The sequence below is a fragment of the Osmerus mordax genome, chromosome 6 (assembly GCF_038355195.1).
Source record: "Osmerus mordax isolate fOsmMor3 chromosome 6, fOsmMor3.pri, whole genome shotgun sequence".
Classification (NCBI taxonomy): domain Eukaryota; kingdom Metazoa; phylum Chordata; class Actinopteri; order Osmeriformes; family Osmeridae; genus Osmerus; species Osmerus mordax.
In genome coordinates this window covers 9,401,354-9,683,315 of record NC_090055.1, presented here as the reverse complement: position 1 = coordinate 9,683,315, position 281,962 = coordinate 9,401,354, and the positions used below count along the sequence as shown (strand labels likewise).

The following is a 281,962-nucleotide window of genomic DNA, read 5'->3' as shown; positions in this document are numbered from 1 at the left end:
TGGAGGGGGGAGGGGAGAAGAACAAAAAAACAGTGATGAAAAGTGAAGACGTATTATATAGCACCCAATTGCAGTGAAAGTAGGCCTACCAATGAAGTGAATCGCCAAGTAGGCCTACAAGTTCAGCACAAAATCAATTCGGGTAATCTGGGTCATTGGGTAATGTGGGACACCTAAACTCCAAAGCGTTTTTGTCTCTGCTATGATAATGTATAATCCACAGAACTTTGACTCTAGGTTTAATAGCATGGATGTTATGCAGGGCTGCCAACTCTCACGCAGGGCTGCCAACTCTCACGCATTGGCCGTGAGACACACACCAGTTGACATGCTCTCACGCCACACCTTGTATTTCTCATTCTGAGAAGGAAAATGCATGCAAAAAATTTCCCAAATTACCCGAATTCACCCTATTTATTATCGATAAGGTGCACTCAAGTTGAGCATCTCAGAAGACTGGACAATGAATACATGAATGAAGGGCAGTTAAATAGTATCACAATATGGGAGAATGGGTGACGATTAGCATAGTCTTCGCAAGGACAGAAAAAGGACACCGCATGGCATGCTAGATTAGCCTGGTCCTACCAGACTCTCGTACATTTCATTTGTACAGAGAGTCTGGACTCGCTCCATTGACAAGCGTTAACTTCCTTGAAGGCGGGTACTCTGTTGAAGTTTAAAACTATTGGATCTGCCCAGAGCCACTCTGGATCTGCCATAACCAATAGCTAGCGTTCGCCTTAGCCAACTCCTTCACAACAAACGGAGCTAGCTGGCTAACTCTATATCAAAAATTGTTCTTTCTCCGGCTTTAACTTCTGGATATTCGGCAGCGTTGCCACAACGGACCGAATGGCTTCGCTCGCATCTTTCTCCGCCGCCATTACGGAACAACAACACAAACTAGCGCACAACATCAATGTCATCGTTCTCAGCCACTCCCTCTGTTCGCTGATTGGACAGGTAGAAAGTTAACCGGAGACATCTGACTTACGTACCTCAAGCCCAGACGCAGTACAGAAGCAAAATCAAAATTGAGCGGAAGTACGTAGGAGGGCAGAGCCAGGCTAGATAGCTTTTGTTGAGGTTTTATAGGGCTCCTAGAAACGGACTCGACGTTCCATGTCCTCATGAGCTAACATCACAGGGTAAGTTCAAACATTGTTATTATATTTAGAGCATTCAAAACTGTATAAAAGTAATAAAGTAATCATTAGTTATTGTTAATTGATCAGTGGTAAAGGACAGACCTCTTCAAAAGTCAGACCGAAATTAAAAGTTGAAATGAATTTATGAGGTCAGTGTTATCAATAGAATCAGAATCAGAATGGGATTTATTCACCATGAAAGTTTGCACAGACAAGGAATTTGCTTTGGCAGGAAGGTGCATACAATAAACATATACCTAAATATTTTATATGTGGACTATCTATACTAAGGGTACATAAACTAGCAGTACTAAGTGGGATTAGAATAGAATTAAATATACAATAAAATAAAATAAAATATAAGTTGCCGTAAATTACAATATAAAAATACAAAAATACAAATGTACAAGATACCATTATTGTAATGCAGTGCAAAAAGCAGTGTGTTTTAATCAAGAAGTCATTAGAGTCAGTGTGGTCCCTTGGCCTTGTTGAAGAGGCCAACAGCGGAAGGGAAGAAACTGTTTTTTTGGCGTGAGGTATTGGTCCTGATGGACCGCAGCCTTCTGCCGGAGGGGAGTGACTGAAACAGGGAGTGTCCAGGGTGGGAGGAGTCGGCCACAATCTTCCTCGCTCGCCTCAGGGTCCTCGAGGTGTGCAGGTCCTCGAGGGTAGGCAGATTGCAGCCAATCACCTTCTCAGCAGTGCGGATGATACGCTGCAGTCTGCTCTTGTCCTTGGCAGTGGCAGCAGCGTACCAGACGGTGATGGAGGAGGTGAGGATGGACTTAATGATGGCTGAGTAGAAATGCACCATCATTGTCTTTGGCAGGTTGAACTTCTTCAGCTGCCGAAGGAAGTACATCCTCTGTTGTGCTTTCTTGATGAGGGAGCTGATGTTCAGTTCCCACTTGAGGTCCTGGGAGAGGATAGTGCCCAGGAAGCGGAAGGACTCCACAGTGTTGACTGGGGAGTCACACAGATCACAGAGGAGAAAGGACGCAGCCCTGAGGTGATCCGGTGCTGATGGACCGGGAGTCAGAGACTTGTGTTCCCAGCTTAACGCACTGCTTCCTGTCAGACAGGAAGTCTGTGATCCACCTGCAGGTGGAATCAGGCACGTTCAGCTGGGAGAGATTGTCCTGAAGCAGGGCGGGGATGATGGTATTGAAGGCAGAGCTGAAGTCCACAAACAGGATCCTGGCATAGGATGCTGGGGAGTCCAGGTGCTGTAGGGTGAAGTGGAGGGCCATGTTAACTGCATCGTCCACAGACCTGTTGGCTCTGTAGGCAAACTGCAGGGGGTCCAGTAAAGGGTCAGTGATGGATTTAAGGTGTGCCAGCACCAGGCGCTCGAAAGACTTCATTACCACAGAGGTCAGGGCGACGGGTCTGTAGTCATTATGTCCTGTTGGCCTTGACTTTTTGGGCACAGGGATGATGGTGGAGGACTTGAGACAGGCTGGCACATGGCATGTCTCAAGGGAGGTGTTAAAGATGTAGGTAAACACCGGAGACAGCTGGTCAGCGCAGTGCTTGAGGGTGGCTGGAGAGACAGAGTCCGGCCCAGCTGCTTTGCGGGGATTCTGCCTCTTGAAAAGTCTGTTAACTTCACCCTCCTGAATGGAGAGAGTCGTCACTGTAGAGGGGGGGAGGTGGGAGGCCTCCTGGGTGGGAAGGGGTAGTTCAGGACTGTCCAATTGTCTTTCAAATCTGCAGTAGAACTCATTCAGGTCGTTGGCCAGGCGGGAGTTGTTAGTGGAGTGGGGGGCTCTGGGCTTGTAGTTGGTAATCTGCCTGAGCTCTCTCCAGACAGAAGCAGAGTCGTTTGCAGAGAATAGACGTGTGAATTTAGCAAAAGCAATCGAGTCTTTAGCGGAAAACAATGTTCAGACAAACTCAAATTACAGTTCATACTAATCAGAAGTGCCACAGTCTCACAGTGCTACAGTCTAGCAGTCTCATTGATTAGCTAACCCTGAAAAGTCAGTTAAATAAGCTAGAACTGGGGCCTTGTTGTCCAAGAGTTGCTGGTTGACTGTCTGGTGATTTGGCAGAGATCAGTTCAATGATCCTGCAGAAGACAACAAAACAGAGGTATATGGTACACAGGTGACTATGAAATAAAATATATGTACACAAACACACACAGCAAACAAGATGAAATGAAACACTTCACACTTTATGTTCATAATGTACTGGACCAGATTTCCCCATCTAGGGTTTAAACCCAGCACCACACATATGATCTATGGTGATTCAGACAGATGGTAACACTCTACCTGAGGTTAACTAAAGGTACATAAGGCTGACAGATAGATGCAAAAAGGTAAACCATCCAAAAGTTACTACAATTTTTTGGGGGAAATGCAACATTAATCTTGTAATTTATAAAAATTAAGAGGTAATGCTAGCTGTCTTTGCTAAACTATATTCCTTTGATTTTTCTAGTGATGTAGGACAGCCCATCACCACAAGTGCATGACTCAGGCACTGTCTGTTATACAGTCTGATAAGTCCTAGGATTGAATCACTTGTGACTCACTTTCTCAGGTAGCAATCACATTACTGATTGTCATCAACCTTTAGCAGTCACCAAGCCAGATATTGAGGTTTTCATAAACTTTCTTGCTTAGTATGGTTACAGTATGTCTCTGTTGTAAACTATACCATAAAGGTCTGTAGGTGATTATTTCAGTGTAGTATGTGAAGAACCATGAATGGTTCACAAAAATATGTTGTTAAGCACATTCATAAGTTGAAATATCACATTAATGTAATTCATGGTTTCATTTACCTTGACACTTAAAATGGCATGACATGCTACTGTAATTTCTGTGAGAGGGAATCATGAGTGTTTGTTGGCCACCATGTAACTATGACTCAAATGACAAATGACTTCTTTACTTTGTTGGTATTTTACCACTGAAATAGTATGGTATCGTCTTCGTAGATGAAGTTCGATATAACTGTGGTTTGGGAGGAGAAGACCCCACCTAAACTCTTCTTCGTTCCCCAATTCTCCTCCATATACATATATATGTATGTACACCTCAGATCCACCTGTCATTGTGTTCTCATGTTTTTGCAATCCTCCAAACCCCTTTTTTGTACATACCGCGGAATACATAATTAGGCGCACTTTACGCATCCCCTCCCATCTCTTTATGGGAAACTCCCACTTTCGCCTTGACCCTCCCGTGAATGCATATGCATGACACGGAAAAGCGCAATTTGCCATTTTCAGTTCCCGCGACAGGCAGTCTGCGCTTTTACCTCAGTGCGGCATGTTTGTACATACCTCGCCATGCTTTTACGCGCAAATTGCGAAACAAATACGCCTGAAGTGGGCGCAAAAGTGTTAGTACATGAGGCCCTCAGTCTCCTTCCTGGTATACTAAGAGTGCTGTATGTTCATGTACTGGATGTATAGTACTGTATGTTAAGACTCTGTGTATGAATGTGTTAATTGTATGCTGATTTATTAAACACTTGTACACACAAATAAAGAGTACACAGAATAAATGTCTGGGTTGTGAAGGCCAAGACTTCTGTGCTTTTTGAGTCACTTCCTCTTTAAATGTCACCAACCAAAATCTATAAACACCGCAGAACCAGTTGGTCTAAAATATAGGAGCACTGCACTAGATAATTCAAAAAACAACAACGAGAGGGATCTTGTACGACAGGTATCAAGCTTGTTTCTTTGACATAGCTTTTTCCTTAGCACTTTGTGTATTTATAGTTGCAAAATGGAAGTGGTGCAACAGTCAAAATAAAGTTGAAGTCATCTACCTTCCACAGTATCCTATTAACACAGTGTCGGCATACTCGGCATGATTTGGTAGAATTTTGCTAGTCTGAGTATGCCCTCCAAAACAATGAAAAAAGGTTCTGCCTCAGATATAATTGCTGGATTCCTGTATCATTACAGCCAGCCATAATGCCTTTGCCTTTCCCTCTCTGTGTAATTTCTCTTAGTAATCAAGTTCTCTGTAGGATTGCTGCTGCAGCCTTGTCTGGTTCTGTATTAAATACACACAATTGCCTTATCCTTTGCTTTACTGCATAGCAATTTTGTTGGCTGTAGTGTGGGATAATTGTAAATAGGAGTGTAAAGAAGAAGGACTACTGTATATTCATGAAAACAATCTACTGAAGCTTGCTATAAGTATGCAGTTAGAAATTATGTAAACTAGGGATTTAAGTTACCTTATACCATGGTCTTGGTGAATATGATTCTGATTGGCTGCAGGGGTGTCTATTATTATTTCATCTGTTGATTATCAAGCCTGTTGCTTATCCTCCTCCATAGACCACACGTTCCTGAAACTTCCTAAAAATAACTCTGTTGTAAATATACATGTAAATACCAACCCTAACCTTGGAATTGAACAAAAGCATTGTTAACCTCAAGCTTTATTATATTTGTCTAGGAACCATATTTTAGTGTACATTAGTTTACTACTATCCCCACTTTCCCGTTTTATAGCTTGTATTGGAGGAAGAATATTTACAGCAGAATATAAAGAAATACTTGGAAGGGAATTATTTGACAATTTGCCCAACATTTACTCCTAATCTGTTGCGTGTTCTGCAAATGAACAGAAATGGCTTCAGGATGTAAAGCGTGCTTGTTGTGTGGTTATTTGTGTCCTTTATGTCCACTGCCCTCCCCAGATCTTTCCAGATTGTCTATCAGAACACAGGCTTGTCCCAAATGCAGACCAGAGCTGAGTTAGCGAGTCTTGATTTGTTTAAGGCATAAAGTGGCAGGCAAAAGAGTAGTCAGGGTAGTAATCCATAAGGCAGTCAGGCAGATACAGGCTAATAGGCAGGCTTTGAGTCAAGGCAGGCAGGTGGTCAGGATCAAGAGAAATAAGATACAGAAAACTACACAAGGTAATAGTGGAGAAAGCGCAGATTAGGATTGACAAATCTGCGTTTACACGGACACTCCCTCTCCGAACCCTCTCCGAGCCCCTCGGAGAGCTCTACGTGCACCTCCTGATTTTCCTGACTATCCGTCTGTCCGTCCGTCATTTTACGGATACCCCTTGGCTGTGATTGGTCCATATTAAGAACCGCTTGCGTCAGGGGCGGGGGCGGGGTTGCCGTGACCAACTAGACGAACCGAATCCGAGAGGCAGTTAGAACCGAAACTGTACTGTACTGTAGCTAGTGGTACGTGCCAGTGCCTCCACTGGTACGTGACAGTAGCTAGTGGTACATGCCAGTGCGTCTACTGGCACCTAGTGGTACATGCCAGTGGAGCTAGTGGTACGTGACAGTAGCTAGTGGTACATGCCAGTGCCTCCGCTGGTACATGACAGTAGCTAGTGGTACGTGACAGCGCCTCCACTGGTACATGACAGTTACTGTTCTGTTGATAGTGGTATGCAATGCAAGTGTGTCGTGGCAGTTGCATTGGGTGTCTTGCAGCTTTTGTTTACTGTCGTGTAGCTGCCGCTGTGGGTCTACACCATGGGTATTGAGGAAAAAGGGAGACGGAGGGGGTGGAGACAAATACAAGACAGGTAAAACAGATCAGGGTGTAACATAGACATGCTAAATGTTGGTTAGTTGTAACTGATTTAACTACTTGTAATCACTGTGAAATATATTATTGTTGCTTGCTTTCCTCCAGGTACACTCTAGCACTTTCGAGGATCATGTTGTTTAACTTGAATTTGTTTAACTACATGCTCTTCTGGTTCTACCTATTGGCACTTATTTTCTTTTCACAATGTATGCCTCGTGTTTTGGCGACCCGCAATGTTTTGGGGGCTATTTCGTTGTTTATGATCATTGACCTATGCACTTTTTGTAAATCTCTTTTTTGTAAGTTGCTTTGGATAAAAGCGTCTGCTAAATGAATCAATGTAAATGAGATAAACATTTAAATAAAAACACTGAAATGGCCATCAACACGCCCTAAGACTGAGCCATTCCTGGTCAAATACCATTCACAACTGTTAATCAATAAAACTTTAACATAGGAAATTACACAGGGTATTTTAGTTATTTAACCTTTATTTAACAAGGCAAGGAATTAGGAACACATTCTTATTAACAATGGTAGCCACTTGAGGGGGAAGGGGAAACGAGCTGCAAGATAAAACACATAAAACAAGGATTCTAAGAGCACAGCAGTGAAGGAAAGCATCAAAACACTCACAAAGACAAGACTGACAGAACACAAAGACTACTGACAGAAGAATTTAGTTGGTGGGGCCATGCAAAAATATGAACAGAACAAGTATCTGTCCACTGAAGTTCAGAATCACATACATTTCGGTTAGACACCTGTGAGACAACAACATAGCTGTAAAAAGGGATGAAAACACATTCAGGACTGGACATTTTTGAAACACAGAAAGTTGAATAGGTTTTCATCACATTCAGCAGGACAAAATGCCAATGAATACACAATGAGGCCAATTTTCAAAAAAACGTATCGATGAAAGCCAATACCAAAACTATCATTACAGTCTGAATAGAACATCGATCAAAGCTCAGATGTTCATCAGTGTCTTTGTGTTGGCCAGAAAGGACTTAAAACATGTTGTCGAATGGGGGAGGAAAAGCCAAAAGTCCACATTTGGTTTTGGTAATGCTTTTTGCCTTTTTACTCTTAAAAACGTGCAGTAAATGGATGCAGTCAGAACATGTTTAGTATACTATTCAGTCTTTTAATTATAATTGTGTTGATATATCTTTATGACCACTCTACATTTTCGTTTTTTCAAACTGGTAAAGTATGTGTACCCAAGTACATCATAACATATTTTCTTTATTGACCAGGTAATGAGGCAGTGACGTCTTTTTGCACATTAATTTAAGCAGCCCTTTTCTATACCTAATTACGGTTTGTACTGCAATTCTGTGGGTGTACTGTCCATCAAATATTTATACATTACTGTAGCTATTCAAATCTATCTTTATGGCAACACCTATTTTATTGTCTTTTTAGGTCCATTGAACGTACCCTAAATGTAAATCTCTTGCGAACAGCCTGGTTTCCTATAAGGCTAGGCAAGTTAACCTGTCTATTCATCGTACTCATTCATCGTTCATCATGGCTCACAGAACCCATATAGAACAAGTGAGTCATCTTTGATTCACATTGACCCCTTCCTTATTCCCAAGCATACTGTAGTCCTTTTGGAAAGGGTCTCTTTTCAGTGTGAAATGGGAAATTATTTTCAGTTGCTTTGTTGAATGGTTTTCCATTAAACTGGCTTGATGCTGAACTTCTTGCACTTTCACTCCACTGGATAATCATTCTGTCGTACCATTAGTTGTATCAAACTATCTCTCGGGTTTCTTTTAACCAATATTTCACGAATAACAGAACATTTGTATCACAATTATCGTGTATTTTCTACATTTACATAGTAAATGGCATAGTAAAAAAAGAAAAGCTCTCTATTTATCCTGATGGATGCATTTGATTGTTGAAAGGCAAACATCAAGCATATAGCTTATAGGCCTGTCCTTGTTCAATCCATTGCCTGCAGCCTACACACTGAATAATGGAAGCCTTTTGATCCCAACAGTCCATACCGCTCCAGAAAGTCATTCTCTCAGAAAGTCATTCTGTATAGACACCATTAGTGCATTTACTATAAATCAAGAAACCCATGAACAACACCACTGACCTACCAAAGACAGCTGCACTTACGCACACTGAGAACCATATCCTCTAAGCTTTTGTCATCTCTTCTCCCGAGCTCATGGTTGATAATTCGTCACATTAAATATTAATTTGGAAGGATCCTTGCAGGTGCTGAAATTGTAAAATAAAATATTTTAACATTGTGATGAAAGTAGCTGGTTTTGGGTGAGGGGGCCCACTCCCCACATCATATGTGTGTGTACTGTCATTACGATCTTAAACAATGTGTATGTGTGTGTGTGTGTGTATGTTATCTTTATCATCTTTCATTCAACACAATCAGTCCCTACATACCTGGGCTCCACACTGATCGAGTATGTGAGAGAGGCGAGTATGGCTGTTGGCAAGAGAAATAAGTTGTTATGTTGTGACATATTTGTTATCACAAAAACACCCCAGTGTTGGGCATCTGAAACTAAATTATGGATTAATATGCCAATCACATTTCTCTAGACTGACAGCATTGGGATTGCCAGGACCAAGAGGCTGACAGAATATCTGAATAACTCAAGCCGAGTTGTTTTTATTCTGTATGGAAACAACCGGTCAAAACAGGACAGCAAATGATCCTCTAGAGATAATCTCCATACTTCTAGATTCACATCTGGGTATAGCTTTGGTTTCTTCATTGCCAGATGAGAGACACATCATTCAACTAGGCTCTCTATTTGAAATTCATGACACTCTACTGTAATTCTCTCATCTCACCAAGGTCCTGTTCCAGGGGCTCCAGTCTGTCTCCATCTTACATCCTTTAATGCCAACACTGAGGACACGCCATCTCCCAGTTCCCTGGGATATGGCCCTCGTACATTGCTGTGGTATTAGCATATTGCATTAACATATTGATTGTGTTAATAATTAGACAAAATTAACTTGTGAAAGCTGTTAACTGGCTTGTTTAATTTACAAAGGAAACTTCAGATAACTGGCACAGAAACGTAATTACTTCCCCTCTTCTTGCACTATGCTTATTGTAGAAGAGTACAACTGAAGTAAATCAATCAGGTATAATTGGACACTCAAAGTACTTCTTGAACCCTTGGATTTTAGTCATAAAGTTGGTTCTGATTGTTATCACCAGCTCTCACTGTGCAACCCTGTAGTGAAGTTTCACCCCCTGAACCTCAGTGAAACGTTTTAAGCAAAAACTACATTACATTTTTCAAACTGCACTTTTACGTTTAGGAAATAATTTGATGGGCCATTTGTACCATTTTGTAACTGACTCGGACAAATCATTCAGTCCCCTATTAATGCCTGTCATTATAATTGTCATTTGATTGAAAAAGCTGTTTATTAAAGAACCTATAGCAGACCTAAAAAAAATACTATTGTGTGTCCTAGGCAGCCTTTGTTACCAGTGGCCCCACTAACCCTGAACAAGCTTCTAGCTGGGTAAACCACCCAGTGATGATAGTCAACTCAGTGATTATTAGACTTGAGACAGAGATGGAAAGATGTATTCCAAACACAGGTATGATTATTTTAAGGGAGAAAAATGAGGATAAAATGGCACCAGAATACTGCAATCGAAAGCTCTCACTGAAAGAAAGAAATACCCTTTCACACATTGGAAGTTGAGCGAAGGCCTAGAGAAAAGCAAATAAACAAATATACATGGATTTATGTAACAAAACTGCCACCCACTCCCCCTTCCTCCGCAGGGCTAACCAAGATTTTTCTGTGTCTCTTTGAAATTTGTTCTCCCTTTGACAGACATGACAAACATACGTATTTGTCTGACTAGACAGGTGACTGTCTAGTCATTTTATATGAACTCTCTGTATATTATATGACCTCTCTGTATATTCTCCCCCTGTCGATAAGAAGTATTTTGTCCAAAATCATACTTTTTTCTGTGGGGGACTAGACTGCCTGTTGATGGAATTGAAGTCAGATGTTAGACCACATACAGTGGTAGTGCTTATTAGTGGTAGTTTTAGTTGCAGAAATAGTTGAATTAGTAGTGTGGAGTTGTGTAGTTGTATAGGAACATATTTAGACGGCTCTCGAGCTAATAGCTAAACTGTTAAGAAGTTGATATGAAATCACAGCTTCTTTTCATTTCCACATTTTTATCTCTCCATGTCAACACAGTGTATATGTTTAGCCATTCTGTCCCTGCAAAGGTTGGTCTATCTTGGCCAGACATGCGTAGGCACGGGTCCTCTTCATAGGAGCCAGGGGTGGAGCTGGATCTGCTCCAGTGTCGGACGGTCCTTTGGCTTGGCGCTCAGACACCAGCGAATCAGATGACGGCATTCTGATGACCATAGATCAGAAAGGGTTTCAAAATGTATACTGATAACAAGTAGGCAACCACCACCCTCTCCCTTCCTGATGACACCTTGATAAGTTAATCCCATATAAATTCACCACCACTCATTTTTTTTCAGTTGCCACCCCGCACCCTTTTTTTCTCCTTCCTCATCCGTCCATCCCTCATCCTCTTCCTTCGTTATCCCTTTAGTCTCTCACCTGGGGAGACGCCCCTAGTGAAGTGCACACGCCCCTTGATGGTCTCCCGGATGGTGGTGAAGGGCAAGAGGCCACACACCAGGGTGTAGAGGGTGATGCCCACAGACCAGACCGTGGTGGGCCCTGCCAGGTACTGTCTCTGGAGGAACCACTCTGGAGGGGTGTACTCCAGGGTGCCTGGAAGCAGAAGTGGAAAGTGGTTTAACGTCTTGAACGCACCATTGTGGATTGATAGAGGAAGCAAAGTAGCGAACCCCTGCATTCACACATAACAAGTATCTCCATCCAACCCCATGCTGCTTCTGAACTATGATAGGTGTTCATGTGAGCTCAAACGCTGAATTTCGCAAGTGAAAAATGAACGTTATTTTACTCTATTTACTATTTGAACAGAATTCGACCAAACCTGCATAGTCCTTGTAGGCGGTATACTTCAGCAGATCCCCACAGCCAAAGTCAAAGAGCTTGACCCGGTGTGAGTCGATCTGGATCAGCATGTTCTCCGGCTTGACGTCGCGGTGCAGGACCCCTCGCTCCCGGCAGTGATCCAACGCCCTCAGCAGCTGCACCATCACCTGCCGTGCCAACCCTTCGGTGATGAGGCCCCCGTGGTCCTGGCAGAAGGCCACCAGGTCCTGGCAAGGCTCGGGGCGCTCCAGCACCATGACGTAGCGCGTGGGCTGGTCAAACCACTCTAGCATGCGCAAGACGTAGGGGCACTGGGGAGCCATGTTTACCTGCTTCATGAGTGCCACCTCCAGGGGCAGGGATCCGCCTTGTCCCGGCTGGCCGTTGGGGTTGTCGTACGTACAGGTCGGAGGACAGAGGGGTTGTTTAAACTTTCTTCTCACTTTTGTTGGCAGCTGTTTACTATTAGCCTATCCTAACGCTAGCTACCAGTAACCTGCATATTCCAATTCTTAACAACATCCAAGATCTGTGGGATTTAGTACTGGGTAAAGCTCCCACTTAGTGACCCACACAGAGATTTAGGGTAAGTTTCGGATCAACATCTCAGGTTGTTCCAAGTACTCACAATGTTCAGCTCCTCCTCGGCTTGGGCCTTGGACACATACTTGATGGCTACCTGTAAGACAATTGTATCAGGGCTGAGGTTCCTCAGGGTCTATGGCTGACCCACGTACCACATTACAGTACACTCACTTAGTCTTCTTCAGACAGACAGTATCAAAAGGGAAGTTTAAAAAAAACTGTCTGTGCTGGTCACCTATCATGAATAGATCTTGTGAATGAACATCTCGGGAGAGAACAAACACAGAACAGAGAGGGGGGCATTTTAGAACAAAGGGTTAATCGGTAAGCGAGAGAGAACAGAAGATAGGGCACCTTCTCTTTGACATGGGATCCAGGTATGCAGAGCAGCCATGAATAGCCTTAATACTAGTGAAATGATTTCACCTGAGTGATGTAGATTTACAGTGTGTAATAAAAAAACTTGAATCAACCCAGGGTTTCATAATGACACACTGAAAGGATTTCCATGAAAGCAAGCTTCCTTCACTATGATAGTAATTGCCTCACTTAATAATGACATGGTTATTATGACCAGGCTTTATAAAGACAAGCAACAAGATCATATCTATCAATGTAACTATCCATAAAGTAATGTAAATTAAAAGATTTTGAGGCTTGAAGTTTGGCAAGCGAGAAATTGTCAGAAAGAAAAGGTTAAAAAAAAGAAAAGGCAAGGATGGAGATGGTAAAAGGAGTAAGAATATATTGACCCTATTGTCTGTTAAGGGAAATTCATTCTTTTAGGGTAGGGAACACAATGACGATTTGTGAGTAGGTGATTTTTCAGTTATTTTAAGTGTCAAACAAACAAATCTTGGGCGTTTTTTTTCTTGAGATTGCATCACCTACATTTATCGCCATCATTCTTGGTCCAAAAATTGGTATTGTATAGAGCTATAGGCAATACTTTATTGCTACCATGTCATTTACACAAACAACAGCTCATTAGGCATTGGCAGGAAGAGACTGTAATTTCTATCACAGCACACAGACAATTCACGTGAACTGATATTGCTGTCAAAATGTCCAAATGGAAGAGAGGGAGACCGTCTTACCGGCATGCCATCAGACTTCCTGGTGAGCAATACTTTATGCTACCATGTCATTTACACAAACAACAGCTCATTAGGCATTGGCAGGAAGAGACTACCTATAATTTCTATCACAGCACACAGACAATTCATGTGAACTGATATTGCTGTCAAAAAGTCAGGATGGAAGAGAGGGAGGGGGAGACCGTCTTACCGGCATGCCATCAGACTTCCTGGTCCCCGCATACACTGAGCCATAGCCCCCTTTTCCTAGCAACGGCCCCTTGAAATACAACTTCTCCAGTCTTGCTGCTAGGGCATGTCAGCGAACAGAGAGAGGGGGGGGAAGGGAGTCAGAAGACCAAAGTTTAGCCCACCTGCAGGTACAACTGTTGCACCTTGACCATCTAGAGCTATATTCAACACTATATTTGTACACTTAGTGTATTGAGTGGGACTGTCATGTGCACCTAATTCTCAATTCCTTCATTTGAATAACTCTGACAGCCTGTATGGAGGTGTTGATTTAAATCCTCTGTACCTTTCCGGTGCCGTTTAGTGGCTCTGGGACGGAAAGTGGAGGAGGATCCATGGTTTTGGCAGTGACCTGTCTCCTCTGCTCCTCTCAGGGGAACAGGCCTGGAGCTCTGCCCCGGGATTGGAGCCGTGTCATAGGGCGTGGGTTCCAGCCATCCAGTAGGACGTGGGCTCCAGTCTTCCAGGGGCACATCATAGCATCCTTGGCTAACGTTTTCAGGCCGTCGGCACAGGACCTTGGGGGCAGGGGGCGTAGGTATAGCACAGGGCTCCGTTCGTGTGCTAGATTCTGTTCTGGCTTTCGAGTTTTGGGCATTGTGAGTACCTGACCTCTTCCTCTTTCGGCCTCCGTCCCTGTCCGGGTCTCTCAAACCCTGGCCCTTGGTATTGGGGGCTGATGGTAACAGAGAATGTGTAACCCTCAAGCTCATTTTTACATGAATATCCTCCACAACAAAGATTTGATAGATCACATCTACACACTTAGATTATCACATTTAGAATGTCCCAATCTTCCATTTACCAGCATCAATACACTTGGATTAACATAATGTAAACAATTTGTTATGGATTGATAAGGAGATCAAAACAACATTTTAAGTTAAAGCTAACCTCGAAGCAAAAGTTTATATTTGACATATTTATGTGTCCATTAATGTAATGTATGGGTTAATAAGGTATTTCGATAAAGTCGTACAGCTCAAACATTTTAGAGGTTTACCTGGAAAGAGAATATTCTCGGAGCTACGTGTTATCATGGTTGCATATTATCCTTTTACATCAGCCATGATTTTATTTTGGCTGAAACGGATATATCTCACCAAATAGGCATATTGGCATCATATTTGTTTTGAATCCTAAATTGCTCTGACGTAAAGACAATGACGAGCAAACCGATTGTGACGGTCACAGCCAGGCATGCTGAGTTGTGAATCATTTATAAATGCTTTACCCTACAATTTAGCTATCCAAGTTAGTTAATGCTGGTGAATTTATGACATTTCATCTGAATTTAAAACATGGCTCTTTTCAAGTTGTTACACAAATCAGTCTTGAACGGAATTCCGGAAGAGGGCGCAATTGAACGCAACTAGTAAAACCAGACGTTGTAGGTAGCGCATATTTTCTTTTTGTGTAACCTGTTCTTCTGATTGCGTTAACATAAGTAACTGAAGTTAAATATCATATCTGGGCAATACAATACTGTCTTATTGCTTAAGAGTAGGTCAACTCTAATCAAGTTGGCCTACATCTTTAGCTGAGAGAACATTTTGAACTAGAGAGGGTACAATTTCTGGGGAAATTGTAGGGTGTGCTTGCTTGCGTCGGTTGCACAGGGGTCCGTTTTTAAATGACATTTTTACAACTGATATTTCTGTATATTTTATATAAAAATGCATAGGGCCTACTTATTATTTATAAAGATTACATAGATTTAAAAGCATCTTTTTTTTGCTGCTCATTTACAACTCAAAATACGAGTTAAGTGTAGAATGAAATATGATGTCTTCTCATTTCCCCTGCAAGAGGCAGCCTCATAGCTGAATCAACGAATACATTTGGCAGACCGGTGTAAAAATGTACCTAATCTCTATGACTTAAACGTCCTTTTAAGTCTTCCCTTCTCGTGATATTTTCAGGCATTTAGAATACTCATATTGCATTCATTCATTAATAAAGAACCCCCTTTGAAGATTATTCTACGACGTTACCGGCAGTAGAAGATGGAATCGCGATTCAAACATTACCATCTGCTAACTGAAAAAATGCCCCCAAAAACGTAAATAAGCTTGACATTTATTTATTGGAAAATGCTCATTCATAAAAAGCTCACTGGTAGCGATCATTGTCAGTAACAACGCAAAATGCGATATAGCCCTGTGTGGAGAAGCTGCCCCGGTAAATTCTACTACGGTAAGTACAGTAGACTACTGCTGTGTTCGTCTTGGTAGCGATTGCGTTGGTTGAATTCGATTTAACGTTCCGTTGTACGGTTTAGGCTGAAATTAATTATTTTCATGAACAGATTGACAAAGTTTAGGCTGTGGCAATGAAGTTCAGGTTAGTGGTCAGAGACTTTTGATTTAAGTAAGGGGAGTGCCGAACATGTTCTGTCGCCATTTGATTTCCTAAACAGCTGTCTACTGTAGATGTTTTTGTAGTGTCTCGTGTAAGCTACAGCGTTGCAGTGAGCAACACTGGTTTGAAACCACAGGTAATGATAATTTCACCAACAAATCGTTTACTTGTAATGTAATGTCATAATAAATCCTACAACGAAAATGTATTTGTGAGGAATGTTTATTTTAAAGATTGAAAACAGATGCATCATAGACCACTGTAGTATGTGTTGCCCGGGCAACAGAGGCTAATGTCATGCTAATGCTTCAGTGAAATAGTAGACTACAGTTTCCGAAAGTAGATGTGGGCCTACTTCCTTAATAATATCAGTAATATTGTACATTACATTTCACAATCGTGTTTCACATCACAAAGTAAAATGAGTAAATAGTTATCACCGTGGCCTCTTTGCTTGTGGCGTTTCTGCAGCTGCCTTATAGTTAGCCTACAGTAGCTATCCCCCAAGTTAACAGGTGCGAAACGAATGTTCTGCCAAAGGTAGTCACGCGTGTTTTCGTGACGTTAGTGACGTAGTGACGTTAGTAACGTCAGTGACTGTGGCTAGCAAATTAGCCACCGTTAGCTTCACTTTTCGCCACAAAAACTTAACTTGAGCCTAAACCATGCAACGGAACGTAAATCCCAATAGAAGCAACTCAATCGCTACCAAGACGAAACTTTTGACACCTAGGTTGTCTATGTAGGCCAAATATTGACTGAGTTTTAGGGGGGCAAAAAGAAAAAGAAAAAATATATATATATATGTGAGAGAACAAAGGTTGTGCCCTTGCCGAAGGCAAAGCACACCCAAAAAGTAGGCTATAGTGTTCGAAGTCCTAATCATTGGGATACAGACTAGCCTACGTTGGACAAAAACGCATAACTACATGGCTAACTTGAAATAAATCACTAGGCCTAGGCTAATTGACAGGTAGGGGAACGAGAAACACATACAATTTGCGTGGTCGTGTGCATGCCAAGGCACCTGTGAATGAAAAATGAAAACGTAGCCTATCACGTGATAGGTTTTTGCTCATTTATAAAGGTGATAGGTTTTCTCCTAACGCAATATCCTAACCAGACTCTAGTACATTTCATTTGTACAGGGGTCTGGGATCGCTCCATTGACAAGCATTAACTTCCTTGAAGGCGGGTACTCTGTTGAAGTTCAAAACTATTGGATCTGCCAAGAACCACTCTGAACTGCCACAACCAATCGCTAGCGCTCGCCGCTCGCCAACTCCTTCACCACTACTGTAACAGAGCTAGCTGCCGTAGCTGTAAAATCGAACTTTTCCCGAATGCCGTGGGGAGGAGGGCCACAACATCATGGCCACCAACAAAACTTAACAAAGATTGTTCGGGCTCCGGCTGTAACTTTTGGATATTCGGCAGCGTTGCCACAACGGACCGAATGAATGGCTTCGCTCGCATCTTTCTCCGTTGCCATTACTGAACTACAACTCAAACTAGCACACAATATCAACGTCATCGTTCTCAGCCACTCCCTCGTTTCGCTGATTGGCACTACAAAAAACTGATTTGAAAAAAACGACTTATGAGCCGAATTCCCAGACCTAGTACAGAAGAAAAATCAAAATTGAGCGGAAGTATAGGAGGGCAGAGCCAGGCTACTTAGGCAATGCCATGGCTACATATTTTACAGATAGCCGACATATAAAAGAAAAACAAGTGACATTTAGTTTTCATGGGGTGTTGGCCCTCAAATGTGTTTGACTGTTTCTTTTGATTGTTGCATGTTTATCTGTATTTAATAAGTCCCAGAAGAAGATGGTAGTCTAATTGAATACCGTTGTTTACAAATGATTGGATTTTGCGATCATTATAGATCATATAGTCGCAAGTGCGAGTATTAGTTGTAGACTAATACAAGGCCGTAGCCATGGAGTCAATATTGGGGGGACAAATTAATCGTTTTATTATAATTTCGGACAGTGTGCATGGTTGCCTCTCGTAGTGAAGCACATTTATATTTTTATATCAATATATTGGGGGGGGGGGGGGGGAGGGGGGGGGACATTTTGACCAGATTTGAATATTGGGGGGGGATGTATATATATTATGATTACGGCCTTGGACTAATACTTGCCATAACAGTCAACCATATGAATTGAATTTCACGGCAAAGTTAAATCTGCAGTAGGTAGGCCTATATTATAAAATAAATTAAAATATGAGAAACTGTTTCCAATTCTCAGATCAAATTCTCAGTCAGAATTTCCATGCATTCATCCAACTCGAGTTTGATTAACATTGGTTTCACAAAATAAGTTAAGGAAGAAAACTCACCTCACCAAAGGCAGGCTGGAACAAGATTGCTGGAACATAATTGGCTGGAAAGTAGTGGGCCTCTCTAAATTTGACATTCCATGGGCACTAAGCTGTTTGTGTTGCTAAACAACTCTCTGAGGGCCTCATTAGCTCACACAACATACTTATAAAGAACACAACTTTTTAATGAAAAAATCATACCGGTAATTTGACAGCCCTTGGCTATCAAAAAAGGTTTGTTTCAAACTGTAGGAAGCATAGGGCGGTCATTGATGCTGCAATTTTCATGTCTGACTGACGGCAGTTAAATTCCCTTCAGCACATCTACAAGGTTCTTCTTTTTGATTAACTAACTTGGTGTGTCTTACTCTCCCACAGAGAAACAAGATTTCCTCTTACTGTTAATGAACAGGACTGGACTGTGCAATAGATGTGAAATGATCTGACTGTACCATGCCATCCTGGACAGGTGTGCACACCTGAGTAGCAGCCTTCTCATCAGGGTGTTTCTTATTACTCTTTCAAACCAAGCAAGATTGAAGCATTTCTTTAGTTATATGCTTGGCTTGCAATTGATTGAATTCCTTATCATTATTTTAACGTCTCATGACAACTTTTGCTTTTTAACCATTATCAACTGCCCAAGCAGTGTTTTGATTATCGAGGCCTCAAGGCAATATAATAACTTTTTTAATTTTTAAATACACATTTTACTGTAATAGTTTTGCAGACCAAGGGCCATCATTTTGGTTCAATGACCGTTGTCTAAAAATCTGCAAGATAGCTTGGTCTGTAATATATGAGCACACAGGAACAGTGGAGAGCAATTAACGTGGCTTTATGGAGATTTCATTCTCTGTTTTTCTCCTAACCTTCATTGCTACAGTTGCTCACACCTCCATTAGGAAATCCACTTCAAATCAGGAAAGAGGAATGAAAAAAGTCAAAGTAATTTGCATGAAGACGCAATATTCTCAAGCAAGGAACAGTGAAGGTTATCATCTACATGAATACATACATTATAATCAGAATGACCGTCACATCAATTAATCTAAAGGTTGAATATTTTTGCATTCCTAGCCTGCAGGTCCTATCTTTTCTTTTCTAAAATACAGCAAACTGTAGATGCACTTTGATCAAAATATTTTTTTTTAGCTTCCATCCGAAATGTTGCATATAAATTGATCACTGATTCGTATCAATCTTTTGTGGCTTCTACTAGGTATTTGTCACCAGAATCAAAAAACACTTGGTGACTTCCAGGGACAGCAGGGAGCTGAATGTGCAGCAGGTGTCCCTGAATGAATCTTTCCTGCTGCTGCTCCCCACCAGGAAGTTGATGTCCATGCACCTTATTGTTCCCATGTCAAGTACAGAAAATGACTGTACACATCGTGGTTTTTAAAGACCCTAATGGGGAACAAAAAGGGGGGGGGAGGTTTGTCTCTTTGAGGGTTGGTTTAGTCTAAAATAGTCTTTCCTCAATCACCCACAATGCAATATTGTGTGCACATGAATAAAGGAGATTTTATTTTCACAAAAGATTGTTACTCCTGTATGGCCTACGCTGTTATAATACGGTTAAGCTCATCATCAGTTAATCATCCGCTGCATCAGTTAAAGGTAAACAATGGATTCAAGGAAACAATCTCACTGTGCAGAGAGCAATCTGTTCTACCCTTTTTTACCATGCAAACAATTGTTCTCTCATCCCTTTACTCATAATATTGGTCACAGGGCTTAATTGACAAGGACAGGGGGACTCTGTCCATGCGTGTGCTGATCACATTTATCTCTATGCTCATTGAACAGACATCCACTCACTCAAATATGGTGATTTTGAAAAGGCCAGAGACGTTCTGGCCAGTATCAAAGAAGGAACCCAGTGTGTCAAGTCTGTTTCATGACAGATGTAGGGACAGGAAACAGCTAAGGTATTCAGATTGCTGAGAAGTAACTTCCTCCTAAAAAATGGCCTCCGTAGATTTAGAGATAGGAAGCCTGTGATTTTGTACTGTGTTGCACTGTTGTCACCCTAGCCCCAACCATCCTGATGAATGCCTGTCAATTTAAGGCTAATTCTATCATGTAGGCTTACATAGGCTACAATACTAGGTCCTAATTACAGTTTAAGTCGCATTTGACAGTGTCCAATTGTTTCCTTATAAGCTAATTCAAGAAAGAAAGCATTTATACTTCGTGTTACGGGCAAACTTGATTGCGTCGCATGAACATTTTATAACATGTACTACCTTGCCACAATAAGCAACAATAACATAACTTTTACAAAAGGGGAGTCAGCATGCAGTTGCTTTATAATACCACACTTGATGCAGCAAAACATATAGGGAGTTTGTGGAAAATGTGTTTTAATACACACAGTATGGTTACTGTTTGTAAAAAGACACCCACTCTTCTTTCGTCACCCATGTCTTCTCAAAAAGTGGAAAACTCTGAATTAGCACTCTGAAGAAAGAACCATTTATCCAAATTCTGCACCTTAGAGGGTCCTTGACAATGTACATGGTTTGGGCTATTTCAAATGTTAGGCCCCAATGAATGAAATTCTATGCTTCTGCTAACCACTCTAGCTTACAGAGAGATCTCCATCTTTTTTTATTCTCTTGAAAGATCAGCAGTGGGTGCATGCATTTCATTTACACCAGCATGCTGAGCCCTGGCTTAAAGGGGTGTTTTTTGGGGGTATTTCACACTGTTCCTTAAGTTCTCCGAATAGGGTATGTAACATTGGTTGGGCTGAAAATGGCCCGGATGCTATTCTATGCCCCCTGATGCTTCCAGTGAATTTGTCCCAGGAAAAAACGCTAGGTTTTCTCCTTTTATGGTATGCTCCTGAATATATAAGCTGCGCGCTAATTGGTTTGTCTACAACGAGTGAACCTGCGGAGCAAAGACGCAACACAGCCAACAGCACTCTCTAGATGCTTTCGACTTCATGCTGCGCCGACAGCCGGCTGCCTTGAAGCTGAGAATGCCATTGGTTGCTTCAAGTCAGCCAGGCTGCAGGCGACGCCGGCGCTGCATGAAGTCTAATGCACCCACTGAAACATCGAAGGTGGAGACTTAAAATAAAAACGTACAAATAAATCTATTGTGTCTACACAACATTGTTTTCAACAGATTGACTACACATCATTTGAATGATAACGTTAGTTGTTTTCACTTCTGTTGCCGAAGCAAACAGGATCGACTTAGGTGGGTAACGTTAGCTAGCACTACAGCTTGGTAAACAAACTATCGTGATTCAACTCAGCTTCAGTTAGCTCTAGCTATCTTGCTGAAAAATAGATCTGGACAAACATGCATCTTGAATTGTAGATTTACATAACAAGGGTTATTTATTTGAATGAAACACAGTCAGGAACATGAAATAGCGTTAGCCCCATTGCCAGTAAATCATCACAAATCCGATGCTAGGCAGGATACGTTAGCATTGCTAATAACTGTTAGCGACAACATCATACTACAGCTTGCAGCTGTGATGAACATAAGGTCGGAACAGCACATCTTTACAGCAACAGCTTCATAACAAATCCCCCAGGTTTGAAGGAGGTATTTCTTTGTTGCATCTGAAAACCTACGCGACTGGTAAATTGCGACTGTGGGCAGGAAGGGTCAAAAAGGAGGACAAAAGGGCGAAAAGGAGGACACGCAACAGCGGTCCGGACAAAGGGCTGGAAAACCGGACTGTCCAGGCGAAATCCGGACGTCTGGTCACCCTATTCCAAACACACATTGGAACACACTGTCTGGAAGTCGGTGAGACAGGGTCCATGTGGTTGTAATAATTGAAGACTCAATCTATTTGGCTGGTCCACATAACCAATTAAGTGCTTTATAAATAAATGTGCTTGATTGACTCATTTATGGAGTTTATTAGAACTCTGGTTTTGGAATAGACTTACGGTGTAAAATAAATCACTGATGAAGGGCCCATTTTGGCGGAGAGCTGTGCCGAAACACAGCCTGTCACACACACTGTGTCGTCCTCAAAGAGTCTACCAAGCTTTAGTTACAAGATGATTTACATCTATGGAAATGGTGTCACAAAATTACCCAGTGGCACTTCCTCCTGTAGTGGGTGAGATGTGAAAAATAGCTTGGGAAGACACAGGTCATCAAATGGACAACTTGGAAAAGTTATTTGCCAACGTCAATATATAAATTTCTCAGTCCATAAAATAGGTTTTTCACATAAAAGTGACTTAGTTGCATTACATGCCTGATTCCCTGTTTCCTGAATTTTTTGTACTGCCATATTTTATTATTATTTTAGACCAGAATTGGTTTTCCACTGTTTGGTTTTTGAGGTATTTGGGGACATGCTCACTGATATAGACATAGTCACAGTACAGTCATGGTTGTCAGAGAGAATATGGTGGGGTTCAAAGTTCAAAAGCAGCTCCTCTGGCACAGACCATTCCAGGCCAACATGGTCAAGAACTCAGGCTTAGCTGTTGTTTCCATGGGTACCGGCATGCCAAGATTAAGGGGCTGTGCTGGGAACATAACCGAGCCAAGTTGTTTGAGTTTTGGGTTCATTCTTGAGGAATATAACTATTTACATTACATTTAGTCATTTAGCAGACGCTCTTATCCAGAGCGACTTAAAGTAAGTACAGGGACATTCCCCCGAGGCAAGTAGGGTGAAGTGCCTTGCCGAAGGACACAACGTCATTGGCATGGCCAGGAATCAAACCGGCAACCTTCTGATTAATAGCCCGATTCCCTAACCGCTCAACCATCTGACCCCTAGTCAGATGTGACTAGTGGCTTACTTTCCCCTAGTGAAAGTAAGTATGGATCCTACTGGGTATACTAAAACTAAACTGGATATTTTGATACATTTCAATGCCCTTGAGTTGCTGTGACAACCAAAATTCACCAATATTGCACCAAGTCAACATTTTAGTATCAGTATGGCATCTTGATGAATGTATAATTTAGGAATAATCTACATGCATGTGGGTAACAAGCATTTTAACATGATTCTTAAATGTGAAATGGCATCAAACCCCCAAGGATACCAAATAATTGGGTGGAAAAGGTTAGTGGAGAGATTTTCCTGAACATGCTGAGTCAGAGTGATAGGATCTTAAACATTCTCTGAATAGAACCCCACTGTTCATGATTTAATTCCTCAACCCAAAACGGAAGATGGCTCAACCCCTTGGAAGAACATCCACACAGCCTGGTCTACACGACACAAACCTGACAGACTAGTTCAGCCAGTTGTGTTGAAACAGTCAAAAATAGTTAAGTGTACTGCAGGTCATGTGACCATCACATCATGTCATAAAGCCGTCAGATCTTATTACTCGTTTTCATTTCCTTGCTCATCTACCCTTCTAGATTGTTTCTCATTCATCCACAAATAAATAATTGGAGTTCCTTGTCCCATTTCTAATACACAATCATTTGAGGTCTTTCAACGTTGATATATGATGTATGACGCCACAGAAAACAACAGACATACTTTAGGCAATACATTATTTATATAATGACTTCAGAGAAGAAAAAAAGATTAGTATCTATGGATGATATGCTGGATTACATTCAGGTTATAGCCCTTTTGAGAAGATTTAAACAACAATTCAAAGAGAGTATCACAAATTATTTACTACCCAATACCGAACAAAATAACTCAAACTCCATTCAAGAGGTTTAAAAACCCAAAATGAGGAAAAAAAGCTTGTTTGGAGAATGGTGCACTTTTCTTTAAATCTCACATTACCCTCCTATATCTTTGCAATCAAAACTAAACGTTTTTTCTCCTTAGGTTGCAATCTAAATCTCAGGTTGTGTTTATGCCCAGGTTTTCCTTCACCCTCCCGAGATGATGTCACTGCCATTCCTGTCAGTGTTTCTGGTCTATCATAATGCTGCTCCGGGTTATGACCCCTTCTCAAAGGGACAAGGAGAGAGTAAAGTGCTGGTGATTTATCCGGTCGCCAAAATTGTGGGCGACATGAGCACAAGGAGACCTGCAACAGCATTGTTTTAACATCTACATGATGAATGTACAAAATAATTCCGAAAAACTGTACAATTGTTCAAAAATCGAACAAGATTCAAACAAAAAAGTAATTAAAAACCTGCAAAATCCTGGAAAAATATAATTTGGAAACTCAAGTATGTAGTATTGCATTGGATTTATTATTTCAAAGACAAATGTGCCAAAAATGAATCTGTAAGGGTACCATTTTTACAAATATCTTTTAGAGATTTAGCCGAGAAGTATTTTTTAGGATCTCTGAAAATTAAAGACAACCAAGTGGTCACAATTCCAAATCAGAAGCATTGATCATCTTGTCCTATTGCCAGAGATCTACAATGACTCTAAAAAAGTGTTTTTGTGTCTGTGTACAAGAAAATATACACGAGGTCTCCACCACCTGATCGTTGGAAGTGTAAAGACTACCAAACCGGGAGCCAATCAGAGGAAACACATGGAGAAAGAGGAAGAGAAACCTTGACCCATTGTGGAAGCCATGCGACTATGCTCTCTTCAGCGGAGCCAGTAAAAAAACAGCATTTGGTAATGCCTTTCACATTCACTTCCCAGCAGCATAGCAGTAGACTGAAGGTTGGTGGTGGGTAGTTTTTCCACTGTTCCTCTATGGAGCTTTTCACTTCCTGGTTAAGCGGCAGGGGAATGTTCAGCACGTGTGTGTTTACGTTGAAATAAAGGGGAGTGACCAACAGATTATTTGAGAGTTTAAGTTTAGTTTTTTTGTTTTTTCTTGAGAGTTCTGCTGTACTGGGGGGTTGCTGAGGTGGTTTCTGTACAGGCTTTAACCTCCGACCTCTGAAAGTCATTTAGGAAGCAGTTTTATGTTGAGGTGATGACAGTGGCTGGAAGACAATGGGCAGATTTCCTCATTGTTGCAGTCAGTCAGTCTCAGTCAAGAAAAACGAACAACCAAACTCAACCCAGAAGTCTGTCACAAAACTGGAAGAACCATTTGCAGCACGGAACTATATATATATATATAAAGCTTTGTATAACGTATTGGTGACAAGTTCCATCCATAATTTAAAAAGAACATGAAAGAGAGACATTGATTCTATAAAAAAATCGAAATATGCACATTATCGGAACATACACTTTGCCCTACATCCATTTTTGTACTGTACTTATACTGCTAAAATACAGCACTCACATATAATCTGATACCTAGAAATGTACATTTCATAGCTACAAAATTACAACTAGCTCTTCACTGTAGAGGCACTATGTGACATGAAGGCAAGTATTTTTGGGACAGCTTACTGCCGGAATTGTTTAATATACTGTGTAATCATGCCAATGTTTGCAGATGAACTGCAATTTCTTTATTACTTTCTACACTCAATATGTATCTTTCTCGCACACATAACAAGGCTTGTTCACAAAGCATGAGGTGATCTGTCATAAGCAAATCTACAAAACCAACAACTAGTAAGGCTGACTACACAAGCCAGGATTTTGCATACATTTGAGTTGTTAGTTAATAGGAGGGCCCTTCAGTTCTGCTTTAAAGAAAAATATTGAGCGTACGGTAAAATAGAGGGTAGAAAATCCTGAAGAAACTAGTGAATAAATGCACTGTTTGGTATATTACCTGAAATATTTATAGCTTACCCATTGACAGTCAGCCAAACATTTGCTTTTCACCACAACAATGGTTAGCATAATTTAAGGACTTTAGCACTCCATCTGTAAAAAAATACATGTCAATACTACAGGGAAAGATTGTAGATGGAATAAGATAAGGACAGTTAGGGTGTCTTTCTCTCTTGTAGTGAGGACTATTGATTAGTACTTAATTACAGAAAGAATGGACTGTGGAGCAAAAGTGTCATTTTAGGAAGCAGTCAGTTTATGCCTAGTGTTCAGATGTTTACCAATCCAACTACACTATGTTAACAACACTGTCACAGTTGGAGACTCTTGTGGAACTTCATCAGAAAACCAATAACAAATGAGACAAAGCCCCAAGTAATGAATAGAATATTTTGTTCCCAAAATAAACAAAAAACAAGAACAAGGTGGGGGGGGCTTCCTCAGTCACTGCTGTCGTCCTCGTCGTCCTCGTCCGACATGTTGTTGCTGTTGTACTTGGGGCCGTATCTGCTGTAGGAGTCTGAACGCACCCCCAGGCTGCCCCCCGAGCTCAGCTGCACGTAGCAGAACTCGCAGACACGCACCGGCTTGGACGACTGGCTGGGCAGCAAGAACTTCTTCTCCGAGCAAGGCCCGCACACCACAAACCCACACTTGCGGCAGTGGTGGCGGCGGCTCATGGGCGTGAACTTGACCTTCTGGCAGCGCATGCAGATGGTGGCCTCCGAGTCGGGCACCCAGACCGCGGCGTGCTCTCCGGTTGGCGCCTTGCCGCTCTTCTCCAGAAGGTCGCCTACGCACTTGCCGATGTGGCTCATCCACTCAGACTTCTCAGTGGCGGTGGCGGCGTAGACGGCGAAGGACTTGGTGGGCGTCTTGATGAGCCAGCCGTTACGCAGCTCGCCCTCGTCAGGCACCGTGTCGATGGTGACGCTCTCCAGCGGAATGATGTGCTGCTTGTTGTACTTCTTCTTCTGGATGACGATGTTGCCGTACACCAGGATGTCGTTGAAGAGGAAGAATTGGCGCGCCTTGGGCTTCTTGCGGCACAGCTTGGTGAGCACGCCCTCGCCGATGAGCACGCGGCCTGGGATGGCGAGTGGCTGACCTGCCGCGCCAAAGCAGCCCTCCACTACCCCGATGCGCTTGGAGTTGGCCTCGCTGTTCGCCAGCCGGTCCACCATCTTAGTCTTGCCTGAATGGGGATGGGGGGGGGGGACACACAGAAAGAAACAGGAAGAGGGGAAAATAAATTAATAAGTAAAAAAAAAGGCTCTCAAACCAGCAAGTGTGTAAAATCTTTGAATTGCCAATCCCCATGATTGTATGCTAGTGGCAGCAACCTTTTGCATTCCAGTACATTACATTCTGTGAAGGAGATTGGAGAACTAGAACAACAGAGAGATTCAACCTTGTGTAATGATGGAGTGAAAAGTGATATGACTAGCTTGCAAAAGAATCTCTGTTTTGCCAAGCTTGTTTAGCTTTACCTTGACAGCATCGCCTTTGGCATGGTCACCTTGCAGTACCAAAGTCCCTAAAATACTCTACAATCACATTTCCAATCATACACACGCTCGCCTGGGGGAGAAGGCATGGAATCCAGAGTTTAAATATTGGGCATCAGGATGGTTATCATAGAGGTTAATGGCTGCAGATGGTTGACCTTACTCAGCACCCACAACCATCTGGCTGAGGCGTACTACAGACGAAACAGACATAATCTGCTTCTTTTTTTTTTAAAGTCCAATTGGACACCAGTACTGAGGTTTGCTAAGGTAAACTCAGTGCATCCCTGAATCTGACCATTGTAATTTCAGCTTCTTTTTGTTTTCGAAGGATCCCATATTTGGACCCTGACTAACCCTGCATGTACTTGGGATTTTTTCCCCCTCCAAAGTGCCCTCCTTCCAATTCCGCTCTGGTGTCTCTAGAGTGTGAGTGCTGGAATTAACTTTGTAATGGGCTGTGGTGTCTAATCTCTTTTTTCTCTTTGGTGCCTTCTCTTCATCCGGCTCCTGTGGTCTTCTGACTGCCTTCACCTCATCCCCAACCTCCCAGTCCCCACAAGACGCTAAATGAATCAGAGACATCACAGGCGCCTGGCACCGAATCAGGGACACAAAAGTTAAATTTCTTTCCGAAGGGGGTGGGGGGTGTTCATTTCATCCTCTGGAGTTCCTCCCTCGGGGAACGTAACGCTGCAGCTCTTCCACACTGGAGGAGCAACTTCAAATGAGAGAGGAGCGAGCGGAGAGGCTATTCTGCTTTGACCCAGACGCCAACAGATGAGAGACAGTCAGCAGGGGCTTCTGGGCTTTTCCCAATGATTCCACAGTCTGAAAAAGTCAAGGGTCTCAGATGACGGATACGGGGCGATGCTGCTGCCCCCTTGGGCATAGGAGGACTAGCGCCCTGTGAGAACGAGACACGCTTGACCCTCCTGATGCACAAAAATTCTACAAGGCATAATGACGTACAGTGTACTGTACATACATACACTATAGATTCAACACGCATGAGCACTCAATCACCAATCAAAGCACACGCCGACCAACAATGTTAGCATCAAAACACAGCCTACCCAACGAGTGGGATCTGGAATGGGCCTTGTAGTCATAGTACACAAAGTAATTCAACACAAAGGCACACAAAAGAGTCACCGGGCAGAGTGTACAATGGAGCAGAGCAGTGCTTTGTCCCTGAAGGCCTGGCACTGCCAGCGCCACAGTAGAGATCATATTAATTAGCAGCACAGGCTAATGCTAAAGTTTTTACTGAGGCCTGGCTCCTAGTTATTTGGGCTTCGGCCATCCCAGGAGAGCAGGCGCTACTGATGGGTTAGATATGGAGTGGAGCTTGGCATGATTCTGGAAGGGAGGTTGTGGGCCAACATAGGGGGCTAGTGATATATTAGCCATATTAGTCATGCCTCGCTGCCCACTAGCATGACGGCCACATTCAACCTCTCATTTAGAAAAGAGGGAATAGATCTAAAGCAAGACCAGGCAAGAGAGAGAAAGAGAAAACAAGACCAAACAAGAGAGAAAGGGTTGTTGAGGCACACATTGGCTGTGTGCCTCAACAACACTGCAACAAAACTAAAGCCTTGTAGGCTACCAGCTACTGTGCTCTGTCCATGGTCTGTTTAAAAAGGAACAATTCAAATACCATTGCCTGGCCTAGGACTGATACCTAGGCAGTGGGTTTGGGAGTACGCTTATCAGCATAGGCCTTTCTAGAACCATAAATACATCCCTGCCGACTGAAGTGGAAGCACAACACTAACAGGGCATGGATAAAACTAGCACTACACAGGCTAATAATCTCCATATTCAGTCAGAATCATTACAGAAACACTGATGAAAGGAACCACCACAGCCTATGATCCGTAGGAAAGCACGTAGTGCCTAGTATAGTAGGCTGAATATCTTCAGATACTGTGGAGGATAGAAAGGTGTGACTCCTGATTTTAAGGGTTTGATGTGCAGGGACAGGATCGCCCACCTCTTGGCTAAGCACCACGGTGACTCACCTTTCCATTAGTGAGTCAGAGTTAGTCCTGTCTAACTTACTTTGTCAAAGCCTGAGACTGACAGCCCCGCCTAGCCAAATATACCGTATTTCCGTTGGTGGAATCGAGTCAAATGACTGAAGCCCAGTATGTGTAATCTACTGGAGCACTATAGAATAAGGGGGAAAAATAACACACTCCTGCTATACTAATGTACTTAATTGTAGCATGTTGCAATCTCAACTGACAGACAAATCTTACATCTTATCTTACATCGTTGACTTCTCCTTTAAATATTTAGAGCCCCAGAAACAGCAGGCATTAAGCGACTGGACTGATCTTGTCACAGTAGCTCACTGGTTACTCTCTTGACCTACACTGCCCATGTTGGCATGTTGGGCAGGTGGCAAATAAAGCCATCCTGTTGCTAGAACAAGCCAGGGCCAGGCTCACTTTGTGGGCTTCTACCATCACCAGCAGGCACTTTTGATACCTGCTGTTGAATAACACCTTATCAAATATGCCTTCAAGGAGGGATCAATAAGACAGGCTAGACTATCCAGGCTACCTTAGGTTATGGGAGCAGCAGTGGCTCAAGACAAGCCCATGATTAATCGATGACTTGATCCGTCTCCTCTCTCTCAGCTTTCGTTGTCTTGCCATTTTCTCCCCATGGCACAGGCAGACTATCTGACATTGCATTTTCCCACACACAGACACATAAGGCAAATAATTAGGAGATACAGTTGTAGGAAAGAGAAAATGCAGCCTAGCTTGTATCACATCATGGATCAGTTCTCAACTGCCTTTACCGCTGATTAGGTGAGACGGCCACTGCATACAGGCCTAAAAGACCTGTGTGCATCTCAAACTGTGAGAGAGTGCATCTAAAAATACTACTGGGCTTCCCAGACGTAGCCACAACTGCACAATCTTGATCTTCATGAAGTCAACTGGGGGAAGGCAGGGGACAGGGATGTCCAAGTCCTTAAAAGCATCTCCAGAGATCCTTATTCTCTAGACAATATTTCTGAGTGTAAAGTCAATGTATGATTACCCCAGAGAGCCTCTGTTTCAGGGGCCACTGGTGGAATCTGTTCAAACTGCACTGCTGTTAAATTCCAGGAGACCTTCTATGACAGCCTGACAGGACAGTGGTGACTCACGCAGAGAGCGAGGGGAGAGTGAGTATGACAAAGACACAGAGAAAGAGGCTTTTGTGTGTCATTAAACATCCTTGCATTCACGACAAGCAGATCCATTTCAGCAGGCCAGTACAGAGCTATGGTAGATGCGACTAATAGTGACTATACCAGCAGACCTATCAACATCCCCATTTTAGTTTTCCACTGACAATAAAAAACATCTTGTTGTCGCGTGCTGTTCTCAGTGCTAAACCCATATCATGTTTTCAAAAACGTAGCGTAGTGTGATGGCTTTTGCAAATCAAATGCATTACCACATCTTTTTGGCTTACAGAAACAAATCACTCAAGTTATTTTCAGACAAATGTTGACTAATAGCCTAGGCCTACTTAATGCACTTGATTTGTTTCTATTAGGAGAACACCGGTTCATTTGAAGTACAACAGCTGGCATGTTGCTGATCGACCACAATCCCAGAGAATGCAAGACTGCCTTTTTCTGTCTTCCTTCATATGACTTAACCATCCTTGGAAGTCTCTATAAAACTCATTTACAAAGAAAGGGTAATAATCCAATTAAGTGATAAAGGTGGACATGCCATCAATAATCTTGTTTTGGAGTGTGCTACGAAGAGAAGAACGTGCGTGTTGCAGCTTCTGTGTCATGTAACGGCTTGTTTGTACCAGCCAATATCCTGTGTTAAGACGATTTCTGGAGGTGATAGTCCATTTATTTTGCCGTACAAAAAACAAATATGTTTGCCGAACTGTGACACCACGATAGAAAACCAGGCACAAACATGTCGAGTGGTCCAAAGACTGAAGTGGACTTTGAATTCCTGGAATTGTGTGTGGAACGGCTGAGTGTGATTGGTGTGGACGCAGAAGATGTGTGCTTGTTGCAACAAAACAGGAAGAGATGAGGGTACCTCCTACCTGCTGTATGCTCTCGTTTACCTACCAATTTGATCTAGCAAGCGTTAATACCGAAGATGAATTTACTGTCAGCTTCCTTCCATGCTGAGGAAATAACCTCAACTTAAATGACCACAGTGTCTAAAAATATTCAACAAAAAACAGACGTGTACAGACGTGTTCTTCTCCTACTGTCAGCAATGCAGTGGCTGCCTTTCCAATCCATGTATTTCAAAACTGTATTCAATTTAGTATGAGTACCAGGTTAATATGAGATGTAAAGGCAACTGATTAACTCACATTTGAAGCTCCCTCAAAAGTCCAAACGGCATCAAACTACTCTTTGTCTTAAAAGCACCCTGGCATGATGTTTTCAATTTCGCTGGTACTCTTCCGAGGTTCATATGGCATAACAATGCAACAGTCTTGCACAGATACTACTCGATAGTACTGGTAGGCTACTCATGTCGAGCCGGTACCGCATGGTAAACACTCGGTACTTGGTATCATAAGCATAATTTGATGCATAACGAGTACACTTACATATAATGAAGTAGCTTGTAAATTTGGCAAGAAACTAACAGTGGCGCTCGAGTATTGCCCTACAGTCAGATTCTCTACTTTGGCTCCCACAGCTCGGACATTTCTAGTGGCACCTTGAACGAGTGTTGAGAGAACGACCCTTCAGCGCAGCTCCTCAAGTTGTTAATGAGAGAAGTGACTGACTCGGGTGAGAGAGCGGAAATCCTTCTCTTTATTAATCAGAATCAGATTCAGAATCGTGTTTCATCGCCAAGTAAGTGGTCACAAACAAGGAATTTACTTTGGTAAGCAGGTGCATATAGTGGACATTTAAACATAATGAACAAAATAAAAATGTAGAAAATGTACAACAAAATAAAATACTAGGGCTATACAATAGAATATAAAATACGACAAATAAAATAATATAGAAAAAAATTATACTGAATATGTTAGAGACATAGTGTCTGAGGTGACAGAGTGTCTGCGTGACAGAGTGTCTGAGGTAAAGTGACAGGGTCAGTTTGGGGCCTTGTTAATAAGGCTAGTAGCGGAAGGAAAGAAACTGTTCTTGTGGCGTGAGGTTTTGGTCCTGAGAAAAGCGTTCCCCTTAAGTGTACTCACCCAAGCTAGATAAGTAAGGCTACATGTGTTATAAGATAGTCAGACTGCTTGTAGCTGGGTACTGGCTTTACCGCCTAGACTACTCTGTTTCATCATGTTATTAACCCAGGCAGTCATGTGTTCTAAACGAATCTATAATACAAAACAGAGACATAAAAAGAAGAATAGAAAACTGTGAGATGTTGTAGAAAACCTCAGGCTGACTACAACTTAATCTACAGACAAACAACTTTCATAGGAAATGTATTACCACACAAATCAGCCTGATCCGAAGGTATTTCTACAGCTGTGCTTTAGAGGACACATTTTGGGCTTACAGCGTGTCTACAGGAGGGATTACAAAGCCTCAGTATGAACATGAGGCCAAGATAAGAGGATTAAAGGTTAATCTGCGGTGTAGGTTGACTGTTTGTGTCTTCTAAACAGGTGACCCATAGCAAAACCTATCTGATAAATCAGAGCAAAAGCAGTCCGTAGACTGCCAATCCAACAGCATCATGACTAGCATCCTCACCCACAGTGAACTAACAGATTTTAGAGCACAATTTAGAATCTGAGCTAGGTCAAATGCAGTTGCTTGTGTTAGGCTTTGTTAGTATTAGACATGTTCACAGTCATACACGGCCTGATCATCAGGCAACCAATTAACACTACAGCCTATGTGCGCAAGTAGGCCTACCTATGTGTACACCACCAAGCTAAAGTACAATAGCAGTAGACTATAGCAGTTCAGAAAGTAGGCTACAGTTAGTATTGAGTGCTCGGTGTGAGTTGTGGCTCCAGTGCCCAGGCCTCTGTGTTTGACAGAAACCCCTCAGGCTCGGGCAGAAGAAGCAAAGCCAATGATGCCCGTACGGGTAGTTTGATCATCCATTCACTACGGTTCAGTGACTGCAGATTATAAGTGTGGGACCACCATGACCTATGCACTGGGCACTTGAACAGCTCCGCCAACAATGAACAACAGTATTAAAAAAAGGACATTTACTTAATCATATACCTTTAGTCTTGGAAACATACAATGTGGTCGTGTTTGTGGTCCCTTGTAGGCTACCGTTCAGGAGTAAGAGTGGCATAGTAAGTAGGAGTAAGTAACCATTTATGTTAGGTTTAGAGGAGCTAAACATATAGGAAGTGGGTAAACTGCACTTCAGATGCTAATCAGGATTCTATGGCAAGGATGATTGATGTTAACCACAAGACACATTTAAAGTTACTTGAGATGAATTTTTTGTCTCAGCTCCCACCTATTAAAATCATCTAGTCAGACATAGCTTGACACAGAATTACTGATAAAAACTAGAAGCTAGTCAAATGTAATACAACAACACATATTGTTTCAAAGGTGTCCAATTGTAAATGATTACTTATTACTATTTCAGATATTTACAATCTCTCTTGGGCAGTGATAGTGAGTGGGCACCATTGTGTTAATGTTCCAGACTTCGCTCTTTATGCTGATACACCATGTGACCTACTACAAACACTCATGTCACAATACTCTTCCTTATAGGACTACAAACATAACTTAACAGAATTTACCACACCCTTATTTGGTATAATTGAGGCAGGAAGTGTGGGAGTTGTAGTAAGACAGAGGCTCTTGCATTAGATTCTAGAAAACTGAGTTGGAAGCTGATCATACTTCCAGCTTGTTGCTTTTTCTACTCTCGTCAAAGTTGCGTAATTAGGCAGCGCAACTTTGTGCAATTAGTAGGCTTGGTATTGTGAAATGTATATTCTTTATGTCTACTTCACGAAGTTATTAAAGCACCAGAAATCCACAGGAACCCTCTTCATGCTGTCAACTGGTTGGCATGGCAAGACACAAACTGGAATAGAATAAGTGCTATACACAATACTTTTATTGGAAAATCGTCACACAGTCTATCGGTTGTGCGACAGGGTAGAGGTCAAACGGCACAACATTGTGAGAGGTAGCCAGTTGAATGTGTGGCCTACTTATTGCTTCTGCTTTCACAAAATATTAGTCTTCCAGTTCACTCACAGTAAAAAACAAAACAAAAAAAAAACAGCCTGAACAGGCATGCAAGAGGGCCTTGCAAAGCCACAGCTTTTACTGATGATTGGCAATGTGAAACAAGACTATTAGTTCACCAATAAAGACAATGCCTTTGAGCAAATATTGATATGTGAAATAGCTGCGCACTCTGGGTTTTTGGAAGGGCTTGTTTCCCCTCAGGCGTGAAGTCCTTCTTTCAGAAAAAGGACTAGAAACACAGAGGAGTATGGCTGCACTGAGGAATTCTCAGGACACATCTGTTTCCCTCATTGGGGTGTGCTCGTGTCATGTGTGCAGCACGTTCACTTCTGGGCCATACAAACAGATCAAAAAACGTTTTATGGTGGAAACGGGGGTTGAGGGTTTGCTTGGTATAGTGGGAGAAACTTTTGACTGCAAGGCAGCCACCTGCTGAGCATGGGGAAATGTGCTTCCCCTACCTTGCTAACGGTTTGCTAATAAATCAAGCAGACTTGTGGAGTGTAATGAGTCATATCATAGGTAAAGTTATACATGTAAAATCTAATAATTCTGAGCATTCAAAGACCACGGAATAGCCTAAATGGTAAATACAATTTTGACATTTGTGTGTGCCAGATGGGAGGCTGGCAATCAAAAAGGAAATAAATTAGCAGTCAAAAGCCCCAGAGAGATGCAGAAGTGAAATGCAGCAGAATATGAAAGACACTCCTGTAGACAGGAAACTCTTAACCCATGAAATGCTATATATGTGCGGCCGTGGCTTAGGAGTAAAGGCAAGCAGGCTTAACGACACACTGAAGTTATACTACACGAGAAATAACCAAATGTGTGTCAGAGAGCAGTATTCTAGTATTCTAGTGTTTTTAATCTGCATCCATTTATAAACAGCGCCCTATTGGATTAGCTGTAGGGAGATGATCCATCACCAGTCTGGCAAAATGTGTCAATTACTTTTGTGCCTTAGGCTGGAGGGGTTCAGCTAGGCTAGTCAACTTCACTGTGCACCACCTCCTCTAGAAAGACTGGTATTACAGCTCAAGTAGGAAAGAATCTTTCCTCTGACAATTTCTGCTGACAGTGGCATAGTTTGGTCTCCAGCACCTAGATGAACAGACTTAGTAGCGATATGCAGAATGTGGTACCCAACCCACCTAACAAATCAATGTGAATTGTAAATTTGCATCTGAGCAGTGGAGATCTCTTACCTGTTAAAATGTCTGGTGTAAACTATTATTGTCTGGGGAGACTTAGCTGTCGAGGATGAACCAAAGATGTAATTTCACACCACTCAAACTGCCTAATTACCATCATTATTCCAACTATAGGCTAGCCTCAAAAATACTTGATTTCAGTACTTTCGCATAATGTTTTGGCTTGCTATTGACCAATACGTTTGCACTCTGTATGTTCTATTGAGGATAAATATTGACAATAAAAAAGGCAGAAATCCGTCCTTCAACATAGACGGAAGGCTAGACTTGGATATCGTCTCCAAGTTTATCCAAACAAAAGTACACTTCATGAAGTGAATTTGGCCAATACTTTACACTCAACAGGAAGAACACTGACGGCTGGCAATCCATTTCTTATTCATGTTTTTGTATGCCTAGCTAGATTCATTGATAGCTAACTGAATGTTAACGATATAATAATCAAGTTTCTCAAGACGCTACCAGAAGCTGTTTAGGATCTGTCACCAGAAGTAGCTACGGTAAAATTGCGGTCCTGTAACAATTGGGAACAACGCTGGCTATGCATCTCTTCCTCACTTTTGAAGTTAGTTCCTTACTTAGCTTGCTGCTAGCTAGCTGAACAAGCTAGCGCGCTAGTTTTGTACAATGTTTAAATAATTATGTTGATAGTGTTTCTAACTACGCCATGATGATAGAATGACTCTTAAATTCATAAATAGGTTTTTCTTATGTTTAGACGTTTAGTGTTGTTACCAACATTAACGCTGTTACCGGATCCTCGAGTTTGTCCATTGCAATCCAATGGGTCACATTTCCAAGTTACGGGCTGGTCTACCAGTGGTGGAAAAGTAGACGAATGTTAGCTCTAGCTTGCCAGTTAGCATGATTTCCAGTCACTTGCCACTATAGCCAACGTAATATGCTTAAATAAAAATACATACCCGACTGTAACTTCTTTGGTAATTAATAAGTTAATAATTGCTCCGTGTATTCCAAAATTGAAAGCCCCTATCTTGCCGTCCGCAGACAGCGGATCTCTCGCTAGTTGCCTTAAAAGTAACAACAATATGGCTACGTTGAGTACAGTAGCTGGGTAGCAGTTGGGGTGGCGTCACACCACTGATTGGCGTGGGATGAGGCAGGAGTGTAATGGGATAGAAAGTTCAGATTAAAGTCAAAAATAGGACGGGGCTGCCTGTTAGTGATTAGTCATTTTAGATAGCTCTAACATGTTCTTTTGTCAAATGTATTACAAAAAAGGAAGGCCGTTTGTAATCTACTAAAACATTCTGATTGCACTCAATTGCACATCCTCATACCTATTTATTTCAGTCCAGATTTTCAGATTAAATTATATATTAGGATATTTTATGAAAGGCTGAATGTTTTATTGACATTCAAAGTTATCCATTTAAGGAAGGTGTCTGGGTTATATTTAAGTCAGTATAACCCATAAGGAAACCCATGTCTTTCTTCCAGACCTTTATTAAGATAGTGGATGGAAAACTTCACAGAGAGAGTAAACACATCACTCTCCCTCACTTCCTAATGCTTTGTCTGGAATTATAATTAAGAGGATCTCGGGCAGTGTCACAACTTTCATCTCTCTAATCCCTAGCCTGGTAGCCACCAAGCTGTACCTTCGGATAAGTAGCATCCTATTCATAGTGCGTAACAACATATATATAGCTTGGATGATCTTGGATGGAGTGAAATCAGACTGGCTTTGGTCAAGTTGACAAGAAGCAACACCAGTGGGCCAGGACAACGTAGAGTTCTGTGAAAATCAGTTGGATGTTGGCATTAATCTCCCAGTGTGTAGTTTACATAATTGATGTGTTTTTAGGTATTTCTAAACCTTATTGCGTGTTTTGGGGGTTTGTTTGTTGGCTTGGCTTTTGTCACTGGACTTCAGACCAGCTTGGTCATTAATGGTGGTCTCATCAATGCTAACAACCTTCTTTGAAGGCATTTATTTAATTTGTTCCATGCAAATGTAAGACAACGTGTCTGGTGGAACGGCTAATGTGAATCTCTGCAAGGGTTTACTGTCACCCAATAGGTCATATAATAGGGCTGACCAACCACCTGCCATGTAGCCACGCTTCGCTTGTCTGCAACCCAGCCCCCACCGTTCCACACACACAATCGCACAATGCCTGCTCAGATATGGCTGGTCTAAAGCAACCAAACTGCTGCAATCACATAAAAAACTGCCCACCCTAAGGAGCTTTAACAGCTGAACCTCAGCATGTCTTAAGTATTTCAGTCCTGCTCTGCAAAACCTCTGTTGTCTGAAACGGATGGCTCTCCACTCACCAATGTTTGCTCTGCGCTCTCTGCCATCTCCAGAACTCTCTCCCTGTTGTCAAGGAAGTGCCCATCTCAGTTGCTGGGTACCTGACCTGAAATCTGCCAGAACTGCTCGTACCTCCTTTTTTTGACATCTGTGCAGCTTAATTGCCTGTGGACTTAATTCTCACAATGTCTCTGACTTTTATTGTTCCATACATTGACTGTGGTGGAATATAAAATGTATATGGAGAGATCTGTACATGGTAGAAATCAAGTGCCATGTATAATATGCAAATGCAAATTGAGCAAACTCCACATCATTATTTGGTCTGTCACACTGACATTGATTAAAGTTACCTACGATAGTTTAAAACCGATGTACAACAAATCTATAAAACATTGTCATAATATCAGTGCAGAATTGTATTTTATTTTGTTGTCGACACTTTATACAAATTGAATCGGCATATTCCTCAACAACCTCAATTATGAAATCATGATGTGCAATTTACTCCTATAATTGATTTGAATGTTCCTCAGACACATGAAAGAGTAGAAATTCAAGACTGAAAATCATAAATGTGAACATAACAATAATATTTTTTGATTGGGAGCTTAGCCAATTAAACTTATTTGCGAGGATCCACTTTGGCTGACAAGGGCCATTTCCAGTTGACTGATATATCTTTAAGAGGGGCCCGCTTGTGTTATTAGTCCTTAAAATATTCATAATGTGCTCAGATATATATAATTGTTGGTCTGAATTATATATATATATAATTTCATAAAACAAGGATCCCAAAAAATGTAAAGGTAATTTAATTTAGGTGATTTTAATGGCTAAAAGGTAATGCCTGTGCAATTATGTTAAATAATTTCCAGAAATTAGAACAACACAGTCTGTCAGAAATAAATCTAATCAATAGGCTTCTATGGAAGGGACGGAATTGTACTCAAATGGAATAGAAACACAAGCTTGACTCACAGCAACTAGTTGATGTATAAATAAAACCTAATGCCCAGCCATCATCACCCATCTGTCACTCAACCCCCCCCACCACCACCACCACCACCACACACATACTAACCCCCAAATCACACTTGCGTCCACCCTCGAGAGCTTGACCCAGCAGATCTGAGCTTAGTTTCAGAGAGTGGGGGGAGGATGGATACAGTGCTTGTCTTTCCCTACAGACATGGTTGCATGTCATGGTCAAAGCAAATTAATACAACCTTGACTCCACTCGCTGGCTCCTGTCTCTTAGCATTGTAGGCTCAGGGAGAGAACTGAGAGTTGTCCGTTGCTATGTCATCCCCGCTAATGGTCTCTCTCTCTCTATTTTCCTCCCAGACCCATTTGTCTTGGTGAATTCTGTTCGCCGTTCTTTCTCGTTTTCTTCTCTGTTCGTTTCTCTATACTCTTCCTTCCTTCTGACATTCAAGGATTTATAAATAATAATGTTGACTGTTATGTTCACTGAGACCGACTGTAATGCATGTTCTGAAAAAAATACATTTAGAGAAAGGAAGGGAAAAGGTCATGACCATTTTACATGTCGCTCCCCAGACAGCTTCTCCAAGCATTGCTACACTAAAGCCGTTCACCCATGGGGATTGGTTGAAGAATTGGTCTCCAAATTGAAATGCCACCTCCCACTGGAACATCTCAGTTTGCCACCAGGTATTCCTTGAGCAGAAACTAGGTGGAGAAGTTAGATGCTGTTCAACTCCCTTCTCAGTGATTTTCTCACTAAAACAAAGAAAGGACATTTAAAATATGATTAAGGCCTGTGAAGTCACATGCACAGTGTCTCACTGCTGTCACCTGGTGGGAACACTTTAACAACAGATGCTGGAGGACAGCATGTTTTGAGACCCTATCTATATATTTTTTAATTACATTTTTAAATTGTGCTTCCTTGACAATGCAAATGATCGGTTTTACTTAGCCATAATGGGTGGTTGTGCTCCTGTGAAATAAGTACCCATACAAACTAATTTACTGTCAGTGGATTTCACGAGACTGAAGGTAAATGGAAAACCTGCAGGATATTGACTAGAATTAGGTTCAGTATTGGGAACTACAAACCTCTGAAAACAATACTAATATACAACGGATGCGTCATCTGTGCTCTCCTCACTCGCTGTGGGAGAATTGCATACTCACTGTTGTACTGGTCTGCATCTTAAATCACATGTAACTGCAAGAAGCAAATAAGTTTATAATCTTTAAAAATGTAAATTATGCAATAATAATAATCTTCTTCATCCATGGTCAGATTTCTCAACCTAATATTGCATTGACCTTAATCTAACCTTTACTAAATCTTCAAATTAAAATAATCAAGACGCAGATTTGATGAGAGTCTGTTCAAGATTAGGAACAACAAACAAAATCCAGCCTTGCCTAGTGTTTCTGAAGTGTCAGTGCAGGGACCAAAATTACACGTGTGACCCTGGATTAAGGATTATCGCTGTGGCTACCACTATGGAAAAAGATTATGCTTTTGTTTTTCTGTGTCCACTTCTGTAAAACATGGTCTGGAGACAAAAATATATTTTACGACTTGCACGATGGCTGTTATGTTGTAATGTAATGGTACTATAAACACATTGTGCTACTATGTACTGTTGATGTCAATAGGCTTGTTTTGGTAGATAGGCATTGCCAATGCTACTACCGTGATGTCGAAACCACTTATTTATGAAAGGCCACACGTAAAATAATAAAATATGCATCAAAATCTTTTACCAAAACATGTCAGCAAACCTATTGAACAGTTAAATAAACCATATAAAATGCTCCAACTCAATTAGTACTATGGAGAAATATTACTAGAACTATTACTTCCTACGGCAACTGAAGAAATTCAACCTGCCAAAGACAATGATGGTGCACTTCTACACAGCCATCATTGAGTCCATCCTCACCTCCTCCATCACCATCTGGTACACTGCTGCCACTGCCAAGGACAAGAGCAGACTGCAGTGTATCATCCGCACTGCTGAGAAGGTGATAGGCTGCAATCTGCCTACCCTCGAGGACCTGCACACCTCGAGAACCCTGAGGCGAGCGAGGAAGATTGTGGCCGACTCCTCCCACCCTGGATACACCCTGTTTCCACCACTCCCCTCAGGCAGAAGGCTGCGGTCCATCAGGACCAAAACCTCACGCCACAAAAACAACCGCCGCTGGCCTCTTCAACAAGGCCAAGTGCTCACATGGACTTTAACCACTATATGTACAATGACACCATGACACCTTCATTCAAATTTGCACTGTTACACTATTTGTATTTTTTGCACTATTTGTATTTTTTATTCTATTTGTATTTTTATATTGTATATTATGGCCGTTTTATATTTCATCTTCTTTATTTTATTCTTAGGATTAGTGAGACTTTGTACTTTTAGTATAGGTAGACCACATATTTTAGTTAAGATTCCTATAGGTTGAATGCACACCTTCCTGCCAAGTAAATTCCTTGTCTGTGCAAACTTTCATGGCGATTTCTGATTCTGAATCTGATTCTGAGGCGGGATGATAACCATCAAACACCTCAGCCAATGGGGCTTCAGATTGCCTGCGTAAAAGAATGAAATTTCCCGTTGTAATGGCACTATTACATCCCTCTGCAGGCTGGGAAGGCAGACTTAAAGCCTGGCCGACTACACTGGATTCTCTCTACAATCCTGATGTTGGAGTTTTAGTCTCGATGATCAAAATTGGGATACTTCCGAATTTTGTGAATTGCAGGGTGATTATTCAAGATCCGACGGACCTTAATCACATAGCATGGCTCTTGGTTGACCGAGGGAGTTAAGATGATCTCAAAGTAAGTTACCAGTTATTTGCCATCTCATTGCACTTTCTGTAATTGTAACTTTACTCTATATAACAATCCATATCAGTAGATTATGTACCTAAATAGTCTGAGTACAATATAAAAATGATTTTGTTTTGGTTGTTTAGTTTTAGAAATTGTAGAACAGTAGGCTATACCTTGAATACAAGTTACATGTTTGATACCAGCAAGGATCACATCATGTAGTAGGACTGTCATGCTGCTGTATTTACTATTCCATCTGTTGTCAGGCTTAAATATGATGTCACCTTTTTTTCTTCTCCTGTAACGGCTCAACCACGCGTGACAGCATCTCCATGCAAGAGCGAGCGCGGAGGGCGCATGCCATGTCCTGAAGTCAAGTGTGGTCATTCCAGCTGCTCGTGCTGTAGCATGCATTTCAGAGCGAGGGCGTCACCTACATTTTTGCAAAAGGAACACAATCCCATGGGCGAATCCTCATAGTGACCAAGCATGCTGAAGGGACTTGAACCGGTAAATTGCAGCGTGTGTTGCTGTACACTGGCCAGCAAAATTGTAATGGTGCTATTTATGGTGCTTTTGGTTTTCGCTATCTTGTTTGGAAACACTGTGACTTTGGCCGTGGTGTTAGGGACCAAGCACTTCCACACGCCACAGGGATATCTCAAAGCGTCGCTGGCGGTGGCAGACCTGGCGGTGGGAATTTTTGTGGTGCCTGTGTCCGTTTACGCGGAGGTGTCGCTCATGTTTAACAACTCCTCGCCGGAATGGACCGTCAACAATTCACAAGCGTCAACCTTTCACCCATGTGCGGTCATCGGCCCTATATTTGCCGGCTGCACTTTGGTGTCAATTACGACTATATTTCTTCTAACCATCGAAAGGAGCATTGCAGTTTTGAGACCGTTACACAAGGAGTCGGTGATTACGCGTAAACGGACAACAATCCTGATTATTTTCTCTTGGGTGGGAAGTTTTCTTTTGGCAGTGTCTCCAATGATTTTCAGCAATGAAATTGCCCTTGAATACAATCCATGTAGCAGGATGTGCAATTACGCAATTGGTACCATAAGCGAGTTCCCGACTCGAGCGTGGAACATTCTTCTACTGTTCCCAGCGTTTGATTTCACTCTCTTAGGCGGGACTGTGGTAATAAATATAATTTCCCTGTCGACCATACGCCAGCACTCAAAGCGCAGAAAACATCTGGCTGAAAGCGACAGCCAAAGCGTCACAAAACCCACTTTTTCCGATATTAAAGCAGCTAAAACCATCGGGACACTGACGCTTGCGTTCACAGCATCTTTCACGCCTATTGCAGTCTTTGTCGTTGGGAATGTCATTGGAAACGAATGGTGCAATTTCTCTTTTTTTGCTTTTTGGATATTGGCCACGAATAGTTGTTGGAATGTCATTATATACAGCGTCAGAGATCAGAAGTTCAGACTCCGAGCGCACCAGCTTTTCATACGCTCACAAACCAAGAATGCCTCTAAAACATGAATTTTTTTCATGATTAGGCTATTTGACATTGAGTCAGTCCAGTCGAACTCATATTACTTTTCAAGAGGTAGGCTAGACTACTAAAGACGAACTGAGAACTATCAGTGAACAAGTGAAATTCATGAACATATTCCCACGCGCGCATCTGTTTTGGCTCATGGCAGCGCTATTTCAGACGGTCACATTTAAACCATGACCCGTTTGCATGTCTTTTAGATTGCTGTTGTGAAAATGTAACATCATGAATGTGTTAGCCTATTGTTTCGGGTATATTGTGGGTCTGTGTTCAGTGATGTAATACTCATAGTCCGTTGCAATGTGTGAAATGGTTAAGGCTCCATATGCTTTTTGAATTGGATTTGTGTTCAACTGATGTGTAACATCATTGGCACCCATTTTCTGCCTCAACAATAAAAATATTTGCAAGAATTTGTCTGACACAAATTAAAGGAGAACACAGGCTACGCCAGCGATTCCAGTCTTAATCTTGAGTCTTATTTTTTTGTAAAATTGTCATAATCCCGTATGGGAGATTATGCATCACAATTCCAGAGCCTTTCGGTCCTTATTTTCTCTCTTAGCCCTATGTGGTGGAGCAGCGGAGTGCCATGCCCGCTGCAAGGCAAAAGGGTTGCAATAAAATACCCTGCATTTCTCACCAAATCATGCAGCTGCCCACCTCTTTAGGCAAGAGTAAACAAAGACAACGGATTTTATTTATTTTATTATTTTTTCTTACTAGGCTTGGTGACATGGTTTGCAGTGTGCCAGTCACGTTTTTACGCAGATGGCTGTTATCCCCGCAGGAAGGGTATGTGCTTTCATAGCCATTGGGCTAAATCGTCCTAAACATGCTAGCAGAATAAATGAGTTTACTGAGGTTTTAGCACAATTTTAGCCATCTGGGAGAATCTACTGCCCAGTAGCTGACCCTAGATGTGATCTTTTATAAGGGCGCGTGGACTTCACAATATGAAACAGTCGAATATTGAAACAAAATGTGTAGGCCTATGTTTTTTCAGGATTTTGTAAATTAGGCTACTTGAAAATACTTAAGATAAAAAAAGTTACTGCAAACCCACTAAAGCAAACTAACTTGTAAAAAAAGAGTAACCAATTTACTTCAGGAAAAAATGTTTAGTTAATCTATTTACCATTTTTCAATTTGTAAGTTCTCATTCAGAAGCCCCTTCAAGGGCTTCCAAATGCATCTTAATAAAACACAAAGTCAATCAGAAGTCGATTAAGACAATCAATTTAAATGCAGCATGCAAATGGTAATTAGCACAGGTGTCAATTAAGAGACAATCACACACAAAGCACAAAACAACAACAAACAAATGGAAAGGGGGGAGACATTTTTAAGCACACATGCAGGACCCTTACCATGAAAACCTGTGTACTTGTACCCTGTCACTAATGTGCCCCACTCATTGTTTGCTTTGATGGATCAAGTATTAAAAGCAAAGAAAAAAAGATTGTGTACAGTTTTGAAATAAAGACACTTGTTTGGTGTGTTTGCAAATGCTTTGGAAATACATTTATATGTGGTGGTGGAATGGATTCTAAGTTTTTTCAGGTTATTCAAGAAACAGAAAAGTTCCACTGCTTGGTGGCAAAAACAAGCAGTAAAACATGCTTTATTCATAAGGATTCGGGGGGTGGTCAAAGCAGCTCATAGTTTACATTTGACTTTGTTAATCCACTGAACAACAGGACAAACAGGAAAGAGGGATCACACCTCTATGTATGTTCCATCTGAGGATGATTACCAACAGAGTCTCATAAAACATGGCACATCTAAGCTTTAAATGACATAGGATGATGTGGAGTTGATGTGAAGTGTACAGGCTTGAGAGACATGCATACATTTAGTCGGAATCCTTCCCATTATGTAAAGTGTGCGCTATTTTGCCAGCTATAATTGCAGCTCTGTAAACAGAGACACGCAGATCATTTATAATGCAGGCAACATAACTAGTATGCAAGTTTAGAAAAATACACTGGAATGACATCAAACTACTAGCTGAGCTGCTTCTCCTGTTATTCTCAGGTTTGGTCCCTGTGCACACTGGAAGAGAACCAGGTAGGAGGACAGGACAAAATCTATATTTCACATTCGTCCTCCTCAAAGTGGGAAACATGAGAAACTCCTATGCAGTATGTTTCATCAGCATTCATGATTTGCAGAGCATCAATTTGAGTGTTTGCTTATGATGGTTAAGATGTTTTAAATAGGAGAAAAGCGTGAATATGTCTCGCAGTAAAAGCTGCATATCACTGACTGGCACACGGGCTGACTGGCACAACCCTGTGTAGAGAACAAACAGCATGCACTAGATGCATCTGAAACTAGTGGTGCAAGCAAAAGACAAAACTCGCAATAAATTAAATTCTCAATGAATTTAAAATGTATTGTACTGGAAAATGCACTTTGGCTATTAAAAAAACATGTTGTTTGCCAGTTCAATCAATCAACGACCTTTCAGTTAAGAATAAATCCATAGAAGTTCACAAATGAAACTACTTTTGTGAAAGTAAACCTTCATATATATACCCTCTTCAACTACAGGTGAGTAAGTCCTCCAGAACATATCCATTACAACAACAACAACAACAACCTCATAGCGGTAGCTCCCATTATGCACTAATAGACTTCACCCCAGCAAAGGCCACAGCGTTCTGTAAATGTTTCCTTTGAGTTCTCACTTAGCTCACCACTTTATGGACTCAAGAATCCTTACGAACATTGTTGTGTTCATGAAACAAATGTATTCATCTTTTATAACTGTGGATGTACATACTTTTAATAACAAGGGGCTACAGAGAGAGCCTCTAAGCTATGACTGGCAACTCAGGACAACTGAATAGTTCACTTGTGTCTTAATAAATTGCGTGCTGTGCAAGATGGATATTTTGGCTCCATAATCTAGACATAAAAGGGAATAGATGATGATGAACTATCACAAAAAAATGTGCGGTGGACTGGAGAGCTGGAAGGTCAGCTGTAGCCAGACTTATCTTAGACTAATCATCTTCCATTATTTGTGGATATTATTGTGAGACCTAATAATGGGCATTCCATCTCTAATTGGCAGGTATTGAGGAGGATAAGCTTGAAGAGATTTACGTGGGAAATGGTACAGTAGGTCGACCAATTTACATCTAATTTCCAGTGTCTACATATTAGGTCTACTATGAATTCCTTTTTTTCCTGGGACAGTAGCTGCCATTTATAACAGGTGTCTCATTTACTACTAGGAGGAATAGTTTCAATATTTTCCATGCAAGCACTGGCAGCTCATGATATCAGTCAAATTGTGGTCTGTCAACTGCATCCATTGCTGAAGCATTGCAACAGGCTGTATTACACAAGCATTTCAGAGTAGCCAAATACATTCCTTCTTAAGTCCCTTGGGGCCCAAGTGAACAGATACAGAACAGAGTTAATCAGCCTGTACATACTGCATTTGAGTTTCCAACTGGTACTAGTGAGACAGGATAATGCATTGGTTCACCAAGTCTCAGAAGGCTCTGCCTCCATGACATTGTTTCAAGGGGACAGAAATGTGGAATTAACCATGTAAAACTGTTTGGATTCTACCAGCACCTGTTTTAGGATGATAAGACCCTACGCTGTGCTTGCATTGAGAAGCGCAACTCATTCGAAGTGTGGAGCTCTTACAGATGCCCACAGAGCCATGCAAAACACATGTGGTGCGGAAGAGTCAGAGCCCAAATGTAATGAAATTGCCTTTGATGGTCTCAGGAATATTTCATGTATGCTAAACCACAACAACAAAAAACAGAGAAACATGTGCCAGGACACTTGCAAGACGAAATGAAACACATGACTATGTTCCCATCACAAACACCAAATGCCTATTCCACCACAATAATGTGGAGGAATAACATGTTTTGTACGGTCAACTTTCAAATATCTGTCAAGTTCATCTTAAAGTTGAGAAAATATTTAGGAAAAAAGAATTTCTGTCAAAAACAGAATGATAAAATCTGGTGAGTTACTGTGTGTTGCAAGCTGAAAACGACGGGGGGACAGGGTGTTCTTATATAGAGCTTCTCTCCTCTGGAACAATCTTTATGTTTCAATCTTGGGAGGCTGGTGCTGTCTTGATGCTTAGGGCTACATCAACAACCTTATTTTTTGTTAGTACGACTTGCGACTGAACTGCTGCACTAGTTCACACTTAACCGGTGTGGACCTCACCCTTACTGTTATCGTAACTGTTATTTGTCCCTTCGCATTCTCCTACTTTCTTCTCTCCCCCTCATATGCACACATTTCAACAAAATGCCCTAGTCCCAGGTAAACGGTTCAATTGAGATACCAAACTCCCCTTGTCATCTTCCCTTTCCTCTCAAATATTTTTTAAGATGAGAATTTATAAAATAAGGGAAACTATAAAAAAAGCTTACTAAATTGATTAATCATAAATTACCCTAACCCTGCTAGGATTCAAGTTATTGGTAGTTGGATTATTTGAGTAAAGAGCTGTGTGAGCATGTAGTTCACCAATCAATACTGGTACATTTGATAGAAATAATGTATTCATAAAGCAGATAATCTATAAGAAGATGGGGTAGGATTAAGGTAGAGGTTACCTGTCCCTACTGTCTATTACCTTAAACTGAATAAAGATAATCTACAAAACCAACAAGTAAACCATGTTCAACCCCCATCCACATGCATGACTCCACATCAAGAGCAAAAAAAGTTTCCATGGGGGGAGGAAAGAATATTTTGATCTGGCAAAAGGGTTTTGTAGGTAAGGGTTAGGTATGGCGAATTCTTGCTATTGAGAGATTGTTTTGCTTCAAGAACAGTATTAGGGGTTGCTTGTCAAATCCTCTGCACTCAATATAAAGATTACAGCTCTTTGTGACGTTGAACTCCTAGAGTGCTTACTTTCAAGCACAGGGGGTTAGGAAAGGACCATGGCTATGATGGCCGTTGCTGGTAATTACATGGTGCAGAACCATCCTAACAGTTCACATTAGTTGACAGGACATAAAGCATGCCTCCTCCTTAGGCTGCTGATCACTTAATCGGTGATAAAGTCAGAGAGGGTGACTGAACTTGCCCCCTCCCCCCCATTTCTAGTTCTCACGAGGACAAGCCTCTGTCAAGCCATTGACAGCTACCGTTTAGAAATAAGTACAGGGGTATATGAATTTATTCAATATTTTTTCACTATTCAATTCCTTATCATAAGGTTTGGATTTTTTTTTAAATACTTTGGGTGAGACAATTTGCCAAAGAACCAAAGACATCCTATAATTACAAGCTTGCATCTTATTTGAGTGTAGTGTATTTTATAGTGTAAACAGGTCAGCGACAACACCACTGTATAATTTAGTGCCCGTGTGTGTTAAGGATTTTTATGATGGCAGAACATGCGAGGCACTCAGCCATCTGCATTTGAACGCTTCCATTTTCCTAGGGAAGCAGACATCATCCTCACATATTTTTTTTTTTTTTTTTTTCAAAACTCAGTAAGGATACAGTTGTTTTCCAATATAAAAAACTGACCTTACACAAAGGTTTTCTTCATTAGTGTGGACACGTCGACTATATTGCACCAATTTGACTTCTAATGATGGAGGAATCTAATTATGAATATAAGGACAAACGGTCATGACCATCTCTATGCTGTCAAATATTAGGGTCATCATTGAAACAGTCATGATCTTGTTGCTGCTGAACTGTATAATGATGAGCCAGACAAGGGGCACAGCTGATCCCATGGGTAAGTACTCAACCTGTAAACAAATTATTTTGAAATAATTTAAATGTAAATGTGTACATTTATGAAAATAAATGTGGGTCCATTCTCTACATATAGAAAAAAAATTAATAGTTATTGTAGTTATTGTGATTGGGTGGAGAGCACCCTCATGGCCATGGCTACACAGAATGATGTCATCAGAGAGCAACACTGTCAGTGTCATGTTTCAAAGACACCTTTTCAAAATGCTGGGTAATTTAGAACAACATTCTGTGAAGAGGCTCCAAGGCAGTCCTTTTGATAGCCAAGTACTGAGTTAGTTTTGGTGGATCAAAGTTTTAGAGTTTGGAACACAGTCATCAAAGACATCTATGGTCTTTTATGCTCTTGAAACATCACTTTTGCTTACAGACCTTTGACATGGAAAAGGTTCAAATTATAGTTCTAGGTTTCTTTTCTATAGAAAACTTTCAAAAGAAAGACTAAGAAACTAAATACACAGCTACATTATTTATTGGAACAAACATCAGTGCTTCTGTCTCCAGTGCAGTGTCCTTACCTCAACAATCGTCCACAGCATTACGTCTGAGATACTTCTGGTCTTAGTCTAAACAAAGGTCAATACGGACTGTTAAAGGACAGCTTAATTTGATACCATGATTGGAGAATTGGCTGTTTCTAGGTCAGTAAGCCACCGGTCCAAAATGCTTCAGGAGCCAGCACTTGTACATGGGTGAGTCCAAAAACACAGATTAATACCAGTGCTATGACCCTCCACTTTCTACAACGATAAATGGAAGTATGCTGGAAGTGGTGTTTTGGTATCAGGCATCCTGTTCTGTCTTGATGAAACCCACGGGTACAAACTGGTCTACAGAAGTTCCAAAACAGAGCTGTCCATCAGCATGGTAACTTTTAAAATAAATTACCAGAGCAAAAAGTAAGGGAGTCATTGACATCAATAGGTCTTCTTCCAAGAGCGTATGTAGAGTTGGATGGGAATAAGGGGGTTTCGGTTCCTCAAGCTCGGATGGAACACGTCAAAGTCTACCCTCCGTACTCTCTGAAGGTAGTCTTCCAATACCACCTAGAGCAAAATGCAACAGGAAAACAAGAAATCTTGAAAAGACAGGATTCAGACACAGATCGAAGCAACGACTGGCATCACAAGGGTTGTTTTCAAGTTGAAAACTCACTTGAAACCACAGTCCTTACATATATTTTTGGAATTTCTAATGACCGAGCATGATCCAGATAAGGTTTGACTTTGATGTAGCAGGACGCTACCTACCTTGCTTATTGCATCAGTTTGAAGAACTGATAGAATGGGATTCCTTTTCGTGATCAAGAGGTTATAGGCCGTTTTTGACTAATGAAACATCTTGGCAGAAATCTCTCAACTGATCTGAATTTCTGAAAAGATTAAACGTTTGTTGTGAGGTCTGGCGTTCCTTTCTGTCTACTTGGGTGCTCTTAAATTGACCAGCATGATACAGTGAAAAAAAGAAGAAAGATTTGATCCCCTGCTGATCCAGGTTTGCACACATCTCAGGAGGGATTTTGTCCCACTCCGTTCATGATCATTGCAATTCCACAAGGTGAGATCTTGCATGGAGCCCCAGACCGAGGGAGATTGACAGTTCTTTTGTGTTTCTTCCACTTGCGAATAATCGCACCAACTGTTGTCACCTTGTTACCAAGCTGATTGGCGAGGGTCTTGGAGCCCCATCCAGCCTTGTGTAGGTCTACAATATTGTCCCTGACATCCTTGGACAGCTCTTTGGTCTTGGCCATGGTGGAGAGTTTGGAATCTGATTGATTGCTTCTGTGGAAAGGTGTCTTGTATACAGGTAACAAACTGAGATTAGGAGCAATCCCTTAATGCTGGATACACACTAAAATATCTATATTTTTTGTACTTTTCAGATGTTCAAAATGTGAGAGACCACAAACATGACAAAAAAAATCCTAGATTTAACCGTTTTGCTCCTATAGTGTGTGGTGTTTGTCCTCGGGGTTCCCCCCACACATCAGGATTTCTGATCGTAAATATTCAACATGTTGAATATTTATGATTCGCGATCGGGGCGGCTCCAACGTTCTTCCGAGCAAGTTCGGTCACTCTTAACGCATCTCACACCAAGGGAAAATCTGATAAAATAATCTGTAGATAATCGGGACATAACCTAGGATTGTCGGGACATTACCTCGGCTTGTCGGAAGGGGGAAATCGGCCCAAAATAAGCCCGATTATCTTGTTGTGTGTACCCAGCATTAGAGTGCTCAGCTCGTTATCTGTATACAAGACACCTGGGAGCCAGAAATCTTTCAGATTGAGAGGGGTCAAATACTTATTTCACTCAAAATGCACAACAATGTATAACAATTTTGACATGCGTTTTTCTGGATTTTGTTGTTGTTATTCTGTCTCTCACTATTCAAATAAACCTACCATTAAAATTATAGACTGATCATTTCTTTGTCAGTGGGCAAACATACAAAATCAGCAGGGGGGGGGATCAAATAATGTTTTCCCCCACTGTACAAGACATGCTCCAGTTAAACCCCTGACACACAAGGCTAATCTAGTGGAAAACATTATTCAGGGGCTAACAGAGTGCCTTTTAAGAGCTGGAACAGCACAGAAACACAGTACTGTCTATGGTTCTTTTTTTAGAGCTTGGCTTTGTGAGATAACTATCCTAGATGGACAGAGAGAGGACGAAAAGAGAGAACACTTGAAGCCAGGTGGTTTATTGCCGTAGCTTGGCTGCAGTTTGAACCCCCCCCCCCCACCGCCATCCATCACTCAACTTCTCTCTCTCCTTCCCCTCCGCATGTGTGATTAGTGGCTAATGCTCATGTATACTCCCTAGGTGGTGTGTGATGATGTGATTAAAGGTGGAGCATTAGAAGGTCTGTCTGACATTCCTACTGTGAAGAGTTGAGGCTACAGTGAGTTCCCGCTGGCGAGCGAACGGAGCCAGTCGACCAAACAGCCACGAGAGATCACGGGACTGTCATCACAAACTAAAAGGTGGAGGCAAGAAGCAGGGGGTACTCAAGGACTAAAACCACTCAATGATTTGACATGCTGAGGGGTGTTTTAGCCATCTTTAAGACCACCGTTTAGTGACTAGGGAATCAAGGGATTATAGGGTAATGTAGAACTGTTAAAAGGTTCTCTTTTGGGCACTGTGTTTTATGTCTACTGGTCATGCAGGCCGTTAAAGCGACATCACTGCAGCTACCCGTGCTGTAACGATTGCATTGTGTACTCTGGAGATGTATTGGTCTTTCCGAGCACTTCCTTTGCATGATATTCATAGAAGACCTTTTAGACCTAACAGCAACCCAACAGCTGACTAACTAAATGAAGCGGTACTGACAGAGTGTGTCCTGGTTATTGTTATCCTACCGTTTGTAGGAAGGCCGGGGTAGCAGCAATTGGAACGTTCTTGCTAAACGACCTGGCCTGGGGAGACGGAAGGAAAAGGGACTACGATGTAAAGGGTTCAACTTTAATTAGGCTGATTCATGTCAAAATACTGATTAATATAAGCCAGGTGAGAAGAGGTCTCTATTTATGTGAAACCAATGACGCTTAAAGCCAATACATTTTAAACAAATCCCTGTTCCACTAGATTAAACTAAGAGTGATGCATGTTTGTTCCTCTCACGTGAAAGAAAGTGAGTCATCATTTGAGTGGAAATACATACATGTTGTAGGTGAACATGGGCTTGACTGGCAATGTCATAGATGACATCTCTGACATGCTGCTCGCGGTTTCCCCGGATAAAATCTTCCTGGGAGGCTCCATGCTGGTGGGTGACACACATACACCAAAAATGGGTATGTTATAATACTGCAAACAAGCCTGTGATATGTTCAATTGAACTAATGGTGCTTTTCATTTGCACAGTATTTATCAGTTCCCCTGTCATGCAGAAGGGTGTTTAGATCTAAGCAAACTCTTTGTACTGTTGCAGAAAGGGCTTCTGTGCCTCAAAGCTGCCCCAAGGCTGGTCTGAACACTAGCATTCCTAACCAGCTCACTGACAACGCATCTATACTGAGGCACGGACTACAAAACAATGTCTTGCCAAATGCAGTACATTGTGGTGTACCACAGTGTACTTACATTTTTAGCTGACATTTTAATTTGAGTTACTAAACTAGAGGTTAGTCTCTTTAAAACTACAGAATATTTCAATTACTCTCATGAGTTGCTCCATTACTTTGTACATGAGCAAACATGAAGGTTCCAGTGGAAGGACAAGGATTTCCTTGACCAGTCGGCAGAATTCTAAAGTGTCACATTTGAGGACATGAAAGACACCACTATCTTCCGCCGTTTCACTGCAGAATTAGCAGAGTTAGAGCTTCCAAAATAATTGGCAAATGGTCATAATTGGCACATCTCAAAGCACTTGCTCTCCCTTAACGAGATGAGCAGAGAAGGGAAACCACAGGTTTTAGCGATTTGAAAATGCTGAACGTTTGAAGGTCGAGTGGACTCCTTCAATGTAACAACAGCACACCCTTCAGGTACATCACTAGTAATGCAGCGCAAAGGATCCGAGGGACTCCACAATCTCACCAACAGTGACCAAGTCTTTAATAAGAAAATGGACGGGTCCAGTCACACAGATGAAAGAGTTTCAAATCTAACGAAGAGGGATGTGGTCTTGCTCACCAGCATGCAGATGTCCATGGGCAGGTAGACCTTGCGTCTGCTGCTGTAGTAGGGCGTGGCTCGCAAGCAGGTCACGATTCCATGGGCCTTCCCGATGTGGCTGGCAGCATGGTCTGCATGAACGTTTTTCACACCTGGACACAAACAGAGACACACTTGCTCACATTATCATACTATTGTTTGGTATACTGTATCATTTAGTCCAGGAAAGAAACCTGAACATCATTGTAGATCCTAACGGTATGCAGTGAGGCTATGAGATACTTCAATGACTCACTACACACAATTACAGATTGTAATGTAGTAACACCGTAACATCTGCAATAAAAGCTGCCCTCTAAAGAGCAATTGACTTCAAATGACAGAAATGGCATGCAAAAGGTGATCTAAAGTCATAATTCTTCCGAAAAAGAATGGCATCGATTTTGTGAAATTAACGACGACATCTGCGAAGTCTAATTTTATCTCGTAACTGACAAGTCAGACCGTCGAGAGTTGTAATTCAACAGAACGAGGTCAAAGATGCTCTGATCCATCTCCTCGCACCGAGGCGGCAGACACCAAGTGCCACTGATGCATACATAATTGACCTCAGCCACAAAGCACACGCTTTGTAATATGAGGGAGGGGGAAAGGCTTTCAAGTCATTCGCAAAAAAGAAAATGGTCGTCTGACTCTTCCACTTAATTAGCTTTCCAGCATAGCGAGCTCCATCCAGCATTAGGTGCTCTCAAGGAGAGCACGCTAGATAATTAGCGCTCACACAGGAACGTGGGTGTAACACTTGAGACGAACATGGGAGTTTGGCCTTGCTTCCCTGTCTCACTTTATCTCACCGCGTCATCCCCTCTCTCCCTCTCCCTGATAGAATCATACTTTATCATAGTCAGGGCAGGCTATGCGAAACAGGGCGCAGTCATTCATGTGGAGGAACACAAAGTCTCACACATTTCACACAGCCAGCCAGATAGACAGGCCAGACATACAGACAAACACTCACACAAATACAAAGGATGGTGCCACTTACCTAGACTCTCCAGGAGGAGGTACAGTAATGACGACTGGGTGTTCTCTGAATATGTCTCCAACTCCTGCAGAGTTCTGTAGGCTCTGTCCTCCATATCTTTCTCCTGTTGGCAGGAGAAGAGGCTTACATTCTGTGCAGAAACACAACACCAGCCCCTATACCAAAGACACTGGGGTGTTTCATGGTCACTGTTTTACCATGTCAAAAAATCTCTTGTAGTAAACTCATGAAGTAAATGTAAATTTTGTCAACACTTTGAACTAAGGTTATATTAACTACCATGTAACTACAGACCTAATTTTAATAACTTTGTAGTTATGTGGCAACTGCTAACGGTTTAGTGTTAGTAGGATTAGTTTAGTGAAACTTGGTATGGCGGTGGTTGGGCTGTTAACACTGGAAGTTGGATATTTGGCAGTGAATGCTTACATGGATCTTGTTTTGGTTCAAAGTCTTTACATCCTCTAGCCCTTCACACCCCTCCCCCATACTGCACCTTTTTAAAACGTATACAATAACTTGTACTACTAACAACTTTATTGCATAACAATTATGTACCTACAACGTTCTTACTGTAGGAATTGCTATGCAGTTACAAGATAGTCAATGTAACCCAAAGTGTTGCTGTCATTTCTTACTCGTTCAGTGATGATCCTCAACAACCATCTCTTGGTCAGGTAGTGTTTTCTCACAGCCTGAAGAAGAAGAAGATAAATATATATATTTAAAATATTTTGCATGTTGCACATTACTAATAATCAATGAACAAGACTGAACAGGCACCCAGATCATCACCAGGTGTGCAATTTGAAAATCTACTACTAGGAAGACCCAGACGACAAATCAGTTATTTATTTTACCCCCCCCCCCCCCCCCCCTGAATAATAGACTTACCCTCCATAGTTCTGCGCTGACAGGCTGCAAAGGGGGGTCATCCTTATAAATGTCGTCTATAGCAGCCTTCCAGAACTGCATTCGCATCAAACCGATGGTTGTCTGGGTAACTGAATCTTTCACCTTGCGGAGGGAGAACAGAACAATAGGAAATAAATCACCTTGGATTTGAAGAGATGTCCATACTACACGGTACGCAGGCCAGCAGATGTATAGAACGAAAGTACCCTAGGGGTTAATTTTTGGAATGCAGAGCAGAACTTCCATAAACACAGCCCTTTAAAACTCCCCTGTATGTGTATCACATTGCTGTTCAGGAAGAACCATGACCTTTGCTAGGAAATACATGTACATGCAGACAACACCTTGTTGTCGTTTGTGGTTTGTCCCTCCTCGGACTGCTGTGGTCCTGCTCACCACTGCTGACCAGAAACTCAGACCCAGATTTCTAGCCCATTTTGCACTTGTCAAAGTCTCAGGTCTTTACTCCTGTCCATTTCTCCTGCGTCCAACACATTAATTACAACTACAGATGGTTCGCTTACCATGGAATCTACCCAAACCTTGCAAAGTGCCCTTTTTTTGGAGAACATTATTCGCTTCACCTGTGAGTTGTCATAATGTTTTGGCTCATCAGTGTATACTGTATGTCTTAAAGTACACCCTCCACTGTATGCACAAAGAGTGCAGGAATACCTGCCTGAGCTAGCTCCACGTTGAAGGCCCTTAAGGCCAAGGAGGAGCGCCGGGCTTCCTCTGGTAAGAGCAGGCTGCACACAAAGCCATCATAGTCTCGAGACCTGTGACGAGAACAGGAGAGTTAGGATGTTGAGTGGGCTGTGAGTTAGCTGTGATGTTGCCAAGCTGAGAAAAAAACGTACAGTAATCAGTGCAAATATCAAAAGCCCAGACAATGGAGTAGCCGGAAATGTCCACACAGAGCAGATTGTCCATCAGTAAAGGATCTGTACTGTGACGTATACTGCAGCAAATAAAAGCCCCAAATTGACGTTTTCATACTAGTTTTGGGCGTGCAAAGATGACGCTTTCACAGTGCCACAATTTGATAGCTAAACTATGCTACTGTACTTTCAACATAGCATACTGTACCTGACAATATCGATACAGTATTTTTCGTTGTGTTGCAAGTCTGTAGACGACTTCGTTGACGCTTTTCGAAAAGTCACTTCAGTAGATCGATGAAGACATACATTATGTGGCCATATCTTTCTTTGGAGAGAGTGCAATAAAGCTTTGTTACTTGTCAATAAACGATGCTTGGCAGTAAAGCCAGATGCCATGTTCACAACATACCCTTCAACTTTCACCTTTACCTTGTGTAGCAGAAACAAAGTTCCTCCAGTGTTTTATGTTCCGCTTGATAGATGTTGCTAACGCTACTCCGTGACTGGACATGATAATTTTCTAATATAGAGTCATCTATGTACTATGAATATTGGAGTAAATACATGTGAAGCCTTAAAAATTTCAAGCCTTTCTATCAAAGATTTTATACATTGACAAGCGAGTAAACAAAAGACCACATGTGCTTGTTTTGGCCCTCCTACATACATGTCATATGACTGCCTCGCGACTTCCTTATCTGACAGGGAAAACCAAATGACAGTCAAAGAAGGATTTTGGAAGAAGCACACGTTTAATTTCAGTGCTAATTCTCTTATGGCAATACTACCAGTGAAATGCTCATTACAATGGCTGTTATTATGGCTTGGACTCTGGGTTATGGAGATCAAAACTGTTGGGTAAGGGAGTTTGCTACAGTAGCTAAATACTCAGCTAACGTTGGCTTACACCTCCAACAGATTACTACACTTATAGGAGCCAATGTGGGATTCGTTTGCGAATACGAGTTGTAATTCCGGACTATATTAATGTTTTTAGAAATATATTATATAAAATGCTGATTAGCTAACTGTGGTCAACTTTTCCCATTAGCTCTGTTATTTGTGATGGGGCAAAGTCCAGTCGGTCATAACGTAGCCATCTTCTCACCTCCCCTAACCTCTCCTTGTATCAGCCTGTATGATGCACTAGTCAGCTGTCAGTGTCTAACAAACTGCTATACTAGCACGTAGGCTACCCTTTCTTTGTTACAAATGTAAGTGCTTGTTGTGTGAATTATCTTGTGTTTTTTTTAACAAACAAGACATAGGGCCTACTGTATTGGTAATGTCATCTCAGTGTAATATTTTTGTAGAAAGTTTTTAACATGTATTCTGGTAGTGATCTTTCATTATCTCCTATACTCCTGCGGTGTTATACTTTAGCCACTGGAGAGCGTTGTTGCACCTCACTCCACTTCGATACAATCCTGTATTGTGTGGCAATTCTCAAAAAAGCATGTAATTTTTTTTATTGACAATATTCTCATTGTTAATACAAGAATGTCCTCCACCCTATCTCATGTCACTGACTTGATCCAGCCTACACAACAACCATTGACACTGTTTACCAGTAGTGTGCTTCGAAAATATTTCCTCGACACGGGAGCCCTAGGATTGCGTAATAAGTGGACACATCTGGCCCCACTGTCTTGTTCTTAATGCATAAACAACCGTCTGACGCATTGACCCAGTGTGTTGAAGGCCAAGTTTATAAAATGTAACAAAATGATGTTATTGCCAAAAGAAAACACCAAATGTAACATTTGCATTCATGAGCGAAAGCAGATTTATGCAGAGTTCAGTTTCTACAGGTTCCGTTCTATTTGACCGTTTTTGTGTTGATTCGGGATTTGTTGAGTAGGGATTGTTTTTCCACATGAGAGAGCGTCCGCGAGGACAAACAAAGGGTCAACTAGAAATATCTCTCTTCTACAGGTCTCTGGATGAGGACCACCTGTCACCGTATGATCACGGGCACGGCCCTTCCCACTCCCACCGCCACGTGCGGGACTGCCAGCTGAAAGTCCACGGCAACGTCACCCACGAGACCTGGCCGGCCAGCGCCCACGCCGCCACGCCGTTAGCCCAGTCCAAAACCTTTGTCACACGTGTCAGTGATGCTGTGCCCCGATGGGTGAACGGTCAGTGGGTGAACAACAGTAATAACAACAATACAGATGACATATCCTGTGTAAACATCCATAGTCAACCCTTTGAATATGCCTTGACAAGGACCGGCGCTCAAATAGAAAGAGTCTCTCTCCCCCTTCTCCCAGGTCACGTGACGGTGGTCCACGACCCCCTCAGGATGGTGTCGGTGCTGGAGCCGGGGGGTCCTGGTGGCTGCCAGAGGATGCTGAGGGTCCCGGTGGAGCAGAGCGCCTCGGGGGCGAGGTGTCTCTACGCCCAGAACGGAGGCTTCTTCAACACCCACAGCGGGGACTGTTTGGGGAACGTGGTGAGCAATGGAGTGCTGGTGAAGGACAGTGGAGGGTTGCAGAACGCCCAGTTTGGGATCAGGAGGGACGGAACCCTGGTGTTTGGGTAAGGAGGAGTCACACCGCGTCTGCCTCTTCTGGGGGTGATGCTGTCTCTGCCTGTCTCTTTACCTGTCTCTGTCTGTGTCTCTCTCTCTTCTCTTGCTCACTCTCTTTTCTCTCTAAAATATACAACTGTTAATACAGAACATTAAGGACTCCCTGTTCCTTGTGCTAGAGTATTCACCTGTCAGTCATTGACTCTCATATCCATCATAACTAGTTATGACCCTTGTCTGGAAAGTTCCGGTGCTCTCTAAGATAAAGTCCCTTTTTGTTTGGTGGAAATATGAGCTCAGCAGAAAGAAATTGCTGTGTGTGGGGTGGACATTAAGTGATCCTGTCCTCCCTGCTGGAACATACGTTTCTTTTCCCTTGCGTTGAAAAACCTGCATGTGCTGAACTGTTGAATGCCATGTGGTCTTTGCACACATTACGCTTACGATGCATCCCTCCCTCTTCCTCCCTCCCTCCCTCCCTCCTCCCAGCTATCTCTCCGGGGAGGACGTGTTGGATAAGGCCAACCCGTTTGTCCAGCTTATCAGCGGGGTGGTATGGCTACTACGCGATGGACAGATTTACATCAACCAGAGCATTGAGGCAGAGTGTGACAAGACTCAGGAGACAGGTGCTCTATCTGGATTACATGCAGCAGCACTCATCCTTTTTGGCTGGTACCACCCCTAGACCAGGGTTGAACCCAGATAATGCATGGAAATCAACAGCCGGTATTATAGTCTGCCCCCACACACAGCATCACAGTTAGGAGATAGACTAGAAAAGATGATATACATATAAATATTCCTCCAGAAGACAGATTAGAAGCTATGAATGGATGATCAATTCAAGACTCCACTTTTACCGGGCATCCTAAGATTAACGAGAGATTTGGCCTCAGCTGACGCTCTGAACAGGACGTTAGGCTGTCCCTTGTGAGCAGAAAGCTGAGGACGCTGTGTCACCTAATAGGCGGCTTGCAACCTGGTGAAACACTTTTGACTCATAACACCATTGTGTTATGACTCATCAGTCTTAGTCAGGGTTGCCATAGTTGTAGTGTGCCGGTTTAGTGTCAGTTTACCCAACCTCAAGTCGTTGGGTTAGGAATGGAAAAGACAAAGGGGCATTACATCAGCACTTGAAGGTAACCCTATCTTAAAATGGAGACACACTCAATCCGGTGAAATGGAAATCCCAAAAGATCTGTTGCACTTTACACATTTGAAAATTCAATTTAAAAAGGTCAATTTCTTTTTTGCCGTATGAGCTGGAATACATGCAGTCTATAACAAAATTACTGCTTGTAAGTAGGCTGTCAATGATAAACAAAAAGTAAATAAATATATGAATTGTAAGTTCAATAATAATTGAATAGGACACAGGCTGAAACAAGTGTGCTGATCCTCTGATAGCAACGCCAAATGAAGGCCAACTACTCACCTTTTCTACCTTATATTATGAATACTTTGTGTGTGTGTGTGTGTTAAATCATCTGTTTATTATAGCTGTTCAACATCGTGTCACATTTCTATCCGTCGCCCTGTTTTGTGGTCGGCAGGGTCATTCCGCCGTTTTGTGGACGTGGTGTCAGCCAGGACAGCCGTGGGCCACGACGCTGAGGGAAACCTCATCCTGTTTCACATCGATGGCAAGACAGACAATAGAGGGTGAGAGTGCCGGAGTAGAGCAGGTGGTGTGAGTAGAGGAGATTAAAGTAGGTGGGGTTGGGGAAGTTTGGTGGATAAGGACCCAAACGATAAACTCACCGGAGGATGAATGGTAATAGAAGAAGGTGAACGAAAGGCAATGAGTCGAGAGACAGGGAGCAGAACCGATAAATCATCGTAAGGCCCGCCTCTTGGATCAATTATATTGATTGCTCTTTCTCTCCCCCCAACCCAATGAACCAGATGAATGCTTTTGTGTTCAAGATGTGGCTTGGTGTGGAAAACAAGGTGATGTGTCTGGACATGTCTGTGACTTCAGTATCTACACTCAATATCCGTTCTGGCTGGCCGGTCTCTCGGCCTACCTTCTGCCACATGGCTGACCTTCTGTTACATCATTAACAGCTCTACTCAAAACATCCCTAAGGATTTATTTAGGATTCAATACAGACGCATTGTCTAATACAGAGTTATTGGGGTACTATACAGGTCAGATTATTATCGGATCTCCTCTATATTGTGTAGTCTTGCAATGCTTCACCAGAAGACATGGCGGTCCCTATTGTCATTATTTAAAGCATGGTAATAAGGCATAAATAAATAATTTTCTCTTTTTCTATCCCTCTCCTCATCTCACTACAGCATGACTCTGTGGGAGGTGGCAGACTTCCTGAAGAGTGAAGGGGTCATCAACGCCATCAATTTGGATGGGGGCGGATCCTCCACGTACGTGGTCAATGGATCATTGGCCAGCTACCCGTCCGACCCTTGGTGAGCCAATGAAATTCAAGATGGCATCACTCGGATATGATTAGCGTTCACTATCGCAGAAAATGAACCTTCATTCCTTCCTCCCCCACTATCCCCCTCCCATCCTTTCTCTCCCTTCCCCCCTGTCCCTCTACCCCCACGTTCCCCCCTGATATCTCAGTACTCAGTCTGACCATAAGTGGCTCTGCCCCCGGCCTGTCTCCACCATCCTGTGTGTCCACCAGCCCCTGTGCCAACCAGAGGACTGCAGCGGGCATGGGGCCTGTGTAGATGGAAACTGCCAGTGCCATCAGGGCTGGAAGGGGGCTGGCTGTGATGCCCTAGTGTGCCAAGCCCCCACCTGCGGTGCCCACGGAGTCTGTACGCAGGGTGAGGGCCACAGCGCCAAGAGAAGAGCGGGGAAGGCTTTTCTACATGGTGTCTTTGTCATCTGATTCAGCCATCTTTTTGTTGAACGTCATGAATAGCTCGAATATCCATCTCCATGATGGTACGGTTAACATCCGTCTTATGTGTGAAGAACTCGATTTTCCACGTGAACCGGCTGTAAGGGAACAGGCGAACGCCAAACGCAATTCTTCACGGCCTCATGCCTGTTTAGTTCTGCCTTTCCTCTCTCTCCTCTCCTCTCAGACGGGTGTACGTGTGACGCTGGATGGACTGGGGAGACCTGCAGCCAAGGTGAACCCGCCACTCTCCCCTCCTTCAGAAACGTGTCGCCCCTATGATTTTAGTCTGGAATGCAGACTGTCAAGAATCAAGCGCCTAATTGTAGTCGCGGGACTTCAGAGAGCGCAAACTATGAACACATTCCGTGACAGTGGTTTAGTTAAGTTAACAAGTCCCACTCCAGTGCATCCACTCACCCCAGTGAACCCTTAATGTAACTAGAGCTGTTGGTTTAGTCAAGGGTTTATACAATCCACTCCATACAATCCTTTTTTCGACCGTGTAACACAAACCCAACAGCACCATTTCTTACCTCATAAATGCTTTCATACATTTCCACAATACAACTCAATACAGGACTGATTGATTGATGTAATATTCCCAAGCCCTTTTGAAAAGGCACAAATGGGCTTCATTAACACAGATCTTCACAAGAGCCTCTTTTTTTATTTTATTTCTTTTTTTCTCCCCACTTGAAGCTTGTGCGCCTGGTTTCTATGGCGACGACTGCAATCAAACATGCACCTGCACCAACGGGGGCTCGTGTGACCCCGTCCATGGCATCTGCGCCTGTCCTGCCGGTTTCCAAGGCAAATCCTGTGAACAAGGTACCTGTGTACGTGTGAATTTGGTTGCGTGCTGGTAATGTGTGAAAGTAATCCTGATTCATGTGTTCACCAGGAAACAACCTGCCCAAGCAGGTTCCAACTACGATTTCTCTCACGGGTGGAAATGAGATGATACGATCTGTCTGTAAACGAGGTTTTACGGCCAGTAATGCAGTTTTCATTTTGACAGTAAATGTAAAATGTCCGGATTCTAAAACAGCACCTCATAGCAAGCTCCTACCTGCAGGTTTACTTCTAAGTGGTACCTTGAAGCTAATCCCACTCATGATAAAATAATCCACTTTATTACCACTCTCATGAGGATCACAACAATCAACCAAAAGCTTTCACCGTGCTGAGTCTCCAACACCTCCCTCCCCAGGACCTCAGATGTCCCCAGTCTGGATCTGTGAACCACCAGCTTTAACCCACTACTTCTAATTCGTTAAGCTTTGTCACATCACTCCCTTCTTGTCGTCTAGTGCACGTGTGAAAATACATCTTGCTTGGCAGATTCCCTGAGGCCAATTGTTGATGGGCTTGTTGTGCAGCATGTTTACAGGCACTTGACACATGACTATGGAACCGGGCAGTTCAATGTTTCATAAAAGTATTATTTTTGTCTTGTCTCTCAAGTGTTTAAACTGTAATCCTCTGTCCACTATGTTTCCTATAAGTAAAATGCAATGTGTGTTGACATTGCAGGACATAAAGTAAACACCGCCACCAAATTGGATAAAAATCTGCATGCAAACATTAAATACAGTAGTTAGTTCTAGATATGCAAATTGTTAATTGTCATTTCGCCCCGTGTTCACAACTTCCTGTCTGACATCATTTCCTGCGATGCTCCCAGATTGTCCGCTGGGTTTCTTTGGCCTGAACTGCAGGCAGGAGTGCCAGTGCCAGGACATGTGCCCATGTGACCCTGCCACAGGAAGCTGCGACGCCCTGTTCCAGGGAGACAGGAACCGCACCATTCACCAAGGTACTGTACCGTCCAAAACATCCCGGTGTACCAGACACACAAGACCAGCCTCGCATGCACTTACACACACATGCACCACGTCAGTCAGGAAATATACTGAATTACAGACTAGAACCAGAATAACCTCATCCCTTATTTCTAACCTGAGATGCGGTGTGCAACATTTTTTTTTTAAAAGCTTAATAAACGACTGTGGTTTTGGGTGTGGGTGGGTGTGTGGGTGGGTGTGGGTGTGTGACACAGAATGTGTAAGGTGCAAAGACACAAACTCATGTTCTACTTTTTCAGTGGGAACTTCCTCGTCCGTTTGTTTTTCAAGTCAGGTGACTTTGTCTCGCAGGATTGTTTCAACTGAGCCACTAGCTGGGCGCAAAACGAGACTGGTTTCCCTCCGCTCGCCAACTCCATTGGGTCACATTCCTTCTCTGTGTCGATCTCTCTTTCTCTGCTCCTCCCTCTCTCCCTTGTCTCTCTCTTCCCCACCCTTCGTCTCTGTTAACCATGTGCTTTTGAGGGTAATTCACTGCGTCGGGCACACTATCTACTCTGCTATCTCTTCTCGACTCACTGTCTGCGTTCCGCCACTGTTAGCTGTGAACATCTTTCTTTGAATATCTGCTTCCTCCCTCTCCCTCTTTCTCGGTTTATTTGACCCTTCGGGCTGATGACTCGGAGTCAGGTGGCTGAGCGGTGAGGGAATCGGGCTAGTAATCCGAAGGTTGCCAGTTCGATTCCCGGTCATGCAAACTGACGTTGTGTCCTTGGGCAAGGCACTTCACCCTACTTGCCTCGGGGGGAATGTCCCTGTACTTACTGTAAGTCGCTCTGGATAAGAGCGTCTGCTAAATGACTAAATGTAATGTAAATGTGGGCTGTGTGTTTGTGTGTGCCAGGGGCATTTCTGGGGCATGTTGATGGGCCTCGATAAGCCCTGGGTAGGACCGGCGTGCGAGTAGGAATCCTCTGGCCTCATCACGGCACGCTTTTAACCCGGCTGTGGTACATGTGTTCCGGCAGCTTCTTAGATCTCTCTTCTCTCTTGTTTTTCTTTTATTCATGTGATTTCATTATACAGCTGTCTACTTATTATGGAAATGTTTTCTTATCTGTCTCTTTTGATGACAGGATCTTCCAAATTGATGTTATATATTAATAGATGTAGGCTAAACGTTAATGATTTAGGCCATAAAAGACAAGATTTGGGTTGCACATTCGTCTTGTGTAGCATTCATCTACAAAGATGATGATGATGTGTGGTTTACTGGGATGTTATACTCGACTTGTTCTCAAGCTTTTTTTTGTTGCCTAACGATGACCCTCTAATGAGTCTCTGTATATCCTTGACCTGGCTGTCTCCGTTCCAATACAAGACACGGGACCAGCCTGCATAGCCGGCAATGTAGAAGCTCCCTGTTCCGTCGCCCTCCGCTATTTACTCTGCAACCAGAGTGGCAGTGTTTTTCTGTCCGCATCTGTTGTTTGCTGTGGGAGGCTGGAAGACTTCCAGTCCACTGTGACTCATGTGCTGTCACTTTCAGCTGCAACCTCTGCCTTTCATTGGTCCTTATTTATCTGGGTGAGATCATTGACTCCAGTTCTTGTCCCGCCATGCACTCTTGCTGACTAATATGCATTTTCTCTCTCTCTCTCTCTCTCTCTCTCTCTCTCTCTCTCTCTCTCTCTCTCTCTCTCTCTCTCTCTCTCTCTCTCTCTCTCTCTCTCTCTCTCTCTCTCTCTCTCTCTCTCTCTCTCTCTCTCTCTCTCTCTCTCTCTCTCTCTCTCTCTCTCTCTCTCTCTCTCTCTCTCTCTCTCTCTCTCTCTCTCTCTCTCTCTCTCTCTCTCTCTCTCTCTCTCTCTCTCTCTCTGAGGCTGTTACTGTATTTTAGATGTGCGACACTGTTGTCATAGGAATACGCTGCTCTTGACATGCTGAGCTCATGTGCAGAAGAACAGTAAAATATATTTGTACAGCAGAACATGAGGCTCTCCTCACACGGGTGGCCTGCTTGTGCACCAACAAACCAGCTGAGGTTTCCAGCTTGGTGTTTCCTTTTCCTTTTACAAAACGTCCCAAGGTACCAAGAACAGAGCCCTGTCCGTAGAACCGTGCCCATATCAGCAAAGCTGCACCCCTCGCCAACCCCGTGACCTTCAAAACCCCAAAAGGAGGCGGTTTCACAGATTTTCACCCACGCACCTCTGTGCTCAGTTTGGCTGTGCAGAGAAGGATGAAAACAGCTGAGGGGTGGGGGGTGTGGGGGATATCATCCCTCCCCATCATCCCTCCCTCAAGGTTCAGCCCCTTGCATGGATCACACGGACAGACTTTATTCGACGACCGCCTTTATCTTGAGTCTAATCTGGGAGCTGGTCGTGTGCTATCTCCGTCATAAGACGGCTAACCTTTACTAGGCACTGGATGAATGACTTCGTCTCTCAACAACAAGCATATGGGGGTTTAAAATTAGACATCTGTAATTGAAAGAGATGGAGAGATGCCTCCTTAGGGCCCATAGTCCAGCCATGTGCCCGAAACATGAGAAGAAACCCCAGCACGCTCTAAGTCTTAGTCGGTCGATGTCTGTTTGCAAAGTTATCCGTTTGTTTGTCAGGTGTATTTACTTGGGGGTTATCGAGACATGATTGTTTTAATCCATTCTGCTGAAGCTAGTACAGTCGAACGCATCCTTAAAAGGTTGTTATTCACTGATATCACTTTGTTTGATTTGCAAAGAAGCAAATGTGAAGCCTCGACGATGGTTGTGTACTCTGTGTGAGTTGTGCCGTTTTCACAGCGGGCCATTGTCTGGCCAATCAGATGATTGCAAGATTGCGGGAGGAGGAGGAGGAACACAAGCCTCATCTCACAGAGTAAGTGTCAAACGCCCCCCGATCCACTCATACATATACCTCACCCACACATCCTCCCTGCTTCAACCTCCCTGCTTCACCCACACATCCTCCCTGCTTCATCCTCCCTGCTTCACCCACTCATCCTCCCTGCTTCATCCTCCCTGCTTCACCCAAACATCCTCCCTGCTTCACCCACTCATCCTCCCTGCTTCAACCTCCCTGCTTCACCCACACATCCTCCCTGCTTCACCCACTCATCCTCCCTGCTTCAACCTCCCTGCTTCACCCACACATCCTCCCTGCTTCATCCTCCCTGCTTCACCCACACATCCTCCCTGCTTCATCCTCCCTGCTTCACCCACACATCCTCCCTGCTTCACCCACACATCCTCCCTGCTTCACCCACTCATCCTTCCTGCTTCATCCTCCCTGCTTCACCCACACATCCTCCCTGCTTCACCCACTCATCCTCCCTGCTTCAACCTCCCTGCTTCACCCACTCATCCTCCCTGCTTCATCCTCCCTGCTTCACCCACACATCCTCCCTGCTTCATCCTCCCTGCTTCATCCTCCCTGCTTCACCCACACATCCTCCCTGCTTCACCCACTCATCCTCCCTGCTTCAACCTCCCTGCTTCACCCACACATCCTCCCTGCTTCATCCTCCCTGCTTCACCCACACATCCTCCCTGCTTCATCCTCCCTGCTTCACCCACACATCCTCCCTGCTTCCCTCCTCTCCACGTTCTGTCTGCTCCCCCACTCCTACCGCCACCACCCTCTGGTCGACAGAACTCACCCGGCCTGCCTCCGTCCCTCCCGTCTCCCGGCCTCTCGGCTGGTGGCAAATTCAAGCAAACCGGACAGCTCAGGAAAACACACCCAATGCTATTTTTAGCGTCTTGTCAATTCCTGCTATGTTGATCATCGCTTAATCATATCACAGTGTCACAGCTCGATGGTGTGAACACAACAAAGCGTCCACTGTTTTGTTCTCCTGATAATGGCTTGATTAGTTAGCCCTGCTAACTAACGAAAACAAAGTTCTTTCATATAGGAGCTTATCTCCGACACAAGCCTGCAAGGGTGTAGAGAGGCTCTTACATCCATATTTAATAGCCACTTATTATTTACATGCAGGTTAGTGATTGTTTAGCGTTGCTATGGCTTCCGGCAAGCGCTTGGTCAAGGGTCTCTTGCCACCGATGCAAAAAGAGGGTTAGTTCTTTCTAGCCTCGCCTCGTCTGCCTTTCTGTACATTGCTAAACAGACACTCTCTTCTTCTATGGTTGTCCATTGTTCTGTTTACCAACACATCCCTACATCCTCAATGTCCCCCCCCCCCCGTGTCTTCATATGCTTTATCTCTCCACTCAACGTCTCCTCATCCTCCATCCTTTCTTTTTGCCCCTCATTCCTGCTATCTCCATTTCTCCACAGGCTGACCTGGTTTATAATCACGACTCTGTTGACCTCTCTGCTGTTGGCCAGTGGGCTAGGCCACCTGGTCCGGGCATGCCGGGGTCCCGCAGGGGGTCGTCAACCCAGCCGCAAGGACTACTCCTACACGCCCTTGACGGACATTAACGGCAGCTCCGGCGGCGCGAGGGTCAGAGGGGAGGGGTCGAGAGCCAGCGGGAGGGGTTTAGACGGGGAGGATTCGGACTCTCAGGATGAAGTGTGGTCTCAGAGGGTAGAGAGACATTCATAGAGGGCTGGGAAGGAGAGACGCTGGAGGGCACGGTGCACTTAGCGCCAAAATATCAGACAGTGGACAACGCAGGAGAGGGACATACGCAGGGAAGCCATAGAGATGAGGGTGGCAGAAGGATACAGATGGGGAAACAATGAGGATAAAACAACGAGGAGACCGATTGAGAGTGGTTTCCTTTGAGCTTTTGTGTTGTCAGCGTGTTGTCGATAACAGCTAACCTTGATGTTTCAGAGAGACTAAGGTACCGTAGCAGTTTGTCCACACTGCCCATGAGAATCCCCTTCTCTCATTTACAACCAAGGTCTTTGTTTCATTCGATGAAAGGTCTCCCAGAGTGTGCGTAGACACACATTCAGCCCACTCTCCCATTGGCATACTGGCAAGATCAGGTATTCTGTCTGTTGTCATGTGAACGGACAAGGTATAAACTTTGAACCCTTTCCCAGGAAAGTTCTGGAGCTTGAACCTGCGGAACACCCTACATGCTGATGGACTTCACTCTATGAAACGTTTCAGTGTGACTGGCAGGGTTCATCAGGAATGTTTTTATGATTCATAATGTTTTGGGAAAATCAGTCACAATGTTTTGGGAAAATCAGTCACAATGTTTTTGACTAGTGTTTCAGAAACACAAATGGAGGCCCCTATTTTTGTAACTTTCTACAGAAAATGCTGACATTTGGTTTGAATGTTGTCTGACTACTAGTCTGTTTTAGATTTTGCCATCTTGTTTTTGTCATTAACAGTGATTTTTTTTTCTTTTTTACAGAATAAACAGACAAATTAGTTCTAAAGGACCTTAGAAGGTTTTTTGCTTTTTTTTCTCCTTCAAAGCATACTCAATCTTATGCTGTTTTACAGAAAGTTATTTCACTTATTTTCTCCTTCAGTCTCCTTCAAACCACAGAGAAAAGGAAACGCAATGCTTTTTCAACTCTACGCAACTCATTTTCGACGTTTTACGATCATGTGCTAGCTTCCTGATGACTGAAGTATTTGATCTAGTTATGCTGGTGTTTACATACTTCCCAGAACACAAGTCTTCAGTTCATCCGAGTTCCTCTCAAACTTGGTTAAACAGCGAGAGAATGAGTGAAACCGTGACGTTTCCACTTGCACATGAACTTTGTTACTTGTTTAATCGTGAATGGTCATTAGGAATTATTTGTCTTTCTTTGTTTTTTCCAGACATTATGCTTGTGATGGATTAACAGTTTGGTGTAATTTCTCAAAAGATGGTTCCAAAATACAAGCTGCATTAGCTAAGAAAATCATCAAATTATTTCTCTGCTGTGTTTATATTTGTATTGTTCAAGCAAATATATATATCATAATATCTCCCCCAACAGAACATGACCCTGTTCTATACCAGCTTGTCATCTGTGAGGTTTACAACAAGGGTTATACTTTGTCTCTTGTAAAATCCTAGCCAGAAATCTGGGTCAGTGTAGGTTGGTTTCACCCCCTGGGTCAAAGTGCCTTGCGATGAATTCCCATTTACCAGCAGCTCATTGAAGCATGCTATCTAATCTTTGACCCCGACATTGTCCCTAGACCATATTCATATACATTGGCCCTGGACAATCTTATTTCGATGGTACATTTTGTACATGTATGTGAGTGTACAGTGAGTGACAGGATGTCTGGGGCACGTCTGAATGTTTTCTCCTTGTTTTGTTCAATCTGTATTTATTTTGAGAAGGCACATTAAGAGCTTGATGTGCTTCCAGAGGCGCACAATGGCATCAGAGAGCAGCGACCTGACCTGGAAGCAGGACAGCTAGGAAAATAGTATTTTTACATAAACAGGAAGTATGCCTAGTACTAGGATCCAAAAAATCAGATTTGACAAACGATATCAGTAATTGAGCATATCGAGGTGTTTAAGCTTTACTGAGGACTGAACGTGATGAGAATGGCTCCTGCAATTACATGTATGTTCGCTACCGTGTTGAGATAATCGACAATGAATGTAATACAATAATATAGGTCATATATTACATATTTGTTATATATGTTGGAGCGTGGATTGCAAACTCAAAACTATTCTGAGCATATTTGTCTATATGTTGTACTTCCTCTGCTACAGTTTTGTGCTATAGAGATTTGTTAGGCTATAGCAATGCTGTTAATGGCATAGTTTAACCCTAACCCATAGTTTGCATAACTTGTCTTTAGGGTGCTTTGCCAGCTATGTACAACCTTGCCCCAATGTCACTGGAATGTTAAGTACTGTACTGAGCACAACAGCATCCAGTTGGAGCCACGGTGCAGGACATCTAGGTTTGCCTGTGTTCCTCGCATTTCTGTACCCCACACGTGTTCATCAATTTTTTTACAAATAAAGCTATTTTTTGTAATGTCTTCTGACCGAAAGCTTGCTGCCTTCTTGCTGTCGGTCCGGCATTCACACACCTCATTGATCCCATTTCCTTGAAGAAGACCAATGAAAAAGTTAACGTCCAAAAGATGGGTTTTATGATGTAATTTGAACCCCTTCAGCATGTTGGCGCTCCTCTCAACATAGTTTGTTTGCCCCGAGAGGGACTGACAGGATGTCACACCCAATCATTGACTTGCACGCCCTGGTCTGCCCCGCCCCGTCTCGTTCAGCTGATGCAACCCTAGAGAGGGATGTCACCCTCCTCCTGTCCTGTATGTGGAGGTCTAGACAACCCTAACCAATGCCATCCCCCTCTGTCTCCTCATAACCATACTGGTGATGCTTTGTTTACGTGAACCTATTCTTTTGTCATGTTTATAAGGCTCAAGGGCTTTCCCTCTGAACCTTCTTTTGTCCCTGCTCTTCTTCTTTACTTCCCCATACATTAGCATTTGTTTTGGGTTTGAAAAGAGCGCTTGGAACTGCATTTGCACTTAAGAAAGTGAGCTAGAGCATTCACTTTTAATATTGAAATGGCGTGCATGCATGTGCATATATATATATTAATGTATTAAAGAGAGCGAGAGAGGTGCCTGATCATGTCCTACAGGTTAAAATATTATTTTTACTGTGAACGTCTTGCACAGTCAGGGTCAGTGTTGCACAGCCAGATCCTGACACAAATATGTTTTATGTTTACAGTGTTTGTACACACATCATTAATCCTGTCATTGTTTTGTTTTTTATGTCAAAGACACTTCAGCAAGACAACTTGATTCTCAGAAGACAACAGTTCTTTGGACAATATTTTGAATCACAAGCCATAAAACATTCTTGTTCAGTCTCATTCTAATATGGTTTGCATTCTATTCAAGGTAAAACAACAAAACCTAGAAAGAAACAAACCTCTGAACACGAAAACTGTCTTAGCGATTCTTTGACTATGGTAAGGTTTGTGCTGAAACTGGCTTTTTTCTAATGTTACAATGGATTAAATGGAAAGAAATTAGCATATTTTGCAAACCTCACAGTTTGTGAATCCACAGCCCTCTGTTTTTGTAGCCTGGAGGTTCCCTCTTTGCCTGAGTACACAAGCCCCTTCCATCACACAAACTCTTTCTCATGGCCTTTGACCGAGGTTTCCTTTTGTAGGTTATTCTGTGTTTGTGAACCTCCCTGAGGGTTATCACTACCCCCCTCAAAACATATCTTGTGGAAAGACAGATAAGTGGTCAAAAGTTCTTAAATCAATTCCCCCCCACACACACACATACACAATATCTACATATCTACATATACGTGGGTCTGTGTTATTACTGATTAAAGATGACTTAAATGATTACTCAACAGTAACACAGTGAGCAGTTATTGACCTTCATTTTGCCATTTAAAGACATTGCGCAAGCATAGCCAGCATTGAAAACAGTCACAAGATTATATAAGGTTGCAGTGTGGTGTAAAGAAATGGACCCTGTATTGTTTATATGCAGTGTGATGTGGTATGGTGATGTCCTATTGACAGCACTACATGACACAGAACATTTTGTCCTAAACTATGTTACATATTAGAGCACCCATTTGAGTAAGGTGACCTGTCACACACACAATGGGCTTACTCATAGTGAATCATATTTGTAGATCTTTTTTTCTTCTTCAGAAACTGAATCTCTATCTTTCTTTACTGAGGGACTTACATGTCTATGGTATACCATAGTCACATTATTTTCCGCTTAAGCTTGACCAAGTTCTCAGTAGATCAAGAACCCACTCAAGGTAAATAAGAGATGATGCAACTGCTGTGGAAAAAGAAGGGAATGGAGTTGATGTTAAAAGCACATCTTATCAGTGATGTTTTACAGTACTTACCACTGCACAGGTGCGGCCTTGTTATTGTTGATTGGAAATGGAAAGGAACAGCCGGCTGAAGACTTTCTCTTCCATGGAGACGTGACATAAGTGTTTGGTTCACACTCTGGCCACTTCTCCCATCTCAGAAGAGGGTGGTTGGAAAATATTTGCCTTCTAGAAAGAGTCTCACTGCGTACACAAACACTAACCACACCACCGTAACCCAGACTCAGGATTGGTGTTACTCCTGCTAACACACCAACATAAGGGCAAGAAGGGCTCTATTCTGGTCAAAACAGCTGACATAGTGCACCACCTACCTGAGCCCACCTCTCTGTTTCCTTCCATTCAACCCATAATGTATTAGCATTGATTTGGGCCAGTTTTTGTTGATTTCATTCTCCCTTTTCACATTTTGGCAGGTGCTTTCACACACCATCACTCTTTTAGCATAGCTCTTTGCCATAACTTATCTTGATTGAAACAGGCTTATGGTTAGGTGTCTCTTTGTCTCTGTATGTAGTTCTTTATCAGTTTTGCAGTAGTTAAAGGCTTTACACTTTCTGAAATCTCAGTATACTGGGAAATGCGGTTTGATTTCTGATTGTGTGTAATGTGTATAGGATTCCATTTCGGCCAGTCCCCCCTCACATCCTTGCCCAGGCTGATGTATAGGGGGTTGGTGCACAGACATTCAGACATTCATTTTTCCTCATTTGCACCTTTTCAGAGAAAAGGGTGTTTTGTTATACCCTCCTTCTGACCTAGATATATTGGAATTGGGTGTTCTGTCATATTTTGACTCTCTCTTTGTTCAGGCTCTTATTGTTTGAAAAGCCACAGAGGCAGTACATTGCAGTGACATTGTTTCCATATCTCATTAGGTAATGGCTGTTGGCCCAGGGGGTATTACATTTTACAATACTTCATTATTATATTGGCAGTGTCATACATCCTTGACACTTTTCTGAAGGAAAAGGAAAGCTTGAGTGTAATTACTTGCTGACGCAAAATATATACTATTGTTAAAGCAATGATTGTGTAGTCCATTGTGTTTATATATGAGTGGTTTTAGATATGTGTTACCTGATGTGGGTGAACTTTTATTGTTTGTACAAAGTTTGGTTTGGCTATGGAGGCAGCAAAACAGCTAAATATTACAGAAATAACAGAATGTGACAAATGTAAAAAAAAAAAATATCAGCCTAATAAACACTGAGTGACTTCATATACTACTTTACAAACTAAGCAACAAATCCTAAGATCCAGAAAATAAATATACTTTTTAATCATTATGACCGGAAATGAGTGTACTCAAATATTTTAAATGCGTGTTTTTAGACATAGGCTACGCCTTGTTAAGCAACTCCCAAAGTTAGTGTTTTGCCCAGTCTTGTTTAGTTTTTTTTTTCTGGAGTGAGTCACGTGCGTTGGTGACAGGAATCACAGGGAACATAGGCATATGATTGGCTCTAGAAGTTAAAATATGACCCTCCCATAGGCTGTCCTTAGCCACGTCACCCGATCAGCTGTTGGTCTTCCACAACAATAACAAAGGAACAGTCTGGACCTCGGAAAGGATCGGAAAGGTAACGAACTAAGTAGCTCCGAATAAGGTCCTTCAACTTAAATTTCTTCTGCGAAGAAAACCATTTTTTGTACTTTCCGAAAAGGAGCAAATCTACCTCAAACTCTTAAGGAGTTTATCGCCAAATATCAGCCCTTTGTTGTTTACACCTCTTTGCCGCAAGTGAGTATTTTGGATCCTTTGTTGTCTCTTGCTTACAAATAAGAGGCTCGTTGTAGGGATAGGCCTACTACCTCTACAGATATTGCTTCTTTTTTACAATATTTGTTAAGATAAAACGCATGCACATTTGCAGGATGTGGCCACTTACTGCATCAATAATATATTTTGCACTGATAATCTAAAGGTCTTAATGTGTTTCGTGGCCTTGTTTAGGCCCTATCGGTAAATACAATTTGCTTCACAATAATTCACATATTTACAACACCCCTACATGTATTCATGTAGAGGGTCAACGTTATTGTAATTTTTTTTATAGGCCTACCTTATTCAACTTTGTTCGTTGAACTAACATGGTCCGCCCAGGGGGTGTAGGGTTACGCTTGAATCTCCTCCCATTGCTACTCTTCTTTACCAACAAATTCTGAACCTAAATTACACCCTACTCCAAAATATGGTTAATTTAGGTCTTGTCATGCTGGCATGCAGCCTATGCTATCGGGTTAGTGTTTGAAACCAATATTCCAGAAGACTGATGTTATAACGGTGTAGGGCTACATGTTGACAGCAGGCGATCGTTTTTAGCTTAATCTTTAAACTCATTAATCACAAAAAAGCCAACTGGAGGCCAACGTTATATACACGCGATATATTTTACTTTGCCGCAATGAGGCCAATAGCCTACACACCACTCGTTCCGTTTTTGATGTGCATTTTAATCGCATTAATTTGACGCTTTCATTATCTCTAGTTTATCCAAGCGACCTAGTTGGCAAGCTATGCAAGTAGTCGGAGCGCCAGTTTGTTCTGTGGTTGAACAGGTGCAGGAGATTATAACCGCCCGTTCCTCGGACAAAACGGAAGAGAAAAACCAGCAGAAGGAGGACTTGAGACCGCTCAGACGGCGGCCGAGCTCGATGTGGAACCGGTCTCCATCTCTTTGTTGTAAATTATGTACAATGGCGTAAAATAGGAGTCTGGCTATAAGATCTTAGTGTCTTATAATAATAAAAAAGCCACTTTAAGAAGACAGTTTCTTATGCTCGAATGTCCAAATACAGTTAGGCCTACTGTCTCACTCTGGCAGGGAGGTGAGACTATGAAGGTTCTATTTTAATTATTTGCCTTATATGGAATGTCTGCTAGATAGGCAAATCATATACTCCATTAAGTTGCCCCTGTGCAAACAATAGACCTTTGAAGCATCTATAATTTGAAGCCGCTATGTGTGTGCTATCATATAGTATGATACAGAGTCCACGGCCCTTTCTAGAGCAATTTTCATTTGAAATGTACAGTTCAGAATGTCAGCACTGTTCTGACCGTTCTCCTTGTCCTTTCTCCCTCTCCCCATCTCCTGTCTATCTCTCTCTTCCCCTTTAGGGCTTTTTGTACATTTGCACTCGTCGAGGTGAGCCCAGCTCCGAGCGATGTCCGGACCCCCCCCAGCTCCCCTCAGATGATCAAAGACTGTACCTTATTGATGCACTTTAGCGCCCTTCCCTCAGCGCCTTCCCCCTGCAGCTCATGACCAAAGCGCCTGCCCACCCTCAGCCTCACGCCTTTGGCATCCCCTCCGCACCCCTCCGGGAAGCCCCAGGATGTTCCAGAGGTTCGCCAGTGTCCTCTTTGGGGATGATGTGGAGGAAGTGAGCCACCACTGGCCTGGAGAGCAGGGCTTTGGCCAGCCGGAGGGGGATGATGACGAGGAGTGGATTCTTGTGGACTATCTGGGTGAGTCGCATACGCTAGGCTAACTAGTAAACAAGTTAACTAAGCTGGCGTGATGATTAACTTGGTCAAATATTAACTTTGTACAGTAGACTAACAGAAGATGTGCAGGCGTGTAAACAGGCCAATCAATCAACCTGTCAAAGAAAAGGGATACAGATGTAATTATAGGCTAAAAGACATACCAAGCAACTTGCCCTGCAGACAAAACACTGACAAAGAGAGAATGTACACACTGACAAACTTTAAACATTCATTGACGTGAAAACACGTTCCCCTTCCCCCAACAACTCACAGCCCTTCCTCCAGGATTCTATAGCGGTTTTGGTTCAGCTCAGATGGCTCACCAACATATAGCTTATGTATTTTCTCAGTGTTATATACTTGAGACTGTTCTGTATACAAGTCAATATATGGCTTGTATATCTGTCTTACTATAAGTCTCTGATAGCATGTATCTTAAAACTTAAGGCACTCAGTAGCACACTGCAGGACCATCACACTGTTCTCAGATGCATGATAACTTAAACATTTAAAACAAACACTGCAAAACTCAGTCTTACAGTCAGTATTCAGTGTTACAGAGCCGACACTTGGTTGTTGGATACTGTATGTCCGGGTAAGGACCTCAGTATCCTCACACACAGACACACTAATACACACCCACACATACTGTCCACAAGTCACTTAACATACTGTATACACACAAACCCACACTCCCATGCAGAAGCACACACAAAAGCACACGTACACATAGCCAACATCACCGGGCCTAAAAAAGACACCTGGCACACACTTGCACATTGTAGAGGAGGGGATTTGGCCCCGAGGCCCCCCCCCCCCCCCCCCCTGTGTGTCCTCCCACCGGCCCTTCTCATATTCCCTGAGCGTGTGAATATTTCAGGTGTGAAAGCAGCCGGCTGGCCCAGTTATGGAGGGGTTGGTGTGAAGGAGGACGAGGGTGGGAAAGGAGGGCATGTAGCGGTTTATGGGCAACAGTGAACCGGAGAACAGGTCAGACAAAAGCAACTAGATGGATCGGGGGCAGAGGGGTGCAGAGTTTTAAAATAGGGCCCGGTAGAGTTACCGTTCCCAAGTGTGAGATGTTTGAGGACACAGCCTAGCAGAACCCCCCCCCCCCCCAGACAACCACATAGTAACTTAGACTGGACTCTGAATGTTTATGAAGGGGACTTTCCCTACCTGATAAGACTGTCTTACACATCCATGCTAGCGTTTCTAATGCAAATCCTGCAAGCAAGTTTACATTATAGAGCCTTTGTAAGTGACTATGTCATTGATGACTTAATCGTGGATTTTAATATGAATATTTTAATACTGCTTCCGGGCTGTTTGATTCAAACACACATTAGATATTGCTAATGTTTCACTCCAGATATAATTTTATAAAGGAGTTGTATTTACCTCAGCACTTGCATGTTGCACCATACTTTTGCACTCAGTTTTATCAGTAAGTCCACAAGCCCCTTTCCTTAACACACAAACGGTTGTGAGAGGATTACAGGCTAAGTGGCCTTGCTGAGACGATGAGGGGTTTGTAAGCCGTTACAGGGTCCTGCTGGGTCCTCAGCTGCCAAGTGTGCGGCTCATCCCAGAAGCTCTTTGTCAGCACAGAGCAGATTGGTGGCATTGTGGGTAAACAAGATGGCCTCCGGTACTGGCCACACCCAGGAAGAAGGAAGATGTTGATGAGTTAGAAACTGAGGTGGCCTCGATGAGCAAGATTATCCGTGTTCCACACCCAGATTTGCAAATGCACACAGACACACACACAATGGACACGCGTGTGTACATCTTCAAATGTGCACCGTCATTTGAAGACAATGACAGACAACATCCTACTGAAAACACAGACAGCCTCGAGGGGAATCTGTGCGTGCACAGTGGAGTTCAGCTGTTTGTCAAGAGAGATTCAGTACAAAGGCTGAGAGGCAGTAACAAGTCTGCACTTTGTCCTGGAGGGGGGGGGGGGTTGTTTTTATAACCAGACATCCCTATTTGATTTCAATTCTGTTTAAGGGCCTGTCATCTATTTTTAGAGTCCAAAGCGCAGTCTGTTGGCTTGACCTGCCGTCTGAGATCAAATTGCTTGTCTGTCATGCTTCCCATATTTTGGCGATTAGTTATAGTAACCAATGCATCACTATCAAGAACACCAATGTTAGAAATGTGATGGCTACATGCATTCAGTCTAACAAAATGTGCTTTAATTTCTGTGGATTTGTTGTGGAATAGGGGAGCGGGCTCTGGATCGGATTTTGATAACATTTTGGGATATGATTGGTTTTACTTGACATGTGCAATGGTCATAAGCCCTTCCCCCATACTGATGCACACACACATAGACAGTAGCACAAACACAGGCGCACACACTGGTTATTTTGGGTCAGGCATGCTATGCTGAACAGGGCTGCATGACACCTCTGTGTCAAGCAAAAACGTTGTTTATGTTTTGATCCACACTTGTTACACTCTCTGACCTGAGCCACAGTGCAGCCTGCAGTCTGCTCAGGGAAATGCAGTCTGTTTTAGAGCACCAGCTTCATGATTTCCTGTGGGAAAAACAAACATCTAACCAAGCCCCTCTCCTCTCCCCTCCGTCCCACAGCTGAGGCCTGCTCTGACCCCTGTGGTGAGGACACATCCAGTGTCCCCGACCAGGAGGACGATGACGAGGAGGACCTCGTGATGATTCCCTCTCCCGTCGCCAGCTCCCCCGCCCTCTGCGCCTCCTTCGACTCCACCTCCGAGGCCGACCCTGACAGAGGACTGGAGGCGGGGGAGGGGGGCTTCCTGCACGTAGAGCCGTGCTCCCTGGAGGAGAGCTGGTTCGTCACGCCCCCACCCTGCTTCACCGGGCGGGGCAGCAAGCCCATCCTGCTGGAGACCAGCCCCCTGGAGAACCTGCTGATAGAACACCCCAGCATGTCCGTCTACGCCGCCGCCCGCCACCTCAGCCCCCAGCGCCTCTCCCTCAAGCTGCCATGCTCCCTCAACCTGAGCCTGGACCTCACCCTTCCTCCGGCCAACGCAGCTGCCACGGGCAAAGAGACAGGGCGCCGCACGATGGATACCACACGCCATAGGTAAGAGATGGCAAACACTTGCTCGCGGTTTGTGTCGCTCGGTGCATTTATCTTTCAGGGATGTGTGGCAGGGCTACGCTGAAACACAAGCACTCATTTTCTAAACGTGTAAAGTGTTTTAGTCGTGTATATTTTCGAAATTCCAACGAAAATCTCCACCATTTTGTGAGCGCTGTCCTTCCTTATTTATCAGCCGTAGTCCTGTGATATCCTTTGCGTGGATCCTTGAGCTTCGACTCACCCCTTTCCTCGTGTACCTGTCTCCCCCTGCAGGCCAGACGTGGCAGTGGTCCAGTGTCACGCCAGCCTCCACACCACCTGCTACGCCGCCGCCCTCTCCGCCCGCTCCAGCCTCCTCGACCAGGTGCAGCAGGCCGGGCGCCTGGCCCAGAGGGCACAGCCCCTGTCCCGCAACGCCATGCGCCGCCTCAACCTGCTGCGCCAGCCAGGAGGTGGCCGGCAGTCAAAGGCCACGGCCATGTACCTTCACCAGCCGGGCCAGAGGCACCTCAACTACTGAGGACGAGGGGGCCGCCCCCCCCACTCCTCCTCTTTCTCCAACTGTCGCCCCATCCTTCCATCCGTTCAACCCAACTATCGCCCCATCCTTCCATCCATTCACCCAACTATCTGCCCATTCATTCTTGCCTCGGGGGAATGTCCCTGTACTTACTGTAAGTCGCTCTGGATAAGAGCGTCTGCTAAATGACTAAATGTCATTCACCCCTTCATTAATCCCTTCATCAATTCAGGTCAACACTGAGCAGGCGAAAGGGGGAAAAGAGTCCCCCTTTCTCTCTCTTCCCTCCACCAATCTGTTCATCCATCCATCTTAAAACATACATACACATGCATACATCTAAGTGTCTCCCTGTTGGAAAATCTGCCTCCAATCTGGAGAAGTGGATGTGATGGCGATGTCTACTTCTCGAACTCCTATTTAGAATCAATGCCGTAGGTCACTTTACTCAACTGCAGGTTCACCATCCCCATGGCAGCCTGAAGAGACTGGTTCAATCCGACTGTACACCTGTGGCTGTGTGATGTCATAGAGTACAAGTATGCAGTCACGGAGTGCTTGTGTGCTGTCGTATAATGATTGTGTGGCGTGATAATGTTTGTGTGCTGCCAGCCTCTCACAGTGTGGTTGTGTGATGTAATGATTATATCATTGAGTGGTTGTGCGCTGTCATAGAGTTCTGATGTCTGAGCTTTGTTATTTAAAATATTGTGTCTCATGTCCCTCCAATAAGTTACACACCACAATGGCCTCTCATTTTCCTGGGACGGAGAGCATATTTTGACAAACGAAATTAAAAACTGAATGATAAAAGGATTTAATTTTGACTTCGGAATGACTTCACAGATCGCACCAACTTACTTTTTGAAATCAGCAATCCCCTCCCATAGCTATGGGTGAACTTGCCTTTGACTTTGTAATTCAGTACTTTTACAATATTTTTCAAGAAAATTACGTTGAAATACTGGGTTGAATATCACTAAACGCCTTGTTTTAATGGTAGAAGTAATTAAATAAATAAATGTATAAAAAAAAGTCCAAAATATTTTTTTAAAGTAAAAAACATATATTACATATCAGTATGAAGTTATGTGCGTATGTTATCTTGTGTAGGGATGTTTGTAAGCAAAGGCTTAACTATATGATAGTGTGTGATTTGTTGCATGTTTGTACAGTTGTCTTAGTGTCAAGATGGTGAAAAAGAAAATGGAAAAAAGTGTTTTTTTTGTTGTTATTTTGGTATCTTATTATTATGTTTGTTCTAAATCTGCAGTCTTTCTCTCAGGGTCATAACCAATCACCTTTACACTTTACTAAAATGCAGATTACTTGATGACTGTCTTTGTGCATACTGGAGACCTTCCAAATTGTGCTTTGCTTTGTGGAACTGTTTGTTATCCATGATTGATAGAATAATGACTCAAATGAAAATTGCTTTTTAACATTTGTCCTAGGACTGTGAAAATGAATTATTACTCTCTCAATCGACTGTTAACACCCACATAGATGGAGTGAAACTGTTAAGTCTTTTTTCAAATTTGTTTATATATTTTTTTCTCTGTGTACTCTGTAGCTATTTTGTTTTATCCTAGTTACAAATAACTTAGTAATACTTGTATTAGTAATACTTGTATTAATTATCAGAATATTTAAACCAAAAAGTAGCAGCAATCTCTAACTTTGCAGTAGCTAATATTACGGATTTCTTTTTTTTTCTTTTTTATTCGTTTTTAAAACGTGTTTTGAATGGAGATTGTACTGAGATATCCGTTTGTGAAACCAGGAATGTGTGCCAGCAAAGTACAGGCCACCACAACCCCTGAGAACACACACGTATGTAAGACTCTTTCAAGGAACAAATGTTCCTTACTCTTCAGTTCAATTCAAGTCATTTATATATGACCCAATTTGCATACTATTCGTTGTACTCTGTGGTTATAGTTAGAGGGATAAAGTACTCTAGTAGACTCAGATGTTTTCAGTATGATTGCATAGATAGATAACTATTGATTGTCATGCATCAAGAAAGCACTAACATGTTTTTTTTTTTTTCTTCACTTTGTATTATAATTTGTTGTTGTTGTTAATGTATCTTGTGTGTTTTAATTTGAAAAGTAAAGTGAATTAAGAATAGCTTTTGTATTTGGTTTTCTTATGTTTATTTTCTCAGTTAGAAAATATCTCAGCTAACAAAATGGTTCCTGTTAAGCAAGTTAGATTTTTTTTTTCATTGTTGTGACACGGGCAATAGGACGAAGGGAATGGAGGAGAACAGCCTTCTCAATAACAATACGTGAACGCTGGAAGGAGCCATTTTGTTCCAGTTTCTTGGCTGTCTGTCTCAGCTCATCATGATTATGATAATAACAGGGATTTGTATATTTTTAGTTTTTAGTTTAAATGTTTGCCTTGAATTTGTTGTGGATCACGTGCCTTCCAGGTTAAACATTACAATGACAATGCATTGATGAAGAACTTGAACTATTGTCTAAGGGGACAAATTAACAAAAGCAAATCAACTATGCACCACTGGAGGTAGCTTCTAATCTCTCTGTGAACCACCCATGTACAACTTGTATACAAAGATGTAGCAAACCCGTTTTTTTTTCTCTTTTTTTTGTTGTTGGAAGAATAATTGATGGCATTTTTTTTCACAAAGTGTTAGATTTTGCTTTTATTTTATTGGAGTAATACAGCACTTTGCCAAAAAAGTGTAGAAATTGTTGGGTTAACTATTATTTATCGACATAACAGACTTCTCAACTGTTTGTATTTTGGACACATGACAGATCTATTCACACTGTTGTTTTGCTCAAAACAAATTGATAACCAGAATGTGGTTGTTTATTTAGAAACTTTAATGCTTCAAACATAATCTGTTATAATGATGATGTGCTCCACAGTCTACAATAAATGTTTTCATACACTCTCATACTGTCTGTTGTAACTGGTTGGTCAAAGATGTGGTGTGTCCAAGTTGCATATATTTTGACATATCTTCCCCTTTTATTGAATAGAAATAATCTGGAAATTGCATTATTTGGATTCCAGAAACAATTGTTGGAAGTAACATAAAATGTTTCACAAATGTACTGTATTGTCATCTCCTTACACTAGAACTTTGTAATTCAGAAGATGATTTACTATACAGTAGGCCTACTGTTCTGTCAGTATTGTGTAAAATTAGAAACTAGATTACCTATTTTAGGAGCAAAGTTCATGTAGGCCATTCATTTAGATTTTACAATGAAAGGAGTCTGTGCCTGTAAGAATATGATTTTTAGAATTTGATTCAATGTATGACTTTTTTATTTATTTGGCTATTGTTTGGGATTTAACACAGTGCAGTACTCATACACTGTTTTGTGGAGAAACATAACTGCCCATTTATTTGTATGTAAACTAGTCTACTAAGTCAAGGAGTGTTTGTCTGAGCTGGTCTCTCCTTCACTCTTCTTCAGTCTGTTCAGCTGACCTGCCACCTCACTGGCTCTGCCCTCCACATGCTGCACAGCACTCTGGGACAGGCTGAGAGAGAGAAGGGTGAGGGGGAGGGGGAAAGGGAAAAAATCTGTGTTTGTCAGCAAGAGTGTATAGTGGGACAAGTATTGGAGTAGTAGATATACATTTAATGTCTTTAAAAGGTCAGATGAAACCGTTCCTGGTTCTGTTTACTCTGTATCTGCTCAGGGGTTGGATACTGACAGAGATATAAAACAAAACTGTTGTTGACAGCTAACTGAATGGTCTACAAATCAATACCATTCATGAGTCTTAAGTAGAGAGAGAAGAAACCCAGAAGACAGAAGACTACAGGCAGAGCTGAAAGGCAATCTTACTTGGTCACAATTGCAAAATACGGTTTGTTTACACTGGGTGAGGTTATTAACTAGAGGTAGCTTACTTGATATCGGCAATAGGCCCCATTGGTAGATTTTGGCAATTTTAGATACTTTAGAAAACTGGGCAATAACAGGGATGATAATGGCAAAGAAGCTTTGATTGGGTAGAGAGTAGGGAGCTTGAGGTTTATTTGAGCGCAATTATTGTCACTTTCTAACTTCCATAGTGAGCTACTCCGACCTGTTGCGAGCTACTGGTAGCTTGTGATTGACCTGTTAGCGACCCCTGATGTACAGTGTATCTACAGGATTCTTGTATGATCCCTTTAGGTCCAGTGTTTGTAACCCACCTGTGGTTGTGATATTTGTCCACTCCCCTTGGAGGATGTCCTCTAGTTTCTCAGCTTGGACACAGCCTCTATCTAAGTCAGTCTTACATTAGTCACTCATAGGGAAGCTTTACGCTATAGGTCAATTTAAGTGTCTATGGCAAGCCAGACTTAGTTATATTTAAGTCAAAGACTAGGTGTATTTTTATAATACTGGGCCCTTGGCTTGAATACTTCAAAAGGCTTTCATGACAATACCAGTAGAAGCTGTTTTTAAGCATATTTCAGCCCGGCAGCTGAGACAACTCTGATTAGCTTTTCTCAAAACTGTACATCACTGTTCAATAAAACCCACATCTGTGTATTTTAACAAAACCATTTATGACTAAATTATACATTATAAATGTATAAGTCTAGTGCAGAGCAGGCTGATATTTGGCATTGGACATTGAAACAATTATGAGGAACCAAATTGGGCAGAATTTATTTTAAAGTGTGTTTGTGTGTGAATGTGCTATGAAATGTTGATAGTATTCATTGTATATTCTTGTGTCGATAACAAATTCAAAGGACAGCATTTTAGCTCCCTGCTCTGTGTATTAGTAGGTTCATGTGTGTGAGCGTTTGGCTGAGCTGGGCTCTCCTCCTTCAGTCTGGCTGGCTGCTCTCTTGCTCCCCCTGCTGCCAGGTGCCTTGACTGACGTGTGGCTGGAGCCCTGCCTCTGTCGTTGGCTATCTCTGAGGACACAGTGGATCTAAAGGACCTGTTTAGGCTGCACAGTCAGACACGCCTCCTTGAAACAGGAGGGCTCAGAAGGCAGTGACAGAGGCAGGGCTCCAGCCACATGTCAGTCAAGGTACCTGGCAGCAGGGAGAGCAAGAGAGCAGCCAGACAGAGTGAAGGAGGAGAGCCCAGCTCAGCCAAACGCTCCCCCCCCCCTACAAGATCTCTTCAGAGAAAACAAAACTGATCTGTCTTTTCCTTCATCTGGGTGAGAAGAAGAACAGTAAAATGTCTCAACAGGGAGTTCTGCTGGACCACAACCAGTTCAGTTGTTCAGTCTGTCTGGATCTACTGAAGGATCCGGTGACTACTCCCTGTGGACACAGCTACTGTATAAGCTGTATTAAAGATTACTGGGATCAGGATGATCAGAAGGGAGTCCACAGCTGCCCCGAGTGCAGACAGACCTTCACTCCCAGGCCTGTTCTGAGGAAAAACAACATGCTGGCTGAGGTGGTGGAGAAGCTGAAGAAGACAGAACTCCAAGCTGCTCCTCCTGCTGACAGTCCTGCTGGACCTGGAGATGTGCTGTGTGACTTCTGCTCTGGGAGGAAGCAGAAAGCCCTCAAGTCCTGTCTGGTGTGTCTGGTCTCTTACTGTGAGGCTCACCTCCAGCCTCACTATGAATTTCCTGCCTTTAAGAAGCACAAGCTGGTCATAGCCTCTTCACAACTGCAGGAGAAGATCTGCTCTCGTCACAATGAAGTGATGAAGATCTTTTGTAGAACTGACCAGAAGTGTATTTGTTTGGTGTGTGTGATGGATGAACATAAAGGTCATGATACAGTCTCAGCTGCAACAGAAAGAACCGAGAAACAGGTGAGAAACACAGCTTCTTTGACTGATGTGTGTGCAATACAACTGGGGGTTGGTAGTTCATAGGAAATAGGGATGAGATTTATTTCAATTGAAATATAAAGAAGAAAATATAGCTGAAGTTAGCAAACAGACTAATTCGACTTCAGTTTCTTGTTGTCTTGGAATGATCAAAGGTCATAGTTATGCAATCATTTTGTATAAGCCCACACCCTGCTTATCTTCGGTCAGTTAAAATGAAGTGTACACAATGATTCTAATATAACATGAAATTATAACTGTTCATTTGACAGTACATATAAAACAAACTATTCCTAACTTGTGTGTTTGTCTTCAGCGGGAGCTTGGACTGAGTCAACATAATATTCATAAGAGAGTCCAGCAGAGAGAGAAGGAGCTGAAGGAGCTCCAACAGGATGTGAAGTCTCTGACTGTGAGTACAGTTCTGGAAGACACATCTGGACTTCAAGTGGGACAGGACATAAATTAAGAAATGTGTCTGTGTGTTGTGTTCAGCGCTCTGCACAAGCAGCAGAGAAGGACAGTGAGAGGATCTTTACTGCGCTGATCCGCTCCATTGAGAGAAGACGCTCTGAGGTGAAGGAGCTGATCAGAGCCCAGCAGAGGGCAGCAGTGAGTCAGGCTGAAGGACTGGTGGATAGACTGGAGCAGGAGATAGCTCAGCTGAAGAGGAGAGACGCTGAGCTGGAGCAGCTTTCACACACAGAAGATCACATCTATTTCCTCCAGGTACAGTAACTCACCTTCCATCTACTTTACTGGAAGTAACTCACTATTTAGTGTGTAGTTCTTTTCCACTAACTCATCTCTCTCTGTCTATCTCTCTTTCTGTCCAGGGTTATCAGTCTCAATCCAGCCCCAGTGTATCTTCAGATTTACCCAGCACCATCGCCCCTCGTCGTAAGGACTTCTGTGATGTGAGGGAGGCTGTGTCCAAGCTGAAAGAGAAACTAGAGGACATCCTTAAAGGGGAGTGGCCAAAGATCACAACCACCGGTGGGTAAAACACACTAGACTTGAGGGATCATACAAGCATCCTGTAGATACACTGTAGATCATACAAGCATCTTAAGACTAATCAAACATTTTAGTCATCACGGTCACCCACTATGTGTAACTTGATCTGACCTCTGTGTGAATGTGTTGGTGTGTTTGTAGTGAATCCAGAAGATATCTTACTGCCACCAGAGCCCAAGACCAGAGCAGACTTCTTACAATGTGAGTGTCTTTAACGGTTCTTTTCATCTCTTCACTTATACTTCACACAAACCATAAGCTACTAGACACAATCCATATTAATATTATTTATTGAGATGATGGCAGTGCAGTCCTACATAAACCCCCACCATTCATACATGACAGCTGAACACAATAAGCAGGCAGCACACATTAGACAGTTGCACAACTGATGCAGCACAACTGCCATCAGGGAAAAGTGAGACGGCTTTTATATATTGATGCATTGCCTACATGCCAAAACTTACTCCAGAGATAGAGGCATGGAAAACGCTAGAAGTAGTTATACACCAAAAACATATGTTCTAGATTCTATCTGACTGACTTCATTTCTCTGATTCTGTGTCTGCTCTGCTCTTCTCCCAGATTCCTGTCAGCTCACACTGGACCCAAACACAGCATACAAACATATATCTCTGTCTGAGGGGAACAGAACAGGAAACATTTCTTCAGTCCAGCCATATCTTTATCATCCAGAGAGATTCACTCACGCCTGGCAGGTGCTGTGTAGAAATGCTCTGTCTGGACGTTGTTACTGGGAGGTGGAGTGGAGTGGAATGGTTGGTATAGCAGTCTCATATAAAGACATCAACAGAACAGAGTCAGGTCTTCTATCTAGATTTGGAAACAATGATAAATCGTGGTGTTTAGAGAACTCCGGTAAATCTTTTTATTTCAGACACAATAATGTTAAGACAGTAACATCAAGCTTTGGTTCCAGAGTAGGAGTGTACCTGGATCACATGGCAGGTACTCTGTCCTTCTACAGCATCTCTGACACAATGGCCCTCATCCACAGAGTCCAGACCACATTCACTCAGCCACTCTATCCTGGGTTTGTATTTCGGAGTTGGGTGGCCACTGCCAAGCTGTGTGAGCTGGAGTAGTTCACATTAGTGTCCTTCCCTCCTTACATCTCTGGTTGTGGAACTGCGCCTCCTAACTTTCATTTCTGCTCTGAAAGTTTTCCCTTGTCTTCTCTGAGGGTTTAGATTGGCTATTGTGGGCAACTGTGAAGTCAACTTTGTGATATTGCTGGGATAAAGGGCTACACAGAGCAGGTAGTGTACCTGGATCACAGAGCAGGTACTCTGTCCTCCTACAGCATCTCTGACACAATGACCCTCCTGCACAGAGTCCAGACCACATTCACTCACCCACTCTGTTTTAGATTTGGAGTTTGGTGTAATGGCTACACTACTGAACTGTGTGAGCTGAAGTAGAGGTCCCCATAACTGTCTATCTTTCATGTATCTTCTGATTTGGTCTTAGTAGGAGAATTCTGTCTCTTGTCTGTGAATTTCAGGGTCAGGGTTAGAGACTGTTAGAGATTGACTCATAGGCGAAAATCAGGGGAGACAGGGGGGACACGACCCCCCCATCCTGGGAAAAATATGATTTGTCCCCCCCAATAAATCACTGTAAACATAACTATGTAATTTCATTAATATTAATAATACGCAATGAAAGCGCTTTGCTGATTATGGACACAATGGTGCTTTTTTAATGTGCTATGTGTTACAGCAGTAATTTTGGTGTCCCCCTCAGGAATTGCTCTTGAGAAAATGTCATATAATTGTTCCCCCCAAAGTTGATAGCAGATTTTCGCCACTGGATTGACTGTCATGCTAAAGTATAGAAGACTCCTCAAGCCAGACCCTATGATGATTTAAGGGTCAAGGTCAAGCACCAGCTTCAGTAGGTTAATGTAATGTGGAAGAAAGTTCTGTCTGTCTCCACTAGGATGGTTTGACTTCAATTTTTGGTTCTGGGTTTATAAGTATTTGACACTCAGCTGATTGGAGATTGAGTTTAACCAACACCTCAACATGACAAAGACCTGTGAGACATTCACTGACAGTGATGCTAGCAAAGTCTCTCTGATGCATGAAGGTCAGAGAACAGAATTTATAGTAGAAAGGGATAACAGCGATAACATTCAGCCAACAGGTGTCTGTTAATGAATCAGGCAGATACTACATCATAGACCCATGCATGTAAATACGTGGAGAGTTCAGCCTCTTATGCTTGTATTGCTTCAACTGGTGATGTGGTTTCCTTCATGAAAAATGAAGTGAACAGAACACTATGAACAGAAGATGTTTGTTATTTACCAAATTGTAAGGTATGATGCATAAATACCACAAGGTCTAAAAACAAATAAAAGTTAATGGCAAAGCATGTCTCTCATTTTACTTTAAACATTAGGTAAGAGTCACATGGCACATTACATCCAAATAACTCTGCAGTGCATTATCACTGGATGTCGCTGCCTTCATTTCAAACAGTTTTCATGAGGCTTTAAAACAATTAACATAAATATTAAGATATGTTTTTGTGTAACATGAAGGTAACTGACAAGGCTAAAATAGGGAGACGTTCTTTGCAATGGTCAACAAAAGGTTAAATATATGATAATATCCACTAATACCCACACAAATAACCTATGTGTGGGTATTAGAACTGAAGTATATTCCCACTTGGAAACTGGCAGGGACTCTACTCCAGCCCTGAACTAAGACATATGCAACATTCAACAACTGACAAGATGTTATTAATTTGCAGTACACATCAGAAAATAACATAAATTCAATGCATTTATTCTGAAACTTGATTGAGGTGTTCAAAGGTTTGTCTTGACCTTGAACTTGTTTAACATCCTCCTCCTTCCTTTATATCAGATAAATAATACACCATCTGTAAAAAAGCTTCTTAGCTTTGACATTTGTAGAATGAAGTCTTATATGTTCCTCATAGCACACACAGCACACACATAGAAACTACACAACTCCCCCACCCTGTTTTTGGAGGGCCACGATCCATGTTTTAGCTCCAACACCACTTGCTAAACTTATCAAACGGCTAATTATTTAATTGATATAATTATTTGTTCTAATTTGTGGCTGGAGCAATGACTAATTAAATATGCTTACATTTACATTTAGTCATTTAGCAGACGCTCTTATCCAGAGAGACTTACAGTAAGTACAGGGACATTCCCCCCGAGGCAAGTAGGGTGAAGTGCCTTGCCCAAGGACACAATGTCATTTGACTCGGCTGGGAATCGAACTGGCAACCTTCAGATTACTAGCCCGATTCCCTCACCGCTAAGCCACCTGACTCCACCGCCTCACCGCTTACAGGGTGATAGCTCTCTGGGAATGGGATGGGCAGCCCTGAGCTAGTGCAGCTATTAGAAATAGTTCTCAGCGAGAGGACCAGAATGATGAGCAAATAATAATATATGATACAATGTTAAAAAGATGTATCATGAGAAAATATGTGTGCAAATATATTAATTCTGTTAGTTCTGGTCACGATGTAGTGTAACATAGACACTGTTTAAATGTCAAATTATAATTCACATAAAGGTCAGGACATCTGACCCTCCTCAGGATCATCCTGATAGCAGTGGGGTTGTTGGGGTCCTCACACAGGATGGACTCCCAGAGGACAGCAGCCTTGTTGGGCTCAGAGAGCTGCAGGACAGGGGTTCTGTCCTGGTAAGTGGCTGGAGCTTTGTTTTGTTACATCCCGATTGGGATGTAACAAAACAATTTATTATTCTCTGGCCTCCCAAGCACCTACATAACAAATGTACAGCTGGTGCAAAATGCTGCTGCTAGACTACTGACCAGAACCAGAAAGTATGATCATCACGCACATGAACCGACAAATAGACAAAGAAGGGAACTAAAATTCTGTCTCTTGAATGTGTGTACACCAAATACCATCAACACTTTACAACACATGCATGTGTTCTCACAGAGCTGTACCAACGCAGCAGAGAAGAACAGTGAGAGGATCTTTACTGAACTGATCCGCTCCATTGAGAGAAGACGCTCTCAGGTGAAGGAGCTGATCAGAGCCCAGCAGAGGGGAGCAGTGAGTCAGGCTGAAGGACTGGTGGAGAGACTGGAGCAGGAGATAGCTCAGCTGAAGAGGATATATGCTGAGCTGGAGCAGTTCTCACACACAGAAGATCACATCCATTTCCTAACTTGTCTTCCATCTTCTTTACTGGAAGTAACTCACTATTTAGCCTAGTTGTTTATTGTGGGGTTTTGTTTCACTAACTCGTCTCTATCTCTCTTTCTGTCCAGGATTATCAGTCTCTCTCCAGCCCCAGTGTATCTTCAGATGTAAGCAGCACCATCGCCCCTCATCGTAAGTACTTCTGTGATGTGAGGGAGGCTGTGTCCAAGCTGAAAGAGAAACTAGAGGACATCCTTAAAGGGGAGTGGCTATCAGGAAAAAGTGAGACTGCTTTTACATGAGAACACATTTCCTTCCTGCCCAAACTTACTCCAGAAATAGAAATGGAAAACACTAGAAGTAGTTATACACTAAATAAGAATGGTCTAGATACTATCAGACTGAGCTAAGAGAGAGAAAATGGGATGCAAGACCTGCCTTTCCCAGCTGCAGGTTAGTTGCCCTTTCAGTGATTTCTAAAAGAAATATTTAAAATAAATGTTTTCTTGTTGCCCACATGTTGTCAATATAAATTAACTAATCCCATATTTTGTCAAACCTCAACAGCACATGAGTGGTCAAGTTCAGACACAGACCAAGACCCAAGCACAGTGGCCTTAATAATTGTGAAATGGAAGACGTTTGCAACAGTACTCTTCCTAGATGTGATGGTCAACAGAGTTTGGCCAGACCAACAGAGTAACAAGCCAAGAAGGGTCTTGGTCAGGGAGGTGACCAAGAACCTAACGGTCACTCCAAGAGAACTCCTGAAGTTCTCTGCAGAGACAGGGCAACCAGCCAGAAAAGACAAACTTCCCATTGGCACTCCATTAATCAGGCCTTTATGGTAGAGGGACTAGACAGAAGCCATTCTTGTGTAGAAGGCATATGACAGTCTGCTTGGAGTTTGACAAACAGCATTTGACACTAGAACGGCCAACAAGGTAAAAATGTACCCACAGGAGTTCAACTGTATGTAACTTTGTTTCAATAACATTTCCCAGTCTTTGACTTTTCCTAAAAGTGTGTTATGTAGCATCCTCTATATATATAAAGCCAGATTAAAAACTGGGCATTCACACCCATAAGCGGCAGATGGTAAAATGTACCTCTACAGAGAACGCACTCATTTTCGCGCATTTAGGTAAATATTGTACCTTGCTATGGCTATCCTGACAGAGTCGGCTCACCCCACACCACAAGCCCGGCACAACATTAGTGACAAACTAACAATATTTATGTGTCTGTGTGCCGTGTGTGTGTGCCCCCCCCCCCCATCTCAAGTTGCATATTGTCCAGAATTTGGCATCAGAATCATTAACTGTAAAATAAGAATGCAAAGTACTTCAGTATGCAACTCCTTAACTCTCATACTGCCATCGTTTTCAAGTTGCCTGTAGAAACAACAGCATAATAGAATTCCTGAAATTCAGTTGTGGCTTTTGATTTTGGTGTGCCACCCCAAGATTTCCACTGGCCACCAGGGACCCTGTGGCCCCTGTGAAAAGTTTCTGGAGGCACCAATGTCTGTTTTATGGCGTAATGTTGCACCATACTAGTGAACGCACCATTGCCGAAGTGCACAGAGCAGTTGAAGATAGAGAAACCTGGGATGTCTGTCTTGCAGAGCTGAAGGTCTTTGTTTCAAGAAACAAGGTTGACCTCTGACCACCATTGTCATTTTGTGAGCAGCAAGGGACTACAACTACCATTTCGTTAAACAACCCTGAGTTGAAGAATAAATAATTGAACATTGTACCTCGTCCCTTCAAAATAAATGCATTCTAATAGCGCAATCTATTTGCGCTCTAAATCTATATTTGACCCATTGACGGTTTTAGGTATACACTGACCCCTGGTGGTTCTAGTGTTAAAGACCTCTGAGAGCAGAAGAAAACAGATTCTCTAGTCTGAGGAGACAGAAATTGAACTTTTTGGGCAGAACTCAAATTGTTAGGTGAACACCAGGAACTGCTCATCACCTGACTAATATCATCCCTGCGGTAAGGCACAGTGGTGGCAGCATCCAGCTAAAGAGGGGCTTTCCAGCGCCAGGGGCAGGGAGACTGGTCAGAATGGAGGGAAGAATGAATGCATCCAAATGCAGAGAAGTACAGAGAGGCAGAGAACCTGCTCCAGACTACACGCAACCTCAGACTGGGGCTATGATGACAATGACCCAAAGCATACAACCAAGACATCATCGGGGACTGTCCTAGACTGAAACTCCACGGAACTTCTGTGGAGAGACCTGAAGATGGCCGTTTGGATGCTTCCTGTCCAATCCAACAAAGCCTGAGAGGATTTGCCAGGAATAACTGGATGAAATGCCTAGAAAGGTGTGCAAAGCTTGAAGAGACGTATTGAAAAAGACTTGCAGCTGTAATTTATAAATAGGATTCTACAAAGTTCTGAAATAAGGGTCTGGTCACTTATGTTTGGTTGCCTCTTGTTCTCAACCATCGTGGTCAGTCATTGAGAGAAATGTGTTTTACAATTCCAAGTACACATAAAACAAAACCACAAAACATTACTGTTTGCTTCGTGTTTAGAACCCTGACTATTATTGTCTAAAATGACAGAACTAAATCTGAAGGACTTCACTGTAAAAGAGGCAGTGTTGATCATTGTAGGGATTGAATATTACTATTCATTTGTTTGTGATGTTTTATAAACATCAAAAAGGTTAGCCATGTTACGTTTTCTTTTGGTTTGATATGAAGGATCAATGGTTCATCCTACTGTCTTCTGGCAGTGAGACTACGGCTGCACACTCCACCACAGTGGAATAGGAATGATGGCAAGAGGAAAAGAATAAGAATTTGTGAAAACCTTCTAGAACTTATTGTTTAGGTATTTACATTCAAACATGGTGTATGCAGATTGGTTTAGGCATGCACTCGCAAAATGTAGGCCTCACACATGCATGACAGCATTACACAGTAACTGTTTGCCAGGATTACACACACCACATATCCCTGTATCACACATTATAGAACAAAACAGAACAGTGGTTGAGGGCCGTAACCAGGGTGATCTTTAAAACAAATAACACAGCTGTTGAAGAGTATCAATCAAATTCATCTGGCTTTACGCTGCTCTAGGAGAGCCGCATTCTTGTTTTAAGACAAGAATGTTTATTCTAAAGTATCAGGCCCTCTGTCCTCCAGAGTGAACCTGGATCACAGGCCTAGTACTCTGTCCCCCAGAGTGAACCTGGATCACAGGCCTAGTACTCTGTCCCCCAGAGTGAACCTGGATCACAGGGCTGGTACTCTGTCCCCCAGAGTGAACCTGGATCACAGGCCTAGTACTCTGTCCCCCAGAGTGAACCTGGATCACAGGCCTAGTACTCTGTCCTCCAGAGTGAACCTGGATCCCAGGGCTGGTACTCTGTCCCCCAGAGTGAACCTGGATCACAGGGCTGGTACTCTGTCCCCCAGAGTGAACCTGGATCACAGGGCTGGTACTCTGTCCCCCAGAGTGAACCTGGATCACAGGCCTAGTACTCTGTCCCCCAGAGTGAACCTGGATCACAGGGCTGGTACTCTGTCCCCCAGAGTGAACCTGGATCACAGGCCTAGTACTCTGTCCCCCAGAGTGATCCTGGATCACAGGCCTAGTACTCTGTCCTCCAGAGTGAACCTGGATCCCAGGGCTGGTACTCTGTCCCCCAGAGTGAACCTGGATCACAGGGCTGGTACTCTGTCCCCCAGAGTGAACCTGGATCACAGGGCTGGTACTCTGTCCCCCAGAGTGAACCTGGATCACAGGGCTGGTACTCTGTCTTTCCAGTGTTTCTAACAATCTGCTCCACAGAGTCCACAGTCACTGTCTTGGGTTTAATTGTTTGGTACGTGGGTCCAGTTATGAACTTTGCAAACTGAATTAGAGTTCTGTAATCCTCAAATTGACCCACTGAATTGTTCAACTGTCAGTAAATACATGACCAAACCCAACTTATCCGTGATACCATTTCCAGTCACCTTTCACTTTGAAAAAACTCCAACTGAAACATTTTATGAACTATGAATAAATGTTTGTTTCTTATAAGTCTGTGGTATTTTTTTTATGACAATGTCCAGTAAATGTCCCCCAAGCCTCCCACCCCACTGGACACTCCAGTAATTGCTTCCTCCAAGCCACAGGACAACCACACCACACATGTTCTGCAGAGCCACCAACAATTCCTGGTGAAGGGATTCATTGAAGTGGTCCTCCCAAGGTTTCTTGCCTGGATTTTCTGAATGGAGTTTTTAATGGGAGTTTTTCTTTGTCTTTATTGAGGGTTTAGGTTGGAAAAGAACATGTAACTAACTGTCTCTGTGCACATCTTTGTATGAAAACACAGTGGCGAAGGTTTAAGGTAATGGTCCTTGTTTATATGTTTTTGGTGAATGTGGTGGAAGTTTTAAACATTAAAAGTAAAACTTGCAAATTATTTTGGTAAAACCAACAAACGCAACTTAGATGTATGTGTGCAATGTGCAAAACTGGCAACTGTGCTACACAGTTGTGGACCTGTCTTCCATCCAAAGTTTCTCCATATTTATGTCCTATATTTATGCATAAATTAATAGACGTCGATAAAACATGTAATTCGGACTTATATAATTTGTATATAAACAATTTACTACATTAAAACAATCTAAAATAAATGTTATAACATTGCTCAGCATCAGGCATAGAAGAGTGGGCGGGGTTATAGAGGAGGCGGAGTAATATAACCGGCGCCACAGACCCTGTCAATCTCCTCGCAACCCAGAGAGCCCAGACCCAGACAGATATCTGCCCACGGCGTCTGGCGGTGAGAGAGCAGCGTCATAGTTGGCTGAGGGCCTTTCAGTCTGGAATAAAACGGGCTCAGCGATTGGCTTGATTTTTTGCCCGAGACAACTCACGCGGCCGATGTTTTCTCTTTCCTCTTTTGTTATTGCAAGCAAGCAAGCGAAATACTAGAGGCGAAGGGAACAGCAGGATGTACGAATGGACACAGAGAAGCTGATAGACTGATAACAGTCGAGACACGCCGCGGTTGAGACACGGACAGGGGGAAAGGGAGAGACACATTTGGAATACTTTCGAGCCTCCCCTACTTATGTCTGTTTTGTCCTGAACTGCTGTTGATTTGTAAGTAGATTCTACTATATCTGTTTTCCTATCTCGATCGCACCAAGCATCTGTCCATGGATTGATGACAAGTTTATTTCTGGACAACAATGCAGTTATTGGCCAGACAGCATGACAGTTCAAAACTCCATTTGGTCTCTCATGTCAGTCAGTGACATGGCACACACATGACAATGCTGAACACAGTTGGGGCATGTATTTGCTAAACATACAGCAAGATAATGTAGTGTGTTTTTAAATGGTCTAACAGTTTTTACTATTTGTACTGTACTAGAGATGTTCTGTCGTCATCTCTAACTACTAAAAGTGGTTGTTAAAGTTTCTGTCAAGTCTCCAATGGTCTAGATTCTAATCTTTAGAATGTGTGAACTTTTTCAAGCCATAGTTGTCAGTTTGGCATTTGACTGACACATGTGGGATTGATGTTTGTAAATGGGATGCTTCACACACATTCCCAATCAGTTATTTCCTTCAAAAATCCTATACTTTATACTTTATGTACATAAAAGAAAGTGAACGAAACATCAGGCACTTGTCCTATCGAAAAAATTGGCATAGCAAAAGGGAATCTCTGTGGAATCTTGATTACGTGATCTTAGAAATAAATATGAAATATTTGCCCCCGGTTTTTGTTCTCTCTACGCGCACGCCCCCCCCTCCCCCCCATCCAATCCACCCCACCCCATCCCCTCCACCCCCCACCCCACCAAGGGAGATGTCGATGGTGAACCCCCCCAACAGCAACGACGCCTGCCTGAGCATCGTGCACAGCCTCATGTGCCACAGGCAGGGCGGCGAGAACGAGGGCTTCGCCAAGCGCGCCATCGAGAGCCTGGTCAAGAAACTGAAGGAGAAGAAGGACGAGCTGGACTCGCTCATCACCGCCATCACCACCAACGGGGTGCACCCTAGCAAGTGTGTCACCATCCAGAGGACCCTAGATGGACGCTTACAGGTAGAGAAACTCCTAGTTTGTCTTAAAGGGTGAAAGTTCCTCAAATGTTTGTCCTGTGGGACCAGCTACTTACATTCCTCTATCCCCATTGGAACTCTCTGAAGAAACATATTTTATTCCAGGTAGAACCTGGAACCTTGAATTTGATCAAACATTCAAAGATTTGATCTAGAACCCTTTAACTGTTGAAAGGGTGTACGTTTACAAACGTTTTTTTCTTCTTCTGAGTGCTGGATTTGGTTCTATAGTGTCGTCATAATGAGTTTGCTCTTTTTAGAAAAAGTTAAAAAGGTCTTCTACGACATCACATTATGAACATGACATAATGTGTATTGTATTCTGTGCTTTATGTGAGCATATTTTATGCTCTCATTGAACATCTCTATGTTCATCTTTTACTTCATGAACTGCCTTGTGACCTCACCATGACAGCATAATGAGTCTCTCAGGTAATGATGTCAGGATGCCACAACAACCACATTTCATCGTAGTCTTGAATCAACAAGTTCTGAGCTGCCGGAAGTTGTCATAAGATTATATAATCTAGTTGTATATAACAAGTAATCATTCGGACACATAATTATATATACTTACAACCCATTCATGATATAACCTCATCTTAATGTTTAGATCCACCTGATTAGAGTTAGGCAGTTTTTTCAAAGCATAGGGTGATAAAACAACAGCAAAAAGGGTTCACTCTGAATGACGACCACATTAAAACACTGCAAACGTTTCTTACAGAGAGCAAGGGAATGGGAAAGGAGACAGAGGGAGTTCCCTACCCTTCCCCCCAAGTTCCTTGAGAGGGAGAGAGAGCGAGCAAGGGAGAGAGGGAGGGTAGCGGGTTGTTTTGTCTGAGACACAGGAAAGGGGCAGGGTTAAGTTAAGCCTGTCTGTCTCGTGCATGTCTGTGTGTGTGTGTGTGTGTGTGTGTGTGTGTGCCTGAAAGTCTGGTAGAGGGAATAAAAAGTGTTCTGTCACGTGAGGGTATATTTGTTTTGACTGATATTTTGCCTTGCAGTGCCTGTGGCTGGACTCATAATGTTCAGTACCTTCATGTTGCACTCCTGTACGAGCAAGAAGAATGAGTCAGTGTGAGAACGTTCTAAAATAGTTGCCTTTCAAAATCAATGTAGAGTGTGTGTGTGTCTGTGTGTTTGCCAGTGTTCAATATAATGGGACTGGCAGTCTGCCAGCTATGACTTTCTGTCTTTTGAAGGTCACTTGGCTGGGTGGGGGTTTTCAAGACGAAAGAATATTAGGAGAGAGAATAAAGGAAAGTTTAGAGTCTTGCTTTCTCTCTCTCTCTTTCTCTTTTTCCGTCTCTCTCGCTATCTCTCTTTCTGTCTCTATCCTTCTCTCTATCTCCATATTGCTTTCTATATGGTGGTACACAGACACACAAACGCACATGCACACACTATGAACACAACTATTCTCTAGTGGGGTTCAGAAAAGGTGAGACATGATGTCATTTTGTAGCTTGTTTTGTTTTTTCAAATTAACCCTATATCAGCTGTTTCTGCAGACATTCTCATATCACATTGCAATTCCACTTACGTAATTTAGGGCTGCATAAATCCAATCTTTCTTCCCAGCACACACACAGACACACACATCCGCACAAACACGCGCTAAAACACATACACACACAGGGTAAATGCTATGTGTTGTCTGAACAGTGAATGCGCACGATTCACCATTGACTTCACTGGTGACTCAAATTGTGCTCGATTTGCTATTCAGATTGGTCTAAACTAAAGGGATGCTTTAAAGGCTCCAAAGCTGTAGGATGGGCATACAGTATGTGCCTGAGTGTGTGAAAGAGGGAAAGAGAGAGAGGGAGTTTTCAACGTCGATGTAAATTTCCATTCACGACCTGTTTCCCTAACCACTCCCTGTCTACCAGCACTTTCCCTTTCTTTCTCTTCCTCTACCTCTCGGCCTCTCCCCCTTGCTCATATTCCCCCTCACCTCGATACTCAATATTGGAAGTCAAATGGGTGCTCCCCTTATTAGGAAGAAAGACAGACAGACAGACAGACAGGGGTTTAGGGATGGGCCTTTGGATGGCCAGATGGATGTACAGTACACCCCTCCCCCACACCAAACCATCTCTACCCCCCCCCCCCCCCCCCCCCCCCCCCCTCCTTGTCTGTGTCCCTCTAGGTCGCAGGGAGGAAGGGATTCCCCCACGTCATCTACGCTCGCCTCTGGCGCTGGCCGGATCTCCACAAGAACGAATTGAAGCACGTCAAGTTCTGCCAGTTCGCCTTTGACCTCAAGTACGACAACGTCTGCGTCAACCCCTACCACTATGAGAGGGTGGTATCTCCCGGTATTGGTACGTCCCAGCTCCGTGTGTACTTTCCCCCCTGTGAAAAAAGGGCCTCATTTGATGACTACTCATCAGACATGATTTGACTGGTGAAAAGAAGTCCTCTTCTCCATAGCTGTTACCAGTCCTGTCATGTCAGGTCAGTGAAGAGAGAGACATAGAGGATTCCAAGTACACCTGGCAGACACGTTAATAGTATTTTTGTTGTGAAAGTGTAGTAGCTCTCTCTGTCTCTGAGCTTTTAGCTTTCATTGACATTATTTCATTCTTTCCTTTCTTACAAGGTGACAGACAAATGTGAACGTTCACACACATATTCACAAGCAAAGGCATGTGAAATAGCACACACACACACACACTACGACATGCCTAATATCAGCTAGGATTCCAATTAATTCCCATTGTTTCTCAAGGAAATTCAAGATGTATTCAAAGATATGAAAGTAAATATGCATTTATTTCAAGTAGCCAGTGTTTAAAGTATGCTAGCCAGTTACAGTATTGACTAAACTGTTTAGTCTGGCCAAAACCTCAATGTTGTCATGTGGAATGCAGCTAACCACCTTTTCTTCTGTCTCGTCTGCCGGTCACAAACCAAAAGTTGGTCTCAGCATTCAGAATGCAGGTGAGTATTTTCCTTTTGGTCTTTTTGCTTTTAGCGTGGAATGTAGAAGTAAAACATATGCCAGTTATTATACATAGAGAGGGTACTGTATCTTAATAAAAACGTCTCTCTCATTCTCTCTTTTTTTTTCTCCCTCTTCCTCCCAATCTCTCTGACTCCCTGCCTGGCTCCCTCTCCCCTCCCCCTCTCCCCCCTCCCCCCCTCTTTCCAGGCCCCCCAGGTCGACTGATAAAAGAGGAGTACATCCAGGACTGCATCCAGATGGACCTGCCCCCCAGGATGCCTCCCCAGCCCGAGCGCTACAGCCAGCCCCTGCCGCCGCTGCAGATGCCCCCGGAACCGCCCCGCGCCCCCCTGCCCATCACCCTGTACCCCAGCATGCCCCTCTCTCCGCCAGGTGAGACTCTTAGGGCTCGCCCCCTTAAGACTTCATGGGTGTTCACTGGGACAGACGAGCGTGCAAAAAGATCAAACGGCGAAACAGGGTGAGAAAAAACGACATTGGGACGGACAAAATGAAAAAGAACGAGACAGATTAAGAGGCCGAGAGAGTGTTTGGTGTCGCAGTGCTGTGAGACGTCAAATTGTGTGAGAGGGCACTTGTTTAACGGACTCCACTGTCCTGTACTTACCAAATCCTATTGCATCACCAAGTCTGGCTACATCTTACAACATTCGCCTTCACTCGCCCCTCCAGTCAGCAGTTCCATGATGGGCGGGCCCATGTCCGTGGGCGGGCACGGGGGAGGAGGTGAGGGCTTGCTTCAGATCGCCTCCCCCCAAAGCCAAGGCGCCACATCGCCCCCCACCACCCCCACACACGGACCTCCGCCGCCCTCCCGGACACCGCACACCCCCCACCCACCCCAGCCCCCGACCCCGCACACCCAGCAGAGCGACTACACAGGCGGCCCCCAGCACACCCAGGGCTCCTACCACAGTGAGTGGTGATTTGCAGGGATCTTTGATCATCTTTAGGGATTTATATGGCTCCATATATATAGGGATCCATGTGGATCAAATAGTTAGTTTGAATAGGTCTCTAAGTCTTATGCCTATTTATCATGTCACCCTTTTAACAGTGTTTTGTCATTTATTCTTAGCACTAGGACCTAGGAAATTAGGAGAGCTGGAAAACACCATGAGTGTGGTCCTCTCACGCGATCCCTCTCTACTTCCTTCTGACCCAACAGCGACCTGGACAGGCACCAGCACGGCCTCCTACACCCCTGTAGGACCCCAGCATAATGGGCGGAGCCACCAGCAACCGCCACTGCACCACCCCAACCGCTTCTGTATGTCCACTGACTTGAGGGAACGACCTAACACAGCCATAGTATCTGGATGTTCTTGGGAAATGTAGTCCTTTCTCAATTCTGTCAGGAACACGCCAGTCTGTTGTCTGCTAATAGTGTGTTGTGTTTTTCCTCAAAGGGTCTCAGCAACATCACTCTTCTCCTGCCTTTCCTCAGCCTGTCTCCAACCATCCAGGTAACACACACACACACACTTGATAACGCACATGCACACTGACACCCTCCTGCCTGGCGTATGACGGTCAAGATATGGAAGTAAGATGATCTGACCGCTGTTCTCCCGTCATCATCCCCCCCACGCTGTCCTGCAGGCCCGGAGTTCTGGTGCTCCATCTCCTATTTTGAGATGGACATCCAGGTGGGGGAGATGTTCAAGGTGCTGGCCAACTGTCCCGTGGTGACGGTGGACGGCTACGTGGACCCGTCCGGAGGCGACCGCTTCTGCCTGGGCCAGCTCAGTAACGTGCACCGCACCGACTCCAGCGAGAGGGCCAGGTCAGGACTCCAGCCAGCCGGTCAGGGACACTCACAGTCGTTGACGACCGTAGCATATCGTTCCTGTTAGAAAGGGATTTGAAATGACTTGAATCGGTGATAGACGCTACAGTAGTTTACATGTGAAGCTATCCATATTTTTCACATTACGTTTGACATTTTAGTCATTTAGCAGATGTTTTCATCCAAAGTGACGTACAAGTAGTGGAAATAGTAAATACATATGAGCAACTGAGGTGATTGTTACTAACATAGTAGTCAGGTGGCTGAGCGGTTAGGGAATCGGGCTAGTAATCTGAAGGTTGCCAGTTCGATTGCCGGCCGTGCCAAATGACGTTGTGTCCTTGGGCAAGGCACTTCACCCTACTTGCCTTGGGGGGAATGTCCCTGCTCTGGATAATAGCGTCTGCTAAATGACTAAATGTAAATGTAAATAGTAAATAGAGAGACTCTAGACTCTATCAAGACCGATAATATCATATTAAACCTATACTGTGCTATGTACCAAATACTCTTTAATGTCACATACTTAAAGCTGTCTTCCTGTGTTTACCTCCAGGCTCCACATCGGGAAAGGGGTCCAGCTGGAGTGTCGCGGTGAGGGCGACGTGTGGATGCGTTGCCTTAGCGACCATGCCGTTTTTGTCCAGAGCTACTACCTGGACAGGGAGGCGGGGCGCGCGCCGGGCGACGCCGTGCACAAGATCTACCCCGGGGCATACATCAAGGTCAGAGGATAGAGGGATGAGGGACAGAATAGATAAGGATGGAGATAACTGTAGTTGACAAGTCACAGACTAGTCATCCAACTGAATTGATGTTCTGGAAAGTGGCAGTGGGGAAAACTTTTTTGAATTTGAATTGAGACTAATACCATGCTAATAAGCCTCATTAAGATTACATTTCGTCAATTCAGTTTTCATTTTAAATCAAATGTGAACATAGAACTTGAGCATCGAATACAGGACTTGAATATGTTGAATATATTGAAGATGGGACTCGCACAAAACTCTCACTCGGCCGCTACATCGTATGTTCAGCGCTCTCCATGTCCTGCTCTACTGCACGCACGTCCCTCTCCCTCCCTCCCTCCCTCCTGTCCTCTGCCCCTCCCCAGGTGTTTGACCTGCGTCAGTGTCACAGGCAGATGCAGCAGCAGGCGGCCACGGCCCAGGCTGCGGCTGCAGCTCAGGCGGCTGCAGTAGCGGGGAACATCCCCGGGCCGGGCAGCGTGGGCGGGATCGCACCGGCAGTCAGTGAGTCACGCCCCTCTGTTTCTCTGTCCAGTCGGCCCCTCTGCTCTATCTATCTATCTGTCTATCTTTTCTCTACCTCTGTCCTCTCTGCTTCTCTTCCCCATGCCTCCTTCTTTTTCACGTCATCTCTGCCTGTGGGTGTCTCACGCCGGCACTGGATTTCGGATATTTTCACTTTTCGATTGGACTTCCTCCATCTGTGCATTCGTTTTGGTGTCTCCAGCCCTGTTTCTGCGTCGTCGTGTCACAATGCAAGCCTCACCTCTCCTCCCTCACTCTCTCTCACGCTCGCTCTATCGTCCCCTCTCTCCCCTCTCTCCCCCAGGCCTCTCGGCGGCGGCGGGGATAGGGGTGGACGACCTCAGGCGTCTGTGCATCCTGCGGCTGAGCTTCGTGAAGGGTTGGGGCCCCGACTACCCGCGGCAGAGCATCAAGCACACCCCCTGCTGGGTGGAGGTCCACCTGCACCGCGCCCTGCAGCTCCTGGACGAGGTGCTCCACACCATGCCGCTGGCAGACCTCGGCCAGATCAACTGAGGAGGGTTTCGCGCGCGAGCGGGAAGGATGTGCGTCTGTGACGCGAAACGAGGGGAGACGACTGTCAGCAAAGCATCCAGTTTGACTTTTCTCCACAAACCCTTCTCTACATGGTTACGAAGATGATAGTTTTTGATGAGTCTCTCCTCTGGTGGAGAAATATCCAGCAGCTTTAATATCTGGAACGAGGACCAACCCTGTTCAGGGAGACAAAAGGATAAGTGCTGTGTTTGGAGCTGTAATGCTGCCTTGATTATAGTGCCACAGAGCCTAACTGGTTTTTAGAGTGTCAAAGGAATGCTGCTGACCTGGAGCTTCCATTAGATCTGTCTGTTCAACGCTCTGTAGTTGCTGTGACAATAGGGATGATGATAATAACTGGTGCGGTCATGGAATGAATTAGATGGCATTTCTCCACCTTGAGTTGAATGTGCTGAATCATTTATACAGATAAACAATGAAATCACCTTCAAAACAATTAATCTAATCAGTCTGACTTGCCAGTCTGAGGAGAATGAGCACGGTGTTCTCTCAATCTATGACTCACTCCAAAGCAAAGTACAGTTTTGTGGCCCAAGGTATTTTATGTCTAAATGTATTATCTCTATCTACCGATGTTAGTACTCCCGGTGTTCCCCCGGCCAATTGTTGTTCAAGTTCAGACATGGATTTCTGTAAGACATCTTACAATTTATCAATAGATATATCTCATAAATAGAATACAGATATGGAGCTATATAGTGTGAACTTCCAAAGATAGCCTAAAGACCCAAACTGTTTTGAGCTAGTTTGCAAACAAATAATACATTGCTACAACCAAAGGCAACCCATGATTTAAGGGAGGTTGTAATTGACAATCATATGTAAAAAGAGAGACATCTAGTGGGCAATTTGAGAGATACTACATGGCGTTGGAAACATACTGAAAGATGCATGTGAGAAAATTGATTGCACCATCTTCTTGCTCTTTCAAAATCCAAAGCCAAATGGTTTGTTGACAAAATGTACTATTTGTACTGTTTGTATCTCATTTAGCTTGACTTGCCTTCGGAAAAAAATGCCTTATGTAATGTGGGAAATAGTTCAGAATGTAAGCATCTATACTGTATGTGCCTTGAAGTTATTTATTTTTTTATGTTATAGTGTTATTTTAGTGCAGCTGCTTGCTTATTGCCTTTACATGGTACACATGTGTAGTGTCGTGCTTGTAAATCAAATAATAAAGATAGCAAAATGATTAAAAGTGTATCATCAGCTGAAATACCTGCTGGAAGTCAGTTGTCTATTGATTGTAATTCGTTTAGCTTAATTTAAAATATAGTGTGCTACTAAACATTTGCATTGATTTGTAAACGGTGTCTGCACCTCATAACTATGACTGTTTATTAAAATGTACAATTTTCAATAATATTTAGTAGGGCTTCTCATGCTGTCTTGGCTTGACTTTTCGTTAGAATGTTGGTGGAAAACTGGGTGTGTAAATGTCTTGTCCATCATCGTTATGGAGTGTGTCTAGCTCGCAGAAAAACATTTTTACGGATAAAAACGCACTTCAAAAATGGTCAGAAACGGAAAAAGGTGCATAGGAGAACAGACTCATTGACATTATCCAACAACACATTTAAATACGTAAAATTCCTACGAACAAGAGGGCGGGTCTAAAACCTCCGCTGTCATCGTGAGTACCAGTCTCCAACACCACGCAGCCTCCCTCGCAACATCCGAGATAGAGCATCATTGCGCTTCGGGCTGGGATCGACGAATAGTGAAGTGAAGACAGGCCTAGGTTAAAAACATATAGGAGCTTGTTTATGGAAATATTTGTGTTAATGTCGACGATTTGATCGTTGCTCGTTCTCTATGGATATAAAATAGGCACTTGGAAGCCTTGTATTCTTGTTAATCTGTTCCTTTTATCCGGGGCTGTCAGGGGCGCATCCTGCGCCGATTCTCAAAATGGCTGAGATTACTGAATTACGACCCACATATGGTAAGTACAAGGCCTTATTCTGTTTTATTTGACAACATGTTTTTATTGTGTGTGATTATATTTAATGTTTGTGAAGATTTTGAAGATGAATGTGTGTAGTTCGATGCGTATAGGTCTTGTTGGAGATGTTATGGTGCTCTAGAGCTCCAAAACAGATGTTTGTTTTTTGTCAGGATTATTGCAATGTTATAAAATAATATATTGTCATTGATTGGTAATTTTGTCTTCGTTTAATTTAACGTAAATATATCGTCTTTGGCGTAGGCTTTGTGAAAATGCAGCATATCCTACTTATTGACATGAAATCTAAATTGAATATTTTTCCATTTAATTACACATGTTTAGGCCAATGTGAAACAAATTTGTTTCAACAGACCTTTAAAGAAAAATCTAAAAGCAAGTGATAGAAAAGGCTAAAACGGCCTGTTTTTGAGCTTCTCTGCCATGGCCTTCAATGTGCGTGAACGAGGGACGGGGTGGATCGGTATGACGTGATGTCTATTCCCGATCAGCTCCTACTCGTTTCTTTGTTTTTGTCAAAGCAAACACCCCGGAAATGGGAGGTTTGCCAAACAGTTGACAGTTCCTAACATTTCTCTTGGTTAACCACTTACGTAACCTGCGGATCCTCTTAAGAGCAAGTCAAACGGAAGCGAAGCCATTTGTTGTTCAATTGAATAGAACGGTGGCAGGTTATACAACTGACTCTACCTTAGGTCCTTGTCACACAAGCAACCCTTGATCAGTGTTGTTTGGACCAGCCTAGTCCGTCTAGTTTATTCAATCCAATTTGATTAGAAGAGGTGTGGCATGCCAGACAAGTCTTCCCAGGCGCCTTTGACCTGTGTGACCTGAATGGGTTCTATATGACACTTAATAGTAACACTGCAATCAGAGTATTAGAACCTATGTCAAATATCAATGGTAAATCCCACGTTTTAATGTAGGGACCCTAAAGGAGAGGAGTTTCTTCAAGACTAGATATCACCTCCCAGGCAAATGATTCCTATTCTGGGGTCTATTGATAAACCTTCCCAGACCAGGGTTTATTTATTCATCCCCACCTCACCTACATTTAAAAAACATTACTGTCCACGGTGCCCACATGCTGTGAGCAAGACCTAAGGTGACCAAGCCTGGGTTTATCATGCAGAAGAGGTTGCAGGTCGGTAATATATGCACGCACATGTTTCCTGGCAGGCTTGATTCCAGATTAAAATGTCAAGTGCATCTGGACCTTGAACTATCTAAAGACCTCATTACCGAAAGAGACTGGTCACTAATTTACAACAGGCTCAAGAGAGGCAGTTTCATAATTAAGTTTGGCTGTACAAACAAAAATGTTGGTTCTGTCACTGAAGTTATGTGAACTGTGGTGACATGTCCCTCTACTGAGTCATATTGTTCCTTATGTTCCCTTTCATATTCGGGTGAATTGAGGTTGACCTCATATTGCTATTATTCCACATTTACTCAAGCTATTAATCCAGTTATTTATCACTTAGTTATGAAGCAGCTTCAATGACAACAGCATCTAAATTGGGTTTCATGTTAGCTTCTAGTACTTCAATCAAATTAAGCGTATCGCGTGGCTCGCCCAAACATGCAAGTTATTAAAAGTCTCGAAGCGGACTTCCAACCCAGCTTACTGTCCCAATATCTCCTCTTAGTCGCCCATGCAACTTGAAGATTATAGCAACCGATTAAGTCACATCTGGTCCACGCTGAATCTGTGTCGTGCAAATCAGCAGCATCTCCTACACTCAGCATTAAGATGCAGCCCCACTGCCAACGCAGACAGACTGTCTCTCAGTCATTCGGTACCCTGCTGTGTGGATGCCATTCTAGCCTACCAGCCTTTCTAGTTCCCAGGCTGGCATGGTGCAGTGTGAATGGGATTTATGCAGTGCCGGCTAGTGTCAGGAAGACATAGGCTAGCTACAGTCAAAGTCGTGATGACTGAGTGAAAATATAGTGCAACTGTATTCAACCTACTCGATTTCTTAAACAGGTACAGAATGGGGAAGTGATTTAGCTCAAGCGTAACGATTCTACAACATTTTGAGATTTAAAGGGGTGGTTTCTCCACTTTGTCTGGCAAAGTGGATTTCAATTGAGCTGTTGTTTTTCTTTAGCCATCTGTTGTGTAGATTCGTCTATCATTAGAAGGAATTGCTAATCTTGGTATCAGATGAGTGGGGAAGACTGACAACATCTAATTAAAAGGGCGGACTCACCCTTTAAATGCAATCCCTGAGCTTGGCTATCAGCCAATCCATGGCTGATCAGTCTCATCAAAGAAACCGTTTGGATGATTCCAGAAGCTTCTACTTGCATGGTTGAATGTCTACAGACCTGCAGTGCATTTTCAAAACACAATGTATGAATCCTAACTGGAGGAGCCAACCCCCCCCCCCCCACACACACACACACACACAAACACACAGGACTAACATAACTACATCCTCTTTCCGTAGCTATATACTTCAGTCTTTATCTGACCATACCCACCTTACAATGACTCAGGGGGTAAGACCACTTCCCTAGACAGCATGACATAATCAGACTCTAAGAAGGCAGGAGCCATTCTCCCTCACAGCAGTTCACATTACAAGGGCCTGACTAATCTGGAAGAACAAACAAACCCAGAATTTTCTCTGCAGATTTACCTAAGATTGCCCTGCAGTCATTGTCAAATGAGACTTCAAAGCAACATTTTCAAGGAGCCTTCTGCCATTGGGCTTGCTTCAATTTCGATTGAAGTCATCCATGACAGCGCATATTGTACGTTTTTGTGCTGCGGTACAGTAGGTTTGCATATTTATGTAAATCGTACATTTTCACAGATTCTTATCTCATCTATCTGTTGTAGCTGCATTTTGTCAAGCCTTCTACAGCCTCTAAAATACCCTTGAGAATTTATGATGCACAGATCCTTTTGGTACACCTTTACCTAGCCTATGTGACTGTGAGGTTGGATCTAAAACAACTTTATCCGTAATTAGTATGCAACAGAGGGGGATAAATCACTGTATTTTCACTGTATTTTTTGTATTTCAATCCCCTGTGTTCTGTTCTTTGGGTGGGTATAAATTTGGAAATTAGGAAATGTATCATTACAGAATACATCTGGCTTAGCTGGTTTGTCAAAATACTCCATTTGAAATCATTTCCTCTTTATTTGAAGTCTTTAATGACAATTTTTTTACTCAACAAGATAAAAACACAGATACAGATATTCTGAATGAAAGTCTGGATTCAAATGTTTTTAACTATGTATATTAAATTTAATATGTACTGTCTTCAAAGGATGGACTATCCCTTTTACCCCTTGAGAACATATTGAGTTCAACCAAGTTCGATGTTGATTTCATGGGAAATTGAGAGAATAGGAGACACCAGGGTACTGCCATTCGCCCCTAGGGTGTGTTTCTAAGCAACGGGCTCAGCTGGCTTTTTAGCTACCTCAAAAGTCTGACATCATCCTTCTGGTATTTCTACCCAGAATGCTAGTGGCCAATAACAGGAAGGAAGGGCACAATCCTTTGTTTGAAGACAGACAGTTGAAAGAGCGAGAGGGGAAAGCGGCAGACAAAAAAGACAGACCGCTAAAGAGCTGAGAGAGAGAGGGCGGGAGAGAGAAAGATCGTGTGTGTGTAAAGTAGTCTTTACACACACTCTCTTGTGTATTTTATGTCGGCACCGGCCGCTGTGTATGTGGTTGGATACACAACTGTAGCCATGGGTGCATTTGTGTGTGTGTGCCAGCCAGCATGGGCACAGATAGTGACATGCTCAGACGGCCTTCACAGCAATGCCCCCCGGGTGCTGTGCATGGCAACAATGCATCTCTTTATCCATGCTTGCCCAAACAAAAGAACCTCTCCTTCACTCTTTCTCTCTGCTCTTTCACTCCCTCGCTCTCTTTCTTTTTCACTCTGCCTCTCTATTTCTCTTTTTCCCTCTCCCACTCGCTCTTTCTCTCCATTGCTCTTCTCCCCTCTCTCTCTCTCTCTCTCTCTCTCTCTCTCTCTCTCTCTCTCTCTCTCTCTCTCTCTCTCTCTCTCTCTCTCTCTCTCTCTCTCTCTCTCTCCCACTCTCTTCCTCTGCTCCCTCTTCCTCCAACCCCTCCCCCAGGCCTGGCGCAGTCTTCCTGAGACTGGTCCGCCGGGTCCCATTACAGCTGGGATGAGCACAGTCAAACCAACCCCCCTCGGGTGAAGAGCACCTCACACATGTGCTGGTGGTTGAACTGCACAGGCACTTAGGTACACAAAAATGCATTATGACCACTGAAGACGCCCGGGTGTATCGACTGAAGCGTCATTACTTCCCATTATTGATCCACGAAAATGCGCGGGTGTGTTTAGTCTATCAGACAGTGGAGGCTATAAGGTAAGCCATTACACTAGACCAGGGCGTGTCTCACTGAGCAACGAGTCTGGTGTGTGTGTGTGTGTGTGTGTGGGGGGGGGGGGGGGTAGATTGAGTGTGTGCATGTGCACTGATGCGTGTGTGTGTCCCCCATATGTCTGTGTTTGTGTTTGTGGGTCTGTGACTTTGAGCGTATGTAGGTCTGTGTGTGTGTGTGAGCGCTTCCAGGTCTGTGTGTGTGTGTGTGTGTGCGTCCAGGTCTGTGTGTGTGTGGGAGGCTCGGTCTCACTCTGATTGGTATGCTGCCCAGCTGTGTGCTCACCTCCTTATTACCCTCAGAGAAAGACCCACACGGCCATATTGGCTTTCCAGACAGATACTCTTTCCTCCTTTAACTGCCTCATCAGTCAAGAAATAACCAGAGACTCAGACTCCATTCCATTAGCTCAGGAAAGTGGTTCAGAACCAGTTTATCGTTCCTTGTCTGTTACAATAAACTAGACAAAATGGAGGGTTAAAAAGCTGTAATCCTATCATTGCCACCGTGGGCTGAGGCAGCCATATTCAGACACAACAACCACTAGCAGTTTCACAATTTCCGAAAACACCGTCTTGAATTGCGTGCCATCTGCACGCCACTCAGGAGGCGTGGAGTGGCGGTGCACGGCTGTCGTCTTCCAGGCTCGCGCCTGGCGCTCAGCGTGATGCTGTGCCGGCTGCTGTTGCGTCAAGCTGCAGTCACAATGATGAGTCACTGTGGAGTCACGCTTAATGAGCCTGAAATACGCCTAATGAACACTCGAGGGGGACAAAATGACATCAGTGCGTTGTGGGTCACACTAAGTGTGTCACTGCTCCCTGCAAACAGTACATTCTCTTCTCTCATGTCCCAAGTCGTAATTGGTGATGGTATTTTGAATATGCTATTGGTGATGGTATTTGGACGTGTCATTGGTTATTTTGTGAAGTCATCAACCACACAGTGTCAGATGGTTGGCTCATGTTTTGCTGGATTCCTTTGTGCTGTAGATGGTGTACCAACGTTAATCTCTCTCTCTCTCTCTCTCTCTCTCTCTCTCTCTCTCTCTCTCTCTCTCTCTCTCTCTCTCTCTCTCTCTCTCTCTCTCTCTCTCTCTCTCTCTCTCTCTCTCTCTCTCTCTCTCTCTCTCTCTCTCTCTCTCTCTCTCTCTCTCTCTCTCTCTCTCTCTCTCTCTGTCTCTCCTCCTTTTCGGTCCTCTCTCTCCATTCCCAGACATGTCGCCGGTGCTGGCCGGCTTCATCGGAGCCGGGGTCCTGGTCATCGCTGTGGTGATGCTGGTCCTCTTGTGGACCTTCTGCCAGCGCCGCTATCTCCGGGCGTCGGGCCGCTACAAGCTCCACGGCGACCGCTACTGCGACTCGGCCGAGGACCCCCCCTACAAGTTCATCCACATGCTCAAGGGCATCAGCATCTACCCGGAATCCCTCAGCAGCAGCAAGAGGATAGTCCGGGTGGCGCGGCGGGCCGGGTGGCAAGGGGATCGCGACCGGGAGAGGGGCGCCGGCGGCCGCGGGATGGTCCTGGTGGACGCTGAGAACAACGTCCTGGACGCCCCGCCGCAGCTCCAGATGAGCCACCTGGTGCCCCCTGCTGGTCAGCCCCAGGTGGAGCGAGCTCTGCCCGTCCGCGCCGACTACTGCTGCCTGGAGAGCAGCTCGGCCAGCAGCAGCGAGAACAGCAGCAAGACCGTGTCGCCGTTCACCCCCCCCCGCCGCCGCCGAACCCGAGCCCGAGGTCAACCTGGGCACGCTCAGTCTAGCCGTGGACTACAACTTCCCCAAGAAGGCCCTAGTGGTGACCATCGTGGGCGCGCAGGGCCTCCCCGCCGTGGACGAGCAGGCGGGCAGCTCCGACCCGTACGTGAAGATGACCATCATGCCGGAGAAGAAGCACCGCGTCAAGACCAGGGTGCTGAGGAAGACCCTGGAGCCTGTGTTCGACGAGACCTTCACCTTCTACGGCGTGGCTTACAGCGCCCTGCCTGAGCTCACACTCCACTTCCTGGTGCTCAGCTTCGACCGCTTTGCCCGCGATGACGTCATCGGGGAGGCGGTGGTGCCCATGGCGGGCTTGGACCCCAGCACGGGCCGGGTGCACATCACCCAGAAGATCAGCAAGAGGAATGTGCAGGTGAGAGAGGGAACAGGGGAGGGGCGTTCTAACCACCCAAACACCAGGACGTTTAGTACTTTCCAGGAAGAGTATTAGAAGGTTAGAAGGTAAAAGTAAAAGTATCGAAGGAATGGAAGGTACTTTCTAGCCACCTTATTCAACCAAAATTATATTCTGTGCACATTGTGGAAGAATCCACATTCTGACCCTTTCGTGCAGCATCTACTCCAGACCAACTGGGAAGTGGAAAGTGTCAGAAAGGGCCAAAATGAGTAATTCGATTGTGTATTTGTTCGGGGGAGATCCGGTGATGTGCTGTTCAGAGACAGTAGGGAAACGCTGACACAGGTCTCCTGGAGCTACAGTGGCAGGTCTGCTTATCTACTACCATCATACAGTGATGTTTGTACTGTACAGTTGCGAGGACATCACTCGCAACTGTCAGGCCATACTGGGTAACATCCTGCACGAAGGCCAAGCGTTTTTTAAGGTCATGACAGGCAAAAGGGAGGTTATTTAAAGGCAGGGGGAGAGTCATGTGAATTTGCGTGACTAACACCGCACACACAATGGATGCAGGAATAGACGCATCTACATAAGAAGTATACAAGCTCTACTCGAATACGTGTGCATAAACACACATGTACACGCGCACACACACACACACACACACCTGGACGCAGTGCAGCACACTGGGAGAGGCCTGGCGGGAAGGTCACTGCCTCTGTATTGATTCAGGCCTCATGAAAGTCTTAACTGCAGCCAGGCCGAGGAGACAGACATAAATCCTCCATGTTATCTCAGGCCGCAGCCAGCCATCCATCAGAAAGGCAAGGCCAACCAGCCAATCTCTCACAGAGACGCTATTATCACCGCCCGCTTTATCATCATGGCGATGCACGTGTTTATCGTTGTGTGTGTGTGCGTGTGTGTGTATGCAGCTGTGACCACTCCCTTCCTCCCAACTGTGTGCGTATCTGCGTGTTTTATTATCGGTGACCTCGTTTATCATCACGACAACGTGTGTGTGTGTCACCTGAACCATGATCAAAAGCGTACGTATGGCATAACCGCTCACTCTTATTACGAGGATGTGGTTCCACGTGACAAGCACTCGAGTATCAGTGACATTGGTCCTTGTTGCATCGTGCGGTTCTCAAACGTGACCTTACAATTTGTGTGAATGAGCTTCTACCTGTTGTGGACGTTTTGTTGGGAATAACAACCCGTGCAAAAAGAAACAATTTGGTGGAGTCCTCGATCATGTTACATGTTACATTTAGCAGACGCTCTTATCCAGAGCTACTTACAGTAAGTACAGGGACATTCCCCCGAGGCAAGTAGGGTGAAGTGCCTTGCCCGAGGACACAACGTCATGTGGCACGGACGAGAATCGAACTGGCAACCTTCAGATTACTATCCCGCTTCCCTAACCGCTCAGCCACCTGACTCATGATAATATGAAACAAAAATGGCCACACTTTCCTGAGTCAACCGACAAACTCAATATCTGCTTGTATCATGTGACTCATATACAGTACGTGAACTGTGTTTCTCTGCAGTGTGAGAGCCGTGGGGAGCTGCTGGTCTCTCTGTCCTACCAGCCGGTCTCTCACCGCCTCAGCGTGGTGGTCCTGAAGGCCAGACACCTGCCCAAGATGGACATCACCGGTCTCTCTGGAAGTGAGTGATCCCCTATCTTGTTAGGTTCTTGCATGTGTATCCTGCGACACTTGTATTCGGACGGCAGTCGCATTGAATTGTAACGCAATACGTCTTGGTTCAGCTAAGATCGTGGGTCCCAATTAAAAAAATTTCAGACGTGTCCTCGTCTGACCTTGACCTTGTCCTGTCTCTCTCAGACCCCTACGTGAAAGTCAACGTGTTCTACGGCCGCAAGCGCATCGCCAAGAAGAAGACGCACGTGAAGAAGTGCACCCTCAACCCCGTCTTCAACGAGTCCTTCATCTACGACGTCCCGCCCGAGCTCCTGCCCGAGATCTCCGTGGAGTTCGTGGTGGTCGACTTTGACCGCACCACCAAGAACGAGGTGCTGGGCCACCTGCCCCTGGGCCTGCACAGCCCTTGTGTCTCCGGAGCCACCCACTGGCGAGAGGTCTGCGAAAACCCTCGCCGGCAGATCTCCAAGTGGCACAACCTCAGTGAATACTAGTGTTCCCACCCCCCTCCCTCCCCCCCCCCCCCCCCCCCCCATGTTCACACTCTCCACACGCACCTGTAGACCAGCGGTGTTACTCGTGCACACGTGGGGCGGTGGCAACAGGGACATCTGGCTGAGAGAGCGCTGAGAGCTTCTCCTCCTGCTACACGTTCTCCTCTGTAAAAACACACGGCAACAAGTTGAAAAACATTCCTAGTGGGACTTGTACAGTGGACTTTCCAGTGGTAACAACGAGTGAGGTCAATAATAGAATTGAGTCAAAGTTACAAATGAATTGATTTACGCTCACACGCAAACACACATACACACAAATATACATACACACGGCAAAAATGACAGCTGAAAGATGCACAAACTTACAAAGCTAATGAACGTAATTAGAAGAAGAAAAAAATGGTTATAGACCAAAATAGGATCATAATTACACACTCAAGACTGTTATGAATTCGAAATTGTCATGGGGGGGAGGAGGATGCAACCTACGCAGAATAAAAAAAACATTTTCCATCCTCCCGCTGCAATTGTTGTCAAGCGCATGTGTGTCTGAAAAAAGAAACTAATATCACCAAATCAACTCAAGGATCTAGAGGTAAATTGCTGGCATTCATCCTTAGAAATCCTCACTTCTTCCTTTGAAAAGGAAGATGTTTTCAACGGTTCCCTATTGCTTTCCCTCTTTCATTAAGGACCAAAAGGGACATATTGAAATTCCTCGCCAGTGAGTCATTTGAAGTAACTCAAAACCATGTCATAATGTTTTCGAGAAGAATTGCAACTGTACTACAATTGATGACATTTACATACAGTATCTGGCATGCTCTCCACCTTACATGTGAATCTTTTAAATCCATTGGGCTGCTTGAAAAAAAGATAAATGTGGTTTCACTGCTAAGAATGGTTATGCAAAGTGAAATAGTGTTTGGATTGAAATTATACTGTAACTCACAACATCAACTACATGAAGAGTTAAACCATGAAAGGTGCACATACAATGACATGAAATATGACACCTTGCCCATTCAAAGACATTGATATCTAAGTGCATTTAACTGTTTAAAGTGGCAGCGGCAAATAACTACGGTATCCCACAGCAACAGATTTCTTAAAATTCCTGAATGCTAATTAGCAGCTTGTAGTGGCAGGAAATATTTCAGGAAAGTCACTGATATTATTGTAAAATATTGTTTCGACATGAACAATTGTGAGAGGTTGTCTAAAGTTACTGTACTCAATTGTAGCCTTTGCTGACATGCATTTCTTATTCTATGTCATATGTTTTGGATTATGATGACAAGGCACAAACTGTAATATACCATTAGTATAACGTAACTATAATATTGGAGGTAAACGTTTTCTCTCTCGCTCTCTCTTTACCAAATAATGTACATATCTGATTCTTGTAAAGAAAATTGATGTATTTCAATGTTCTCTACTCTGACATGCAGAAGTAAACTGTTGAAAAGAAAAATGGATTAGAAGATGGTACTATATTGGCACGATCAATGTTGCAATCTGTTATTCTGAAACCACTTAACTTGAGTGTTAATCGCTATTGCTACTTCGGTTCATTCTAATAATATAGGCTACTGTACATAGGACATGCAAAAGGCATTTCGCTGAGCAAGACTTAACATTACCTGCTGAAAACCCTCACTGAATGGTGCTCAGAAGTTCTGTTGCGCAACAGGTCACAGTTATTTTTGCCAATTGTTATGAATTCAGTGTCAACCCATAGTGGATGTCAATAAAAAGATAGAAGGCAGAAAGGGAACTCAAATCAGACAGATTAGGTACAGCATGCTGTTAAGTGATGCACAATACGATAATGTGGAGTCAAAGGCCAGTGCTTAGAATAGTGAGTGTTACGTGCTGTAGCAGGGATAGGGACAGGTTATGGACAGTGGGGGACTGCTTGGCCATGCTCAGAAGCAGAAGGGGAAGTCACAGGTGGGCAAACACTGCCTACCTGCGTAGCTTTGCTAAGCTGATGGAGAATCCGATGGATAGCTCTCTAGCCCAAGCAAACGCCCAATGGAACTTTCCGGAACGGCTCTTTTCTTTCCATGTGAACTCTCGATATTTCACCCACCCTCCTCTCCCTTTCTTGTGGTTGTTTATCCTTGTTTCCTTTCATCAACCTATTTGAACTCCCTGAGAAAAAAATGTCAGATGACTAAAATTGCCCAGACAAGTACAACACAGTCTAATTGACTTTGCGCTTCGACTTCTTAACTGGTGTGCCATAAATGTCATTATGGCCGCCGGAGCTAGAGAGAGCTGTTCGAGGCTGTAGCATTTACTGCAGTGCAGTGTGAAAGATTGGCTGTCAGAAACTGGACGGAATGAAGTGATCATCCTACAAAGCCCATTCTAGACATGAGCGCATACTCCTTCATGAGGCAAAGGAAAGGCAGAAGGCCGTCCTGTTGGATTCTATAAAGGCTATCCTGTTTGACAGTTGTCCATTTTTTTGCCGCCGCCACCAGCTTTTTGAATCCACTCCTTTTTCTCAGCTTAATCAACATTGTGATCAATCATCTGTTTAGCATAGGGCCTAACATATTTTAAACGCAGAGTAAGACAAACATCTTGAAGCAGACAAAAAACGTGACTGTTGTTTGAGCATTTTCTTTTACAGCATCTTCTTTCCAAGTATGAAGGTCTACTATGTAATGAAACAATGTCAATAACTCAAACTGCTGTTAAAACTGTCATGACTTATATTCTGAGTATAGTACACAGATGCTAACTTGTGTGTTGGTTTTGTTAACACTCATTGAACGTGAAATAAAAAGATAGACACCAATGTTTTACTGTTTTCTTGGAAGTTGAATAGCATGCAAACATGCAGCCTACTCTGTTTCTTTCACACACAGGCACTCCTCAATAACATCTGAAGTGAGATTCAGGCCAGACGAGTAGGAACTGATGCCGAGACAAAACAATGTACCAGCTAGTATCCTTGAGACAGAAGAATCTTTTCAAATTAGGCCCTGTAGGCTATACATCCCAAGACACACAGACTAGGATGGATGTAATGTCATAGTTGGTAGCCAAATGGATGACAAGAACTTTTTGACAAAATACTGATGAATTCATTAGTTTGCAAAGACTAAGCTAATAACTAAGCACAACATTCTGGAAGATTCTTTCTAATGACCTCAGTTCACAAGTAGGCTATATCAAATGTATTAAATCAATTGAAATGTCCACCTTCACATTTTGGGAATTTCCACTCTACGCTCAGTTGTTCATTCATGTCTCCAACCCATTGATTTTACAGGCCATGATACTGGAGCGTCTGTGTGACGCATGGATGACCTGTGCCCCAAGCCTGCCTCTTGCCATCCTAAATTGAGTGAATAAATGTGCATGTTTTACTATTGAACATCAGGTTTTATGCATACCTTTCAAAACTAGAAATTTTGAGAAAAGTTTACAGTTGAAAAGGTACTACATTTCAAACTACTTGACCTTGAGAAGAATTAGACCTACATCGGCCTGGGATTCATGCTTCTGTGACAATTCCGACAAATAAGGTGTTTTGTGTCTTCTAGTCAGCTGATCACTTTTCCAGTAACCAAAGTAGGCTACGATAAAACATTTTTAAGTATCTACATGACACTGTAGCCTTTGTCTGAAAATGGAAATTCCATTCAAGCCTATTACTTAATTGGAAAGTGATATGTTTTCCTAAAACTTCTCGGGTCATTCAGTCATTGGAAAATAATAGAATAAAAGTACATTTTAACTGGTGAAAATGTGAAAGTAAAGTAAGGTTAGTAGGTGACCTCACAGCTCGAGAGAAAAAATAAGACTGGACAGATGAGACAATATATTTACATTTAGTCATTTAGCAGACGCTCTTATCCAGAGCAACTTACAGTAAGTACAGGGACATTCCCCAGTAGGGTGAAGTGCCTTGCCCAAGGACACAACATTATTCAGGAATCGAACCGGCAACCTTGTGATTACTAGCCTGATTTACTAACCGCTCAGCCACCTGACTCACCTAATATATTATTTTTTTTACAAAGTATCTTAATATATAAACAAAATGACATTATATTTCAAAATTAAGTTGGATAGTTTGCAGTAGATGGCACCATGCATCCCAAAAGGTCTAGATTATTAGATAAACAAGCACAAGAAGAATCTAGAAGATTTGTAACAGTGAGGTAGCCTAAAACTTGGTAGAGTCACAGCAAATGACAGACAATCACACTTCTGTGAGCATGTGGTGTTATAACTACTGAACCACAAGGTTTCCAGGGTTGACGTCTAAATAAAACCATTTATTTGTCTGTAATCAATAATTTCACAGACTGTTTTGACGTAAACAGCACATTTGAGTCCTTTTCGTTGAGTGGTTGAAAAAATGCGTGAAAGGTTTACGATTTTTGAATCACATGTGCATTAGCGCTGCTTTAGTCATCTCGCAGAGTTTCCAGGAGCACTGCTAAGGGACTTACTTCATTTGCACTCAAAGTTTTCTGGATGCTCGGGCAAAGATTGTTTGATTCCTAGCACTCCAAGCAACACAGCATCATTTCAAAAGGAGATTGAACACTCAATTTGACTGGTTTCATTTTTAAAGGTAAGAATGAAACATTTAAAATTATGTATAGCCTTAGAAAAATATATATTATTATAGACTCTCATTGGGCCTGTTGTTTTGAAATGTATGTGATTTGTATTATTTGTCATGTCTTGATCATTTTGCTGCATATGACAATATGGCACCAAATACATTTACATATCTTTTTAATGTTTGTCAATATCCGTCAACCACGTCAGAATCATTTACAGAAAAAAGGCACAAATAATGATATGACCATAAATAAATATACCAATGACAATTTCTGATGTTTCATGAACATGAGCCAGACATGTCAGACAAACTGTACACATATTATTCCAAAGTGTCCTTATAGTTTGTAAGGATAAATAAGAACCCTTTAGGTTATGTAAAGGTCATCAATAGTCTCCATCCCATCCTCAACACTCATGGGCACAAACATACTGATGGGATAATGAGTTTTCCATGCCAGAGAGTTTGAACAGAAGATGTCATTGTTACAGCCTGCACAGCTGATCTCCTCATGTTGAAAGAACTCTTGGATGGAGATACTTTCTGATAACAGTCGCAGTGTTTCCTTAAGGCTCTGTGTGCTCTGGCACAATTCAAACTTACCATGACTGTTTCCAGGAAGTCTTCATAACTATCATTTTCACAGATTTGCCAAAATGGAAAAGTGGAACGAAAACAGTTGGAACAACGAGGTGAGTTTATTTATGTGAAGATTTCAAAGATCAGCTTCCTTATGTGAGGACGCGTTAAACCCGGTTAACAGGCCATTTTATTGGTTAACTCACAGCAGGTTTGGAAAGTGCTTATCCTGGAATGCCACATGGAACAGTTCCACAAACAATCCCAATATAAGACCTTACAGATGGAACCAAAACACTAGGTCACTCATTGCATGTCAAGTCAACCTTTATTTATAGAGCACATTTAACAACAACAGAAGTTGTCCCAAAGTGCTTTACAGATCAAACAAACAGAATATGTAAAACATGTAACATTTGACAACCACAGAATATTCACAAGAGTGAGAGTTCACCCAAAAGAGTATAATTATGTTAAATGGGAGTTTATAAACGGGCCGTCCTTTCCCTTGATCTCGTTCTATATAATTCCTCCCTCGACGTACAAGTCTCTCGGTTGTTCTCCGAACCTCTCTCATTCCATTTACATTTAGTCATTTATCAGATGCTCTTATCCAGAGCGACTTACAGTAAGTACAGGGACATTCACCCGAGGCAAGTAGGGTGAATTGCCTTGCCCAAGGACACAACGTAGTTTTGCACGGCCGGGAATCGAACTGGCGACCTTCAGATTACCAGCCCGATTCCCTAACCGCTCAGCCACCTGACTCTCGTTCCAGGCGAATGTTGTGCAGCGCGTGGTCCACCTGCCTCTCGTCCGCTCGGTGGCGCAGTCGGTCGCCTCAGCGTACAAGGACGTGAAGGGACGCTACCCGTTCATTCACCTGGTGGGGGTTGTGGCAGAGCTGGGGGTCCGGAACATGTCCCAGGCTGCCTTGCAGCGAGCCACGCCACTCTTGGAGAGCCTGGAGCCCCAGAGTAAGTCTGTTCTAGTGATTTCTAGATGCATGGCTCCACTCAGCCACACTTGAAACCCAAATCTCTCCGATGCACATAAACACCATGATCAATCCGGAATAGTAGTGTATTGGCTATTACATTTGAATGGAAAACACTAATATCAACAAGATTTTACGGATCCAAGAAGACAGGATCATTATCAGTGGTAGTTCGGGTGGTGTAGGCTCCAAATTTGTCTCAGGTCTGCACATTGGAACAGTAAACTTGTTTCTGACACCAACTGAGAAGGACTGTAAATTGAGAGTCATCTTTGAAATCCATTTCCTCCAACCCTCCTTTCAGTTGAAGTTGTCAACGAGTATGCTTGTGTGGGCTTGGACCAGTTGGAGAAGAATTTTCCTGTACTACACCAGTCGTCTGAGGAGGTAGGCATGTAATCCCTGTATGCCTGATCCAATGACACCGAGTGTGTGTGCGTGCGGAATGTGTCGAAGCGGATATTGTAATCAGCAGACCCGTCAAATACTTGATGCAGCTTGATTTACAAGCACAGCAGCATGCCCTTAAGTCTTTTGAATTAAATGAACCCAGTGTAGCACTCTAAAAGGAGCTCACTATCAGGAATATCATGTCATATACAGAATACAGTAGTTTATCATGATACATTGCCCAAAAGGCAATGTCCTGTGTTCTTCATGATATTTATACTTTCTCAAACCCTCTGAGGACCCCGCCCTTATCTATCACGCTTTCTCCTCCATCCATCCCTGCGCTCTGCTCAGGTTGTGGACCACCTGAAGGATGCCTTCTTCCTGACCCTGGACAACATGCAGCTGCAGGCCACTGACATGGTGCAGCAGCTTGCAGTGGTGCTCTCCGCCAGCGTAGCAGCGCTGCAGGGCAGTCAGCTGGGACGCACGGCCAACGCCAGCTTGGATGAGGTCCTCACACGCCTAGAAGAGGTCACGGCCCACTACATGCCCCTGCCACTCACGCTTAGTAAGTGTGCCTGTGTGTGCGTGTGTTCTTGTGCGTCACACCATGGACTGTGGGATTTGATGAATGTCAAGTGTGTTTCAAGTGTGATGAGGAGAGTGGAGTCAGTATTTGTGTGTACGTGCGTGTGCATGTGTGTGTCTGTATTTGTGTGTGTCTGTGTGTGTGTCTGTGTGTTAGTCTGCGTGCGTGTGTGTGGGTGAGTGTTTGTGCGGGTGTGTATGTGTTGATGTTCTTGTAAGACACTCTATGGATTGTGGATTTGATAAGGGTTTTAAGTGTGAGAGTGGAGTGTGTGTGTGTGTGTGTGTGTGTGTGTGTGTGTGTGTGTGTGTGTGTGTGTGTGTGTGTGTGTGTTAAAGGGAGTGGAATTTCCTGGAGGTCTGCCTTCACCTTCACTTCTTTGGGATTTCCCAAATACAACCACAAGGTGGTGCACATGCTCTATGTTAATCATTGCCGTTGTGGATTGGTGAGGAGGTGGTGAATGATATTTAAAAAAAAATATCTGTTTGGTTGAATATTGTAAAAATCATTGCATTTCATTATTGTACAGCATAGTACAGTCATATATGCTTACGTATATATGACATTACCTATAGTTATATTGACACAGGGGAACTACTCTCTTGCATGTACATTCGGTAAGTATTTTTTTATTTTTTTATTTTTTTAGAGAAGAATATTTGACAGAGAAAACTGAGATACCTAACAAACAAGTACATACACCTTAATTATTGAGCTGTTGGTTATTCCAATTGTCATCATAATACTTGTTGTGACCAGTCCAACTAGGAGGCTGTGGTAATGACGTAGGGGTTGTTGTGGTAACAAGGCAGTCTACTCTCAGATCTCGCCCTCGCCTTGACTCACTTCCTCATTTGAATGCACTGAATACAACTGGACCCCACACACCTATTAACTCAATAAATTCAGAATGCCGCTTTCATGATGGTGTCTTTGTTTCAGTGAATCAGTTTGTTACTGATGAAAGTGTGAGACCGAGAGTGTCTGCCATGACGTCGCCCCTGTGTGTGTGTGTGTGTGTGTGTGTGTGTTAAAGAACGGAGAGGGAGGTGATGGAGTGAGTGATCTGGGTGAATGAAACCAGCCCCCCTTAAGGTGTTGTGTTGATGTTTCAAGGACCCCTGCTGTGTTTGGTCTTCAGAATGTATCAGACAAGTCAGTTTGTGGCTGTCATCGTATCTGTGCTGAATGCAGAGCTCATTTAAATGTGCCAATGAGAAATTGGTATTTTCTGCAAAGATAATATGCTCTTTCATCTAAATATCAACCAATAGGGCTGGCCACAGGCCCAAACCTTGACCCTTTCAGTCCACAATGATCAAATATTAGGGTTCGCTAGGGAAAGTACATCACTGGTCCACCTTAGACAAGGTCTGGCAAAGTTTACAATACCACTTCCATCACTGGGCCTCTTGTCAACCCCTTACCTCACCCCTCCTCCCCCCACCCTCACCCATCCTCCCCCCCACCCTCACCCATCCTCCCCCACCCTCACCCATCCTCCCCCCCCCTCACCCATCCTCCCCCCCCACCCTCACCCCTCCTCTCCCCACCCTCACCCATCCTCCCCCACCCTCACCCCTCCTCTCCCCACCCTCACCCATCCTCCCCCCCACCCTCACCCCTCCTCCCCCCACCCTCACCCATCCTCTCCCCACCCTCACCCCTCCTCCCCCCACCCTCACCCATCCTCCCCCCCCACCCTCACCCCTCCTCCCCCCACCCTCACCCATCCTCCCCCCCCACCCTCACCCCTCCTCTCCCCACCCTCACCCATCCTCCCCCCCCACCCTCACCCCTCCTCCCCCCACCCTCACCCATCCTCTCCCCACCCTCACCCCTCCTCTCCCCACCCTCACCCATCCTCCCCCCCCACCCTCACCCCTCCTCCCCCCACCTACAACCGTCTCCCCTCGCCCGTCCTCGCCCCACCTTCCCCCCTACCCCACCCTCACCCCAAACCCTCCACCCTCACCCCAACCCCCCCAGGGCGCGAGTGGGAGTTGATGATGCAGCAGTACGACGATGAGGATGAGGATGAGAATGAAGAAGTGGGCATTTTGACCCGCTTCCGTGGCCTCCTGCTCAGCCTGGGTCTGCAGCTCTATCACCGTCTGTCCAAGCTGAGAGAGAGACTGGACCAGGTCGTCACAACACTGGGCAACGCAGCAGACAAGGTGAGAGAGACCATGGGTCCACAATGATTGTTTTCACAAGGGGTTTGCGAGCGTTCTAATTCGAGTTATTTTGGGTGCATCTAAAAAACCTTACAGTGGTTCAAACTAAAATAGTGTTCAGAGTCAGAATCAGAATAGGTTTTATTCGCCATGAAAGTTGCCTTCTTTAGATGCTAAATGTAGTTCTTGTGACCTTCATGTTGAAGCTTAATTAATCCGTAAAATTTGGCTTCTGCATCAAATAACCTCACGTTCTTATTTCTACCTCGTCTAACTCTTGGAGAGAACTTGAATTCAAAATGATCTCGCTGCCTACCAGTCCTAGAGGCTCGCTCTGAAGGTCACTCTTCTGGCTCCTTCTCTGTCTTACGCACTCTCATTCGTCGAACCCGCCCACGGCTGCTGCTACCCGTCCCCCCTCCCCCCACCATGTTTTTTCGCACATCTCACTTCCTACACGCTTCCCTCACACATCCATCTGTCCCTCCGTTCACCCAGACCGATGATGATGTCCGTCATCAAATCTTGCCGATCGCTCATTGTCATCAACGGCCTCTTGTCCTCTTATCTTTAAGGCCTTCAAATGTCAAATAGTCACTGAAATCCCACTGTTCACTTTGCTCAACATTTTTAACAACAACCTTTTACTATTTGCCTCAACACAATTTAGTCCATCATGTTTATTGAAACGACATCATCCTAAAATCCAGGGAGGACTAAATCCTTTCTCGATATAGCTTCTTGTCATTCTTGGAAAAGCCAAACAGCCATGTTAAACTTCCCTCTGTGACAAAACCCAAATGGCCGACCAATAGTCATGAAACTTTAATTGCAAGTACGTGCACAGGGCAACGTAATTCCAATCTCCACTTGTCAGACAAACTATTAAACAAACAAAAACTCTAATGGTCCAGCCTGGCTGGAACCTGGCTCTCAGGGGGGCTGTATGCCGACTACAAACATTCCTCCATGTTTAAGTCCTTCTAAATCGAATCGGGGAGATAATATGGCTGTGCTACGTGCCCAGCGACATGGCCGGGGCACTCTGTGTGGGCCGTCTGGGCACATTCCCCTCATTTCCTGTCCACGTTGGTCAAGACAGGATTGGCTACGTTGAGTATGCATTTTTCAATATGCCAAGTAACACTGTCTGAGGAACTAATTTAACACTGTCTAAGAACCTCATTTAACCAATGTGAATCAGTTTCTTAAATAAATTAGTTATCTCATTTAAAATGAGGGTACCAAATGAAATTAGATATGAACTAGTTAGATTCAGGTATGGTATGATAGAGTTCTTTTCCAGAAGAGGCTCAGCTTTCTGCTTTCTAATATATTTGATAAGCCCCTGAGAGCAGACAAGCAGACAGGGAACATGTTGGAAAAATGACATCCAATTTTATCCCCCCAAATGACATCAGTGGGCATGAATCTGGATGAGAGGCATCACAGTGACAATGGTTCCATTGCCATCAAAAAGGGAAACATGAAAGGCCAAAACAAGCACAGATGTCCCTGTGGGACATGGCCTACGTGAGGTTTAGAGACTGCCACACACACGTACACACAGTTAGACAGAAATACACAGAAAGCCAGACACAGATAAGGGTGGAGAAAAGAGGACAGAGATGGACAGATAAGACTCTGCCTGTAAACATACACAGACCAGTGCAAGCGTTGATGTTTCAGAGGTTGCTATGGTCACATCAGAGCGGCAAGGACAGCCTTTTTCACACAGATAAGAATGGATTGAATTGGACTAAGATGTGAAGAATTTTTTTCCCATCTGTTCTGACAAGGTGAAAAATGTTTGTAATTGTCACTGCAACTAGAAAGGGTTTTTTAGTATGTTAAATATGAACGCATACACCAGAGCAGAAGAAATATTTGATGCCACGTCTGACAATTCTTATCAGATAAAAGTAAACAATGGTTAATCGAATTCTTCTGGTTTATATTGTGTGGATTAAAAATGTAAGGGAGTGTGTTTGTGTGTGAATGATCGAGTATTGGGCAGAAATGTGTCTTGTTTGTACAGTATACTGTGCGTGTATGTGTGCGGATCCACTAAAACATGTGTTTGCGCTGATCTCGAAATTCCTCATTGATACAACTTGCCAGTGACCCTCCAGCCTGTCACGTTTGCCTCGGGTTTGTCCCCAAGCTGGGCCAAATTGGCCCTGGACGTTGGTCTAGTGTCCATTCACCAGAGACACTGGTTTGTTTTTCAGCAGTAGGAGGTTGGTGTGGAACAGGGTAGCGGTCATTTGGCTGACCCAAATATCTCAGTCACCCCAATCTGTAGTCTGGGCCGGACAGACCTCATGGACATGGCGCAAAAACGTGCCTCCCTATCTCGGGTCTTGTTCTCACAATAACTGCTGTCCTCCCAAACTCATGTGGCTGAGAAGGTAATGATTGGATCTTGATCTGCTTCCAAGTCCACGTGAAAACACAGATAGCTTCCAGCTATTGGACTGCCTTGTGTGTTTCAAAAACATGTGGAGTATCTTACTCACCTATTTCACTACGCTAATGTATCAAAAGTGTAATGCACACTGCTTTTCCATTGTATGTAAGAAAAAAAGATTAATTTAAATAGAAAACTATCTTCAGGGTCTCAGTTTTCTATTCAATTCAGTTCAAGGGCCATTCTAATCTGTCGTTACAGGCCCCAGGTTAACATTGTGTCCTATATTTCTTTCGAATGAAGTTTTAACCCCACTATGCCCTGTAATCAAATATCACCGGCATAAGCAATTTCCGACAATGGTCACTTTCAGGTCTGTTCCAGGTCAAATTTCCTCGTTTTGGCAATAGCTGCGGATATATGGTTTTCTATGGGGTTTCTGACTTGTTTCTCAAAGGCTGTGAGACCTCGTTAGTGTACTTAGTTTCGGCCCCATCTAATCTGGGGTTCAGCCGTGATGGCCAAACGCCAAGTCCTACTTTCACAGTGTGAAATACAATGCACTCCTGTGATTGGCAGTGGCCCGGGGACAGTGGAGTCACCTGGCAAAGCCTACATCAACACGAGGGGAAACAAGGGGGCAAGAAGAGAGATAGGGAAAGAGGAAGAGAGGAAGGAATGGTGGATTTGGCATTGTTTGGGGCAGCCAAGTAATGAACAGCGACTTGCTGCTCGCTGCCTTTGTTGTCTTAATTAGACTTGAATAATGCAAGCACGTCATGAACAATTAGGCTTTTTCAGTTTCTCATGTTTGTTTTATAAATTGCCTCGTGAGTTCACTAATGCTTTTGAATCTATCAGTTTATTCCAGTTTGTGTGTCATTCTAAAGGCCTAAAGAAAACCCACAGTGTTCATCTGAGTATCACTCCTTGGCAGGGGTTATTATGAAGGTCACAAGAATGACCACTTTCGAGATGAGAAGTGAAAAAGTCCTAAACTCGCTCCAGGTTCTCATTATTGTGTTCAAATCTTAGCTTCACCAAGATCACACATCCACTTCCTCACCATATGTCCTCATCCTTCTCCACGGGCCTCCCTAGGTGGGCCTGAGCAGGGTTCTGGCCATGATGGGTCAGGTTCTGCAGCGCCTTCAGATCCTGTATGTGGCCCTGGTGTTCCGCGTGGAGGCCCTGAGAGACCTGGCCCTGGGCCAGATCAGGAGACAGGCTCAGGTTCTGGTCGAGCTGGGCCCGATCCGGCAGGTCAGGGAGTTACCTGTTCAGGTTCAACTGTTGCTTGGGGAGTTGCAGGAACTCGGCATGATCGCATTGCAACTGCTGGTCAACACCACCCCTCTCTACAACATGGTAATTAGGGCATGAGGATAAACCAGACTGGACATACTGTACAAGTACTCCTGGAGATGCGGGATAGACCTTCTCTCTCTCTCTCTCTCTCTCTCTCTCTCTCTCTCTCTCTCTCTCTCTCTCTCTCTCTCTCTCTCTCTCTCTCTCTCTCTCTCTCTCTTTCTTTCTCTGTCTCTTTCTCTCTGTCTCTGTCTTTCTGTCTCAGATTGAGCAGCCTAGCGACCAGGAAGTGGAAGACTTCCTCAATCGGGAGGACTTCATCTCTGCCAGCACATCCCGCCGCAGCTCCGCCAACAGCCTCTTCATCAAAGCCATGGATGGACGCCCGCCACGCCGCAAGAGCCTGTACGCCCGTCCTCGCCGCGGTTCAGCCAGCGGCACCACCAACCCCCCAGCCCCCGACCATGTCCCGGCCAGCCCCACCAACAGTAAGGAGCCACCCATAGAGCTGGAGACCCTGGTCCCCCAGACCCCCCCGGCCCCCTCCTTCAGCGACACCATCCGCCGGCGCTCTTCCGCCAGCGAGCTCCTCCTGGGTCCCATCATGCAGCTTGTGTCCCAGGGCCAGAAGGCCTTCGAGTACCTCAGTCCAGAGGTCATTACTCATGTAGAGGAGAATGCAGAGGACTAAGATATCCACTGCAGTCTTGACACACCAGCGACAAGCTCTCAGGCTCAACTACTAGAGTTAGCTTTGATATGTGCCTATGCATATTGTAGGGTCCATTTGCTAAGATCTTGTTGGAGCCCCTTATGTTATTATTGGTCTTTCCCCCAACCAGAGAGCACTGTAAAATCATATTAATTTACACTGTAACTTTTCTTCAATTGTATTTTTGTTCATACATTCATTATTGTTTGCTTATATTAATATATGCCTTTAAGTAGAAGTAGGGAAACAATATTGACTTCTTTGTTATTTTCTTTTGTCAACGCCAATCCTAAACTAACTACCAGCTAGTGCACAGATAATAGAAACATTTTGTGAGTATGAGAATGATGTATGGTTGAGTGGGTACCAAATTATGAGTCTGAGTAGCTAATCACTGTATCTTTTTTGATTGAGACCATACAACAGTAGAATTATTTGCAGGTTTGTGGTTGCTGATTGAAATATGGGTTTTTGACATGATAAGGGCATGGTGAATTTAGAATTCAGTATCAATGTATATGCAGTTATTGATATCCTGTCGTGTTAATCAGTTTGATTACTAATACTCACAGTAAGTTTAAATAACACTTGCATATAATCACACATTTTTGTGCATCTTATTAAAATTATTTTGCAGCATTATTTCAATGTTACAAAATATCTTACAGCTGTTTCTTTGTAATGCTTTAATGTATATTATTCTGATAATTTGATTGTTCCCAAAGTAATCTGTATAAAAAATGTTACTGGTCATGATCCATTCATGATTTATTGAATTATTTCTCTCACAGGTTTGATCCAGGGTTTTGACTGATGCGTAACCTTCCCATGTGACCATTCAAATTCAGTTATATTAAAAAGTTTAAAAAAAACTAAACTCAATTCATCATTTTTATTTAGTTAAAAAATAAAACATACAATCACATCCACATCAACTTAACAAATGCTTTCCTCGCTAGAAATGTAACAATGTGTAGCTATAATACATCTAGGCCTAAACGAAGCAAAGTCAGTCATATCAATAACAAAAATGTTGTGATCACAAACATAACGTGAATATGTGTCTTATACGCATGTTCATCATCAGGCAATATATACAGCAACATTGTGAATGCACAATCACAATAAAATGTACATCAGTCTGTAGGGTGGCAGTAGTCGTTAACATTACATTGTTGACTGAAAGCTACAATATATATATTTTTTTTAACACCAGCAAACTGCTGAATGTCCCGTAGTCTACTGTAAGTGAACTGTACAGTCGATCACGCAATGAACACAACTGCACATTGACTTACCCTGACATAGACTGTAGGCTACAAAGCTAAAGCTAGCCTACGCTCTAGGTCCTATTTGTGGCCTACCTCTCACGGTTTGTAGGCTATTACGCTATCGACAACAATTCAAGAGATCTACCTCGTTCTTTTGATAAGGCTAAAAATAGTGCACGCTGAAACTTCTAGTTTTACTTCCAACTGCCACACCAAATAACCCCAATATATATGATCTGAACGCATACAGCACCCATTGTTTACTTGTGTGTCAAACATCCGCCGCTGTCTGACAGCTTCTCTATTTCAACCTGCATGGTCCATCTTTTTGTACTTTTCCAGTCCCATTTCAAGCCAACGGCTTCATCGTGACGTGTGTAGTCACGGCAGACTTCTACTGCTAAATGTGTACGGCTACCAAGCACTCGGCTTGGGTAATAAACATAGCCAACTACTCGGTAGCACGTTTCTTTCCGAAAACAGCCGACATGCTTCTCACTATACTTTTAATACCAGCTGCACCTTTCCGCGGGGCTCTCGATTCTTTTATAAGGTCAAGGAGTCCATGAAACACAAGAAGCACACCGTGGTAGGTTTCGGCTGCGGATATCTCGAAAAACACGCAGTCTTCGGAGAGGGCAAGCAGTCGACCTTCCTCACTCGTAACTGTCCGCCGATGCTGCAAGTCGCGTTTATTCCCCACGATAATGATGGGTCCTGAGGCAGACATCTTCCTTGCGTGACGGATGCTCCGCACTTGTTGCTGCGCTACCTCGAAACTGGATCGGTCACAGATGCTGTAGACGAGGATCACACCATCTGCCCACTGAAGTTGTTTGTCGCTGATGGTCTCAGTTGTCTCACAGCCCTACACACACACACACACACACAAACAAAACATGTTATTAATAACGTAATAGCACGAATTTGACGACCTTATGTATGCATAAAAACTTGACCGCACTTCAGCCTACCTGGGGGTAAAGTGAGTCCCAGATATTGAAGGATATTTCTCGACCATCAATCTTGTCAATGTGACTGTAGATCGATTCTGTAGAATAAATTAAATGTCAACTTAAGTATTTTATTTGTACAGCACGGTTAAGTGTGGGACACTGAATTACGCACAAGGTGCACAGCCTTTATAACTTACCTATATCTCCATATTCGCCAATAAATCTCCTTGTAAGAAATCGCACGGTGAGAGCTGCAAAATAGACAGGTAACCCAGGTAACCCACTTAGTTATGGAAAATAGCAAAGATGTCGACCTAGATGCTAAAGGCAAACATTACTTCCATAATAATTAGGCTACCTACCTCGGGTGTAATTTTGCATTGCACTGAGGAGTGGTTATATAAGTGGTTCTGAATGATGAATAAAGTCTCACCTGATTTTCCGACATTTTCCGCACCAAGAAGTAAGATATTAGCTTCTACTTTTTGCAGACTCCCCTCCGTGACCTTGCTGCATTGCACGCTGGGTTTTACTTGAACAACCATTTTACTAGAAAATAAGCCCTAGTGCTGTCCTTAAAGATGAATATTTGTATTTTCTTGTGTGCTACACCTTTCCATGTGGCGAGGTTTGGTCGATTTCAAGATAACTCGAGAAATAAATACAGTTCGGGCGGAGACTCTGAAAAGGTGGAGTCAACGATGAACCAATCGGAGCTCCATGCGTCTGTCTCTGTGTGGGTTTATTCACAATCACAGCCTCTTTGGTTGAGTCATTTGATAGCACTGACTCAAACATGTGTTGATGAGCTAATTACAAATAATTTACTATGTTGACTCATGAGAGCAGGGTGTTATGATTGGATTTTACCTGATATAATAGGTTAATCAGTAGTCCGCATTGTCTGGATTTACTCATAGCAATATTCAGTCACTTCTTTTGAGAATCTACTGAATGTGTACATTTACTTCAATATTATCGTAGCAACACAATATTATACAAATTAGCCAGTTAATCCGATATCAACTCGTTTATAACGGTGTGGCTTAAGAGAAAAATTAAAAATATATAAAAGTCACTCAAGCAGCAGCAGCACTTAGTAGTGCAATGTTATACTTGGGCACCATCTGGTGGCACAGCCTCACTTGAAACAAATGTGTTATTTACAATGTCCACATACATGAATTAAAGCATACAAAGTTAATTCTTTGATGAAATCACACAGCCAGAGATATCTTCTTTACATTGATGTCTGGTAAATTTTCTAATATAATCTCCAATTCGTATATTCCATAATTACATAACATATTTTCTTCCATTCAAGTGATTTAAATCTTTATTCTGTTTTGGATTTACTATTCACTATAAGCAACACAAAATATGAGGAAGAAAATGCATTGAAAAAATTACCCAAAACCAAGTCAACAAACTAATTTAGAAATAAAGCTGAAAAAACACACATAACCAATCACAAAAAACAAGTATCACAGTGCCCTCGACTTCAGTGACCTTAGAGCGGGTATGATGTCATCTAGATGCTGAACATCTGAAAGGGGAGCAAACAGAAGACTTTTATTTCAAGCGTCACTGTCAATCTGACACACCAACATATTCTTAAGGGAGGAGTTTTTAGTGCAACAACTCAGGTACAAATGTGATGTCAAATTGCATGTAGACCTACTCTGCAGGCAATTTTGATTGTTTCTGATTAAATGCAATCATGCCAGTGTGTGGTGTGGGAGAGACTTAGTGGGAGAGCTTTTCTATTCGTCTCTTTAACACAATCAGTAGCACAGGTCATACTGTCCTTCCGTAATCAAAATGAATTAATACTGAGGAATACAGTAAAATTATCTTTGGAAAAGGATAACGAATACTATGAAAAAAGAGTATGTACTCTCTACAGATTGCGATTAACAGACAAACGGTAAATCCTTTACTCCCACAGTAGCGGTACAAGCATATACCTAAAGTCTGCAGCAGTTCCATCACCAGAGAGTAGAACGCAGGAAAGAACTCTTCATGTTCCTTAACCTTGGAAATAATGCTGGCAAAACACACAAACAAAAAACACTTAGAGATAACTCTTGCAGCAAGTGTCCCATGGAAGGAACTAAAGGACATGATGGATGGTTTATTCTGGTTTGTTTACTGGCCAGCCACGGTTCCAGAGTTAGCCTGGCCCTGTCTATAAGTGGTTCCAGGAGTTAACATGGTCCTGTCTATAAGTGGTTCCAGCCTGGTCCGTCCCACTACCTTTCAATGTCGCTGGTTCCCAGGAGGTTGTGAAGCTGGTTGTCAGCACAGTCCTCTGGAGAGGAGACCATTCTGGCCACCTGATTCACTACCTCACTAGGGGGAGCTCTGTCATCTGGAACAAGGCAGAACATCCGGACGGTATAATTATTACTTTTGAGGTGATTAAAGCTGTTGGGGTTAATTTGACTACCTATGACTGTTTGATTATGCAGAAGATAGAGTATGTTTTTCGCTACCTAGAGCTAGGACGTCCCTCAGGTTCCTCATGGCATTAGTCATCTCCCCGAGGCGGGTGTAGACTTCATTCATGCGAGGGTAGACTCCGCTGAGGGAGGGCGCATCAAACAGCTTCTGGAAGTGGGCCACCATGGACTGGAGGGTGTTCTTGGTTGGGCTACGGAGAACCTTCTAGAAACCATTACAAGGAAAAGGAGGCACAAGGAGGCACATCAATATCAAGATCATTGTAAAGAAGAATCTAGCTTTTTTTGTTTTGATTTATATTAGATTCTATTTTGTGTTTTTCCTCATTAGAATACTTGGAAAATAATTACGCAGAGAAGACCAAGCTAGCACTACCTCTTCCCCGTTCAAAGTCTCCTCCAGTAAGGTTTCCACCAGTAACATCAAGTCCTCCACTCTCACACTTTCTGAGGGAACACTGTCGTTGCTGCTGGCTGGCTGCCATGGCTGCAGTCTCTGTATCAGTTTGTTAAGTGCGCGGTGCAAGTCCTAGGCAAACATGCCAATACAAAAAACACACAAAACACAAATACGGTAACCGAAGCGGAAGAGAAAGTGTTCCTTTCTATTTCAACCCTGCAGTCTGAGGGTCCCCAAACAGGTGCTCACCTTCAATGAGCACAGCTGCTCCGCCCACATCTGCAGCGTGGGGAGGAGCCTGTTGAAGGCGAGCATCTCTGAGCTCTCATTGGGCCTCTGTCTGAGCAGCCTCAGGGGGGCCCCCGGGCCAGACACCACCTCGCTGATGTCCCCCAGCATCTGATCAGGAACCACAATTTACAGTCCATCTCGAATGGCGTCAAAAAATCGTGGCAGGTGTAAAAGACCCTCTTAGAGGAGTGGGACTGAGCCACGACTACACGCGTACAGATACCTTGAGATATCTGCGAGCCGCACTGGCTTCTGAGGCTTGGGTGGTCGACCCCTCCAAGATGCTCATCTCAGCGCTGTCCTGTTCCTTAGATCCCTCAGCGGACCTTCACCACACCGAGCAGGAAGAACAAGGATGAGGACCAGTACGTTGACACTACAGTTGAATAATACAGTATCAAGATGAAACGAGGAAGTCAGGCTTTGAAGGCTGGAGAGAGTTCCGGAATATTTCCCTGCATGTCACTAGAAATGTTTCAGTGTGTTTTGTTAACGACCTGGTGTTGTTCTGCTTGATGATCCGGTCCATACGACGCAGCTGATGTTTATAGGTCTTCAGCTCCTTCACCGTGGGCCTGGGAAACAGATGGGCACAATCAAATTCTATTTATCTATGATGGGATTGGCCAACAAGGATCTATTACTATGGACGGCCTGATCCAACTAACCTTTCCATAGTGCAGTAGAAGCCCTAGGCTTAGAATAAGGAGGACAGCTAAATCTACTGTTAACTTCAACAGACGGTACCTTGATTCCAAATCTTGTTTCAGCTGCTGAACTTGGTTCTTGAGTTCCTCCCTCTGTGCTTTGATCTCCTTCAGCTGTTCCTGGTAGGACTGAAGAGGGAATGGCAAAATGACCGCTTAACAGGCTATATTGACAAGTGTCAAGTTATTGCGAGCTGTTCACACTGTACACTCACCTTTATTAGAGATTTGTGGTTGGATAAGGAGACCATTGGGGTGCCATTCCTGCTCTGTGATTGGTCAGATGACTGAAAACTCTCATCTGAATTGTCTTTGAAGGCCCTGTGGGATGTAAAGGGAGGGGAAATGATAGGAAATAAGATTAGCATAAACTTAAAGGAAAGAATGTGGCGCATTATTATTCAAAACTACGGGAAACACCATTTTTCCCTTAAGGCTTTACCTTAGCTCATCACGTAACTGCTGCATTTGAGCTTCATAAACGTCAATCACGTCCAATACCCTGTGAGAAACAAGAGCTGGAGCTCCTTACATCCAAACAACAACAGACCAGAAGACAATTCGAGTGAAATATCATATCACTGTGGTTACTGTAGATCCTGATATAAGTTTGTAGACATGAGGGAGGATCTTACTGCTGGTCCACCGGGGAGTGTGGACGGGCAGACCTCTCGTGGATCTGCTGGAAGACCTGGTTCTGCCTCGCAATCCGTCCCTCCTCCTCTTTGATGGCGAAGTAGAGCTTCCTCTGCAGTTGAGACGCGACAGCTTTCTCCTCAGACAGCTTCTGTTCCAGGGCTTGGTGTTGCTTCTGGAAAGCACAGACACAAGTTTCAAGACCATTATTTGTAGATTCAAGAATTCTGAATGGAAGGCAGTAGATGATCATGGTCATTGATCATTTTAGACAGAAGGAGACAAGCATTGACAGAGGCAAAAGACAACCATCATTTATGAATTCCAAGTTGATAAATGGTCATTCCTTCAGAAAAGGACCATCTCTGGATGTTTTCAGGGCACCTGCATATCTTTCTTGTCCTGCTGTAGCTGGTGCACGAGGCCGTGCTGCTGGGCAGCCTTGCTGATGTAGCTGTCCTCCAGGTGCTGCACCTTGCCCTTCACCCCGGCCAGGACTCCCTCCAGCTCCGCCGCCCTCTGGGACTGGCGGGCAGCTCGGCTCAGGTGCTGCTGGGCGTCCTCTCTGGAGACCATTCAAAAGGTGCACGTGATGGGAATTTGAGAGAGGTCATTTTCAAACACTATGGCCCACCCTAATTTCTAGCAATTGTATTCGTCTTGGTTCAATTGTGTTATCATTCTTATAGTATTGTCAAGTTGACAAGAAACACAGGGCATCTTACAGCCTTACTTAGCTTACTAGACTAATTAAAAAGGGACAATGCATAGATAAACACTATGAATGTGCTAATGATCCTCAATTCCTTTGCATTTCACAGAGTGGGTATATGTTCTCTGCTGTGATGGCGATGGATGGCAGGTGTCGTCCCTCCATCATGCCCCAGCAGGCAAGAGAGAGCGGGCAGGGTGAAACCCGGCCTGGCTGGGAAACCATCCCCGGAGGTCTTACCATACCGATACTCAACCTACACTGCAGCGTGACAGCAGGTGGTCGGCACGAAATAGAGCCTACATTATTAAGCAGGTGGATCAGCCCCACGCACCTGAGCTGGCAATCGATATTTCAGAATTTGTTTATTTATTAATTTGGATTAATGTATTAATTATCCTTTTTTTCCTTTGATTTAGAAGCCTTAAAGATGATGGGGTGGAATAATGTTTTTTATTTATTGATTTATTTAATCACATCCTTCACGGTTGTTTAGGCTCCTTACTTGAGTTGGTTATTAGACTGGATGAGCTCCTGAATCAAGGCCTGTCTTCTCTCGGAGTCTGTCAGCATGGTCCTCAGCATGGTCCTGACGTCCCCAGCGGAACTCTTCTCCAGAAGAACCAAATCTGAGATGTCGAGTCACAGACATTTATTACCAAATGTGCTCAGTGAGACAGCTCATTCATACTGAGGGTAATGGGAACATGAGAGCATGTGTAAGCCAGGCATTGTGTGGCCGCTTAAGGCTAGGCTAATTACATAGAGTGGAGAGGATGAGCGCTCACTTAAAAAAATACAATGAACACTGAGGGCCATGGCATTACCCAGGTAATAAAAAGAAATGTATTTAACCTGCATTGTTGTTGGCCTAAACACCATAAATTCCTTAATTAAAACACTGAATGGAAAAAAATCTGTTTATTCATTTGTATGTCGATTGTGTATCAAGTGACAGACTTTTGACTATCCATTGTGAGGGAATGGAACTGTAATGAGTGAACCAGGCAAATACAAAAGCATGCAGTGGTGCACAATAGGCCTACGGTTTAGTGTAATTCCATTCCATTATTTTGTAAAAGCTAAAATCAGCTTTAGCTGTTATCTTACCTGACTGATTCTTATTCTCAATGGGATCAGCAAAGTGGACTGGCTTAAATCCATGATGCTGGAGAAGTTTGTTCACAGAATCCCACTCAGTTTGCTCCAGCTGCACAGACCAAGAACACAAAATAGTACACAACCTCACACAATCCATGAAAGTACACAATAGAAGAGAACCTTCAGATTAACAGTCGGTCTATAAGGATTCTTGACGTCTACCTGAAACTGGCTGTAGGTCCATAGATAGACATATGTCTTGTCTCTTGACTGAAATGCAGAATTACTTTTCCCGTCCATCTTCTTTCTTACTAGTGACATTTCTTAAACATAATTTGTCCTAATGATAGAACTGAGTGCTGAACGTGTTAGATTTGCTGTATGGCTCAAGTTATATCATACTGTAAGCCAGTGAGCGTGTCAGTCTTTAACTTTCAGTGCTGTGAGTCCTAAACCCATGATGACAGCACCGACCAGTCGGAGCTCAAATTACTGGCTAGCTAGGCTATGCTGTCATGCTACTCAGTACGAAAACACACAGCCCCCAACACAGTTATCCTATAATCTACCTTTCCTGCCAACGTTATCTGAAGACTTAATGTGGCTCATCAACATTTTATCCACTTACTCTTGCAAACACACACACGTACCTTGTCCATCTCTGTCCAGGACGGATAAATAACACCGTTTTGCTACCGTGCACACGGCTCTTCGCTGTTAACTTGCTGAAATCGAAAAAATAAAGACGGTTGCTCGCACCAGCTACAGTAATACAGTTCTTGTAGCGCTAGTATAATTCATCTAGTCCACCACACCACACAGTGCCAGTGGCTTGCTGTGAAGTCAGTGCGATCCATGTGAAGTGTTATTGTGTTCACTGGCAACAAAGCTAGCAAGCTACTAGTACTGTACTCAAGTACATGCGTAAACAAAACAATGCTGATACAGTTGAACTTGAAAAATATGATAATGCAAAGCGCCGGTTTTCCTAGCTTGCTAGCGTTCAGTTTACGAGGCAGCGTTCATATCGCTAAAGTAGTTAGCATAGCTAGCGATATCTAGCAACGTATTGTTGTTGAGTAGTTGCTAGTTGTCAAGTTTCAAATGAGCCGCGACTTCCGTCCCTTCTTCAGCAATAACTAGAGGCGGATCCCAACCAGCGGTTCATTACTGTCACCTACCGGTGTGGGTTGGGGATAACACGCTTACATTAGAAAAAGAAAAAAAAGAGTAGTAGAGTAGTACTGAAACAAATACCACAAAAAAAACGACAGTGTATCTGGTAATTCAGGGAAGTGTATTGGTTAAATGTTCTATTTGAATAAACATGGACCCACTAATGTGAATAGGATATCCCTGCTCCCCAGTTAGACAGATTGAGCAGTAGTATTAATGCCTACAGAGTGGGTCAGTAGGCCAGTTTTGAGGCTATGAAAAACTCCAGAAAACCATACAAACATTTAAACAAATTCAAAAGTTTTATTCAAGTACTGTAAGATAATACCAATTTGATGCACATGATATTCTTTGCTTTCGTCAGTTGTTACAATGTTAAGCAAAACACTAACTGTGTATATAGTATTAAAGAAAACATATATGGTACCTTCAGACGTTAATGTTTTATATCAGTAATTAGGCAGTGGCATATAACTTTCTGATTACATGTGCTTGGTGTAAATAAAAACAAGACTAGTTCATGTTAGTAACTGTGAACCGTAACAACAGTTGGAGCAATAAGGTCCCAACTGAACACCCTTAAAGTGTACCTCCTCCTTCCCCTTCCTTTCTGATCTGACACAAGTAGAGTAGTAACAGGAACACAGGTTTTCACCCATCCAATGTTCGATAACAGAATACCCCAAGGAAAGGGGGAGCAGGAAGTATGTTAGTATTCAGAATGGACTTTAAGATTTGGCAACATTGTTTGGGGCAAAAATGCTAATGGTATTCTACAGTTGGAACGTCTCTGAATAGGACGGTTTTTCCATAGTCATGTTCCAGCTATGTCCTCTTCACAGTAGCAGGCATTTGCATTTAACAGTCTTCTCCGGTTTTCTCTCGCCAAACAGGGAGGTGGCCGTCGACTGGACCAATTTCCAGAAGTCCTCAAAGGAGATGTTCTGGCCGTTCTCCACCCCCATCTGCTGTAGGATCGGACTCAAACCTTGTTCATTGCCTGTCTACAAAAGAGTGTACGAAAGAGGGTTGTTTTATGTGCTTTTATTTTAGTATTCAGCCCACTTATTTGAATATATATATACTAGTCGTGTATGCTAAATTTGATAAGCTACCATTAAAATTAATTTAAAAATGCCAGTCGGTTGACCCCCATATTACACATACACATTAAACTGATCTGAGAAGATGCTATAACCTTAAGCAAATAAAGTACAGGCTACAAGCCTGAAGGGCAAGGTATTATTGAGGTCTTCTTGATATCAAATTCAAACCTTGACTAAGTTAGGCAGCTGTGTGGAGACCAGGGTCTGAAACTCCTCCGTGTTTAGTGTGGGCTCTTTGTTAGCTGAAGCATCGTGGAACTTCGTGACCAGGTTATATAGTGCTGACTCGAGATCTGAGTACTGAGGGAGTTAGAGAGAGGGACAATACAAACAATGTCAGAACTATACCTTTATATGGATGCGTTTACAATATGTATCACACAGTCATCAATGTTCGTAAGTTAATCTTTTGCGCAGACACATGACCTTTTTGCAGTATTTGAAGTCAACATATGATATTACACAATGTTTAACAGAGAACAATAGCTTTCTATGGCCACGCCCTAAAACATAGACTTTAAGTGCTTTATCCTATTCGGAAGGTGTTTGAATCTCTTTGCCACATTATTTCACATAGGCCTACACAAGCCATGTTAGAATTTTCTGAAAACGTGTTAACAGTAGGCCTATTTTTTTCACTGAAGTTGTTACACCCAACAAAGATATGTTTTGCATAGTTATCTTTGATGGAGGTAAAATGCTACATAAACGAAGGGTAAAATCGCTTTATTTATTGATTTATACAAAGACTTTAAAAACAAAACGTTAAACCTCGGGAGAGCACACCTGAGAAAGGCCAATTGCATTTCAGAAACCCCTATGTCACTGCCTGTGGGAGGCACCTGTATGTGTCAGTTACGCTAATGTTGACACAATGGCACCTTCTATATTGACTATCTGGGTGTTGGCCTTTGCCTAGAAACAACGCCTTGCTTTTTTCTCTGAAGACTTCATATAGTTCCCATGAAAAGTGATCCACATTTTTGTTATCATTCAAAACTAAACAGGTAGACTGCATAAACGCATTAACAGAATTCTAATCAATGCATGACCTGGTATAATGAGCCCCATTCGTTTTCTTTACATAAATCAGTTCTCTATATTGACACACGATTCTATTTTCCATGACAGGGGCACATTCTGGCCCTGGCGAGCATGGAATGCGCGCTGATTGATTCCCCGTGCTTTCCATTAAAGTGCGCTTACTCTGGAGATTCTTGAAATCTAGATTTAATACCCCAGATTGACTACAGAAAACCACAGAGTGCTGCCCTGTCATTATCTTGGTAGTACAGACGTGGGCCAAATACTTGTAAAAAGAAGAAAAACAAGTTATTTGTCGAAATCGATTTTTTTTTCTAAAGTCTCTGCAACACGTCAGTTTGAATTTAATCTACATACGTTTTTATTAACTGTAACCCGATGCAAATAGAGATTGTTTAAACTGGAGCAAAAGACTGAGTTGCTTTGGCACCAACACCTTTCGCGTAAATCGCGCACTATAATCGAAAGAACAATGCGCAACAGTTTGGATGTGCCAAACCCAAAGACGCCCTTTCCTATCTTGTTTCTGTTCTGGGATTGTGGATCTCACATTACCGTGACAAAATAGCAATATACTTTAACTGAGCAAAGACTGACCATCTAACGTAGAAAGACATAGTTCAAAAAGTTACATACCTTTTCCGCCATTTGGAGTTCGTTAATGTCACCAGTTTTTGAGGAAACAAACGGGACTAGATGACTGTGATGAAACTTTTCTTCCTCAACGTTCCATTGCTCTCCTGGCAGCAAACTCGTATCCTCCCACTCGGGAAAAAACACAACTGATTCCACCTTCCGTGTTAGACAAGGTTTGGGGAGGCGATATGCACGTAAAAAAGTGTTGAAATTCAATGCTTGGAATGTAGGCCTACATCAGTGTGGCAGAGGAGGCGGAGACGTACAGTAGTATTGCAGTTGTAGTCTTTAGTGTATGATTATATATTTTTTTTACTTTTCGCAGTTTTACATACCAGTGCTCTTTTTCGTGTGTGTGTGCAGGGATGGGATTGTCATCCTACGCAGGTTGAATTTGTATATATATTTTCTTCTGGAAAAGTTTTCCAAAGTCTTCTGCCAAAAACTCCATCAACCATGAGACAAAAGCTTACCAACTCTGTAGATAGTGAAGCCATTGATCTTCAGAACTGTCATCAGCTGTGGGTTTGACAGGCCCCCTGCTGAAGGTTCATACTCCACCTTCCAACCACACCAGAGAGGAAATGTCATGGACATTTCATCAAAGTCAAACAATAGTACTCCAAACTCTAGATCCAATTTGGAGCACGTTTCAAATCCAACTGCTGTCTGTCAGACACCCATTCAGTTGATGTTGACAAGAACGTCTAAAGAATTGGGCAACACACAGTAGTGCCTGCTTCAATGGAAAAATTCCTGTTTTAATGATGATGTTTACAACATGCACTGACTATTGCAGTGTAGCAGAATGCTACCACTCCAGTTTAGAGGTCCTGTAACCCTTTTTGTCTTTCACTGGATAGAATTAATGGTCTGGATCAACCGTTGGAGTAGGACCGGCTGGGGCTGTCGCTCTGGTGGTATTCCTGACACAGGGCACGGTTGCGGTCATGGTCAGACTGTGGACTGTGACCGTCTGTAGTGGTTCCTCTCTGGAGTGGTTGCTGGCATCCGAAGAGAGGGACTGAAACAAAGTGTCACTGTCTGAAGAGTCACTTTCTGAAGCCTGACGACTGACTCCTCCAGTGAAATAGATGTCCGAGAAAGTGTCTGGAATCGAGTTGTGGACGTATTTGCGTCTGGGGTCATAGTGCCTGGGGTCAGAGTCTTCTGAGTCAGAGCGATCCTGGTAACTCATGTCGGGCTCACTACAGGGCGACAGGGTACAATTGACCGTATGCCAATGGTCTTGTTAGTTTTCGGTTTTGTGAGTAAAGGAGAGTTTGGTCACCTGGTGATTATGGATGCTACAGATGACAGGCATGGTGTAGGTTATGATAATGATGACGCTGTTGATCCACATCTTACCTGACGTCCGGGTCGCTGAATGGACTGACGTGACCGCTGCCGTCACTGTCCCCCTCGTGTCCTGGTGTCACGGCGCTGCCCGTCCTCTGGTACAGCACCCTGCTCCCCCCAGGGACTGGGGACAGTCTCGGCATCTCCGCCCACGACCGGCGGCGTATCTCCATGGAGATGGTCCTCTTCATCAGCTTGCGCGCACGCCGCTCGGTGATGTGGGGCGAGGCCAGGGCGGCGGTCCACAGGCTCACGTGCTCGTCGTCACTGGAATCCCTGCAACAGCAGGCCCACGACGAGGGACTTGTCAGGATGGGAAATTTGTGATTGAATCAGGAATACCCTTAGAGCTGGCGGATCAGTAAGAACGTGTTTAAGACTTACAGCTCCTCTTCACAGTCTTCCTGGAAGGTCAGAGGCCCCATGCACACTGCACAGATGTTGTTCATGCTCCGGAAACACTGCCGACAGTACAAACCTGTTGCACATTTAAAGGGAGGGTTCAGGGTTCAACATGATGAACATTTGGTTGAACAGTTTTGCAAAAAAAGATTTTAAAAAGTAAATGCGGTGTGATTGGCAAGAAAACATGCAGCCACAGACCGAACAGAATGGAAGATTTGAGAACTTTTTTTCCATATACTGTTGCATTTGACACTGGAAAATGTCTTAGGATCGGCCGTATTGGCATTCGTTGTCAAATATGGTGTGAAACTTCAGAAAGAAAACGACAACGAAAGAAAAAATAAACATTGAATGAAACGTAAGAAAGGTGTAGTCATTAACGCTAAAGTGTGAGACTGAAAACATAAAAAGCTCCCTTCCAGGTCAGACTGCCATCTACCTGCTGAGTCAACATTTGTCAGGAGGAAACGCCCCAAAAGTACACAGTCTCAACCTGCCCCTCGAACACATTAATACAAGTTTATGAGACAACCGGTTAAAGTGTTCTACAATATCTAAACATTGGCAAGTGGGGCATTTGCGTTTACATTCTACATTGCCAACTTCTACACCTGTTTTCTAGACACAGATACATCTCAATATTTAATGAATACCCTCCTGTGGGAAAAGGTGATGACTAGACTGGTCTAGTCTCTAAACTGTAACTCCAGTTTGAGTGCCCTCTGTAGATGAACAGCCATGCTTACATAGAAAATGGCATACAGTTGGAGCTGAGCTGAGTGTTTAGGCCATGTTCCCTCCTATGAGAGCTACCAAAGACCTGGGTAGCAAGACTTCCAGTTGCACATTTCAAAACAAAGTCCTGATAGAAGGGGTGCCCTTTCCTGGCTTGCTTCTGTCCTCTCCACTATTACATGAGTCATGACAACCATGTGACCTACCTTTACACTGTGGAGTGGAACAGGTGACCATGTGGGAGTCATCCCGGCCCTCCCCGCCCCTGCCACATGCCATGCAGGAGACAGACGACACACCCAGGAGCTCAGCCAGGAAGGATCCTCCAGGAACCCTGGATTAGACAGCCACCGACACACAGCTTACGTCAGTGGGGCTGGGCTGATCCAGGTCCCTTTATACAATACAAATATCTATACACGGTATGGCAGGGATGGATTCTAGCAAACGTGATCTATAGCACATGCTCTACGTAACTTTGCAATGAAATCGAGCATTTCCGTGGTAAAACTGCTAGCCTTCATTATGAATGAGTGAGGAGACTGGACTGTGAACACTTGTGTGAAGCAACTCCACCCCTCGCTTCCAGCCCACACGGCCCTTTGTACCGTAGCATGAGCGTGTGCAGGAGACCGGCCCCGGCCCCGTCTGCCTTGCTCCGGGCCACAGAGCTCAGGAGAGCTTTACACAGGGACACGCGCTGACTCAAGATACGACCGTGGAGGAGCCGAACTCTCTCCTGGAAACACAGAGGGCAGGGACGGCCGTTAGGCCAGAGGGGAAGAATGGAGGCTAAGTAGCGTTGCCTTGTTTACATTGTTTGTGAAAAAAGGGAGTGTTTTACTGGCGTTAGATTAAGACTTTATAGGTCTGAGGAGGAATTATCTTTGACACACTGACAGAGATAAATGCAGGCTGATGAACATACCGTGTGGTCCATTTAGCCAGAGGGCTCTCGGCTCCAGACTGGTTTACGTGTCATATGCATGAAGGTTACAGGAAACAATCAGAACCAAATGTTTGAATATCTTTGGTTTTATCCACACAGCAAAACACTACAGGTGAAAACGGATTTCCGCACCAAAAGCTGCGGAAGCTAAACAAAGAAATGACTGACACACAGTCAATTCCTCAAGAAACACACCCAGGTAGCAACGTGTCAATCAAGTATCATCATTTTTGTCAAGGAAGTTTCGATGTAACTTCACATTCCGCAGGTAGTTTGTGGGGTTGTTGTTTTGAGTAAGATTTGGAAACACGGATCTTGCAATGTTGGCACAGATCTTCCCATTGACAGCAAAATGACACATACTTCGTCACTAAGCAAACCATGCCTCCACAAGTAGTCAAATTATTTCCAAATGAAGAGGTTTTCATGTCAACTTCACGTAAAAAAAAAAAATACTGGATAAACCGGAACCATTTTAATTGTGTTCCCCTAGTGGTTCAGTATGTTGTGCTATTTTCCGAATGTTCCCCTGTCCTACAGGGACACACAAAAATACTGGTGTTCTCGGCTCAAACCTTTCCAAATAAATAAACCAAGTACGCAAAGCTATGTTGTCTAAAACAACCCCTGTTAAATAAACCACATTCCCCTGTCAGCATTTGTGTTCCAGGATCCCGTCCTCTGGCCATAAACATGTCCAACGACACATGCACATCTGGATGGCAGAGAAGTGCAGACTTGCCTGCTTCCTCCCAAAGTCCTGGAACAGATTCCATTCTAGACATGGTTGGAATTCCGTCTCCTTCAACAGAGCACACATAGCTTCCCACTGGCAACCTGAGGAAGAACACGTCCTTTTGTGCATTGTGGAAGAGCCATTGTGAAATATGTACTCAAGCACAGGCTAGGCTACCTGTGCATCCTAGCATTCCTGTGGTAGTTTGAATGTCTTCCATTCTCTAGAAGCCCGGAGAGTTTGATTTTGGACACAAATATATTTTCTTCATCAAATCAACCTTTCTCCATCAAATCAACAAAAGCCGGCATCTACACTGCGTCGACCTGAACTAGGTGATGTGGGAAAAGACCACCCATACAAAGCCAGTCCCTCAACAATTTGAACTATAGGCATTTAAGTAAGGCATAAGTTAAGTAGCATGGCTAATTCATATCCAAACATAAAGCTTAATTAAGGCTATCCAGTGTATTTCGATGAACCCCATTCAATAAGGAGCACAGGAGTTTGTATCTGTCCCCAACAGCAGATGCATGGGTCTGTTGATTGGCTGCTGGCATCTTACCCGCTCTCGTCTGGGGTGGTATCTGGCACACACCAGGCTCCTAAGACGCTTCACATAGCTGCCAGCCAAAACACTGAACAGGGTGAGGCCGTAAAGGAATCCTAAGATAAGGAAGAATTGGGACAAAGACCGACCTTTCAAGATCCTGACAAACGTTTAAACCACTCCGATTAAAATGACGGACGTGTATTTTCAGATTTGAACTGGTTATTTTCTTGTACAGAAATAAGGTACGCTGATTACAACAGAATGTACATTTGTGTCCTCAGTTCACAGAAGATTCAACCATGGTACATTGACAATGAATATGCTCTTGATAGTCTCAACCCCTAGAGGTCAGTGTTTCACAACAAATGTCAATAATCACTAAAACGTATGAAATGTAACTAGATCATTTCCATTGCTTTGATAAAACAGAATGCGTTCTCTTTTCAAAGCGACACAAGTAACAAGCCGTTTGGCTCATTCGTCTTAAACCGAATCCTGGACCTGGATATTTGTCATAAAAAAAGCTGTGAAACGTCCAATGAAAGGCAGTAACATGAAATGGAGAGTTTACCTATGAGAATGTACTTTGAATAGTCAGGCTCTGAGGGTTGCATGATGCACTTCTTGCTCAGGACAGTAATGTTGCCCTTCTGCAGGACATCGAAGGAAGACACCATGTCCTTTAAGATGTCAGAGGCGTAGCCTGTCCCGTTGATTTGGACCGCGACGAGGACAGGTGCTGGAAAAGGAAACATACACTTGAGAGTTGTAGATGTAACAGTCCTGAAACATCTGAGAGGGTGAATGTTTTCTGAAACCGCTGGGGGGTTTGCACGTGACTTCCACTCCTCTCCAGTACCTCTGGTGACGATGTCTCCCTGGGCTTGGTGGTGCACCAGGTCGAACATCCAGTAAACCAACAGGTCTAGTGCCGCCACCATGAAGCCCAGGACCAGATGGCGGAGGACGGAGATGGTGCCAATGGCCGCCACTCGTCTCTCCCTGGATGTCTGGTACATGGCACCTGAGAGAGGGAGACCGAAAAGTAGATGTCCAGCCTCTGTACAGTCTGCGCTGGTATTTCTCATCCCATTACCGTTCGATATATTATGGAGACTAATGACTATCACAGATATTGTGGCTGAGGAGCAGGACCAAGAATTCAAATGTATCTGTTGTTGACCACCACCACACACACACACACCAGTTTTGATGTAGATGCGGGCCTCTCTCTTGTTGAGGGGGAGGACCGTTGGCCTGCCCTGCCTGCCCATCTTCAGGTCCAGCTCTTCAAACTGCTTGGAGATGTAATTGTTGTCAAAGTTGTCCTGCTGAAGGTACTTGTGTTTGTAGAGCACAGCCCTACGGACGCACACACACACACCTTAAAGGCGTGTTCACACACATGCTCTCACACTTTGCACCCCCCCCCCCCCACACACACACACACACTTGTCTGCCACGTGTGGGGGGAGACACTCACCAGAGGTACGTGAGAGGCATGAGAATGAGGCCCACGTAAGCCAGCAGTCCCACCGCTTCCTGGAAGTGGCCTAGACCCGACGACACTTCCTTCAGGATATTCTGGGACACCTGCTGCATGGACTGGCTGCTGTTCATGCTCATGTCGAAGTGCACGGAGGCCGAGATGTTGAACTCAAACTCCTGCTTGATCCTATCCAAGGCAGCAGCTGTCGCTGGAGTGGACAACAGCTAAAGTTAGAGATATTTGAAATGGCCTCCTGGACTAACCTGCACAAACAACACGACACATTCACTACTTGCAAGAGATATGGAATTGCTCACTCCAACCACATGAGGTTTCCTAAAAACATGGAGCGAATATAAAAGGTATGCAGAGGCTTTAATCTGCAGTGAATTGATAAGGCAGGTGAGGCAGTAATAAAAGCGGTGCCTCCAGTAAATATCATGCTTCTAGGTACTATAACAATCTATTAAACAAAGGCATTCTTTTTGCAGCAAAGTTCTGTGTAGTATAGGACAACTCTGTAAGCAGGATCAGAGTGATGTCCAGACAGCGTGTTGCTATGAAACTTACGAGCCTCCAGTCTCTCCTTTAGGTGGCTGGCGACGTAGGAGGGGATGATGCAGAACAACTGGCCCACTGAAACAGAAGGGATGTGAACAGAGTCCTCATCCACCAACTGAAAATCGAACTGGATGAGCAAACCATCATTCTCGGCATGCTTTTAAATACTGAGGTACTTCTGTGACGTTCTCTGCAGACTTGTCTGATCGTTTTCAGCACGCTCAGTCAGATAGAGGGATGACTAGAAGGATGGATGGAATGAGTTCACAATCACGCCAAACATACTTGGAGCCAAGAGGGCAATGGGTTGGCTTAACAATAGACATGAAAACCATTATGACAGGTCAGGTAAGAGCCAAGTGTCAAGTCAGCCAAAAGAAAGACTGATGTCTGATTTACGAGCTCCAGTACAAACCGGTGAATTTAGCAGCTTACTATCTGCTCACAGCAGTGTTCTGCTTTGGCCCAAAGGGTGAGGAAATGGTTTTTTATCTTTGCTTTCTCGAACTTCCTCTCCTCCCTTCATTCTCCTATCTCCAGCCCTGCCCTGGGGTCATGTTTGGATTAGAAAATCAGCAGTGCCCGGCTGGCTGCCTGGCTGGCTGCCTGGCTGGCTGGCTGCCTGGCTGGCTGCCTGCCTGGCTGGCTGGCCTGCGAGCCAGGAGGAGGATATGAAGCAATAATTCATTTGAATAGAGAGAGGAGAAAGGAGAGGGGGGAAACGAGGGGAGGACAGAGAAGCGAACGTCGACTCACAGCTACACCTTCTCCTAGGGGATCGGGAGAGGAAACCAGAGAGAGGGATGTGTCAGCCCTTTGGCCCCTAGCACCCCCCCAAACGACTGGAATTCAATTGAAAGTGTGAGGTCAGGTTTCTATTGCAGTGTATGCGGCGTCTCTGCCATGGAATGCGTGTCTGCCCTGCACACACTTGTGTGCACAGACCCTCCTGTCTAGTTTGTGTTGGGAACCTATCTGGGCTTCCCCGACCTTTCCTCTCCTCGTTCTATTGACACAGCTGTGTGTGTGCATCAGCAGCCCAGGGTCGAATCTTCCTGGCAGGCGCTATTACAGTCAAGGCTACTTGAGATTTGAACGTTAGGTCATTATCATCAACATCATTTTTCTACCTCCGCCATGCCAAGCAGCTATGTAAACTCTGCTGCTAACAGCTGAGGAACAGAGTGCCTGTCTTTTACATGAACGGCCCGACTTCCATAATAGAGCTTTTATGCTGCTGTTGAGGGAAATGTTTAGTGCAGTGCAATGCCAACCACAATATGCACTGACATGTCAGGTGAGTTTACTGGAATAGTTTTTAAATAATACGAGACCTATGAGTGACAATCATGACAACCAACCACGAGATACTCCACACAGGGGGCGGAACCCATCCACGATGTGACACAGGAAGTTGAATATAGACAAAAGGTTCATGCAGTCTTCCCGGGCATCATCAAACAACTTGTTGCACTTCTTGTACGGTGTGCCCAGCTTGTCGTTGCACACGTCGCCGATGCCAACCAAGAAGTGAAGCACGTTTCTAAGAGTGCGAGCTGAAAGAAGTCAAAGGTTAAAGAAATTAAATCTCTCTCTCTATATATATATATATACACATATATATATTTTTTACTACTTTGTTACACTTTCAGTCACACATGGATACACACACACACACACCCACACACACACACACTCACATTCTCCTCCTGCTTAACAAAGGAGCTCTTGAAACTAATCTCCAACTCACCAACATGCTGGACTGAGTCAGTCAAAGCCTGGATGAAGTTCTGAACCCTGCTAGCCACTGAATAGGCATTCCTGGTGATGTCTTTAATCTTGTCCAGCACAGCTGTCAGAGGGCAACAAAGACATCAGAACATCAGTGAGAAGACTGACAAACAGACGTTCTCTCATGCTGAAAGGGAAATGCCAAATCTGAGCATGTCTGTTTCAAGCATTTTCCAATTGTATAATAAGCCTCATGTTCGACCCATTGCGTCACAGTTAAGTGATTAATTCAAGGAGACATTTGCAATAAACTACTGAAGTTACAAACAGAACGAGAAGGGAGATGTGAATCAGAGGTGGATGGCAGTAGGCACAACTCACGGAAGAGTGGTGTGGCTGCTCTCTGCATCAGTTCCTGGGTCTGATTCATGGTCAGCTCTGCACCACACACCACACTGTCTGCCGCTCGGCCAAAGTTCTCCAGGGTGTTGGTCATTGGCCCCTGGATCACCATGGAGAAGATGAGGAAGAGGAGGAGATTTTTGCCATTATCTGAGAACAAAAAAAAACTTAGTGACATCAACTGTAAGGTCATTAGTATGTATAAGTCTAAATAGTAATGTTGCAATATTACTGTAATTGGGGAGATTTGATAGTGTATTTAATATTTTAAGCTGCCAAAAACGTGAAATCCTAGGGCTACTTACCCGAACATAGCATCGGCATCATGAGCATAACATTTGAGCGCACTCGAACAGAAAGGCCCATGCCAAATGATGCAATGAATGCGATGGCGATAGTGGTGTAGACGCAGAACCAGAGCTCCTGATTTTGAACGAAGAGCACAGTAACGCCATACACAGAAGCTAGGAACAGGCCGAAGATGAACCCATTAAAACTTCTCACAACATCTTGAAACCATGGTTTGCGTCGCAGTCCGGGTTTTCGTCGACGCCAGGGAAAGCCCCGTCCAAGACTTGTTGAGACCCTGTTTAACAGTTAGATGCCATTTTAAAATGTTTAACTTTCAAAATGGACCACTTTGTAGCCTAGTACGACTAGCTACAATACATTGGCGAAATGATGTGTGCGCTATGTTGGACATTAGCCTACTAATTTCACTTTTTTACCCTCTCAGCAAGTCTTTACGAGACTCCATCGCTTCACACGATCACCGTCTGTGTGGCTATATTTTGTCATCCCCTATACTTTATCATAGGAAAATATTTAGGGTTTTATTTGTTTTCCCATTGTATATTTACAAATCCAAAAATTGTTTACAAAACGGGATGTAGCAATACTACACTGTTAAAGGTTTGATTATGAAGTCACAAATTTGAATTGATAGGATAGATTATAGAACCAATTGAATTCGAGAATAAATATTTAAATGTTCGGAAATTCTTTACAACAATAAACACGAAGACGTAAAAAAGGAAATAAATAGAAGAGTTGGTGGTAATGGCAGCAACAAGGATTCAACTACAATACCTTAAAAGCCTCAAACCACCACATTCAGGTTAGTAGGGAACATCAATCGTTTTAGGTTAAAAAAGAAAAAAAGTAGGCCTACATTTGATATGTCATTTTAAAGGATAACTTTTCTCCATTCCCTTCAGTCTTGGAGAGGATCAGTAAAAGGATCTTGCCTGAATTTGCCCACCTGTTTCTCTTCAGTCAGCCAGATACATTTCCTATTGCTCGTTTCTTTCTTGGAGCGCTTTTTGGTGCTGTGAGTGGTGCAGGTAAAGCTTCATCATTATGTGTGAATAGCCTATTGTGACCGTTTCACACCCTTGACCCCTTTAATGTAAAAATACAAATATGTCTCAATCTTTTTTATCTAGGGTTATTTCTGGGTCTTTTTCACAACCTCCCAATGACCACTGTACAACTGGTTGTTGCAGGATATGCTTTTGTTGGTGAGCAGAGATAGACATCCTTTGAGCTGAATGTTTAATGTCAATGTTTGTTCAAAATACTTTAAAGTTCAGCTGAAAGTATGAAAGCAACACAGAAACTCTTCGAGGGCCTTGTGTGTGTGACCTTTGCAGCTGTGTGCATTCTGGGAGGAGCATTTTCCTCCTTCTTCCGCTGCTCGGCCCTTCTGATGTTTCCCAGTATCCTCGGGTCTCGGGGGAGGGCCTACCTCATGCTGTTTGTTCTCTTTGGCCTGTACAATGGTAAAATATATATTATATATATATTTATATATATATAATACATAGTACATATATATATAATATGTAATTATATTATATATATATATGTAGTATATATTATCCATGCTGTGTTGCTGAGACCATTCGTAGAATTTGTGGGGAAAATATTATACCCACACATTTTTGTGGTATTACAGTTGCTAGAATAGCCTTGGTCCATTGTTGACTGTTCAGACTAGGTGCTATATATATGAACATACTGGACCAGCAGTGTGCCTATAGGCCTTGAGATTTACTGAGGCTTCACATCTGAAAAGGTATCCCTGACCATCTCTGCTGTGTGCGTCTGTGCACCTTCATCCACCAGGCCCCATCACCAACATCCACCGCAACGTCCAGGATGTGGCCTTCTCTATGGGCTGCAATATCGAGCTGCAGATCAAGCACAGCAAGGTGATGTGGAAGGTGGTGATGGACCCCTTCATGCAGGTGATGCAAGGCATTATGGTAAGTGAGGCAGGGAGGGCCACAGGTAACTTCACTGATACAAACAATGCTTAATAGGAACATCGTGGCTATAGAGATGGCCCACTTTGTTTGCACTGTACACTGTTCAATGATTTCTGACATTCCTCCATTTTGTTTAGGATGACAATAAGGAGTTCCTGGAGGAAGCCAAGAATGTGAGCCTGAGATTCCAGAATATCCGGGATGAGGTTGTGGGCCAGTATGGCTACGACAACACCAAACCAGAGCCAGTTGCTGCTGGCAACAGCTCCCAAGACATGTACACGGCCAAGACGATGATGCGATGTGACTGTGAGTGTTCACAGCAGTGTTCTGGTCAATCCATCTCTCTGTCTTCTGCCTCTTTAAAAAAGTTCCATTGAGGAGATGAGTACTTTGTTTTTTTAAATGCCCTCGTGACCCAGATGTGGTGGAGGAAGGGATTGATCGGTGTCAAAAGTGGTTCAACGTCAAATGGCAGGAGTGCATGGACGCCATCAAGGCCCCGGTCATCAACCACATCTTGTGTGTGTCCATGAAGTTCCACTTCCTGTGTGATGTCATGAGAGGTAGGACGTTGGAAGTGGAACACATTCGAAATGAATAAAAGTTGCAGTTTTTTGTGAGCAGTTGTTTTGTTCCTGTCAGTCATGACTCCTTGGTGTCGAGATCAGATTCCTGTTGAGAAGAACTTTGGGAAGACGTTTGACACGCTGAACTTCTCCATTGACACGCTGTCTAGAGAGTTCAGCACCAAAGTTGTCCTCAAGGTAAACACGGTGCTATGTCTTCAGACCCACGTCAAATACCAGTTCCTTGTCTGCAGTTTGAACTTTCCAACTTATGCTGTGTGTGTGTTTGTGTATGCTGTGTGTGTACTGTACTGTACAGAGCACAGTACAGGAAGCTGTGTTTGGAGTGTCAGTCCTACAGGATACCTTCACAGAGAGTCTGAGTCAGTCGTTTGAGGAGACCAGGGCAGTCCTGGATCAAGTGCTGGTGATGGTCCAGCTCCTCCTCTCATTCACCTTTCTCACCGTCTTCACCTCGTGAGACAAACACACACAGACACACCCAGACACACACACACAGACAAACACACACAGACACACACACACTCACACACATGGTCACACACAAAAATAAACACACGCACCTAGACCCACACAGACATAGAGATACTTCTGCATATCTCCTATTCAACATATTCATGATGGGTTTGATTCTGGTGTGTGTTCAGATGGAAAGATACTTGATGTCTTCCTCATTGTCTCTACAGGGCGTTTAGATATGCCTGTCAGTACACCCAGGACATTCGCTTTGACAACATTTACATCACCACCTACTTCAGGCAGATCGACGCCCGCAGGAAGACAGCGGTAGGTCATTAAAAGTACATTCAAGCCACTCTGAAAGGTCCAATTTCTCATGACCGAATATTGGTCTTGGGCTTTTAGCTTTTCATGGCCCATGATGACCAGTAAAGAGTCTGAACATTCAACCTTGAAATTCATCATTTGAAATGTGCTTGATTTTAGGGCAAACGTTACCTTTTGCCTTTGAAGAGAGCTGAGCGAGGGGATTTCATCAACCCCCTGAGCCCGGCCATACACTCCAGCGAACTGAAACAAGTGGTGCGTTTCTCCCTCCAGGGTGGAGTCTAACCTAGTTTCACCCAGATTCTAACCTTGGGAAATATCCCCATGGGGGCTTTCGGCACGAGCCGGAGAACGTATTCGTTGACTATTCCCGCTCCCTGTGTTGCCCAGGCGTTGGGCCTGCTGCAGGTTCTGTCTGTGGCTGTGTTTGTTGTTGTGCTGCTGGCCGTGGACCTCATGCTCTACCACATCTTCGACATCATCCGCAGACACACCTCCACAGAGTTCTCCCTCACCAGTGAGTGCGCAGAGAGAGCCCACACACACACGGGCCTTGACCTTGTGACCTCGGCCTCCTTTAAAGATGATCATTCTATTTCAGTCGCAGAAACGTGTCGGTACATAATGTCCCCTCCCATTGTCTAAGCCAGTGGTTCCAAACCCTGGTCCTCAGGGCACCCTGTCCTGCCTGTTTTAGATGTTTCCCTGCTCCAACACACCTGATTCAAATGAATGGTCATAAGCAGGCTTTTGCAGAGCTGGATAACGACCCATTCATTTTCATCTAAAACAAGCAGGACAGGGTGCCCTGAGGACCAGGGTTGGGAACCACTGGTCTAAGCAACCACCCAGCACTGTATTCCCTATAAACACATTCATAATGCTACTTCCTTAGGCAGTCACCATATAGACATCAAGGTGGATGGACAGTCCATGATGGCGAAGCTCCTGAGGAAGTCTATTGGAGCCTTTAACACCTCCTCCAACGTGAACATGCAGTCCACTAACGAACGTAAGTGACATCCCAGCAGTCCAGTGTCCACATGTAGGTAGAGGACCTGATGCCAGAAGGGAAGATTTACGAAGATTTATTTCTGTCCAGACCTATCGTCATCCAGGGATTTTAGCATGTGTTTGATTGTGTGTGTGTATGTGTTTGTCTGTGTGTTTATCAGTCGGTGTGTCTTTGCCTGTCTGTGAGTGTGTGTGCGATGGTGTTCGTTTTGTACTAATGCACACAGTGGCCAGCCAACTCTGTCCAGTTAATGGCGTGTGTTGTCTGGCTGTGTGGCTAATCTGATCAGGGCTCTCTGATCTGCCTATTAAGGCCTAGTGGACAGCCTGGTCTGGACCACGTTCAGATAGGTCTCGTCTTTGCCAGACAACACACGTGCACACACACACACACACAGTCTCACATGTCTGAGCCATGCACCTGTAGACTACAGTATAACTTGCCTCACCATTACCACAGCAGTCAAATCAGTAGCGGAATGTGAGTAGTAATTTCACAAAACGCCTATCACTAGTGTAGTAAATGATCAGAGGGTTAATGTAGTGTACTTTAGACTTTTCTCGTTAATTCTAAACACGCTTCATGCTTATGTGGCAGAACTCAAAATCTAAGAGGATGTAAGAATGTAAGAGGACTTAGAACTTAACTGTACAGTATTAAAGTGACACAGAAGTCTACTTTTGACGATCACATCACCACTTATGCGGTGTCTCTTCCTCTTCCTGAACGTCTAGTCGCCAAAGCGACCAATCGGATTCAACGGATTCGATACGCATTTCATCCTAACCTACATTGAACCCGTAGGATGAGGTGTGCAGTAATCCCTCTTCCTCCCCAGACTGCCTGCCCCAGCCCAGGGCCCTGACGACAGAGGACTACCTGTGGAGTACCGTGCCTCTCCTGATGATGGCGCTCATGTGCTGCCTGCAGGTGTACACCAACCGCTTGCGCAGGGTCATCGCGGCCTTCTACTTCCCCAAGGTGAGAGCACGCACACACGTGTTCGCGCACACACTATCAACCAATGCCGGGAGCCGGAGCCAATATGACCATTACCTTTGTACATTCAATGTTGAGTAAATACACATGATCAAGTATTTTGATGTATGCGTATGTGCATTGCAGGTAAGTAAGTAAGTAAGACTTTATTTATATAGCACATTTCATACAAGAATTGTAGCTCAAGGTGCTTTACATAAAATCAATAAAAACAACAATACAAGTGATAAAAGTAATAATTAAAATAGCAAATCTATAAAAATAATAATAAAACTAATAAAAGTAGTAAAACCCTTCTGTGATAAAATTACTTAAATGCCTCGGTAAAAAGGTAGTTTTGAAGTTGTCTTAAAAAAATGTCTAGCGTGTTTGCTTCCCTAATATTTATGGATAATTTGTTCCATAGTTTTGGGGCGTAATTGACAAAGGCAGAATCACCAATCTTTTTATGACTGCTTCTGGTGACCTCTAATAGGCCTGCATTTGATGATCGCAGTGTTCTAGCTGGTGTGTAGTTTATAAGGGAGTTAGAAATGTAGCTAGGTCCTTGTCCGTGTAGAGCTTTGTATGTGAGGAAAAGGACCTTCAAGTCAATTCTGAAGGTAACGGGGAGCCAGTGTAAAGTAGCCAGGACAGGACTAATGTGTTCTCTCCTTTTAGTTTTGGTTAATAATCTAGCTGCAGAATTTTGAATGAGCTGTAGTCTTTCAGTGGTTTTCTTGGGAAGACCAGTGAAAAGTGCGTTACAGTAGTCCAGCCGGCTGGATATAAAAGCATGAATTAACTTCTCTGCATCATTTTGGTTTATGAATGGTCATACCTTTGCTATATTCCTCAGGTGAAAGAAAGCTGTTTTGGTCACTTTATTAATGTGAGAGTTGAAATTCAAATCTGAGTCCAGGATTACACCGAGACTCGTCACCTCTGGTTTAAGACAGGGAGTTAAGCCTCCTAGATTCTTAGTAAGCACCTCTCCTTTGGATTTGGGGCCACATAGTAGGACTTCTGTTTTGTAGAACTACAGTATATCTGTGGTGATATACTGTAGTTCTTATGTTAACACTTAGTGACATACCTATACTGTAACTAATTATGTAAACAATGCTCTTAAATCTGACTACAGATTAACAGTATTTATAAGGATTGTGCTACATACAAAACGTGTGCTGCAATATTCATCCGCAGCTTCAAAGGTGTTAATTGCAGAAACGTGTTTCTGTGCTAGTACACTAATCCAGTATGAACTCCGCTGTAAACTTTGTTTGGTTTTTATTCATAACACAACTCGAGTTTCTTCTCACTTTAAGCTTTCACATTTTTGATTAAAGAAAGGGGTTCATACTGATGCCTTGAACATAGTATAGGATCCCCAAGTGATACAGTGTTGTACAGGTACAGGTTCAGTGTATGTTACTGAAATCTTTCCATAAAAAAAAAACATTTATACAGCATCACATTTTATGTAAACACATCACGTCTGGTTTCGGAGACCCATTGTGATTCATACACAATACAGCTTCATTAGACCTCCTGTAGCATGAAAACAGTGTGCAGACGGACATGTTGGGGCTGGTCCTGGTCAACTCATTTAAATAGCCAGCCTCTCCAAACATAGCTTGGTTATTTTTCTTAAACTTTTCTAGCCTCCATGGAATTGGCACAGGAAGGTTTGAGCAAACATCACCGGGGTCCTGTCTGTCGAACCCCCTCCCCGTCCAAATAAACATAGCATACAATGCGGTTGCAAAAAAAATATCAGTGCTCTATTTCTGATATTTACCATAGGTCTGGAAATCACAAACAAATGATGGATTTTCCCTGTGGTTCTCACAGATGTTTAACTGATATGTGAAGGGGAATTTGGATCAGCTGCTGAGTCGACAGCTACCTAGAAAGGCAAAGGAAAACAAATCGTTGTTTACCAGAACGGTTCTCTGTCACTGCATATGCTGTTTGTGTGGAATTTGACACTTAAGCCTTTTGTGGCACCTAGATCTGTTGTTTGCAAGTACTTGTTGGGCCGTAATTTCATTTAATTGCCCCCAATTAAGCGACAGGGGGTCTAATGAAAATTAACACCACCATCAACGCCAGAATGTTCTTGTTTCCCGGGCCACATTTAGTTTTTATAAACGTGGCGTGTGCAAAAAAAACAGCAAAGCATGTAAATCCACAGATTGAAGCACGTGTCAGTGCCTAGTCCAAAGTAACGTCAGGTATATTTCACTGGGTTGGAAAGGCTTAGTAGAATGTGTACATAGAGGGAATGTAACTCTTACCTCCCTCCACTTCTCTGAAGAAATCGACCGGCTCTTGTGGCAGTTATTGCAGTGCAGAGCTAAAAGGGGATTAATCTAATAGCATTAGACACTGTATTGTGGGGGCGTAGAGGCTGACAGCCTACTCACTGTATTGTATTGAGGGGAGTGTACAGATCCGAATGAAGGGGTCTTGATCAGGGTTTGAGTTGTGTCGCGACTTAGGGGGTCCCCAAGGTGTGTGGTGGGGTGGGGGGTGCCTTAACTCTTAATGCATCCTAAGAACCAAGCATGTGTGCGGCCCCCCAACATTCTTGACGGAGTGCGGAGAGGAGGAGAGAGGATGATTGTGGGGTTAATAAGGTGGAGTAAAGGGCCGGAGGACACACAAGCAAAACATAGGGGATCGATCGAAGGATGAGGAAAGTGAGAAAGAGAATCAAACTTTGTATTCTGTGGGGGGAAAAGGAGAATTAGGAAGCCAGGGAGCATTTAAGGAGGAGGAGCAGATATAGGAATACATTCAGGAAAGAAGTGTAAGGGGAAAAAGGGAGAGAGGAGTGATAACGGTGACGAGGTAAAGCATGGAGAGGACATAGGGAGGGAGGGAGGGAGGGAGGGAGGGAGGGAGGGAGTGAGGGAGGGAGGGAGGGAGGGAGGGAGGGAGGGAGGGAGGGAGGGAGGGAGGGGAAAGAAAGAGAACATGATGGATTACTCTCTTTATTCCTGCTCCGCCTGAATCAGCTGAAGCGTCATTGCAGTTATGAGACCCCCTCCCTCTGCCACCGGTGTCTAAGGGGGATTCGTTTTGCAGATAGAGCAAAACGAAGCTGCTGCTAATTCAGCGTGTGAGAGAGAACAGCGATGTCGTCAAAGTGGAACAGTATTTCGGCTTCACGGTTGACCACCGAACATCAAGTCCAGCAAAATCCAGCCCGTGGTTCCAGACTGTTTGTCATGAATCCGGCCGATACAGCCCAGCCCTGTGTTCAGGCTAGGTTGCTGGTGGTCAGAGTGATTCTGGTCACTCACTCTGGAACTTCGGATGGAATTGTTTCAATTTGGCCAGAAAAGCAATCTCCTGTACATAATCATCTTCTTACTCATCCACTTCTGGCACAGTAATGTACAATGGGAAGCTGACCAAACATATATTGTAAAATATTAGTATATACAATAGGAAAAATATGTATGGTATATTATAAACAATATTTAAAGTCAAGTCATCAAGCTCTTTAAGTGAGTTTAACCCTCCCCTTACGTTGCCCCCTTCTCTCTGTCTCTCTATTTCTCTCTGTATTTCTCTCTATTTCCCTCTCTGTCTCTTTCTCTTGCTGTCAGCGGGAGAAGAGGCGTGCTCTGTTCCTCTACAACCTGCAGATCCAAAGGCGCATGTCATACACAGACCGTCAGCGCAGGCGACTTATGAGGCTGGGACAGTCACACAAATCAGTATGTAACAAAGATCATTCTAGAAGGTTCACTTCACTTCAGGCCATTTTCATACTTTAAGTTAAACCAACTGACTGGCACTTAATTGAATGCATTAGTATATCGTGACAGTTTGTGTTTTGTGGGGGTTTTGCGTTTTGCATTTATTTACATTTCTTCATTTAGCAGACGCTTTTATCCAAAGCAATAACATGATTTGAAAAAGAGAAGTTGGCTGAGCGGTGAGGGAATTGGGCTAGTAATCCGAAGGTTGCCAGTTCGATTCCCGGTCATGCCAACTGACGTTGTGTCCTTGGGCAAGGCACTTCACCCTACTTGCCTCGGGGGAATGTCCCTGTACTTACTGTTCGCTCTGGATAAGAGCGTCTGCTAATTGACTAAATGTAAATGTAAAGAGTATTCATCTTTGAAATCCCTCTTTTTTCATCAATACAATTGTTGACAAGGGGACTTTTGGATGAACCCTGTCTCATGAACAATGACAGGCTCTTATTGCGAGTCTAACTGGCTGACACTCTCCCAGGGTGACCACCAAGCTCAACCAAAACAAACACAGCTCCCTCCCACTGTCCTGGCCAGGCCCTTCCTGCTGTGTTTACTGACTGGAGTATTCTTTTCTCTTTTCTGCTCTAATGAAAGCCCGTTTCACTCCATGTCCTGTGACCCATTGAGGAATCTTTCACGGAATAGAAATGAAATGTAACCCAATGTTGCCCGCTCCTCTCTCTCTTTCGATTTCTCCTTCTCCCTCGTTCCTTCCCCTTTCTCAGCAATGCTGGCATGCGAAATGCATCGAAATGTCACAACACTTGTACTGCAGAAAGGTGACATCTGGAATGGTAATGATTTGACGTGTCCCTCCCTTCCCTCTACTCCCCCTCCCCATTCAGATGTTTCCTGGTCTACTCTCCTGGCTGGAGAGGCTTGGCCTCCGGCTGCGGAGGTGCTGGGTGTGTCAGGAGAGCCAGAGGGCCGGCAGGGCCGCAGAGTGCCCATCCCCTGGCTGCCTGGCCGTCTACTGCCCAGGGTGCTGGAGGGACGTGGACATGTTCTGTTACGCCTGCACCCTCGTCCCCCACGGCCAACCGGAGGAGAGCTGCTCAGATACCGACGTTCATTATGACGGATAGGTGACCGGTCATTTACGCACGCATACAAAATAAAATAGTTTTAAACCTTGATGCTAATGAAATGCATCTGTGTGAAAGTGATTTAAAGTGTGCAGTAGGTGTAAAGCATATTGTTTATTATTAGTTCTGGGTTTAAAAATATGTACAATCACAATGGCATTGCATCCTCTCATTATAAAGAAAAGACAGCAAGCCTTACTGGCAAAATACTTCATTTCCTTACATAAACTAGTTCCTGCACAAAGTTTTGTATCCTGTGGTTAGCCAGGCTGCTCATTCATATCCACACAAGATGCGTCTGTCTGGCCAGATGTCTTTCAGATTGCTAAACCATAACTGATGTCAATGTGACGCAACTTAAGATAAGTGCTTGATAATCATTACCACAATTATAGCCTATTCTTAGAGTATACAGTTTATGTGGACCATTAAACAATGGCTGGTATTTTAATTCATGCGTTTTCTATAAATAATGTGTTCTATGTAGATGGGTGTCAGATGGCATGGGCAGGCAGTAAAGAGTTAATAACCCAAGAGGAAATCCCGCCTGTGTGACTGTACTAGGTGAAATGCGATTACACCATCGCTGTAAACATTCAGTGAGCGGCTGGTGCCTTCATGGTTCAAACGTACAACCTCGTCTGTCCTTCGAAATAGTAGTTTCGGTATTGATTGGGAAATAATAACGAGAACAGTTGGAAAGCCTGTGCACATAGTACGGCGTAGAACCTGGTCAAATGTATGCGTGAAGTTAGCGGTGCGGTAATTTCGGACGATGTAAGAATTTCGGTAGCCTGAGCTACGTACGTCGTACCATTCCTGTCGCGGGACGTTGTAGTGGGACAGGTGAAATATGAAACATTATCGTATCTGATACCTGTCCTACAAACATTTTTTTTTTCATAGCCCAGTAGACATTTCTGCGCGTGTCTGCATACACTGGATCTATGATGGATTTTCCCTTGAAATTTACCAGTGCAGTTGACCCAGTGAGGTAGCCACAGTAAACCTTCTGATACAACCTGTTGCCTTATTTTGGGTCCATCTGAATCCCTTACAAAGCTGTTTTTGATATTTGCAATGATGTTTGTTTGTCGGGTGCTGGAGAGATTGTTGTTCCTTCAGACAGTAGTATTTTGTGTAACATTCTCTAAAACATTGACGTTACCAAGTAACAGTGCTACTGGAGTACTGGACAACATTGACTCGCAGGATTTTATCCTGGAAGAAAGTTATTCCAAGTCCAGTAAAACGGGTATTGAGATTCCCCAAGAAGACGTATCCAGCACGAACACACCTACAGAATCATCTCATCCCTTACATTTAAGTAAGTATAATGAGAGGAGACTAACCAATGTATTTGTTTCAAGTTTAAATTGCCCTTGAACCAAGTCTGTATGACTTCAAAAGTGCACTGCAGTAGTTTTGACAGTTTCAGATAGTGGAAGTAGATTAGAACCGCATTTTCGAGTTGTTGGAGAGGACTGGGATTATCACATCAACATATCATGCATAGCCTCCTCTGCATCACATGGTTCTGTCCTTTACAAAGTGATAAAAACCATATCTGTGACACAAGTCTGTACAAGACTTGGCTAAGCCTTGTAGCTTTGGCAAGCATTGCCATTGTTGTCCTGTCAAATTTGAGGTGTTATACTCAATTGTCCAGACTAACATTTGCTACATGGCAATAACATTTACCACTGGATGCAGTATGAAACACCATCCTCTTGCATTCATAACAGGACCACAGAAAACCCCCAACTCTATCAAAATCAGCGTATTTATTCGAAGCAGTGCTGTGTGTGTGGGTCTTCTGTGTCTGACTGGCAGTGGGTGTGATGCTCTGGTGATCCCAGCTCACCAGCTGCCTGCCAAGGAGCTGGTGAGTTGGAGACCCACACAGTCTTTTTGTATTACATTAGTCGTAATGCATGCATCTGTGAGTGAGTGAGTGAGTGAGTGAGTGAGTGAGTGAGTGTGTGTGTGTGTGTGTGTGTGTGTGTGTGTGTGTGAGAGAGAGAGAGAGACAGACACAGACACACACAGAGAAACCACAAAAGAAGAGAGATCAAACCACTGTCAAAATAACACACAACACAGTTTTGATATCAATAATTAGTCAATGCTCAGTTTAGATAGTGACCTTTTGCCACTGTACCATACTGAAGCTATTACATGAATATATGATGATTCCTGCATTTCCTAGTCAGTGTTTACCATCACTATAAAACATTTAAAGATATCCTATTGGAACATGGTTTACGTGATCCTAGCATTAGCACAGTCCCATGGGGAGGCTAGCTAAAAACTGGGTAATGGCTTGTTGTGAGTCAGGCTTTTAGCATTAGCATCCCTCGCCTTGCAACAATAGAGCAAGTGTTTCTGGATTGCTCTGACGTCAGAATCTCACACTGATCTTCATGACAATGCACCGGGACGCAGCGTACTGCACCCTGCCCAGGTCTAGAGGACCCCTGCTCTCAGCGTTATAGAAAAATATGGCCACTGTTGTGCTATAATATACACAACACACATATTATATGTGATGTAGCCTACTTTCGTTGTTATTCTGTTTTTAAAATGTAGCCTAGCCTGTATTTCTTCAGTTAACACCAATACCTGATAAAAATTCTGCATATATTAATAATCCTCTGCGTAAATTACTATTGCTTACTAGTCATTTGAAAGAAGCTTTCACCATGGCAATTGTTCTTATCTACATTTTGTGTGATTGTAGCTTTGAGCAAGAATAGTGGTATTTCTCCTGGGTGGCACCACATGAACAGTGGGACCACTGAATGTGAACCATTTGGACACCTGGGACTGAACCCTGTGTGGATCCTGCCTGTCTTCCTGTCCACAGGCCCAGAGCATCAGCATGGGAGACAGGGGCCGCCGCTGGAAAGGACCCGGCCCTTCGTGGTGGTGGACGGTCACCAGAAAACCCTGAATGAAGCCTTGCAGGTGAGACTGACGCAGAGATACCAGTACTTATACTGTATATACAGCACTTTATATATGTATATAGTATATATACAGACACACAGTCATATGAGTTCTCCAAGTCGAGCCAGGTGGGATTGTGCCGTGTTGGCTAGCGACTAATGGCATTGCCGTAAGTTTAATCTCGGTACAATGATGCGCTAATCAAGGTATCTTGGACAGACTTTGGAATTTCCATGTGAAACGTGTGGTTGCAGGTGGTTGGATGTGGCTGGGTACTGAATGATGGTTAGCATTCACTCAGAACTGGAGCTGCAGGTTCTCCTGTGTCACCACTGAGCCTGAAATTCCCTTGATTTAAGGACATTGAGTTGACGGACTTCAACCCCACCTAATTGACTTTGCCATGCAGTGGAAAGTCTTAGGTGATGCACACCCTGAGGTTTCATGATGGAAAACTGACTGAGCTGTTAACTCAGTAGGTGGCCTATTGCTTTTGGAGTCGGAGGTTCATTTCCTTTCTATTTTGATGGGTACCATAGGAACTCAGATGTCAAACAACAGAGTGCTGTCTCCACCTACTCCCCTATACCAATGTCGATTTCACGCTGTTTTTCCATTCTGAGGTCACTTGATGCTTAGCTTCTCTGTGGGCAAAAAAGGGGAATTCTTCAGGATATGATTTCAGACCTCCTGTCAGCTGCATGGGAAGTGCCCGTCCTCTTAAAGTGCCCCCCTCCACCCTCTCCCTCCCCCTAAACACACCTCTTCAGATCACAGTTTTCATGCAGGAAGCTCCCTGTAAAATATGTCAACGTGCCTACTTCCTTCCTCAGGAAGGCAGAGAACAGATTTCCTTCGCCTTCCTTTCCCCTCAAACACACACACACACACACACATACTATATACACACACACAAAATTAAGATTAAGTTCACGATAGACGTATATCATTTCCCCTGAAAAATCACATACTTAGAATACAGTTGAAGTTCAGAATTATATAAATGTTCTCATAATTATAATTCATCCTTTTTTCAATTCCATCGAGGCTCACAGATGCTTGTTTATGGGTTGAATTAAAAACCAAGTTCCCCACTGTTACTCAGCAGAAACAGACATGGTTTGTGACTCGTTTGCGAGTCACTGTCCGCTGTGCGTACTTGACGGGTTGATTTGTACACTGATTTCCCCCCAGTTGTTGGTGAATACTGGAAGTCGTTTCTTACTTGGAATGTAGTCATCACATTCACAGTTAAGTTACAGTCCCAATAAAGCTGAGGTGTGAATCACTTGCAACGGATAGGGAAACCATGGCAACAAGGACCCGTTTATAGATTGTTTTCCAAATGCGAGAGGAAAGGTGGGGATCGGTGTCTCCTGGGTGGGGTGGGTGGGTAGCTGTGTGTGCGCTCAGAAATGTGTCCCTTTACCGATATCAACACCCATCCACAGAACAATGTCTGTCCTTTGGATTACACAGTCAGGCTATTCAACTGATAAGAATCACGCCAAACCTGGCCCATAGTGACCTACCGTGACCTCTAAATGCACTTCCCTAAATTAAACATTTAAAGTCAACATTTACGATTGAGTCCATTTACTTGAAAGCAATCAGAAAGTTAGCAAGTACATACCGATATAATCACTGTAGACTAATTATTTGCGCGGCGGAAACTAGAGAATTGGTGGACCCTTGTTCGTTCTACGTCCCTGTAATGCTTCAAATGTTGAGTTCAAGAAGGTCCACAGAGACCCACATAATGTTTGCATCGGTTCTCTTTGATCCAAACACAAGGCTACTGCACTGAACTCCCAGGCCAATGGGGAGCAAAGTTTATTTGGGGAGTCTGGATATTAGAGATAAGAAAATGTGCGCTATTGAACAGTGCTGTGCCTCCGGGAAGGGCAAATGACCTCTTTCAACATGAACCGAATTAAGTGCATCATTTGTAAAACAAAGTCTGGCAAGCGGTTCTGGGGTACAGAGTCTAGCCATTAAAAAAGTAAACTTTTGGTTTACTTATTCGTGTTGTTTTTTTGGGGGGTGGGGGGGCAGGGTTATCAGCAAATTCAATATTTTAAATACACAATGACTGTTTTAAGCAGAAATAACACTCGTCAGATAACCTGCATAGGCAGTTTTGGTGGAATTTCAAAAAGCATATTAACCTATGCAATTTCTTTATGAGCCTGTATTTAGAGTAAGCCTTTTGGGTTGAGATACAGTGCTCACCTCCTCACAATACTATGAATAGAGACCACGTTGGGGGGGAATTTGCCTACCAGCCTAAGCCTGGCTCTATAGACACACACGTGGGTGTGGAAGTGTCTCCAAAAAGCCAAAATACACACTTTAGTAGCTACAACCATGCACAACAATAGACAAAACATACTCAGATTACAACTCCTATTGCTATGGTCACACACGCACCCACACACACACACACACTTCCACTCTCAGCAGGTGCACCGGTGGTGTATAGGAAGCTGCAGGGAGCTTCTCTGTAATATGGATTAGGAAGGTTATCTCTTCTAATTCAGGGACTGATCGCTCTGTTGAACGTAAGCATATATACCCCCCCCCCCCGCCCCCCCATCCCCCTACTCTACAGCCCGCCACGGGAACAGCCATGCGTGTGAATGAATGGGGGAGGGGGGGGGGGGTTGTTAAAAAGGGAAGCCTGATAGCAGATTTCCTTCACACACACACACACACACCATGATAGGGCTAAATCTAGGTATGTTCATTGTCTGGGGTGATGGCGTGTGTGTGAGGGGTAGGCTTTACAGGGGGTGTCTCTCTTATCTTAAGTATGAAGGGAAAGTGTGTGTGTGTGTGTGACGTGGCGCGTTGAGCTGGGTTAAGTGTGGTGTGGTTCTAAGCCCATCCAGGGGGTCTGATGGGATAACCAGATCATGCTGATTATGTGGGTTACTCACTGGGCAAATGTGACTCCGCGGTCAATGTCACATTATTCCTCTCCGCTTGACAGCTTCAGTGTGTTCTCTCAGTAATTGTGTTTCAAGACTTCGTGTTGCGAGTGAAATTTCTTGTTGACGTTTTAACATGCAGACTCACTTGCACTTTCATACAGTTTGAGTGAATGTGAAACTCCTAATTCAGAGCAGAACCCCATTCCTTGGAGATTTGGTTGGGTTAAATGCTTTGAGTTTTATTTGAGATTTTACATAAACAATTTAGAGAAGAAAAGAAATCAGACTGTGAGATATCTGTTATCACTGTTGAAATGGATTATAATGATTCCATATCAAATTCCATTATCCTTCCAGAAACAAACCCCTAGACTAGTACCCAGACTAACCCAAGCCAACCTATCTCCCTAGATAGATTAATCTCAGGTTCAGTGACCTTAGTATGTGTCAGTATGGGTCATTTACACCTGATGTCATTCATAGCTATGTGCAGTGGCAGTGCCACCTGGTTTGCATCCCCTGCCTTCACACCAGCACCTGTTTCATATCGAAAAACCCTGGGGTGTCCAATCCAGCCTGTCAGCACTATTCATCAACAAGCTTCCCCACAGACACGAGATGGTCGCAGCTAACAAACCAGCAGCGCCTCTGATTTCCGTGTTTCTGGCATGACTGACGTTCAGCCTGACTGAGAAATCACCAATTCCTACTTGAGCTTTTTGTTCAGAGGATCAAACAGGCGAACTGCCTATGCCTCAGTCCTCACTTGATCCATGAACAGGTTTCCGGCAAAGTCTCCCCTCACCAAATAAAGAGAGCGAGACCCCAAAGGGACAGCGTGAAGTAACTGGACTTCCCAGTTCCGGTCTTGATTGTCTTTCCGTCCCTGTCTGTTTGTCTTTGTTTTTCTCCTTTCTTTTTTGGAGCTGGAATGGAATCGCGGCTCGCCCTTTCCCTTCCTTTCTCCCCCTTCCTCCGTTACACCCCTCCTCGTCCCCCTCCTCCCTCGCTTTCTTTCTTCTTGAGTCATGGTTGCGGGGGCGGCTCCCCCCCGAATGAACCCCGCCCTGGTGTTCATGTGGTGAGCTCATCTCATTACTGGCTAAAGATCACGGGCCTGCGACATTACCTCACTTGCGGAGCGGAGGACAGCAATAGGCGGGGGGGGGGGGGCTAGGGGTACGTAGAGGCCTAGAGAGAAAGGGAGGAAGAAAAGAAAGAGAGGGGAGATTGGAGGGGCATTGAGGCTCGACGGAGGGGACTGGGGGAGAGAGCGAGGGGGGAAAGCGAGGAGAGAAATAGCGGTACACCCCGTCAGAGGAGGGTGGAGCCAGATGGGAAGCATGAAAGAAGACACCAGGAGGAAGGGAGGACGGGATCCAGAGAAGATCATGATGCTAAAGTGATGGCAATGAACCCGGGAGTCGAAAGAGGTGTAGAAAAGAGGTGAGAAAGAGGAGGGCGAGACAGAGCGTGAAACAGAGCTCCGAGGAGGGGTGGGGTCTTTACTGGCAAAGTTCCAGATGTCTGGGCGTGAGCCCCCATTAAAGCCTCGACCAGATGTGGCCATGGAAGTGAGCCATGTTACTACTGCGACCTCTGACCCCCTGTAATCAGAAGCTGTTGACTAATGGCTTCCCTTGGCCTTCGTCTCAATAGTTTGGGCTTGCCTCCTCTCCTTGTGTCTCCTTTCCTCAGAGGAAACTCGTTTTGGCAGCGCTATATATATATAGGCGGGGGAGACAAAGCGATGGATCGTCATCCAGCGTCCTTATCAACAGCATTAAGGGATAGGAGGCACAGGAGGATTTCACTTTGGGGTGTTTCTACCAGGACACAGTACACACACTTTTTCCCTCGTGTTTTCTTTCTCTCCCACACATGCTGTACCCACACTCCTCCTCACTGTGTCATTCTCTCACTCCTATGCGTGGTTAAATGCTTGGTTTTGTTTTTATATTTGCCCACGGAGCCAAAACTCCACCCAACGTGCCTGAAGTCTTTGTTGGCCACCCGTTGGACTTTTGCCCTGGCAGCACAAAAAACACAGACCCACCCAACATAGCTTCATCTCACTCCTTTTACATATGGTGAATGACCTCACCCGGCCCTCTGATTATTATAAACACTATAGTGGCTAAATATAGACCAGCCATATTTTGCTCTACCTCGTGAAATCTTAATTTAATGGATTCTTGTGTCGAGAATGTAATAAAATAAATAAAAAGTCCTTTCTTCCCATAGAACCCAATGTTAGCAATCTGTACAATAGAATCCACAGTTGACACTATGAATACTGTACAGTAAACAGCATTGGTTAACAGAGACTACAGGATGTTCTGCATGGGAGCTGCTCTAGAATGCTAACGCATGCTCGTTATACAGCTTACATTGATTCGAGTAATCCACATTTAATTAGCTATGACTGAGACCAGGCACCGATACACAATACTGTTAGTCAGTCCACAATGGGGCTAGCCTCTTATTTCCCATTTAGTGTTCGTTATCTCGAACGAGAGATTTAATAGAGTTCCCTGGCAGGCCGCCTCCCACCCCCCCCCCCCCCCCCCCCTGCTTCCGCCTGGGCTCCCTCCGCGGTTCCTGCGCCCGCCCGGCCGTTCGGAGAAAGCGAGGAAGCAGCCGTGGCCCGGCGCTCTCAGCAGGAAGCGCTTCGCTCGCGCCCCCTCTTCAAAGGTGGAGTGGCTCAAACCGGGACGCAGAAAAGCAGCAGAATGGCAGGAAGAGGTGTTGAGAGATAGGGGGGGGGGGCAATTAGATGGAAGTGGATGGGGGGGGTGGATAGACATAAGACCTTAGTGTGCATGTGGGGGGAAAGTGTGCAGTGTCGGGAAAAGGAAAGCCGCGTTATGAGGCTCTGCCTCTCCACAGAGAGAAAGGAGAGGATGTGTGTGTCGATGTCTCTGTGTTGTGTGTGTGTGTCTGTGTGTGTGTGTGTGTGTGTGTGGGGAACGGAAGTCCATTTACAACCTGCTCCCTCTTCCTTACCCATTGAGGGGGAAGGGGGAAGGGGCAACACCTAGTAGTCAGCAACTCAATCAGCTCCCCCGGCCACTTTCATGCCCAGTAATGTGCTTAACAGTGGCGATCAAGGACTGGCTGTACGCATTAACAGACAGTAGAATTAGTGGACAGCGTGCACGTGTAAGCGTTTGTACCGGCCGATTCAGCGAAAAGGGGATGTTGTGGCCCGCCTGGGCTCTCTAGGTCGCAGTATGCATTCAGCAGTTAAACCGTGAGGTGTGACGTTTGCAGACTGACGATTAAGTATTGGACACTTTTGTCGATACAAGCGTTATGGATAGACAAATCCTGAATACGACCGCGACTGGGAAAGTGCCTAGGCCCGTTGTGGACTGACACGCTCTGTCAATAAGATCCCATTTTTCAGCTCCAACTCTGGTGTGGCACAAGATTCTCCCTCCAAAAGGGCTTTGCATTTGTAAAAGGGCTGTTGACTCAGAGCAGTTGTACCCTTTTGGACCGGGTAGGGTCCGATGTATGATGAGCTGCACCATTGTGCCTGTTGAGGATTGATCGGATCAAGAGGTTTACAGTATATCCAGTTAGGTGTTGGATAACAAGGGGCCTGCAGGCCAAATCATTTGAGGTAGACAGGAGCTTATCCTCTGTCACCCCATTGAGTCTTGGGATGGTTTAGCCGTCTTCTCCATGTTATCGCTTCTCAAAAGTGGTCATAAGCAAATATCTAAAGGTGCCGTGCTGCTTGCTTGAATCTGGCTGTATTCACGATTTTCAAAACATTTGGTGTTTTTTAATTATTCATTTATACTATAACTGGATTCACATATTCTTGCAGTGGTTTTTGTACAAAGGTAGCCACATTTTAGTCTATTTATTTATTCTGGGTTTAGAGGGTCATTTTAAAACCATACAATTAGTTGTTTACAGTTTTCTTAATATTGTAAAAATACAGAGTACCTAACAGTCCAATCCTGTTTACTATCATGGTTAATGAGATGTTGTTTTTGTGGTTCTTAGCTGTTGTTGTGGTACAGTACGTTACTGCTAAAAATCCAAGGTCCACTTTGCCACCTTAGGTCTGCTTTTGGCTGTAAGCCTTTCATGACACAAAGTAACTGGACACAAATCCTTAAAAAACATTTGTTAAACTAGGTCAAGAAGAAAATAAGTGTGGAAATAAAGTGTATTGGATGAAGTATTAAGTATTAGTCATTTTGGGTACAACTAATGGTGTAACCAGTTTAACCCACCAATAACCCACCATAGGAAACTAATTCTATTCATTTGAGAATCTCTTGTGATAAATGTTTCACTACTGGATTTTGTGTTCTTAATTACAGAATGGTCACCCAGAAAAACTGCAGTTTGGCTTTCAAGTCGGGGACATCCTCTACTTTTTGGACCTAGAAAAGAACCAGTAAGTTTGATTGGGAAGTTATAGCTACCTATATCTTCTAATCTGTCAGAAAACCAACCAAAGGAAATACCATGCATTATTTCCGCTGCTCTGCTTTAAGTAGGGGGACTGGGAGGAGGTCACTGCTAAAAACCCCACTCATCATGTTTAGACAGAGCAATAAAAACTTCAGACTGCAGGAAGTGAACTGAATGAACTTTGTATTCTTCCTGTAGTGATCTCCTTCCCAAGCCTCCGAACGTCTTCTACTATCTTCCCAACGGAACCGGGGTCTCCGTGGAGGTCGACCATGTGGTGAGTACAGGGAACTGCAGTTGTACAGTTACGGCTTTACTGTGATTGAGTTACAGAAAATATTGTGATGCATTCTGTTCAAATGTGGCTCTGAGGGCTAATCCCAAATGCTAAAATCATGAAACAGTCTCTACTCTGTACTCTGTACTGTTTTCTGTCTTGTAGACACACTGCTACTACCATGGCACAGTGAGAGGGTTCTCTAAGTCCAGAGTGGCTGTCAGCACGTGCTCTGGTCTCAGGTAAGCCACCTATATAGTGTTTTCCAAGACGGTTGTGAAGTTGTAGACTTGTGTGGGCACTGCAGTTCCACACAACTGATCGCAAAGCTCTTTGGCACATCAACTCACTGTCACGACGTGAGGTGGGACCCAAACACAGGGGAGTCGGCAGGCATGGCAGAAACAAGGGTTTTATTTTCACAAAAACTGGGAACAGATAGGGTACTCACACGGACAGGTATGGTAAGGACAAGACAAAGACTGGACACAAAACAGAAACCTAAATACACAGAACCAAACGACACACAGGTGGACACAATAACGCTAACGAGAACAGGTGAAGACAAGGACAGGGAAACACTAGGGCAGGACAAAAAACTGAAACCGGGGGGGCACGGCTGTGGCCGTGACACTCACATTGTAAATACACTGACCTCAAGCAGTTTAATCCATAAGTTATGGCCGTCAGAAGAACCTTACTGACCTGCAAGGTCACCACAACGACCTCTGCATATGTTTTTAATTCCCTGTGATGCAACAGTTAATGCAGTTATAACAGTGTGGGCATACTTACCACAGGTGCAAGCTTTATCCTTCCTAATCAGTCCATCAGGGGGTAAATCGCTTTCATACACTTTGTTGGAGAGTGTTATTTAAATGAACCCGTTTTCTCAGAAGGCCACTTAATAGTTGCATTTCTTTTCTGTGTGTGTGTGTGTGTGTGTGTGTGTGTGTGTGTGTGTGTGTGTGTGTGGGGGGGGGGGGGGGTCCATAATCTGTTCAGCAGCTTTTCATTGCTCCATAACCCAATCCCAATTAATGAGACTAATGAATCCCTTCTTAATCTTGCCGTTTTTAAGAATCCGCCAGTGTTTTACTGCTGTGTCCTTTTTATTGGGCTACCTTGGGGATATGTTAAAGACCTTGGAGGGAAAATAAAAAAAGCATTTGGGATCTTTTCTTTGGAGTTGTTTGCACATAAAGAAGAGGATTATTTCACGATTCACTCACGTGGGAGGGCTCCCTGTGATCTCAGCTGTGATATTAGGCCTTTTTAAAACATGCCCAGGTGTGTACATTCGCAAAAACGATTATCTTAAAAGCCATTGACAACGACTGCGAAAATACCACACAGACTGAGCAGAGAAAGATTTTGTTGACTTGCGCTGCTTGTGTCCTCTAATGCAATGTCGCCCGCTTATTTTGGGGTAAGCCGCCATTTTGCATTTTGTGTTCCTGTGTCTTTCCTCGGCCCTCCAGAGGCGTCGTGGCCATCAACTCCACCCTGAGCTTCGAGCTCCGTCCAGAGGAGGACCACGAGGCCGAGGAGAGCGGGGAGCACAGCGGAGGGGGACAGGAGGAGGGCATGCTGCTGCTCCTCCCCACCACACCTCTGGAGAGCTCCGGGCTGGGAGGCTGTGGGGTTTCCCACACCCCTGTACCCCCCCTACACGTCGTACCACACGTACACAGGGTGAGAGAGGATGACCATATACAAGAATTGTCCCTGTACAAGAGTGATCTTTGGCAACTGTTTCATTTCCTTAGTGGTTGTAAATAAATAAATAAATAAATGGCATCCCTAAAATATTGATGGCAGATGCTGGTTCTGAATCATTTTTGTGTTTCTTAACAGAGTAAGAGAGACATTCTTTCTGAGACCAAGTACATTGAGCTAGTGCTTGTTGCTGACCACAAAGAGGTAATACATGTGATAAATAGTACTGAAAATTGAACATTTTCATTGTTGAAGATGAGCAAAGTACAGCATTTGAAACCGACAGAACACTGTATTTAGACTGGAACCTCACAGACTGCGGTTTACCTACAATCCAATGAAGGATAATGCCCCCTAGTGTCTTAAGATCAGTGATACAATTATCCTATAATTAACATGATTTTCTAATATTTGCCTTTTCTAATATCTGCCTTTTCTTATACTTTTGTAGTACCAAAACTATCAAAAGAACAACAAAACCATAATTTATAGGCTGCTAGATGTTGCCAACCAAGTAGATTGGGTAAGATTGCCCTTCAGTTATTGAAAAAGTTGAAGATGGAATATGTTCTCTTGCCTTCCTTGATTGAAAAAAAAAATACATATATGATATCAACCATAACCTTGGATACAGTTCAAAAAGTTTGCAAAATTCCTTTGCTTGGACCCCCGCTCTCTAGTTCTACAGACCCCTGAACGTGCGCGTGGCTCTGACAGGGCTAGAGATCTGGAGCGACCAGGACAAGATCCAGGTGGATAAAAGTCCCACCGACACCCTGAACCGCTTCCTGGAGTGGCGGACCCGGGAGTTGCTCCCCCGCCTACGCCATGACAACGCTCAACTTGTCATGTGAGAAAAGTGAAATGGAGCCTTTTTTTTTCATGTCATTTGAAACTCACTGAGAAAACTGAATAGCACGTTGGCATGGTCTTCTTTCTTCCAGGGGTGAATCGTTTGATGGGACCACAGTCGGAATGGCATCCCAGTCCTCCATGTGCTCCAAGGATCGATCGGGAGGAGTCAATGTGGTAGGATCAATCAGCCGTAGTTTTATTCATCCTTAAAACATACTGAAAGCTATTGGACGTTCATGCATGGCTAGTACAGAACCAACGGTAACGTTCTGGGAGGGGGTGACTTCTCCATTTGTAATGGATTCCCGGACGAACCTCTTTTCGCTCTCAGTCTTTCACTCCGACAACTTCTTTCTGCATGGGCAGGATCACCTGGTCAGCGTCCTGGGGGTGGCCTCCACTGTGGCCCATGAGCTGGGTCACAACCTGGGCATGAGCCACGACACGGCCGAGCGGAGGTGCCAGTGCCAGAACGAGCCCCGTCTGGGCGGCTGCATCATGGAGCCCTCGACTGGGTAAGCACCCGGGAGGTTCTGCCTCAGCAGGCTCCGACTGTGGGGCGCGACGCCCAGCCTGTGTGCCATGGGGTCGGTCGAAAGCAAAGTGCAGTGTTTTTGATGGAGATCAGGTGGGTGGGATGTTAAGTTGTGTCAAAGGGGAGCCAATTGGAAACGTTGGCTCAGTTATGAGCTTAGTTATGAGCAACTTTTTCTCAGTTATGTTTGCATCATTGTAGTATCTTCTTCAAGTCACTGTGTAAAGAAATGTCTTATTTACACAGCATATCTTAAGAAAAAAGGCAAACAAAAGCTCTTAAATGGGATATGAAGCGTATTGCACTTTGTACTGGAACTGGATGTGGAACCAAACGTGTAAATAGGAAATGCAGACCGAATATATCACTCAACTATTGTTTCAGAACTAGTCAACACCAACTGTACACAACCACGTCTGACTGGTTTGAGATGACCAATCTGTTGAACTGAAAATCCACCAAAAATCACCAAGCCAAGTGACCTGTTGGCCTTCTATTCCCTCAGGTTCATGCCGGGCCAGCTGTTCAGCAGCTGCAGTGCCCGGGACCTCTCCCTCAGCCTGCTCCACGGAGGGGGCATGTGCCTCTTCAACGTGCCCCAGCCAGACGCGCTCCTGGGGGGGCCGCGATGTGGGAACCTCTACGTTGAGAAGGGGGAGCAGTGTGACTGCGGCCTCCTGGATGTACGTGCTGCTCTCCAGAGTGTTCGGGCTAATCCTCTTGTTTGAATGAGATGTATTTCGAGTGGAGACCTCCCCCCAGGGAACTGTCGAGTAATGGCATGGCGAAGGCTCTTTGTCCCCATTCGACTTCTCAGGGGTCAGTCGTGTCGTGTGTAAAAGGTGCCCTCTGTTTTGCAGGAGTGTAACGACCCCTGCTGCAACGCCACCACGTGCCAACTGGTTCCTGGGGCCCAGTGCTCCTCGGATGGCATCTGTTGTGATAACTGCAAGGTCGGCACGTCTGGCTGAATCCTTTATTTACGGAATACACACGCAAACACACACAAACGCAAACACACAGTCGTTCCCAATCGAACCTCTGAACGCATTTGGGCCAAAATGGCTCCTCACGTCAGTTCTTTGCAGTCACGTCCGTGATTTCCCTGTTCCTCCCCCTCGTCGTGGATCCTCCAGCTGCGTGCGGGTGGCTGGGTGTGTCGGGAGCCTCTTGGGGAGTGTGACCTCCCAGAGCACTGCACCGGCAGCTCCCCATACTGCCCGCCCAACGTCTTCCTGCAGAACGGGGAGCCCTGCGAGGAAGACACCTCCTTCTGCCACAGTGGAGTGTGCGCCAGCCTCAAGGGCCAGTGTCAGATGCTGTGGGGACCGAGTGAGTTAGCCTCGTGACACACTGACTGGTATCGTGTCATCGTAGGTACACGTGTGTTAGTTTTCGTTAGGACACAGTAACTGGTATTGCTGTCAATGTGAGGACATGAGTGTTCGGTTTTTCTGAGGACACAGTGACACATCTGGCTAGCAATGTGGGAGCACTGAATCCTGTCCTTTGACATGTGAATTGAAAGACTACTTAGACAGCATTACCTATGGAAGAGTTTGTATGTCATGTCATGTTATTCCGGCTGCTGTGTTGCAGGATTAATTGGTTTAGAAATTCAGGAGGCATTGCTCAGACAAGTTTGCTGTTGTTTCTACAAGTCATTCATGACTGTTATGTTCTCCTGACTTCCAGATGCCACACAAGCTCCAGCCGTCTGCTTCTCTTCAGTCAACAAACAGGGCAACAAATATGGCAACTGTGGTCAGCTGGCCAACGGATCCTACATCCCATGCGCTAGCTCGTAAGTACCAGGTTATTCAGCCAAGCTAGACACAGCCAGCTATCACAAATCTAGCACCACTGTACACACACTGTCCTGTTTTTCAAAGCTTGTTGAGATTATAATGTTTTGTTGAGGAAACTCCAGCAGCAGATTCAACCCAGGTCTCTTCTCCACAGGGATGTGTTTTGTGGGAGGATCCAGTGCCAGGGAGGAAATGACCGTCCCCTGCTGGGCACCAACGCTGAGATCCTGACCACCAAAGTCCGCCTCAACTACAGCGACTTTGTCTGCCGGGGAACCTACTTCGATCTGGGCGATGATGTTTCGGACCCCGCCATGGTGGCGCAGGGCACCGCCTGTGGTTCTGGCAAGGTGGGGCATCACCTGAATCCCAAAACCATCACTGCAGAATGACAGTAGATTACACATAATTGTTTCTTACCTTACCTAAGTTTCTTACCTTACCTAAGTTCTTCTGACTGCGTTCTAGGCCTGTTGGAACCAGAAGTGCCAAGATGTGTCTGTGTTCGGGGTGGAGGAGTGCCAGAGCAAGTGTAACGGACATGGGGTGAGCTTGTCAACTTGACACCATTCTTTTATCTGGGGGTCTATTCTTTAATGGGCAGGATGTTGGGGGTTGTTGTCCATCTAAATCTAATGCCATTCTTTATATACTACAAATGATTGAGGGATCTGAGTTACTAGTACAATAAAACCAATGGAAAAGGTATTAAGGAGTCAGATGGCTGAGCGGTGAGGGAGTCGGGCTAGTAATCTGAAGGTTGCCAGTTCGATTCCCGGCCGTGTCAATTGACGTTGTGTCCTTGGGCAAGGCACTTCACCCTACTTGCTTCGGGGGGAATGAAAAAAAAGAAGACCAAATGTACTTACTGTAAGTCGCTCTGGATAAGAGCGTCTGCTAAATGACTAAATGTAAAATGTAAATGTATTAAGTGTTTGACCAAGGTGTGGGTAAACTCGCAAAGGTCCTCAACAGCAACCATATTCTATTCCCAGGTGTGCAACAGCAACAAAAACTGTCACTGTGACGTAGGCTGGGCTCCACCCGATTGTCTGTATACAGGCCATGGTGGCAGTGTGGACAGTGGCCCTGCCAGGGCACCCAAAGGTAAGACCTTCATAGTAAACGAAACCCCTGTTAAACTCCTATAGTCCTTTCTTTAGTGTGACGCGTCCATTTGAACTCATCACTTTGTTTGGTGGATGACATCTCTTTATCTCCAGACTCGGACCCAGCCCGCGTGGCCCTGCTGGTCATTTTCCTCTTCGTCCTACCGGTGGTGCTCCTCTTCCTCACCCTGCGCTTCCCTCGCTGTCGCCGTAGCCTCATCTGCCTGGGGAGTGGCAGCCCCTTTCACAAGGCCGGAGGACGCCAACAGAGTCGGTAAGAACCAACTGTTGCCCACTGCTGCAGTGTAAGCCTGGGGTTAAATGGAAGTGATTTTGTTAGTTCGTCCACTGTTTTGAAAGACAATACCCTGCCTATTCTGTTTACAAGTCATACATTGGAGTACTCTTTTTGCCTTTTTACGTCAAAATTCGTACGTTGACTTTACCACAGATTGTATGACTGGCCATTACTGAACTTGAAAACTGAAGTCATGAAATTGTTAGTTGTGTAATGCAAGTATGTTAAAGTTAACAGTGTTTTTCCCATCCATGATTTAGTGTGGTCAGTGTGGCCCATTATGAGAATTGGGGCTTGGCATTAGCTCGCCAGCAAGCTTTAAGGTACTGGTTGAGGTACTGGTTGAGGATCAAGATGATTAAGAAGCTTGTGGACTTAGCTGCGGCTCTATTTTGTTGATAGTTTGCACGTTATAACTAATAACGTCATGACTAATAACGTGCAATAAGAATGACAAGCTTTGTCTTGTCTGGTGTTGTAGTGTAGGCAGCACAATGTGCCATGCTTTGATTGTCATTCCCTTATGGGCATTTTCCTTTTAGTAATGTCCAGGGCTGTGTTTCATTCATGTCATTTCTCTGGACTAATTCACTCATACCTCATCTTGAATGATTGATAACGGCTCTAGATACCTCGTTTCATGTTGAAGACACTTCCGATCAGTGTGGCCAACAGAACCAAGTTACAAGTTACTGTTCCAAAAAGGGAAGTGTGAAATCTAGAATGAAACACAGCTAGAATGAAACACAGAATGGGAACCGAATATACGTGGTATCGTATAATTTTGGGGCCAATCCTAAGTAACCCTACCAGCTTATAAACCTCTATATATATTTGTTTGGGATCTTTGTGAATGAATTTGTGTTGTTTTTGTAGAACCCCAGCCACAGAGCTTGTGGATTCCCGTAATGGAGACCAGGTCCAACCTCTGAGGTACCACTGGAGCCGCCAGAGTGACATGCCGCTAACACCACCCTCGAGCAAGGTACCGTGGCCTTGTCCCTGCTTCTCTTTTAAACTGGTTTAAGGAACTTGGAAACCTCAGGTTTTACATGTGATTTTGGTTTGTGTCCCAGTTTGTGTTTACTGACACACAACAGACAGATTGTGTTTAGAGAGTGATTTTGTTTTTCTTCACACTTGTGGTCTCATCCCACAGGTTCCTGTGGCAAATTGTCCTTGTTAGTTGAGTTATTTGCAAGGAATGGGTTCACTTGGAGCCTTCTCTGATTGACCAAAGGGTATTATCATCACCCACATACTTTGCCTCGATAACTTATAACTTTTCCATTCATAACCTTTTCCATTAACACGTTTGACCCCAGAATGACACTACGCAATCATAACCTAACCCCTGAAAGTCTGACTGGCCTGCTTCCTGTGCATGTCATTTAATGGCTGTCGATATATGCTTTGCTTCCTATGTTCCTTTTATCAGGTCAATGACAGGCCTGCTCCACCTAATAAGCCACTCCCCCCTGACCCTGTCCTAAAGCACTTCCAGGTAACTCCGCCTGTCAGTGTAAGGCGATGGGTAGCTTGAGTACACAGTGGCTGATCATTGTTAATCTTACAGGCACACACTAACTTCAATATTCTGAGGCCACTCTAGACATGACTGTGTATACCCTGTCAATTTATCATAGTTGTGATCATTTGCCTGGTATCCAGCTATGCATTAAATGCTTTTTTTTTTTTTAAGAAAATGAAAACCATTTGTACTGTCATGTGACCTTTTTTATGGTAGCGTACAATTCTTATGGAATCGATGATTCCAGTTTCAATTGTTGAGTTTAGAGACGTTTGAGGGTACCAAGACAATGGTCCTCAACTCACCGGAAATTCCTACTTCATATGTGTAATTTCTGCTGTCTCAGCTGACTAAACGGCCAGCCCCGCCCAACAAGCCTCTGCCCCCTGACCCCAAGCTCCCAACCAATCAGGTACTGTCAGTTGTTGCAGTTGGTGATGGAGGCCTTGTCTGTCCGTAGCTGCATTCCATAGCAGTGGTTTCAAGAATGATCCTCTGACTCTTTGTCTATAATATAGCATATTAATAGGCTTTTCTCTAACCTAAATTAAATCTTGGGTTGAAATAATCACCAGTAGTTTCTAAATATATCAAAAATGTTTTTAGGTCTCAGTGAATTAAATTGCCAGAGGAAATGTTTGACGGTGTCTTTGTCTATAACACAGCATGTTTTTGTAAACCAACCTAGATCGGAACTCACCTCTCATACAAGCTTTCACATGTAGAGACAGGAAGGGGCCCTATCTAACCCCTACATCCGTAGGGGTTTTAGATAGATCAACCTATTATAAATCTGCCCCTTGGTTTCCGAGAGAAAGCATGAGTTCCGTGAACCAGCATTCATGAGACGAGAATTGTGGTTTGAAACCACTCTAAATAACTGGTTCCCCTTTAGTGCAAGACAAGTCTCCATCATGTCTGATACTCAGCACAGACTAGTCTACTGAATGTTTTTTTTTTGGAAATACTGTAAGGTTTTCTTAAGCTAATATGTACAACTCAGCATTTTTCTATGTGAAGTGGATAAACCTCCCTAGCCTTTCATGAATGCTATTCAGTATGTCGTAAACAGGCGTACACTCTAAGTTGTGCACTGCAGGTGCAATGGATTAAACTACCACAAGTATTCCACAAAATAATAATTCCACAAAGTATTCCACAAAATAATAATTATTCTAGGAGCCTATCACTATGCATGTTTGTACTTTCATTTACATTAGTCATTTAGCAGATGCTCTTATCCAGAGCGACTTACAGTAAGTACATTTAGTGTTTTTTTTTTACATTTACATTTTTTGTCAAGTACAGGGACATTCCGCCGAGGCAAGTAGGGTGAAGTGACCAAGGACACAATGTAATTTTGCACGGCCGGGAACTGAACCGGCAACCTTCTGATTAATAGCCAGATTCTCTAACTGCTCAGCCATCTGACCCCTATAAGTTAACCCCTATCTGTACTTATAAGTTGACCTGGCACTTGAAGACCAAGGTTATCCACATGAGAATAGTGTACCTGTTTTCACTCCGTTTTGTCAGTAGTGATGCTATTCTGTTCTGATAGTCACCTATAGTCACTAAATGGACTTTAATTGTCTAGAACCTGATAGTATCCATACAAAATAAAACTTACTGTTCTAAACTCAAGTTTAGAAAGTAGCTTTTTGCATGTGCTACCTAAGTTTTTTATGTTTTTAATGCATGGAGCTGGCTAATGTACAATAATCATGTTCTTGTTTTGTGAAGTGATTTGGGTTACATCGTATCTGGATAATACTTCATAATGAGCCCAATTAATATGTTTTTTCCATATAAAGTCCTCAATTTGCAAAATCACTCCTATTTATGCCTTCTCTAGTAAAAACTAATCACAAGATTATCTATAAAGGCTTATCCAAATAAAGTGTGTTCATGATTTGGGACTCATAAAATAAGATTCTGCATGATTAGATATAAGTTCAATGTTTTCAATTTGTATTCATCTGTGTTTCCAAAAGTTTGAACAAGATGGACGGTAAACAGTGATGCCCTTTGGTCCCAATGTGGTTTCCTGGTGCAAAATCAAAGCCTCACTCTGTTCTTGCTGTCTATTTTTTCATTGTCTCTCTTGCGCTCGCGGCTCGCCACACTAGCCATCTTCTAATCGTCCGGATCCTCCAAACAAGCCTCTGCCCCCTGACCCTGTTGTCACAGGCAGCCAGGTACCAGAGTAGCATGTGCTGTAGAGCCGCCTGCATCATCACATGTGCAGTGACTTGTCATTGCTGTTGACGTGTCTTGATTGACGATATAATGGTGGCTTCTTACCCAATTATTTTGAAAGATGGGTTAATAGGTTGATCAGTGGTGTTTTCTTCTTTGTGTTTGTGTGTGTACTAAATTGTTGGTAGATGTAATGGATTGCTTGTTTGGATGTGCTGGGGTTATGTGGATGGTTGTGGTTGCACTGGCTGTTTTAATCAAATGAATCATGCTTTCATTTATAATATTAGTTTTATTAGTTTCTTTAATCTGCTGAAATGATAACATTATGCAAATACAGAATGGTGATTAAAAGGAATATCTTGTTTCAAAATTTCCAAATTTTGTTTTGAAGGTATAATAGAAGGTTTAATTTAAAATACAACAGCTCTAAATTTGGTTGTTATTTAAAGAGATATTCTTTTTATAAAATCTTTTTTGTAATTAGATGTTGATAATATATAGGATAATATATAGGATAGTGATGTTTATTGTTGTATTTGCATATCATACTCTCTGTGTTGGTTTCCACTCATTCAGCATGTAGTATTTTGTATAGAGATCTGGTGAAAGTACAAAATACTGGAATGAATTTAGTCATAAGTGAAACATGCCTAATCATCTTGTCATTTACAGAGTTGATCTTTGGTTGGTCTGCTTTAAATGTGGCTGTCGTGTCTATCTTGCATCTTTGGGAGACATGAAAATCATGCAGTATTAAATCCATTTAGAAAATATTTTGATCTTTTCATTTGCCATTACGTTCTTTACAGACCCTTGGACCACCTAAACCACCAGTACCCAGAAAACCTTTACCTCTGGACCCCACTTCTCAACTCAGCCACTCTGGGTATGCAACATCAGGTGTCCAACTGCAACATGAAGCAGGTTTGACTCCAGTTACACCCAAAGGCCCTGCAGTGACAGTCCTCCCATCCAGGTACTGAAATTGTTTTAAAAGATCATGTGTCTTGCTCTAGTTCTAGTAAGTACTAAGGACCAATTATAAAATAGAATTCATTTTTAATGTTCCTCAATGATGAATTTGCCATAATTCCAGTTATATTCTACACATAATCATTTATAAGAGTGTCAGATTTGACTAATTTGTCCCTTTTATATCTGTATTCCCTTTCACACTCAGACGTGCCCCTTTACCTCCGATACGGACTTCCCAAGGTCGAACCCTCAACTCAACACCACTAGTTTGACGTTTGGACATCTGCCAAATCACCCAAACTTCTAGGATTCCCCAGAACCACGTACCTACATAGGAGTCCCATTGACCCACCTGAGAGGTAGAGAGGCTCTCCAGTAGGATTTGGGATCAAAATCGTTCTCCCTTCAACAATGTCCTGTTCGTGCTGAGAAGTGAGCCGGACGGCTTGAGGAGTGTTTCAGAGCAGAGTTGGGACGGGTCATTGCAAAAGTGACCTTCAAGAAACCTGAGGCATTGTGGATGGTTAAAGGTACATGGTCACGATGGATGAACGAAGTGAAAATAAGGATTCCAGTGCCTCTGGGGATCATTGAAGTACTACTAGAGTGAACTCACAAATCATCCAAACTCTAATGAGATCCCAGGCCAGTACAGTGTTAAGATGTTAGTATGTGAAAAGGATGCGAGTAGCACATATTTCTATTCAATTTTATTCACTCCTCCCCAAAGCTTCACCCTAGCTGAATACCTTTTAATAGATTCTTTCCAATGCCTGTGTCTGCAACTGTCACACCTTGTTGAGTACAAACTATAGGAAATAATTGACACTCTGCTTAAAGGACTTGGTTTATGTGAACTGCAAAGGAAACAAGTCCTGCCCCCAGTTTGTTATCCCCCTCAAGCACTGACTTGACTCTTAGCACTACACTTGGACTCTGTTTGGAGCCTAACTTCCATAGTTGCACAAAAAAAAGCCTTATCAGAAGTTGTGACTCACTTTGGTTGGATTTGCCTGAAAATGACTCAGTTAGTGTCTGTCTTGAAGGGCTTTCGTGTGTTGGAAGACATGAGATGACAACGTTGGCAGCCATTTTCTCACAAACGAAGCGATTGTCTATTTTTAACGGTAAAATACAGTATACGATTAAAAAATGCCAAAGAACGGGTTAAGAGAGGTGGAGATGGTAAACTGGCCATTGAAATTTCACGACTTTTGATATACATGGATGTGGAGGCCACTTCCTGAAAATGGACCAATCCACCAACAGTGGATTCATTGCCTTTTTTGTACCATTCGGTGCACTGTGTATCGCACTAATACTGTCCCCTTTAAGCTAAGTGCACTGTTAAATTGAGGACTCTTTCTTTGGATGAATGGATAAATGCACGTTCATGTTACAAGGTACAAGTGTTAAACTTGTAACGCAGCAGATATTCAATCTTTACTCACACCACTTCAGCACCAAACCTGGGACAACACACCAACTGAATGTATGATTAAAAAAAAGATTGAACATTTTACTGTACTTAATATCTGACTTAATATTTTCTTCTTTGCCGGCCTCAATTTGATTTGAATAGCAACAGATTGCATTGCTTGTATGCTATGTCCTATAATACATTGAAGATGACACTTCATAAAATATATTTTTATTGAAAAATACTGTGCAAAAAGAGAGGCTTCTGTTAGGTGTCCATGGTCTGGACATTAAAGTCACCAGCTTTTCTGAAATATTGGTTCTAAAAAAAAAATTAAGTAGTGTGATTTCAAGTGAAGGATTGTGTGACATTTGGAAAACATGTTGGACTTGTGTTAAGACTTTTATTATTGTTTATTATGAGCCTTTAATATGATAGTTAAAGCATACCTTCATGCTTCCATTTGATATAAAACCAAGAGACACTAGATGTCCTCAGTGTAATTCTGTTGAGCAGTTGCTTGTTAAACTAGTTTTTTTCCACTTTAAAATGGGATTCTGTCAAATTTGAAAATCTATATTTAAGATGTAAGACTATAAATATGAAGAAGTTGATCTGAAGATGATGAGAAATAAATTCTTACAATACATAATTTGACCCTTGACACATTTGCTAGTATCCTTAAACAAGGTCATATTAACTTGTATTATGAATAAACCATGCACTCGTGAAATTAAGACACCTGCAAAAGCTTAAAAGCACACTCCAATTAGTTCTGTACGCACATTTTTCTTATTGTGATTCATGTGATCTATAGCACTATGACCTGACTGTAATCTGTCTGACCATATATGATTGTCAAGAAAAGACATTGCAAAAACTCTAATGGTCAGGTCAGTAATGTTGTCTTCTGAAAAGACTCCTCTGTTGTGACCACTGTCTGTAATTTTCCCACTTTCTCAATGTTTGAGATTTTTGCTGCTGGGGGAAATAAAATGGACTGAGGTTGGTTGACCAATTGTTTTTTTATTGAATTTAATGATTAGCTGACAAAAATATTCTATTTAACTAACCTTGTATGAGGGTGTTTACTCATATCAAAACATTCCTTCATGTCTGACACTGAAGGAAACCAAAATATAAGGTATAATGAGTGAGGCCTGAACAGTTATGTCAGTAACAGTTATATATGTGCAGCATTCATCATGTCTATGACATCATCACCACAAATAATTGATGTATACATTTATAATTTACAACTTATTTGGATCTGTTACTTTGCTCTTCGTGTCCAAATGTGATAACCTGTAAAACAAGTTTGACTGCCAACTCCTTACCTAACTGTGCAATCGTAAAGGCAATGGACTACTTGCAATAAGAGTTAGGAGTTGCTGATCTGACTCACTTCTACCCTTCCCCCTCACTTCCTTTTATGTTCAGAGATAACCGAACAACCACAGTTGAGGGGGAAGTTTCAATCTTTCTAGTATGTCTGTCTCCCGTTGAACTGTCTTTGAAAAGCCACAAGCTGTCTCAAAGATCTTTTTATAAGTGTGAGCAAACGATTGAACATAGCACAGTCTTCATCCAGGTATCGTATAGAAAAACTCCTGCTCATGAAGAATCTCTCCATCCTTGCCATGGCATGTGGTTGCCAGATCTGTGTTCTCTGCACTGCACTGGGGCATCTCCTGGCTCTGTCTTCAGGTCTGGCAACCCCACGGATCTCCTTTCCTCTTGGTGAGTAGGTATACCTGTAATATCCAACCCCAAGTTTTGGGGTGAGAAAAATAATTATATTGTCTTGGCTGATGGCTTGTGATAATCATATTACTCACAAACTTGCTTCATTTCGCTCTATAGGATTGACCCTACTTGTCATTCATAACATAAAAAAGATCAACTTTAGAATTGTGAAAGCTTTTTTAAGAGAACAGCTGTACTTTTTCTTAAATATTGGATATTGGCTGTGCATTTTGGGCTGTGCATTTTTAATTCCTCATTTGGGAGAAAGACCAGAAGTGTTGACATCTTGTTGCTCAAACCTGGAGTTGCAGCATCTTGAGAAAGAAAAAAGTACATCTGAAAATAAATCGTGACCATTTTAACCTAATGTCAACTTAGAATTTGAATACATATAATAAATTAGACTGTACAACAACAACCCAATGCTCTATGAGGTAGGTGGGGAAAAAATACTATGTTCATGGCACATTCATTCATCATGAATTGAAATGATCCTTTTAACAAAATCTAAACATGATAATATCGTTTTTACACTCTAAATCTGTTATGTAATGTGAACCAAAATTTTGAAATTCTTTTCTCAACACTGTTGTGACTAGTTTCACAGCATACTTCTTCCTGTAAATGTCATAGACCGCAGAGGCAGTGCATAGCATAAGACACATTAAGGCACCTGAGAGAATTGTGGTTAGATGAGGCACACTTGACTTAAGTCAGAAGGAGTTTATTTTACCCATGTATTGTACATGAAGGCACGCCATGCTGCTGCAAGATTAGACCACAAAGTCTATACTCTATAAGAGTCCCTGGGTTTTTTATAACCCAACAGCGTTCAGGCATCAAGAGTTGATACTTGGTCAAATCTTTATAGACAACACACTTTAGAATGTGCCGCCGTGCTTTTGACATACTGTTCTCATATTTGTTCTAATCATAGCTTTGCATCTCTGTTTACTGCAGATTAGAGAACAACAGCCATGATTTCAACGTTTCTTTGAGTTAATGGACACTTTTTCCTGTGCAGGAAGTCCAAACCGACCCCTCCAGGACTTCCAAATAGAGGACATCAGTAACGCCGTAACTTTGTTGCTTAGCAAAGATGAGTCCACTCTCTTTGTGGGAGCGAGAGATGCCGTCCTGTCACTGGATGTCAGTCAGCCTGGTGTCTTTACCATGAAAACCAAGGTGGACAGTAGCTGCAGACACATGAACACACCAAACACAATACTACGACTGAACCAGGTAATTCACTCTATTCGGTATTATATATTTAAGGCATGTGCACTTTTTCCTCGCAGATGGAATGGAAGCCAACCCCTAGAGATCTTCAAATGTGTTACCAGAAAGCCAGGAGTGAGGTACTTTCCATTTTTTTAAGTAAACTACCAAAAGTGAAGAGCAACACATTAAAATACACTGCTGTTTTCAAAACATGGTTTCAAATCTGTGACAAGTAAAGTGCTAGGTATCTTCTTGTACTTTGTGTACATTTCAGCTAGACTGTCAGAACCTGGTTCGGGTGTTGCAGCATATCAACACCACCCACTTGTATGCCTGTGGAAGCTATGCCTACAATCCTCATGACACATACATTGTAAGACTACACCCCCCCCCCCCCCCCCCAATGCTAAACACTTGTTTGGGTCATCTCAGATCCCCTTAGGTCCCTCCATGTTTATATTCTGTTATATTCAGTTTCCCTGCATCGATTCATCTCTTCCTTCCTCTCTATTTTTCTCACTCCCTCTATATTTCACTCGATCCATTTTTTTTTTTTACTCTGTCCATCTTTTACTTTTGTCTCTTTGTCAGGTTAAAGACAGTCTCACTATGGTCAAAGTCCCACACAATTCTAATGGTGAGGCCAGAGGACGCTGCCCTTTCAACCCGTTCCAAAGAAGCACAGCCATTACAATTGGTGAGGCAACTAACAAATAATATAAGTATAAGTACAAAGTGCACAGGTTTAAACGTTTTTTCCCACATCCCATTGTGTTATTTACAGCAACAGTTTCACCTCTGGCATTGATATACAGTATCTCATTTTTCACAACAAAACGGTTTTATGGGCAGACGGTGAGCTTTTCACTGGGACCACCTCGGATTTCTGGGGTAAAAAGGCTGTCATTTCCCGCCATCTCAGTATAGACGGTCGTCCAGATGTTAACCTGGATAAGGATACCCCAATAAAGTTGTTGGATGGTGAGTGTTCTTCAGTTTGGAACTCAGCGCCTGGCTTGGTACCTTTGAAAAATACACCAAATGTCAATTTGTTGATTGTCTGAAAGTGTTAACCTCATTGGCCAGAGAGTATAGTCCTGCAGATACAGTATTAGTAGGCCTTTAACCAAATGTTATCTTGGCACATTCAGTTGAACAATTATCCACACAGAAATTTCAACACACCGTTTCATATTTTTTCTCATGGACAGTGAGACGTCATAACAAAAACAAAACAATTCTTCCTTCATCAATTTATGTAATAACACTCCAACATTTACCCCAGTTTCTAAAATTCCTGTATCGGTTCCTCAATTTCAGAACCAACGTTTGTCGGCGCCTCGACAGATCCCGCAGACAGAAAGGTTTACTTTTTCTTCAGCGAAGTGGGAAAGGAGTACAGCTTCCCCGATGAGCTCAGAGTCTCACGTGTGGCCCAGGTTTGCAAGGTGAGAAATTGGAGTTCCCCAATTACTGAATTATTTCAATATTTCCTATCCACTACCCAGAGGAGTTTGCCCTCATTTTAGTAGAGGATAAAGTTTTTCATGAGAGTAAAGAATATAACTGACTTTCAATTCTCTAATAACATTCCAACATTGCTAGTGGATTTCTATTCTCAGAATGTTGAACTGTGATGAAAATCCAAAGGCATTTGCAAATGTTGTCTGTATCCTGCATCTTCATCTTGTGATGAACATGATTTGTTGCATTCAAGGGTGACATTGGTGGGATAAGAACCCTCCAAAAAAGCTGGACTTCCTTTGCAAAAGCCCAACTGCTTTGTCAACCTCCCAAAGATCTGCCCTTCGGCCTAATCCAGGACATAGCCCGTCTCCAGCCAGCAGAGGGTGCTTCCACCCAAGAAATGCTGTTCTATGGCCTCTTCACATCCCAGTGGTAAAATCATCATTGGAAAGATCTCACTTGAAACACTTGAAATATACCTTGTGTTGTCTTTCTTTCTGTATACTCCCCTTGTCCTAAGGGGCAAAAATGACCCACCTTAAAAAAAAACTAAAATAAAGCAGCTTAATACAATTTTAAACCCCTAATCTATTTTGCATTAAGAAACAACCTGTCATTCATCACAAACTTTTTGAATATGTGGGTTTCACCTCTTCACATTGCAGAAAGACTGCATTTAATCAGTGGACAACTATTCGTTTTTGTTACAGCAGACCTGTCATAACTGTTTTCTTTACTAAAGTAAAGGTGTATTATTGCATCATGCTCTGGGTTGTATTATTCCCCATTTTCTTCTTCAGATACCTCCTCTTCTAAATCATTGTTATCTTGTTCCTTCTGGACATCTGAAAATATTAGATCTACGACCTGCAGATCTGAGAGCTGAGACCCTAACCCTGTTGGGCACTGACATGTGCAGTCATGGCTTCAGCAAAGAATATTGGGGGTACTGTCATTTGCAGGACCTTTATAGCCTCTGACTGCATTCCCCATTAGTAAACAATGCTTTGAAGACATTTTTATTTTGTCTGAGATTTGGTTTAGTTTGTTGTGAACTTGAGTCATGTATGGGATTGTGGAGGGGAGATTCTGCACCTGCACATGGAAGTTTTAGTTTTGTCAAGTTCAATCAGTATCACAAATAATCAAAATATCTTATTGTATGTGTATGTGTGTCTATGTGTGTCTCTTAGTTGTTTTTGTGGTGTGTATAATGGTTTTATAACTGCCGGGTCAAAAATGACCCTAAGACAATCTTTGTACCCTAGTGGTGTGCAGCTTTCATGGAAATGTGAACAAAGACAATGTTTCACTTTTTCTAATGTTGGGGTCACTTTAGGAAAAGTCATTAATTTTCAAGTAAAAAAAAAACCATGTAGGGGGTTTTCTCTGCTGATAAACATAGTGACGGATAATGTTTGACCCCTAAGACAACACAAGGGATATGTAAACGCTTCATAGGCTTGTGAGGAATTGAACGAAAACAACATCACTAACTTTTCTTGTTGTTTGTTAACCCACTCTCTCTAAGGTCACCCAACAAGTCTGCTGTGTGTGTCTTTGGGATTAAGAAAATTAAGGCTGTGTTCAATGGGATTTATAAAGAATTCAACAAGGAATCCCATCAATGGAATCCTTCTGGAAAACATTATAACCTGGGCAGGGTGAGAATGTATCTCTTACATTACGCTGTCAAAGCTTCGCAGTGACAAAGTCCTTTGTAACACCTCTATAATTATATATTTAGGTCACCAGAGCCAATCAGAGTCTGCTTTTTGTGTTTACAGTGTGGTTTGAGGAATGCGTCCGACTCTATTCTGACAATGGCCAGGTTAAGTTTCCTGGCCAGTGATGCTGTGACACCTGTAGGTGGCGCTCCAGTCCTCGTCTCCCCTGACCAGCACTACAGCAGGGTCGCTGTCCTGAGGACACAGGCGGCTAATGGCAAAGACTATACAGTCCTCTTCCTACTCAGTGGTATGACTCTGTGCTGCACTACAAACCAGTTTACCAGGCAATTTGTTTTTCTCAGTTCAATACTGAAAAAGCTTGTTAGAGGAAGCTCTCACTTCACAGACTTTAGGTTGGCACAGGGCTTAACCAATATCCGGTGAACTGATTTATTTTTATCCTCACTTGTACTGCATATTTGCGAGAAGCTGCTTCAGCAGGTCATCATTATGTACCATAACATAATTCAATAAAATACTATTTTTCTGTACTTAAATCTTTTCTTGAGCAGAATCTGGATGGCTCCACAAAATCGTTCTCCTGGATGGGGGTCACCATATCATAGAGGAGATTCAAGTATTCAGACAACCACAGCCAATGGCTAATATCCTGCTTTCTACCGCCAAGGTGCCCTAATTAGTTTGGATTCTTATCTCATCCATTCTTAATTAAGTCATGTTGATAAAAGGTCTCAGTATTTTGCATACTGAGTCTCATGGAGTCAGTCGTTTCTTTTCACTACAGGGTGTCGTTTTTGTGGGCACATCGGAAAGGGTAACAAAGGTGTCCGTAACCCAGTGTCCATTATATACGAGTTGTGCCCAGTGTGTTCTGGCACGGGATCCCTTCTGTGGCTGGGACCATGCCAGTGGAGTCTGTGCCAGGGTGTCCACTAGTCTTCATTTGTGAGTGCCCAGTTTGGATTCATCATACATATTTCACAAGCCACTGCCACCTTGTATAAGAGATTGATTTGTTCTCCAATGATTTTGTGGATTCAAAAGCATCATTTAACCTCAATTTACTGCATAGAGAAACATAAGTTTCAGCACACTGCTAAATACAATTGTTTAAATAAAAAAAGCATGGACTGTATATTCTTTGTTTGTTTGCAGTGGTCAGGACGTAGAGCATGGTAACGTGAGCAAAGAATGTGGAAGCTACGACAGAACAATGCCGGATCCTGGTGAATTCCCATTTTGCAATCTTATTACACAGTAATCAACAAGAATGTTAGCTATGTCTAGATATTGAATGCATAATCCTTTCATTGCTAGGATTTGTTATGTGTTACAGTGAATTTGTTACGTTATCTTATTTTCTGTCCCCAACACCACTAGAGAAAAAGTATCTCTCAATCAATGCAAGAGTACGCCTGGACTGTTCCAAACCCACCAACCTGGCAACCCTAATCTGGAAATCCCCCAAATGGGACACTCTGCCAGAGGATCTCTTCTTCCAGTCCAGGGAAGGGAGTCTTGTCTTCTTTGCCACCTATGACACTGAGGGAACCTACCACTGTGTGTCTGTGGAGTGGGGCTTCCAGGAGACCATAGCGAACTACATTGTGAGTCTGAGTGCCTCTCCACGTAGCATTGCCCCACAGCCTGTGCAAACACAGACCACTTCAAGTGACAACATTCAAAGTAAGACATCATCAGAACAAGAGAACTCAATGAATCAGGAACATGCGAACACCATGATGGACATTGATGAGGTTGATGAAAACATCAACTTGGAAGAAGTGTTGAACCCCATCACTCCTGTGCCAACACCACATTTACCGTACACACAGACAGACTCAACTACCCCCAGCAAGGCCCCAGACACACAAACACACAGAAGCAGCATAATTCAAAGTTTTAATGAACCCCAAATGGCTAAGAGTTATCATAGCGAGTTAATTGCAGTTTCCTTCCTGCTGGCTGTGTGTGTCTGCGTGTTTGTACTGGCAGGGCTCTATGGGTGGCGCCAGCGGAGAACATTTAAATTAGGTGACCAGGTCAAATCTGAGGGAGAGAGTCTTAGTTTCGAGGTCTCTGGAGTCAAACCGACAACGTACCAATTTGATAATGTAAGCAACAATGCAGAACATGCCGGGGAGATCAGTGACGTGCGGTGAGGTTCGTGGCTGGGGAGGCACTGACTCTTTCAAAGACAGATTTACAAATATATGAATTCAACAAAGCACCATCAATTCATTGAAGAAAGGGATATCCTTAGTTTTTTCACTCATCCAATATTTTGCATAATAATACATAAATGTATTATTGTTATCCAGTGAAATTAGGGATTTATTACAGGCATGCAAACTCCTCACCTTTAGGTGAGACTCACCTTTTTGAAACCCCCCCCCCCCCCCCCCCCCCCCCCCCCCCCACATATGTAACGGATAATGTAATACAAATACCGACGGGGCGAACAGGACCCCGACGTGATCAACTGAACTTTTTGGAACATTCTGAAGAGCCGTGTAATAAGTGCAAGATATCAAAACTCAAGCTTGTCTTGTGAGGGAAATTTACTCAATAAGAAAAAAAGGTGAATAGCCTACACATGTGCGCGTCTTTTAGCAAATATGTGTGCAAATTATTTTACCACACTCTTTACATCTAAACTGCACGCACATTCATTTTCTATGCTAAGGATGGCCAGACCTGACAGCCTCTCTTGTGACATGGAGCTTCTAAGATATGTTTTGATCAGTTTCAGCTTGGAAAATGACCTTTCAGCGCTTGCGACAGTCACGGGTATTGTCAGAAATAATTTGATGGCAGTGGCTACATCAGGCACACTTGATAGTATGGAGTTGTGTTTTATTATTAGCGTGTTCGCTAAATGGAGCAATTTTTTGTCGTGTGAATCTGTAGAAAGCAATGACTGTACGTTTTACACGATCATAATATGTATATAACTGAAATACAATGACTAATTGTAACTTTGATTATGTTTTTTGTATGTTTAAATAGTCAAACGAAATCGCAGTACAGTCGCATACTTTATCATGTTTGCTAATAATGTTAGTTATGTAATATATTTTATAATTAAGCACTTTTTCTACTTTTTTTGTAGTTTCACTCCATTTCAATGTTGTCAGCTTGATAGGAAGTCAATAAAGGAGCAAGGCTAATTTTCCTGGCTCTTGGAAAGGAGACTCTGTTAAAGCTAGGAAGCAAAACACAGACACAGAGCAGTACAGATGTCAAAGTATAGGCTAACGTTAGCTACGTGGTACAGTAATGTTAGCTATAGCAAACAGTACAATACCTGTCTCTTCTGGTAGATGAGTGCATCCTTCTCCAGCTGGTCGAAAAATAAATTTGTAATTTTGGGAAGTTTGGCATTTAATTCCGAAATTTTCTGTTTTGAATGCCGCTTTTGGGCACCGCTTTTAAATGTGCGTTTCATTTGTCCTATGCTACGCTACAGTTAGCTACCTATTTGCAGCGGGCTCGCCGGTCTGTGTGACCATCTGACCTACTTCGTCATGTCACTTACCTAGCTAACAAAGAAAGCACAATTAAATATACTTTCCTTTATTTTTATATCAACTCTGGAAACACAGACAACACAATAAGACATCCCATGTAATTCAAATTGGATAAAAAACAGGGGGCCTGCCACGCGAGGCCCCCCATCCCTGCGAGCCCCCCCCGCGGTGCGGGGGCTGCGGGGGTAATCTTTACGGGCCTGCCCCGGGTCAGGGTTCACCGTATCCTTCTCACCTTTTTTTTTTTACCCCTGACCTGTTTGCATGCCTGTTATTAGCAAGGGGTTTAGCACTTTTGCAAGGCACAGTATTCATGCCACATTCTCATTGGGGGCTGAGCACCCCTAAATGTCTGATCCTAGAATCGCCCCTGGCGGGGTATATAGCAGGGTATCCCGGCATATGCATTGCTAGTGCGACACAGACGTCAGTCATCCTGTTGGGTGCGGCAGGGAGCCGATGCAATCAGAACCATTATGCCAAATCATGTATTACAATCATGTATTAATAAAGTATCAAGTAAATACTAATACTGAGTCGTCCTGCTTGAACCATTATTGACTATACTGCATTAGTGTTGCTATTGTGGACATTTGTCAAACCGAATTGCCTTAAACATCATAGATTTAATAAAAAAAAACTCGAAACAATGTTGTATAGCATTATTCTTTGGTGTATTGTGTGACGTGCCAAAGGGGAAGTTCGTTTGGAAATTCGTTCCCGTAAAAGCTCCAAGGAATTATGTCAGTAGGGTAAACAAACGAACAGGCTATTTCCGTGTTTTATACACTACGACACCTTGGAAAGAGGGACTGCTTACCAAAAGGTACGGTCGATTTTTACATACTTTCGCTCTTTGTTGTTAATCATATGTTGTTATAATATGTGCTAGCCTTATAGGCAATTACATATCGTGTTGTTGGCTACTAGGTCCATTTATCCCTAGGCCTACAATGCTGACTATACTTTTTCAGATAAGTTTATGCAACAACGTCGAGAAACCTGAGATGCATTTGCAAGTTGTATAAACTAAATGTGTTTTAAAAGAAACGCTTAAATAACCCCTCTTTTTTGTTTTGTACACAATTTCTCCAACTTAGAGTTCAAATAATTGCTCAATTGACATGTCCACCACCATCACCAACGCAAATGGAGTCGTGGTAGTCTCACAGTTCTTTCCGCAAAATGAAAGCGGCCAAATCACTGTCCCGGCACCACAAGTTAAACGCGAAGTCCCTTATTCAGCACCTGCTGAGCCAAGTAAGGTTTCTGAAATGACAAGGATATTCCTGCGCGGCGAGCCGCAATCCCTTGGGGTGAGGCATTGATGCTACCTTCCTTGTGTGGAAAAGTTCAAGGCATTTCAGTTGCACTCTTCCACAAAATTACAATGGTGTTGTGGACTTCTGTTTTTCAGATTTTACAGATTTTCATTGGAATGTTGTTCGTGTTGGTGAGCTTGACCGCGATCATCTCTCCAACCCTGCATATCCAGGCACCTCTTTTCCTGGGAGTTGCAGTACGTTTTTTATCAACTGAAAAGGGGCTATTTTGACATTTTAGGACAGAAAACGTTACATTTACACCAGGTAGCAGACAAATGATCTGAATTTTAATAATCAGGTATGCACAGGTAGGCCTGATGGTGATAGGGCAAAGTCCATCCCACACCCCTTGGCATATTGCAATAGTTGCTTAGTTACATTAAACATTTGGATACTAGGACCTTTTGTCCAAAACCCATTGGTTTAGGAGCCATAGATATGTAATTTAAAATAGCTAGAGGGGACAATACATAAAAAGAGGCAAATGAAGCGTATAGGATTCCAAATGAACATAAATCCTATCTAGAAATCATCATTGCTTATCTTCAACCTATGGATGCTTCCTTATAATTGTCTTTCTTTTACTCATCAGTTTGTCATATCTGGATCTTTATCTGTGGCTGCTCGTAAAGGGAAAAGTCTGGGTATGGTAAGTCACTGTTTTGTATGAACAGTTTGTGTGTGTTTGGGGCTAAGAGTAACAGGTTTATGGGTTAATCCAGGAAAAGTGCTGTTGATTCTTTGTGTTCAAATGATGAGTGTAAATCGTTAATCACTCTGTGGTAAAGTCATTTCTAATTAATTACTTGAGCTATATGTATATGTAGAACTTGAGTGTTCCAATGTACTGCAGATTGTCCATCTCAAACAGTCCCAAGTTTTAGTGGTCATTAAGTCTCACTTTGTATGGTGTCAACAGACTCTACTAATTGCAGACCTGCGTCAACTAGGCTATATTATTCTTCTGCTTTTATTGATGTACTACACATAATGTGCAGTGAGCAAACCAATAGTCTGACTAAATATTCATATTTCTGATTTCAGATGAGAGCAACTATGGCTCTGAACATCATCAGTGCCATTGTTAGTCTGGCTGGAATTGGATATCTCAGTTTACTGCTGGCTACAGCCTCCAGTGACAGAATCTGTGATATTTCACATGACGATGAAGAAAACAATAAAACATGGAGAGAGAGATGCATGTGGATGGCCTGGAAACTGACTGTGAGTATAGGCTAACCAACAGGATACCAGGATATCTCTACACATAGGCGGAGCCTGTAAAACACTATTTAGGCATGAATGCAGAGCATGTATCTCACTCCTCTCTCCCCTTCTGTATGCGTGTGTGTGTGCGTCTTCTCAGAGTCTGATGTACGGGATCTGGGGCCTGCTGCTGGTCCTCACGGTGCTGGAAGTCTGTGTTTCGATCTCTGGCGCCGTCTTCTCTGGAAAAGCCATTCACCGCCGTGGGATGCACAGCATTGTAAGTTTGAGGGCTGTCTGACAATTCTCTGACCATCTGGTGACATGCAGCTGCAGGTTAAGTGCAGTCATCCAAAAGGAGAAATCTTCAAATGGTTTAATAGGTGACTATGCCGTGCAGAGCACAAACCAGCTTGCTGCAGCCTGGATCTTCTGGATTCAAAGGTGTTTCTTGATTGTCATGACCAATAGATGGTACTTGCAAAGATGTGTTACTGGATCATTAAGTGTGCCATACTGAAAGTATTCTTTCTTCTATTAAGTAGGCTAACCCACACAAGTAGGAAGTATACTCCTGTAATACTCCCCATCTTGAAAGATTCCCTTTCTCGGCAGCACTCTTGAAGTTGCGGCTACATTGTATTCCACTTACCGTGCCCTTTCGCATGCACATCCTCTCCCCTTCTTTCAAATAATGATGTCCTCCCTCTCAGATTTTGTGAGAAGTGGAGAGAGAGAGAGAATGAGTGTAAGGAAGTCACTGCCCCACATGGATATGTCCCTCATGTACCCCCTACCTCAGGTGGTGATGGTTGAGAACAGACACACCCAATTCCCAGTGACCAGCGCTGCTTCTGTGTCTGATGATGACGTTGCCCTCCTGAACGGCTGCGGTGATGACGCGGTCCCTGCCCCTCCAGCATACCATCCCTGAGGCCCATCTACTGCCTCTCTACATGGTGCAGCTCATTGCACCATTTCTTGTGGCACTTCTAGCAGCAAATTACATTGTGGTTATAGTATGCAAATATATTTGCGCAATCACTGAAGCATTTCTGAACTACTTTAACCCTCGTGCTGCCTTCGAGTCACATGACCCAAAGGTTCATAACGAACCATCGTTGTGTTTACCCAATTTTACCCAATACAAAAACAAATAAAAATAATTTTCTTTTAACCATTCCAATGTGGGGGGTCTGAGACAGCCCGACAGTTAAAAGAAAATGCTTCACTTTGTTTTTGTATGAGGTAAATTTGTCGCAATACGACGGTGGGTCACAATGACTTATGGGTCAGAATGACCCGAAGATAACACAAGGGTTAAGCATTTTTTCCCCCCACTATGCAGAATGTGTTGTCTCATATAATGATTGACATTGTGTTGAAGGATTTTTTTCATTAGTTTAAAAAGCTAATGCATGTTGGTCTGTCAAACCCTTTCACGTAGAGCTAAAATGTTTTTACTATAAACATTCTGATTCATTTAATCTATTCCATTAAATAATTGTTTTGGTCTCTCACGGACACAGTTGATTCCTAAAATACAATGGCCTACCGATACTTTAACTTATGTGTAGGCCTACATTGGCACTTCTCACAGCCACTATTTTACATACGGACTGTGTAAAGGAGTTGTTTCCAGGCCGGGTTAGTTGGTCAGTTTATCAGCTTCAGCTCATCGGTCTTCACAAGAACTCTGACCTAATAATGCTTGTTGAAATATTCCATTTGGCTAATTGTGTCAGTAGTTTCCGAAAATGAGCATCAACAATGTATGATTAAGTGTTAATACATTTTGATTACAAACAACGAAATCATTTTTTATTATTCTAAACAATACACATCACTTGGCGCTAGATGTCTCCCTCCTCCAAAGTAAGCGAGAATCACTCTCGATGCGAACGAGTTTTGTCAGGTCCGTCTATGTTGAGTTCATGGGTCCGCGGCTTTCTCCCTGTCCGCGAGGTGCTGATCATGAAGCAGTAGCCATTTTGAAACACAAATCGTTCACAGTACACCCGCCCTGAAACCTGGAACTATGCCGCGGGGCCGGCCTCGAAAACTGAGGGATAAAACCACCAACGGAGCAGGTAATCAGTACCAAAATGTCACGAATAAAAATACAGAGTCCAGGCTATATGAACAGGCTTGTATTGTACTGACAAGCTGCTGCGTATGTGATATAAACTGACTTGAACATAGTGGATATAGTCCCCGGATATAGTACTGCGGGCGTCCATGGCGTTGTGTTAGAAAGGAGTGATTGAGGCGGAATGATATTAATAACATTCTGGTGGCTCTACTTATTCAGTTTCAGTCCATTTCTAAACGCCGAGGAAGTAACGTGTCCCTTCAAGCGCAAACAAATTTAAAGTATTTAGACTCTTTAAACGCGCTTTCGGCGCAAGCTAAGCTAATGTTAGCTACAATTGACTTGTATAGCTGGCCACGGTCTCTTTGTTAGCTAGCCTAGCTATTTTTATGTTGAGTCCTGCGAGCTAGCTGTGTTGTTAACGTAGCTAGCTAGCTTGGCTAACTGTCAATACTGAATGGGAATCATTCGCCATCCTCCGTCCATGACTACTAACTAGCTAGCTAATTAGCCAGTAAACCTTGTTTGGCTAGCTCTAGAATTGCAGCTAGCTATGGCCCAAGATATGCACGTAACAATTTGGTGTCAGGAAATCTGTACTATTCATTGTTATGGTCATGTGGTCACATCATGGCTAGTAATGTAAACATTCACGTCTCACAACACTGACCATACCGCACCATTATGATTACTACTATTGGGCTTGTATTAATGACCTCATCGTGATTTTACAATACATTATTATAGCACATGATTAGAGCTATTTAGTTGTAAATTATTCATACATATTTCATTGAGAGAAAACAGAATAAGGAATTATCTGTTTACGTAAAGCAATTAGGTATATAGTTAATTATTGAATTAGAGTAGTAGTACTTGTATGCTTTGAACTTCACATCTCATTGCTAGATATCCCTAATTGCTTTACGTAAACAGATATTTCCGTATTCTGTTATCTCAATGTAATCATTGAAAAGGGTATATAGGCTTGTCTTAGATGAATACAACATTAAATAATAAAATCTGTTTACAGAAAAATAATGGAAACCTTCAAATACACCACAGCACACGTCTTTTGTCCTCTTTGTAAGTTGTTTGTTTCTTTCCTGTTGTGTCAGCAGACCTCTCTGAGCAGAAGGCTGACAGCTCCAGTCATGGAGAGACCAGGGACATCAGGTGCTCTGTGTGTTCCCAGAGCTTCAGCACTGAGAGCCAGCTACAACGGCACCACAGAGAACACCAGGCCAACGACAAGGTCAGACCCTGCATCCCTGGAGCTGGGTCCGGATCCAGGCTGTGGCATTCAGAGTGCCTCATTCACCCTCTTCCCTCTTCCTGTCCTTCAGCCTCATCGCTGTGACCAGTGTCCTCAGACGTTCAACGTGGAGTTCAACCTCACCCTCCACAAGTCGACGCACACCACCTCCAACCCCACCTGCCCCGTGTGTCAGAAGAGGTTCTCGCGCGTGGCCAGCCTCAAGTCCCACATCATGCTGCACGAGAAAGAGGAGGTCTTTAGCAATCAACTCAATCATTCCACATTCCATGAAACCACCTACTCTTGTTTGTCGACATAGCAAAGCAAATGGCACAGTTTAGTTCTCATGTCCAGCATCCACCATGAGCTATTGATCCACGGCCTGACCCTCACAAACCTGCTTCTCCTCTGTTTCGTCTTTTCCGACCCTGCCCTCGTCCGCTCCTCCAGAACCTGATCTGCACCGAGTGCGGGGATGAGTTCATCCTGCACAGCCAGCTGTCTCTCCACCTTGAGGAGCATCGGAAGGAGCTGGCCGGCATCAAGGTGTACTCCTGCAAGACCTGCGGCAAGGACTTCAAGATGGCCGCTCAGCTCAAGGAGCACATGAAGATCCATGTCAAGATGAGGTCGGATTCTATAACACACCCACGTTCACGAACACGTTTGAGTTCATCTGCTGTCGGTTTGTTTATTTATTGCTTGCTTATTCTCCCCCCCCCCCCCCTCCCCTCATCGCCCACAGGGCATTCACATCAAATTCCAGAAACTACAAGAAGAACATAGATCGCAGTGGATTCACCAATCGTTGTCAGCACTGCGGGAAGACCTTCAAAAAGCCTAGTCAACTCGTCCGGCACATCCGCATCCACACTGGTGAGCAGAAACACACAGGAAGCAAGAACCGGTTTGGATCGTGGTATATTTCCGCACGTTGCGTTGCATCATTGCCTACCGTTTCAGATCGTCAAAGCCCGTAAACACCTGTGTGCTCCCATTGATTATTGTTACGTTTTGATCGTTTTATATCTATGTATATTTTTTTTCCCCTCACTGTGTTTGCGTGTGTGTCTGTCTCTTCCCTGCAGGCGAGAGACCCTACGTTTGCCCCAACTGTGGGAAGTCCTTCAACCAGAAGGTGGTTCTGCAGACCCACATGGTCAGGCATACCGGGGAGAAACCACACCTCTGCATGTTCTGCCCTGCCTCCTTCTCCCAGAAGGGCAACCTGCATTCCCACGTACAGAGAGTCCACTCCGAGGTAAACAGCGGGTACACACACACACACAAACTGCCCATGCACTCACCTCAACTGACTGTTTTTTTTTTTTTATCACACTTGCTTTTTCTCTCTCTCAAACATTCACATACACATACTGCCCTTTAATTTGGCCTCTTCCTCATGGCTCATTGGATTGATTAGTTTAGCTTAAATATATTAATAACTATTGCTGTTAAACGATAAAATATTTAATCGCATTAATGTCATAGTTAACTCGCAATTAATCGGACATTTTTATCTATTCTAAATGTCCCTTGATTTCTTTTTGTCCAATTGCTAGGCCAAAAAGAACGTTAATCTCTCGATAAAAAATTGACGCCGTTAAAATGGGTTTGCGTTAACGCCGTTAATAACGCGTTTAACTGACAGCACTAATAATAACTACACTATTTGTTACCACTTTATTTGCGCTTTAAAGATCCTGTAAAGCAAATTCCATGATTTGCTTCTCAGTACATTATATACGTGTGAAATGAGTTCCTAAAAGCATGTGCAAAGCGCGAAAACTTTGTCGCACTGAAATGTGGAGTTAGACCGTAGAACAGTTTCTCTTCCATTTTCAGATCGTATTTTAATGGGCGGAGCCAAAAAATTACCTATCTATGTCATTTTGACCCATCTACGTCAGATCACTGAATGGTTCGTCCTGCTGTAGCCTACTGTTATTGTAGCCTACATCAGCTAGCTAGCTAGCTATCTTCAGGATGTCTCCCTCCACCTGCAACTGCATCTTCCCTGGATGTAAGAACTTCAGCTGCGCTACAACGCTATTTAATTTCCCTATTGATGAGGAAAGAAAAAATAGGTCGATTGATTTTGTGAAGAGCCACGGTGATGGAGAGCTTCGGATGAACTCCAACAGCCGCCTCTGCAGTGACCATTTCATTCACGGCAGATAGTTTTAACATGGACCAGAGACAGACGGGGTTCAGGGACACACGGCTTCTTTTGCAGCGCGGAGCCGTAACGAGCATCTCCCTCCCGGCCGTTCCTCCTCCGGTCGCACCTGGACCATCCTCCGCCGCCAGCAGTTCATCACTCAGTTCTGTGTGCTTGTTATAATTATACTAGATAACTTTTCCAGAGGTATCTCTGCTATGAGTTAGTGCAAACCACTAACTTGATTTTAGGCTACTCGGTGTACAATGATGGTATTTTGGTGAAATGGTGGCTAATGTGGTAGGTAGAAGAAGTTGGAGAGCTCACTGTCTGCTGTCTCTGGTGTCCATTTTTACTCCTGTGTTACAGCTCAGGGGAACATTTCATTTATATGCATCTGTATGTTTCACTCATTGAACAAATAAATTCAAATTCTATACTGTTTTGTTCGGCTTGACGTAGCGTCCATTATCTGGGTTGTAGGTAGTCAGCGAGGGGCGGAGCTTCAGCTCCTTCAGGCGACACGCCCCCCCAGTCTCAAGCAGAGTGCAGATTTTCTCACGATTTCAAAGCCTAATTTAACATACTTGTCGGTGTCCTTTTTCATTCGAATTTGGATGGGTAGTTAATAACACATTCTTCTGTGGTGTGGTGAACTTAAAACTAGTTTTCAATTCCACTTTACAGGATCTTTAACCCTTGTGCTGCCTTCGGGTCACATGACCCAAAGGTTCATAACGAACCATCGTTGTGTTTACCCAATTTTACCCAATACAAAAACAAATAATTTTCTTTTAACCATTCCAATGTGGGGGGTCTGAGACAGCCCGACAGTTAAAAGAAAATGCTTCACTTTGTTTTTGTATGAGGTAAATTTGTCGCAATACGACGGTGGGTCACAATGACTGATGGGTCAGAATGACCCGAAGATAACACAAGGGTTAAATGGAATGAGATGAATGCCTGCTTATTATTGAACTTTGTTTAACTCTCTCTCCTGCACTGCAGCATATTTTGTTTACTCCTCCTCACCCCAGCCCTGCTCTTCCTCACCCCACCCTACCTCCTCCTCCCTCCAGCCTGCCTCCTCCTCTGCCAGTCTCAGACCGTTATTCACAAAGCAGCCTGTGAATGAAAGCTAATGAGCTAGTCTCTCCCCGAATCTAACCATAGCAGATCCTCATTGTCAGGATCCAGATAAATAATAATAAGTGCTAATATAATAACACATTTTTAAACCGAATGAGCCATGATAGATAGGGTTAGCTAACTGAATAGGACCCAGCGTCTCTCAGAGAGGTGTGTTTGTGTGTGTAGGTGGAGGTAGGTCAGTTCCCAGTGCCTTGAGCATCATGATAAGAGGAATAACATAAAGAGATGACCCCACCCACCCTCCAATCACACGGGGAAAGACAGTGTGTCAGGAAGAGGGCCCGTAGTAATGGATCTCTTTTCCAGAATCTTCCACATTTGAGCATTCGGGGTAAACAAACCCCCTGTGACCCACCAGCAGTTGTGTGTCAACAATGAAAAGCATTTTTCTTATAAATATATAATTCCTATCCGCCAAATATCAGGGTCTTGATCTTTCCTTTGACCACAGGCCTGGTTCTCCATGAACTGGCCCCTGGAAATGAACACATTGCTTAGCATTACTAACCATTGTTCCACCCTGTGGGCATTGTGTCTGTCCGGCCTGTGTAAATCAAGCCTTAACACAGCCTCCGTATCGCCACTTAGTTTAATTAGCCTCTAATTCAACACATAATAGCGGACAAGGGGGTTGTTGTTATGCGTTCCCATCTGAATGCATGTTCCCTTCTCCTCTATTGTGATGGCGTCCGCTAGCTGATATTAATTTACCCTTGGCTAATGGAACATGTAAATAAACGTTGGCTTCATTGGCCCTCGTCGAGTGGCCAGTCCAATTTAGTCGGTTTAGCCTTCACTCAAACGCACACGTTGTCTCTCCTGTTTTGTGTTTTGAACGGAAGCCTGTCCTATTAGCAAGGCTTTCCAAAAAGCGGGACACGGAAAAAAGATTTGATGTTTTTTCTTGTGTGTGACTCAGTACTAAATGCAGATGATGGCGAGTTAATTGAATTACCTGTCGAAGTGCTGAGGCCTTGGGACATTAGAATATTGCAGTGCACTCAAAAACTAGCAACACGCTCTCCTGTATGGCCCTGACATCTTGAACTGTCTTTAGAATTTGTTTTGGCCTAGATAGGGATATATTTAGTTTTAAAATGCATGCTCAGCACACAGTATCTCCAAATATTGAACTAACAGTCCAAACTTGCAGGATGCCTTTTCATTAAGAATGATAATAGAATCAAATTGATAAATGCTTTATCTTAAGTTAATCTCTCTCTCTCTCTCTCTCTCTCTCTCTCTCTCTCTCTCTCTCTCTCTCTCTCTCTCTCTCTCTCTCTCTCTCTCTCTCTCTCTCTCTTCAGGCTAAGGGGGTGCCTCTTTTCCCTTGCATGGACTGCAGCTGCGTGTTCAAGAAGCTCGGCAGTCTCAACGCCCACATCAGCAAAATGCACATCTCCATCATAGACGAGCCGTCCAACACACAGGTCAGCGTTCAGCGCCCATCAAACAAGCTGCTCTCTGAGCGCTGCCTGGATAGCAGGATTCTGGTCTCAACTCTCTGTTCCCCCCCCTCTTGTCCCGTCCCCCCGTGTCCCCCCCGTGTCCCCCCTGCAGGAGGTGGAGGAGACGTGTGGAGGGGGCGCGGGGTCAGAGGGCAGCGAGGTGGTGACCGACGTGATCCAGCAGCTTCTGGAACTCTCCGAGCAGGTGGCCGGGGAGAGCTCCCAACCACAGCCCCAGGAACAGGCCATCACTATGGAGACCGCCATCAACCAAGACATCTTGCAGGCGAGTGTTGCCTAACAATACACAGACACGCACACACACATCAAATGCCCCATTTATGTGTTCACGAAAAGGAAGGAGCCATGGGTGTGGGAATTATTGAAATAGATTCTTGGTGTCTCCGTGGTGTGAATAGGTTTGCTCATTTCTAAACTGTTAAATAGGAATTGGGGGGGGGGGGGGGTTCTTGCACAAAAGAGGCTACATTTATTTTGTCTTCATTAAATTACATATCCTCTATTAAGTTCCTCCCAGTTCCTGGCTAACATACACAGAGATGGAGAGAGAGCCAGACAGAGAGTAGGAGAGGGCACAGGGGGATGGCCTGACCCCAGAAAGGTCACCTCAGACGATCGGTCTCTCAGATACAGACTGCTGCTCTATTCACTCACACACAATGGGCTCTAATTCACCACTTACATCCGGGACAGCGTTTTGTTGTCGTTGTGCGTTCCCATTTAAAAGTTTTCCCCATCCACTTTTGTACTTTTATCCTTCTTAGTGGGTTGACACCTTTTCCCCCCCCCACATACCTGATGTATTCATTCATACATCCAACCAAAATCAGTCCAGACATGACTCTACCAAGTTAGGGATTGACGACTCCAATCAGTCAGTACTTTAAGCACACCCACAAGGTACATGATCTGGTGTCAACGTCAGCATGTCCCCAAACGCGTCCCCTGTTCAACATACGTGTGCTGTACGTGTCCACAGCAAGCCCTGGAGAACAGCGGGCTCAGCGTGGTCCAGTCTCAGAGCGGCCACGCCACCGGGGGCGCTGTCTCGGACGGCAAGAAGCTGCCCGGCCACGAGAAACCTGCCAAGAAGGAAAAGAGGAACATCTTCAAGAAGCCTGTTCAGATGCCAGGTATGGTATAGAACCCTAACCCTAACAGCTGCCATGTTGGTTCTCCGCCAGCACCCCTGACCTGTTCCATTTCCTTTCATCATCTCTCTGTCAGTTTCTCTTTCTCCCATCTGTCTCCCCCTCCGTTTTGACCTTGACCTGTCCTCCAACCCCCCCCCCCCCCCCCCCCCCCCCCCCTCTCCAGGATCCATCAGAGAGGAGAACGGCGTGCGCTGGCATTGTTGCCCCTACTGCTCCAAGGAGTTCCGGAAGCCCAGCGACCTTGTGCGCCACATCCGGATCCACACCCACGAGAAGCCCTTCAAGTGCAAGCAGTGCTTCAGGGCGTTTGCGGTGAAGAGCACCCTGACGGCCCACATGAAGACCCACCTGGGCATCAAGGCCTTCAAGTGCCAGTTCTGCCTCAAGTGCTTCTCCACCTCGGGCAGCATGAAGGTCCACATGAGACTGCACACAGGTGAGACCGTGGACTTGGTGGAAGTACAACTACTCTTACTACAGTCAGACCCCTGACTGACTACATGTCAGACCCCTGACTGACTACAGTCAGACCCCTGACTGACCACAGGTCAGACCCCTGACTGACCACAGGTCAGACCCCTGACTGACTACAGTCAGACCCCTGACTGACCACAGGTCAGACCCCTGACTGACTACAGTCAGACCCCTGACTGACCACAGGTCAGACCCCTGACTGACTACAGTCAGACCCCTGACTGACCACAGGTCAGACCCCTGACTGACTACAGTCAGACCCCTGACTGACCACAGGTCAGACCCCTGACTGACTACAGTCAGACCCCTGACTGACCACAGGTCAGACCCCTGACTGACTACAGTCAGACCCCTGACTGACTACAGTCAGACCCCTGACTGACCACAGGTCAGACCCCTGACTGACCACAGGTCAGACCCCTGACTGACTACAGTCAGACCCCTGACTGACCACAGGTCAGACCCCTGACTGACTACAGGTCAGACCCCTGACTGACTACAGTCAGACCCCTGACTGACCACAGGTCAGACCCCTGACTGACTACAGTCAGACCCCTGATTGACCACAGGTCAGACCCCTGACTGACTACAGGTCAGACCCCTGACTCACCACAGGTCAGACCCCTGACTGACTACAGGTCAGACCCCTGACTGACTATAGTCAGACCCCTGACTGACTACAGGTCAGACCCCTGACTGACTACAGTCAGACCCCTGACTGACTACAGGTCAGACCCCTGACTGACTACAGGTCAGACCCCTGACTGACTACAGTCAGACCCCTGACTGACTACAGTCAGACCCCTGACTGACTACAGTCAGACCCCTGACTGACTACAGTCAGACCCCTGACTGACTACAGGTCAGACCCCTGACTGACTACAGGTCAGACCCCTGACTGACTACAGTCAGACCCCTGACTGACTACAGGTCAGACCCCTGACTGACTACAGGTCAGACCCCTGACTGACTACAGGTCAGACCCCTGACTGATTACAGTCAGACCCCTGACTGACTACAGGTCAGACCCCTGACTGATTACAGTCAGACCCCTGACTGACTACAGTCAGACCCCTGACTGACTACAGGTCAGACCCCTGACTGACTACAGGTCAGACCCCTGACTGACTACAGTCAGACCCCTGACTGACTACAGGTCAGACCCCTGACTGACTACAGGCTAACACCGTTCCTCGAGGCGCCAGCTGGATTCATGTATGAAATCCGCACAGAACACCAGCAGCCATCGCCCACGAGTGCAGGGTTTATTTACATGAGCGATTACTCAAGACAAAAGTTCAACCCAATACGACATCCCAATACCATTAGAGCAAACTAAAGATGGATTAGCATAATCAACATAGTGGAGGTTAATTAACTCAACTCTGCAGGTGGAAGAGATCCATGCTAAAGTAGGCTGTTTACAGAGGTCCAAAATCACAGTTAATTATTGGAGTGTAGGCAGTAGTGATGTCTCCACACCACAGCTCGTTATTCAGGCAGTGTCTGTACTTCTGTGTGCTATAACCAGGCTTTGTTTAAAGGCTTTTAAATGCTTTTGGGAGATGACAAGGCATGAATTGTCTGCGAGTTTTCCCCATTAAGTGCACCCAGTGTTAGTTAACGTAGGCTCCCTCTGTGTATTCAGGTTAGGCATTTATGTAATTATGATTATGTAAAAACGCTGTCTGGGTCTTCTTTTTTCGGGGCTGTTTCCTGTAGCTTTTAGAATCTTCTCAGATGAAAGTGTTGCATTAGGGACATTGTTTATCCCCCCTCCCCCAAACATTGTTGTTGTTCACACACCATGCCCTTACAAATGGTGTTTTTTCCGCTCAGCTAAGGAGCATTTAGAAACACAAGAGTTTTTGCTCTGCGCCTTTCAAACGCTGTCATCTATCACGTCCCCTGCAGGAGTGCGTCCCTTCCCGTGCCCGCACTGCGAGAAGATCTTCCGCACGTCGGGCCACAGGAAGACGCACATCGCCTCGCACTTCAAGAGCCTGCAGCAGAGGAAGCACAAGTTCCCCCGCAAGACTCACAAGACCAAGGTGTCCAAGAGCAGCCTGCCCCTGCCGGACATACCCTTGCAGGAGCCCATTCTCATCACCGACCTCGGTGAGAGGGTGCATACAGCAGGCACACACACACACACACATAGACGTACCCACGCACAGAACTGCTTTTTTTTGTTGCTTTCGTACTCTTGATTCTCATTACTCACTCCTTCCCTTCTTACTCCGCCCCCCCCCCCCCCCCAACCCCACACACACACACCCTGTTTATTCGACACCTCCCCTTCCTCCTTCCCTGCTCCTCCTCCCCAGGTCTGATCCAGTCCCAGAATCCCCGTCTGTCTCTGCAGCACTACCTGGACATGGTGGACAGCGACCGGCCCTACAAGTGCCTCTACTGCAGCAAGGCTTACAAGAAGTCCAGCCACCTCAAGCAGCACGTCAGGTAGGCCGGGGAACAGACCAAGGGGCAGGGAAAATGACCCCCTGAACTCAAAGTCACAGTTAATAAACGGGCTAACGCTTCCCATTGTCCAAACAGGGTGAGATACGAGTGTGAAGTTATAGATGGGTGGAAGGATGTATAGAACGACCACAGGCCTGTTTGTGAATTCAGAAGCTTGTTCAGGTGCAATGCGAACGCCCACTTAGCATGTGTTCCCGTTTGATGTCCCTGGAATAACGTCACGCCGTGGAGTGTGTCTCATTAGCTAGCTATGAAGCTGAAAAGGTCACACTGGCATGGTAACCGGTGCCCCTGATCCCTGTGCCCGTGATGCCCCTGATCCCTGTGCCCGTGATGCCCCTGATCCCTGTGCCCGTGATGCCCCTGATCCCTGTGCCCGTGATGCCCCTGATCCCTGTGCCCGTGATGCCCCTGATCCCTGTGCCCGTGATGCCCCTGATCCCTGTGCCCGTGATGCCCCTGATCCCTGTGCCCGTGATGCCCCTGATCCCTGTGCCCGTGATGCCCCTGATCCCTGTGCCCGTGATGCCCCTGATCCCTGTGCCCGTGATGCCCCTGATCCCTGTGCCCGTGATGCCCCTGATCCCTGTGCCCGTGATGCCCCCGATCCCTGTGCCCGTGATGCCCCTGATCCCTGTGCCCGTGATGCCCCTGATCCCTGTGCCCGTGATGCCCCTGATCCCTGTGCCCGTGATGCCCCTGATCCCTGTGCCCGTGATGCCCCTGATCCCTGTGCCCGTGATGCCCCTGATCCCTGTGCCCGTGATGCAACCGGTGATTTAAGATGCCGGTTAGTTGATTCGGTGTCAACGCAATTGGAGTTCATGCAGAGTTCTTGCATGTAGGCCGGTGCTCTTGTGTTTTCCCCTGGAAGAATGCACGTGGATAATCGTCAGGATGGGAGGAGTTGAAAGCAAGGTTAACGGCTCAGCCGAAACACCGTGCATGGCCCCGTTTCTGAACAGTGTTCCTGTCCTGCGCCCGAACGCGAAGCAGCTCAGTCAGACGACGTCGTGCGCGTCACTGCGTGTCACTTATGGCGTGAAATTAGTGCCAGGAGAGCGAGTTTTGTTTTAGTTTTGTTCTTATTCGCTGACGTTCTTTGTGTGAAAGACAGACGGAAATGTCCAATGATACTAGACACAGAAATGGCTATATTTGATTGGCTTAGATGGTTTTGGGAGCAGTGTTCCCGCCTTCTTCTTCGGAGACACCAAACTCTTTTTTACAAGTACACAAATGTTTTTCTTCTACGGAGACACAAAACTTTTTTTTTACAAGTACGCAAATCTTTTTTGCAAATTACAAATCGTTTTTACAGAGCTTGCTCTCCTGGCACTAATTTCACACCATTGTCACTGCGTGTCTCTGGGTCAAAACACCTGCAGGATTTCATCTTCCTCCAGTCGCTGGTCCTCGAGATGATCAACGTAGACAGACAGGGGTTCCGGGAATAACAGTTTTGATGGGAGATCAAATTGGGGGAACAAAGGAGTAATTGCACTGCCTTTCATCCATTAATGTTTGATGTCTTTTTGACCTTTTTGACGTCAAGTGTCCCAGCCACTCCCATTTCTCCAGACTAGCAGTCTGGAGAAAACCTCCGTCTCAAAGGTCACGACCCTGACAGGCTAAACCGATTGAGATGAATAATTCTATCTGAGTGCTGTGCTTGCATGGCTGAATCCTCTCCTTTCCTCTCCACTCTCCCCGAATCAAACCCCAGGGCTGATACTGGAGATGTATTTAATGCACAGTCAGCACAGGCAGAGCCACCTGTAGGGGGGCTTCAAGGACTGCTGATGTAATGCATGACACTGAAACGAACCCTAAGCCGTACAGAATCCTACAGCTTTACGTTATTTATCGTCTTTCCGAACTTAAGGTTAACATACGGTCTCTCTTTAGTGGGGAAATATGTTTCAAAATGTCTTTTCCTCCATACTCCTGTCAGTGCTCTGCCGGGTCACCTCGGCTCCTGGCCCAGGTCTCTCATGTCTCTCCGCCACGCCGCGCTGACGTGGTCTTTTCTCTCGGGCACCACCTCAGGTCTCACACGGGCGAGCGGCCGTACAAGTGCCTGCAGTGCAGCAAGGGCTTCGCGTCGTCCGGCGTGCTCAAGGCCCACATCCGTACGCACTCGGGCCTCAAGGCCTACAAGTGTCTGATGTGCGACACCACCTTCACCACCAGCGGCAGCCTGCGGCGTCACATGACCACGCACAGCGACCTCCGGCCGTACATGTGCCCCTACTGCCAGAAGACCTTCAAGTCGTCGCCCAACTGCCGCAAGCACATGAAGACACACAGGTACGAGTTTGACCTTCATGAGCCGCTAACGACCTAGCCACAAGAAGACAATAACATACACTAATATTAGTCATGCGACAATTAACATATGTGTTAATAATGACAACTGGTTGACCCCCCTCACATACCATTAGGAATGATATAATACCACCCCCCCCCCCCCTCATATTACATTAGTAATGACATGTTGACCCTCCTCCCAGATTTTCTTTTACAACATAATGCTGACCCCCCTTACATAACTTCAGTAATGACATAATCCCATGCCCCCCCCCGTCCCCCCCCCCCGTCCCAGGTATGAGCTGGTCCAGCAACTCCAGCAGCAGCCCACAGACGACCCCATGGGCGGGACCACCGTGTCACATGACATGCAGGTGGAGATCGAGGCCGACGCCCTCCAGGCCCAGGCCCCTCCCTCCGCGGGCGGCGTGCAGGAGGGCATGCTGGGGCTGGGCCAGGGGGCGGGAGTGGGCGGTGGACAGCAGGTGGCGCTGGAGACCCAGCTGAGCGACCAGGGAGAGGGTAAGACTAGGCCACGCCCGCTCATCACCGTCTAACAACGAGCCTACTCATGATTTCTGAAGTGGTCCGCAAGTCTCCAGACAGGGGAACAGTTGTAGAGGCAGCTGTAGTGGCTCCCATGAAAATCCACGCCGAAGCCTAGGTTCAAGAATATCTTTTTGAAAAATCCACTTTCTCTTACCAAGACTCTATCTGTCAGCAGTCATTTCCCCTCCCTGTTTTATCTCCCGACGGGCAAACTCTCAGGTTCAACAATGACTTGTGTTCCATCATCCACTATGGTTAGGAAGTCGAAAAACATCCACGATCACTTAAGTGTGCTAACCTCGCTTGACTTTCTGAGATTTCTGCAGCTGTGAAGTCTTAAATCCATCGGAACTATAGAGGTTATATCTCTCTCAGTGTGAGTCTCTCTCTATCTCTCTCTCTCTCTCTCTCTCTCATCAGTACACATGCTTCACAGTCAACCTTACCCGACCTCACGGCCTTATTTAAGATTCAGTGTCAACTCGGATATATTTTCAAACCGCTTTACCATTGAGCTGTACGAAGACAGAGCCAGTAGCCTCCTGGTTGGCCGCCCTGTGACCTCTCCAGGTCGTCGGGACGGCGTGAAGGAAGGGGAAGATGTGTATCGTCCTGTCAGGAATCCCTTTTTCTTTTGTCCCCCTTCTCTCAGCCAGTTTTCAAGTTGATCTCAAGTACAAAGAGAGGGGTGAAATTGGCTACTGTGGCCCCTTCCCTGCTTCACAGGAGGAAATCCTTCCGCGCCTCAGACAGATAACCCCTGGAAGCTATCTGCGATGACCGCGTCAAAGTCCTGGAGTAATGAAGCTCCATTACTCATTACTATTGGGCCTCATAGCTCCATCCGAGCTATGAGGCCCAGCTGGCCCCGCGGACGTGTTCTAATAATGAGCCGTTGGCGTGCAGACGTTCACTTTGCTCTTTCTTTCTCCCCCTTCTCGCCCTCGCTCTCCCTCCGTCTCCCTCTCCCCCGTCTCTCCCTTTCTTTCGCTCTGTCAATCTCTCCTTTTGCCTCCCTCCCCCCCCTCGCTCTTTCTGTCTCTTTCCTTCTTTCTTTCATCTATCTCCCCCCCCCCCCCCCCCCCCTCTCTCTCTCTCTCTCTCTCTCTCTCTCTTTCTAGACACCTTTGTTACAACTCAACATGTGATGCCTCAGACCATTAGCCAGTTTGAGACGCAGTCTCTACCTCAGCCTGCCTTTGACCAGCAAGCTCTTTCACAAGGTAAAACACACACACACACACAAACATTGGGTGTGATGCTCCGGTGAATAATGTTCTCGACTTGAGGAACTGTCAGCCCCTCGGCTGTAATGTGTCTTGCTGAGTCCTCTGCGTATTTGGCCGGGCTGCAGTGCCTGTCCCCGGTCTCCAGTGTAAGGGACTTGGCGGTGGCACCTGTCGCAAACCGGTCGCAGCCAGAAAAGAAACTTAACTGAAACGCACACATTTTTCTTCGCCGCAATGGGCCACTTCTAGTCTGCTGTCTGACCCCTCACCCCCCCTCTCCATCACTCCCTGTTCCTTGTGTTGCACCCCCCCCCCCCCAACCCAACCTCCTCTTCATCTCTCTCGCCCTAGCTCTCCCTCGCTGTCGCTCATACACACACACACACACACACACACTCTGGGAATATTCCGTCAGCTGACCCTGTTAGCTGCAGTGTTGCATGCACTGTTTGGAGCGGGTTATCATTGACTGTGGGGTTGACAGAGAGGGGCAGGCTCCTCCCACTTCAGCCGGCCCCAAGTAGCACGAGCACCCAGAGCGCTACACTGCACTGACAGCTACCCTCAACTCAAACACAGAGAGAGAGAGAGAGAGAGAGATACATTGGGGATGTGTGTGTGTGTGAGAAAGACAGGATGAGAGACAAATTGCTGAAGCCTACTGTTTGTCTTGGATGTATCTTTGCACAACATGCCCCCGTGACCAGTCATCTCTGTGTGTGTGTCTCCGTGTGTGTGTCTCTCTCTCTCTCTCTCTCTCTCTCTCTCTCTCTCTCTCTCTCTCTCTCTCTCTCTCTCTCTCTCTCTCTCTCTCTCTCTCTCTCTCTCTCTCTCTCTCTCTGTCTCTCTCTCTCTCTCTGTCTGTCTGTCTGTGTATATACCTGCATAGGTTTCACCATTACAGAAAGTTATGCCCAGCCCCAGTTCACCACCGTCCAACAACTCCAGGACTCCAGCACTCTGGAGTCCCAGGCCCTGTCCTCCAGCTACCCCCCCCAGAACCTGCTCCACGTCCCCAGCTCCGAGGTGGTGAGTCCTGGGCACCGCCGCCCGCCTCTTCAGCCCGTCCTCCACTCCTCCAGACCAGAACTGGATCAAATGCTAATCATACACAATGGATGCAATTCATTCACTCGCAGCACTTCACCCAGTACTGGGAAGTCCTTGGGAGAGGGCCAAATACTGGACAGAGGTGTTGTATTGTTGCAGTAAAGTGACAGCAGTGTGTGTGTGTGTGTGCGCACAGGCCAGAGGCCTCCTCCAGGACCCCCCCGAGGCTGATGTGCAGCTCAGCGGCCAGATTCAGGACTACCAGGACGACAGCGAGGAGAACGGCAAACGGGCCTACAGGTACGTGTGTGTGTGTGTGTGTGTGTGTGAGACCGTGTTCATGAGTGTGTGTGTGAGGCCGTGTTCATGAGTGTGTGTGAGACCGTGGTCATGAGTGTGTGTGTGACCGTGGTCATGAGTGTGTGTGTGACCGTGGTCATGAGTGTGTGTGTGACCGTGGTCATGAGTGTGTGTGTGACCGTGGTCATGAGCGCGTACGTCCGAGAGCGCCTAGCAGGCAGCGTGGCCACTCGACAGTAAGGGCCCCCCCCCTCCCCTCCGATGTCTTCGGCTCGCCAACAGTATCCTGCTCACGTCAGAGCCCCCTCCAGGCAGGCGGAGCGAGCGGCTCTAATGACCCGTCCATGTCCGCTCCCTGGGTCGGCCCGTTGACGAGGACCCCCCCCCCCCCCTCCTGATTGGATCCTGGGCGGGCGGCGTCGCCTCCTGAAGAGCCCTTCTCGTTCGCTTCTGCCGCGCTCTCGCCTCGTCCGACGAGCCGTTTGTTTTTTTGCGGGCGCCTCATCAGAACGAGCGTGCGTTTGATTAGAGCGTCGGGGGGTTCCCGACGGCCCCTCACTTGAGACCCCCCCGGCGCCCCAGCTGCGTCACCCCGAGTGGGCTGAAGGGGGACGGGACGGGTGAAGGAGAGGGGGGGGGAGGGCAGGTGCTGGGGGGGATGACGTATTTCCTTTTTTTGTTCCGCCTCTCCGCTTTTGTGTTTGCCGCACGCGCTCAGGGGCTTTTATCCGGGGTGCTTGATGTCAGGTGCAATGTGGGAGCCGGGGCGGAGATGAAACGGCAGAGAAGCGTGGGGGGGAGGGGGGTGGGGGGGTGGGAAGGATGGGAGAGACGGGAGAGACGGGAGGGATGGGGAAGAGGAAAGTGTGAGGGACAGGGGTTTGGACACCGGAGCGCCCGTCTCTGACGCACACAGTCTGTGCGGGCCCCGTTCCTCTCGGCTGTAGCGTTTGCCGTGGGCGGGCGGGAGCGGGCTCGCGTTTGACGCCGCGCCCGCCGACGAAAGACCCGCTCACTCGGTTCTCCGGCCGCGCACCCCGCTTCTACAATTTCACACGACGACAGACATTTGATGGCTCTCTCAGCTGTCTCCCTGCCCACCCCCCCCCCCCCCCCCCCCCACCGGCCCCCGCCCCTGTCAAGCACGCTCGCACACACACAGCGATGGTTCTGGAGGGTTGCTTGTCTGATTGATGGTGCTGTCCATAGCAGTTCTCTCCCTCAGTGGACTCACTGCTGAGGGGAACACTTTTTTTTTTCTTCCATTTTCTCTCCGTATCCTTTTCTCTTTTTCTTTCTCTTTTCTGTCTTTCATTCACTCTCTCTGTCCCCCATGTTCTCTCTCTCTCTCACCGCTTACTCGTTCGCCTCCCTCTATTTCTTACACCCCCCCCCCCCCCCCCCCCTCGCTCTCTCTCTCTCTCTCTCTCTAATCGTCCCATGCTTGCCCCCAGGTGCAACTGGTGCAGCAAAGCCTTCAAGAAGTCGAGCCACCTGAAGCAGCACATCCGCTCGCACACGGGAGAGAAGCCCTTCAGGTGCAACCTGTGTGGCCGGGCCTTCGTGTCGGCAGGGGTGCTCAAGTCCCACCTCAACACGCACACGGGTGAGGCGGCAAGACACGCACACCTGTCGACACCCTGACACGCCCCGCACGCACCTACTGACCCTTCTCTCTCTCCCCCCCCCCCTTCCCAGGGGTGAAGGCCTTCCGGTGCAACGTGTGCGGCGCCTCGTTCACCACCAACGGCAGTCTGAACCGTCACATGATCATCCACATGAAGCCCTACAAGTGTCCCATGTGCGACGAGAGCTTCCGGAGCAGCCTGCTCTGTCGCAAGCACCTGAAGAAGGCGCACGCGCTGGAGGACAGAGGTACGGGCGCGCTCGCATCCCTGTACGCCCGGGCGCACGCACAGACAGACCCCCCCCCCCCCATGAGCACACGTCACCACCCACTTCCACATGCGCACACACACCTACAGACTAAGCACACACACACAGTTAAACACGTACACCCTCACACACCGAAATACCTTCTTTCTTTCTCTCTCTCTCCCTGTTCTCCCTTCCGTCTCCCTCGCCCGCGGGCCCAGGCCTGGAGGAGGAGGATGTGGAGGAGGAGGAGGAGGAGGAGCGCGACCCCATGGCCACCAAGAGGAGCCGCGCCGACATCATCACCTTCACGGAGGAGCAGGCGGCCGAGCTGGCCAAGACCAGCCCCGGGGAGGAGGCGTCCGTCTCTGAGAAGGTCAGTCCTCCGAAGCCCCTCGGAGCACATCTGCACCCCCCACCCCCCTGACCAGCCCCCTCCACACCGCCATCGCAGTCACGCGCGGGGAGAGTCACGTCACATGACGTGTACGGCACCAGTCAAAAGCGAACTGAATTGGATGGGAAAAGGTGTCCAAACTTTTGACTGGTACTGTGCATGCATACAGTTTGTGTGTGAATATATATATCCCCCCACGCCGCCCCGCCCTCCCATGAACGATGAGTGTGTCCCATGAACGATGAACGCGTGCTGTGTGCGTGGCTCCAGGTGCTGGCCCAGTCTGCGGCGGAGAGGGACCGCATCAGTGAGATCAAGGACAAGGCCGTGGAGCTGGACACGGAGCCCAAGTTCGCCAACTGCTGCAACTTCTGTCCCAAGAGCTTCAAGAAACCCAGTGACCTCGTCAGGTGAGGCGCGCGCGCGAGCGCGCACGCACACTCTCGCTCTCTCAAACACACTCGGGGCCCGCCCTCAATCGTTCAGTCCCATTGGTGGGATTGAACGCCCTGAAAATCTCACCTTGTGGACACCTTCAAAAGACACTTTCTCAACCAACAATATACTCAAAGACGCACTGCTACCATCGATTCCAAATCGCCCTCTCCTCTCTCTTCTCCTCTCTTTTCCTCTCTTCTCCACCCCTCCCTCTCGCCCGTCCCCTCACCCACACTCCACGCGGGGCTCAAGTTACCGCGCCCACTTCGACTTCCTTCTTCTTCAGAGAAGCTTGGGGGGATTTGAAAAAGCTCGTGAATTATTCATCAGCTGGAGTGTGTTGGTTTGAAATGTTGGAGCTCCATGGAAGACGCCTCTGTGGAAGCAGAACCTGGGGCTGTGTTTGTGTTTACGCTGGCTTTCAGCTGGGATCGCTGCCCAAATGGATTGGCACTATAACTTATCTTTAATTAAAATCTGTGTTTAAACCTGTACACTTTGTCTCCCTATCTCTCTCTGTGTCTCTCTGTCCGCGTCTGTCTCTGTCTCTCTGTGTCTGTCTGTCTCTGTGTGTCTCTCTGTCCGCGTCTGTCTCTCTCTCTCTCTCTCTCTCTCTCTCTCTCTCTCTCTCTCTCTCTCTGTGTCTGTCTCTCTCTGTCTCTGTCTCTCTCTCTCTCTGTGTCTGTCTCTGTCTCTCTCGCCCCCGTCCAGGCACATCCGTATCCACACAGGAGAGAGGCCGTTCAGGTGCGAGGAGTGTGGCAAGACCTTCACAGTCAAGTCCACCCTGGACTGTCACGTAAAGACCCACACAGGTCAGCGGGGGACGTCTGAAGGGGCGGATGAATGTGGACCGACAACAGATAGATGGAGAGATGGATGGGATGGGATGGGTGGATCGATTCATGGATAGACGGAAGAGATAGACGGCTACGTTGATGAATGGACGGGTTGATGGATGCGTATGAGAATCTTCCCCACATGTCATCGAGATGGCGCACTGTGTGAAAAGGCTTATCAGATGTAGCTGGGCTGTTATTGTCAACAAGCTCTGCAATCATTCATAAGCGTATTATTATGTAAATCGCCCGTGAGCCTGAATGGTATTTACTGGCTATATTCACGAGAGAGGAGAGGAAGTTTGAACGAGAGACTAGAGTGGAGGAGTGAAGGAGGAGGATAGAGATCTCCTTTCATCTCTCTCTCCAAAACCATCACCATCACATCGCCGCTGGGGCGTGACCCACTGGTAGAGACAGCGAGTTCCTCAAATACCTGATAACCCTGCTTCCTCTATAACCATCACCCCTTTTCAAGTTTCAAGTTTTACAGGTCAGATGCACAGAACAACACAAGGTCAGACTGGGCACTGATATTCTTTGGACAAGACAACGCGAGCAGCCTAGCGTGACATAACAAATAAGTACTAAGAACATAGAATACGTCTATGATAAGCTCAAATAAAATAGAAAAATTATATTATTATTATATATTATTTTATATATTATTTATTACTATATTATATATAGTAATAAACATCCTAATATACCAAAAAAAAAAGTATGCAATATAAAATAATACATATTATACACTATTACACATAATGACCTATATTAACCTTATAGTCATATGCTACTAGCCTAAGACAAGACCTATACTAACCTAAGACCCTGCTCCCTCCATCTCTCCTCTATAACCATCACCCTGCTCCCTCCATCTCTCCTCTATAACCATCACCCTGCTCCCTCTATCTCTCCTCTATAACCATCACCCTGCTCCCTCCATCTCTCCTCTATAACCATCACCCTGCTCCCTCTATCTCTCCTCTATAACCATCACCCTGCTCCCTCTATCTCTCCTCTATAACCATCACCCTGCTCCCTCTATCTCTCCTCTATAACCATCACCCTGCTCCCTCTATCTCTCCTCTATAACCATCACCCTGCTCCCTCCATCTCTCCTCTATAACCATCACCCTGCTCCCTCCATCTCTCCTCTATAACCATCACCCTGCTCCCTCCATCTCTCCTCTATAACCATCACCCTGCTCGCTCTATCTATAACCATCCCTCTACTCTGACAGTCAGATCAGACAGGTATCTGATAGCTATTCATGACCCTGGGGAATCATGTGTTGTGGTAATTCATTCAGTTACTGATTGATTATGCATTCATGCATTTATTATACATTCATTCATTCATAAATGCATTCATTTATATATTCATTCATCCACCGCTGCAACTGTTATCAGAGGTCAAATGTCTGTTGGGAGCTGTCTGTGTATACCAACAACCAAGATGTCTCCCTGCAGGTCAGAAGCTCTTCAACTGCCACATGTGCAACACCTCCTTCTCCACCAAGGGCAGCCTGAAGGTCCACATGCGCCTGCACACCGGCTCCAAGCCCTTCAAGTGCCCCTACTGCGAGCTGCGCTTCCGCACCTCGGGCCACCGCAAGACCCACATCCAGTGCCACTCCAGGCCCAGCTCGGAGGGCCGCAAGGCCAAGCGGGCAGCCTCGGCCCGGGCCCAGCAGAGCCAGCAGGCCGCGGAGCAGGACCAGGCCTCGGCCCAGCAGGTCCAGGCGGGCGCGGAGGGGCTGCACCTGCTCCAGACCAGCTCGTCTGACCCCAACCTCTACCTCCCGGCCAACCAGGTCCTCACGGGCCAGTTCGACCAGAGCTTGCTGCAGCAGGGCCTGGTTGGACAAGCTATCCTGCCTGCCTCCATGTCAGGTAGTCTAAACCCATCTTACCCTAACCCTCCATGTCAGGTAGTCTAAACCCATCTTACCCTAACCCTCCATGTCAGGTAGTCTAAACCCATCTTACCCTAACCTTCATGTCAGGTAGTCTAAACCCATCTTACCCTAACCTCCATGTCAGGTAGTCTAAACCCATCTTACCCTAACCTCCATGTCAGGTAGTCTAAACCCATCTTACCCTAACCTCCATGTCAGGTAGTCTAAACCCATCTTACCCTAACCCTCCATGTCAGGTAGTCTAAACCCATCTTACCCTAACCTCCATGTCAGGTAGTCTAAACCCATCTTACCCTAACCCTCCATGTCAGGTAGTCTAAACCCATCTTACCCTAACCTTCTTGTCAGGTAGTCTAAACCCATCTTACCCTAACTTTCATGTCAGGTAGTCTAAACCCATCTTACCCTAACCCTCCATGTCAGGTAGTCTAAACCCATATTACCCTAACTTTCATGTCAGGTAGTCTGAAACCCATCTACCCCTGAATCGAGCTCAAAGACCAGGACTCTGTCGCTGAGAAGAAGTAGACCCTTCTGGTTTTTTCCTCCACTCTCTCCAATAAGAATGTGACGCTGTTCAAACAAGCATCCAATAGGAATGTTCTGTTGTGCATCAACTCTGGCTCACATCAGCTGTAATCCCTGGTTGGTTGGAACGCTTCTCCCTGTCCTAGACGCCAGCCGTGAAATTAATATCCCTTGCTCTGCTACACCCCATCACTCGCTCTCTGCAGCCCACGATAATTCTGTCTAAGCCCCGCGTCCCTTATCTCTGAAAGCAGGCTCTTGGAAATATTCATACTTACTCACTGCAGAAAGTACTGTTCATACTCAAAACAGTACAGGAAGTGAAGTTCAGACTCTCACGATACAGGGAGGACTGTTCATACTCACACTACAGGGAGTAATGTTCATACTCTCACGATACAGGAAGTGATGTTCATACTCTCACGATACAGGAAGTGATGCTCATACTCTCACGATACAGGGAGGACTGTTCATACTCACACTACAGGAAGTAATGTTCATACTCACACTACAGGAAGTAATGTTCATACTCTCACGATACAGGACGTTATGTTCATACTCTCACGATACAGGAAGTCATGTTCATACTCTCACGATACAGGCAGTAATGTTCATACTCACACTGTGCAGGAAGTACTATTCAACAGGAAATAGTGTTCATACTCACACTACTGGAAGTTCATAGTCACACCCTACAGGAAGTACACATTTTGATATGCTACGATACCCCCGAGTCTAAATAATGTGATTGTGTGTGTGTGTGACAGGGGGTGACCTGACCGTGTCTCTGTCGGAGGGCCTGGCCACCCTAGAGGGGATCCACCTGCAGCTGACCTCAGCTAATCTGGTGTGCCCCAACGTCCAAATCTCTGGGATCGACACCAGCAACATCAACAACATCACCTTGCAGGTAGCGTGCGCGTCTGTCGCTGGGTAAAGGTGTGTTTGCGTTTCAGGAAGGGATCCCGTGTGGCGATATTAGCAGCTTACCTAAATGTCGCCAGCCATTAGTTTTCCTTTCCTAATTTAGCGAGCTTAACCCATGTGACCCCCCTTGGTCCCCGTCCCCAGATCGATCCGGCCATCCTCCAGCAGACCCTCCAGCAGGGCGGCCTCCTCTCTCACTCCCTGACCTCTGACCCCGGCCTGACCTCGCACCTGGCGTCCGGCGACCCCGGGGGGCTGCCCGCCAACGTGGTGCTCCAGCCCCTCACCAGCCTGGCGCTGCAGCCCTCCAGCATGGCCGCCTCCGGCCCCAGCATGGGGGGCCTGGGAGAGCCAGACGGCTCAGGTAGGACACAGCACCACACGGCCTTGCTGTCCTGCGGCAGGGGCTCTTTCTGGGGGGGGCGGGCTTTGAGCCGGCACCTCACACAGCAGGACAATCGAGGCAAGGTCTGGACTTGACTGACCTTACTAGACGAGACCAAACTTGGTCAGGAAAGCAAAGTGTGAAACAATGGAAGATGGTGCCATTGTGTAAGCTAGGCTGTTACCCCCCCGATCCCCCTTTCCCTCCAGGTTCCCAGGAGCTGGGTCATGTGATGAGCTCGGGGCTGGTGCCGGGTGGAGCCGGGGGCCATGAGATCACCCTGACCATCAACAACTCCAGCCTGACTCAGGCTCTGGCCCAAGCCCAGGCAGCCGGGGTCAGCGCCGGAGCAGGGAACCCTCAGGAAATCACCCTCACCATCTCGGGTAAGGGAACACACACTCCCAGCAACACGGTACGACCAGCTGTCAGGTGTCACCAAACAAAGCCTGCAAGTGTTTGGTGTCACCTACGCAGACTGTGACTGACCTTTACTTGGACTTGCTGACGGTGATTGTGGTGCTTGGAGAGTCTGGCTGGAGAGGGGGAGGGGGTGCTTTGGGAGTTATTTCTGGTTCGGGAGGGTGCCTGTACAGTTCGTCTGCGTGGCGCGTGGTACCAGAGTGAAGGTGTGTTTGACGTCACGCGACGACCAATCATATTTGTGTCCCATTTTACGTGACAGCGCCACAGCATAATCATTTGAACCCCACTGCAATCACTTGTCACTGAAACCTAGCTGAAAGTGCCATTGGGTATACCCGATGACTAACATGAGCGCCTCCAGACCACGGTAAAGCAGAAAACGTCCGACGTCGACGGCTCCGTTTTCGTCTCCTCTCCCGATTGCGAGCGGCAACCCTCCCCTATCTGTGTCCATCCAGCCGACGTCGAACACCTCTTGACTGTTCCTCCCCCGTCCCTGTTTCCACAGGTCAGGACCTGCTGTCACAGCCCAGCGCCTCCGTTGGAGGGGAGATGAACGGTGGCATCAGACTGTCATCGCCCCTCGTAACCCAGACGGCCAACGCCACTCTGACCCTCAGCAACGACCACCTCCTACCTCATAGTACCTCCAACGCTGGCATGACTGGTACGTGTGTGTGTGTGTGTGATTGAAAGAGTTGCTGCATCCAGTAATACAGAAAGGAGTTTGCTCACACTGAAGTCCCTGCCCATCTTCTCTCCTGCCAGTCACCAGCCTGCCGTCCAGCACCGCCCTATCACAGACTGCCGTGTCACAGAGCCTGGTGATGTCATCAGGGAGCGTGGTGGATGGAAGCGTGACCCTCACCCTGGCCGACACGCAGGGCATGCTCGATGCTGTCACCCTGAACTTGAACGCACAGGTACACACACACACACACACACTATACATATCTCAGATATCTTTGTGACACATAGAGCCACTGTAATCATATTTAGCCTGTACACATACACATTGGTGTAAGACTGTCCTGTCTCTCCAGGGTCAACAGTTTCCTGCAGTGCTGAACGAGTCTGGTCTCTCGGGGCAACCAGTAGGCTCCACACAGCAGGTCATCCTCGTTAGCCAAACCCCCAACGGCCCTGATCGATCATCCGACAACGGCTTCAGAGTCAGTCTCTCGTGTGTGTGTGTGTGTGTGTGTGTGTGTACAGACAAAACATGATTACAGTGGCCACATACACAGTCGTACACAAAATATCTTTGTGATTTATAGCGAGTGAGCACAGTGTGTGTGTGTGTGCGTTAACCCTGCACGTCCATGTTGCAGCTGGCCGAGGCGGCCCAGGTGTGTGTGAAGGCGTCGGAGGCGGAGCCTCCCAAACAGAACCAGTGTTTCTACTGTGACCAGGTGTGCCAGAGCGCCAACACGCTGAGACGACACTGCCGGCAGGCCCACGGCAAGGAGCGCTGCCACGTCTGCCGGGCCTGCGGCAAGGCCTTCAAGAGAGCCACACACCTCAAGGTGGGCCTGCTCGCACACACACACACACTCGCGCACACACACTAGCAAATGCGCACTCACATATGCAGGCACACGCAGGCACACACACACATGCAGGCACAGAAATACACACGCAGGCACACAGGCGCACACACAGGCACACACACACGTTTTTTTGCGTGGCAGCTGAGCCTTGATCCTCCCTCTCTGAGTCTTGAATGTGATTAGGCTCCAGAGTTGTGCTGAAGTCTACAAATGACAGTGTTCTCTAAGGCTTGCTGGTCTCGGGTGAGTGTGTGGGTGGGTGTGTGCGTGTGTGTGTGTGCTTGTGTGTGCCCCTCTCCTCTCTCTCCGGATCCTAAAAACACAGTAATTGCTCCATGAGAAGCCAAGAAAAAGTTTCATCTTTTACAAACATCTCCTCTGACACACGTTTGAGGTCAAGGATGGCTTTATTTGGAGAGGACCTGTGCGCACACACACACACACACACACACACACACACACACACATACACATACAGTATATGTATATACAGCAGCTGTCTGAAGGGCCCGTCTGTTGTCCACTCTGGAAAGAAGAGCCACTCCACGTAACAGCCCCTCATCACGGAAGCAGTCGAAGCTCTCCCCTTCTCTCCTCTCCTCTCGTCCCCTCCTCATCTCCCTTTCTCTCTTCTCGCCCCCCCCTCCCTCTTCCCCTCTCCTTTTTTCCTCCTCTCCTCTCATCTCGGCTCCTCTCCTGGGAGCTTGCTACTCACGTCTGAGGGCTCTCTGCCGTGCAGGTCCAACCATCTGCCCTTCCTGGTTGACTTGATGTATTGCTCCCCTAGGACTGAATAAGAGTCATCTTATAGACCTCGAACAATCCAATCCATCCGTAAAAAAGAAAGAAAAAGTATTTATCTTTTAGTGAAGAAGGTAGGTCTTGGGAAATGTCCGGTATTACTGAGTGTGTGTGTGTGTGTGTGTGAGTGAGAAAGAGAGAGAGAGAGAGACGTGTAAGGGTAACTCTAACATGTTGCCCCTGCAGGAACACGAGCGCGTGCACAAGCGAGGCCCCTCCCCCAGCTCCCGCAGGCCGCGCCACTTCAACTGCACCGTCTGCGTCAAGGCCTTCACCAAACCCAGCCAGCTGGAGAGACACAACCGCATACACACAGGTAACACACACACTCATACATGACTGTTTAGACACACTTGTAAATCGCACACATACTGGTGACACACAACACACACACCTTTGGAATGCTTGCGTCACACTAAATGACTTTTGGACATTTTGTTGCTGAGATCATTCAGAGAGATTGTTTGTGTGTGTGTGTGTGTGTGTGTGTCGCTCCTTCCAGGAGAGCGTCCTTTCAAGTGTGAGCAGTGTGACAAGGCGTTCAACCAGAAGAGCTGCCTGCAGGTGCACATGGTGAAGCACACGGGAGAGAAGCCCTTCAAGTGTGAGGTCTGCAGCATCGGCTTCACACAGAAGAGCAACATGAAGTTACACATGAAGAGGCTGCATGACTATGGTAAGGAACACAGACGCAAGTCTGCACACACGAGGGACCTGCCGGCGGAGACATCCAGGGCCAATTGTCCATCGGGTTGACTTGGAGCTAATGCTAATGCTAACTCCCCGACCCCATCCAGCCCCAGCTCAGATCCAAGTCTCACTGGAGACGGAGGAAGTGGAGGAGGTGGAGGTGACCCCGGAGCTCCACCTGGAGGAGGTTGTCCAGGAGTCGTCCGGAGACTGGCAGTGCAGCATGCCCGGCGTCTTTCCCTAGTCGCCGTCTGAAGCGACTCACACGCCACCGAGGCATCATGGGTCATGTAGTCCACATAACCTAGCCCCCTAGCCACTGTTAGTTGCATGCTTTTGTGAACAAACTGCACTTTTTCTGAACGTGTCCTTCCCAGGCAGAGGTTTTTGCGTCAGAAACAGACAAAACAATTGTGCTATTTGTGTCTTTCTGTTTCAAAAAAGGTCAACATAGATTAGCCTAAAACCCGGGAAGAATATGCAATGTCTTCGTTTTTTCTTCTCAGGCTTTAAACTTTTGGGACTGTTATATTAGTTCCCTTTGTTCTAGTTCTAAGGCAACCCTCGTCCAAAATATCAGAGAGGACAGAACTCTGAGGAAAGTGAGCTTTCAGATATTTTGGCCTTCGTGTGTGGCCGTCTACTCTCATGTTCGTCCCGTGCCAGCTTCCAAAACCAGGAACAGGCTTTGTCCAAACGCCGCGCTTTTGTGCAGTTTACTGAGGGGAAAAAAAGTTTTCTTCTCTCCTTTTCATTACATTATATTTTTGTATGTTTATACTCTACAGTTTTTGTAAAAGGCAAGCTAAATCTACTTTTTCCCCATATGTTTTGTTTTGTCGAACGTTCTTTTGCCATGTAAAATAGAAGGTGGCCTTGAATGGGTCTAAGTGCTAACAAGGGGAGCTTAAATGTTCCCCTCCAAGAAGTAAAGGTGCTCCTCTTCGTCTCTGTATGAGAACCCCGATAAAAACACTTTGTAGAACATTTTGCAGGTTCTAACCAGAACCTGTGTTTGACAAAATGATGTAGAGTAGACCTTGTGAAACCACTATAGACGTCTTCTGTGTAACATCTTCGGCTGAACCATGACCACTCTGACCATGAGTGGCATGAGGCTGACAGAATTCATGCACAGCCCTTTTTTATACAATATTTTATTTTGTAAATAGTGTACGATAGATGCCTATTTTCTGATGGTTAGGGTGAACAAGCTCTTTGTCCAGCTATGCCAGTGTACAAAGACTATAAGCTGTTGAGTTTTAGTCAGGCGAGAATGTATTTTTTAATGTTCAGAAAATGTTTAATAAAACAAATTTTCTACTTCTTTTCTGGTATTTAATAGTACTGTATACCCTAACAAAAACATTTGTTGAAATAGACTGAAATAATTCCCTTTAATATTAGATTTTAGGTCAGAGAGTGGAAGCCTTTTGTCCAGACGGTGTAGTCCCTACAGTACCTTCAGGATAGTATCACATGTGTAGTCCCTACAGTACCTTCAGGATAGTATCACATGTGTAGTCCCTACAGTACCTTCAGGATAGTATCACATGTGTAGTCCCTACAGTACCTTCAGGATAGTATCACATGTGTAGTCCCTACAGTACCTTCAGGATAGTATCACATGTGTAGTCCCTACAGTACCTTCAGGATAGTATCACATGTGTAGTCCCTACAGTACCTTCAGGATAGTATCACATGTGTAGTCCCTACAGTACCTTCAGGATAGTATCACATGTGTAGTCCCTACAGTACCTTCAGGATAGTATCACATGTGTAGTCCCTACAGTACCTTCAGGATAGTATCACATTTCCCTAATGAAGATGCAGTTACGGTACAAAACCAACAACCTCAGGTGCCAGGAGTGTGGGAGGACCCACAAGCTGCTAGCGGAGTCATGGTGACTAAAACCATCTGTAGGCTGTGAGGGCCCACATCAGATCTGTGACCTGAAATAACCTTCTCCGATCTAAGATTGCAGAAAGGGTAACCAGAAATAGTGCAACATAGAAGAATCTTCTAGAAATTGTGCATGTGTGTTATACACAAATACAATATTAAAAGTGTTTATATATAAATAATTATTTCTGTTATTTTGCAAATACAGTCATTTAGATATATATTTCACGTGTACATATATTAAACATTACTTGGACACACTATGGTGTGGTTTGTTTGTTCCTGAACTGATCAAACAGAAGGGCAGCAACAGACAGTTTTGTTGAATTTTTAATTGATTTATTTTTTATTTCAAGTTAAGTGGCTGGTCATACATATATTTATTATAGGTACAACAATGAGGGTCTCGAGTTTAATTTACATTCATTCACAGGACCCATACGGAAATGCACACATACACACACAGGTAACACACGTGCACAAGCACACACGCAAACACTCGCACACACATGCAGACACACACACGGAGATGTGTGTGTAGGAGGAATGGGGAGAGGCAGAGAACGCTACAGACTACACATGCCTATTGTACAGTAAAACACAGGGTTCCCTTTATAAACAAGGACAGTATAGTGGTGTTGGTAGTACAATGTTTATCTGTCATAACCTTATCGACGACTCTCCCTCATAAATTTCCCGAACTATCATCGTTCGCATCTTTTTCAGATACTTTGATATTTAGTTACAGTATTGAGCACCTTTGTGAACGTGTTTGTGTTTCAAAATCCACATGAGAGAGACAACAGGAAATCAGTTGTTTGGCACTTAGAGCAAGAAATGGCATCGCTTCAGCTAGCTGTTTTGTATTCTTTGTTGGTTCTGTTCTTTAAAGCCGGAGACCGTTAAAACAAAAAGGACGACGTGTCTAGACTACAACTACAAGCAGTGGGGGGGGGGGGGGGTCTGGCTGTATCTCTGAGCGCGCTCAGTACATAGGGTGGCGGCGCCAGCAGAAGCGTTCTTTCAGAGCAGAGACGCTGCCATGCAGGGATCAAACCAGTGCACTTCAGAAGAATCGGTTAGGTCTATGGTCGGGACAATCCCGGAGCCATCTCGTAACGTTAGTGTTTACTTCAGCCATGACAATCGACTGGAAATCAAATAAAAATGAAGCAGTGTTAGAAACTAGAACATCATTCAGTCATTGTTACAATTTATTGCATAGATTTTTAGAGGGTTAACACATTTTTGTAACCACCGAAGTTCACAGCCAATAAGAGATCCTAATGTAAAACATGGAAGGACAGCACATTTAAGACGAGACATGATTGGCCAAGATGTGAGGGGAGGTGTTGAAAAAAAAAACACAAAGCCCAGTGGGCCACAATTATAAATGAGAGGATGAGTTAGTCCACTCATGAAACAGACTATGACAGGCTTGACCTGTATGACGAGAGACAATTTCGACAGGACGAAAAACCACTCTTTACTGAGCCAGAACTGGACCTGGTCATTCTGGGCCTGCTGACATGCTATTGGTCAGGTCAAAGGAACATCCACCATCTTTACCCCAGGTTCAACTCAGCTAGCCAGCCAGATCAGACATATTTTAGACACAGAGACACAAAGGCTAAAGCATGGTGGCTAGAGACCTATTTGACAGGTAACTTGAGAAGTACATGACACATAGCTAGACAACTATACAACAAGTAGCTAGAGAGTCATATGACAGGTAGCTGAAGACATAAGATGGAGGAATGGGGGGGGGGGGGGGGGGGATGCCTGCAACTGCAGTTCACATGGTGAAGGACGAGGAGAAGACGGATGGGGGGGAAGAGGAAAGCTGCATGGGGGACACATGCCAGATGAGACAATGCTGAGACAGATTGTGTTGCTACTACCAGCCAAGGAGTGAAAGAGGCATCAGAGTTACAGTCTAGGTTAGAGAGTTAGAGAAGCAGGGAGAGATTTTGTTTTTCTTCTGTTTTCCCACTGTAGTCCCTTAGTTATGACATCTGCCCAGGCGCTGTTGAAAGGGGTGCAGAGAGGGACCTCAGCGTTTGGCTGGAGAAGCACTTCGACTTCCTCCCTGGAGGAGCAACGGGAAATGCATGAATTAGTTGAAAAGACAACAGAAACATGAATATATTCCTTCAGAATGAATCGTTATTGCAATTCACAAAGGATTAATCCTTCAAAGACCCTCAAGGTTTGTGTCTTAAGTTTTTCCTGACAGTATTGCGAGTGGTAATAAACATTTTCTGAAGCAAATGTTTTCCTCCTCTTGGGGACCTGACAAATAGTTTGCATCACTGTGGACACTGGATCCTTTGAGACAAAACTACCAACTTGCCTACTGGCCAAGAAGGCAGATATGATGTTCAATTTAACAGGAGCTTATTCCAAGAATAGACTAGCATTTTTTCTGTTTAGATGGTGAAGTAGGAGGGGCCAAGGATCTAAATGGTACACAGATTATACAAATGAGACAAAGCTTTGGGGAGAATGATTGGACTAAAGATAATCCATATCGTACAAAGCTGATAAATCTTTGCACACAGAAAGGAGGGCAGCCTTTGCTTTGAGCATTTCGAACAGCCATTTGAGCTGGAAAAAATTTTTGGTCAGAGAAAAACTAATTAAAATGCTAAACATGTTAAAAAAAACGTTACAAAGAACTAATAGAGTGTAAAATGGAAACTTTTGTATCTCTTCATCACCATAACTGCAGTACAGTGTAGGCCTTTCATAAATTGTAGCTGAACAGCAGCTCCATTATCATACTGTAGCTAGTAATAAGTATGCCTAGCTATGGTGTAGTATAAGTTTGCAAGGTATACCTATCATAAGCTAAGGAGTGCCTTTACAAAATCATTGCACTCCCCTGCCACCGCCCCCCCCCCCTCCCCCCCCCTCCCTCCCTCCCTCCCTCCCTCCCTCCCTCCCTCCCTCCCTCCCTCCCTCCCTCCCTCCCTCCCTCCCTCCCTCCCTCCCTCCCTCCCTCCCTCCCTCCCTCCCTCCCTCCCTCCCTCCCTCCCTCACACCTCCCATCCTTCCCCACCAAGCTAATTAACTGACTATGACTGAGCCTATCTTTTGCTATGCTGGCAGGAACCCTGTTGGAATGAACCCAGGCCAGAGAAGATAGAGACTTGCTCGAGCATGTCCCTCAAATTAGCCCGCACCAATCCGTGAGCCTCACTCTCTTTCAGGTAAACAAACCAACAATATCTAAACAAGGCGCCCACAAGGATCGCACAACCTGAGTCGTGACGGCGGTTATGAGGCAGCGCAGCACCGTCTGTGCTACGGCGTGGAATGTATCAGAAGCCACAAAGTCTAGAAAACATCCAGCCGATGATGGAATGGTAGTTATTGCCCTTTAGCGGTTAGCATAGCCCTCTCCAGTCGCCACCATTGCCAGCAATCAAACAGTATTGACACCTGGCTCTCCAATAGCCTTACTGGGCAGTAATGTTGCTTGCAAGTAACAAAGGCATTAACCTACCTTCAAAATTGCATCATATATTGTGATGACTATCTTTTAACTGTCTACCAGCTTGGAAAGGTGGAACATTCATAGCGATTTAAGCGTAGGCCTATGTTATTTGTCACTTGTCGGTTAGGCTACTCACTGAATGTGTGGTGTCATCACTGAGGTGGAGAAGATATTCAGAAGAGATCGAGAACGTGATTAGTGTGTAACATTGCATCATATACCAATCAATGATTGAGCCAAGAAGAATCGTCTTTAGAGTTTAGGTTATTTTATCACTACGGAAGCTGTTTGTTTTGCAGGTAATTTTTTTTTTATCAGGCCTACCATTTTGAAGATCTTGGACAGGGTTCCCTGGCCGTCAGTAGGGCTGGCCTTCTTAGCCTTGGCAGACTGCGACTTCTGAGAGCCCTTGAGAAGAGACAAATGAAAAGAAGGGGGGATGATTAGAGTGAGACAAAAGAAGGAGGTGGAGAGAGAGAGGGTGAGCCGACAGAGACGCTTTCAGGACAGACTATGGAGTGTCCGGAGCCTGCCTCAGTATCAGATCCTAGTGTCTATTCCAACCCACCAGTCAGGGAAGGACTGGAGGGAGGCCAAACTGAGCCCAGATCATTAATGACTCTGACCCGAACAAGATCAGTAGGCTATGAGTCAGCGGCGTGTCACTTTACAATAACATAAAAGGGTTTCATGTCAATGCCCTCTGATACAGTACATTTTAATCTCATCACCGTGCCTTGAAGATTGATGTTTAAGATTGAGAAGAGAAACCATCAAGATGAAACCGAGATTAAACATCTATCAGGACAGATTTTTTTATTTCTTCGAAAATCCCTCGGGGAGAAGAGATTAAAGGAGTACTCTTTCATCTCACGCTCACTGTAACATGCACACACACACGCACACACACTCCAGTTCACACGCCGTTAGCTGTTAAATGACTCATAACAACCACAGCATCCACATATCAGTAGAAAGTGAGGAGGACGATGGAGCAGGATTCATGTCACCAAACAGAGAGGGGCTTTGAGAACAGGATGTTGACTGTTGCTTCTGGCGGGGGAGTGGCCTGGGCGGAGGGAGATTAAACAAAGGAAGGAGATGGAGCTGGTAGGCATGTATGCATAGATTACTGGGGATCCAAAGCCTCAGAAAGATAGTATTATATGAAGATGGCTCAAAGATTTACAGTGAACGGTTTATGGGGTATACAATATTGACAGTTTGTAGTCGGTACATTTTGTAGTGTACACGTACAGTATATCTAGCCAAAGGTGCAATGCACCAGAAGGTAGTTTACGGGGCAGAAACAGAGACAAGTGAATCTGATGAGAGACGGGACCCTAACCCACCCCCCAACCCCCAACCAGTAGCTGGTCGGACATGACACCTCTGTCTGGAGCAGCGGTTAAACACCTACCAGGCCTAGCTTGGCTTGGAGTCCCCTCCACTGGCAAGGCAACAGACAGACAGACAAGTAGAAAGACAGGTAGAAAGATAGACAGGCAGACGGGCAGACAGACAGACAGAGGGACAAACACACACAGAAAGACAGACACACAGATAGTGGGAGTGTATGAGTGAGTGAGTGAGTGGGAGGGAGGGAGGGAGGGAAAGGGGGGCAGATAGAGAGGAAAGGGGAAAGACAGATAACGGCAGCAGGGAAGGCCTGGTTCAGAGACACAGCGTACAGTTTGAAACACAGGCCAAGGCACACATGACACTTCTCGAAGAAAACGGCATAATCCATTACTCTGCATGACCATGAGACGGAGCAACGTGATGGTGAATGTGACTCACCCTAGACTTGGGAGGGGCAGGGGACACCTGATGAGAGAGAGAGAGAGTCAGGAATATATTGCTTTTTAGAGCAACAGCTCCACTGGCTGTGGCATGGAAAGGCCGACCAGACCACAGATTGAGAAAAAACAAGCATAGCTTTCTAATGCCTTTACAAAGTTTGCAACGTTTCCAACGGGAGGTCCCCTCAGAAGAGTTAGTAAAGACTCACAATGCCTCTGAAGAAGTGCACCACGGCGTTCTCCGCGCCGCGCTTGCGAGGGGACGCCGCGGTCGGCCTGGCAGGGGAGGAGGACAGAGCTCCACGGAAAGACCCCTGTGGGGAGGTGGGGGGGGAGTAGAAGAAGAGAAAGAAGAGGAGAAAGTATGGAAGGATACGAGGATGGGGGTGGGGGGTGAAATAGGGGAAGGGTCAAGGAAGAGGGAAGGTGAGGTACAGTAGATCATGTTAGAAAGTCACGCCAGCGTCAAACCTACAGAGGATGGACGGACAGTTCTAGAAAAGCCCCGTGGCTCAGTTCAAAGCACCCTATGGTGACACACATGTCACCATGGGAACCATCGGGAGGCATATTGCCTAGCAGCGAGAGGGTCAAGGAGGCATTTTCACTGCCGTAGAATGCCTGTCCTTCCATTTTAGTCTCTCCCTCCCTCATCCCTCTCCTTCACTCCCTCCCTCCCTGCATATTTGCTCCCTCTATCTCACTTACTCTCAATACAGCCATCCCCTTGGCTCCCCTGTCGTGATATACTCCATCAACCATCTCTCCACCTCCTTCCCTTGTGCTACTCTGCTCTATAACTCTCTCCATCCTTTCCTCCTTCCCTCACTTGTTTCCTAGTCGTCTCACACTGATAAACTCTCAGGACCCCCCCCCCCCCCCCATTAACAACAACATCACGTCTCAGGCAGACTGATAATGCCTGTGAAAAAATCATTAAAAAAAGATCTCATGAAGACATTAAAACCAGTGCAGAGTGGCTCTACCAATTCAGAACTCAGAATATCAATATCAATTCGCTTGCAGTTCTTTTTGTTTGATCTCTATTCTTGTTGCATCATTTTTGTCTTGTTGTTTTTTTTTACTGCTATTTCGTAGGAGTTTTTCCATGTCTTCTTTAAGGGTTTTAGGTTGGTTAAGGTGCAGTTCAGTTGGTATGTTACCTCCTCTACAACATTGCTTGTTAAAAGGGCTATACAATTAAAAAAATATTTGAGTGAAAAGTGTGTCATTGTAGAGGGAGACTCTGATTGGTGGAAATAAAGGGTCAAAACCAGTATTGTTTACGCAGGTCTATGCTGTAAATCTGGTTGGAGATCAGTTTGGGTACCGTGGGGGTAATTTCTCCAGGTGGCTGAATCTTTCTTGGTTCCTTCTGAAGACTGCTGTTTTAGAAGTTTGATACCTTTGTCCCCATTGTCTGCTCAGGGAACATAGGCATACACACGCTCATAGATTCATTGACAAACACACATACACAAAAATGCACACACACAGGCCTCTGCACACATATACCCATGCATGCATAAACATAGTCTGTCTGGAGGGGAAGGATGGTGTGATTCTTCGCAGGTAAATAAAGCTCAAACCACTACATCATCTCTTTAGACCCTCCCAAAACATGATCTTCTCCACACATGGCCTCCTACTGCAGGGCATGGGAGGACCTCCCGTGCCAGTTGTGGCATGATAGGTGGAAACCAAGCCCTCAGGCCTTTGTGGTAGGCAGCCTTTTGTGCTCACACCACCAGCTCAACACTTGGTCTCCGGTTCTGTCAGAGGGCTGCGTGACTCAGCGGCACGATGCCACGTCAACGTTGGAGGCAGAGCAGAACGTCCACGGGCGGCTCGCTCCTTAAAGCAGCAGGGAGAGAGCTGATGACACGACGCCGTGTCGTCCAGATGTCACGACACGGTGCCGCATGTCTCACTCACGCAGCAGACAAGAGGCTGTGTCGGGGATCGCTTAGTTAGAAACTACAGTCGATAGACAGAAGCAAACGGCGAAAGATGGCCTCCAAAAAGGGGGGGACGGGGAACACACAGATGAGTGGAAGGAGGGAAAGAGATGGAGAGACGACAAAGGAAAGAAAGAGGTGGACACAGGAGAAGAAATGAGCGCAGGGCAGGTGGCGTGAGTTGATAAAGGGTAAAAAGGGAGATAAAACTAGAGAGAACCGGACGACAAGAGCCTCCTCTTGATTGGGAATGTGCGTCAGGGGCGATGTCATTCCAGGTTAGGATGTGCTCAGTCATGACTCTCCACAGACCGTGCGGTGTCCGGTTGCACTTGCTATTATCTGAGTCTCTACTTTTCCTACAGAAGATGGTCGTGTTTCGAAGGGAGCCAGGCTGTAGCCCTGTGGTACTACAGAAGCCCTGGAGGAGGGTCCTTTCAGAACCAAAGAACAGAGCCACGGATAATTGCATGTTGGGCAGGGAGGAAATGTTCTTTTCGTTTGATGTTTGAACAGAATGAGAGATAAGTGTGTCTGTGTGTGCTTGTGTAAGACTGCATTCTCCTGGGCCTACAGCTCAGACATCAATGTTTCTCATTTTAGCCAGAGAGGAAGAACAACCATACATCAAACTGAGAAACGTCTCATTTACAATCCCCATGCATGATTGGGTGTACGTTATGGCTGACATCCTTTTATGTGTGTGTGTGGGTATGTGTTTGTGTGTGTGTGGGGGGCATAGCAGATGTGTGTGTGTGTGTGTGGAGAGGAGAGCAGCACTGTCGAATGTTGCAGTAGCAAAGAAGCTGACCTGGACTCCAGTGTTCCCTACTGCTGCAACCTCTCGTCACTCCGGAGTGAAACACAGCCCAAGCTGTACTCACAGGTGTGGAGGTCAACCATGAATTAACATAGACTTTCAAGAAATGATAATGAAATGAAATTGGTTACCTGAGTAATTGTTTGTAGCATAGAGGATGTGGAAACCATCATTAGCTCTATAACTCTAGATATAATACTGAGGAGATGGATATGTGGGAACAAACTCATAGAAATAAAGCAGCAAAATCACAAACAAACAATAGAATATCATACTGTATCACAATTATTTTAATAAACAGCTGCTAGAGCGATGTTGACCCTTAAAAAGTTAGCAACGTAGGAAAGGTCTGAGTCATTGTCAGCAACAGTTTCCAGATAATGGACTAGTCTGACATCAATCAATAAACTAAACACTCAACTGCTACAATATCCGCTTACTTAAATTATCCCTGCGCTCAAACATCGAAATCACCACATATCTAAACTCCTGAAGCTCTTCTCAAGGTTTAAGATTTCACCACACAGCATCAATTTACCAAGAAATTGATCTGACAGGAAACAGGAAACAAACATCACCTGTAGGGTAGGGTCCAAATTTCCTGTACCCTGATGTATAGTATAATATATATTTTTTTATGATACAGGTGTTTTAGTCTTTATTTCCATAGCAAAAAAGTCTGTATTGAAACGGACAGATTTGAATGGAAAACAGGACAAGCTAGTTCACTGGAGCAAACCCAGACACCACAGAAAGCTGATGTGTTTTGTTCAGAAAATAAAGTCTCAGATGGAAATTCTTGAAACTATTTGTAAAATTGTTTCAAGAATTAATCTACCGAATGAGTGCGCTCACACGTAACGTGGTACTTGACTACAAATTATTCCCATTCTGAATTCTTCGAGCTAATTAGTAACAGCATAGTTGATTAACCTTAACAAATACAAAACATTTCCACTCATGACTCTTGTGTCAAATAACAACATTCCTATTCTCAGCAAATATATCTACTGCTAATGCTATTTCTTTCCCAATAGGCTTTAAACTGGATAAGGACAAATGACAAGGCTTTAGCTCAAACTCCATCCATCCATCCAGACTATAAACTACTTATGCTACTTTAAATAAGATAAGCAGATCTCTAATGAGGTTGACATATCCATTCTTCTTGCCTCAGCTGAGCGTTGTAACATTAGCATATTTGGTTTTAGCGTTACTGTACAATACACTCCACTGGGCAGGTTGCTTCAGATTCTCTTTAACTGTCGACAATACATTTATTATTTGATGTAAACAATTATCCTCCCAAAGAAAGGATTATACCCAATTATAATGCAGCTCAAAGCATGTGAACCTCCCAGACTCGAGTTAAGAGTCCTTGCATCCCATCCCTTGTATCATGAGTGGATTATAAAAGATAAGAGACATACTGTAGACATAAAGGGAATTAGAACAATGAAAACAGTGCTGAAGGTGATTGTTAAAGAGTTTAATCAAGCCGTAATCCAAAAGCCCAGAGACCAGGATTAGGTTAGGAACAGGTCATTGGTCATTTACAATTCACAGGAAGTACAAACAACAAGCAATGGTTGGATTTTCTCAAAGCATTACAAAAGGGATCAGCAAATTAGGATCCGACCTGGGTTTAAGATGACTCCTACACGCTCTTAGAACAAAATGCTGCTACCTTGAGTCATAACAGCAATTGCACTGTCACTGAATGAGCCACAGGTTACATCAGTTTAGCCTGTAGAAAGGGGCTTTAATGTAATTGGTCTGTCCACACAAGCAAGGGGGTTTGCAAACTTACCATGCTGTCCAGGTTATATCCACCCAATACAATTCAATCACGTGAAATGTTATCATTGTTCTTTTATATTTCAGACTCTTAAAGTGATACCCCTCATCTTTACCCAGCATTGTATTTGTATCTGCCGATGCAATAATATTATTAAATTAATACAATTCAATGAATTTCAAATATATATATATTAAACTTAGTCATGAGAATAGTCATAAATATCCAAAACAGTGGTGGAAAATAGAGTTACACTACCCTTAAGGTCAAGTTCAACAGCAACTGTTTTGGAATTCCAGTTTAAACTCTTAACAGAGCCGTTAGGACGCAGCTTTCCTCTAAAAGATGGGTTAACCTGGGTTTTATGGTGAACAATAGTTTTACCTGGATCAAAACTGGAGAAAGGTACGTCAACCTGAGTTTAAACTTGGTGACAGTGCAATTGCCTCAACAGCAATTTTCACTTCTGGAACCTTTCTACTTGTCAGGGTAAAAGACACACAGGTGAACCTGAGGTGTGCTAAATCCAGCGAGAGAAGAACATCTCTGACAGGCTTTGGACCAAGACACTGGGGTGGACTGCAGTATTAATTGAGAAACTTGAGTTAATATCTGAATGGTAAACAGACATGCTAAAGGTTGCATTATTTTGACGCTAGCTTTGACAGCTATACAAAGATGTACATTATGACACGGATATATATATATTGGCTTGTGTGTTTTCCATTTGTAGTGGGGTAGTAGCTAACAGTGCTCATGTAAACTCTGTGAATTTACTGTATTACTGAACTTTGTCATTTGGAGTCATTTGGAATCATTTGAAATCCCACTCATTGTCCAGTTCAGGTAGCACTTAATATTGGATTCATTTCCTGAGATTTGACAAAAAAGGTATTGTTTTCATAGACATGAAACATCCCATTCATAGCAAAGTGTCAAAGCATTGACATTAAATTGAGAAACATGTTGATTTAACCCTAAATTGTTAAGTATTAGTAATTCGATAATGGCCATTGGGAGAACTCAAAGGTTTATTTGTAATGATTATTTCCATTCTGACGTATCCCATATGTTAAACCGTTTTTAAATATGACAACCACTTAAAGGAGCTAAGTATAATATTATAAACAATACCGTTTGATACAATGTTCCACACGGTACTTCTCAAAGACTGCCTTTGATCAGTGCCAGTAATACTGGAAATGAATACCTGTAAACCAACTATTTGAACTGTTTAACGTCTGGTCGTCCTTCAAAAGCTGAAGTAAAAATATACATCTTTTAAGTTATTTTCAACTTTTTAGTAGCAGATTGCATCTGCTTTAGGCAACAGAGGTGGGTCAGACCTATCCATACTTGAGATATTAAAAACTATTAGTCTGAAGGCAAACCTTTGGTCTAAATACCTTTTTATACCGTAGCTTAAAACAAACCAGCAAACTGCTAAACTATGAAAAGTCTTTCTCAGACGTGATATTAAAGAGACAGAAATACAACATACAACATATTGGTAAAGTCAACACTAACAGTTTTGTTTTGTCAATCCAGGACACACTGATGATGTTCACCCAGCAGATGTACATTTCAGAAGTGTATTTCCATTAATATAACAAATCTGATATGCAGTGGTGAGGGAAGGGCACAGGCAAGTAATAATAAAGCAATAAAAGAAAATATGTAAAAATGGCAATTTTACTATCTATCCAACAGGAAAAAGTGTCCTTTTTTGTTAAGGCTTGGGACAATGCAAATTTTGGATATTTTCAGAAAGAGATCATCTTCAAGACCATGTTCTAAAAACAATGAATTCTAACTCTTACCCAGTTGAGGTCAACTACCCTTCCTCACTGGGTGGACTACAGGAACAGAGTTGAACAGCAAAACGGTTTCACCAGTTTACTGCCTGGAACTTTGGCTCCCTTCTTTGCGGACCTAATTCTGTACCGTGTCTCTCTGCTAGTCCTCCACTTACCAGGCACGGCAGACACAATATGTCTCACCAGCTCAGTTTGTTTAACAATTTTTATAGTTATCCATATCTTCTATTCTTTTCTGTACAATGTATGTTATAGACCAGTGTTTTGTTCAAGAGAAAAAAGAGAGGGTAATATACTTTTCACAACACTGTTCTCCCTGTTACTGGTCAGTGTCTTAATCTGTCAACAATTTTAACTGTCAAGCTGTCGGAAAAGTAGCAAATTGCCTTTCGGAACAGTTTCCCAAACGATGACATGATCAATAAACTAAGTAAGGATATAAACAATGTTACTGATAACAAGTCATTCTTTTTCAGTACCTGACACACAACGTGCAACAACTTAGTTTTACACTGTATGAATAAACATATATATGATTACTATATATAATTACTTGCTAAAAGAGAGCAAACAATGGCAACTAAGAGAAACCAGCCAACAACGCTACCATTCACTGGCACTAAGAGTAAGACCATAATGTACCACAGATACTAGAGCTTAAATTAAACAAAACTGTATCTTTGACAAAAGTACCACATCAAAAATGAACATTTGAATTACTCCAATTCACAGCCTTATCTCCAACCACACCCAAAGCAGATATCCAGTGTCTATTATAGTAACAAATATATCATTTCTATACAGTTTCGAGAAATCATATAAACATAAAGACAAAAACGCAAACCAAAATAATTTCCTTTCTTTCAAATTCTTGCATCGTGTCAACATCAAAATCATCATTTCAGATCGGTCCCTGAGGCCAGAAATAGGAGTGTATTTTGTATAACTGCAGAGTGAGCTGTGTGTATTTGTCCCAAATAACCCTTTTCTGTCCTCACCTTGCTCTTCTTCTTCTTGTCCCCTCCAAAGAACTTCCCAATCTGATCCAGGAGCCCCGGAGCCTGCTTCCTGCGCCCCAGTCCAAAGGCCGACTGAGCTGAGCTACTAGCAGAAGCCATGGTGCGATAGGTGGTTGTTTGGTTTGGGTAGCGGTAGTATACTGGTCAAATACAGGGCTCTGTTTCCCGAGGGTGAGCGAGAGAGTTAGGGGGGAAGAAGAGAGAAGACGCAACTCTAGTCTAGGTCCTGCTCAGGGCTCTCCGATCCGCACTCCGAACCTGCTCCACTGTGCTCCTGAATGGTCTGCAGCTCATCCGATTCAGAGGGCCGCTCTTTGAAGGTGTTGTCCTCGCGTCCCGGGGCATCTCGGGAGAAGAGGCGGACCAGGTGGGGGCGGGGCGTGGCGCCGTCAGCGTCAGCTGTGTTGGCGTCGGTCCAGGCCTGGCCGGGCCCCTCTGCGCCCGTGGAGTCGGCCGCCACCGCCGTCTCCGAGACGCAGCCATTGTTCTGGTTGACATCTGCCTCGGCCAGGCCTGTGCAGAAACAACAAGGGTTATCTATGGAGTAGGACCAGCATGGGGCATCAACAAGCAGCCTGGGGGACAATGAGTCCTTTTCAGTGAGCCCTACCCTGGGCTTGTTCCTGCTGCTGGGAGACCACTAAGGGACCCGCATTAGACCCACAGTACCGCAGTGTAGCATGCACCTATGAGATGATATCCCAGCTGGAAGACTGGTTCAAGTCTGTTAGCAAGGTGTTTTGGTGTATTTCACAGCCACCATTCAACACTACCGAAAGTTGTGTGATGTATATAACCGTATTATTTACTGGAAGTACAGTTTGGTGGTGACACATCATGTACCTAACACCTAAGGCCGCATTTGTGAGCTTTCTTGAAACGTAAGCAATCAAATAATTCTGTTGTGTACACTGTGAAAGGGACTCATTGATTTGCGATTTATCGCCGAACGCCTTATGCTTCTTGGCATCCCATTTCTGTTTGTTTTCTCCGAGCAAAGCCAGGGCTGTGGCCGTTGTACTGACACAGAAATATGGTTATGCCTGTAAACCTCCATACTGTCGGAGTCTAGCAGGCACAGGGCATCCAGTACAGACCTGCCAATAAACAATACTCCTACTGTCCCCTGGCCGGACAGAAACCGTGTAGAGGAACACCAGCCAATCTGAATGCTAATTCCGTGGGAACACTGGGCCATTGTCAGCCCCTGCATAGTTACTTCTGCACAACAATGGGACCAATGTCCCTAAAATAACTCCTATAAGTATGGATTTTCAGCCCAATGCACAGTGACACTTATCTGATCGGGGACTTGAGCAGGGAGCAGGCAGGCTGGAAGCTGTGCAGGGCCCAGAGTACAGGACTTCAGAGTGTTCCGTTGACATGTTGCAGGAGGCATGACTTCAAACTGACAATCCTAGCTAGAGGTGGGGTATGTCAGGAGAGTGCCTGTTGAATTTGGGAAAGTACCTACGTCAACGCGCCACAGGCAGACAGTCTTCGATGGGAGTTTTGGGGATCTACAAACGCAAATTAGCCTCGTTTCTGACAGATGATAGCGTCCTTCCTTATTGACCACATAGGTCATCTGAAACAAATCAACGTTGAACAGATAATGAGGAATGTCAGATCCACGAGTATGAACAACCAGCTTCAGTCCAAAGCCAGCCAGTCTGAAACTTGAATGAATCTATCCACTAAGTGCATGATTGGAACCCAGGGTTTTCAGTAATAATGACTGCAGATCCTCCGAGATCCTCCAAGAGGAATTGGTACAAGAGGTAGCTGTCGACTTCTAGGGGACATGACAGCTCCCCTCGGCCGTTCCTGCTGGGGCCAGGGAGAATGTGATAGACCTGCTCCTCTTTCTAACCTTTCAAACTAGCAAGCAATCAGTTCCTATCTCTCCTGGGGGAGGATGGGGACAGAAATAGGGGGAGGGATGACAAAGGGATGGGGTATGAGCTGGAGAGACGGAGAAAGTGGAAGGATCGAGGCGAAATAAAGAGTTTCAGTCACCTTTATGATTCATCCATCTAATTTCCTCGGGATATCAGTTTGACCTCCTCTCTTCTCTCCATCACTGCCTCTCACTTGTTTCTTGCACCAAACACAGAAAGGACCCCCCTTTTGTGTTCTTCTGCTCTCCTGTCTCTATCTTTATCTTAGTTTATTTGACTGAAAGAAAAGTGCTAAATAAACAGTTTATCTTGCTGCAATGCTCATTGTTTACTTCACAAACTTTCTGGAGGGTTTATCCTTGAAACTTTACTGTCTATGGACGGCAAATGATCGAATATACCCTTTTTTTCAGCAGTCTAGTTTTTCAGCAGCTGTTATTTACTGGCAGACGTGGAACTGCCTTTAAACTGTACTTAATTCATGTATGTCTTCGAGCAAGTCTAGTCTGATTTGTTAAGTCTATTTACTGTTAGATTTTAGCCTATGTATGCTACATGTTTGTCTATCCAGAAGTATATACTAGTTTATCTGCTATCTGCTAGTCCTGTATATTTAGTCATTTTAAGCAGACGCTCTTATCCAGAGCGACTTACAGTAAGTACAGGGACATTCCCCCGAGGCAAGTAGGGTGAAGTGCCTTGCCCAAGGACACAACGTCAGTTGTCATGACCGGGAATCGAACTGGCAACCTTCAGATTACCAGCCCGATACCCTCACCGCTCAGCCACCTGACTCCGTATATCTGCTAGTCAAGTCAATCTGCTATCTACTAGTCTATCTGCGAACAGTCTATCTGCTATCAGCTAGATTACTTCATTATGTATCTTCTATATAATAGTCTCTCTGCTATATGCAGGGGATCCAACCAGCTGTTGCCCTGCTCTGTGACTTTACCTTTCACTTAATATTAATAGCAAACCCAGTCTGAAAGTCAATCATCTGATAGCACACACTGTCCCATCTTAATGAGTCAGAAAACTTGCTGTAGTCAGAACTTTTTTACACCTTCCTCATCCTTTTTGTCATCTAATATAGAATTGCCTGGGGTAGCATTTCAACTATGAAGGGTTTCTGAGGAAGATTTCTGTTTTTTCTGTGACCACTACCGTGAAAGATTAGACATCCGAGCCAGTGGTTGCCTGTGGCAAGATATTCAAAAGTAACCCATGATCCTTCAATAAGTAGAGCATCGTTTGTATGTATCCCATGTATAAACGCCTCTGGGAAAAGTTGTGGCAAAGTAGAAAAGAGAGAGGAAGATCGAGAGAGGGAGTGAGAGACGAAAGTAAAGACGAAGTCAGTTTGACAGATGGTTTGGAGGGATACTTTGTGGCAAACCAATACCCACTGCCCCTGAGGAGGTGCCACATGGAGCAGGATGTTAGAACACGGCGGTGTGTAAACTGCGATCCGGGGTGATCACCCAACACAACCACGCTTCACACTGTGGGGAAAAGAGGGGATGAGAGGAGATCCAAGAAGAGGAGAAAACTAAAGGAGAGGAAAGGATATTAAATAATAAAAGGGCAGAGGAGAGATGACCCGAGACGAGAACAGGCGGAAGGAGAGACAGGAGGAGGAGGAGAGACGACACGAGAAGACAATAGACGGCAGGAGAGGAGCCGACGGGAGGGGAGACGGACGGAGAAGAGAGGCGAGGAGAAGCCACGAGGTACGCTGGCCTCGTTGGCGCCGACTGCGTGCATAACCCTTCCCGGAGAGCGAGCGGTGGAATAAAGGAGAGGGAGTTAAGGAGCAGACGAGTGCTGCACCTGTGATGGGGTTATGCGGCACTTCATTCCCTCTGGTTGATCTCTTGGTCCCCTCGTGACGGCTGTTTTATTCATACGCGGAGGAGCTAATTTAACGAGCCTCTCCCGAATGTCTATCACTGGGCAGGCTGGCGGCCCCATGGCCCTGAGGGTAACATTCTCTGGATCACTTGTCTTAGGCTCAGAACACAGAGCTATTACCACTAGAACATTCTTACCACCCAGGGCTATTACCAGTAGAACAGGCTTAGCACAGAGTTAGCAGGAATATAACAGACCTAACACACATCTTGCCCCACTAACATGGGCTTCGCACGCACTGCTAACATCACCAGCAAAGCCTTAGCACACGCTGAGGTAACACTGCTAGCACACGCCTCCACCACAGCGAGCACGCAGCTAGCACCCCTTGAACAGACTTAGCGTAAAAGAAGGGAAGGTTCTAAAACAATAACATGGTGGTGGGCCTGAGGCATGGGAGGCATGTCCTCCCGGCATGTGGCCCGGGGCCAGGCCTCCCACCCGAGATTCCAGGGAGAAAGAGGCTCACTGTCCCACCCTGCCTCTGGCATGCTGGCCCTCCAGCCTTCTGGAAGATTCCACAGGGGAGGAAACGAGAATGGACGGAGGTCACATCAGCTTCTCAGGTCACACCCTGTGGTGCCTACTGTGGACCTGCAGCAGGTCAAAACTGGTGTCTGACAGGTCATCTGCAAGAGGCTGCTGAAAATCAGGAGAGAATGTAAGACAGCATGGTCATGGTCTGGCCACATCTTTAGGAAGGGCATTGCCAGATGGACTTCCTAGTTTGATTCCGGTGTCAAGCACTACATCATCCTAATTGAAACCATTATCATATCATTAAAGTTGGAGTTCATGGTTAGGTGTTCAAGGTTAGGGTTCAGTGTTAGGTTTTTGAGTTTAAGGTTGGGGTTCAGCATGTACGGTTGGGGTCCAGTGTTCAGGGTCAGGGTGAGGCTGTTGCAGCCTACAGTATAGGCATGGTCTTGAGAGAGCGATAATACACACATGCCTCCTCTCTCTCCCACTACACTGTTGTGGAACAATGGCAAACTTCACAAGCTAAGAAGAAAATCCAATCACTGACAATGGCTTTCTGTGCCAGTACAATGCAGCATTATGTGGCTTTAACTGAACATATGGACATATATCATACGCGCTTCATAAATCCTTCCGTCCTCAATCTCTTTGGATTTTGTTATCATTGTTATTGTGAACATTGTATCTCTGGGATCTTTCTAAAGCCATTTATTTATTGCATGGTGTGTTTTTGTCTGTGTAGGCAGTGTGTGTGTCGGTGTAGATGATGTGGCCTTATCTCGGGGTGGATGATGTCATCATTCAGCGCCTGCAGACATTTCCTGAGAGTTACTGAATGAAAGCGACACGGGAGAGAGAGATAGGGAGAGAGAGAGACAGAGACAGGGAGAAAGAAGAGAGAGAGAGAGAGAGAGAGAGAGAGAGAGAGAGAGAGAGAGAGAGAGAGAGAGAGAGAGGGAAAGAGACAGGGAGAAAGAGGAGGGAGAGAGCGAGAGAGAGAGAGAGAGAGACAGAGAGAGGAGAGAGAGAGAGAGAGAGAGAGAGAGAGAGAGAGAGAGAGAGAGAGAGAGAGAGAGAGAGAGAGAGAGAGAGAGAGAGAGAGAGAGAGAGAGAGAGAGAAAGGGGGAAAGAGACAGGGAGAAAGAGGAGGGAGAGAGCGAGAGAGAGCGAGAGAGAGAGTAAAAGAGAGAGAGAGACACACACTGTATCATCCACAGGGCTATACTGACACATAGACAGACACTTCCACACATGAGAGATGGATGTGAGCGATGCCAGCTGGAGGCTGGAGTGAGAGGCAGCAGCAGAGATTAGGACATCGTCTAAACACTGACATAATGAACTCATCTTCCTGCCTGCTTCTGTCATATACTGTATCTAGACACTGTGGAATAGGTTTGTCCACAGCAGGCTTCTTGCCTGGTATATCTACAGCTTACTGCCTGATTTTATTTTTTATGGGAAGCTTACTTCCTGGTTTATGAAAGAAGCTGGCCTGTATAGAGCAGGCTTACTGCCTGATCTATATACCGCCTACTTCCTGGTCTATATACTGCAATGCCTGGTCTATAGAGTATACAGTAGGTGTGACGCCTGGTATTTAAACAGCAGACTTGCTGCCCTGGTCTATATAGCTTAAGGCCTATCTACATCAGGTGATGTCTGTTCTTTATACAGCTTCCTGCCTCATCTCTATACCGCTAACTGGTCTGCGTACAGAAGGCATGCTCTATGGCTTATATACAGCTTACTGCCAGGACAATCTACAGACAACAAATCCCTGATCCACGTCCATCCCAAAGGAGGGCAGTTCTCAGAAAGCAAAAAAATTAATTAAACTTTGACTTTGAGCCAAGCAATAGTTCTCCCATGTGTTTTACTTTGGCAGCACTGGGATGTGAACGCCAGGGTCCTGGGGGCTGGGGGTTGGGGCTGGGGGTAGGGGCTGGGGGTTGTGTGTGAGTGTGGGGTGTTCTCTCTCTCTCCCCCTCTGAGGGACGGCTGTGTGCTCCCCTAGTCCGGCCCTCCTCCTCTCACAGCTGCTTACACACTCCCTGATTGTCCAGCCAGATGGTCAAGACTGGATGACGTGGTGCATGGGATTCAGAAACCTACCGATTCGCATACACAAACACACACACACAACACACACACACGCTGGCAGGCGCACACGCGCACACATAGACACGCGCATGCACAAACGCACTCGTACAGTCACACGCACAAACATGCACACACACGACAGACACAGAGGGTGAACAAGTTCACTGACATCCTCTTACATCGGATTGCATTTCTGATGTACGGAGAGAGAGAAAGAGAGAGAGAGAGACCGAGAAGGAGAAAGAGAGAGTGAACAGGACGAAGGAGAGGAGGAGAGATGAATCTGAACAATGGTGTCAAACCAGAGAACACTGGCCCAGTGATGGATGTCTCCCTTCAACAATCAGAGCTTTGGAGGGCTGAGGAGTCAGGGCCAGGCCCTGTACCAGCTAGTGTTAGCCTCAGATACAGAGACAAACGCCTGAGCCATCCGCCCTCTTTATATCCCCCCAGCGAAACACACAGAGCCACAGCAAGCACACACACACACGCACACACACACACTACATGAGTCGATTGAACTGCAGGTTCTGTTTTTCGTCTTGCTCAGGTCTGTTGAGGGTCCTCACAGACTGGGTAAACAGTACAGTATACCTCTCCAGCACATCCACCAGCACACGCTCGCTAAGGGGATCCTCCCTGGTGGCAGGATGTTCAATTCTCAGGACATGCTGTGGCTCTGTTTTCATTGTCTTCCTGGCCCGTCGATTTGCAATCCAGTTAGTAACGAACTAGAGCAGGAGTAAGACGAGCGCTTCCTCTTTCTCATCCCTCTCTCTCTCTCTCTCTCTGTTTCTCTCTCTCTCTCTTCTCCTCTCTTTCCTCATCCCTCTCTCCTTGACTAATCCCTCTCCTCTTTCTCATTGACCACCCCCTCCCCCCCATCTGTTCATCCCTCTTCTCCTCTCTACCCCTCCTCTCCTCTCCTGTTATAACTCAATAATCCTACCTGGCCCAATCGATGATATGCCTTCCAAAGTTCACTTTAGCAGCCAGACTGCGAAACTTGCTTACAATACCGCTCATACAGTCTACATTTCTATTGACTTAGGCTGAGATGATTCAGTCTCGTCGACAGTGACAGGAAGACGGTATTTGAGAAGGGGAGGACCATGCAGCCCTGTTCACCTCCTCCTCTGTCTCTTCCCAAGTAAACTGTCAACACCTGCAAGTTCACCATATGCACGTCATCCCTGGGTTCCATGTCTTGAATAATGAGGTCTGACACCCGCTGACACTAATGTGGTTTCAGAGGCTCTGGTGGAAAAGCACACCCTCTCACATTAGAAAATATATTGGTGGGGGGTGGGGGGTGGGGGGGGAGAACTCCTTGCTTGACATGTACCATCTTTTCGAGCAGCTCTGTGCTGAACTAATGAGCGGGTCGAGCTGGAGAAGGTTCGAATGGTGTGTGTAGGCACACACCTGCAGCTCCTGCAGCATCACCTCGTTCCCCAGTTGTAAACACATGAACCGCTAGGGGCTTAGATAAGACTGACTCATCCCTTGTATACCGCTGTTCTTGTGTTTGTAGGTGCGCGTACGTGCATTTTGTGAATGTGTTTTGTGCGCGCGTCTGTGTGTGTGTGAGTTATGTGTCTTTGTGAGTGTGTTCAATGTGTGTACGTGTAAGTGTGTGCGTTGTTGATTGTGGGAAACAGTCTAAAAACGCATTCGAGCAAAACAAAGCCTGTGTTAGTCCAGCCCTGGTGCTAGCCGGCCTACTCCTGTCGTTATCTCAAACAAACAGGGAGGACAGAACCTGCGAGGGCTGTCTCTCCGGGGGCCCGCCACACCAATTCACACCTCCACTGAGAGAGAGAGCGAAAGCGAGAGAGACAGAAGAGGCAGGCTTGGAGATGCCAGTGTCGGGGTAGAAAGCTGGAAGGCATATGATGGCACTGCCGGGAGATTGGCAGCCCGGGCTGGCCAGGCCAGGATGAGTCTCGGAGGCAGAAGCCTCAGTAATGGACTACTAACAGCCTTTTAAAAGGACACACATCTGATAGCCCCTCCCCACCACCGCCCCCCCCCCCTCCCCCTCCCATAGAGGTGGGAGAAACCTCTCAGGACCCGCCCCCTCCCCACGAACCTTGGATAGACATTTCACATCATGCCAGCCGCCTGCCCCCACCCCAAACCTACCACCAAAGCTGGGGGAGACCTCTCGGAACACCCACGCCTGCTGATGGCAGAGCAAACAAGCCCGGGGAGCACTTAACCACCACTTACCCGCTCGCCATAAAACACTTTCTCCGTGGTAATATGGTGGTAATGGTGGAGATGTACGCTGGGCCTATACATATTCCATATTTATGTACACGGCTTTAGCTGGCGCCAGATTAGTTAAACTCGTGTGCTTGCCCAACAGGAAGTCAGGGGTCTCTAAGCGAATTCTGAGTGGTTTTGTTCCCTTTTACCGAAGTCTGATAAGAGATCGGTGTGTTTCTTTAGTGCTTATCGGAATTAAATGCTGACACAGCAAGATAAAGGGTTAAACATTACCAGCTGTTGAAACAGAAATGACCTCGTAAAGGACCAGGCACTAAGGCTGGCAGGGCCCAGCCAAGCTCGCCGTAATCGGATGTTTCTAGAAAGACTAAGTGCCTGGTGTGGAAACACTGACCTTAAAAGACCTCAGACTCATGGGGATGACTCGTAACCGTGACGTCATACTAGTATCCTGTTCATTGGAAAATAACGCTCGTGGCATACAGTATGATGATGATGATGAAGATGACGCCGAATCTCCTTACCAAAAACTTCGTCCTGGGAATCGGGTTCGGCTTGGATCTGCTGCGTCATGGCTGGTTCTGGTTCTGGTTCTGGAGCCTGGAGAGGGAGCGCACACACACACAGACACAAACACACACAAACAGGTGAGGCGCTATGGCAACAGAAGGGGAGCAACGCATTTGCTGTGCAGGGTGGGCTGTGTTGTTTGGCAGCTCCCATTAACCCCCGTGGCTCTTTATTTAAGCATGAAACGTACTGACAATACACATCCATCCCATCCCCTCAAGTCCCAACCTCCAGCACCCACTACCCACTCACACACGCGAGGTCTACAAACAGCAAATCCAATGTGTGTGTGTGTAGATGTGGGCGTGTGTGTCCCTCAGAGAGCCATTTCCCGGTTCTGCAGTGACAAGGCTGGACCCAGGATGTGTCGAACACACCCCAGGGATCAATAAAGGGGAATTGGATTGAAGGTTCCTCCAGTCGTGTTGCTACTAGCCTTCTTCAGACCACCTGGTCTGGTGCGGAAGGGACGGCCGATAGCAGAGTGCAGGGGGATAAAGAAAAGTGACGATTCAATTATCGAGACGTCGTCTCTCATCGCCTTCTCAAGAATGATAACCTATTCTTCTCTTTTCCTTTTGCCTGCTCTCATCATTTTTTGGGACTCCGTTGAATCTCTGTCTTTATTCTACCAAGAGAGCCGAGTTCCCCCCCCCCTCCCCAGACTATTTATTTCTTATATTTGGTCATCTTTTAGTCACATGATTATCTTGACTTTTGTAGCACCTAACCTCCATCCCTATCCACTCCACCTGTTTGGCAACACCAGCGTTTGCGACATACTGCGGCGGTGCCGACGAACCCACATCCATCCTCCCCTCTGTTCTCTCCCGTCTTCCCCCTCTCTCTATTACTCCCTGCTTCACTCCCTCACTATACTCTCCTCCATTCCCCTCCAATCTGAGATCCTCAACTTTTGTCCTCTCCACTCTTCTCCTTCCCGCTCATTTCCTCTCCTCTACCCTCCACCTCATCTCCTCTCCTCTACCCTCCACCTCATCTCCTATCCTCTACCCTCCACCTCATCTCCTCTCCTCTACCCCCTCTCATCTCCTCTCCTCTACCCTCCCTCTCATCTCCTCTCCTCTACCCATCCTCTCATCTCCTCTCCTCTACCCTCCACCTCATCTGCTCTCCTCTACCCTCCACCTCATCTCCTCTCCTCTACCCTCCACCTCATCTGCTCTCCTCTACCCTCCACCTCATCTCCTCTACCCTCCACCTCATCTCCTCTACCCTCCCTCTCATCTCCTCTCCTTTACCCTCCACCTCATCTCCTCTCCTCTACCCTCCACCTCATCTCATCTCCTCTACCCTCCACCTCATCTCCTCTCCTCTACCCTCCACCTCATCTCCTCTCCTCTACCCTCCACCTCATCTCCTCTCCTCTACCCTCCACCTCATCTCCTCTCCTCCCGAACCACTTCTGTGACCTTAGAGAGATTAAGGAGAAAGACCTTTACCATCACCTCACTTTGACTCTAATTCACCTGTCGAATGAGGTGTGTTAAATCAAGCTGCAGAAAAACGTTCCATCGACACAAAGCAATCCTTGCTGCAGTGTGTTATAGACCTATACAACTCCCAGTTAACAGATGGAAATATTTTCAATTATACAATTGTGTAAGAATACCCTGTCAACCGTGGTATAGCCTACTCTTGAATACAATGATAAGAAGGTCAGTTAGCTGCTGAACCGTTTTTCATTTTCTATCCGTTTTCTATCAGTCAAGCAGGCGGGCCCATTGATTTTTAAAGAGACGTTTTGTATTCAGTTCAGGCTGGTTCATACATAAAAGGAGAAGTGAAGGAAAGTAAACATCGTTCATTACTGAGAAATGTGACAGACCCAGTGGTCTAACCTGACAACTGTTGATTGATAACCTCTGTGATCTGTGCTGCTGTTGTAACTGTGATCAATGCTGCTCTGAGAATTATGCTGCTGTCATGAAATTGAAGGACATGGAGCTCCATAACGGATTCGTTTTGGCAGACGCTTTTATCCATATCTCTGACCTCCTGATCTGCTGTCAAATACTCTAACCACGGAGCTATACCTTCACACATACACACACATACCCCATCTCTACACACACATACACATACATACACACATATTTACTTATGCAGAATTTTGTCCAATAACCCAAATGCAATTACTAAAGACTAAAGGGTCTTCAAGATTGACGACAATCCTGTCCCTCTGAGAAAACAGTGATATTAAATGCTCAGTGGTGGTGATAACGCAAAATTAGAATTCATTTTATGTATAAGGCTTACAATAGAAGGCAATTATTCAGACAAGAAATACCACACACCGATATGCTACTATCCTCTGTGGACTGTCACCAGAGCGCTCGACTGGACGGTAACTTCCTGTCTGAATCATTCATGTCCATCCCGGATATCGATCCTCACTGTGAGCATGTCACTGTGAAAAACCTCGGCCTGGGATCGTGAATCACAGGGAGAAAATGAGGAGAAACGGGAGTGCCTCCGTATCTGCTTTTGGAAAGGTTGTTTGAGGACCGATTTGTCACCTCTGTTATTACGGGGAGAGCTATCTCCCGCACGGACACATAGTGAGAGCTGCCGCCTAGCTATACAGAGCAGAGGAATACAGATAACAGTCACAACGGTAGATTAGTCTGTCATTTTGAACAACCATTTTTTGGAACATTCTACTTTCAGACTAGAAAGGTGGAGAGGGAACCGAAAGGCAGCCCAGAATAAGCTGGCCAAACAAGCAAAACCTTTCCAGTCCTGTCACCCTTTCAAAATAGCAAAGAAAAGCTAGGCCCCAATGCCCTCTTCACAATCCCATCCCCTCTCTCTATGGAAAATATTGGCACACCACCATGCGGTGGGTGACAGGCAAGACAGTTAGAGGAGCCCTGGCCAAGACAATGACAACACAGAGCCTGTTCTCCGAGGTCTTGGACAGACAATCCAGTCAGACGGAAGATCGCAATGCGCCTTCGCCTCACACTCAGCATCCAAAAGCCTTAGGCTCCCTCCTCTGGAAGCGTAGCGCCAACAGCCCCATGGCTCCAACTGAACACGAGCCAGGACCACAACTCGCTTCTCGGGGCGGAAAAATCTCCAAACTTCCAAACGCTAAACTCAGTGAGATGTGAACACACAATACTCAGGTGGCTAGCAATAGCCTTCACAGTCCAGAAATCGGTTTGAATAGATGCAGGGCTCGGCAGTTGGCAGATACAGCAGCGTGTCGGCATGCTGGGTATGCGTAGCTCAGGCGTAGGCCTGAGGATGCATTCCATCAGACACAGTCTGGTGTTCAAGGTCCCATCCCACCAAGAAGAGATTGGCAAATTCTGGAAATGTTATGCATGACTCATAAACATGTTCTGACTTCCATCGCAAATAAGCTGCTGTCAGCGCGAGGTGTAGAGAAGATAGACAGGACTTGTATGAATAAAGCATGGTCTGGAGATAAGGGGAAGGTATCAAGCATTGGCTCTCCCAGGATGCCTGTGGCCCATATTCCTGATTTCTTGCAGACCCACTCAGCCCAGTAAGGGCCAATTACAGTTACTGAAGCTGGCTCTAAACACCGTGGGGCTACACTTTATGCAGTTCGATACTTTCCAGTCCAAGGTATTGATCTCACTGCCATTTATCTGATACAGGTTTGAAACTAGTCCTCAAGATGATTTTCTAGATGCCACGCTCTGGATTAAAGTATAAGGGTGATTGTGCATTCTCTGTTGCTGTCCCAGGGCTATTGAATAGCCTAGGTGTGGCTGGTCTTCTCCTAGCCTCAATACGTTTATATCCTGGATGAAAACCCATCTATTATCCTTGGCTTTTGAGTCTCTACAAGGCACGGTCCTCATTTTCCTGTCAGGTCATATGTGTAGTTTGTCTCGTGTCATGCCACATATTGCCACTTATTTCTGCTATGTTTCTACTGCAGTGCACTTTGCTATGGACTTGCACTTTGGTTTTTAAACGTGCTATACAAATAAATATGGGTCCTTGGTAGATTCCCTGTAGATTAAATTCTAACAATCTTTATGGAACCCATCTGCAATGAAAAGAACAAATTTAGGTTCAGTCCGTTAGCGTATTATTATTTTTCTTTTTCTTTGGCCATCGCTCTTGGTCTTTATTTGTCAAACCACAAAACGGATTTCATAATGATCTGGGATGGTAGGTGTCAAAACAGCGGCTTTTGAAATCCCATTTCCACAGTGAGGTTGGTGTGAGGCTGTGAAGCGGGGTTCCAACCAGAGATGGATCTTGATGACTTTGCATCTTGAAGACTCCCTGCATTGTCTGCTGTATTTTTTAAGCTGTAATAAATGGACTTAGGTAAGAAAGGTTAATCATCGAATGTCATTAAAGCCCATTACTGCATGTTTAACCCCCCCCACAATTCTACTCCCACGCTAGGACCAGAGAGGATAATAGGCTGGCTGCAATTTCAGGATTCAAAGAGCAAAGACCTATGCAGCAGGCATACAATCTCATTTTAATCACCTTTATCCTTCTCCATTAATGGCCCATCACATTTATCTATTTTAAGTCTAAGTAGAGTGACAGTTGGCTAGCCCACAGTGCCACCTCACCACACTAATATGTCTATATGGCCCTATATGGGTACCAAGCTACATGAATCAACCCCAATTCCTGGCGCACTGCATAAATAGCACTTAATTAAATATAAATAACCTCCAACCCAGTCACCATGATTATGGCCCTGCGCTTCCCCTGACTGGTGATCAGAACCAGCACATCTTTCTAAGGTATTGTTGTCACGACAGGCCTTAGCGTCTGTGATGGGGTGGTCTGCTCTCCACACAGTGCACCAGTCGACCAGTGACCATTGCAAGAATGTGCTATCAGATAAATGAATCAACAGGAGAGGCATGTTAATTCACCAGTACACTGTGAGAAATGAGCTACCAGGTCAGCCATATTGGAGAGATGAGCTAGCAGGGCAGTTAGGGTGACCAGAAGCATGACCCTGAAAAGGAGGACACTTGGGTCCCCCGGGCCCCGGTCAAAAGTTGTTGACCGGGCCCGGGGGATGGGGGCCATTAGTATGAAATTAAGACAATAACATTAGTCATTTTAGTAAGTCAACATTTGAATACAAATCCAATACTTCAATACAAGTGCACTGATTTTCTGTTGTCTTTGGTGAGACAAGTTTAGTCAAAAGATAAATAAGAAAATAAGACAGTGCTATTCCCCAAACTATTTCAATTGTAATAGAAATTAAAATATATAATTAGGTCAGCTCAGCAGCAGTTGTTTTATCATCCGCTGTTGTTGTGTTTGGAGCAAAAAATTATGTTACGGAAGAGTGCCCGGCAGAACTAGCATTATCCTTGTGCCGTTGTGTAGCGCAGGCATGCCGCTCTAAAGCCCCTTTCCCCCTTTCCCCCTACTACTCAGGTCTATATCAATGCGACAATGCTTACAGAAGGCACAATATTGATCTTTGCTGCTCTTAGTGGCAAAGTGGAGTTCTGAACTCCATGTAGGTTTGAAGGAGGTCATTCTTTTAGGCATCTGAAAGCCTACGCGAGTGGTAAATTGCGACGGTGGGCAGGAAGGGTCAAAAAGGAGGACACAATGGCGAAAAGGAGGACACGCAACAGCAGTCCGGACAAAGGGCTGGAAAACCGGACTGTCCGGACGAAATCCAGACGTCTGGTCAAAGGGCGTCTAAGGGCAACCATGTTGGAGAAATTAGCTAGCAGTGCAGCCATTTTGGAAAAATGAGCTAGCAGGGCAGCCATGTTGGATAAATTAGCTAGCAGGGCAGCCATTTTGGAGAAATGAGCTAGCAGGGCAGCCATGATGGATTTGCTCTATGGGTGGGGGGAAGGGGTTGCTGTCAATCGTTGTCCCAGAGTTCGCAGAATCGGGGCAGAGATCAATGGCCCATCTGAACCATCAAACCTCCCATTTCTGCTTACAGAGGTATGAGGCACACTGGGGAGTCAGGTGGCTGAGCGGTTAAGGAATCAGGCTAGTAATCAGAAGGTTGCTGGTTTGATCCCCGGCTCTGCCAATGACGTTGTGTCCTTGGGCAAGGCACTTCACCCTACTTGCCTCGGGGAGAATGTCCCTGTACTTATTGTAAGTCGCTCTGGATAAGAGCGTCTGCTAAATGACTAAATGTAATGTAAATGTGTAAATGGGGTAATCAGTGTTCTGTGGTTGTTAGTGTTGAAGTTGAGAACTGACATGACTGGGGACTACGAGCCACGGTTACAGAATGGATTTTTTTATGTGTTTAATATCACCATGGCAACTATGTCTTTAAGGATATTCATATGCCTAAAAGGCATTTGCCAACAACACAAGCCAGTAGACACGACACTGTCCGTTCCCATTTACGTAATTCACATCTAGGATGTTGCTCTGCTCCCTTTCCACTCCTCCAGTTTCCTCTGACCCAGGCTAATGCATTGCTGCCTAGCAACACTACCACTCTAGAGACCAGGTGAGTCTATCAGCAGGGTTTGAAAGACAGAGTCCTCCAAAACCTTGACTCTCTCAGGGTTTAGCTCTGCTGAAAAAACAGCGCCTCAAAGACCGGTGTGACTGACACGTCAGTCAAGAGAAGGGAGAAAAAGAGGGAGCCAGAGAGACAGAGGTCAGGGAAGGGAAGGGAAGAAAGAAAATGAGATAGATAGATAGAGCAACAGTGAGGGGGGGAACGAGAGCACATAAGAAAAATAGAAGAGATTGAGATACAAAGAGAAACAGAACGAGAAAGAAAAGGAGAGAGAAAGATGGAGGGAGACAAGGGAATTGGATAATGGGGTAGCTAGCTGTGTGTTCAACAGCCAACCTCTGTTATTTTGAAAATGTATTAAGAAGGAGACAGTCTATCGCTGAGACATCTGGGTGGAAAAAGACTAATCATTTACCACATCCTTTTTCTGTGGTTACAAAGTAAGTCAAAGCTCTCCAATCTTCCCCCAGCTCACCTGGGGCCTCCAACAAGACAAACGGCATTTTAAAGGTCATATTTGTCTCCTACAGAAGGGGTGATGACATCGAGGGAATAAGAACACAGTCCAAAGTTCGGCACTTCACAGCACCGCGTTGATAAAGCTTGTGCTGACCTTTAGAACTCACCGCATTTCACAGCAACAGCGCCCGCTTCGTAGAGAAAGCTATGAACTCACCTTCCCTTTCACGGGATCAAGCGACCACGTTGTACATTCTCTTGGCGCTTCACAACAAAGCAATACACTGACCCCATTTCAAAAATAGCAAGGGCGCTCGTAACCTCCCTGTTAAAGGACTGTTACCTTGCTCTCCGGATGTGTCTCGCGCTTTCCTAGATGTTGTCCCATGCTGCTGACAGAGACTGTGGAAAAAAGAGAACATATCTGCATCAGACCTACAGAGTAGCAGGCCTACATCAGAGTATTACGTACGTTCTGTACAGCATAGTATCGGACCTACACCTTAGTATTCGTACATCACAGTTAGCACATCATCATAGTGTCGGAACGACAACATAGTGTCAGAGCTACATCATAACGTCAGAGAGCTTTACATCAATAGTTGTAGGCCTTCTTCATCTACAGACTAAAATAATATTATAAACCATTATAAAAGCTAATGGTCGAAAAAGTAGAAACCGACAGACAGACGGGGAAAGAGGCTTTGGAGCGTCTCCAGGCAACCACAGCTCTGTTTTAACTTTGTGATTCATGTTTTTTTCAGATCATGGAGGGATACAATGTCTGCCAAGGTGCTTCTCTTTGAACAATGAACCACTCAGGGCAGTGGTCCTCCCATTAGTTTGGGCACATGCACTTCACTGTGAACGTCAGACCAAAACCCATCTGTTAATTCACTAGCAAGAGATCCCAGTCTGCGGCAGAGCAAGGCCAGCAGAACAGATGTATTTGTAAGCAACAAATCAAAGTTACTCAACACTCGCATCTCTCGGAAGACTCGAGCCCTCCATTCAGGGATAATTATCAACAACAGAGAAATCTGTCTGACATTTAATCAGGACCGCGGCAGGCTTCCACACGGTTCCAAAGGAAGCCAAGCGGCCACCTATAGCAACCAGTGCACAGAAAGGGTTGCGTGTGTCTGCTGTTGCGTGTGCGTGTGTGTGCGCACGCGCTCTGTGAGTGTGTGCGTCTGTTTTAGGGGTTGTGTGTCTCACGGTGAAAAGCAAGGTGACATTACTCCCCAAACACACTCACTCTCGGTCTCTCGCAGACAAACACCCACACACAAACACCCATCCCCACACACACACAATTATGAATGCATCGATTTCTCTCTCCCAGCTCAGTACAACATCCAACCGTGTCTCCGGTGTCATACATATCCAGATGAAGAGGCATCTGAGAAGGGAAGCGTCTATCCCCCAGAAGGTCCTGCTGCCATAATCACAGGGGGTCAATGTCATAAACACACTGCTCTCTCTCTCTCTCTCTCTCTCTCTCTCTCTCTCTCTCTCATGATCACAGGGGGTCAATGTCATAAACACACTGCTCTCTCTCTCTCTCTCTCTCTCTCTCTCTCTCTCTCTCTCTCTCTCTCTCTCTCTCTCTCTCTCTCTCTCTCTCTCTCTCTCTCTCTCTCTCTCTCTCTCTCTCTCTCTCTCTCTCTCTCTCATGATCACAGGGGGTCAATGTCATAAACACACTGATCCCTCCCCGGTGGCTGACTCCAATTAGCACATGAAATATGCGCAAGGCAGTCCTGAGCTGAATAACGATGAGAGAGACCCTGAGCACACCAGCTGGGGCGAGTCTCCTTGCACGGCCCTCCAGGGGTAGGTGTGCCAGTTGGAAGCCTGATAATAAGGCTCTCAATCTCAAAGAGTGAGTGGCATGAAAAATGCAAAATCTTTGTCAATCCTTTATTCATACAGGGGAAGCGTCTTGAGAACTCATTAGACATTCAGACATTATAATAATGTACGCCGAAGAAGAGTCAGCCAAATAAAAGCCAGAAACGTCAACTGAAAAATACAGCTATGTTCTTTATGATGCTTTTCAGAGAGCATCCTGTTTAAATTGCTTAATGATAAAATAGATAAAACAGCCATTTGCTGTGTTTATTTGACCAGGACTGAGGCGCCATTAGACAATATGCTCAAAAAATTTGCAACAGCCGGTAGGCTAATTGCTGTATTTCCAAGGATATCTGAAAATCCAGAAAATGAAATGTTGTTGTTGTAAAAAACAAAAAAAACACTGAAATATAGTGAGAACATTTGAAGCTTTTTAGAGGTTATGTATGTTTGTACAAAACGAACAACAATACTCTGCTGGCATTTAAAAGTGCTATGTTTAGTAAAATAAAAAAGAGCTTGTGTTGTTATTCCATTACTAAAAGAGTAGAAACATATAAAAAAAATATTTATATTTAGCTCAAATACAAACACATTTCCAAACACAAAACTGTACTGTTTGAACAGTATCCTAAAAAAAGATTCAGTGCATAACACATTTGATCTGATAAGTTGATCTGATACAGGAAGGCGTGTGTGTGTGTCTCTGTGGGTGTGTGACCATGTGTGTGTGACCGTGTGGATGAGTGCATGTGTGTTGTCACAACTCTGGAGCGCCAAGGGCCAACCGAAGCCCTCAGCACCACAGACAGCGACACAGACAGACAATGGGGCGCGTCACACGAGGACGATTCTCCCCGTTCTCCATTCCCAGTCAGCTGCTGGCCTGCAGCTGGGACTTTCAGCAGCTGACTGGGAGTATAAGAAGCATGGAAGACACACAAATTGACAGGAAGGGGAGGTTGTGTGTGTGTGTATGCGGAGAGTGAGGCGAGCGTCCGACTCCGACAGATATTTAAATGTCGATGAATTAACGTTGGCCTGCCGTGTCTCCAGAGAGTTTACTGTGGCGGGACCGGAGAAAGCCTCGTGGAAAGTACCCCCTCAACCGAGGAAGATTTGGGGGGTTTAAATGTTTTTGTTGTAACTATTCGTTTGCAATTAAACACTTAGGATTGCTGTATTAAATTCTGCCTCAGGTTTGTGTGATATTCCTAAATTGTATGCGACTCATCCTGGTTATGCTCAGAGGTTTTCAAAAATGGGCATGAGTGTATGTGTGTGTGTGTGTTAGTAGGACATGCGGAAAACAGACCATCGATATCCTAGCCCTGAGGCGTGTTACACTTCTAATTCTCAGAAACTGGATGACAAGTATATACAAGTTTGCTAACACCCTGGACCCACATTCTCCTCGCCACGTGCCCGTCCTTACACACGTTAACATCCCTGAGAAATAGACCTAGTGGGACTTAAAGAACCAGTTAAGGTTCATAACATTTACTATACAGGCAAACCATGGAAAGGTTACCGGAAATAACAATTGTCTAGGGGAAGACATGTAGTTTACCTTAAAGTCAGCAGGAACTGTAGCCTGTAACTATGAAAGCCATCAGAGACACTGCTGAGTTGCTTATCAAGGCAACCATGTTTGACTTGGCTCTGATAGAACCCAGTCCAAAAAGAGTTTATTTTTATAAAATAACATTGTACCAGAGAGCTGCAGAGGAGGGCTGAATCATGTTGGCATCTGTAGCGGGCTTGGTGATTATACTGCATTCACACACACACACACACACACACACACACACACACACACACACACACAGACAGGCACACGCAAACAGAAAACTAGTTGGAAACCAAGAAATAAGCCTTTGGCAAGCAGACAAACTGTACTCTGAAATCAAGATAATTGTGATGATGAGCACGTGTGGGAGATACTGGAACATCATGAAGGATTCTGGGAAATCAGAAAGTTTTGAATCTGTGCGTGGGTGTGTATTTCTATCTGTATATGCACACTGTGTGTGTTAGCTAGGGGCTTTGGAGACTGGTTTCCCTCGAAACAATATTACACAACAGCTCCCTATCCCTGTAGGGACTTGCAGACACGACGGTTACATCACCAAATCGAAGTGAAACTTTCTGCAATCACAGCTGCACAAAAGATCCTTCTTATCTGTGGCCTCTATCACAACACAAACACAGACATCTTGTGTAGGCTGAAGAGAGAAACTAAGATACAAACCAAGACTGATTGATTCCCACAGATTGATTCCCTCACTTAAGTACAGCTACATTAGAGAAGCATGGTTAGCTGATGAGGGGAGAACTATCCCCAGCTAGCTGAGAATCAAGCGGAGCTGGTTCAGGCAGGAGACTCCGAGACCTAGCGCGTTATTAGCAACTCGTCATATCACGCTGTCAGGGCACGCCTTCCTAACCCTGGCGGGGTATATAGCAGGGTATCTCGGCATATGCACTGCTAGTGCGACACAGACGTCAATCATCCTACTGCCTCCGCCTCCCTGGCCCCCACCTTGGTTCTGTGTTTCCTTTCGTAGGGGGAATGCGTCGCTGCTCTCTGCTCGGAGGTCCAGACGGTGTCTCCGTTGGGCGCGGCAGGGAGCCGATGCAAGCAGAACCATTATGCCAAACATGTATTGTAATCATGTATTGTATTGTGTGCAATAAAGCATCAAGTAAATACTACTACTGAGTCCTCCTGCCTGAACCAGACCACACAACTGATTAGACACACTGCACACACTACTCACACCACGACTGTAACCACAACTACACTACACTGCTCACTACACGACAGTACACCGTACACACCACAACACACCGCTATACAACACAACACACTGCACAGACTCGACACTACCCCTGTAGCCACGACTACATCACACCGCTCGCTTCACAACATTACAGCGTACACACCACAACACACCACTATACCATACAACACACCACCACACACCACTACACTACAGCTAAATGACAGATTTGTGTCATTACAGCAAACAGCGTTGCAGCTGGCTTGCTCCTTCTCGACAGGGTCATCTATCTCAGTGATTGCGCATTGTCGCTGATGCACGCCGAATCAAACAGACACAGAGTCACAAGCCAGCGTCAGCTAGCCTGCCCTGCGCTGGCTGGCCAGGGCCCCCGGCCTCCAAGACCACAGAACAGAGGGCCGGGGGTGGGGTGGGGGGGGAGTTGTCCTTCCTGTACAGAGAATGGGCAGATGGGACTCAGGTATATTACCTTAGCCCAATGCTAATCTCCCTCCAGGGATAAAAGCCATTTCTACATGCTGACAGGAGGAAGTATGGATTAGGGTGTAACACAAACAGGATGTGCAATAAACTGGTGTACAGTGTGCCCTCTCCTGTTCTGCTGAGTGAGTGCTTACAGCCATCACCTCGACGGGCGGTCTTGTATCATCGGTCCTGTTTAACGCTGCAGTCTTGCGTTACCTCAGCTGAACCTTCGTCCACACTTCCATCACTCCCACTGTCTCTCTCCTGTCTCCGCCTTGAAACTCGGTTTGTTTGGGAGGTCGAAAGCGGCAGAATCAGAGAGCCGAGGCACAATTCCCAATGTGTAAAATACCCCTGACACACACACACACACATTATCTTCCACTGGGAAGAGCATGACACCATAGGTGCCATAGGCATGCAGTGCTACTGTGTCCTGGCTCCTCCCGGGAACCTCTTCCTGACAGTGGCCCTTATAGTGGACAAACAAATGCTTCATTTAACCCTCCAGCTGCCCCAAGGGAGTGTGTGTGTGTTTGTTTGTTTGTGTGTAGGAACTATAAGGGGAACGTCATCCTTAGGGACACTTGTGACCGTGTCCCTGCCAGCAGAGCATGATGGGAGAGCTGTTGAGTTCAAAGGTCAACATCTGTCCGAGGAGGAAGCATCTGGCGGAGCAGTTATCCTACTTTAGAGATGGACACAGCACTGATCCCTCTATACATGTAGGAAGGAAGGAAGGAAGGAAGGAAGGAAGGAAGGAAGGAAGGCAGGCAGGCAGGAAGGAAGGAAGGAAGGAAGGAAGGAAGGAAGGAAGGAAGGAGGGAAAGAAGGGTAACACTCTGTTTGTGTAACCAAGCATGTGTAACCAAGCTGAATAGGTTCATCTCACTCATCAGCAGTATGGATACCGCCCACCTGCACCATCGAGGCACTAGTGTGGCCTCGCTGGTTCACACTGTGTTTAGAGGTGGTCGCCGTGTTTGCAAGTCACTCCACTCTGGTTCGCGTCCCAGTGTCGGAGAAACGTGAGGAAACTGAGCGACGCCATGACACCTGTTTCACATGGCTGGAGCAGAACACACCAGAAGACAAATCACCACCCTTAGACAATTATGAAGTCACTCGTTGAGGTGTAACGATAGCGCTATAAGCCAAACAGCCTGACTGACAACCGGGGAGATACACACACACACACACACACACCCACGTGCACACACACACTCCCCTTAGGCACACACACACCACCCTTAGGCACACACACCCTCAGTCAAACACCCAGGCAAGAGAGGAAGTGAGCAAGGGGAAGGGGGAGAAGTGTGTGACACAGTGAGGACGGAAGTTAACAAACCGCTGTGATTCACCTCTCAGCACAAAACTGCAAAAACAGACCTGTTAGAACAAGTACACACACACACACAAACAAAAGGCTCACAAAAACACATATCCCAGCTGTACACTATCTGTAAGCCTCAATCCATTCTGTATATCGAATTCAGACCAGCTCAAGAAAAGTCTGTGCGTGTATGTGTGTGTGTATGTGTATATGTGTGCGTCAGGTGCAGGAGGGTTTGCTGTGTGTGAGTCAAACGCAGCAGGAATGCTGAGCGAGACACGTGACCGTTGAACAAACATGGCTAAACTCCCTGAGTTCTTACCCGCTCTAGGCATTGTGGAAGGGGAATGTCTCGGAGACGAGCCTCACAGACCGCGAACAGCCCCACCCCCAGCCTCTACAGTCACGCTTACTGTAACCTGCCTAGTGAATACACCTGCCTTTACATGACCTCCAAGTCAATTAAAGACAGCAATAAGCTTGGAATGGTTCCTGGTTCACCGCTAGCGAAAACACTGTTAACATTAACTCCATTACAAAAACTGTAACAGAAAGTACAGTACAACACTGTGAACTATGATGCATTGTAACATGCTGATAGACCTGAGGTGTGGCTTCTCTAGGGCTCCTACTGTCTTAAATTGTGAGATGGCTAGTGAGTCCTCACTGTTGCCGCCAGGCTTATATCTGTCTTGATGAATTTGCAGTGCGAGGAGCCCTGAACTCTGCCAGTGACACATGCCATTTAGGTTTCACTTTGCTTTTTCATGGTCTGGTTGTTTTCATGTCCTGAGGTGCAGGCCTCCTTGCAAGGCTTTTTCATTCCACTTATTGGCTAAGCTCACGAAACAGCAGTATGTCCTCTGAGTGACTGTTTTATTCATGGAGCGGATGCAGTATATCCAGACTGCTCAAGGCATTTTTTGTCTCCCAGTTTGCAACACTGGTCTACACTTATGCACGCCTATACACACATCTCCTCAGATCAGAACTAAATGCCTAGGCGATTTCGACTTTGGGCTATGTGATTCCCAATCATGCAAGACATATGGCTCATTCTATGGCAAAACAATATATAAAGGCAGGAAAAATAAAGAAGACTATAAACAGATGATTAATTTACAAGCAGTTCACATGCATAATATCACTTTTACAGATAAGTCTACCACGCAACTCTAATACCTAAATCTAGGAACCTTATTGGTAATGACCTCTCTGTTGACATCAGCGATGTAACGCGTCAGTCATGTACAGTAGTTGTTCTATACTCCCCCCATACCGGAACAACAACAACACGCTCCACAACCACTGCTGAGAGCAGAACGTGTATGACACTTGTCAGAATTGATGCCTTTTCACTAGTGACTAACAATCAATTACGTATTAGGGTTAGGGTATAGAGCATATTCGTTTAGATGGTTTAGGTTTAGGGTTAAGTTCATGGAATTCAAGTCCCGAACGTAAAGTAGCCTATAATGTGGAAAATTCCGCGCACCTTTTATACTGTCGAAGCCACGCGCACTTAATGCTATAACCACATTTCTATGAAACATTAACAGGGAAGGTGCATTTAAATAAGATACAAATGTGTAAATTACAGATGTTACAATGTTTCCGTCACATGGTTGAGTATTTACCATACGTAAATTATCATCCGTTTTTTTCCGACAGTCTTATAGCCTACATACCCTTCTCCGTACAGTTTCACTCAAATGCATCCACAACGAAGGCAGTGATTTTCAACCGTCTCTCCGTTACAATGGCACCGTGGTCAATAACGTGATGTGTACGGATTTCTACGATTTGAGGTCGTTGTTTTCACAGTCTGCCTTCAGTACAAATGTATGTCTTGTTGCTTCCTGTTTTAGGTACAGTCAGTGATGTTCGGGGTGGGGCGGAATGTAGCTACTCCGCGAAGAAAAGTCTGCTGAGCACGCCTGTGCACGCAGGCTCTCGTTATCGTAACATAATCTGTCACGAGATTACTCTTTTTTGAATAAATAGGCTTTTGAACGTTACAATTGTCCTGTACTAATTTGTGTATTATTGTAATAATATGATTATGTTTTTACAGTAAAAGTGAGTGTCTATAGTAAATCAGTCACCTAGCCCTATCTGCATGCTGGCATATAATATTGTAATTTGGTGTAGAGAATTATTTGGTGCCTTTCAATCTTGATTTCATTTCCAACGGTTTTAGTTGCACAATTGTAGCCTATGTTATGGATCCACAACCGGTCACAACAAAACCAATGTCAATTTAACACCAGAGACAGAAAGTTGTGTGTGTCTCAGACCTATACTGTAGCCTACAATTGTAAGTGTCTGTATCTGTGCATGTATTCAACCTTGCACAACATCTCCTCTGTGGTATTGTACACTATTTCTCCCTGGACCAGGATGCTGCTGCTGCTTCCCCTGTTGTCCACTGTGGACCACTGTTTACCATCTCTGCTATCTCGTTCTGCTTGTTTACACTGGTTAACCCTGTAAGACACGATTTAAAATGTCAACATCTCCTTTAGCTCTCCAAACGACCACATATCCATAACCAATGGGTCCTATTGTCTTGCCTTGCAATGCTAATGGTTAAATTTGGTATTTCCCAAAAAAGAAATTAGCAATTAAAGAGCTAAAGGTGACGTAATTTTACAACAAGGGGTCTTACAGGGTTAACTGTCTCCTGGCCACCCAAAGTGTACGAGGGCCCCTTAATATTGGTATTACTGGTAATACCTGGTATTACTTTTGGCACATTTGTACAGCCCATCTGGACTGACGTCTTGTAATTCATTTTTAGGATGTTCAGCCAAGTCAATTAAATTGTTAACTTGGGACTGTTCTTATCAGGAATTCAATTTATTCAAGGACTGTTGAAAAACATAAGGCTAAATGAGACAAGCATCCTTGAAAGTATTTCTTTCATCGTTCCCCATTATTGTTATTTTTTTTCCATTGTCGTTATTTTATTTTAGTTGCTATGTTACCCTGAGGAAAGCGAAGATGTAAATGCCAAGCGCCATTAGCTACATTCTAAATCTATTTATTTTGCCTTGGCACTTATGGGATAACAGTGTTGTGAATATTTTTACCATTTTTTTCCTCAATACAACCTTAAGGGCGTTAATGCCTGGATTTGACTCGAGCCAGTATTGAATTTGATCATAATTGTACATCAGTCTTTGGGCATCACATTGGAGTACAGCCAAACAAATATTCTTCCAAAAGAATGACCACTGAGCAGAGGCGGTTCTAGACAAATTCTACTAGGGGGGCCAAGATGGGGCCAGTGTTTAATCAGAGGGGCACATTAAAAAACAGTGTTTGGATGCGTTGCTTTAATTAATCCGTGAACCTGAGTCACATTAGTTCCGCTATTGGCGCTAGCGCATAAAATTGTAATTACTTTATCAATTTATTTCATTTTTGTTTTATTATTCAGTCAGCTCAGGGGGGGAGGGGGCACAGAGGGGGCCAGGGACATTTTACAGGGCCACTAAGCCCTGTAGCCCCCCATGTAGAACCGCCACTGCCACTGAGTCACAGCATCATAAAGTGAGGAATGTTAAGTTAAACTCACCAACCCTCAACTCCAACTCCCCTTCATCTGTGTTTGAAACGAAAAACATTTATATTTCAATTATAGTTTGTGATTTTGCCTTGACTAAAGCTAAATTGGTATTTACAACCAGGGGCGTCTTAATAGCACTTGAGGCCCCTGGGCTATGGACTTTTTTTTCATTTTTTGAGGCCCCCCACAAGCTAATCGCACAATCGCACGAGCTGCTTGTATTGTTATTTTTTGTGGTAAAAAGTGCCTTGTGTCAACGAAGGGAACTCAGTGCTAGCTTACGTCACAACGTCAGCACACGTTAGCAACGACGCATGGATACAACGTGCATTGCTGTTGCACAGCAAGTATCGTATCGTGCCGTGGTGTACTAGCAGCATTATACATTTAAGCGATTCAAGACTTGCATGTACAGTAAGTAATGTCACAATAAATTATGTATTTAAACTCAAGCTTGTGTGGTGCGTTGCTGTATTCAATGCCACAGCCTAAACTTTATGTCAAAAGAAACGTTAATTTCTGGCGCATTCAAACAATCCCCTCAGTGAAGTTTGGCTAGCAACAGCAGCTAGGCTAGCTTGCTCGTAGCACAATTCAGCTTCTCCACGCAGGACTCTAGACTGAGACCAAAAAGTCGAGTTTGAGGGCATATTTTCAGTTAGAAGATGGTACCGTTTGAATCGCGATTCCATCTGAAAAATACTGCCAGTGACAACGTTGTTAGAATAGCTTGTCTCAAAGGGGGTTCAGCTTGTTTCATATTAAATGGACCCATCTGCAACCGACGCAAGCCAGCACACCCTACAAATTGTACCCTCTCTAGTTTTTGTTACATTTTGTTACATTTTGTTTAGATAAGGGGGAGGGGGGGCCTCCCCTGCCTCCACATACAACACCAGATGCCACTGTAGAGCAGAGTAATGACATCGCGAATACGGACGTTTATCATCATTATTATTTTGTATTATCATTAAGAGGCCCCTGATTGGTCGAGGCCCCGGGCTTAAGCCCAGGTAAACCCGTGCATTAAGGCGCCACTGTTTACAACTATGACTACATTGAGTTATATTTAGTGCTAGGCTACTCCATCAATGCAACAGATACTATCTTGATAATTGTGTTTGGAAGTGTTCCAATTTGTTTTCAAGTAAACAATAATGGAATTATCTTACATTTATTCCCACAATCTATCTATTGTAATACTGTACATGTTTAACAATGTTAAAGTTTACCAGTGTCAATCAATAAATTGGTACATCATAACACATGTCTCTGTTTAAGTGATATGAAATCGGTTTTCAGCATGCAGTTTGGACAAGGGCTGGTTGGTTGTCATGGAGATGTGTTTGCGACCAAACCATAATTATAGCCTACTTTCAGAAATATCTAACGGTTCATCTGAAAGCACATATTGTTCTGACGATCCACAAACTAGATGCCTGCATGCCTCACGCAAGAACTATAAATCTAATTTCCCCGCTGACCTCTATGTTTTTTGTAAAGTAGGATTACATTTGCATTACAGTTACCTCCTTCTAGTCTTTGTTACCTCCTGATTTGTTGGAATAGGCTTTGGCAGCAATTAACGTTTTCTCATTACCCATAATGACATCGAAATACAATTACTCTGATTGGATATTTAAATTCATAGCAAGGTGTTTTCCACTTAGACAGCAGGAAGTTGAGCGATTATTTTGAGTTGTGCCTACTTGTGCCCTGTGTGTGTTTTTCCATCCTATTTCTATGGATCAGATGCAGGTCGCCGAACAGAGCCAGTGTCCCCGCTCAGACAGAGATGGATAACATGGTTATCAAGCAGCTCTGATGTCTGCTCGCTGCTAATCAACTAGAGTGGGGTTAGGCTCGGGGCCCGGGCGACATCGTCACAGCAGGAGCCTTCTTCAAGTAGCACAACAACCGCAATGGGGAGTTAAAAAAGAATCTGTTTCATTGGTGTGGGTTTGTGTCATCGGAAATTCAGAAAGGTGGGACGATTGGTGTGGGAAGTGTATACACCAATGTGGTTTGAACTTTAGAGTAGGCTGATTACTCAGTGGAATATCTGATCGACAATTTGGCTGTCTGACTGTTGACCACACACAGGTAGATCGGCCCTATGAAAAGATTGGAGGGAGTTATAGACAGAGAGAGAGAGAGAAAGAGAGAGAGAGAGAGGAGGAGTCGAAAAACGCACAGATGGAATTGACAACAGGGAAAAAACAGACTCAGACAATCATAACTTATTCATTAGCATATAATCAATGTCAGCTTTATTTAGCTCTAAAAAGACAGCACTAAAAAACTACCTCCGAATCTCTTCAATATTGAACAGCTCCATCTAGTGGTAGGGGATCGTTCTGAGATTTGCGGGGCCGATGTGTAAAGAGCGGCAAATGGCCTGTCAAGCAGTTCTCCCCCTGTGTTTTCAGATTGAATAATAATTCTCTGTGCCTGAATGCCTGAATGGGAATGAATGCTTCATCACCCTGTCCCTAAGTTACAGGACATACCATTGGGAACAAACGTAACAAACGTACACGTTATAGTAATTGAAATTTCAATCTATGATCGAATACATGATTTTGTTTCTTGACACTTTCATTTGTTTGTTAATCTCTGAGTATATTGTGCCTTATTCTCCCTTCTTATCTTTCTCTCTATTCATCCCTTATAATATTTCTCTAGGGTTCCTCCATACCAAACAAAATTACATTCAACCAATACAGTGACCTTTGGGAGAAAAAAAAAATGTTGATTAATGACACACAATCAGATTATGCTGATATTGATGTCCACTTCAGTGTTTGTTCATTCCATGGTGTGCTTTCATGTGCATGCTGTGTGTGCTGCTATGTGACAATGATGTGTATTGTGATTCTTGCCCATATGTATTGATTTATCTCCTGTCTGTGTGCAATTTTTTTTGTTTGAGCAATGTGTGTGATGTCTACGTGTGGTGTTTATTGATATGAGTAATGCCTGTGTGTGTCGATGTGTGAGAAAGCTTGTCGTCGTGCAAAGTTGGTTGCATTACAGAGTGCGTTTGCATGTCTGTCTGCATGTGTGTGTTCTGCGACTGTTTTGAAGCACACTATTTTCTACCATACAATCACTGTCATTGACACATTGACATGGATTGCGATAATGCTGGGTATGTTGAATGTGATCCGTCTGCTGACCCGGCCGTGAGCCCCTCCACCCTGACCCCCTTACTCTCCTCATAATTGCGTCCCGGTTGCCATGGTTCCTGGGATGTTAGTCTGTGAACCCACTGCTGTTTCATTTTCACAAGCAGCTGCGCCCAGCCTGAAAATGCCGGCAAAATCAAGAACGCCTTATATGTCTGAGGTGATGACTGTCTAGACATTTGATGGACAAACAAGTGCTTTTGACAGACATGATTCAAAGCACAAAAACCAGACTTGTGACATGTCTGCTGATCCCTAAATCCCAATAATCTAGACCATTGAAACCACTGAAAACTGCAACCACAAAGAAGTGGTAAACACTGCGATTGTCAGTCACTCCTTGTTTCAAATGTCAAAGTAACATACTGGAAATGCAGTATTTGGAGGAATGTGCTCAAACATGCAGTATTTGTTTGGAATGATATGAGGAGTTATGTATTTTATGGTAATCAAAAAAGGGACATTACGCACATATCACAGTGTGTGTGATACATTGTATCACACACATTGTGTGTGGTGTGTACTGTGGGTTTTAGTTTAACTATGATGGTTAACCCGTATTCGTGTCTCCATTTTCTGCGAATAAATGTTCCTCTAATGTAGTTGTCAGGCAGCAAAATCACAGGAAACAGAGGACCAAAACGAGAAGGACGAGCTGACACGCAAGATGACTAAACTGCGGAGTTCTGGAGTTCTTGTTCCCGATCAGGAACAACAGCACAAGATGCACTTATCCACAGGAGCAGCAATTAAGACCTGATTAACTCAGTTAACCAGTTACTCTTCTACAACGGCGGAGGGTAGGCAATACCAAATGCCACATGGCTTCACTGATTGAGTTCATTCAATCCGGGTTATTAGCAATACAGCCATACAGCATGTTTTATACATTTAATTTGAACCACATCTTCCATAGGATCTAGCATATACTGGCCACATCATACCTACTCTCCTAGCGGAGAATTGAAACATGCTTGATACAAAAGTTACAACCTTGGCTTCAAGCAATCTTTTAACGCTTTATGATCCTTGGGTTAAAAATCGATAAAAAATAGTTATATGGGTGGTACTATGCCGCTGACGTACAAGTTTGGCCCAACCCCTCATATTTTTTTTATAGGTAATCGGAGCGAGGGCGGTATTTGAGCTTAGAGAAAGACGGCGCGCCAGTGAAGACGCATCAAGTGCGCATTGGAGAGCTGAGGTGTCCAGTACGCACGCAGGATGAATAGATGACTTGCTGCACACTGTGAACAAAAAGATATATTTTTTAATTGTAGAGTATTTGTTATTATAGGTAGATTGCCTTATAATTGTCTTGGAAGCCTTACCGGTATAGATCACATTTTACCCTGCTAATGTCATATTTGATTGTGTCGGGAAACATTAGTCTTGAGGCCTAAGTGCCATGCCTGTATGCGTCCTACACTCTTTATTTAGTTTATCTGGCAAAAAGTGTCTCGACAGTAGACAGCGCGATGAACTTTAGTTGCAACTTTAGTGACGAACGGTGGATTCCATGGAACGGAACGGACTACGACGATGCCACCAACAAACTACTTGGGATCGGCACGGATAACTTCATCACACTCCTGGTGTTCGGACTTATCTTTACTCTGGGCGTGCTGGGAAACTCAATGGTGATCACGGTGCTGGCCCGGAGCAAGCCTGGTAAACCGCGGAGCACCACAAACATTTTCATCCTCAATCTCAGCATCGCTGACTTGTCCTACCTGCTTTTCTGTATCCCTTTCCAGTCAACCATTTATATGATGCCAACGTGGGTGCTGGGCGCGTTCATTTGCAAGTTTATCCATTATTTCTTTACCGTGTCTATGTTAGTGAGTATTTTTACTCTGTCCGCGATGTCTGTGGACCGTTACATTGCCATTGTCCACTCGAGAAAGTCGTCGTCGATCCGAGTAGCAAAGCACGCTTTTATCGGAGTGGTGATCATCTGGATACTGTCCCTGGCAATGGCTGCGCCAGTCATGTACTATCAGAACATATTTAAAAGAGGCGAGAATCATACATATTGTTGGGAAGTGTGGCCGGATCAAATTCAGAAAAAAGTCTATGTTGTTTGCACTTTTGTTTTTGGCTACGTATTACCCCTTCTACTCATTTCGTTCTGTTACGCAAAGGTAAGTTAACTTAATTATCTAGTCCCACTTTTCCCTGAAATCGGTACAGAAAATATAATTTTATAAAATATAAGAGAAAATTGTGCGAAATCTTTTTGCAGTAATACATTTATTGACCATGGCATGTTGTGATCATATCAGTAGTTTTTGCTTTTGTAATCTTTATATTTCCTTTTTTTAATGGTCTGCTTTTTTATGTTAACAGGTTTTAAATCACTTGCACAAAAAACTTAGAAACATGTCAAAAAAATCTGAAGCATCAAAGAAGAAGGTAAGTGTGAATGTCCTCCCATTTTCACAATTCAGATGATGTTCACACAGCAAATTTGAAAGTGTAGCACTTGTTCATTTGACTGGTGAGTGTATAGGTCCACTCTCATCATCGTGAACTCTACCTGTGTAAAATGAACACTTTGAAATATGCTTGGTATGAGTACGGTATCATCACCAGGTCAAGATGCTTCTGGAATGTTCATGATGTTCTGTTAAAGTTCTGCTTGGTTCTGATCTGCCATGCTCTGTGTTGGTGTGCTTTGTTATATCCTTTTTCCGCCGTGCTGTACCCTTCTCTTTGTTCTCCTCTGCTTAGCTCTGTCTTTAGTGTGCTCTGCTCTGGTCTCTGCTCTACATTGGTCTCTGCTCTGGTCTCTGCTCTGCTCTGCTATACACTGATCTCCTCTGCTCTACACTGGGATCTTCTGCTCTACACTGGTCTCATCTTCTCTGCTCTATCACGACATCCTTCCCTGGCAGCCTCATTCTACAAAACCCATTGCCTATTTTTTCAATCTTCCAATTCTGTAAAATGCTATCAATTGGGTCTATCTTCATCTGATTTGGCAAGTTTCATATCTAGGGTACAATACAGAGATGAAGGGCAGCAATATGTGAACCCACACGAGTGTCGTGTGCAAGCACTACCCTTTGCCATCAGCAAGTCTATAAAGACCTTAACCTCATGATGAGAAAGGAGATCCCACAATCTCATCAGTTGCGTAACAGAAGGAAGCAGTGAGGTGGAAACATGCGCATATTAAACTGTCACCAACAATGACGTCCTAACCAGTCAAATGACTAAAGTCAACTGTGGCTATTTGTCTCTGGTCAATCAAGATAGATGTTCAAATAAATGAATTGTATTCAAGTGTGTTGGCTAGTAGGTCTGGTCTTCGCCTGGCCAGACGCACCGGTCTCCACATTGTGGCACACGCCCTGTGAAACGTATGTTTGGAGACAGCTGGGACAACACGGCTGCTATCACTGCTTCCCTGAAAAACACCTCTATCTGCCTTAGACACACAGCCCATGGCAGCTGTGTGTCAGACAGTACAGAGGCATGAGGAACAGCTAGCATGGGAAAAAACTAGAATCTCTCTGCCTCTAACAAGCCCCGTGACTCCCGTAACTGGTGGAAGCGAGCAAAACCCTTCGACTACAACCTACCTCCCACCTGAGGATTAATAAGGAATACCACTTGGTAATCCTCACTGGTGGAAAGAGGGTTTCCTATTTATGTTATTCAAACCTAGCCTCAACATTCCTTCTCTGAGGACAGATTCATATTGATTCTTATACTGCATGCCCTTCCTCCAATTAAAGCTCTGATTTAAGGTTCTCAAACATAAATCTAATATAATTTAATGTGCTAGCCGATTTTTTCCCCGAAAAAGATCTGAATGCAGTAAGGGAGAGAAAGCGACCTAAGGAACGGCTAATGGTTTTATTTTTGACTGGCATAATGCTTTTATATTGTATGAAAGAGGTGCCCAGCTCAGTTAAACTCTCATTTAAAGCAGGCAGTCAGGCATTACACGTTTTAAGCAACTTTCCTCTGCCATTTAAATGGAGGGATGAATGCGTCTGGGGATGGATGGTAAAGGGACGACCACGATTCTGTTCTACCCAACACAGGGCCCCGTCTCTGGGGAGCAGGTCAATTTCCTGCCCAATTTTAACTGGTGATGACACCTTTTGAAATGGGATCCAGATTAAATGTACTGCTTTGCCCGGGTGTGTTTCTCTGTGTGTGAGCTTCTGTGGCCAGGGGTATGTGGAAGATAATACTGAAATCTGAAATTGTACGAAAGCCCTGTAGTAAAGAGAAAGAGAATGCTGGCTACAGTTGCAGAAAACAGACAGACTTGATCTGACTACACATAAACAGTCTCCTCTTATCTGATCTTCCCCCTGATGGGGAATTGCTCCTCAGTCCACACCCATCACCAAAGCCTGACCTCATGAAAACCAGACTCATCATAAGTCCACACACAATCTAGGCTCAATCTCTGTCCTTGGAAGCATAATCAACAGTTAATCGGGAAAGCCAAAGACTATAGGGAATAAAGTGGGGGTGTGGTGTGAATCTTAATAGCAGACCATAACATATATAACTATAAGTTGTACTGAAGTCTTGGTGTCATGTTTGACAGTTGAAAATGAATAATTTATAACACGCCTGTTTGAGAAGACAGACGGATGGACTTAAATCACTTCTGTGTTAGAAGGTGAGAAGGGGCTGAAAAGATTTTCCTGTTCTGTTCTTGCCATCTCAAAACAAAAAAGAGAATATTACTCATTTTGCTCTCCCTTGTGGTGTAGATTTCAGTTTTTCTGTCGGTCGGTCTTTCTGTCTCTCTCCGTCCATCTGGCTGTCCATCTGTCTGGCTGTGTCTCCCCTTCCCCTTGTCCCTTTTATACTATCTGTTTCCCCATTTATTTATTTTACTCTGTAATCTCCCTTTATCGTCCTGCTCCTCTCTTTAACCTAAAATCTAGGTCGCAGGGCAAGCAAACACATTTCTAATCACCTCAAGCTCACTCACCATTCCTCCTTATTGTGTTCTCACCCCTTCAGATCTCTCCCACATAGCGTGCTAATTATTTAACACAGCGGTAAATCAATGTGCTCTCACATAATGTAGACTAGAGGCACAGCTGGCCAGCGAGCATGAAATTGACATTTCCAGGAACAGTAAGCATCTTGTAACTTTTTTTAAAGTTGTGGAAAAATTGATTACAGCATCTTACCCTCCTGTTAGGGCAGAGATGGCAGAAATGAAGACTATAGATTATTTTTGCATTACAACTTTATGAAAGGTTATAAGGTTCATAATGCTGATATGTCGGCGACAGTAGATGAGTAGAATCATTTGGAGACTGGATGTATCTTCAATCCCCTCTGCCGGAAAGGATCCTCTTCTGTATCCCAGTGTTAGGCTCCACTTCCTGATACTCTCTGTCTTTTCAGAACTCTTACCCAGATGACGATCGTTCTTCTTGTCTCTTGCTTCTTCTCCAGACAGCTCAGACAGTGCTGGTGGTGGTGGTGGTGTTCTGTCTCTCCTGGCTCCCCCACCATGTGGTGCATCTCTGGGTCGAGTTTGGCTCCTTCCCCCTGAACCAGGCCTCCTTCGTCCTGCGAGTGGCGGCCCACTGCCTGGCCTACAGCAACTCCTCCGTCAACCCCGTCATCTACGCTTTCCTGTCCGAGAATTTCCGGAAGGCCTACAAGCAGGTTTTCCGCTGTCAGATCACTGGAGATTCTCCACTCGACAATATCAAGGAGGCCCGCAGCAAGGCGGACACACCACCCTCCACTAACTGCACCAATGTCTGATCTGAACGCCGGCTCTGGTTGTTCCAGATGGACCAACTGGTCCTAAGCTGCATTCTAGCACCGGGGCATTTGTTCATGCCTCTTTTACCATACACAAGGAGCAGTGTTAGGGTGGGTGTGTACTGTAATTTACACAGGAAGCTATTAAGAGTTTTGAGAGAGGAGTCGAGATGGGTGCAGTGTTCAGATGTGTAAAGCACTGGACCTACACAGTTGTGTTTGATTGGAGTAGTTATTGACATATATTTGCTATTAGGATCTAATGAGCATGAACATTTGGTTTATGTTGGAGTGTGTTGTGTTAATGTGTTGGGGTGGATGTGTTGGATATGTTGAGGTGGATGTATTGAGCCTGGATGTGTTTGCATGAATGTGTTGGGGTGGATGTGTTGAGATTGGATGTGTTGAGGTTGGATGTGTTGAGGTTGGATGTGTTGGGGTGGATGTGTTGAGGTTGGATGTGTTGGGATGGATTGGTTGGGATGGATGTGTTTGGATGGATGTGTTGAGGTTGGTTGCATTGGGATGGATGTGTTGAGGTTGGATGTGTTGGGATGGATGTGTTGGGATGGATGTGTTGAGGTTGGGTGCATTGGGATGGATGTGTTGAGGTTGGATGCGTTGGGATGGATGTGTTGAGGTTGGTTGTGTTGGGATGGATGTGTTGGGATGGATGTGTTGGGATGGATGTGTTGAGGTTGGGTGCATTGGGTTGGATGTGTTGAGGTTGGATGCGTTGGGATGGATGTGTTGAGGTTGGATGTGTTGGGGTGAATGTGTTGAGGTTGGATGCGTTGGGGTGGGTGTGTAAAAGACAGCCCTGAGAAAGGCTGGATCCTGCATCAAGCTACATTCATACCAGCATTTACATGACCCCAGCCTCAACACTCTGGACAGTATAACATGAAAACCACACATGTATCTGTTTACTTCTCTATTAATGTGTCAGTTCATTATGAATTCTTCGGAACTCACCTCATGTTTCTTGTATTGTACTATTGTATGGAAATGACAAGTTAATTAAACAAATTATTCTACTTACAGTATAGGAATTAAATGTAAGCATAAATGTTAGATTAGTGACATTTGATGTTTCTTGTGTTTTGCATTTTTTTTTGCTGGTTATGACAAAGAAATCAAATGAAAATCATATGCTAGATATTGCCCTGAATGTCAGAAATCCGCATGATTTAATATTCCCTTGGAAATGCAATCTGTATAAAAAAATACAAAAAATGTATTTGTTGTTGAAAGTGTTTTTCTCTCCACAGGGGACTGTCAAGGAAGCTCTGTGTGTGTGTGTGTGTGTGCGTGTGCGTGTGTGTGCGTGTGGGGGGGGGGCACACATAATATATTCCAAACTATATGTACCAACTTTAACAGAACATTAACAGCTTTACATACACTTTTAGCATTTTAACAGCAAACAAATTTGAGTTAAAATGATACATATTGTGAATGTGCACTCGGTAAAGGGAAGTAACTTTGCATTTGTTTAACAAATGGACTGTGGATGCTCACCACCTAGGCTCTTCAATTTGTTGATGGCTGTATTATTCTCTTGACTGTTTTCAAAGAATAATCTTGAATCTTAGCAGTCTTGTTTCCAAAAGCTTTTCATGGATGTAAAAATATTGCTATGTTTTCACAAAAGGTTTTTGTGATTTGCTTTTGCCTTATGGTCCTAAAACCCGTGTATCAAATTGTCTTGTTATGTTCAATTACAGCAGAATAAATTACAGGTTTTCAATAATGAAGTTAACGTTAGTCCCATATGCATCAGATTAACGAGTTTACATGCCATGGATTGCAAAACACATTTGTTGAAAGTTTTCCTTCCTGTAAGGTATTTATGGTGTTGAGATGCTGGAATCCAGAATGTGTCAATTCAAATTCTCAACACACAATGGTTAAAATCATATATTGCACAGTATGTTACTCGAAGCAAATCTACTGGACATGGATTATTTCTAGCTGTTTTTTGATCACACAATGTCTGTTTTTCTACATTGTTGTAATTTTGAAGTAGACTTAAAGTAATGTTTCTGTCCGTCTTGTGTTTTTCAAGCTGTATTCTTGCCACTGTTAGGGTGCTTGAAGATGTACTGCATCAACTGTAAATGACGTGTACTGCATCTACTGTGTGAAGCCTTAGGTATTTTTGTCACTCTACTCTTCATATTCAAATTCTGTATGATTTTGAGGAACTGTCAGATCTTTCTGAAACGCATTTTCACAGATTATTCTGAAAGAAATATATATTTCCTTGAAACCTCATGCTTTAATTGTTCCTTAATTAATATCAACAGTAAATTGTTTAGCATTTCGTTGCAAGCAAAATCAAAAATTTCATAAAAAGGAATGATCATAAAATAATAACCTACATAATTTGTTTAATTATCATAATCGACTGTGGAAGAAGAAATGGACAGAGCGTCTTTCTTGAAGTATTCATGCTGGCCGATCATTTGTTTGTTCCAACCTCTCTAGTTGAATCCAAGACAAATAAAATATTATTTCCCAGCATGCCTCATTATTGAATTGTAGGGGTGAAACGGTCCAACAGACCAATGTGTCTCATCAACCTCCTCATGTCACACTTGAGGCTTGTTAAAGGACTATTTCTGCTTCTGGACAATGGTGCGTAGAATAAACTGATGGTGGATTTTGCTGTTTCCTGTGTCATGTAATTGCCACAGCAACCATTTAAAAGACAGCAGTAGCCCATTAAATGATATGAAAAGGATATCACTCTAGTTGTTTCACATGGTTTTTCATCTTCTCGTTGCAAGCTGGGATGTGTCTCCCAGGTAGCCAGAAGGAGTAGCCCAAGCGGCACTTCAAGGCAGAAAGGAGACAGGCTCTCACACTGCCCATCAGAGAACACAGAGGTCGTCTAAATTATGCAGTGTGCATTTACACAGGGTCTCTTTCACTTGTTTTTGTCCCAGGGACACACACACACACACCCACTATCACAAAGACAAATGCACACACTCACATACCCCGGTCGCATGGTTGTGGCAGTGCTTCCCCTGTCCACCGCTAACAGATGCCAGCGTGTTCAGTGTGGTTGAGGACCGGGCCCTGCCGACGCCATGCTCTCTCCTCTCACCTCGGTCCTGCATGCCAACTGGGCGGAGGGCTGGACTCTCCCACGCTCCTGCCATGTAAACATGTCAGAAAAGCGGCTCTCCACTTTTATTGAGACAAATACCGAGGGTGATGGCTGTCATTAGTCACAGGTCTGTCCGGGGAGGACTTGAACACACAGCAGCAGCAGCAGCGCGGCGGCGAGCAGAGCAACAGTCAACACGGGGCGAGTTGGAGTCCTCACCCCACAGATGACTGCTTTATGACCCTGAACACAGTGTCCCGTGGCTCCGCATCTGGAACTGAGAAAAGCGCCGTCCGGGGAGCTGAGATCTATGTGTTGTCATAGGACTGGGACGTCGTAAATTACAACAGCAATTTGTGTATCCAGGAAGATTCCTATCTCCCTCCAGAAGCGCAGCGTGTACTCTACTCGACATCAATGTCCCAGGCCTGCAGATGAACTGGGCCTCTATCTATGAACCCTGCAGGCCGACCCCTGTTGCGCAATAAGATGGATTTGATAATGTAATAGCATATGAAATTCGAGGGGTTATTTTGCTACTGGTAACTGCCTGTATCAAAGACCTACTCTTGGGGTCAGCGTGAACGTTCTGGTTCCTCGCCCCGGCAAAACCTAGCAGCAGAGTACCAATTACCTTGGCAATGCCCATGTTCCCAGAATGGCATTTATGTTGCCAGCATGGGTCTCCCCCTGCAGCAGCACGTGGCCCTACTCTCGTGGCACAGACAGGCACACGCTTTCAGACTCCCACGGAAAGACCCGGAGGACGGAGGAGTGATAGCACTTCTCCTGAGAAAAGTCTGCATGTGGTGTTATTAAATTTAGTTTAAAATTTCCTTTTTCATGCCAACAACAGAGTGGTTGTTTGCCATGTCAGAAGAATTGTATTATATGGAATGACCTTGTGTATACGATGCGCATGATACATAATTCACTCTGACGGGATGTCATTATTAATGGTTTTTGTATAGTATTTATGTTTTCCATTTACATGTGTTCAGTTAGCCATCACTTTAATCCAAAGCAATGTACAAATAGTGGGAACACATTAGTGCCAGGTGCTTGTAAAAAGCATTAGAGTGAATCGGTAACAAGGCCTTAGTAAATTTGTAATTCTAATAAATACCTATTACTGTAACTAATGCTTATAACAAGTGTCTGGGTCTAAAGTTATGCAAGTATAGCAGATAATCAAGGACTTACAAGAATAGTATGGTACAGGTGGATGTACAGGAGAGTGTCCACTCCTGTCAAGGACAGGTACAAGTACTATACAGTATCCAGTCCACTCATTACTTCAAGGCTTTCAAGATCCAGATGCTCTACAGCAAATCAGATAGTTTATATTCAGGCAAGGCATGGCCACCACATGCCCCCTCTCCAGACACCCCCCTCCCCCAAGGCTCGCACTCCGGTGACAGGCGAGTAAGAGAAAGTCTGATTACCCCTCTAATGCCTTTCTGTTTCAAACTGTTAGGGAGATATAAACAACGACCTGGAGTGCTCTCCAAGCAGACATGGGGAATACTAATAGCATAATTACACCTGTACCACGATGGCAGAGAGGGCAGACAACTGTCCTCGGAGACAGAGCACGCTGATGTCACGATCATGGCCAGAGGGGAGGAGAGGAGCATAGGGGAGAGGAGAGGATGTGGCCCGAACATGTGCTCCACTGTGCCGTGCGCAATGCTACGATGGCCCTCTGAAAACCCCAACAGAACCAGCTGACATGATGAAGATGAGTGGAAGGGATGGAATGACGCAAAAACCTGGTGAGTTGGGACAAGGGTAGATCAGTAGCACACTCCAAACCATGGACAGGAGGCCATTTCTGTTACTTTGTGTTGCAGAGAAATGTCAAGCCTAACCAGCTAAACTATACTGGAATATAATTATAAACAATATCATTCTGGAGACCCTCCCTACTGGAAAATGACAAGAGTACCCAAACAAGCTTTCAGACTCAATGAAGTTTATTGTTACGGGATACATTTTTTGGGGTCTTTTTTCGGTTCACAGACAGTGGTACTGTAGAAGTGCTCTGTTGTAGATTATGTTCTTTTGACTGAGATCTTTACCAGGCAACCACAATAAATCCCCCTGCCGTGGTTCAAAGTAAGGAGAGAGTCTTTGAAGACTCAATGAAGAGAAAGGAAGATAACAGAAAGATAGATCAGTGTTGGAATGCAACTAAATATATATTATTTTCCCAAATCTGAATAGATTTAGTTTTAGTGTTTATTCATTTAGAGTCATTCATCTGTATTGTTTATGTTTTCTGATATGCTGGGGGGTATTCCAGAAAGCAGGTTATACAATATAACCGGTAAAATTAACTCTCCAGCTGACACCCAGTGTTGTATCAACATTGCCAGTAAGTTGCTGCAACATTGTGTGTCAGCTGAAGAGTTAATTTTCACAGTTATGTTGCATAACCTGCTTTCTGCTTTCTGTACCCCCTGATATCGTTCAAATTCAGATTACCGGCAGCTTCAACGGCTCTTTTTGCAAGAATGCAGTTGCTGCAACCTTTGAATGTTCCATTCATCTTCATTACAGTTCAATTTCATACTGTAGCTTCCAGAAACACAATTGCTCAAATTGAACAAACATTTATTCTTGAGTCAGCATAGTCAAGCATTGCTTGATAAGGACATTTCTCAAAGTTGGCTGTTTGTGTTTGTTATTGTTTTCAGGAAAAGGTGATAACATCCAACAAATGCATGAGGCCGGTTGAGCTAATGATCACTATGAAATAGGGGAGTCTGATGGCTGAGCGGTTTGGGAATCGGGCTAGTAATCAGAAGGTTGCCAGATCGATTTCCGGCGGTGCAAAAATGACGTTGTGTCCTTGGGCAAGGCACTTCACCCTACTTGCCTCGGGGAATGTCCCTTTACTTACTGTAAGTCGCTCTGGATAAGAGCGTCTGCTAAATGTAAATGTAAATATAAATTAAATGACTGACATGCTTACATGAACCTGTAAACATTTGCCCACCTGAGGATTAAAATACAGTCTCAAATGAAAAATTTAACTATTTTCAAAATGACTATGGTCGGTTGCTTTTTGTGTCAATTCATTTTCTAGACAAATGCTAAGTCTTTGAATCAAACAGGTGCTGTGCAGAGATACACCAGGAAGCTGTCTGAGTATCAGAATCTGTCAGTGTCAGTGATGAATGGTGCTGATCGCTGAGTCGCTCAATTTTTTTTTGAATTTCTCTCTCTCTCTCTCTCTCTCTCTCTCTCTCTCTCTCTCTGTCTCTCTCTCTCTCTCTCTCTCTCTCTCTCTCTCTCTCTCCCTCCTCCTCTCCTTCCCTGTGTCTTTTTCTCTTATCGGAATCACGGCACCCCAGTGGAGATATCGCCACAGCCCCCCCTCCCCCCTCCATCCTCCCCTCTCTCCACAATCAACCCTGGGCATCCTTGGACCTTGGCTCATTTGTAAATCAGCTACTTCATCTGATGTTCAGCAGTCGTAAAGTGGGTTTGAAAAAAGAAATGCTTCTTGTGGCTGTGCTCCGTGTGTTTGTGGCGATCCCTACAAACTTCTCTCCGCCACGGTCCTGTTGGTTCACGGTCATGTAAACATGTACTTCTCCAATAGCCCTTCAGTCCTGTTGGTGCCTCAAAGCTCCACAGCTGACATCAAGGACATACAGATTGATTCAAGCACAAGGTAAATTGATATATCCCCATCCCCATAATCCACCTATTGAGCTTTAGATCCATTTCTATTAAAATCATTGGGTTGACATTACAAAGACAACTACAGAGGGTACAATTTCTGGGGAAATTGTAGGGGGTGCTTGCTTGCGTCGGTTGCAGGTGGGTCCGTCCCCTTAAGTTTTTCCCTTGTAGTGATATTTTCAAGCAATTAGCCTAATCATATTGCATATTGCATAATGTTTCAAAGTTTGAAACAAGCTGAACCCCCTTTGAAACAAGCTATCGTAACAAAGTTCTCACTGGCAGTATTTCAGATGGAATTGCAATTCAAACAGTACCATCTGCTAACTGATAATATGCTCCCAAAAACGTAAATAAGCTGGACATTTATTTAGGCGTAACTGGCTAATTCAAAAGAGGTTTGCTAGCAAGCTAGCTGCTGTTGCTAGCCAAACTTCACTGAGGGGATTGTTTCAATGCGCCGGAAATGAGAAACATTTCTTTTGACATAAAGTTTAGGCTGTGGCATTGAAGACAGCGACGCACCACACAAGCTTGAGTTTAAGTACCTTATTTAATGTGACATTACTTTCTGTACATGCAAGTCTTGATTTGCTTAAATATAAATGTATGATGCTGCTAGTACACCACGGCACCATACGATACTCGCTGTGCAACAGGCCATCTATGCACGTTGTATCCATGCATCGTTTTGTGCTAACACTGAGTTCCCTTTGTGGACACAAGGCACTTTTTGGCACAAAAACGTAATTTCATCCTAAACCCTGCAACGGAATGTAAATAAAAATACAAGCAACGCAATCCCTAACAAGATGAACCTTTTGACACCGCCGTTGTCTATGTAGCCCAAATATTGAGGGATCCTTAGGGGTGGGAAAAGAAAGAAGAAAAATAACTAGAGAGGATACAATTTCTGGGGAAATTGTAGGGTGTGCTTGCTTGCGTCGGTTGCACAGGGGTCTGTATATTTTATATAAAAATGCATCGGGCCTACTTATTATTTATAAAGATTACATAGATTTAAAAGCATCTTTTTTTTGCTGCTCATTTACAACTCAAAATACGAGTGAAGTGTCAAATGAAATATGATTTCTTCTCATTTCCCCTGCAAGAGGCAGCTGACAGGCTGAATCAAAACGAATACATTTGGCAGACCGGTGTAAAAATTGACCTAATCTCTATGACTTAAACGTCCTTTTAAGTTGTCCCTTCTCGTGATATTTTCAGGCATTTAGCCTACTCATATTGCATTCATTCATTAATAAAGAACCCCCTTTGAAGAATATTCTACGACTTTACCGGCAGAAGATAGAATCGCGATTCAAACAGTACCATCTGCTAACTGAAAATATGCCCCCAAAAACGTAAATAAGCTTGACATTTATTTAGTGGAAAATCGCTCATTCATAAAAAGCTCACTGGTAGCGATCATTGTCAGTAACAACGCAAAATGCGATATAGCCCTGAGTGGAGAAGCTGCCCCGGTAAATTCTACTACTACGGTACAGTACTAGACTACTGCTGTGTTCGTCTTGGTAGCGATTGCATTGGTTGAATTGGATTTAACGTTCCGTTGTACGGTTTAGGCTGAAATTAATTATTTTCATGAACAGATTGACAACGTTTAGGCTGTGGCAATGAAGTTCAGGTTAGTAGTCAGATTGTTTCAACTATTGAAAGACTTTTGAGTAAGGGGAGTGCCGAACATGTTCTGTCACCGTTTGACTTGAACAGCTGAGGAGTTTTTGTTAGCTACTCACACTA

The 281,962-nt window shown here is 44.5% G+C and overlaps 22 protein-coding genes across 40 annotated transcripts; 13 read left to right on the top strand and 9 right to left on the bottom strand.

Annotated features, from left to right (window-relative positions):
* Positions 1-11,003: 11,003 nt before the first annotated feature.
* Positions 11,004-14,671, bottom strand: LOC136943935 (serine/threonine-protein kinase pim-1-like). The gene is made up of 7 exons (XM_067237423.1): positions 14,635-14,671; positions 13,918-14,307; positions 13,591-13,688; positions 12,347-12,397; positions 11,717-12,095; positions 11,311-11,487; positions 11,004-11,095 (listed from the first exon to the last, which is right to left on the bottom strand). The coding sequence occupies exons 1-7, from the start codon at positions 14,669-14,671 to the stop codon at positions 11,004-11,006; spliced, it is 1,224 nt and encodes a 407-aa protein (XP_067093524.1).
* Positions 14,672-25,669: 10,998 nt separating this feature from the next.
* On the bottom strand, positions 25,670-36,951 carry plekhf2 (pleckstrin homology domain containing, family F (with FYVE domain) member 2). Of its 2 annotated transcripts, none has more exons than XM_067238846.1 (2): positions 36,812-36,951; positions 25,670-27,148 (listed from the first exon to the last, which is right to left on the bottom strand). In XM_067238846.1, the coding sequence occupies exon 2, from the start codon at positions 27,135-27,137 to the stop codon at positions 26,394-26,396; it is 744 nt and encodes a 247-aa protein (XP_067094947.1). In that variant the 5' UTR covers positions 27,138-27,148; positions 36,812-36,951; the 3' UTR covers positions 25,670-26,393. The 2 variants fall into 2 exon arrangements, with proteins under 2 accessions (XP_067094947.1, XP_067094949.1); XM_067238848.1 differs by lacking the exon at positions 36,812-36,951 and adding an exon at positions 27,444-27,480.
* A 5,506-nt stretch (positions 36,952-42,457) lies between these two features.
* Positions 42,458-43,495, top strand: LOC136944895 (lysophosphatidic acid receptor 3). The gene is given in 1 exon segment (XM_067238825.1): positions 42,458-43,495. A coding segment is annotated over 1 exon segment (1,038 nt).
* A 6,250-nt stretch (positions 43,496-49,745) lies between these two features.
* Positions 49,746-57,171, bottom strand: ndufaf6 (NADH:ubiquinone oxidoreductase complex assembly factor 6). 3 transcript variants are annotated; one of them, XR_010876764.1, is made up of 10 exons: positions 56,971-57,171; positions 56,561-56,660; positions 55,861-55,983; positions 55,605-55,661; positions 54,967-55,069; positions 53,940-54,073; positions 52,963-53,064; positions 52,661-52,717; positions 50,534-50,655; positions 50,223-50,329 (listed from the first exon to the last, which is right to left on the bottom strand). XR_010876764.1 is itself a non-coding variant. In XM_067238194.1 (9 exons), exons 1-9 carry the CDS (start codon positions 57,159-57,161, stop codon positions 50,201-50,203), a joined length of 996 nt encoding a protein of 331 aa, XP_067094295.1. In that variant the 5' UTR covers positions 57,162-57,171; the 3' UTR covers positions 49,746-50,200. The 3 variants fall into 3 exon arrangements, 2 of the variants coding, with proteins under 2 accessions (XP_067094295.1, XP_067094296.1); XM_067238194.1 differs by lacking the exon at positions 50,534-50,655 and having other exon boundaries at positions 49,746-50,329; XM_067238195.1 differs by lacking the exons at positions 50,534-50,655; positions 56,971-57,171 and having other exon boundaries at positions 49,746-50,329; positions 56,557-56,611.
* A 261-nt stretch (positions 57,172-57,432) lies between these two features.
* On the top strand, positions 57,433-70,914 carry nagpa (N-acetylglucosamine-1-phosphodiester alpha-N-acetylglucosaminidase). The gene is made up of 12 exons (XM_067238890.1): positions 57,433-57,623; positions 58,701-58,906; positions 59,042-59,309; positions 59,791-59,930; positions 60,861-60,969; positions 61,612-61,740; positions 61,901-62,109; positions 62,374-62,421; positions 62,889-63,017; positions 63,874-64,005; positions 66,801-66,876; positions 68,299-70,914. The coding sequence occupies exons 1-12, from the start codon at positions 57,433-57,435 to the stop codon at positions 68,567-68,569; spliced, it is 1,908 nt and encodes a 635-aa protein (XP_067094991.1). The 3' UTR covers positions 68,570-70,914.
* A 3,468-nt stretch (positions 70,915-74,382) lies between these two features.
* Positions 74,383-82,947, top strand: tp53inp1 (tumor protein p53 inducible nuclear protein 1). The gene is made up of 4 exons (XM_067237818.1): positions 74,383-74,553; positions 75,934-76,284; positions 78,911-79,388; positions 79,662-82,947. Exons 2-4 carry the CDS (start codon positions 76,152-76,154, stop codon positions 79,906-79,908), a joined length of 858 nt encoding a protein of 285 aa, XP_067093919.1. The 5' UTR covers positions 74,383-74,553; positions 75,934-76,151; the 3' UTR covers positions 79,909-82,947.
* A 2,144-nt stretch (positions 82,948-85,091) lies between these two features.
* On the top strand, positions 85,092-89,103 carry LOC136944165 (E3 ubiquitin/ISG15 ligase TRIM25-like). 5 transcript variants are annotated; one of them, XM_067237812.1, is made up of 7 exons: positions 85,092-85,682; positions 86,017-86,112; positions 86,196-86,429; positions 86,537-86,696; positions 86,859-86,918; positions 87,303-87,771; positions 88,108-89,103. In XM_067237812.1, the coding sequence occupies exons 1-7, from the start codon at positions 85,092-85,094 to the stop codon at positions 88,157-88,159; spliced, it is 1,662 nt and encodes a 553-aa protein (XP_067093913.1). In that variant the 3' UTR covers positions 88,160-89,103. The 5 variants fall into 5 exon arrangements, with proteins under 5 accessions (XP_067093913.1, XP_067093915.1, XP_067093917.1 ...); XM_067237814.1 differs by having other exon boundaries at positions 86,546-86,696; positions 87,303-89,103; XM_067237816.1 differs by having other exon boundaries at positions 86,871-86,918; positions 87,303-89,103.
* Positions 89,104-95,818: 6,715 nt separating this feature from the next.
* On the top strand, positions 95,819-104,963 carry LOC136944179 (mothers against decapentaplegic homolog 4-like). 4 transcript variants are annotated; one of them, XM_067237836.1, is made up of 12 exons: positions 95,819-96,041; positions 96,757-96,996; positions 99,169-99,343; positions 99,939-99,962; positions 100,174-100,359; positions 100,660-100,902; positions 101,066-101,257; positions 101,397-101,453; positions 101,590-101,773; positions 102,333-102,501; positions 102,891-103,029; positions 103,355-104,963. In XM_067237836.1, the coding sequence occupies exons 2-12, from the start codon at positions 96,757-96,759 to the stop codon at positions 103,564-103,566; spliced, it is 1,821 nt and encodes a 606-aa protein (XP_067093937.1). In that variant the 5' UTR covers positions 95,819-96,041; the 3' UTR covers positions 103,567-104,963. The 4 variants fall into 4 exon arrangements, with proteins under 4 accessions (XP_067093937.1, XP_067093938.1, XP_067093939.1 ...); XM_067237837.1 differs by having other exon boundaries at positions 96,753-96,996; positions 100,183-100,359; XM_067237838.1 differs by having other exon boundaries at positions 96,753-96,996; positions 101,156-101,257.
* Positions 104,964-105,301: 338 nt separating this feature from the next.
* Positions 105,302-115,184, top strand: LOC136944922 (synaptotagmin-11-like). The gene is given in 5 exon segments (XM_067238870.1): positions 105,302-105,556; positions 111,183-111,675; positions 111,677-112,100; positions 113,645-113,765; positions 113,945-115,184. Coding segments are annotated over 5 exon segments (1,383 nt in total). The 5' UTR covers positions 105,302-105,522; the 3' UTR covers positions 114,256-115,184.
* A 4,327-nt stretch (positions 115,185-119,511) lies between these two features.
* On the top strand, positions 119,512-128,816 carry plin6 (perilipin 6). Its single transcript, XM_067238053.1, has 7 exons — positions 119,512-119,547; positions 120,213-120,411; positions 120,736-120,818; positions 121,176-121,392; positions 123,406-123,593; positions 127,105-127,371; positions 127,577-128,816. The coding sequence occupies exons 1-7, from the start codon at positions 119,512-119,514 to the stop codon at positions 128,000-128,002; spliced, it is 1,416 nt and encodes a 471-aa protein (XP_067094154.1). The 3' UTR covers positions 128,003-128,816.
* Positions 128,817-128,901: 85 nt separating this feature from the next.
* Positions 128,902-130,869, bottom strand: zgc:171704 (Ras-related and estrogen-regulated growth inhibitor-like protein). Its single transcript, XM_067238054.1, has 4 exons — positions 130,684-130,869; positions 130,448-130,501; positions 130,269-130,345; positions 128,902-130,162 (listed from the first exon to the last, which is right to left on the bottom strand). Exons 1-4 carry the CDS (start codon positions 130,793-130,795, stop codon positions 129,746-129,748), a joined length of 660 nt encoding a protein of 219 aa, XP_067094155.1. The 5' UTR covers positions 130,796-130,869; the 3' UTR covers positions 128,902-129,745.
* A 349-nt stretch (positions 130,870-131,218) lies between these two features.
* On the bottom strand, positions 131,219-137,606 carry cep70 (centrosomal protein 70). Its single transcript, XM_067238347.1, has 16 exons — positions 137,210-137,606; positions 136,569-136,668; positions 135,964-136,087; positions 135,131-135,311; positions 134,746-134,921; positions 134,553-134,612; positions 134,326-134,431; positions 134,151-134,239; positions 133,901-133,978; positions 133,627-133,729; positions 133,362-133,511; positions 133,089-133,241; positions 132,746-132,917; positions 132,507-132,621; positions 132,218-132,297; positions 131,219-131,796 (listed from the first exon to the last, which is right to left on the bottom strand). The coding sequence occupies exons 1-16, from the start codon at positions 137,216-137,218 to the stop codon at positions 131,735-131,737; spliced, it is 1,758 nt and encodes a 585-aa protein (XP_067094448.1). The 5' UTR covers positions 137,219-137,606; the 3' UTR covers positions 131,219-131,734.
* Positions 137,607-138,014: 408 nt separating this feature from the next.
* Positions 138,015-140,688, bottom strand: s100v2 (S100 calcium binding protein V2). Of its 2 annotated transcripts, none has more exons than XM_067238841.1 (3): positions 140,522-140,688; positions 139,016-139,141; positions 138,015-138,739 (listed from the first exon to the last, which is right to left on the bottom strand). In XM_067238841.1, the coding sequence occupies exons 1-3, from the start codon at positions 140,531-140,533 to the stop codon at positions 138,572-138,574; spliced, it is 306 nt and encodes a 101-aa protein (XP_067094942.1). In that variant the 5' UTR covers positions 140,534-140,688; the 3' UTR covers positions 138,015-138,571. The 2 variants fall into 2 exon arrangements, with proteins under 2 accessions (XP_067094942.1, XP_067094940.1); XM_067238839.1 differs by having other exon boundaries at positions 139,010-139,141; positions 140,522-140,680.
* Positions 140,689-140,894: 206 nt separating this feature from the next.
* On the bottom strand, positions 140,895-150,198 carry dcst2 (DC-STAMP domain containing 2). The gene is made up of 16 exons (XM_067237422.1): positions 150,189-150,198; positions 149,747-149,950; positions 149,421-149,591; positions 149,059-149,160; positions 148,670-148,864; positions 147,318-147,383; positions 146,742-146,955; positions 146,463-146,620; positions 146,118-146,282; positions 145,830-145,997; positions 145,271-145,371; positions 143,629-143,759; positions 143,227-143,354; positions 142,265-142,358; positions 141,890-142,183; positions 140,895-141,729 (listed from the first exon to the last, which is right to left on the bottom strand). Exons 1-16 carry the CDS (start codon positions 150,196-150,198, stop codon positions 141,387-141,389), a joined length of 2,544 nt encoding a protein of 847 aa, XP_067093523.1. The 3' UTR covers positions 140,895-141,386.
* Positions 150,199-150,918: 720 nt separating this feature from the next.
* Positions 150,919-159,941, top strand: dcst1 (DC-STAMP domain containing 1). The gene is made up of 14 exons (XM_067238083.1): positions 150,919-150,961; positions 151,094-151,222; positions 151,569-151,708; positions 151,849-152,020; positions 152,134-152,277; positions 152,357-152,478; positions 152,600-152,757; positions 152,988-153,087; positions 153,247-153,342; positions 153,478-153,698; positions 153,987-154,099; positions 154,941-155,083; positions 158,701-158,811; positions 159,702-159,941. Exons 1-14 carry the CDS (start codon positions 150,919-150,921, stop codon positions 159,939-159,941), a joined length of 1,932 nt encoding a protein of 643 aa, XP_067094184.1.
* A 665-nt stretch (positions 159,942-160,606) lies between these two features.
* adam15 (ADAM metallopeptidase domain 15) lies at positions 160,607-184,003 on the top strand. 2 transcript variants are annotated; one of them, XM_067238081.1, is made up of 24 exons: positions 160,607-161,268; positions 162,808-162,908; positions 170,167-170,243; positions 170,459-170,537; positions 170,703-170,779; positions 172,019-172,232; positions 172,395-172,460; positions 172,708-172,779; positions 172,937-173,106; positions 173,201-173,285; positions 173,478-173,626; positions 174,152-174,329; positions 174,507-174,599; positions 174,783-174,978; positions 175,342-175,450; positions 175,609-175,804; positions 175,923-176,000; positions 176,450-176,561; positions 176,678-176,837; positions 177,738-177,846; positions 178,300-178,365; positions 180,522-180,590; positions 181,404-181,570; positions 181,775-184,003. In XM_067238081.1, the coding sequence occupies exons 1-24, from the start codon at positions 161,022-161,024 to the stop codon at positions 181,839-181,841; spliced, it is 2,937 nt and encodes a 978-aa protein (XP_067094182.1). In that variant the 5' UTR covers positions 160,607-161,021; the 3' UTR covers positions 181,842-184,003. The 2 variants fall into 2 exon arrangements, with proteins under 2 accessions (XP_067094182.1, XP_067094183.1); XM_067238082.1 differs by lacking the exons at positions 178,300-178,365; positions 180,522-180,590.
* A 580-nt stretch (positions 184,004-184,583) lies between these two features.
* On the top strand, positions 184,584-191,495 carry LOC136944611 (semaphorin-4A-like). The gene is made up of 14 exons (XM_067238439.1): positions 184,584-184,729; positions 185,760-185,920; positions 186,034-186,093; positions 186,231-186,329; positions 186,548-186,653; positions 186,809-186,937; positions 187,277-187,404; positions 187,674-187,855; positions 188,955-189,087; positions 189,211-189,400; positions 189,666-189,781; positions 189,899-190,059; positions 190,270-190,340; positions 190,495-191,495. The coding sequence occupies exons 1-14, from the start codon at positions 184,606-184,608 to the stop codon at positions 191,274-191,276; spliced, it is 2,442 nt and encodes an 813-aa protein (XP_067094540.1). The 5' UTR covers positions 184,584-184,605; the 3' UTR covers positions 191,277-191,495.
* Positions 191,496-193,344: 1,849 nt separating this feature from the next.
* On the top strand, positions 193,345-196,695 carry si:dkey-7j14.6 (uncharacterized protein LOC556585 homolog). Its single transcript, XM_067237928.1, has 7 exons — positions 193,345-193,470; positions 193,745-193,960; positions 194,062-194,163; positions 194,562-194,618; positions 195,014-195,193; positions 195,336-195,455; positions 195,978-196,695. Exons 2-7 carry the CDS (start codon positions 193,769-193,771, stop codon positions 196,107-196,109), a joined length of 783 nt encoding a protein of 260 aa, XP_067094029.1. The 5' UTR covers positions 193,345-193,470; positions 193,745-193,768; the 3' UTR covers positions 196,110-196,695.
* A 515-nt stretch (positions 196,696-197,210) lies between these two features.
* LOC136944247 (zinc finger protein 236-like) lies at positions 197,211-224,947 on the top strand. Its single transcript, XM_067237930.1, has 33 exons — positions 197,211-197,265; positions 198,389-198,522; positions 198,614-198,778; positions 198,976-199,154; positions 199,271-199,401; positions 199,614-199,786; positions 203,146-203,268; positions 203,399-203,572; positions 204,287-204,440; positions 204,625-204,897; positions 206,850-207,053; positions 207,263-207,395; positions 209,466-209,726; positions 210,022-210,248; positions 211,397-211,498; positions 212,394-212,533; positions 212,751-212,854; positions 214,309-214,460; positions 214,553-214,729; positions 214,951-215,105; positions 215,397-215,536; positions 216,276-216,379; positions 217,877-218,299; positions 219,621-219,763; positions 219,925-220,144; positions 220,375-220,551; positions 221,100-221,258; positions 221,360-221,514; positions 221,635-221,763; positions 221,923-222,117; positions 223,129-223,258; positions 223,445-223,618; positions 223,740-224,947. Exons 1-33 carry the CDS (start codon positions 197,214-197,216, stop codon positions 223,874-223,876), a joined length of 5,499 nt encoding a protein of 1,832 aa, XP_067094031.1. The 5' UTR covers positions 197,211-197,213; the 3' UTR covers positions 223,877-224,947.
* Positions 224,948-225,852: 905 nt separating this feature from the next.
* Positions 225,853-238,525, bottom strand: LOC136943828 (myelin basic protein-like). Of its 6 annotated transcripts, XM_067237296.1 has the most exons (7): positions 238,228-238,361; positions 231,046-231,150; positions 230,835-230,861; positions 230,455-230,484; positions 229,359-229,442; positions 229,171-229,189; positions 225,853-227,624 (listed from the first exon to the last, which is right to left on the bottom strand). In XM_067237296.1, the coding sequence occupies exons 1-6, from the start codon at positions 238,345-238,347 to the stop codon at positions 229,187-229,189; spliced, it is 369 nt and encodes a 122-aa protein (XP_067093397.1). In that variant the 5' UTR covers positions 238,348-238,361; the 3' UTR covers positions 225,853-227,624; positions 229,171-229,186. The 6 variants fall into 6 exon arrangements, with proteins under 6 accessions (XP_067093397.1, XP_067093394.1, XP_067093395.1 ...); XM_067237293.1 differs by lacking the exon at positions 229,171-229,189 and having other exon boundaries at positions 238,228-238,525; XM_067237294.1 differs by lacking the exon at positions 229,171-229,189 and having other exon boundaries at positions 229,359-229,433.
* LOC136943827 (myelin basic protein-like) lies at positions 238,463-262,724 on the bottom strand. 2 transcript variants are annotated; one of them, XM_067237292.1, is made up of 4 exons: positions 262,506-262,724; positions 254,750-254,808; positions 247,403-247,478; positions 238,463-238,761 (listed from the first exon to the last, which is right to left on the bottom strand). In XM_067237292.1, the coding sequence occupies exons 2-4, from the start codon at positions 254,792-254,794 to the stop codon at positions 238,463-238,465; spliced, it is 420 nt and encodes a 139-aa protein (XP_067093393.1). In that variant the 5' UTR covers positions 254,795-254,808; positions 262,506-262,724. The 2 variants fall into 2 exon arrangements, with proteins under 2 accessions (XP_067093393.1, XP_067093391.1); XM_067237290.1 differs by having other exon boundaries at positions 262,557-262,724.
* Positions 262,725-269,085: 6,361 nt separating this feature from the next.
* galr1a (galanin receptor 1a) lies at positions 269,086-274,154 on the top strand. The gene is made up of 3 exons (XM_067237289.1): positions 269,086-269,771; positions 269,977-270,042; positions 273,070-274,154. Exons 1-3 carry the CDS (start codon positions 269,106-269,108, stop codon positions 273,385-273,387), a joined length of 1,050 nt encoding a protein of 349 aa, XP_067093390.1. The 5' UTR covers positions 269,086-269,105; the 3' UTR covers positions 273,388-274,154.
* The last annotated feature ends 7,808 nt before the right edge of the window (positions 274,155-281,962 follow it).

Excerpts from the sequence above, each read along its gene's own strand:
- cep70 (XM_067238347.1), bottom strand. Across the intron at positions 134,240-134,325 it reads ACCACAAATCTCTAATAAAG|TCCTACCAGGAACAGCTGAA; the intron begins GTGAGTGTACAG and ends TTCCCTCTTCAG. Across the intron at positions 131,797-132,217 it reads GGAACTGCTGCAGACTTTAG|ATGTTCAGCATCTAGATGAC; the intron begins GTATATGCTTGT and ends CTCCCCTTTCAG.
- LOC136944247 (XM_067237930.1), top strand. The coding sequence starts at position 197,214 with ATGCCGCGGGGCCGGCCTCGAAAACTGAGGGATAAAACCACCAACGGA. Across the intron at positions 210,249-211,396 it reads GCTGAGCGACCAGGGAGAGG|ACACCTTTGTTACAACTCAA; the intron begins GTAAGACTAGGC and ends CTCTCTTTCTAG. Across the intron at positions 222,118-223,128 it reads AGAGAGCCACACACCTCAAG|GAACACGAGCGCGTGCACAA; the intron begins GTGGGCCTGCTC and ends TTGCCCCTGCAG.
- LOC136944165 (XM_067237812.1), top strand. The coding sequence starts at position 85,092 with ATGTCTCAACAGGGAGTTCTGCTGGACCACAACCAGTTCAGTTGTTCA. Across the intron at positions 85,683-86,016 it reads CAGAAAGAACCGAGAAACAG|CGGGAGCTTGGACTGAGTCA; the intron begins GTGAGAAACACA and ends GTTTGTCTTCAG. Across the intron at positions 86,919-87,302 it reads CAGAGCAGACTTCTTACAAT|ATTCCTGTCAGCTCACACTG; the intron begins GTGAGTGTCTTT and ends CTCTTCTCCCAG.
- LOC136943935 (XM_067237423.1), bottom strand. The coding sequence starts at position 14,671 with ATGATAACACGTAGCTCCGAGAATATTCTCTTTCCAG. Across the intron at positions 11,488-11,716 it reads CGCCTACAAGGACTATGCAG|GCACCCTGGAGTACACCCCT; the intron begins GTTTGGTCGAAT and ends TTCTGCTTCCAG. Across the intron at positions 11,096-11,310 it reads CACTAGGGGCGTCTCCCCAG|AATGCCGTCATCTGATTCGC; the intron begins GTGAGAGACTAA and ends TATGGTCATCAG.
- dcst1 (XM_067238083.1), top strand. The coding sequence starts at position 150,919 with ATGACCACTGTACAACTGGTTGTTGCAGGATATGCTTTTGTTG. Across the intron at positions 152,021-152,133 it reads GACGATGATGCGATGTGACT|ATGTGGTGGAGGAAGGGATT; the intron begins GTGAGTGTTCAC and ends CTCGTGACCCAG. Across the intron at positions 153,343-153,477 it reads CCAGCGAACTGAAACAAGTG|GCGTTGGGCCTGCTGCAGGT; the intron begins GTGCGTTTCTCC and ends TGTGTTGCCCAG.
- plekhf2 (XM_067238846.1), bottom strand. The coding sequence starts at position 27,137 with ATGGTGGACCGGCTGGCGAACAGCGAGGCCAACTCCAAGCGCATCGGG.
- LOC136943828 (XM_067237293.1), bottom strand. The coding sequence starts at position 238,347 with ATGGCTTCTGCTAGTAGCTCAGCTCAGTCGGCCTTTGGACTGGGGCGC. Across the intron at positions 229,443-230,454 it reads TCCAAGCCAAGCTAGGCCTG|GGCTCTCAGAAGTCGCAGTC; the intron begins GTAGGTGTTTAA and ends TCTCTTCTCAAG. Across the intron at positions 227,625-229,358 it reads TGTCCAAGATCTTCAAAATG|GGAGGAAGTCGAAGTGCTTC; the intron begins GTAGGCCTGATA and ends TTGCTCCTCCAG.
- tp53inp1 (XM_067237818.1), top strand. The coding sequence starts at position 76,152 with ATGTTCCAGAGGTTCGCCAGTGTCCTCTTTGGGGATGATGTGGAGGAA. Across the intron at positions 76,285-78,910 it reads GATTCTTGTGGACTATCTGG|CTGAGGCCTGCTCTGACCCC; the intron begins GTGAGTCGCATA and ends TCCGTCCCACAG. Across the intron at positions 79,389-79,661 it reads ATGGATACCACACGCCATAG|GCCAGACGTGGCAGTGGTCC; the intron begins GTAAGAGATGGC and ends CTCCCCCTGCAG.
- adam15 (XM_067238081.1), top strand. The coding sequence starts at position 161,022 with ATGATGTTTGTTTGTCGGGTGCTGGAGAGATTGTTGTTCCTTCAGACA. Across the intron at positions 173,107-173,200 it reads GACAACGCTCAACTTGTCAT|GGGTGAATCGTTTGATGGGA; the intron begins GTGAGAAAAGTG and ends TCTTTCTTCCAG. Across the intron at positions 176,562-176,677 it reads CCCTGCCAGGGCACCCAAAG|ACTCGGACCCAGCCCGCGTG; the intron begins GTAAGACCTTCA and ends CTTTATCTCCAG.
- zgc:171704 (XM_067238054.1), bottom strand. The coding sequence starts at position 130,795 with ATGGTTGTTCAAGTAAAACCCAGCGTGCAATGCAGCAAGGTCACGGAG. Across the intron at positions 130,502-130,683 it reads GGAAAATGTCGGAAAATCAG|CTCTCACCGTGCGATTTCTT; the intron begins GTGAGACTTTAT and ends TCTATTTTGCAG. Across the intron at positions 130,163-130,268 it reads GGGACTCACTTTACCCCCAG|GGCTGTGAGACAACTGAGAC; the intron begins GTAGGCTGAAGT and ends GTGTGTGTGTAG.
- plin6 (XM_067238053.1), top strand. The coding sequence starts at position 119,512 with ATGGAAAAGTGGAACGAAAACAGTTGGAACAACGAG. Across the intron at positions 119,548-120,212 it reads AAAACAGTTGGAACAACGAG|GCGAATGTTGTGCAGCGCGT; the intron begins GTGAGTTTATTT and ends CTCTCGTTCCAG. Across the intron at positions 121,393-123,405 it reads GCCCCTGCCACTCACGCTTA|GGCGCGAGTGGGAGTTGATG; the intron begins GTAAGTGTGCCT and ends CAACCCCCCCAG.
- galr1a (XM_067237289.1), top strand. The coding sequence starts at position 269,106 with ATGAACTTTAGTTGCAACTTTAGTGACGAACGGTGGATTCCATGGAAC. Across the intron at positions 269,772-269,976 it reads TTTCGTTCTGTTACGCAAAG|GTTTTAAATCACTTGCACAA; the intron begins GTAAGTTAACTT and ends TTATGTTAACAG. Across the intron at positions 270,043-273,069 it reads CTGAAGCATCAAAGAAGAAG|ACAGCTCAGACAGTGCTGGT; the intron begins GTAAGTGTGAAT and ends CTTCTTCTCCAG.
- LOC136944179 (XM_067237836.1), top strand. The coding sequence starts at position 96,757 with ATGTCGATGGTGAACCCCCCCAACAGCAACGACGCCTGCCTGAGCATC. Across the intron at positions 101,258-101,396 it reads GCACCACCCCAACCGCTTCT|GGTCTCAGCAACATCACTCT; the intron begins GTATGTCCACTG and ends TTTTCCTCAAAG. Across the intron at positions 102,502-102,890 it reads ACCCCGGGGCATACATCAAG|GTGTTTGACCTGCGTCAGTG; the intron begins GTCAGAGGATAG and ends GCCCCTCCCCAG.
- si:dkey-7j14.6 (XM_067237928.1), top strand. The coding sequence starts at position 193,769 with ATGTCCACCACCATCACCAACGCAAATGGAGTCGTGGTAGTCTCACAG. Across the intron at positions 193,961-194,061 it reads GCGAGCCGCAATCCCTTGGG|ATTTTACAGATTTTCATTGG; the intron begins GTGAGGCATTGA and ends TCTGTTTTTCAG. Across the intron at positions 195,194-195,335 it reads GGATGGCCTGGAAACTGACT|AGTCTGATGTACGGGATCTG; the intron begins GTGAGTATAGGC and ends GCGTCTTCTCAG.
- s100v2 (XM_067238839.1), bottom strand. Across the intron at positions 138,740-139,009 it reads AGCTGCCTAACTTAGTCAAG|ACAGGCAATGAACAAGGTTT; the intron begins GTTTGAATTTGA and ends ACTCTTTTGTAG.
- dcst2 (XM_067237422.1), bottom strand. Across the intron at positions 143,760-145,270 it reads ACCACCCCAGACGAGAGCGG|GAGAGAGTTCGGCTCCTCCA; the intron begins GTAAGATGCCAG and ends CTGTGTTTCCAG. Across the intron at positions 142,184-142,264 it reads GAAGACTGTGAAGAGGAGCT|TCCCTCGTCGTGGGCCTGCT; the intron begins GTAAGTCTTAAA and ends CATCCTGACAAG.
- LOC136943827 (XM_067237292.1), bottom strand. The coding sequence starts at position 254,794 with ATGGGACAACATCTAGGAAAGCGCGAGACACATCCGGAGAGCAAG. Across the intron at positions 247,479-254,749 it reads AGACACATCCGGAGAGCAAG|GCTCCAGAACCAGAACCAGA; the intron begins GTAACAGTCCTT and ends CTCCCTCTCCAG. Across the intron at positions 238,762-247,402 it reads TTCCCAGGACGAAGTTTTTG|GCCTGGCCGAGGCAGATGTC; the intron begins GTAAGGAGATTC and ends GTTTCTGCACAG.
- LOC136944611 (XM_067238439.1), top strand. The coding sequence starts at position 184,606 with ATGAAGAATCTCTCCATCCTTGCCATGGCATGTGGTTGCCAGATCTGT. Across the intron at positions 186,330-186,547 it reads ATCCTCATGACACATACATT|GTTAAAGACAGTCTCACTAT; the intron begins GTAAGACTACAC and ends TCTCTTTGTCAG. Across the intron at positions 190,060-190,269 it reads GTGTCCACTAGTCTTCATTT|TGGTCAGGACGTAGAGCATG; the intron begins GTGAGTGCCCAG and ends GTTTGTTTGCAG.
- nagpa (XM_067238890.1), top strand. The coding sequence starts at position 57,433 with ATGTCATATGACTGCCTCGCGACTTCCTTATCTGACAGGGAAAACCAA. Across the intron at positions 58,907-59,041 it reads TGTGCCCCGATGGGTGAACG|GTCACGTGACGGTGGTCCAC; the intron begins GTCAGTGGGTGA and ends CCCTTCTCCCAG. Across the intron at positions 62,110-62,373 it reads CCACGGAGTCTGTACGCAGG|ACGGGTGTACGTGTGACGCT; the intron begins GTGAGGGCCACA and ends CTCTCCTCTCAG.
- ndufaf6 (XM_067238194.1), bottom strand. The coding sequence starts at position 57,161 with ATGGCATCTGGCTTTACTGCCAAGCATCGTTTATTGACAAGTAACAAA. Across the intron at positions 54,074-54,966 it reads CCTCCTCCTGGAGAGTCTAG|GTGTGAAAAACGTTCATGCA; the intron begins GTAAGTGGCACC and ends GTTTGTGTCCAG. Across the intron at positions 53,065-53,939 it reads CCATGGACATCTGCATGCTG|CATGGAGCCTCCCAGGAAGA; the intron begins GTGAGCAAGACC and ends GTCACCCACCAG.